Genomic DNA, 288,358 nt, shown 5'->3' on the forward strand with positions numbered 1-288,358 from the left:
TCTAAGAAATTAGAGTAAATTTGAAACAGCTAAGGTTCCAAAACCTTTATACAACTAGATGCTTAGTATTTTCTACTCCTACTTCTGATTTATTCCGACTTATTTAGAATCGACACATTTTCTAATGTCTCTTTGTAGATAATTGTACAGAAGTTTTGAAAGAATGTCTTTTACAATATTTAGCTTGAAATGCAATACTTCTTAGCTTGATTATTTAAATTTCAAGTTTATACTCCTCAATTTTTATCCTCCAAGGTCTGGTTTACATAGGATTTACTTTGTCACGTGTCATAGTTTACGTGACGCATAACACTTGTCACGGTATGTTTTTGTCACATGACTTTGGTTTGAACATGACACGGTTAAAACTCGCATTGTGAATCATATGTAGCCCACCCTTTGAAAATAACTTGTTCATTCTTTAGTTGTGACAGGTTACAAGGTGAATTCTATGTAAACTCAGTCTAAGAATTCCATTAATTGTCATGTGAATACCTTTGTATCATGCACCGGACTTGAAAATGAGCCATGATATCTGACGTGTGACATACTGAATTCTATGTAAACCACAAGGCTTACATATAGCAGGAATAATTGCAAGGTCATCAGCAATAAAGTAGAGTAAATAGCAGATAAAACTTATTTACGTGGAAGGAGAACAGATTATAAATAGTCTATTAGCTTGATAGTTTGGGTCACTGCCAAATTGTTTCAAATGAAATCTTACCGTATTACTCTTATCATATAAGATGTTGAGATTATCCACGGTGTAATGAATGACTCCATTTATTCCACTTTGAACTCAGTAATTCATCCTCCTTTCTGTATAAGGTTTCAGAAAGCCATTTGAAGTCTTCTGTGTATAATGTGTCTGAAAGCCATTTGCAGTCTCCAATGTCTGAGGTCTCTAAAGCCATTTGCAGTCTCCAATGTATAAGGTCTCTAAAACCATTTGAAGTCTCCAATGTATAAGGTCTCTAAAACCATTTGAAGTCTCCAATATATAAGGTCACTAAAAAACACTTGTTCCTATGTATAAAGCCTCTGAAAGCAATTTGCAGTCACCTATGTCTGAGGTCTCTAAAGCCATTTGAAGTCTCCAATGTATAAGGTCTCTAAAGCCATTTGAAGTCTCCAATATATAAGGTCACTAATAGACACTTGAAGTCCCTATGTATAAAGCCTCTGAAAGCCCTTTGCAGTCACCTATGTCTGAGGTCTCTAAAGCTATTTGAAATCTCCACTGTATAAGGTCTCTAAAACTATTTGAAGTCTCCAATGTCTAAGGTCTCTGAAGCCTTTTGAAGTCTCCAATGTATAAGGTCTCTGAAGCCTTTTGAAGTCTCCAATGTATAAGGTCTCTGAAGCCTTTTGAAGTCTCCAATGTATAAGGTCCCTAAAGCCTTTTAAAGTCTCCAATGTCTAAGATCTCTGCCAGTCTAAGGGAATTCATAGTCTATTAAAGCAGGCCTCCAGGCAGGACCTAGCTGAGGAGTGCAATAGGTCCAGTTGTATATACCTACAGTTTATAGTTCAACTTAGTGCTAAGAATAGGGTACCAGCAAAACTAAGGTAGAAGTTAATAGCTGATACCCTATAGTTTGAGACTGTCCTCTCTTGAGTGTTGTCCTAGGATTTGGAGGTGACGGAAAGAGACAAAGGATACCCTATAGTTTGTAACCTCGAAGAGTTTAAGGCTTAAAAGTGTAAGTCTTGTAGCATACTATCTGAATTGTAACAATTTCCATCAAGTCTTATCACAATTTCTATGTAGATGAACATTTTGAAGGTGACAATGTTTTGTACTAGAAAAATAAACAAAAACAAAATCTGAATCTGAATCTGCCTTATTTTGCTTTGTGACAGTCCACCCCTGCAAAACTCTGATTAGATAGGATGGATTCGATCTGGCCCTAATCTCCTCAACTCCATAATGTCCTTGGCCTCTTTGGGTCACCTCCAGACCCTGGGACAACACTCGAGTGAGGACAGTCTCAGCCAGTTCCGTCTCGTAATGAGATCGCAGCTGGGTAGGAAATTGTAAAACAACAACCACAACACTGCGCAAATTTTGTATAGCGAATCGACAGATCAAAACCTTCAAAATCAATATATATCTGTATTACAAACCCCAAGAAGAATCATAGTTTTTTAATCCTTTAAAGGTAAGTAATCAAAGAATACGATGACTTGTTGATTTATCGAAAAAGGCGTTCGAAAGTGACATAACTGTGGTCTGCACCATCGCGGTTTTCAGAGAATTTTTTTAGCACGGCGCCTGTACATAATGTACCCGTGTTTCTACCCAGACATAGCGCACTAGTTAGATAGTCCCAGGGTTGAGACACTGGCTGGAGATCCAGATCATAGGGTATACCAGCATAAACGGCTGGACTGGTATATATTGATCTTATCATACTCAGTCTCCCCAACGGAGACTGTGGCTAGAACTGGTTGTGTACTTAGCAAGGACTAGGACTGTTTTCCACTGGTTGTGTCCTTAGCAAGGACTAGGACTGTTTTCCACTGGTAGTGTCCTTAGCAAGGACTAGGACTGTTTTCCACTGGTTGTGTCCTTAGCAAGGATTAGGACTGTTTTCCACTGGTAGTGTCCTTAGCAAGGACTAGGACTGTTTTCCACTGGTAGTGTCCTTAGCAAGGACTAGGACTGTTTTCCACTGGTAGTGTCCTTAGCAAGGACTAGGACTGTTTTCAACTGGTTGCGTCTTTAGCAAGGACTAGGACTGTTTTCCATGGCTCTGACTGGATGTGACTATGTTGCTTTTTACACGACTAGGATTGAGTGTGACAATGTCTCATTCGTGCTAGCAATGACTATGATAATTTTTCTCAGCTTGAACAGGAGCAGCGAATAGGTGTCATGGCTCGGAGTGGATGTGACAATGTCTGCTTCATACTAGCAATGGACATGATTGTTTTGCTTGGCTAGGACTGGATGTGAGCATGTCTCATTCGTGCTAGCAGTGCTGGACATGATTGCATCCCATGCTCAAGACTCGATGTGACATTGTCTCTTTTATTCGTGCTAGCAATCGATATGATTGTTCCCCATGCTCAGGACTTGATGTGACAATGTGTCCTTCGTCCTAGGAAGAGGATAGTTGTTATCTGTTTAATGTTCATTCTTACCAGCGATAAACATGATGCTTGGCTAGAACATGATGTGTCAATGTCTTAGTCAAGCTGTTTTCCATGGCTAGGACTGCATGTGACACTTTTACCTTAGTGCTTGCAATGCCCATAATTGTTTTCGATGGCTAATACAGAATGTGACAAAATCTCATTCGTGCTAGCACTGCCCCCCCTCCGGATTGTTTTCCATGGCAATGACCGTATGTGACAATGTCTCTGCTGCGGTCCTTTCACCCAATAAGCAAGCAGCATGACCCAGTGTAGCAGCAGATTGAGTCCAATTAATCCAGTCTCTAGTACCATGGTCCTTTCACCCAATAAGTAAGCAACACCACACAGTGTGGCAGTAGATCGAGTCCCCATACATCCAGTCCCTCATGTTGGTATCAGGACAATTCCCCTCTGGACAATTGCCAATTGCCCCCCCCCCCTCCCTGTAAAATTGCCCTTCAGTAATATTGCCCTTAGAATGAAACGGCCAGGGGCCATTGTGCTCACCGTATAGATATTTGGTGCTTTGTAATTCATCCAGATTAAGAAACATTGTACATGTATAGTATATAGGTCAAACCAAAGTCGGTATGACATGTGATGTATCGTTGCTTGGAGTAAGTACCATAAGAATATCATCAAAAACAAGTCAATAATAAACGAGATATTGCACTTTTTACCTATTTTAGTTTTGGCCTCCTGGTGGCCGAGTTGAGTACCAGATCAGATCGAAATTCGGTGTCCGAGGCTACATGACGTAGGGAGTCATGTGTAACAAATTTCAAGTTCAAAGCTTTAGTGGTTAAGAAACGTGCCATAGTTACAATCAAACGACAAATTTACGCCATTTGACCTCTGTGACCTTGAAAAGCAGGTCAGATCAAAAACTCATATGATATGTGATGTATCCTTGCTAGGAGAACCTACCATAAAAATGTTATTGAAAACGAATCACTAAAAATAAGCAAGATATTGCACTTCTTACTTTTTCCATTATGGCCCCCTGGTGGCCGAATAAAGAATCAGATCGAGCCAAAATTTGGCATCAGAGGTTATCTGATGTAGGGGGTTATATGCACCAAGTTTCAAGTTCATAGCTTTACTGGTTAAGAAACGTGCCATAGTTTACACTCTAACGGCCAATTTACGCCATATGACCTCTGTGACCTTGAAAAGTAGGTCAAATTGAAAACCCGTAAGATATGTGATGTATTCTTCCTAAGGGTACCTACCATAAAAATTTTATCGAAAACAAGTCACTTATAAGCGAGATATCACACTTTTTAGATTTCCACTTTTGGCCCCCTGGTGGCAAAGTTGAGAATCAGATCAAACTGAAATTCAGCACCAGAGGCTATGTGATATAGGGGGTTATATGTACCAAGTTTCAAGTTCATAGCTTTAGTGGTTAAGAAACGTGCCATAGTTTACACTCTAACGGCCAATTTACGCCATATGACCTCTGTGACCTTGAAAAGTAGGTCAAATTGAAAACCCGTAAGATATGTGATGTATTCTTCCTAAGGGTACCTACCATAAAAATTTTATCGAAAACAAGTCACTTATAAGCGAGATATCACACTTTTTAGATATCCACATTTGGCCCCCTGGTGGCAAAGTTGAGAATCAGATCAAACTGAAATTCAGCACCAGAGGCTATGTGATATAGGGGGTTATATGTACCAAGTTTCAAGTTCATAGCTTTAGTGGTTAAGAAACGTGCCATAGTTTACACTCTAACGGCCAATTTACGCCATATGACCTCTGTGACCTTGAAAAGTAGGTCAAATTAAAAACCCGTATGATATAAGATGTATATTTGCTATGAGTACCTACAACAAAAGTTTCATCGAAAACAAGTCACTAATAAGCGAGATATCACACTTTTTAGATATCCACATTTGGCCCCCTGGTGGCCAAGTAGAGAATCAGATCGAAGAGAAATTTAGTGTCACGGGTCATCTGACCTAGGGGGTCATGTGAACAAAGTTTTAAGTTCATAGGCCTAGCGGTTAAGAAACGTGCCACTGTTTTTGAACTAGGATACGACGGACGACGACGACGACGACGACGACGACGACGACGGACGACGGACACTGCGGTATTGTATAGACTCCCCTACGGTGAGCCAAAAAGGGGATCGCCATACCAGGCCAAGTAAATCCAACACCCAAGTTGTCCCTTTAGTAGAACGACCTCACCTAGACTGACCACATTGAAGGGGAACCATAGCTTTGGGTTTGTCAGAAGAAACTTCAGCAAGTGACCTACCAATGTTCGCGAGACAACTACAGGACATTGGTCCGACCAGTACTGGAATATGCGGCCCTGTCCGAGACCACAAAGTTACCACCAACTCTGATGGCAACACACAGTAAATGGGTACCAGGCTTACCTGGAAAGTTAACCTGTGATAGATCAACATCCATTCCTCCGTTCACAGCTCGTACAAAAGCTCAGCAGACTTTAACTTTAACTGGACATACACCCTATAAGCCTATAGGATGCTCTCTTGCCTTCATCATGTGGTCAGTGCTAGTATTCATGCAGTCTTCAAGAAATACAGAAATGAGATAGACGGCATTGTATCTCTTTATTTTGTTATTAAAATTACATTTTATTTACATGTTTTTTCTCTTTTTATAATGTTCTTCATAAAAGACAGATTACAATATTGCCTCACCTTTTGGAAGTAAGAATACACAGGTTGTAACCTTGGAATAACAGGGATAGTACAAGCAATAGAAGGGCCTTTCCGCACCTCAGTAAGGCCTTTCCGCACCTCAGTTGGTATCAAAGCAAAATCAGGTCCCAGCAGGTTTCTGAATGGAACATGCTATTGTCCACATGTTCATCAGACTGAAACTTGGTAATCATCACTAGTGCCGGCCCAACATTGTCTGGAGACAATCCTCCCAAGTCTACAGCCACCGACCCTGCTATGGAGGCCTTGCGGATGATGTCACGACAAAAAAGACGCCCTTTTGGACGTTACAATTCCGTTGATGACCCGCGTGGTGCACCTTGGTGGCGAGGTCAGCCATGACGTCATCCACATGGCACACTTTGTCTGCGACATCAGCAGGGTCAAGGACACGGACTATAACCGTAGTGTCTCGCATAAGTGCTCATCCCACCTTGGAGGAGGAATACTCCCTGGAGATAATCACCTCCAAGCGCAGAGCGAACACTGAAGAAGAAGAGAAGCAAGGACACGAACTGATGTCCAAAATGGACGTCTTGATGACGTCATGCAGGCCTCTATACCGTCCAACCCTCATATCATACAAGTCAACAAGCTATAAAACTTTAACCATAACCGATATTTATAACATACATAGTTTGTCGATGATTTCACAAAGTGACCAGTCTGCTATTTTTCTGAAATTGAGACAACAGTGCTGACTGTGTTGTACTAGCCATGTCTACTTACATACCAGTTACCATGGTGATATTCAAAGCAAATGTCAATTCTATAAGGGTTTACCCTCTGAACATGCATTTCGTGCCATAACACTCTTTCATATACAGTGCACGGAGTCATTAAAACAATACGGAATCTTGGAGTGGAGTTTTCTGCTAATGAAAAATTTGCTGACTGGTAACCTCATGAAATCATTGACAAGTTGAAGGGCTCTGGCAGGGAAGTGCAACATATTTTCAAATGCATCGTAAAAAGCTCATCAATCATAACATATCGAATTGGTCAATGGTTCCATCAATTTCATCAGCGGCCTGCCATCTTGTTTGCCTTGGTTTTTCGAGAAAGACCCAGTAGGAATTTGACTGGAGCTCTACTGAGATGTTTAAGGATAGACCAAGTTTGAAGTGTAATTTTGGATGAAAACATCTACCTTTGTTGATATCGGAACACAAACCCAAAACTTGAACTTTAAACCTTAATCTTCCTTCTCAATGTAGGTTTTAAGTACTTCACCAACCAGTCGACGGACTTACCCTGTACATTTGATGATGATAAATTGCTATTTTACAGATCTTTTGCAAACGCAGAGGAAAGATTGGTCCCGATTTACAGATTGTCCCAAAGGTCTGCTGGTTAAAACTGCCACGTGGACCCAACAATATCACTGAATACATTTCAAACTTACACTTAATACTACTGTGCACCATATCAGAAATTTCTCATACCAGATTTCTGCGTTAGGTTGTGGCACAAACCCGTCCCAAAAGTCCTGGTACATGATATATCACAAGATCGGACACCAAATGATAAAACACTGTTGGCGCCGACCTCCCCATACACAGAAAACAAAATATACTGTGTGCACAAGTTTGACCCTCTAGCACTCCAGCATTTCAATGATTTTTCCATCTGTTCCTCCAGAAAAATGCCTAAAAATGAGCAATTTCAACATGAAATTTGCAGTACCACTCATCAGCAACAGATAACTCAATGACTGAGCACAAGTTCGGCTCCGAACATCGGCTCAAGTAGAACGACGTTTTGATTCTGCACTTTCACGTCAGATGTCACCTAAATCACAGGCGTTTGAGGGGAAAACGCTGCGGGCTTCCACGGGCATTTGAAGGGCTAAAGGGTCAAGCTTGCCAAATGGTGCCTATACATTCAGCCACGATTAGCAGAACAAAATTTTCAAATAGATTTTGTATCCGGTTACGCATGCGCATACCAGAATTTAGCATTCGTTCATGCGCATGCCTGACCGGATACATCATGTTCTGACTTCGGCAGACCGTGGAGCCAATTCGAAGTCCCAAAGAACCATACAGTAGCACCTCTCAACTGAGGACACCCTTTGGATTAACAAATGCTGTCCTTAATGGCAAGGTGTCCTGATTACAGAGGTCAAATTGTATAGAAGCGACAAATCTTGGACTAAAACCACTGTCCTCAACAGACAGTGTCCAGCTAACAGAGGTGTCTGCTGAGGGATGTTCCACTTTGCATCTTTTCAACACAGCCCCAAAGAAATTTTCATCCGTTCCTGGCAAACTTTAAAGGGGGACTATAGGCAGGAGCAGAGAGGCTAATTTGGCCATCTTTAGGTGACTAGTATACACAGTGATGGCCCTGGGTCATGTCAGATTCAGCACTAAATATATTCCTCATACAAGCGCGAATCATTTCGACGTACTGTGAGATGTGAGAGACCCCTATTGGCGACGTTGTGTAACTTTATCTTGCCTGCCTAGCTGCTGCCTATATTGTCCCTTTAAGGCAGTCAAACAAAACCCCGATCAAAACATAAACAAATGTTCTCCCGATTGAGCGGGACATTTGTCGTCTGTCGCGGTTCTCACGGCTGCTTCTCCAAAAGTTTCTTCTCCTTGTCGGGATCGTTGCGCGCCCACAACCAGACTTGGCGCTGGTTTGTCGGCTCGCAGCTGTTGATGAAGATGCGTTGACCGTTGGCGGACAGCTCGAGACATTTGTTGGTGGTCGTGTGAAGGATGTGGCCATCCTGTAAAAGATGATCAGGTAAAAGATGATCAGGTAAAAGATGAGTGACGACACGGAAATGTTTTCGGCAACGAAGTCACCTCTCCATTACTGTAAACCATGATACTTTTGCGACGTTAAAATTTGGCGAAATTTCACGCGACGATAGACCCAAATTTCTTGGTTAATTTTTGTTAGAGTTGAAATATTCACACTTTTTAAATAGGTACGCCACACGTAATTGATTACTGGTGGTCCAGGCAAATAGAAATGCAGTTATACACAATGCCATAGAGCAGTTAGAATGCATCCGAATTTGCTAAAATTTGGTGCTTATAGTATTGTATGTCTGTCTGCACAACTGCAATGTTGAGATTTATATCCAGTATAACCTCTCTATCAAGGACACCCTCGAGACTGACAAGTGCTGTCCTGATTAGAGTGGAATCCCGATAAGAGAGGTCAAGTTGAATGGAAACTACCTCTTTGGGACCAACACTAGTGTCCTTAATAGAGAGGTCGTCCTTTACAGAGAGGTGTCCGCTAAGGGAGGTTCCACTGTAGTACATATTTATGCAATTGAAAATTTTGCCGTGTTCAAAGAAAAGTCACGATCAAGCAGCAGTGATATTTTAAAGAGTCGAGCATGCGACCTCCTGATTATGAGCTGGGCCCTCCTGCCACTACGGCGCTATTCAACTTACCGCCTGATAAAGCCACATCTGGTTTCCCTTCTGCCCGTGACATCCCATCACGACGACGTCACCGTGACCGGAGAAATCGAAACACCCCTCGTCTCGGCGGATCTCGAAGTTCTTACTCAGCATCCAGAACTGAAAAGTGGAGATTCGAAATGAGAAAATGCGAGTAAAGACCAAAATTCTGACAACAAAAAACTTTCCGACAACCAGATTGCCTACTTCAAGTGCCTAACTAAAAATGACGCATCCTAGTCCTAACTACAACTTGACCCTCAAGTTTCAGACTCCACTAAGGGAACCTAGACTCTGTTACACCAATCCTCGATGAAGAATACAGCATGCATTTATATATTGGCTACCTTTCACACATAGAGAATCGCATTGCACGAAGGGTGACCATCACTATCACTCACCAAGTCTGACGATCTCAACAATTGCACGCGTAGTGTTTTTGTGTCTCACTCAAAAACTACAATATATTTTTCGCTGGCACTTACGCAGTGTCTAAAGAAGACTATAAGGGCTGGCCATGTGAAGCTGTTTTGAAATCCCGTACATACTAGCAGCGCAGTGGCCACTGAAAGTGAGGTCTTTGCGATCGAAAAATAGATTCACCATGTGTTGGCTGATACATGTGTTACGTAAGGTAGTTTTTAGACAGGGGTATGGTACCGTATTGGGTTAATGTACTTATGAATTTGAGTTGATCAGATGTTTTAGATTTACTCCAATTATCAAAATATTGTGAGGTCGAAAGAGTTAATGGCCAGTAAGTTCAGTTATGTGTGAGAATCAATGATAGTCTGACCTTGGCCATATTGGAATGTACATTGTATGACGTTGTAATTTGAGAAATAATTGGGTGACCTGCACAGGCCACTTCAACACTGACCAGTGGTCAATCCAGTTTATTGAACTAATCTATTGTGTAAATTGTAGTATAGAGTACATTAATAGTAAGTCCGGTTGGCTTGAAATGATAGGTTATAAGATGAGTAAGGGATCACGGGTTGGCGGACCATGGCCTGAAAGTAACTAAGGGGTCAGGTAACAACTGGTACTTGTGTCATGAAAATTGGTATATAAACCCTAGGTTTTAGAGACTCAGGGAGACAGTTTAGAATTGCCAGAGGGTATATCCACATCACGCCACCCAGCACCATTCCATACAAGGAAACCTCTGTTTGAGTCTAAACTGTTGAAAGAGAATAAAGCATCAAGAGAGAAGTCCAGTCTTGTCGTTGGTCGAACATTCTGGTCAGAAAAGCTCAAGCACAGGAACAGGAGAAGGGAGCAGTCTGCTTAGAGTCAACAATCAACCTAAGATCCTGTCACATGTATACCAAATACACCTAGTGTACACTACATCTGGCAGAATAAGATCGATTTTGGTGAGATGCACTGTAAACAGAGGCCATATAGAAAAATGCCTTGTATTTCTTCGGGGGAGGTTATGATCAGAGTATCTCTAACTGTTCGCCTGGTATCTAGCTGCCAGAAGGCAGAGGCATTGTCATTCAGGTTACCACTAAAAGCGCCCCCTATGGAATTTTGTGGAGAAATATCGCTATGCTCATGAGGAGGGTTCAGCTCCGACCAAAAACCAAACTCAAAAGTAAGAAATTAGGCATTCTACCCGTCAATTTGAATGGTACATGCCTGAGGTGATCCTGGTGGAATCTTTTTGTCCTGAGGGTTAAAATAGATCGAAGTTTGAATTGGAAAGGGCTGCACCACTTCGTGATGGGCTTGAGCATAGTTTCAAAGCTTACAGAATTAATCACATTTTTAAATATATTAAAATTCTCCGGCAGAAGAGGATTTATTCTGAGGCTTGAAACTGCTGTCCATTTGATCTAAACTCCATAAGGTAAGGTGGAGAAATTATAACTCCAGTATACTTATAGCCTCAGTGTGCACTGATTTCTACTATTTTCAACATTGCAGGGGTTACGATTGTACCAGGGCAATAATTGTATCACTTTACCTTACCTTATATTCACCATGGGATTTGAGCTTGAGGGCGGCAGCCCATGTGACCTACACTCCAAACACAACTGGTTTCTACCTTGGTTCTGACCACGGTCTGAGTTCGAGGCCGCTGCTTATGTGATCTACACTCCAAACACACTGAACACAACTGGTTTCTACCTTGGTTCTGACCATGGTCTGAGTTTGAGGCCGCTGCTTATGTGATCTACACTCCAAACACACTGAACACAACTGGTTTCTACCTTGGTTGTGACCACGGTCTGAGTTTAAGGCCGCTGCTAATGTGATCTACACTCCAAACACACTGAACATACCTGATTTCCACCTTGGTTGTGACCACGGTCTGAGTTTAAGGCCGCTGCTTATGTGATCTACACTCCAAACACACTGAACACAACTGGTTTCTACCTTGGTTCTGACCACGGTCTGAGTTTGAGGCCGCTGCTTATGTGATCTACACTCCAGACACACTGAACACACCTGATTTCCATCTTGGTTCTGACCACGGTCTGAGTTTGAGGCCGCTGCTTATGTGATCTACACTCAAAACACACTGAACGTACCTGATTTCCACCTTGGTTGTGACACGGCCAGGATTTGAGCTTAAGGCCGCTGCCCATATTGTCCACACTTGAATCTAAACACATTGCTTGAGCTTTGTTGCGAACCTGAAAAAAAAGGGTTAAACATCAATGATCTAAAAACGGACAGGTTGGACAGATGGAATCTGATGATCAAATTCTTTATTTCTTTTGTTTTGTTTTCTCTAGTTGCAGAGAATATAAAACCCAAGCGGGCAGGTGGTCAGATCTTGTTTTTGGAATACTTTATAACACCCTCAGGAACAACACCCCCCGGATTGACACCCTCGGTGCTGACAAGATTGATTGATTGATAAAAAGTAGGCTGAATCGTTGTTCAAGCGAAACCCCCTTTTTAAGTACAGTAGAACCTTTCTATTAAGGACACCTTCGGGACTGGCAAGTGCTGTCCTTACTAGAGATGTTTTCTGATTAGAGAGGTCAAATTGAATGGAAACAAACAATTTGAGACCAAAACTAATGTTGTTATTGTCATAAAACCGATACTGCCAATCGATGAGAGGCTAAAGAAAGTTGCCTTTAGGGTCTTTGGACTTGATTGATATAAAAGCCATACTTCCAATCGAGGCTAGGTTAAAGAAACTTGACTTAAGGTTAAAATGAAATTTTTTACTCACCTCTCCTTTAGCTAAAGACTCGCCTGGAATGAATAATTCTGGGTAGATGTTCTTCACGTACCAATCGAAACTCTTACATCCCAGCTTCTTACGTAGAGCCTTGCGGGCCGAAACGTCACCAAAATCACCCTGGAACAGAGTGTCATGAAAATGAAATGACATAAAGTGCTTCGCTACTGGTCATAAGTTCCGGATAAGTCATCATCCTTAATATTAAATCTTAGTTTCAGGAATGTTCTGCTTCAATGACTACAGCGACCTGCACACAAGAGATATCAATTGCTGCGACCAGCTATTTTTTATTGTATGCGACAAAAATTGCTTGTTTGCAGTAATCCTCCCAGGTTGCTACGACAAGAATCGGTGATCACACAACCTGCGATTAACATCAACCGCAGCAGTTACTGCTTTTTTACCTGCAGATGAGTGATTTTTGTCACACATGCAGATGAGTGATTTTTTTGTCGCACATCAACCATCCAAAATTTCACAGCAGTGACACCGTGAAACTTTAAATAACAGTACAACTCACCAAATCGTAATTAATCCTCTCATAATAGTATTTCTTATACTCATCCATCCACACCTCTGCGACTCGTATCGAATTTCTCTTGAGGACGTTGCCGCCGGTCCCCCAGGAATACGGACTACGTTTACGGAAGACATGGCCGACGTGAGAGCAGGGAATGATCTCCAGCGTACCACCGCACATCCAGATCTGAAAACAACATCAGTGACGCCTTATTAATGAGATTTATCTGTCCGCGTCTTCTTCAGAAGCTAGTCTTACTCCAGTTCAAGTAGTGACTCTGCCAAGATGTTCTCGAGGAAGATGTTGCACAGGGTTGGTGACAGAAGGCAACCCTGCCTTACTCCTACCCCCGGCCCCCCCACTTCCATAGTCAAGGGGGCCGCAGGCGCGTTCCCGATTTTTCGGGAAAAGGGGGTTAATTTTCACTCTTGTTTCGGGGAAAAATCCCCGAAAAATCAATAAATAGGGGTGTTATTACTGCTATTTTCCCTTCAAAAACTGAAAATAGGGGTATATTTTCTCATGTTTTCCTTCCCTGGGTCTTCTTCCCCAAAAAGATTTTTAAAAAGCCCGTTTTACGGGCCGTTTTATCCCCGGTTAAAATTATCTAACGCGCAGGGGCATGCGGTCATGAATCTTCCCGCCACCCCATTCCCGCTCTTTCCACGCTGCAGAGAGAATAGGGTCCGTCAGGGGTGTTGGTAATCGTGTCAATTCCCTCTCCATGTAGTTGAGCTACACTCAACACCTACACTCCGCCCGGGCCTCAATAAGCCGAGAACAACAAATCCTTCCTTCAAATAGGGGGTCAATTTCCTCACAAAAGCCAGCAAATAGGGGGTACAAAAAAATGCTGTTTCCTTCCATTTGGGGGTGATTTTAAAACTTGGGAACAAGCCTATGTACCCCCTAAATAAGGGGAGTGGGGGGGCCGGGCTCCTACCCTCACTGAAGTCCTCTCCTACCCGACCATGCTCCTCGATGCTGCGTACAGTGCCTCTACGGCCTTGATGATACCAGGGCTGATGTTGTAATTCCTTAGAACTGCCCATAAACCTTCCTGCCAGATACGATCAAAGCATTTCTTGTAGTCTATGAAGTTGTTGTACACTGGTTTGTCAAGCTGCATATAATTCTCGTACCTTGACCCAATACCACTGAAAATTATTTTCTCTCTCTCTCGATATTCTTACCTTGAACGACAACTCTAGATTCTCTCCGCCCCATATATCCATGCCAGCATCGTAAGTGCCGAGGCGCTCAAAGAATCCTTTATGGATGGCGAACAAACCACCGGCCATTGTAGGCGACCTGAAAATATGGAGGACCAATCAGATGCCATGCAAGAGTCAAGTTAAAAACGATATTAAAACGCGAAGAAATTTCAATAGTTCAATCATTCCACCGCGAAAAGTGAATCAAGTTAGTATTATGCACTTTTACGATATTCTATTACTGATAATAATCTTCACATGGAATGAACTTTACTAAAGTTACTATTATAACAAAGGAATTTTTTGTAAGGTTTCCCAAGCATTTGTTAGCAACGGTTAGAGAGGTTAATATGTTATGATACACATAAAAAACATATACTTTTGTATACCTCCTTTGAATTAGGACTTTTCATACAATTATCAAGAAAATGTGATGCACATTTTAAAGAAATAAAACAACTGTCTTTACTGCGAGTGAATTTTTCAAATGGGTGACATCAAGTTAGTAAAGACTAGTCTTTACTAATTCTTGATGACATATAAAACACGAGTTTGAAGAACGCTTACCAACCACCATCCTTCACCTAAATGAGATGAAACTTGGATTGGAGTCGATCCACAATGATTTTTGATCGAAAGTAGTGTTCAAATGATTCAATTTAGAATAAAACCTCTCTAAGTGGACACCTCTTTTAACAGGACACCCGCTCTATAGGTGACTAACCTGGGTTACAAATTTGTAATTTCCTTTCAGTTTGACTTCTGTAATCAGGTCACCTCTCTAAAAGGACAGCAATATTCAGTCCCAATGGTGTCCTTAAAAGAGTTTCTACAGTACCTCAATAAACAGGACACCTCTCTTCTACGAACACTATGTCAGTTACAAGGTTGTCCTTCAAAGAGAAGTTCTACCAACTGTACTAAACTACAGTAGGAGACATTTAGGTTTCTATTTAAAGTTTGTGCAACTTTTATCGCAACTGACAATCCAATTTTCATCGCAAGCTGAATTCATAACTAACGAGAAAACGTGCAGGAAAACACAACATAAAGCATGCGAGGAAGGCTGATGCATGATGCGAAGGATAAACAGGAAGAAAACCAGCTATGGTGAAAATGAACGAAATATGAGTCAATATGGATGCAGATCATTTTCCACCAAACTTGGGCTAAAAACTGGCACCTTCAACACCATGGGAGGCAATTATTAAAAAAAATTCTTGGAGTATGGTGGAAATAACCCCCAACACAGGAATAAGTATTGATGTTAGGAATAAATCAAGTCTTTTGATTGCTGTAAAGTGTTTTGTCCGAGGTCCTGTAGATTTTCGGAGTGAACGAGAGAAAAGTCTTTCGTGTAAAGTTAACATGACAGTAAAGTGACGCGAAACTTTCGTGATGGTAAAGTGTATTGTCAAAGGTCCTGTGGATTGACGTCAACACATACGACAAAAGAGTGACGTGTACTGTCAAAGGCCCCGTCCAGTATATCATATGACTGTAGTAAAGCGCTCCGTCCAAAGCCTTTGATATCATATTTTGACGCTCAAAAATGAGTAATCTGCAGAAACTCCTTTTTGTGCGTATATATAAGGAATGTTTGCTTGAACATTTGAAGCAAAATGCGAAATAATGGCATGAATATTTCTTAACCTGCAAAACTAGTTAAATGGCAGAATTAATGCAAATGCGTATTGATATAGCTACTTTGAGTTTAAGGGTTGATCATAGACACCACCATTTTATCCGAAAACAATTAGAACGCTTTCAAAACGTAATGAATGCTAATTTCAAGGGCAGGACGCTGTTTTTTGTTTTCCAGAGAACAGCCTCCAGGATTTTAAATGAGCATTCACTGCAATTTTGGTACCTATGGTCAACCCTTAAGATGAACTCTAAAATCTTGAAATACCATCAGATTCACTATAACAGAAACTAAAGCACTTACAACAGCCTTTTTAGAAATGTAAGTTATCAAAGTCACAAAGATAAAATCCTCCTTTTATGCGTTTAAATGTAACATTACGATAAAATCCAACCCTTGCGATGTAAAACCACCTCAAAACTGCTCAAAGTAAGCAATAATTTCTCAAGAGAAGCATAAAAATGCAATGCATCATACTTCAAAACGAATATAAAATAACAAATTATTCAGTTTACCAAATCGGCCCGGACGAATATTTCTGTCGACCTTTACGATTCTCTTCATCCAATATTTTCCAGTCAAATTTTAGACCAATCAAATCAAATGTCCCATACGAGATACCACCCTCTTCGACATTCGTGTACACAAAATTGCTTTCTTCTATGATGTCGATGACGGGTGTTACCACATTGGAGATATTCTGAGAGATTTCGTTAAGAAGGGGCTTGAGCCATCCTGAAATTTGAAGTCAAACTAAACATTCCCGTAGAAATTGCCAAAAGCTGGATTGTGCCCTATGAAGTAAACAGTCTTGAATTTAACCACATCATCGATTGGGGATGAAAATGGTCCATGATTGAGCAAGAATTTGTTTCTGAGCAAGGATAGAATTTCTGGGAGAAAATTGAAGGCCTAGGCCCTTCGTTCAAAATGTGAAATCGAATTTGATTTTCCAATTGTGCAAATAAATTATTGTTCATAAAGCTAATGTGTTGAAAGATACCTTGATAAAGGACTCAAATTGTGTTGAAATTTAGGCCTACAGCAACCCTTACTCAGACTGTTTTGGGGGGTGGGGGGGGGGGGGGCTCTCAAACAATGTGTTTTCAAATTGCATGAAATAAACTGACGACCTATGCAACCAGCCTATTTCCACAGCCTCTAATTGGACTTTAGCTAGCATAACTACCAAAGGTCTCTACCAATTTCAACCATTTCTCATTGTGACCGACCTGGGGAATGAAAATACCACCTCCATATACCAGCTACATTTCTCACGAGGCCCAGTTCACAGGGCCTACCTAATGCCCTCGGGAGGGAGGGCAGACCTATGCCAATAGTAACCTTTACCCCATGGTCTAATAAGAATTAAGCTAGCATACCCAAATGTCTCTACATCCATTAATAAATTGGTGGTCATGACTAGCCTGGGTAATCAAATAACCACCTCCATACCTCTGCTACAGGTCCAGTTCACAAGGCCTACCTAATGCGAGGGGGGAACCTAAGCCACAAGTAACCTTCATTCCCAATAAACTAAGCATAATCGGGCAAAAAAAATATCACCTCTACACCTAAGCTACATCTCTCAAGAGGCCCAGGCCCTCTTTAACATTGTTTAACGTTTACTAGGCCTACCTAACTGGCTCCATATCGTTTTTCCGACGTTTTTTTTCCTGCTCCTGCACTTTCATCCAGTCAAAGGTCAAGCTCCCAAGGTGGAAACTACCGACAACAGCCGAGTTCATTTTGTTTGTTCTAAATAGAAAACTATGATCGCTCAAGGAGCCAATCATGGGGCTAGTAACAGTGGTGGAATCTTGAGAGATTCGGTCTAGCATCGGTTCCAGCCAACCTGCAAGTCGGAGAATGGCGTGAAATTTAAAATTCCCGTAATACTTAGTCCAGGTAACCTCGACTCTATCCGCAGTGCGGCGAGGGTCGAGGAAGCCTCATTGATTTACCCGAGGCGAGCCATACATTTTCAGTTCACACAGTGGATGCACTGTCATACAGAGCGCTCTGGTATTGCAGATTATTCACTTGGATCGAGGTTGCCCATCCTACAGAAAGACATGTGACCGGACACCGGAGGCTTACGCCCCCAAATCGAGTTCATGACGAGTGAATCACCGTCAAGTACCAGTCTCTGTAATGAGCGAATGGAGGAGACTGGTGAAAGAGTCTACATAATACTGCTTTACTATAACCTGGAAAAGAGGTTGATCCTCATTGATCGGTTCGTAGAGCTGATCTGGGAAAAGTTGCGGATGTCCTACACAAAATCTACCCCTGTGTTTAGGCCTGTTGGGGAGATACACTGATGTCTGTTCTATCGTGTAACGTAGAGCTCCTCAATTGCTACAACAGAAACCATTTTCAAAGACGTCAATATACAGTAAAACCTCCCTCGGCGAAAAACTTCTCTATTACAGACATCCTCTCTATTACGAACACCAAAATTGGTGCCAAGTTGGTAATTTGCATTGAATTCGACCTCTATTATCGGGAGACCTCTTAATTAAGGATAGCATCTGTCAGTTCAAAGGTTGTCCTCACTAGATAGGTTCTACTGTAACAGATTTTCCAAAGTTTTTCACTGAAGAGTGAAATTTGAGTTTTCGGACAGAAGAATTCTCATACTGAAGCACGCCCAAGTGATATGCTAACCCGCAGTGATATACACTGTATAGTTCAAAAGAAACTGCAAATAAGACATATAGTTTTTGGTGAAGAGACATTTTAAGCGCACAGACAGGCTACAACTTGATTTTGAAACCCTTTCCTGTAAGAAGCAGAATAAGATTATTGCAAATCAACAACAACACAGACACTCTCAGAATAACCTTCATCAAGTTGCCACGCACACCTGAGCATTCAAATACAGTCCACATCATAATTGACATCCCTCAAGTCGCCACGCCATTGATGCCCTACCCAGCGCGAAGGTCACAGGTAAGACACATGAAACATAGAGATAACAACGTCACTGGTGCGTCATTGACGTGTAACCTGCCCGTACTGGCTTAACTAGCGTGAAGCTGGAAGGATGTCAATTGTGACTCGGACTGTGCAGTCCATATAACTGAACTAAATTGATAGCTGGCGCACCAGATTTGCTATAGACCTTGCAAGAAGTTCAGTTCAGAACCGTAGCTATATTTGACAGGCGATGTCAGAATAATTGATAGATGGCGCACCATAGGAGTGCATAGAAGCATTTTAAATTAGGACCATCCCTCATCTCCCAAGTCTACTATGTTTAGACAACTTGACCAGATTTATTTTGGCAGCCATTTTTTATTTTGGTGGCCATCTTGGATTTGCAGCACGTTTTACAAATTGCGTTGGGGTTCAAGGTCATTTTTAGGGTCAATACAATGCACTTTTACCAGGTCAGGTATCTTCTCACAAGTGCTTTGAAAATTATCGGCTCAGAAATGAGGGATGGTCGGAGAGGAAATTCTGGGAACTTTACAGAAGTGGGTCGGTGAGGCGTTTCTGCCAACTTTTTGAAAAGTTTGTCTGCCCCATCCAATTGAAAGTGAGCGAGCCAATCACGAATCGTCCAATTTGGATGTCAGGAATACGTTTCGAAATGCCAAAAGTGAAGTCCTTCTCCATGATGTTTTCTATAATAGGGGTGGTCACATTTGACCAATTCTGCGCGATTGGGTCGAGTAAAGGCTCAAGCCAACCTGGAAACAATGTATAAATAAAGCTTTATAGTCAATTGTTCAGTTTTACTGTAATGTAAAGTCCATTTCCACTGTAATGTATAGTCATGATTTACTGAAATGTATAGTCTAGTTTTACTGCATATAGTCCAGTTTTACTGTAATTTATAATCCAGTATTAACTGTAATGTATAATTCAGTTTTATTGTAATGGATAGTCCACTGTTAATATAATATGTAGCCCAGTTTTACTGTAATGTATAGTCCAGTTTTACTGTAATTTATAATCCAGTTTTACTGTAATGGATAGTCCACTGTTAATGTAATGTGTAGCCCAGTTTTACTGTAATATGTAGTCAAGTTTTAGTGTAATGTATAATCCAATTTACAGTACAGTCCTATGGTAAAGGCCTGTTGGACTCAATGAATAATCAGAAATGTATAGTCTAGTAAAAATGTGTAGTCCAGTGTTTCTGTATTGGATTATCAGAAATGGATATTCCTGTTTTACTGTAATGCATAGAAATTTTGTCCAGTTTTACTGGTATACAAAGAAATGTAATACAGTTTTCCTATAATGTATAGTAAGAAATGTAGTCAAGTTTACTGTAATATATAGAAAGAAATGTAATCCAGTTGTACTGTAATGTATAAATCTGAATGAAGTCTCATGTGCTGTGTAAGAGTCATGAAAATGCTCAACACATGACAAGTTTGAATGAAATAAATGCAAATCACATATATTTCTCTTAAAACTAAAGCAATATTTTGTCAGATTATCACAGTAGCTTAAGAAATGAGGCATGGTCCCCGCAAAAATACAGATCGGCCATTTACAGAAATGAGTCCACGTTCGTTTTCCTGAATCGCTTTGATGTCTTGGTCGCCGCCACCCAACGAAAAACCATTTGAAGAAATGTAAAACTGCCAACAGAAATGGATCGCGAATCGGTCATTTTGAACAGAAAGTCCTTGTCACTGATTATTTCGATGACTGGACATGTGACACTAGACCAGCTCTCGCCGATGGGACCGAGTAACGGTTCCAGCCATCCTGAAACAGGACAAAGTAATTAGTAGACCGGCACTGCATCGTCATTTCCTCGTAATACCACTTTTCTGGTATTGTCACTTCAGGACTAGGACTAAGTATGATAAGCTGCAATTTGATGTCGAAACCATTTGCTGTAAAATCGAGGAAGGAGACTAAGACTTGAATTGATGCGATTTAGACGAATCGCAATGTATGCCCCCGCTCTGTGGGCAGCAGAGATGTTTCAGGTCTGTTACTCAACTGATTCTGAATTCATGGGGTGGAGAAAAAAACGGGGAAATCTTTTTTGACTCAGGTCATAAATCGAGGGAATCTTCACTACACTTGGCCGTCACATCACAGAAGTTTAAGATCTGTCACTCACTTGGTTCTTCAGAAATGGGATGGAATGTAAAAAACAAAGCTGGCGGCGTCGCAGCCATGTTTGATTTTTGGTTGGGTCTGAAATCGAGAGGGAACCGCCCCTACACTTGACCATCACACCACAGAAGTTCCAGCGATATATAATGTTCAAATGACATGATACAGCCAGCAAATTTGGGCATCAGGCATCATTTGCAGATTTTCTGAACTAAATCACTACAATGAGGGGGGAGGAGGGATGTATCCCAAATAAAGCTTCGCTACAAATCAAAACTTTGGGCGTGTTGGGGAGACCATATCCCAACTACAGGTTCGCTACTGCAACAGAAATATTCTCCACGCAAATCAAAATAAATGCTACGCCTTCAAAACCATTGATTTTCGACTTTAAACTATGCGGACTATTTTAACATAAAGTCAAAATCAACACCCAGTAGCAAAAGAACTTGGGTTGAAAAGAATTCAATTTGCTTTCTACGCAGTTCAAGTTATTATTACCGCAACGCATCAACATGATTCTTCCGATATTTCTGACTCGATTTTTGCGGACTCATCCAATTGAATGTCAAGTCTTTGAGTTGAAATCGGCCGACCTGTACCGCGCGATGGTTCCGAGTTCCCGTATAATGAAAATCGTGTTCGTAGATTATTTCAATATTTGGTGTAACGACATTCGTTTCATTCATTGCAATACGATCGAGAATAGGTTCCAACCAGCCTGAAGTGAAAGGTCAAAGGTCAAAGTACGATTGGGAAAAATCTGCTTACTTATACCTTTTTAGTACAACTATGATTTCATCGTATGAACAACGACCCCTAGCTAAAACATTGATTTGGGGCTGAAAATTTGAAGCGAAAATCGTACTAGCAATACAATGCCCATAACGGGCCCGAGTCGGTATCAAAAATTTCTTCACGGTAAATCGTCTTCCAACAACATGCAAAACAACGTGAAACAGACCTGATGAATTCAGTGACATGCATAACAGGATAAACAGTCAACATAAAAACCACCCATTCGCATTTTCATAATCGAACAAACTTTACCGTAACGGAGCGATAATTGATTCGCGCGTCGACAATCTTTGTTTACTCAAACGCATCCAACGAAAGATCAGAAACGTATCTCTAATCTCATATTTTCCAATCTGCGGGTAAGATGCTTTGGTGTCATTAAACTTAAACGTCTTGTCGTCTAAGATGTCAATGAACGGACAAGCCACCGCATGCGGGTCACGGGCTATTCTATCTAACATGGGTTCCAGCCAGCCTGAAAAAGTTAAGGTGTTTGAAATGTTTCAATACCCAGTACCAGAATTTGTTAAGGTGCGGACAAAGCAGCCGACAGGCGTTTCTGACGTGTTTTAATGCAAACACATCAAGAATGCTTAATCAAGTACAACACACACGGGCGACTAAAAAAACTGGCGACTGCTGAAAAATGTCCTTTGTTTGACAAGTCAGTAAATCAGCTTAATCTCCATAACAGAGTCATGACAGCGCCAACTTACGTTTAAGATTGAGAAGATCGCTCTGCAGACCTCTGCCAACAATCTTGCAGAAAGTCCTGGACTTTTCAACAGCATGATACTGTATTGTCGAAGCCAATCAGCAAACGCTTTGCAATATCATCAGCAGGGGTCGTTGCCTAAAATCCAACAAGTGACTTTAGAGCGCCCCTGTGGCAGAGGTTGCAGATCAGGGACTGGTTTTATTCAAGACAAGTTTTGTCACTATCGCTAGCGTTAACTCAACTTGGCATTAACTCAACCTGGCGTTCACTCAACTTGGCGTTAACTCAACTTGGCATTCCCTCAACCTGGCGTTAACTCAACCTGGCGTTAACTCAACCTGGCGTTAACTCAACCTGGCGTTAACTCAACCTGGCGTTTCCTCAACCTGGCGTTAACTCAACTTGGCGTTAACTCAACCTGGCGTTACCTCAACCTGGCATTAACTCAACCTGGCGTTAACTCAACCTGGCGTTAACTTAACTTGGCGTTAACTTAACTTGGCGTTAACTTAACTAGGTGTTAACTGAGGCGATAATGCCAAGTTTTGTTAACGCCAGTGCCAGTGACGAAATTTGTTTTGAACAACCAGGCCAAGCTGATCTTTTTTATTTTCCAGCAATGCCAATTTTTTGAGAATCCGCCGACTGTTGCCATTATGTCAGGCGCTCGTATGCTGTGTACTTTGTGACAAGAGTCGTAGCTCAAACACAACCTGTCAATGTAACGATATGTTTGCAACACACCCAATGACCCATTACGTTTGTTATGGTAACGTTAACGTGAACAGACGTAAGGACACAAAAAATTACATTACAATTACCGTAACGGGTCTATATCTGACTTTCTATTTTTTTTCTCTTCTTCCGAAAGATATTTCCAGCCAAATATGAGATTGTGTAGTTTGAACATTCCGATTTGTGTATTTCTCCCTTTCGTAAAGATAAATTTGAAATCATCGTCGGATAAGATATCAATGACGGGGCAAACTACGCTTGAGGAGTCTTGAGCAATACGGTCTAACATGGGTTCCACCCAACCTGCAAAATGCAACAATGCCAGAACTGATTAAGTCACTTTCAAAAGCTATTGAATAAATCATTCCTGTACTGTATACGAACTGCAAAACCTGCAAACAGCTTGTATCAAAAAGTACCCCAAAGGAGTCAAAAACCTTGGAAAAATCATGTCACAAGTGAGCATAAAACAGCTTGCACCAGTACCAAAAATGTCAAATGCAACAGGACGAAAAAAGGATTCATAAACTTCTACAATAACGATATACAAAAAAAGTGCAAAAAAGTGCAAAAAATTGCGCATATTTTATGCCAAAATGTTTGACCGATGGAATAGTCATGCAGGAGACAGTTGAATCTCATGAAATTGAAGCCTGTCTATGAATGTAGCGCCACCTATAAAAACGATACTGAAAGAAAAGATGAGTCGTAATATTCAAGAAGACGTCTTCAAAAGTGCAATTTGTGCAATTGACAACACTGACAGGTCGCCTCCTACTTCTGAAATCCTGAAAATTCTTTGTCTATTTTGGATTTAAGGTTCTACTGACGAGACAGGCTATTTTCCTATTTGTTGCAGACCACCTTTAAAACGGTTAAGGTCAAGGTCAGGTCAAGGTCAAAGCTTTACCAAGGTCAAGGTCAAAGTCAAGACATAACCTACACAGAAAGGGATGAATGACAGTTAAGTGCCTTACATGCATCACAGGACGGATGATATTGGATGTGATATAATGTTATTGTGTTACGACAGGGAGATGTTATTCGAACAGCCATGACACATCTGAACAGCCGTCATACATCTGAACAGCTGTGACACATCTGGACAGCTGTGACACATCTGAACAGCCATCATACATCTGAACAGCTGTGACACATCTGAACAGCTGTGACACATCTGAACAGCTGTGACACATCTGAACAGCCATCATACATCTGAACAGCTGTGACACATCTGGACAGCCACCACTGAGAACCAGGGAACCATAACGACAGTTTTTTCACTTTCAGGTTTGGTCAAAAATTGCCTGTTTTCATTTCATTTGACCTCTCAAATCAGGACACCTCTTTATTACATTCAGTACTTGTCAGTCCCAAGAGTGTATTTAATAGAGAGGTTCTACTGTATTTCGATATGCGTTCTTCACTTTAACATAAACTGTCACATTCATTAACAGTTTTGAAAAATATGTCTTTGAATTTAACAATAACTGGTTCAACATTAGGCTTAAAATTGACGAAATGCCAACAGTTAAAGTGTCACAGCTGATTGAAAAAACTTTATTACTTTACAGTGGTGAAAGCGTCACAAAGAATCCTGATGAATAGTGTCGAATTTTCATCAGTTAGTTACTTTGACTCGTGGTTAGACTTTCAAATTACCGTAGCGGATCGATTATCGTTTTGCGACTTTTTCTGATCTCGTTAGACGGATACTGCCAACCGAATAACAAGCTCTGAAGCTTAAAGCTTCCAACTTGTGTTTCCTTGGCTTCCGTGTACGAGAATTTAAAATCTTTGTCGCTGAGAACGTCTATGACGGGCGTAGTGACAGATGTCCAATCAAGAGCAATTCTGTCCAGCAATGGCGTCAACCAGCCTGAAAAAGTCAACATTTACGTCCTGATGTAAGATTTAGAAGGTTCACAGAGATTGTTACTGAGATGGTGCAAAACACAGGGCCTAACATTGAGCCCTGTGGGACTCCAAACTCCACTGAAGCACTCATGGGCTGTTACATCTGAAGACCTGAAACTAAAAACATAGTTGCCTGCAATAAAAATGGTGGGAAGGAAATGGCCAATGGGAGGTTCGGAGGCATTACAAGAGTTACTGTGACACAGACCGCTTGGTGTGTAGTTATGGGGAAACACATCATGACAGTCATCGTCAGAAGTAACACTCTCAGAAGTCATACAGGACTTTGACTCGCCACCAATGCCCAGTTGTTCAAAACAAGTTAAGTTACTAACTTAGGGTTAACTAAAATCTGGCATCAAGTTTAATTGACTTAACTGAAAGAGATAAATGTAACCCCTAGTTAATAATAATGCTGTGTTACTGACTTAACTTGTTTAAAAAAACCGGGCCCATCAAATCAATCTCATGATAGTTATGCCAAATAATGACAAATTTTTGGCATGAAAGACTGATTTTTGGCACTAGAGAACAATGATTGGCACGGAAACGATGACAACTGTGTAAAATAAGCCCAGTGTCCCAAATGATGTGATTGAGAGGCCTGATCAACTTTGTGGATGTTTTTAACAAGCTTGGTCAATCTTCCATGCAACCAGTGTCCCAAATGATGTGATTGAGAGGCCTGTCTAACTTGGAGGATGTTTTTAACAAGCTTGGTCAATCTTGGGTCAACAATCTTTGATTATACGGGTCATGTGCCCAAACTGCATCACTCTTGATGCCCGAACCTCCCTAAAGCGGATTAATGCAGGACGGAGCAGGCTGTGTCTTGAACATTGAAAGCTATAATACAGAGGCAATGCAGCAAAACGTGTTAGGGCGCTACGGAATGGCTAATCGTGATTAGTTGACGACCAACAGTCCATTAGAGGTAGTATTCATCACCAGCAACAGTCGGGGAAAGACGTTAACTTCCAAGTTTTAGTACAAAACTAGCATAATTGGAATTTAAATGGAGTTGTCAGTGGCCCAGTGGTGAGACCAATATTTGAGATCAACACCAGCACCTCTCACCTCTATGGTCATGTGTTCAATTCCCGGCACCAAAATTCCACAAAAGAGAGGGATGACTTGCCCGGGCAGTGTAGGTTTCCTCCTACCTTACATTACAATTTCAGCCCAATATAGTTTGCAGCACCAAATGGTATCATGGGTATGCTTTGCAGCACAAAATAATCGACATCACAGGTCGATGGGCAGCACCAATTAAATAAGTGTAATATCATGGGTACTGTCTCTAATAATCTGTTGGCCTAATGTGGTTAACACTAGAAAGAACTGCGCTAACAAATGGCAATAGAAAAGCCATGTTATTGGTATACGTGGCATGTGGTCGCAGAGAAACATCGCATGAAATTACCGTAGAGGAGCGATTTTCGATCCCCCTGCGTTCCGGTCTTCGCTGCTCGGGACCATCCAACCGAAAACCAGATTCGCCAGACGGAATTTCCCGATCTGAACGTCTTCTGGTCTTGTGTCATGAAACTGAAAGTCGTCGTCGCCAACGATTTCTATTAGCGGGCAGACGACGGTGCTCCAATCGGATGCGATTCTGTCCATGAGAGGCTCTAGCCATCCTGAAATACGCAACATGCAACGTCCTTCATCAGAACTCCTGTTCTTATGATTTCTAACCTGCCCGACTCAGTTTTAGACAGGAGTCGATCCCGCACTAAAATCTTGCAAGTGGCACATTTGCTCGAGACAAGAGACAAGAGTGAATAGGATTTTAAGACGCGAAAGTCAACTTTGGTATAGGATTCTACCAAAGTTCACTCGAGGGCGGGGATGGGTGGGATGAAATTGAAATCTAGAAGAGAAAAGACTGATTATGCATTCTTAATTAAGTTTTAAAAATATCAAATGACTGCACTTTAAAACAAATAACGACTCTTCATATCATTCACAGGGTCAAAAATTCAGAGGATCCAGCCAACCTGAAAATGATGATAACTGTATTTAGATCCTGAAGTGAACAGAAAATTTGCCAGTGGACGCAGCAAATATCTCTTGTGTGTGGGGTGCTATAGCATTGAACCAAGTGCCCATCAGTAAGAGTGCATCCTATAGAATACCCCAACATAGTTGTGACTCGGAGGACCTTCTTGCAGCAACAACCACAGTGCCACCTACAGGTCGAACAGAGAACCACAATTTGCGGGCAATCCCACATGATGAAGGAGAGGAATATGGATCGTCTTAAAGGTGAACGCCGTTTGTAATAACTGGTGGTCCAGGAAAATAGAAATGCAGTTATACACAATGCTGCAGTGCAGTCATTATGCATACAAATTTGCTGAAACTTGGTAAGTATAGTACTTGTGTATCAGTCAACAAAACACCAATGTTGACATTTATATTCAGTACGCATTAACGAAATTAGGAATTTTTAAATTCAATTACAATTTTTCAAATTTTCAACGAACGGCGTAGGCCTTTAAAGGTCGTGGTCCTCGTGCAATGTGTGCGATTAAAGTCTGCTCCAAGATTTTGAGAAATGTTGCACATCGTTACCATTTTCGCAGTTTCTCTATCGATTAGCAACATTTGTAAACATCACAGAACAGACTATAGTTTATCAAGTCTCGTTTACCGCAGTGGATCGATTGCCAAGGCCCTGAGCTCTTTCTCCTGTGCCGATGGCGGCATCCAATCGAAAATTAACGTTCCCAATCGAAAGCGGCCGACCTGGACTGCACTCACTGGCGTCGATTTAAAAAGGAAATCATCGTCCTTGATGATTTCTATGACGGGCGTGACAACTATTTGCCAATCAGAGGCAATCCGGTCCATCATGGGTTCCAGCCATCCTGAAAATTTCATCGGATTGGTTAGGTTGATGATTAGCACTTTCAGTGCCCAAGTTTTCCCCCCAACGCACTCATTTCAGACTCCCAGGAAAAAAATCTATCAGATATAGCCCAACAAGGTTTTTTTCAATAGCTTGGCTTGGCGAAAAAGTGTTAGTGCCGAATATTCTGCTGCCAGTGACACAGAGAACTTATGCCCAGGACAGATTTTATGCTGATTAGAAGGAACGAACATTCGTTTGTCATGTGAGTTTAAAGGTCACTTCCTCCACCAGCCAAAGTCATATGCGTTCCTTGCTAGGTCACGATCCAAAAACGCCCGAGGCCAGGTTTGTGACGTCAGGGTCATCAAAAGTGTAGCAGTGTGTCAAAACCAACATAATGTCGTCTTAACAAGCATGGTAGCTTGGAACGTCAAAGCAGTCATTTGAAAATTTAGACTTTTCACATCGGTCTGAAAGGCAACCTATTTATTTGACTTGTTGTGTCCTGGGGTTTATGGGCTGGAATTTACCACATTCAGACTGTTGAAACCAAATTCAATTTAAACCAAGTATGCCAAAATTTGGCAACCTCCTTTTTCAGCCTTGGTTTAAGCGATCATGTCCCCCACACTAAACATTCTTTTCCCACTCTTGCGGTACATCTTACCCCCACTAGGCGGCTCTTATATCAATAAATACGATAGCAAGTATTGCGACAGCCCGAACAAAATGAAAGATATTAGCGACCCGTGATGCCGACAGACCAACTGAAAATGAAGATTTATCTGAAAAGAACGCAATCATTACCGATACGGGGAAATTCTCGAATTAAGTTTGGCTCGTTCTTCTGGATTCATGTGCGACCAATCAAAAGTCATCTTTCCGAGATGAAAGACACCAATCGGGTTCGTCTTGACGCCATTGGCTAGCTGGTAGTTGAACTGATCGAGACAGACTGTGTCGATCATCGGGGTCGTGACAAGCGTGTGGTCCTGCAGGATGGGATCTAACAATGGCTCTAGCCACCCTGAAATTTGTAGATTATAAGTATCGGAGCAAACACTGAATTCGATATTGAATTGTGTGCGTTGTCAGGGCGCTTAACTCTATTTTGTTGAGTGGTGAACAAAACGACAGATATGAGCGACCCTTGATGCCGACAGACCAACTGAAACGAAAACATTTTCTGAAACAAACGCTATCACTACCGATAAACTATGATGATCAATATTTCGGAGAGCAGCAAACAAAATGATAGATATGAGCAACCCTTCATTCCGACAGATCGAAACTGAAAATGAAAGGTTCTTTTCTGCGATTGTTACCGATATGGAGAGATGGGCGAGTCAAGTTGTGCCCGCTTTTCTGGTTTCATCATATGCCAATCAAACTGCATGTTTCGGAGACGGAATATTCCGATTGGGTTATGGGCGGCGCCGTTCGATATCTGGTAGTTAAACTGATCGAGACAGACTGTGTCGATCATAGGGGTTGTGACGCGGGTGTGGTCCTGGAGAATGGGATCTAACAACGGCTCTAGCCAACCTGAAATTTGCAAATTTCGTGCAGTGATGATATTCAATTCGGAGTTCACCAGCACTGCCACCAGGGGGCACAAAACAAGATGTGGCTGATCCCAATGGCCCAGTGGTCAAGGCGTCCGTATCGGGAACGGAAGGTCAAAGGTTCGAGCCCCGTTGGTAGCTTTTCCTGATGTGGCCGGGTTGGTAAGCCGCCAGCTAGTCAGATACAAGGTACAAACTGCCTTCTTGCCAGGTGCCTGACATAACAGTGAGGAGTTTGGTGTGTGTCTCATAAGCGCAAAATCTGGCGGGCCCTTTCATTTGGGCCGACACTATAAGAAACAAACTTTCCTTTTTTACTTTTACCTCTCGAAAAAAAAGATTCTCGAACCTGAAGAGTTCTGGAACAGTGGCCTACAGCTAGCAGGTCGAACATTCAAGTTAGACCCTAGGGGAAGTACTGACGCTCTTAGAAGCAATGACCATGGCCTAAATCAAGCAGGTCGAACATTAGAAGGGATTCTATGGGAAGTATTAACCCCCTACAAATCAAACTATTGGTAAAGCCATGCAAGGTTTCTCTCGGGGATCTCGTATATATATTGAGAATATAACATTTTTCATTATTTTTTTAAAGGTTATCCTTCTTACTGTGTCTTTCGATGAAATACAAGACTATATGAACATGAAATTGCAAGGGGAAATGTAGATGAACTGCAAGGGAAAATGTAGGTGAACTGCAAGGGAAAATGTAGGTGAACTGCAAGGGGAAATGTAGGTGAACTGCAAGGGGAAATGAAGGTGAACTGCAAGGGGAAATGTAGGTGAACTGCAAGGGGAAATGTAGGTGAACTGCAAGGGGAAATGTAGGTGAACTGCAAGGGGAAATGTAGATGAAATGTAAGGGGAAATGTAGATAAACTGCAAGGGGAAATGTAGATGAACTGCAAGGGGAAATGTAGATGAACTGCAAGGGGAAATGTAGGTGAACTGCAAGGGGAAACGTAGGTGAACTGCAAGGGGAAATGTAGGTGAATAGTGAGGGGAAATGTAGATGAATAGTGTGGGGAAATGTAGATGACATTGCAAGGGGAAATGTAGATGACATTGCAAGGGGAAATGTAGATGATTTGGTCTCGAAGAATGAAATGGCCAGGGCCATTGTGCTCACCTCATGTGGAGGAAAGATGGATAAAGAGCATGGTATTGTGTCATGTAGTGTTAGGTTTGATGTAGGTCCAAGCAATTACAATTTCCCCAAAATGGCCAATTTACAGTACATTCGACCTCTGTGACCTTGAAAAGTAGGTCAAATCAAAGACGACCCGGGTGACACATTGAATGGTTGTTAGAATTAGATGTACCTATGATATAAAATTAGTGCCAATCGGGCAAGTCATTACTAGGAATAAAGGCATTTTGAAGAATTTAGGATTTGGCCCCCTCCCTGGAGGCCAAACGGCAAATCAGATCGCACCAAACTTCGGTACCTGAGATAACCTGACCAAGGGGTACATGTGTACTTAATTTGTGATCAATAGTCATTGCAGTTAAGAAACGTGCCATAGTTACGGCCTGACGGCGAATTTACGCCATTTGACCTCTGTGACCTTGACAAGAAGGTCAAATTAAAAACCTGTGTGACATATACTGTATGGTGGTTAGATGTACCCATGATATCAAATTCGAGGCAATCGGGCAAGAAGTTAAGGAATAATCACATTTTTAAGGTTTTTTGATTTTGCCCCCTGGTGGTCAAGTGGTGAATCATATTGGACCAAACTTCGGTCCCTGAGATCACCTGACTAAGGGGTAAATGTGTACCAAATTTGGTATCAATAGTCATTGCAGTTTAGAAACGTGCCATCGTTACATCCTAACGGCCAATTTACAACATTTGACCTCTGTGACCTTGAAAAGGAGGTCAAATCAAAAAACCCGGAGGATATATGATGCACCTTTGCTAGAAGTACCTACCATATTTTTTTCAAAATTTCCCGACTACTATTAAGGGAGATATTGCATATTTTCATTTTTAACGTTTGGCCCCCTGGTGGCCAAACCATGAAACGAATCGGACCGAAACTTGGTCTCCAAGGTGTCATTACATAAGGGTACATGTGTACTAAGTTTCAACTCAATAGCTCTAACAGTTATGAAACGTGCCCTGCTAACGGACGACGGACGACGACGGACGACGACGACGACGACGACGACGACGACGACGACGACGGACGACGGACGCCACGGTATGGGATAAGCTCACCTCTGCTAAGAGGCGAGCTAAAAACACTGAAGTTGGACTTTTTTGATTATCTTTTTAGTCTAGCACACCAGCAATGTCTTCGAGAGTTTGAAGGAATTTTTTTTCCCTATGGATACTGATTCTGATCTACGATGGACCAGCATACCTTCTAGGGGAGTGGTACTCCTAGTTCCTTTCCAGTGGAACCTCCCAGGCAGACACCCCTAAATTAAGGACACCCTAACCAGTTTTTGTCCCGAATTCGTTGTTTGATAAATTCTATCGCTCTAATTAGGACACCTCAATACTAAGGACATCACTCGTCAGTTCTGAAGGTGACCTTGATAGAGATGTTCTCTTGTGTTTGGCTTTTGGGAAGAATAGGGGGGGGGCAACAGACAGAAGACATGGAACCCGGGAGAGACAAATCAGCACACAATTTCACACTCGGTAGGATGACATGTGGTCAGGATAAAGACATCCAAAGGAATTCAAGGACATGATGCAGAACAAGTGACATAAAACGCTCACTGGGTACGTGTGGCCAATAACCTGTAGTCGACCACAATATTTTAGGTAGGGATGATGATCTTGGGACTTTACAACACGATGGTGATGAGATCTCTAGGGACCCAGGGATGCTGGTATAGCAGGGAGGAGGAAAACTATGCACATACAATGATCTGTCAATGAATGCCTGTTCATATTTTTGTCAAATGCTCTCCAATCACTGTCAAATCGAGGGCCATTTGGCAACAGTTCATGCCTTTAAATATAGACAGTGTTTTCTCCAGAAATAAATTCTGGAGGGGGGAACAGGGGTGAAACCGGTGATTTAGGTAAATTTTCTCATAACATTTTCATCTTTTGGCTTTTTGAAAGGGGATGGGGGGGGGATGGGACATATCCCCCATCTCGCCTTGGAGAAAACTCTGACAAAGGTATGAACTAGTCGTCATCAATGTGATAAAAATGTGACACAATGACAAAAGGTTTATCTCTCGGACAGCCCTAAATTGATAGCAAACTCATTGATGAACCGGGGTGGACCAGTAGTCTAAGAAAGAGCTGTTTTTATATCAATTTCCCAGCCTATTCTTTGTCAATTTCAAAGAGCGTTCTCAAGTCAGGAGGGGTGAATGCATACCCGACGTACCACAACCTGGATTCAGGCCTGTTGGAAACCTGGCGATATCCTTTGATGCTCAGATAAATGTTTTGCGTATTCTAATGATTTATTTGCCAAGTGTTTTGATTTGGACTGCAATCTTGCACACAAATGTGATTGCAAAGTCTGTTGCAAATTTGAAAAAAAAGTGAAACACTGGTTACACCATTCCAGGTTTTTAGTAGATTTCACTTAATAGCATGCCCAGAATTTTATAAAAAGTTTTCGAAGAAAATTATTATCGAAGTATTTGAACCTTATTTTGAATATTTTGGTAGATAGTGCAGTGTAAATATCCCCCCGATAGCTATACATCTAACGTTTAATACAGATATTGCACAACATTAAATTTAAAACAGCATCAAAAATTATCAATCAAATTCTATACAGATGTACATTTTCTACATCCATGCACAATATGCATATTCTATCAAAACCATGCATAATGCTTTAGTATTGAGATGCACATCAAATTCTATAAATGAAATGGCACGAAGCGCTTACAACATCTAGATGAAATTAGTAGAAATCATGCCACATTTTTATACACATTAACTACACTGACTCTGTCTCAACTTCATGCACATGTCTTCAAAAATAGCAAAATCATTTCATTTATTCATTTTTTCCCTCTGAAGATGTCACAAGGAGGTCTCAGGCTTGCGAGTAGCCACTTCAGCAACGAGAGTTATCGGCAATAGCGTAAGTAGAGTCAGCAGCCAGCTCTCCGAGGTCCCCCACCTCTCCGAGTCATGGTCAACCACCCCTCGGAGGAAATCAAGTGCAACCTGAGGAGTCTGCAGCAACCTCTACAAGAACCTCCCACCTCCCCGATTCATGGTCAACCACCCCTTCGAGGAAATCAAATGCTGCCTGAGGAGTCAGCAGCACCCTCTAAGAGGATCTCACACCTCTTCGAGTCATGGTCAACCACCCTCCGAGGAAATCTAGCCTCAGATTGAACACCACTTCTAAGCAAAGCCTTGTATTGACCAAAATTTCAACCGATAGCTTCCTCAACGTGGCTAGGCTATGTCAGGATACCCAAGGAGCCATGTTTAGGCTTTAAAACCAATGTCGCAGACAAGGCTTCGTCATTTCAATTGAAACAATCACAAAATTTCCACTGACATTATTTTATGAGGGTATTATAGCCAACATGCATCTTTTATAGTTGCTCCAGATATAAACATGACAGATTCAAAACAAAACATTCAACATTTTGAATAATTTGAACATTTTGAATATTTTGAACATTTCAAAAATATTTTTAGATATTCAAAATATTCAAAATATTTTCAAAATTCAAAATGTTGATAATTTTGAAAATCTTCAATATTTTCAATATTTTCAATATCTTCGATATTTTCGAAATTTTCTATATTTTCAATATTTTCAATATTTCAATATTTTTAATATTTTCAATATTTTCGATATTTTTAATATTTTCAATATCTTCAATATTTTCAATATTTCAATATTTTTGATATTTTCGATATTTTCAATATTTTCGATATTTTCAATATTTCAATATTTTTAATATCTTTAATATTTTCAATATTTTTCAATATTTTTTCCAAACTTTTCAGTAAGAGTAAACTCGTACATGAAGTGAGACAAGAGTCAGTGCCCTCTACTGGACGTGCACAGTAACATCCATGACAGACATTCAGAGTTAATCGCCATTCTACCTTAACGGGTCTACATCTGAGCTACGGAACTTCATATCGCGATCGGGAATGCCACGCCAGTTAAACTGGAGGTTCCAATCGAAACCACCGACGCTGATGTGCCGCGCACTGCCATATTGGAATTTGAAATTCTCATCGTCGATAACGTCGATGACAGGACAGACGGCAGTGCGGTGATCATTTGCAATGCGTGCCAAGATTGGCGTCAACCAACCTGAAATGATGGTTCACAATCATTGTATAGAGGGCGTATCAAGAGAAAATCAAATCGAAGCGTTTTATCGAATTCAAATCGTGAACTATGGAAGAAAAGCTGCAACACTGGTTATATCTTCAGATTGGAGTGTAACTATGGTAACATAAACAAACAGCGTAAACAAATAACATAGCAACGGTTGAGATCAAGAAACCTAGAAGAAATGAATGAAATATGTTACAGGACTTGAGAAGAACTTTATTGAGCCAAGTTTTGTCAAATTTTGCCATTATTGTCAGAAATTTAAAAATATCTCTGCCTGTAAATGAAATTGAATTAAACTGAAATTAAGAAATAAACTTACAAATGTGATTTCTTTTGTGCGAATGAAGTTTGTGGGATGATTAATATTGTTGACATGTAACTAAAACAGCACCTATTCTCACAGAATGCATAATTTTCGTGACATAATGGTGGACTGATGTTAGGAAAGACTCATTAGCACGGCAATGGAGCTTGCATCAATTGTGGCATCCAATAAAAGTGAAGCTGGGTTGTGGCTCATTCTAAACACTTTCAGCCAAAGTACAGCTTGGGGGGGGGGGCAAAGCATTCTTTTCTCTGTTGATTCAGCCAGCCCTGTCTTGAGGAAGCTATTGCAAAATACCTCACAGAGGAATCACTGATAGATTTTTTCTTGGGGTCTGACTTGGGTGGGGTTGAAACGCAGGCGCTGAAAGTGTCAAAGAGGATTTTCCGCAGAGTCTGATTCGGTCACCTAGTATCATCTCCATGGCAACAACAAAATGCTGAATCAGCTGAAAATCACGTTTAAAAAAATCTAAAATAAGGCATACAGAACAGAGCAAGTTATTTTTCACATATTCGTTTCGCATAATTTTGCCCGCCGCACAAAAAAAAGAAGAAAATTGTAAGATCTACCGTACCTTCTGCACACTCGCAATGCGAATCGAGATATGTCAGTACAGTGCCTGTGGCAGCAGCAGCCCCAAACAGCCTGGCTCGGATTAACCCCTCGCGTTTCTTCATACGTAGTACCTTGACCTTGCCTAACTTGGCCACATACTCATCTAAGGGGTCCTTCGTGTGTGCTGAAAGAAAGACGAGGAAATTCATACGGATCGTGTCGAACGATTGAGTAAATCGAAGACGAGCATGTTGCGTCTCTCCCTGGACACTCCCCTGTCCTGACAACTTGGTTAAGCCATTTCCCTGGCCAGGGCAAATAGGTTTGTCAGACGAACCAAACAGCGCCACCAAAATGAGTCTGGGATCCTGACCACTTGTCTCATGTTGCTGCTGTCGTAACTGAACATGGAAGCCTGCAATATCAGGCTGTGTACATTGACTAAAAACAACACAAGGGGGCATCTAATAAACTATTTTATGAATGTTTTTTATGTTTTAGTACTGCACGCATCAGTTCTATAAAACGGAACTTTGAGATGGATATGGATAGATTCTATTCTAATCGTTGGCTCGGTGCTGCATGTTCAACTGACTTAACTTTCATAATCTGATTAAAAAATTTGTCTCAAACTTGGAGCATTTATTTTCTTTTGCTTGGTGTACAGCTATGTGGGTCAGTGGGTCTTGTAAAAATACAATAGAATCTAATCTATCCAGAAGATTTAAGGTAGCAGGAAGGGGTGGGCGTTTGTGGTTTCTGAGTGTGAGGGGGTATAGGGGTGTCTGTTGACTGTGCTTTAAGAGAGACTGGGCATGGTGCCAGTCTCTCTTAAAGCACAGTCAACAGACAAGGAGGATACCGCGGTGACGTCACGGCTTTTCCAAGATGGCGCTGCATATTGTAAACAAACTCGATCCACGGCCAAGGGAAAATCAAGTCATCAAACAAAGTTAGATTTTTCGCATCAAATCAGAGTTATTAGTACTTTTCTGCTATGAAATAAGTCTTCAGACAACAAGTTATCATTTGAATAATGAAAAGTGCTGTTTTGATGGGGAAAAATAGGGTTTTTAAAGCCAAATAGCCGGGCACCGATCTTCCAAAATTAGCGATGGTTTCAAAACAGTCTCCCAGATATGGGGCAATCTCTTCATTATCATAATGGGATTTGGAGGCATGTTTACAGATTTTACAAGTTCGAGACATTTAGGACCTAAAACTCGCATAGATCCCCATAGATCCCCTCTATTTGTCGAGTTAGCGCCCCTGTAAGATCATGCATTTTCGGACACTAGAACGAAATCTTCCTGCGGTTATCGCGGTTTCGGTGATGATTAAAGGAGAAATTGACTGTTCTTAGAGTTGTATGGGACAGAAATGAGTTCATACTTCTTGAATACATGAATATATTATGATATGGGCGGGCTTCTAAGTCAAAACAATAACAAACTCAACTGCATCTCTACCGTGTATCGTGTAGTGCATTGCCTAGTGTATTTCGTAGTGTATTTTAGCAGAGACATTATTTCCGCACTTTGGCCACGCTAAACGTCTTTTTTATTCGTGGAAGTTAATCTGCTCCGTAAATTTTATTTTACACAGGAAGAATCCATACTAGGTATTGCAATATTTCATGTCTATTGGTGTTTTTGTGTACAGGAGCGCACCAGACAGTGGGACGTGGAGATCTGTTCAGTGCTGGTGCTGTCAGTAGATTGAATCTGATTGGCCATAGCGATCACTAATATGGGATGTGATCACGTGATATGACGTCACCGCGGTATCCTCCTTGGTCAACAGACAACCATGCCGTTGTAAAAATGTAAATGAGAATACAATAGAATCTAATATGGTCATGTCAGAATTAGAATCAGATATATTCTATCAGATGGCAGCACTGTTTGAAATAAAGTTGTCCATCTCTGAATTTAACCTCTTGAATCCCAAAACTTGAAAATCCCGGGATCCCAGGGTGGTCACGTGGTTGCGAAATTGGGTGTGACTTTCACGACGTATAGCGCCCGCATACAACCGCCAAAGTCCGGTACCGAGGCGCCATCTACCCAGGCATGCTCTAACTGACCCTACTGAACATCAACCACGCTAAAACAAGCAACAAACTAGCGTCCCAGCTCAAGGGAACAAAAAATATCACAGAGACCGACCTGACGGTCGTTGGGAAAAAACGTTTTTTCAAAATGACTGCCTGGTCGGTCGACGGGATTCAAGAGGTTAATGTACCCTCATACTTCTACTTACGCATGTTGGAGAAATCGTCAACTAAAATAACCTCCTTGATAAGATGCGGTGGCGACCTATCTAACACGCTGTGGACTGTGCGGAGCAGAACGGACCAAGCCTCATTATGGAAACAGATGATGACGCTCGTATCGGGAAGATTATCGTGATATTTTACATCTTTACATCTGCAAATAGAACACGAGAAATGCATATCAAGCAATTTTTGTTGCTGCTGCCTATGGTCATGATTGTATGCGACAAAAATTGCTCGTCTGCGATGGTCATTCCAGGTGCCGGCAACAAGAATCAGTAATCACCACCACCAGGGATAAGTATCAAACCCAGTGATTAATACCAGTTGTACTCGCATGGGAGATATCTTTTGTTGCGCATCGCAGCAATTATTATCACTGGTTGTTGTGACAAAAATTGCTTGTTTGCTGGGTGATTGTGGTTCACACTTAGCCTACTCAAGGGGCATGCTAAGGCACAATGGAAGAGCTATCAACTTGTAACTGAAAGTCGAGGGTTCAAGCTTGGCCAACTACTAGTCTGTGCTCTCAATTGGCCTGACGATAGCGCAGTGTAGTGCAGTATGCGTTCCTTGATTTCTATGATGAAATGGCCAGGGCCATTGTGCTCACCTCATGTGGAGGAAAGATGGATAAAGAGCATGGTATTGTGTCATGTAGTGTTAGGTTTGATGTAGGTCCAAGCAATTACAATTTCCCCAAAATGGCCAATTTACAGTACATTCGACCTCTGTGACCTTGAAAAGTAGGTCAATCAAAGAAGACCCGGGTGACACATTGAATGGTTGTTAGAATTAGATGTACCTATGATATAAAATTGGTGCCAATCGGGCAAGTCATTACTATGAATAATGGCATTTTGAAGAATTTAGGATTTGACCCCCTCCCTGGGGGCCAAACGGCAAATCAGATCGCACCAAACTTCGGTACCTGAGATCACCTGACCAAGGGGTACATGTGTACTTAATTTGTGATCAATAGTCATTGCAGTTAAGAAACGTGCCATAGTTACGGCCTGACGGCGAATTTACGCCATTTGACCTCTGTGACCTTGACAAGAAGGTCAAATTAAAAACCTGTGTGACATATACTGTATGGTGGTTAGATGTACCCATGATATCAAATTGGTGGCAATCGGGCAAGAAGTTAAGGAATAATCACATTTTTAAGGTTTTTGGATTTTGCCCCCTGGTGGTCAAGTGGTGAATCATATTGGACCAAACTTCGGTCCCTGAGATCACCTGACTAAGGGGTAAATGTGTACCAAATTTGGTATCAATAGTCATTGCAGTTTAGAAACGTGCCATCGTTACATCCTAACGGCCAATTTACAACATTTGACCTCTGTGACCTTGAAAAGGAGGTCAAATCAAAAACCCGGAGGATATATGATGCACCTTTGCTAGAAGTACCTACCATATTTTTTTCAAAATTTCCCGACTACTATTAAGGGAGATATTGCATATTTTCACTTTTAACGTTTGGCCCCCTGGTGGCCAAACCATGAAACGAATCGGACCGAAACTTGGTCTCCAAGGGGTCATTACATAAGGGTACATGTGTACCAAGTTTCAACTCAATAGCTCTAACAGTTACGAAACGTGCCCTGCTAACGGACGACGACGACGACGACGACGACGACGACGACGACGACGACGGACGACGGACGCCACGGTATGGGATAAGCTCACCTCTGCTAAGAGGTGAGCTAAAAAGGCTTTAGGATTAGCATAGGAATGTAAAGCGCTTTAGACAGCTGTGCTGTACAAAGCGCTTAATGAGAACTTTCAGTTTTTTACTCCTTAATTTCAAAGTGGGACAATTCTTGCCCTGGTAAACATGCAAAATTTATTCCCGAACAATGTTTAGCACTTTGACAAAATAAAGCAGATTTTCAGAGGGGGTACAACCCTGGTATCAAAAAACCACCAAAATACCCCCAGCATCAAGAGTGGTGCCACCTACAGTGGATCCCTGACATCAGGTAACGAACGATGCAACGATATCATGTCTGCCACATATTGGTTGTAAGCGTTTTTCTTCCAACCGTCGTCGTATTTTTTTCTCTCCTCCGGCGATAGTTTGTTTGGATCGATGAAGACGCCTTTCCCATTTTCACCTGGAATAACAAAACGAGATTTAGTACACGATAAAAATCATTCAAAAAAGCAAGTTGTCGCTTCGTATTATGAGGAGCCTCTGCTCAATTCCCGCAGGTGTGGTACATCATCCGTTACGGCAAGTGCTTCAAAAGAGTTTAGGTTTTCTGCAGCAATTCACTGTGTGATGTGTTTAGGCCGTAAATATCACAGTGTGTGGAGGTATTGGTTTAGCTTTGCAACACAATAGAAACAAGGCCCTGCCAATACCACATTGACGTTGGGCACAATCGGATAAAAATATAAATGCTGGCCTTACGCCCCTCAAAAAGAACTAATCTTTTGTATGTAGCGAACACCTCTGCAATAAGGAAAACCTCTCTATAAAGGACACTAGTTTTGGTCTCAAATTGGTCGCTTCCATTCAATTTGACCTCTCTAATTAGGATACCTCTCTATTAAGGAGTGTCACAGCACTTGTCAGTCCCGAGGGTGTCCTTAATAGAGAGGTTCTACTGTATATCAGATTAATTACAACGTTTGCATGTAACTCAATACAGCAACCGAACTGATAACGATTTTTCATCCATGCCATATTAGTAACCAGATCATTGCGGAGAAGAAATAATACTCCGAAGGACTGAGTATCCTTGCATGCAATATTCTGGTGCCTCCGATGAAATCAGTTGCATGGAGGAATATTTTGCATAAGGCAGGGAAGATCAGGAATACAGTTTGTCCAGTTGCCAAGTCTACATTTGGTAAGCCTGTACAGTAGAACCTCCCTAATAAGGACACACTTTGGACTGACAAATGCTGTCCGTAAGTGAGAGGTGTCCTGATTACAGTGGTCAAATTCAAAGTAACTGACCAACTTGTGACCCTTTGTGGTGTCCTAAATAGAGAGGGTGTCCTTAGTGGAGAGGTGTCCGCTAAGGGAGGTTCCACTGTTCATATCTCTAAGTCTAAGGATACGAATATAATTACACTAATTCAGACCTCCCCCTCCCCGCTTCAATTTATGGTGTCCTCGCTTGATTACCGATTGTAGCAATAGGATTCGGACCAAGTTCAAAAAAAAGTTCAACAAACGGACAGTAAGAGAAGTCAAAAACAGTTCATCTAAATCTGTGTACTGTTAACCCTGTTAGTGTTAATCTTGCGAGCCTAACACTTTTTCAGGATTTCTGGGTGCAATCATTTGAGGCGGGGCAAAATGTTTTTAAAACCTAATGGTTCCATCATTGGAAAATGTACCACTTCGCAGAAATACAGTAGAACTGAGGACATCCTCGGGACTGACACGTGCTGTCTTTAATAGAGAGGTGTCCTGATAAGAGAGGTAAAATTGAATGGAAACAAGCAATTTGGGACCAAACTTAAGTGTCCATAATCGAGAGGTGTCCACTAAGGGAGGTTCCACTGTAAATGGACGCAAAACTTGAAAAGGCTGCTTTAGCGCACATTCATGGCCGTAAAAATGAAAAGAGTTTACAGTACGGTGTATTTTCATTATCGTGATTTAATCATCACAACCAGTTTAGTGGGACTTTTGTATCGTTTCCCCAATTTAGTAGTAACAATACGAATCAAGCACAACAAGCTAATAACACCAACCCATTAATCTAGTAAATATCCCCAGGAAAAAAAAGAAACATATTTTCATCACTTGGCAGGCATACCGGGTAAATCATGATTAAACCTTGACATAATTATATGATTTTCATCATCAATCATAATAATTGTATCAACACAGGAATTCCGTGGCATGATGTGGCAGATTGAGTCGGATTTGGTGGAGAATGGTAATTAGGCCTCGCTCGTTACAGATGGGTATCTCACCCTAATAAAACCTTTCAAATCTAGGGTGATCTGACAGTCAATTCTGAGATTCTTGATATTCCGAGTTGACAATTATTCGCAAAATATTAATTGAGTACCATTCGAAGTTTCTCTCTTTGTCACAGACTCTAAAAATAGGTCATTCCTGTTTTAGCTCTTTTGCACAGACTACCTGTTTAAAGGCCTACGCCCTTCATTAAAAATCTGAAATTTGTATCTGAATTCGAAAATTCCAATTGCTCAAATATGCGCTGAATACAAATTTCTGCATTGCCAATGTGTCGGCAGATACAAATACTATAAATACCAAGTTTCACCAAATTTGCATGCATAATAACTGCACTACAGCATTGTGTATAACTGCATTTCTATTTTCCTGGACCACCAGTAATTACGAACGGCATGCCCCTTTAAAACTGTAGAAATATTAAGAATCTGGCAAAGCCAACCAACTTACCAGGTGCATTCGGATCCACTTTATATTTTTCCGGCAGTGCCAAGATGCCTTTCTCTCCCTCCATATGTACAACATCAGCAGGTTTACCTTGACCTTGGGCTGGGCCAAGGGGACGACCTTGACCCTGGTCAATGTTCAAGTCATGACGACCTTGAAGGTCACGTTCATTTTTATTCAATATATTTTCATCTTTTTTGGGCGGTATCACTAGGTTTGTATCCAATTTTGTTTTATCAAAAAGGCCATGAACTTTGAGCGGGTTATCCAAGACGTCTTTATTGGGGTCTACTTGAGCAGGTTTATCGCGATATTGTCGTTTGATAGCACCGGGTGGCCCTTGTGGCGCCTCCTGTGAGTCTCTGAACGTAAACAGCACCACACTACAGAACCAGATCGCCGGAATGAGCACGAGCAATTTGAAAATGAGGCTCCGACGCCGCGAGAATAATCCCATGATTGTGTATCTCCGTTTTCAATCTCCGCCGATAAAAATAAACATATATTCGTTGGCAATTGCTTGTGATCTAGGGGTCGCTTGGTGTCAACTTCGTAGTCCTTTCGTCATCGGTGATCTGAAAATAGTCAAAACAATAACCTGGGTTAGATAAAGCTGTACTTAATTCACTTAAGTGATGAAAAAGGACAGTTTTAGAATCATTTTGAAGGCAAGGCTGCATCTGAAAGAAGAAAACTGACAGAAAGGGACCGAAAATACAGCCCTAAGAAAAAGGGCTATATTTTCATTAAGATTTTGAAATGAAACTCTTCAAATGACAAAACAAACTTACTAGGCTTCCACCCCAGATTCACCAAACATGCTTCCAGCCAACAACTGAAACTGTGTTGCCTCCACTGTCAGTGTCACTCGTACAACTCGAATCACTTAATCAATGCTGCCATAAAAGCCTAAAAGCTTACGCGCGGTAATAAATCCGCTATTCTCCCGCTACCCACCCAGTCATTAGCCAAATGGTCGCGGCAATTAATGACAATTAATGACGACATTGAAAGGATGATCTCACTACACAAACAATAAACAAGCGATTGTGGAACATAATGAGATGAGGTTACCAGCATTCCACATAAAATCAATTCATTGTGTCCCATCCCTGCCCGCACTGAATCAATAGAGCAAGACACTGACAAAGGTTTTAATTTACAATAGTAGCATGCCGATCCACCATCATTGTGCATATATCCATCCTTCACTGCCGATAACTCCCCTGATCGGCCATCAGAAGGGCCGGTACTTTACCGGTAGTCTCTCTGCATTCCCTTCCTTTCCAATGCGTCCATGTCGCGACAACACTAACATTACACTCACTCGTGGTTGTCGCACGAGGCACGCACTGAAAGCCATCATAATTGAAGACCAGACATTCAATGAGCAACGGTTCCAGGGATGCTGACCTGACCCAAATGCACAGTGCATGTTGTATAGAAGAAGGGTAACCCGAGGTTGGCACTATCAATTTAGGCCGTCATTCAATTACTTTGTGTCGAGCAATTTGATTGGCCACCCGTTTATGATGGTGCGTCCGACGGATTTCCTGGCGGGAGTTATCGGCGGTGAAAGGAGGCGAGTTTAGGACTGATACTCACCGCCGATAAGACGGCATGAATAGTAGTGGGAGGACTTGAAGCGAATCTTGAATGAGCAGTACAATGCCCTTACCACACATCGGTCGGTATAAAATCCTTTAATGCCAATGTTACGGCTAAAGCTGATTGAGCAAACGAGTCCTGGTTTACCCTTTCCTTGCAGCAGCCATTTTTTGGCCAGCGCTGCCATGTGCTGGCATTCGAAACCAATAATAAACAGTGGAGCGAACTTTTGCCTGAACGGTCGAAACCATTCGAAAGTGTCACCATCTATACTATTAGGATGAAACTAATTATTCCCGGGTGTGTTTGACGTATTTGGAGAGGTTTAGACAAAGTGCTGATGAATCAGTATTTTAGAAGGGCATGACGTCCTATGCACGTCACATGCACAACATGGGACCATGTACATGATGTGCTATGCACGTCACACGCAGCGAAAGGGTTAATACTCGAAGATGCCTTCCCTGGGCCCCGCCAACCTCATGAATGTGCAAATGGTGGTGTTGTCTCACACACTATAGATACATGTATATGAAAAGATAATGTTTCGATGAGAAACAATGAATTGATTTTGCTTGTCCTGATGAGATGAGGTTATATACCAGCATCCCGATTTGCTAACAATCCGGCGCCATTCGAGGAATCGTCTCCCTCATGTTGATCGACCATAACAATAGTATTGTTTGTTTATAGTAATTGACCAATGGGTTTTAATATCTGTGCTAATTAACCCGCGATTCCTTATTGAAGGCAGGAATAATCAATCGTGCGGGTGAGCAGATTTTGTTAATGCTGGCGCTTAGTTGGCATGTGTGTCCTTCTACACCATAATTACCTGAGTACAGACATATCAGCCTTTAACAGTGGTAAAGGGATGCAAGTTATATGACTTAACCCTTTGAAGCCCGATCTCGACTTAAGTCGTCAAAGAAAAACCTCTCTGTTTGCCCGATCTCGTCTCGAGTCGCCAAAACTCACTCGGCATTCCTTCACATAGAACACTCACTACAGCTTTGTGCAACTGAGGTATTCCGAATGACAACTTTGATTATGTACTGCAGTAGCTGAGCATGATTTTCATATAAGTTTTTCCAGGGTAAAAATTTGAGTTCTACGAGTATTTTGGCGTCAAAGGCGACGTAAACAACATTTTCCTCCAGAAACTCGGGCTTATTGGAAACTCGAACTCCAAAGGGTTAACAACTCAAAGATTCATATTGAGTTGTCATAATTGGTAATACATTTCATAGATAATGCAATGTATGAGCATTACATAGGTACGCCAAACAGGGTGGAACTAAATAGGCGTGATAGAATTCATTAACATTAGTTTGCAGTCTGCACATTACATTAGCTTCTGCATGCAACATCTTTTTCAGAACAAATTTCCCTGGCTCCACAAACATTAAGTCCAACTATGATCATGATTGGGGGTATTTAAACACTACCGGGGAATTAGGGTCCAGCGGTACAGGGTAATGGTGATAAAGTAGATGACTCTTTTCCATGACAAGTTGAGTGCTTATTATATTGCGTTTTACATGAAATTTGAGAGCAATTTTGATCTATGATTTATAGTAAAATGTGAGGAGGATGAATTTCGGACTTCTGCTTGGGATGAGGTCTGCGGCGGATTGATACAAGACTTTCAGCACGCTTAAATCAGTGTTATTAACCAATATCCCCAAACATTCACGCAATTCTGGGGCTTAGAGGAAAACAAAATGGAAGGGCCAAGATAATGCCTGACCATCACTAGCTAGAGGGCGCTCCTTAGCTGCATAAGAATGTACACAGACTGCACATATTTTGATGTATGCCTGCAGCACTCTCTATGCTTAAACCCTGGCACTATCTTGAGACGCTCTTCCTTTCAAGTGAGCTAAATGCATGGCCAAAACGAAGTGATTCGAGACAATCAAATGTTCGCGTCTTGCTACTAAAGCTTTTATCTTGAAATCATTCAGCACAGTGCTCAGTTAGTGCAGGATAATGTAGCCTTTTACCAACGAATATCACATTATGAGCATGGATTGATGCTCAAGTAGCTTTTATCTTGAAATCAAAGATCGATGAAACCATCGCGATACCGACTGTACTTCAGGTGAATCTACTTCCAATAGTACACTTCAACACCAGCAGGGGTTGACTTAAAGGTACACTATATTAGCAGGAGCGATGTGGGGCAGATTAATGACCATATGAGACCAAAAGGTGTCTCTACTATCTCCCCCTACATCTGCACTATCGATAATCACTATCAATGATAATGATAATGTATAGCATTTGTTAAGCGCTTGTGTTAGATTCCATCAAATTGCAAGTGATTTGCCATATCATCACACCAGCTGTTAGCCAGTAGAAACAAGACCACTAATGAATATTCATAGGTTGGAGGGTCGAGGCCTATCAATCAGACGAGTGCATGTTTTTAACTCTCAAGTACATATTTGGAGAGGTATTGAAAAAATATTTGTTGTGGCAAGTCTACAGATATAAAGAAATTATTTGATGAAAAAATTAATTTAGAATTTTGCTAATTGGGTAATAGGGGGCGTGTTTTAATTTTTTTCTGCCAGTTGGCTGAAAAGAGTGGAAATATCAAAGTCTGTCTAATTTGTCGATTATAAAAAAATTTTCGTGGTCAATCACCAATTTAAATCGCACCAGTTACTCGCAAGACTAACCCGTATATCATATCCGAATTTCAGTTTCACAACTCCACGCATTCTTTGATGCGTCGCGGTCAAACATTGACAATTTAACTGCTAAAAGGCTTAAAAAATCAATTGTGGTCTTGTCTCAGTATATTCCTCTTCAAGGCCATTCCCCCGAGGAGAGAACAGTCCACCAGCCTCTCAGCACTACGACTCAACAATCTTGGCCAACTCGATACCCATTTACTCTCGAGTGAAGAGAAGCAAGTAGGGTCAAGTGCCTAGCTCAACGACAGATTGATACTTCAAGAAGAACTCTTTGCATTGCTAAATGTTCATAAGAAAATCCTTTGAAATCTACTTTCCAGAAATTGGTGGATGTCCCGCGGATGAAGCCAACAGTACATTGATGATGTTCACTGCTTCATCCTAGGTGCGAATGTCGCAAAAATAAAATGTGCCCAAACATTTCTTTAGTTTACAATAATCTTTGATGACTACGGTAGGACCTCTCTATTAAGGTCACCCTCGGGACTGACAAGTGCTGTCCTTAATAGAGAGGTGTTGTGACTAGAGAGGTCAAATTGAATGGAAACAACCAATTTTGGACCAAACTTAGTGTCCTTGATAGAGAGGTTGTTCTTAATAGAGAGGTTTCTGCTAACTGAGGTCCACTGTATGTCAATCATCACTGCTGGCAGAAACAAAGGAGCAAAAGAATTATTGCATGATGTACTTTTTCCAAAAAAAGTTAGTTCTACTGATTTTCTTTTGACGGCAATGTCGTGACATTTATCGTGACTCCTTTGAAACGCGCGTCAAATCGCGACAAGACATTGACTTTCTCGAGATCAAAGAGAAGGTAATACAATCAAACATTTACTGACAAATGACATGTAACGATTCATTCACCGCTGACGTGATGCGTTCAAAGCCAATGCGTTTTTGCGACGATCTTTCACGCTGGCTATTCAGGCGGACCCCTTAAATGACAGATTATCGTACCGTCCTCTCATTGGTAATATCTGAATCCATTCACCACTGATGTGACGGACGCCAATGCCTTTGTGCACAGATTTTTTCACCTAACCAACCGGGCGTAAATAGTCACATGACAGCTTTTCATACTCATTGGTCAACTATAGAGACAAAATTCTGAGTCGTTTTTTTTAACATAAATATCGGCAGACATATCAAGAAACGAATTCGTGCACACTCTTAAAATTAAATAGTGAATTATTTCGTAGTATTATTTTTACTTTTCTGGTAGTTCCTAGTGCACAGACCGTGAAAAAAGTTGTTTTAACTATCAAAATAGTAATTCTTAACCATTTAAATGGTTATTTTTTACTACTTTTTTACCCCGGACAACTAATTAATGGTTATTTTCATGACTTTTTTGGCTAATTTCACAGTCGGTGCAATACATTTAGAAACTACATTTACCAGATTAGTTATTAGTAGTTCCTAATAAGTTTCAGGAGTGCATCGGAGCACATTTCAGGAAATACATGATAATTTCTAACAACATCACCGCATTACAGGCCGACACCTCAACAAATTCTGCAACTAAAAATCGAAAAAACGCTACCTCTTTGCATAATTCCAAGTTTTATTGGAATAAAAGTTCTGATCAAAAATCTCCTTAGCTATTGTATCATTACATGAACATCCATCAACAAGAAATATTCACTACAAATTACGATATTCCTCAGAACACGAATGGTCACAGCGGTACACCGGCCACTATAGGTCAGTCACTAATATCCCTTAGAACAGGAATGGTCAGAGCGTTACAACAGCCACTATACTTCGGCCACTAATCTTGCTCGCCAGTACGTTCGATGCTGCGTGGCAGATATTGATCAGACACCATCTGTTGGCCACTCAGCAAATCATTACGAACATATGTCACCTCGTGTTCCCAAATCAGAACTTGACAAAGGTATCGCAGTCTAAAAATGGGGGAAGTCAATAACAACACATCACAGACATATGTCGCATGAGTGTAAATCAATTGTTGGGCCTACCACAACGGTTCTAGAAAATTTCATGCCAACAATTTGACAAGTGCACCAGCGGTCACCAGAATACGATATGCTTTCTATCAGTGCACTTCTCTCAATATTAAAAGTGTGAAAGTTAAAAAGGTTGGAACTTGCGATTTTCAAAAGTGGTCATCACCAGAATTTGGCCAACACCAAGCTTTTAAAGAGGCAAGAGCAGAGGGGCTAATTTGGCCATTTTCAGGTGACTTATATACACTGTAAACCCCGGGGTCACATCAGATTCAGCACTAAATATATTCCCCGTACAAGCGTGAATCATTTCAATGTACTGTGAGATGTGAGAGACCACTATTGGCGACTTTGTGTAACTTTATCTTGCCTCCCTAGCTGCTGCCTATATATTACCCTTTAAAGGGGTTCGTCGTTCGTCATTACCAGTGGTCAAGGAAAACAGAATTGCAGTTATATACAGACTAACGGTCTGACTAACTTCTGAAGAAGAATAGTGTAACAATTTGAAACGTCAAGTTGACGAAAAACATTGATTGTGTGAAAAATAAACTAAACTAATCCATAGTCTGTTCGAACCTAACATGATGAATGGAACTGAGCGACCAAGTGCCACCTGGCTCCAATTGAATATTCAGAACTGATCTTATGTCGGTGAAATCAGAGTAGCCGACTCCAGATATCGTGCGAATATTGAGCTCGAATTGATCTGATCGTGTAACATGTGGTCGTTTATTGAACATGTTTCACGACGTCGAAGACCAAAGAGTGTGTGGAGAACGATCAGGGCGCGTACTGCAATCAATGAAGATGTCAGATACTGCTTTGTTGGAAGGGAAATTGATACATCACGTGATCAATATCAATGAAGATCGCAGCTTTAACTACGAGATTTTTACATGTTTGCACGTAAATTTTTAAAACATGCTGTGACGTTCTCTGGTATGTGGTCAAGAAAGTGCATCACAACCTCTCTGCAAAGGACACCCTGTGGACTGAGAAGTACTGTCCTTTATAGAGAGGTGTCCTGATTAGAGAGGTCAAATTGAATGGAAGCAAGCAATTCGGGACACAAGCTATCATCTTTATAGTGGTTGTGTCCTTGATAGTGAGGGAAATTCCACCTCACTTTAAAGATTCTTTTTAAATATTCTTTAAAGTGGTCAATGAATTTGGGTCAGTTGAGCCAGAATTGCTACGAGTACAGTGGAACCTCCCGTAGCGGACACCTCTCTATCAAGGACAACCTCTCAACCCCTTTTCCAACACCCCCGACCCCCCTAAAAATTCCCGGTGTCGGAACAGCTTTATTTTGTTATTCAGTTGTTTCACGTCTTTTCAGTTCCTACCTTGCCCTGAAGATGGCGTAGTTCTTACATGAAGTCCATGAGACTCCGATAACCAGCTCAAAGAGGGGGGATTTGGGCCACGTAGATCTACTTGGTTCGGCGCTGAAGGTGTTAAGAGCCGCCAAAAAAGCCGAAACATGCATATATACCTTAAAGGCCTAAACCATTAGTTAAGAATTTGTAATTTGTAATTGAAAACCCACAATTGCGTAAACACGTACTGAATACAAATTTCATCATTGCCATTGTGTACAAAGATTTTCAAATACTATAAATACCAAGTTTCAGCAAATTTGCATGCATGACAACTGCACTACTGCATACACTATTGTGTACATGTATAACTGTATTTATTATTTTCCTGACCCACTATCAAATACAAACGGCGTTCCCCTTTAACGAGCTGTCAGTTAAAGTCAATGATTCAATCAGGCAACTGGCGGAGAAATCTTTGCCAATGCCACACTGGGTCGAGCTCCAGGTAGTAATGCTGAACATTCTTGCTCAAACGAAACACTGCTCTGGACGTGATTAAAATTCTTAACAAATCTATAGGAAAGGATTTTGGAATTTAACAAGGATAAGCTTTTTTATCATCAAGTATTTCTACATCGATCGATGGTAAACTGCTCCGCAAACTGGAGATGTTGTTGTAACAACCTGTGATATTTATCACAAGAGACAAAGATAACTAGTGGACTGGTATTGATTTTGCACCTGGTCTCGAGGGCGTCAATAGAAGATTACTCCTAGTGTCTTCGCCTTTAAAATCTCTACTTGCAGGGATCATAAAAGAGACAGCTCCAAAAGAAGTGAAGATTACACCTAGTGTCTTTGCCGTCAAAGCTCTACTTGCGGGGATTGTGAAAGAGAAGGATCCAATAGAAGTGAACAAGATTACTTCTAGTATCTTTGCCTTCAAAAGCTCTACTTGCAGGGAACATGAGGGGGCTCCAATAGAAGTGAAGATGATTACTCCTTGAGTCTTTGCCTTGAAAGTCTGTATTTGCAGGGAACATGAGGGGGCTCCAATAGAAGTGAAGATGATTACTCCTTGAGTCTTTGCCTTGAAAGTCTGTATTTGCAGGGAACGTGAGGGGGCTCCAATAGAAGTGAAGATGATTACTCCTTGAGTCTTTGCCTTGAAAGTCTGTATTTGCAGGGAACGTGAGGGGGCTCCATAGAAGTGAAGATGTTTACTCCTTGTGTCTTCACCTTCAAAATTTGCACTTGCAGAAACGTGAAAGAGAGGTCACGTTTTGTAACATAGGAGAACACTAAGTACTGAAGTATTATACAGTGGAACCTCCCTTAGCTGACACCTCTCTATTAAGGACAACCTCTTTTTAAGGACACTTGTGTTGGTCCCAAGTTCGTAGTTTCCATTAAATTTTACTTCTCTAATCAGGACATCTCCCTATCAAGGACAGCAGTTGTCAATTGCAAAAGTGTCCTTTATAGAGAGGTCCTACCGTATATACCAACCTAACCTACAGGATATCTTATAAGGTTTCCCATGTAACTAAGCTACAATTATCTTAATCAGCTGCTTCCAAGCTTGAACGATAAACGATTCAATTCCATCCCCAGCGAAGACCCGCTTCAGTAATGGAGATACCGACGAAGTCATTTCACAGTAAACCACCTCATTATCAAAATCAACCATCTTCTCAGATATGCCGCGGGTAACTCAGCTCACCTTATCAACCGGTAAACACACCACCCACAGCCCGCTCACCTTAAACAAGGCACTTGACCGCAGGTACGCATTCCTAACTCAGCACCTCACCAGCGCTTCCTGTGTTCTGTTTACAAACAGCCGGCTGTGAAGCCACCTCATCCAACACCTGCAATCAACTTGTAAAACCCTGGCAATCGTTACCAACCGATCTCTAAAGCTAAGTGCTGAGGAGATGTCTTGATTTGTTGGTGGCAGGTTTACGAAGATCCTAAACTAATGATTTGCTAACGTTGTATTTCGTCAAAACTTGAAGAATGATTTACAGCATACATAAGATTTATACGTCAGATTTTGTTCACTCATAGGCTACAGACAGTGTACTTCTGATAGTTCAGAATGTAAGCCTAATGATTCATTGGAAACCAATCAGGTAACAGCAATGGTTGCGGGGGTATTAATCTTGTCAGAGCCAGGCTGAGCTTCAGGCCTACTTGCTAATCATACTCATTATCAATAACCACCTCAGACAGGGAAGCCAGCTGCATCAATTAGTTTCTGCATCAGAGGACACCGATGGATACTTGGCTAGCTGTACAGGCTTTAAGCTGGGCCTATGATACACTGTTTCTATCCATAGATCTATGATGGCCCACACTGTTTCTATCCATAGATCTATGATGGCCCATGGTAGATCCATCCACAGTGGATGGAACATTGATGATTATCACAAACCACGTTTTGGGGAATTTTCCTCAGGGACGAATTTTCCAGGGACGAGTTTTCCTGTAACCCCATCTTGTATAAGAGATCCTATCAACTAGCCACTGATGGCCCATGGTAGATCCATCCATGGCTGTCCATCCACAGGTAGATGACGGAGATTCTCCATCACAGATCCATCCATGAAGGTCCATCTACGGGTAGATGACGGAGATTCTCCATCACAGATCCATCCATGAAGGTCCATCTACGGGTAGATGACGGAGATTCTCCATCATAGATCCATCCATGGAGGTCCATGCACGGGTAGATGACGGAGATTCTCCATCATAGATCCATCCACATAGGTCCATCCATGGATGGAATATTGATGATTAATCCCCTTCAGAGATCCATGCATGGACACTTTTGCTCGCATAGGTCAATTTTAACCACCGAGGCATTTGCATCTTATCAAGATTCTGTCTTAGTTTGCTTGAAAATGAAAACGAAACCGAAAATGATAACGGAATAACTTATCGGATTTACCCAGGCTACATTTTTTTCAGGGAGTAAAAGACCCTGAGATTCAGGATGTAGTAGATCCTACCGAAAGGTGATTCATCTAGGAAGTCTTCTAATGCATAGTGGAAGAATGCATTATCTGAGGTACTCTGAGAAGCTCTACCTGTGGAAGTCAAGGAGTGAAAGACAGCTGGGCTCGTCACCTCTTGTATATGCACATGCCACTAAGGACAAGTTGGGGCTATCATTTGTCTAGGCAAAATACACTTCAGATATTGGTTTTGGTGGCATTTCATCATATCGTGTATCCAAGAGGAAGAGAGGCACATGGAATGAATATTTGTGAAATGTCACTGTGTCTGGGAAAATTCCCAATCGGCAGCCAACAAAGGGTAAATAGCAAGAGGTCTGAAAATTGTACAGGCGAAGTAACGATTATGGCCGATGCTTGGAAAATGATCACAAAAGAATGTATAAAACAACACCACCCAGTCGCTCAATTGGCGTTGGAGACAATCGCCAGCACTGGCTCCACTAAGCATTATTTTCCAAAAAATTCCTAAAAAATATTCCTTTTTATGGCTATAAATATGTTATATTTGTAAGATTTTCCATGTCAGCACGCCAAATGGCCTTAAATATATAGGTCCCTGTACATGAATATAACTCTTCTGTCTCTTTGGAGAAGGAGAGAGAACTGTTCTAACCAGGAGCCTCTTCAACATCTCACTCTCATCCTATTCGGCACATTTCGAATATTCAATTGCAAAATCTGCAAAAATAAAATTGCCGTAAAAATTCTGCGGTTGACAGTATTAGCAATCAGCATTGTTCTAGGTTTAAAATTCCCATTAAAACTATTGAAATTCCCCATCCATTTGGCACTAAGTGCCATTAACCGACACATTACAACACATTACATCTCTTGATTGCTTCAGATATTGACAGATCGAACCTCGCGGTTTAACATTACATTTGTCATAAACCGTGACTTCTGGTGCAGTACACTTTGCGCCATGTTGACATGGACATTAACAAGCAACAACTACGAATAGTGAAAGAGCCTAAGAAATGAAGGAAATAATCCCTCGATGAATTTGTTCTTCGCCTGTTACATGAGTAACCAATTTTTCAGAAAAGAATTTAAAGTTTTTTCAATTTTGGCTCAACTAAGATAGTAGAAAAACACATTTATTTGTCATTTCTACGACCCATTTGGGCCCAAACCACTGTCTAGAGAGGAGTCCTGCCAACAGAGGCGTCCACTAGAGACGTTCCACAGTATTTCCCCATCTCAAAACACTGGCCCTACGCAAATATTATCAACTCGGTCTTGTCTGGAGTCAGTTTTCATCAATTGCCCTTATCGATTCGTCAACAACATGATCATGAAGACACCCAAAGTAATAAGATTAACTTTATCGAAAAACTCACAAAAATTCAAAATCAATTTTTCAATCTCAGCGGAGAGGGAGTACATGTACTCTTAACCGGGTAATTTTTTTTGCGTACGTTTTAATTTGTCACGTTTTTCGCACCCAGCAAATTTCGCCAGTATAATGTACACCTTACTCTATGGTAATGTACACATTACCTCTTCAGTAAAGTACACGTTACTCTTTAGCAGTATACACTTTACTCTTCAGTAATGGCCACATTACTCTTCATTAATATACACATTACTCTTTGTTAATGTACACATTACTCTTTGTTAATGCACACATTACTCTACTCTTCAGTAGTGTACACATTACTCTTTAGAAATGTACATATTACTCTTCCGTAATGTACTCTTCCGTAATGTACTCATAATTCTTTGGTAATGTACGCATAACCCCCTCAAGAAAGTACAGGTTACTCTCAAATGATGTTCACTTTACTCTTCAATAATGTAGACATTACTGTTCAGTGATGTACATGTTACTCTTCAGTAATGTACACATTACTCTTCAATAATACACATATTACTCTTCAGTAAAGTACACGTTACTCTTCACTAGTCCTCCTTCAATGGGGCTTGCTCGGATTTGGAAAAAAAAATGAATTTTTTATCCAATTCAAACTCAAGTTCATCGCTGTGACAGTTATGTTTCGTCGGAAGAAAATAGGCCCTAAGGCGATCTACAGGGTAAAATAAGGCAAAGAGAAGTTTCTTACGAAAAAAGGTGACAAGGTATTACTTTTCTAACCCTTCGGTACATGAAACGTTTCGGATAAAAAGATAACATGTAACATTTCTTGTAATCAGGCTGCTCAGGCTGCAGGTGTGGAATAAGTAAGAATCGACAGTTCTACTTGTTCTAAAATACGGATGTTTTCAAGTTTGGCGATCAATATCGGAAAGTAATGTTGACTGATCAGATGCGGATTGATGTCAGCTCTAATGAGGTGTGTGTCTGCCTGTCAAAACCGTCGCCCAATGCTGTAACGTACCTTAGAAGTTAATACTTGGATGTTATCTGTACGGATAGATGGTGCGGATATTGGGCCAAAAATCACATTTTCCAAATGGAATGGTTACAAATGTCACAAGTCAAAGTTATCGATCGAAGAGTGCGTTTTGCAGTCAGTCCATTGCACTGATCTGACAAGCCAATCTTCCGTCTTAAAGTTTTAGGGCATGTTCGATTTGTTGACATTTGTGCGCTGAAAGCTTGGATTAAATTAGCTCGCGGTGGATGGCACAGATAGTGAGCCAGTAGTAACGTCACCGAGAGTGAAGGTACTAGAAGATAGAACGTGGTTGTATTTGTAGTACGAATAAAATATTGACAAAACCAATCGGTCAATAATGGCAACAATGAAACTTTCTCCAACACAGGCATCTTTCTTGTTGGTGTTTAAACCATTTAGTGACAGACACAGTGATATCACCGAGACTGGACATGAAATGTGTTACCAGATATAAGATGAAGTTTCGAGTACAAGCAAAGGCAACCAGTCGATGAACTGCCCCAATCCGATCCACTTTCTCAAAGTCTTAAGGCATTTGTTGACATTTGTGAGCTGGGATTATACTAGCTCGAGATGAACGGCACTGATTTCACTGTCTCTTGAACTAGCTCGCAATGAACAGTGCACTTAAGCAAACATTTCTTGGTTTAAAAGTGATATCACCGAGACTGGACATAAAATGGGTTACCAGATATAAGATGAAGTTTCGAGTACAAGCAAAGGCAACCAGTCGATGAACTGCCCCAATCCGATCCACTTTCTCAAAGTCTTAAGGCATTTGTTGACATTTGTGAGCTGGGATTATACTAGCTCGCGATGAACGGCACTGATTTCACTGTCTCTTGAACTAGCTCGCAATGAACAGTGCACTTAAGCAAACATTTCTTGGTTTAAAAGTGATATCACTGAGACTGGACATAAAATGGGTTAGCAGATATAAGATGAAGTTTCGAGTACAAGCAAAGGCAACCAGTTGATGAACTGCCCCAATCCAATCCACTTTCTCAAAGTCTGAAGGCACTTGTTGACATTTGTGAGCTGGGATTATACTAGCGAGCGACACTGATATGACTGTCCCTTGAACTAGCTCGCAATGAACAGTACACTTAAGCAAACATTTCTCGGTTTAAAAGTGATATCACCGAGTCTGGACATAAAATGTGTAAGCAGATATAAGATGAAGTTTCGAGTACAAGCAAAGGCAACCAGTCGATGAACTGCCCCAATCTGATCCACTTTCTCAAAGTCTTAAGGCATTTGTTGACATTTGTGAGCTGGGATTATACTAGGGAGCTACACTGATATGACTGTGCCTTGAACTAGCCCGCAATGAACAGGACACTTAAGCAAACATTTCTCGGTTTAAAAGTGATATCACCGAGACTGGACATAAAATCCGTTAGCAGATATAAGATGAAGTTTCGAGTACAAGCAAAGGCAACCAGTCGATGAACTGCCCCAATCCGATCCACTTTCTCAAAGTCTTAAGGCATTTGTTGACATTTGTGAGCTGGGATTATACTAGCTCGCGATGAACGGCACTGATGTCTGTCTCTTGAATTAGCTCACAATGAACAGTACACTTAAGCAAACATTTCTCGGTTTAAAATAACTTCTTGTCCCCCCCCCCGCCCGTTAGCTACAAGGTCTGTTTTATGATGGCGCTGCAATCAATCTCATAACAATGCCCTTCAGCACGCGAAATCAGCCAAATAGACAAATACGGGAATTTCATTAAAAATAAGTCGTACCTAATAGGCTTAAGTCAAACAAAAACTGTTCTACATGCAGCATCTTAAGCAAATATCAATCAATTCCACCATTCATCCCAAATAAATTTGTAAAATAACTAGGGTTTACCGAGGGGATAGTTGCGTCGACAATATTTGGTCATATTTACCAAATGTTCATTTCCCGGCCTCAGGTGTTTGCACAGAAGATACACGGAATTGGTCGGTGAAATATTGCAATTTATCATCCTCTCTAAGTAGTTTGCGGCATCGTCATGACCAAACAGAAATTTCGTTCTTATAAAGCAAACTCATCTATTTAGATTCATACAGTGTGTCTCTGAAAACATGGCTCAGTTGTACAATGGAATAATCTTTTTTTCAAATGAATATCCTCAACTTTTCGTAGCTCTGAGAGTAATTCGGCATCAGGAAAAGGAGCAGCATTTAAAAAAAAAACGAACAAAACAGTCCTGGCATGAGTAATTAGACGGACGGTACAGCAGTTGATATCATTAAACTAACTCTCAGAGAACGATTCTATATTTGTGGCTCCAAGTCGTTTTGAACAAAACTTATTCAGCCTCGCAACTGTGCCATCGTTTTAGAGACACCCTGTATGAATAAGAATACAGTGGAACCCCGGTTGGCGACCACCCCGGTAACGCGACCACCCCGCTAACGCGACCACCCCGCTAACGCGACCACCCCGCTAACGCGACCACGATTCTCCGGTCCCGAATGGTTTCCTCTCTAATTACCATTAAGAGACCCCCGCTAAGACGACCACCCCGGTACCCCGACCGCGACCACTGGCTTGGCCGGTCCCAAACTGAAAATCAACCCCGCTAACCCGACCACCAGGCCTAATTGCCGTAATCGGTCACGACCGCGGCATAGTAATTAGCACCTCCTGCCAAGCTTTGTTGAGACGGGGACAATGGCCATGGGAATACATATGAAAACAAAAAATACAATGTGATTTTGCAGGTATGATCAATTGTATAAGTGTAAATGAATAAATAAACTTTCCTTTTCTAACGTTTTCATGGTTTGTTTTCATTACTGAGCCAGTTCAGTACCAAAAACTGCGCACTCAGCAGCAGCAAAATCATGTGATTTGTGTGATTTGCATATGAGCTTATAATAAACGGCGGGTAGTTTGAAGACCACACTTATGACAATAACAAGCTTGCGAGACGTTTGAATGTTTTATGATATGGAGAACTTGGTTGATTTACTACAGTATCATTTTATATTTCTTTAAATATTTTGACTAAAAATAGATTTGATTAAAACTGTAGCATTACTCAACTCATCATTCACGTGGAATCAAACGACAAGTTTACTTCAATCGTCACAAACAGTCGGGTACATGGAGGATGATTCACCAAATTGCCCGCAAATGCGTCACGTCGGGCAGATAATGAAACTTTGTGGATAAAATGAGTTTCAAAATTACCTTTTCTAACTCATTCTGAGAATGTAACATGTAATTTTATCGACGAACTGTTCTTGCGAGGCATGATAACAAAACTTTGGAGCGTGCATCATCTCAATCAGGCAGCGTTGCTATGGTAGTACAGCGTACACACGCCATGCAGTCGGCAATTTTTGCGGGAAAAATAATCATGTATTTCGTCTGGGGATTCCCAACCTCGCTAACACGACCACCCCGGTAACACGACCACTCCGACCACGGTCCCATGAGTGGTCGTGTTACCGGGGTTCCACTGTATTTCAATTTGGCCAAAATGTTGCGCGACATTTGCGTAAGCAGTTTTAAGGCCTTGAAATTTGAAATTTGCAATTGAATTTGAAAATTTCAAATTGCGTAAAAAGGTACTAAATATGAACTTCAGCATTGCCGTTTTGTAGGCAGATATACAAATACTATAAATACCAAGATGCAGCAAATTCGTATGCATGATAATTGCACTACAGCATTGTGTATAACTGCATTTCTATTTTCCTGGACCACCAGTAATAACATACGGTGTACACCTTTAAACTACCCTAGTGTTAGTCTATCCTGTCTCCGAGGCACATGTTCGAAAATACGCCCAAACAGTGCGGATTTGCCTGTGGCACTCCATACGAGAAACTTTTCAAAAAGTTCTCAAAACTTTGTCGACAACTACACCAAATGCATCATTGTTGCCTAAGCAACGTATCCTTAAGTTGGAATTTTCTTATATCACAACCAAATTTCATAGTTGATATGACCACAGGGCATGAAAGCAACAGAAATCCAAAAGTGTTTTCGTCAAGGATGCTCGTGCTACAAGGATTAGGCAATGATTCTGCGTAGAGATACTGGAATTCTGCAGCTGAGTATACCCACCTTGAGCTTTTCAATGCTGAAAAAACTTTTGGCCTGGTCGGCAGATTTGCTATTTCACTTCAGAGCCAAGAAAGAAGTAAACCTCCAATTCTGAGATAAAACCAATAAACCTTCAATGCAGCAGACTTGTCTTATCTTATGTTGATACCAGCAGTGATTTACCTACTGACTCTTCATTACAACATGCATTTAGCCTTTCGCTGTGGATGACGTGCATAGTACGTCATGTACATGGCCTCGTGACGTGTTGATGACGTGCACAGCACGTCATGCTAAAAAATTGTACTTTACAAGCACTTGGTCACACGCACCCTCTCTCAAGATGACAAAGGCACTCTGGATATTTCATCCACAGTATAGATGGCAACATGTTTGAGTTCTTTCGACCGTTCTGATAAAAGTTAGCTCTTCTGTTCGTGATTGGTATCCACTCTCAGCACATGGTGGCACCCGTCGAAAAATGGCTTCCACAACGAAAAGGTTAAGAAAACTTCTTTGCCAAAAAACCAACCTCATGAATCAACACATGTTCTTCATTGCTTACCTTCTATTGAGAACTAGCTTCCTTTATCAAACCTGTAATGAAAGTGATAAAACACATGAGAATTTACATGGTAAACTCTTAAGCCGGTCTTGAAACTCTTAGGCTGGACTTGTTTGGGATTCCCATTGTCATGTTTCACTTGTCAGGAGTTAACTCTTTCACTACCGCAGAATTTTGGCAGTGTACCCCTGGCCCGCACCCGGTATAGACCAAGCGGCCTGGATCCTAACTTGGCTCAGGATAATTTTCATTGTATAATAGCTGGCATTACCCAATCTTAGCCTAGGGACGAGGTCATCATTGAGTCGCATGCAGTGCTGCCGTCTTGTTTTTCAGGTGTAACCAATCAAAAACTTATAGGGACTGGGGTGAATCTTAGAACCCGTGGAAAATTTACGGATCACTGCGGGCCAATTGTACACAGTGTACGGACCCGGTAAATACCGGGTACGGTAGCGAAAAGGTTAACAGACTAAGGCTTGAAAACACGGCGTGAGGAGGAAAAGTGACAGAAAGAATCGTATGTAACCAGCTCTTTGAAGAAAAATACTGGTTTTCTGATGCATTGTGTACATTCGAGCAATGTAGTCTTCTGGTAGCCTACCTGGGGACTGAAAAAAGGCTGAGGTTCATTACAGACGGTCACCACCTGCCCTATAACAGCTCATCCAGGAGTTGCCACCTGATATGATCTCAGCCACTTGCATTCATCAAAGTCTGGAACTAAAGGTTAAATGCGATTGCCATCTAAATGGTACCTTCTTTTATCTGCTACTGCTCACAAACAACCTTGCTATTCCAAGCAAAACTCTTCCATAAAAACGCACCTGAATCAGAAAAGGCTTAGATCAGATCATCTCATTGCCATCCCAGTAGTGCCTTCTTTATCAGCTACTGCTCAGAAACAACTTTGCTATATCACGCGAAAACTCTTCAATGAAAACACACTTGAACAAAAAAAAGCTTCAATCAGATCAACTTCAGAGTTTAAAGGGGTACGCCAGTCGTAATTACTGTTGTCCAGGAAAATAGAAATGCTGTTATACACAATGCCTGTGTGCAGTTATCATGCACACAAATTTGCTGAAACTTAGTATTTTTAGTATTTGTTTTTGCTTACACAATGGCATTGTTGAATTTTACATTCAGTATGTTTTTAAAATATTTGAAAAGTTCAAATTCAATTACGAATTTTAACAAACAGCGTATCTACATTTAACCTCAGCTACTCTCATCCACATCCTCAAAGTGTACACCATCACAATCCCTTTGGAAATGAGGTAAATAACCATCACCATCCCAGTTGGAATGAGGTACCTTTCTCTAACGATGATCAACTCGTTTCAAGAAAGTTATGGTGGTGTGATATGCCTCTGTCTGTGACGGGGAGTGGCCATAATTAGATCCTCAAGGACGGCATAAAAGCTTTGGATGATCTTCAAGTCGTCTTTGAGAATTTGGGACTCCCTTGAAGGCATTTTGAAGTCACTGCAGGGGAATTAAGACAATTTCGGGTTGTCATTGTTGGCAACCTTTTTGATTTGGCAAAATCTTTGATCGTGACACCGCATACTCTCAACACTGTGTCCGTTTTTTTCTCAGTTTTTGGACCTTAAAGAGCTCTTTAAACGCTTTTTTGAGTCATTTAGCTAAGGAGACTCATAGCCTAGCGGTTTAACACTGCTGGTTGCAACGCAATAGGCCCGGGGGAGAACTAGGATTGTATTTCTGGATGAACCGCGTGGCTTTCAAGAAACTCATCCTGCCTCTTCACAGTCCTTCGAATGAGACTTAAAACCAAGGTTCCTTGTATCTGGTGTCTATGCCAGGGCAGGTCAAAGACCCCACCAAGTGAGAAACATGAGTAGCTTCCGTGGACTCAACTTGTGAAGTCAGAGTCACTAGGCCAAGAAACCCAATTGGCGCCTAACCGTAATGGAATGCAAAAACACTCATCCCGCCTTGGACGATGAATACTCCTTGGAGAAAATCACCTCCAAGTGCTGAGCGAATTCTGAAGTAGAAGAAGAGTCATTTGGTATATCTCATCATGGTTTAAATGACCCAGTGAGGTCTTAATAATAATTTAAGAAGAAAAAAGCTTCCACCTTTCTTTCAAACTCTTTTTTTTTGTTTACATGGTGGTGCTGTTTTAAACATGTTAGCCCGACCTGTTCAAACTGGTCGGAGAAAACACCGACACCCAAAGAGTTAAAGAGCCAGTATTGAAAGATCCATCTTTCTTAGTGTCACATCTTCTATCGAAGGATTACACACTGCTCAATAGCAGAATCTACCCTTCTCCATGATTGGCAAATATCTGGCTACGCCTGATCGTCTAGCGTCGCTGGCACCAGCCCCGCGTCAGACGTACATGATAATTAACGAACACTGTGGCAAATCATGCAGATAGATCCGTAATCAAAGAGGCTTCCTCCGTACCGGCGGCTAATCACCGAAAAGCCGCAAATTAACGTATTCTCGCCAATCTGTCGGTAATCTATGCGGTGGGCGCAAAGTGTGTTTAGCGTAGACTTCAGTCAGCATGTTCGCCCTGGAGAATAAATTCCTGAGAATCTGATCTTAATCTTGTGTATTCAACATGTTCAAGGCGGGCCCTCCGACTTGCCACGTAGTGGTGCTTGGAAGAGGCCTCGTGATGATGTCTGCATCACAAAAAAGAACCAATGTATACGCTCATTGGTAAATTTACCAAAATGACGTGTCCATCTGGTAACTAGGACACTTGGACACCTATGCACTAAATTTTGAGGTCAGTTAACCACCCAGTTCCTTTTTAGCACATGCACAATCAGTGTATGCATAATTTGCAATTTTCTAGCTATCCACAGGCAAAACCTGGCATGAATTTTCTCTATTTGTGATACAATTCGTGCTTGAACTTGAAGAACCTTATTACCAGTTGAACACAACGTTATTAAGTCGGAAAACTCAAGCAGCACAAATTTTCCAACATTATTTACAAGATTCTGCTTTCCCGGGAAAGGCTAGCTCAGCAAGTTGGAATACCTACCCGAGTCTCGGCAAGCTGTGGAACTGATTACCCAGGGTGATGTTATTCCACAAGTTCTCACTGATAACCAGCTGTGCCATAGTAATAGATCGACAGGTTGCCATTTATCAGCTGATACGATTTAATAAACTCTATCACGGTAATCAGTTACCAGTCAATGTACATTAATCACGACCAGAAGGTGATAAACAATCGAACATTAAATCTATGTTAATTGGCAGAGAAAATAGGAGCAGGAAGTCATTGTTTGAAGTTGATATCCACACGCTCTTAAAATAAGGTTTTGGGGCTTCTGAAAAACCTTTTCAGGGATTTTCAGCCAAGACAGATGTATATATTCTAGAGGTTTTTCAGAGAAATCCAAAACAATCGACGTTTTTCAAAAGGTCAGAAAGGTCACTTCCCTGAAAACCTGTAGGGTGTACAAATCATTGTTGGCAGAAAACCCCTAAAAAATTTGCATTTTAGCAAATTGTATAAAAATCTCTTCTTGTCCTTATAAACATACCTTCAAGCAAACGGAGAAGAAATAGTTTTGGAGATTATGCTATTCTATTCTATGAAAATGAACGTTTTGTTTTGTGCTGTGAAGTGAACTATTTTTATGATGCAATGGATACAATTGGACAGGTTTTCAGATTTGGCCCCCTGGTGGCCAAGTGGTAACCCAATTCGAACTGAAGTTTGGTCCCTGAGATTACCTGACTAAAGGATACATGTGTACCTAGCACATTAGTATAAGAACAATATTTAATACATTAAAGAATCATGCCATAGTTTCAGGGATTTCTACTATTTGACATTTGAATCAAAAGCACATTTTTTCAGTTTTGGCCAAGCCAATAATCAATTAGAACCAAAATTTGGTCCATGTGGTCATCTGACCTGGGCCTTCATGTGTACTTATGCAAGTATCAATTCGGGTCTTGTACCCCCCCTCCTCAAGGGTACGACACCTTATCACCCTATAACGACATCTTAAGGCTCAAGCATCACCCTTTTTTCACCAATGCTACTTTTTCTTTCGTCAAGACATCACCATCAACAATATATCAGTTGTCACCATCATATAAAGTAACCGGACTAATTTTACTGGGTAAGGCTGTATGTTCGACAAGACATCGACACATTAGCATCCTTATTCTTTCCAGCTTCGCCAAATTTTCACTAAAGGAAAAATAAATACTACTCAAGCATCGGCAAAGATTAGTGGTGATAGCTTAACTACCCTTGAGGAGGGGGGGGGGGGGGTACAAGAAACGAATTGATACTTGCATTAGTTTCAAGCTGATAGCCGCAGCAGTTATGAAACATGCAAAGGACAGAAAAACGGCTAGACATCTGGATGAATAAACAGCACGCAATCCTAAAAGCTCGTTATCAATCAACATGGCCGACCTGATCATACGTAATATCAGGAAGCCCAACCCCAGCCGGACCAGCACACAATAAGCTATGACTTCCTTCCAATACCATTATGATATGGGGCTGCGGATATTACTGGTTGTCATATGCTAATATTTATATAGATGGCTCATATTGAACAAACCAAACATGATGGGACGTTATCCATTTGACCTATGCTTGCGTCAACAGAGTGTCCTACATGTCTCCAAGTCAGATCAAACCTTAGATTGGCGCAGTGGGAACATCAGTGCCTGTCACCTCTGAGGTCACAGGTTCAATTCTTTATCAGGGCCAGTATACTCATGTGACAGAGAGGGTGACTCTCATCGACAACGTAGTTTCCTTCTAGGGTCTCCAGTTTCCTCCTGCATTATATAACCCAATATTAGGGCATATTAGGGTATCACATGTTCAGCAGGCAGAATCCAGCAGAGCTCTAGCATAACATGGCATACACAGTACTCAAGAGACCTACCCAGATGTTCGTACTTCCTGGTGAAGTTCTTGAGAACGACAGTTGCGGGCCGAAGGAGACCAAAGAGCTTCCTAACAATCACTTGAGAACTTGTTTCTGGATACAGCAGGTGCTCAGCCTCCTTATGAAGTGCTCGCTCCCTCGGCCCCGATACTGTTTCTGATATCGCTGGAGGATCAGTCGCCGACTCAACCGAGAGGTACTCGAAACTGCCAGGAGGATATTTCCCAATAAACACACAACAGGAGACGGACATCTTGATAATTCTTCAAACTTTACATGGCAAGAGCAGCTTTTTGGAACTTTTAAGCCACTACAACAAAACCAGGCGATGTCTCTTTGAGCTTAGCAGGTTGAGATGGACTGGTTGTCTATTTCATTGTTGTCTACGTTTTGTCAAATCGATTTCCATTTACTACAGGTGTCGTTTAGGCCCATCTTCTGTCTGGCATGCACTTTGTTTTGCTGTGACGGGTCACATATTTCAATAGATTTGGTAAATAGAGTAGAAATTTAGTAAAGGGCATTGAATTTGGATTGCTCATGGGAAATTTGCTTTAACCTACACAGCTTCTATCAGCCAAATTAATCCTAATAGCGCAAAAAGTGATGTGTTTATTGACTTAAGGATAGAATCATTGCTTTGCACTCAAGGAAAGTGTGATTCTGAACCTTTGAGCTAAATATGCCCACTTATCTGCCATGGATCCTGCTAATAACCCGAGTTCATGGAGGTGAAATGCCTGCAGATATTCAGAACACAAGGAACTAAAACTTAAGCTGTCCATTTAAACAGTGCAAGTCCGCTTGGCTGCTGCGATGAAAAGAATTACTCTCACCTCTTTGTGTTAAAAACAGCGACTTTTTGCACTGTTTCTCTCTGCAAACATGAAACATCTCGCTGAGCGCCCTTCAAATGCTCTTCAAAAACTTTGCTGAGTCCTCCTCTTATCTTTCATTTTGAATCGTTCCTCTGAGACAATGATAAAGACCATTTCAGATCACAAATCGTTGACAGAATGACACACCAAGATAATACATTGCACCAGAGTCATGTTACCCGGTACATCTCCAACAAACATCATGCCGCCTGCCCATATAGATTTGTCAAATAGTTTATCACTACCTGCATAGTGGCAAGAATTATTAAAGACTAGACTTTATTAATTCGTTAGTAACGGTTAATGAAGACTGTAAAATACCTAAATGTAATGGTAAATACATCTGGTAGAGTGGGGCAGTAGAAACAGTGCCAGTCATCTCTGAGGTACCAGGTTGGATGCCAGGTACTCATATGATAGTAAGGGCAACAACTCTTCTTCGAAAGCTAGGTTTCCTCCCAAGACCCCATTCAGGCCCCAAAAAACAGACCACACCTGCTCAATAGTGATGCCCTCGATGGGATAAAAGTGCAGCTGAGTACTGTGTTACTGTCCGGTGTCCTCGAAACTGCTCAGATCTTCTGAACGAGAACATTTTCCTGCCTTTACCAGGCAATCCAAAACTCCCCACAACAGGTTTCCTTGAACATGTTTGACAACCCAACACTATGTTTTCTTCAGGAAGCAAGGTATTGGCATTTTTCCCAATGAACATTTCCTTGGCACCCTGCGTTTATCTGTCCGACAACTTTTTGACTGCCTTAACACCATAAATGGTTGGGGACACAGCCTAACACAGTCGGTATTGGCATTTTCCATCGGGTTTTTTTATGTGAATATCTTCTTGTTGTGTAATGAGATGAGAACTGAAATGTAGGCCAGCGTTTACGCTTAACGATTTTTGAAGGGTGCAGCACTTTGCCTTTTCTCAATTATCACCTTTTACACAATTGAGCGACAGACTTCAGAAGTCTGGAAAAATAAGAATAGTTCACCAATTCGAATATAAATTATTTGATGTCCCGTCAAAAAATTTATGACGGATTCCATCCATGGATCAATGATGGGCCCATGGTACATGTAGATAAAACCATGGGTTCCATCCATGGATCTATGATGGGGATTTTCCATCATCTAGCCATGGATGGCCCATGGATGTTACGTTGATGATTAAACCCCCTTCAGAGATCAATGCATGGACACTTTTGCCTGTGTACCATGTGGCACTGGCTGCGCCTCGAATCCACGACCTTCTGATCACAAGTTTGAGTTCTTCCAGCTTGCCACAACACTAATAAGTCTGATCACGATTCACTATCTTAAAACCACAAACGGTGAACACACCTATAGAATGTCTAGTTCAGGAAGTATTCTATTGAAATTTTTCTAGTGTATATAACATTCACTCCCACTGATATCAGCCTTATCATGACTGACTATCTTATAACCATAAAAGGTTAACAGACGAACATAGCCTGTTGTTCAGGAAGCATGGTATTGGCATTTCTCCGAGTGCACATCTCATTCACTGCCTCCGATTAAGACTGATTACGATTGACCGTCTTAAAACCATGAACGGTTAACAGACGAACATGGCGCTTTGTTCCGAAAGCATGGTATTGACATCTCACCTAACCGACATCTCCAGTCCCTTACTGCCTTGGAGCCAAATAATACCAATGGAGTAATTGTGGTATTACCAGGCAGACATATGTGTGCGGTGATTGTTCGACCATAACAATGATCTTATTGCGATAATCAAGTATGGCATCTCATCACCCGCTGTAAATCCATTTAGGGTCAAGCAGGGTTTGCAGTGTCAGGCTGAGGAGCACTCATGATTGCAGCATAACCCACTTAGGGCCGGGCTAGGTCAGCCTTGGATGAGAGAGGCCACACTATTACCACTTCGAGCAAGGCTAGCTCAACCTTGGATAAGAGGGACCACATTATCACCCTGTAACCCCATTCATGATTACACCTGAAACTCACTTAGGGCTAGACTGGGTCAGCCTTGAATGAAAGAGGCCACATTATCGCACAGTGACCAATTCAAGGCCGCACTGTTACCCACCTAGGGCTCGGCCAAGTCAGTCTTGGAGAAGAACCAAATTATTGCACTGGGAACCATTCAAGGCCGGCTACGTCAGCCTTGATTGAGAGGGGCCACATTCCATCGTAACTATGATCATCAGACTAGTATCGAATATAAACGCATGACATAACATTTTCTCAAGCGCTGTCCAGTAGAATATTAGAGTGCATATACTCTGATACTTGAAAATAGTTCTCCACTAAAAGAAAGATTGGTCAGATAATGCAGAGAGCAGATACTGTTAGTAAATCTAAAGCTGACTCTTCTCAGAGAGGCTGAACACTCAAGAAAGGATTACCCGAGCCAAGCTTATGTTGTCAATCGGAATATTTCTGTACGGAAGGGGATAGGACACTTAGGTTGGGATCAGCGGTACCAGGAATCTCTCATCAACTCTCAGTGTTCTGCACATGGCCATTTGTCAGGGCGTCCCACCCTACCTTGGAAGAGCCACCCTACCTTACCTTAGAAGTTTGTGAAGGGTTTCTTTAGGTCCACCTACCTTGAATTGCACACTAGCAAGACCTCTTATATATCAAGGGTACAACCCTACCTTGAGAAAACCCTGTAGAGAACCCCAAACACTGTATCTGATCGGCTCAAAATGTCAATAACAACTGTCACCCCCGAGAATTAAAATCCTGAACTCCGAGCATTACGTGCCAAATCCAAGTTCCGAGTCAGCTTGTATTCCTGAATTCCGAGTCCCCGATAGCGTCTCTAGGAAAACAGCACTTCCTTCCTTCAAAGATGTGATTAAGCTCTAATTCAACTGGTGCATTCGGATCTGGGAATCTTGGGGGACACGACTGTTGAGGTTTCACATTAAAGAAAGCTTCTGTCCGATTGAAAAGCTTTTGATGTTGATGTTTATGCTTTACAATCTTTTGCTTCGTCCCGTAGCCCAAGCAGAGATATGCTTGAAATCAGTCCATAGCAGGCCCAGTAGCTCTAGATCAGAATGTACGCATCAGTTGAATATTACCATATTTAGGTATGCCATGGGATTCTCCGGGGTGACTGTATGCGGACATTGTGATGGTGAAATTCTCATTCTACAGGTTCTACACAAAATAGGCTCTGGGCCTAGTTGTTCAAAACGACTCGTGTCACTGAAGATGGCATTGCTTGGTGTTTAAGGCCATTTTTAAACTATAAGTTAGAAGTTTGAAACGAAGAAGGGGTAACACCGGATGAGGTGGATGGAAGCGGTCGGGCGCGACACAAGGACCATCGGCATGGATGTAGACCTGCGGGTGCTAGTGACCAACTGAACAAGATGGCGCCAAATGATCGCACTGATGACTAACTAGGTCACAACGTTGTGGAAAGTCAGTAAGTAAGTAATTGCGTTAACAATTGCATTGACAAAACAGCGATGATTGCTGTAGAAATGGTTAATTTGAAAATAGGGAAATAAATCTGCCACTGCCACACACAAAAAACTGTTTCCATTTAATGTTATTAAAGGCAATGTGTGACCTTTCTGCTATTTTGACCTAAGTGGTACATCATGGATCAACCAATAACCAATGACGTGAAATGTTGCTTCCAGCCTCCATTATCTTGCTCAGTCTTGGCTCAGTATCAGCAGGCTCCCACGAGGCAACATCGCATCTAACGAACATGAGAATCGGCATAGAAAACTTGGCACAGGATGCTTGGTGAATAGAAACGCTGCATCCCCTGGGCTTGTTATCGGCTTACATGCATTCATGGATATGGAGCCCAGGAGACGAGGCATTGTGAACCGCCAGAAGCTTCTTATTACTTTTATCGCAAACTACAAGAGGAAATGGAACTTGTCATTCTCAGCGTGTTATGCATAGAGTTCCTCTTTTCATTTGCACTTTAAGAAACATTTTCTAGTCCAAGAAGACATTTTGTCATGAATGATGGCATCAGCCCAGGGGACAAGGTACTGTGAACAGTTCAAATTGACTTTGTCTTTTCATTTGTACTTGAAGACACATATTCAGTTCAAAATTGAGTTCAAATGTCTTTTCATTTGTACTTGAAGTTGAAGAAACATTCTCAGTTCAAAATCAACTTTGTCTTTTCATTTGTACTTGAAGAAACACTCTCAGTTCAAAATTGACTTTGTCTTTTCATTTGTACTTGAAGAAACATTCTCAGTTCAAAATTGACTTTGTCTTTTCATTTGTACTTGAAAAAACATTCTCAGTTCAAAATCAAGTTTGTATTTTCATTTGTACTTGAAGAAACATTCTCAGTTCAAAATTTACTTTGTCTTTTCATTTGTACTTGAAGAAACATTCTCAGTTCAAAATCAAGTTTGTCTTTTCATTTGTACTTGAAGAAACATTCTCAGTTCAAAATTGACTTTGTCTTTTCATTTGCACTTAAAGACACATTCTCAGTTCAAAATCAAGTTTGTCTCTTCCTTTGCACTTGAAGACAGATTCTCAGTTCCTAAACTTGATCATCAAAGCAAACAATTTTTCTTCCTTTATTGTCTGGTATTTGTAACTAGATTGTTCGGGCAGGCTGCCACCTAATGAACACGAGAATTGGCATAAATGTGACCCACCACGACAAAATGAGTCGCATGTCGCACAGAAGATCAGCCTTAAATGACACCAGGACATAATAGAAAAAATTGATGGACTCAGATGTCACAGAAGGCAGACAGCAGTGAAATGAACAACCAGTCCGTCTCATCCTGTCAAGCTCGAAGCGACATGCGACTTGTTTCGTCATGGCGGGTCACAAATGACTTTGCACAGGATGTTTGGTGAATAGACAAGAGCAAACGCAACTTGCCATTCTCAGTGCGTATGCAATGAATTTGTCTCTCCATTTGTACAAGGAACAATCTCAGTTCAAATTCGTGAAAGCAAGAGATGGTTTCCTTTACTGTCTGCTATTAGTAGCCAGATAGCTTGTACATGTAACTTATCATTCACATTGTATGCTACGCATCAACTTGCCATTCTAAGTACGCAAGTCTTCTCATTTGAGCAAAAACAGAAGTTCACGACGGCAAACAAAAGGGAGTTCTTTAGGAGATCTTTCGTATTCTCGTAACCAGATAGTTTGAGCATGTAGGTCGTTGGTCTTCTTGCTTATGCATGAAAGAATAGGGTCTTGTGACTGCAAGTGATGACAACAATTTTCTAGCAGTACTGGGAGGTCAAAACTTGGTTTCCCTAAAGCGACCTGCAAACAAGTGATTCAAATTGCAGTGACCAGCGACTAAAATTGCATGTAATGATAATCGATCGTTTGATGTGGTTAACGCAGGTGGCAGCATAATGCGAGTCAATATCAAACCAGGGGATAACTGCTGGTTTTACCCGCAGACAAGCGAATTTTTTATCGCTCCCTCGCAGCAATTTTAATCGCAGGTTGCATGCTTAAAGGAGGACTATAGGCAGGAGCAGAGGGGCTAATTTGGCCATCTTCAAGTGACTAATATACAGAATAAGGGCCCTGGATCATGTCAGATTCAGCACTAAATATATTCCTCGTACAAGCATGAATTATTTTGACGTACTGTAAGATGTGAGAGACCCCTATTGGTGACTGCATGTAACTTTATCTTGCCTACCTAGCTGCTGCCTATATTGTCCAAACGAGTGATTTAGTCACTGCGACCTGCACACGGCAACGACAACATGACAATTAGTGACTGCAATTCAACCAATTGCCTCAAGTCAATCACATTTCGTTGATGATTTCAAGAAGTGACCAATCAGAAATTTTTTCATTTTGAGAGGGCTCCATAGTTTGAATGCAATGAGAGTATGATGACACGAAATGCATGAACAGAGGGTAAAGAGTTTTACAGAATTGACATTGGCTATGAAAACCACCATGATAATTGGTGTGTGAGTAGACAATACATGGCTGGTACAACTAACATTGTGCTGTTATCTCATTTTCAGAAAAATTGTGAAATCATCCACGATTTGTCGGCAGGTTGTCATGGTTCCATCGCATGTCGCAGCAACAAAAATTGCTGGTTTGCACAGTGTTTTAGTCTTTTGCCTTCTTTAAACAGGAACGAATAGGGTTTCATCACATGTATCGTTCTTGATATTACAGTGGAACCTCCCATAGCGGACACTTCTCTATCAAGGACAACTTCTCTACTAAGGACACTAAGTTTGGTCCGTAATTGGTTGTTTCCATTCACATTTCCACTCGATTTAACCTCTCTAATCAGGACACCTCTCTATTAAGGACAGTCCCGAGGGTGTCCTTAATAGAGAGGTTCTACTGTATATACATTAGAGATGACAAATCCATAGAAGACGACACCAGGCTACATAAATACAATGCAGTACTCTTTCTTTTGTTGGAATTACCGTCACTTTACGCCCACGGTATGTACTCTTGCACTACACCTGCGAATCATAAAGCAGCCTTGATTAGCTTTAACTTCTATCCCTCATTTTCATGTCGAGAGGGACAGGACTTTGGGACATGCTCATTCCACGAGGGCTTAAATGAGAGGACTGGACTGACCTTTGGTCGATTGTATTGGCTGATATTTAGAAAAGACTAGTAAATGCTTTTACTTTAAACTTCATGTACATTTACACTAGCTATCTCTGTAGAAAACTGTAGTAAAGGCATTTACTAGTCTTTATAAATATTAGCCATTGTCTGGACCAGCACCAGAGTTGCAAAATCTTGCCCAATGAGATGACCTGTTTTCAGTGACTTGGGCGCCGCGCATATGAAGCTGATGGTATTCGAAGCTGATGACCGGAGGTTGATGACGTATCCTTCTAGTTCGAGTGCAGCTGATCTTTAAACCGCATAAATCTGCATAACAACCAACGTGGCCACCGTATTAAGCCGATGTCATCTTTCAGGAAATGGCTGATAGTGAGATGCAGTTTAAGGCAGGGGCAAGCCAATTTCATTCGGCTCTATGTAGGGTGGTGCCATGGCAGATATTGAGACAGAGTTAGTGCGGGCACAAGCCACTTTTCATAAGCTGTATGGGGTGAGTTCCTAATATCGAATCTGAGTTGGCGTGGGAGGAAGCCAATTTTCTGCAGCTGTACGCTAGCCACAGCACGAAATTAGTAGGATTAATCAGTGAAATGCTGGCAGAATTGTCTAAACTTACCCATGGTTAATGAAAACGTCAACCCTGCAAAAGCCATGGATTACACTGTATCAAGATATTATAGTTGCCGTGGCACACTAATAGCTCAATTAGGAAAAACATTTCTCCAATCTAGTTCTTCTTCGTCTCCTTCGACGTTCACTCGGCACCTGAAGGGGTTATCAATATCATCTTGAGGGAGTATTCCTCCTCCAAGGCAGGATGAGCAGTTTATGCACGCCACTATGGTGAGGCCCCAACTGGGTTTACTGGCCTAGTGACTCCGTCATTGGCAAGAGGTAGAGGCCGCACAAGCTACTCATGTTTCTCACTTGGTGGGGTCTATAGCTTGCACAGGCAAAGACACCAGATACACCGAACCTCGGGTGTTACATCTCTTTCAGAGGACTTTGAAAAGGCAGAAACTCTAGTTCCTTGAAAGCCATGTCAGTTCATCCAGAAATACAATCCTGGGTTCTCCCCGGGATCGAACCTGGGCACTCTTCTGTGCTAGCCAACAGTGTTTGCCACTAGGCTATGTGGCTCCCGGAACGCCACAAGTAAGGTTCATCAAACAAACCATGGACGCCCAACAAACAGAAGCATCTCTTTCCAAAACTAACCTTTTTTGTAGTTAATTTCACATGATCAGCTTTTAGCCTACTTAATCCTGTTAATATAATTTCACCGCCCACGAAATGTATCTTCTCGTTTCCTGTTAAAACTCTGCGACATTTTGGTTGAAGCTGTTTGATTTCAAATGACATACGTTTCGGTAATTTGATCCCAAAGCGACAACGAATCTGTGGCCATTGCCATTTTCCGTCTGATTACACTGCAGAATCAGAATGTATAATATACAGTGTATAATATACAGTGACTAGTACAACATGGAAACTGATATTGGCAGAGAGAGAATGCTTGAATACTATGTCTGCATTGGAGAATGGAAAGAAGCCCTTTCTGGTCAAATACAGCCTTAGTATCGCCAATCCTATGTTACAGGAAATCATCGATTTATCCCAACAAGGTCACTTGGAAGCTGGATCACTGGAGCCAGGTGCATTGTGGGAGTAGCAGCCATCTTCGCTACCAAAACCGTTAATATTTCTGCAAAGCTATAAGTTGGTGAATTTGCTTATTTTCAACTAACAGTCGAGAAAATTCTTCATTTGCGACAGAAATTTTATGCTTTAAGGAAGCATTCGAGTCCTGCATTCAAAATTTTAGCGGCGTTTCAAGGGAATATGCAGTCAGGCGAGTGCACTTCAGACAAGCCTAAGAAAAAATGATGGCTTTATCTTGTGACAAACCATGCTAAACCGTTGAATATGGATTTATTTTGATAAAAGATCGGGATGCTACTACAGGGTCCAATTTGAGCCAGACCCTTAGGACCCTCTATTCTTAACTGTCCCATTTAAGAGCAAGAAGTTGTATGAATCCATATCCCCTTTAAGTTTGCGTTTGACAGCGTTATTTGCAAAAATCAAGGAGATAAAACGCTTGCAAAGATTTCGTAGTCTACAGAACGACAGAGCAGCAGAAAAACACAGCGCACGATTTGTATCTCGAATTGCAGCTAGCGATACAGGATGATAACACGAGAGTTAAGCCGATATCTATGGAAAAGAGTAGCCAATATTGGTCAATTAGTAAGGAGGTTATCCATGGCAATGCTATAGGGAAATCTAAAACGACGCTTTATTTCTTCAGCTCTAACATGTCTAGGAAACAGTAGAAGCTGATAATAGGCGAAACGACACAATTCATTACTCAACTTACAGTGAGTGGCTGCAGGAATTAGAAGACGCAATGAGACATCTTTGAAAGTAGGAAAAGAAAAGAAGGGCTACTGGTATTAATTGAGACCTTGCCATGGCCACGATATAGGAACATGGATTGAGTGAAAATTTCTTGGTTGGTTTTTCCAAAATAAAGCGGCACGAAAATGTGGTTAACAGTAAAATGGTAGCCAACTGCGAAACAATACATCTCGGCTTGATCATCCGATCAACCGTATCGACTGCAATTTCCAGATGATATATGGAATCGAGAAAGATTCGCTGCCATATCCAATATCTTGTGTAGGATCCGATAGTCAAGGCTGATGGTCCTGATGGGGCTAACCAGATAACAATAGATAAGAGCCTTACCGCACATGTTTCATCATTAATGTAAGACAATAGGCTCAGCATCGCCTTTCATAGTTTTCACCCAAACGTCATTGGATGATATCTCGTCAGAATGCTACCTGTCGTTAGCAGTTGATTAGAGGCAGTATTCATCTGGCCTATACCTGCAGATCTGCTGTTAGCAGCACTGTCTACCCAAACATATTGGATGCAATGGTCAGCATTGCTACCTGTCGTTAGCAGTTGATAAAATGCAGTATTCATCTTGCCTATACCTGCAGATCTGCTGTTAGCATCACTGTCTAACGAGACAGACATCCTATTTCTGAACCCTACTCAGTTTATCACTGCTTACATAATCAATTTTTAATCTTAAAATTTACCAAATACTCGTTTTTAAAAGATTGTAACTTGAAACAGAGAAGGTTTAGATTCCTCGAAACCGCCATAGAAACGATCGCCTGCACGCCACCTATCAGTAGGTGGGAAAACTGTGTAGCAGACGACATTTTCAATTAAACTCAGTGGTGAAAAACGCATAGGCGCTCGTCGCAATTCGGCGACAGTGGCAGTTAAAGGGTTAAGCTCATTGCTCACAAAGATGTATAGGGTGAGAGGGTCATATGTACAGTATACTGCCTCTAGTTAACTGCTGCTTTGTTTTAGCAACAATTTTTTTATAGAAATGGTAGCTTTTTCTTGCGCACGTTCCTTCAAAATGTCACACCTATTACTGCTATTTATATATATATACGTGCTTTTTAAACTTTAGCATACCATGTTAGCAGGATTTATATGGTATTGGGTTTGCTAAAATGATAAGGTATGAGACATAAGCTGCGCGTACACCATGAAATATTGGTGGACCGATTGCACGTACACCACCACATTGCCGCGACAAATTGGTTCGGCAATCCATTGCCAATACAAATTGCCGGGCGAATTTGTCCCATCAAGCTTGATGGTCCAAATTCGCCCGGCTTGTTAAACGCTCGGCTTTGTCGTGGTGTACGTGCTAATGGATCGGCAATTAGCTAGTTAGATGGTTCGGCGACAGGCGGCGCTTTCGAAATGGCACTTTCTGCTTATTGTTTGCGCGCCATCTGTTGCCAGATTTTATAACTAGCTGCAGCGCTGGTGTACGCGCTTGGTGGATTTTCGATGGTGCGGCATTGGTTCGCGAACCAAGATTGGTGGTCCATTTTCAGGTGGTGTACGTGCGGCTAATATGACGCTGTCCACAGATCTTGTAGTCGATTATTAGTGAAAAGTAATTATTAATTTTTGCGAAATACTGAGTAATGTAAAAGTGATAAACTGTTCTGGTGAAGGCTAAACAATTAGGCGAGGACGGTGACAAGAACCTCAACATCATCTTTCAGTGGCCTAACGTCCCACCAGAGATTCCTACACATTTATCACACATCACCCCCTTTTAAAAACTGAACATTTCATAAGCTAGGCGGCAATAGAAACATTACGCCATCGACCTAGATATTCCTTGGGGTGACATCACACATGTTGAACCTGAGATATGATGTTAAAATTTCATCATCTCAAGGGCGTACATATTCTAAATTTGATCATAGTAAAAGCGAATTTCATATGAGCACTACAATGGCCTTTCCGTGTCTCAGTCGGTATCGAAGCTATTGATGCATCATCATTCCTTCCTGAAAAACCAGAGTCAGTCGGATGCTCCTTACCTCACACATGTTACATGAGCTGGGTCATCAGTGCCGAGTGTTGGCCTGAAGTTCAGGATGCATAAGTTTAAGGGACAATATAGGCAGCAGCTAGGCAAGCAAGATAAAGTTACACAAATTTGTCAATAGGGGTCTCTCTCCTTTCTCACGGTCACAGTACGTCGAAATGATTCACGCTTGTACGGAGAATATTTTTAGTGCTGAATCTGACATGACCCAGGGCCCACACTGTGTATATTAGTCACCTGAAGATGGCCAAATTAGCACCTGTGCTCCTGCCTATAGTCCCCCTTTAAGTCATATGCGAGTTTCTGAATTGAACCTTATTGCAGGCCCTATGGTCCACATGTTCATCAGGCCGTTCCAGTTAACTGATCTTTAGGATGAGATGAGAATGTACAATACAATTTCACCGCTGAACAAAATACCCTTTAAAAGCACATGCCACCCGCAATTACTTCTGATCCAGGAAAATAGAGGCAGTCGACAATGCCGTAGTGCATGTATCATGCATATAAATTTGCTGAAACTTGGTATTTATGTATATGTGTCTACTCATCGGTAGTGGTGAAATTTCTATTCTCTACGTATTTACACAATTTTCAAATTCAATTACAAATTTTAATTTTGACGAGTGGCATAGGCCTTTAATATGACTGTCTGAACGAAGTTCCCGGCATAGTTCACCCTACACTTTGGTAGCACGCTACATCTCCACTTCCGACATGGAAATGGCGCTTGAAATATTGATAGTCCTCTGGGTGTCGTCATTGATATTTAAACCTAAATGATGATGTTTAAAATGCAGTGCATAGCTAGCATTGTGTATGACATGTATTAGTACACAACGTATGTGCAGTCGTAGTACATAGTTTGTGCAGTGCATGCAATGTACTGATAGTGTATGCGAATCTATTTGGATGGAAACGGTGGAAAATATACCAAGTTTCCTAAGATGCTCTGAAATCACATCCTAGAGGCAATTTGTAACTGCAGAATCTAACATTAAGACTCTCCTCTATCGCCGATCGCGTTACAGTCTGATCAAATTACCCATCGCAAACTAATATAGAATGATTTTTGCTCAAAACAGACAACGATCCACTTACAGCGAAGACTTTAAGAAGTGCGACAAAAACTGACACAACGTGATCGGTTTTCCAATAAACTCGAGATTCTAACGAGATTCCAGTTGCAGTTTCATGCTGAGTTCGATAAAAGATGGAATCTGGCTTCGAATTCGATTTTTTGATTTCAATCAGAAATTGCAAAACAAGCGCAACATGTGGAAAGTAGTCTCTATAGTCACATAACAGTCCCAGGGTTTCTGCCAGTGTGGGGGACGGGGGGAGGGGGTGTACCTTCCAGGGTTTCATACAGAGGGGAGACGGGGGGGGGACATATTCCCCAATTCTTTGGGCATGGGGGGATGTATCCCCGCTCATCCTGATTAATTAACTTTTTGAAACAAGTCTGACGTGGCTTTTTAAGATACTAAGAAGCAGATTTAAGCATTTTCAGGTGCAAAAAAAGCTTTACGAGGGGTCATTTTCTCACAAGAAAAATCCTGGCTGAAAGCGTGAGTCCAGACCGCATGCTAATCATCCTTATATTCATCGTTTTGCTGTGGGTGACGTCCATAGTACGTCATGTACATGGCCTCATGACCTGCGGGTGACGTGCACAGCACGTCATGACCTACTAAAATGCTAATTCACCAGCACTTAGTCGCACCGCACCCTCTCCAAAGATTCCAAATGCACTCAGCCACAGGGAATGTAAGTGTCATACCAATAGTATCTATTGAAACACTTTTGAGAAGTTTCAATCATTCTGATAACTCTTATATAAGAGAACTTTATTTCGTTCTGTTTTCCTTATTGATATCAACTGTCGGCACATGGTGACGCCTGCCAAAAAATGGCTGCCGCAGAGAAAGGGTTGATAAGAACGATAGATAGATCCAATAAGACAAATATCCCTTCCCCACCAGCAACTGTTCCACCGACATATTTGTAAGCTGCGAATAGTTTGCTTGCCGTTCCTTCAATAGTGCCAGGTGGACCCAACACGTCTGCTCTGATGAAAACACATAACAAATCCCTTCCTAAGTATCGTTACTGTGTCAGACTCGGGAGATCCTGTGGTGTTCGATTATAATTTCCATTCATCTCAAATTGGTCTCTCGCACCCTTGAGAATCAAAATCCTCAGTGTCGGTCGTTACGTGCCAAATCCAGATTCCTAGCCATCGCGTATTCCTAAATTCCGAGTCCCCCGATAGTGTGTCTAGGAAAACATTGCTCCCTTGAGTGCATCAATTTTGATCGAACTTGATTTGATGCAGAGTCTCTGAGGATTTGTACATGTCATGTAATCATTAAAGCGGGAATATATGCCTTTAAAGGCACAATACGTTCTGATTTGACATGTGCATTCGGATCTTGGGATCTTGGGGAACGCCGTCGCCCTGCCTTTTTGAAATCCGGGCTGAAACACTCAGTGCACAACATCAGGAAACTCAATCAAAATCAGAATACATGCAAAACAGACCAAGGTAAGGCTGACAATTAAATTCCACTAGGAATGGTTTTTGTTTCATCAGAATTCGCCGTCCGAAACAAGTTATATTCCTCGCATCTGATCAGGAAACACTCGACACCCACTAATATCCCCACTTTCAGATATTTAATATCAGCGCAAATTTATTAATTTTCCGTCGCTTGTTCGAATGTCAGGTTGACTTCTCATGACAACGTGGGTTCGTCTAAAAGACGTCCGGATGGGGTTGGTGTAATTGCATGAATTGCGGCGGAGGTTTTGTCATGGAGTGATTACCTCCCTTGTTAGAGAAAGATTAGCACGAACATTGACGAGATTACAGATTTTTGTCTTGACAATGCTTGATGCGCTTATGGAGCCGTGGTTCTGTTCAAAATTAATTTACTGGAAAACTAATTAAAAGAGACGGATTTGAGAGGTTTTTTATTGTCGTCAGAGTTGTCACGAGATTCCTTGGAATCCACCATGTCAAAATATGACAACTGTTGACAGTATGACAACATCAATAACTGTCATGCCATTTTTAAATCATCACCATGGTGTTATGGACTAGAAATCATCTCTTGGCCAAAGAATCATATTGGATTTATATTTTGTGAACTGCTCGTCCCCTTGGTCTCAATATCATGGACCAACTGGTATCAGTCATCAAATGAACACTCATCAGATGATAGACATTGTTACCTACCTCTTCTAATGGCATGATGTTACTTTCAATCCATATTTTATGTAATTCTTAAAATTATTCCTTGATAACTCACCGATTCACTCAAGGATATTGTAGAGAGTACATAGATATAATATACAATCACATGAAATTTGATTGCATTCCGACTTTGTAAAATTTTTAAGATGGCCGCCTGGCGACCATATTTAAAGACTGAGCGGGACAAATTTTTGGGTTAGACTAGAGGGTGCCTATGACCTCACAAGTTTAGAACCTTCTCGCTCAAATAGAAACGGAACGTGCCACCTATCGGTGATTTAGTTTCCCTTGACCTCTGTGACCTTGAAAAGAAGGTCAAATCAAAAACCCGGGTGATATGTCATTTAACCTTATTAGGTGCACCCACCATAAAAATTTCGTCACTCTACGTAAAGCCATTAGCTTCAAAAAGGCAAAAAACTATTTCCAAGATGGCCGCCTGGAGCTAAACGAGGTGAGCTAAAAATCCCTAAGCAGTCCTAAACATGATGATCATGTTTTTTCTCCCAAAAGGTTTCCTTGCTTATAAGACTTTTTTCTCCATATGTATCAGATTAGATGAAACCTTACATGGTTCTACAAGTCTGAATATCAATCTTCTGTGGTTCAGATCAGTGGCATGAGCCGCGTTCGTTTGGTTTCGCGACAAGACGCAAGTCCAGGGTTTCCCAATCTAGTGCATGCAACATCAACTCACTTTACCAAACTCTTCAAGCAAAACGGTGCTTCTTTGCCCACCTGATCCTCGAAGATACGAAGGTAAAACTTGGGTCGATCCGGAAAAAAAAAATGTTGACTGAAGTAGTTTTTACCAAGAAAATAGCATCTAGTTATCGGGCAATTTATGACCTTTCCGGGGTACCCCTAAGTAACAATTGGGTTGCTGAAGATTTTTTTTCAATTATGCCCTAAAAATGCTTTAACCTCCAAAGTTCTGTTAGGTCGTATTGTAAGATGTGATGTAATGTAATGTAAATACCTATTTTATATAGCGCCCTTAGTAGTATCCAAGGTTGGTTCTTTGAAATAAAATATTTCCTTCGCACCAAATACTGATACTTCCATATTTCAATATTTCAGCCTGCCTAAGTTGACATTTTTTCAACATGTTTTTAAAACTCACCTGCAATAAAAGAGAGGAAGCATGGATTAGAAACACAATTACTGAGAAAACGAACATGAAAACTTCACCATTTTTCTCTTTACATGTTTAAGGTGAAACGATAGTGACTTCATTTGGCCAAACTTACGAGCACCAGAACTCTATCAAACACCAAAAATCAGACAATACATTGTTCGAAGGCCTTGCAGGGCACAAGTGACAACGTCCTCCAGGGAATACTTTAAGCATTTTGAGGATTTTGGATGAGTTCTGGTGCTGCTTAGATTGGCAAAATTGAGTCACTACAGTCTTACCTTTTAAGATTTTTGTGACCGGCAGCCATTTTGGTTGAATGTTTGCTGAGTCATAGGAGGAATATACTAATAATTTCTCTTGCATTGTTTTTGCACATCAATACCCCGATGGGAGGCATGCATTCATGTTTTTGGGTAAAATATTGCTTTTGGAGCATGCTGCATATTCTTTAGTCAAGATGCTTTGCAACACCTCGAAAGCATTCATTTGCCCAAAATTACTAACATGCACGTTCCGTGGGACACCAGCAAAAACTACCCCACACCTCCAGTCTACTGGCTTGTGCCAATGAGCAATAAGTGAAGAGGATCGCAGAGCAGACTATGAATAGTGCATGCCCCAGGTTAAAACATTAGCAGCTGATGAAATCGTAATGAAAAATTACAAGCGAGGGGGAAGTCGTCGGGTGAATGAATCTTTAGGGACTAATCGGACGCACTGAGTAAGCGAAGAGCGGTGTAGCGTATCACGAGAATACAAAACAAGATGGCGGGTGGATTCGGATGCGTATCAGGTGGCTTTTAAGTCACTCCCGCATACGAACCACTTGATTAGCGAATTACAAAGAGGAAATTCAGTTAGTAAGTTTTTCCGGCAGAACGCTGAACGGGGAGATGAACATGGGCGATGCTGGTAGAATGTGGAAGGGAAGCTTTCAGGATGGATCACTGGGGAGGCTGTTAATCCCATTGGTATCAAGAGCGAATGAGGGCTAATGCAGCGTGTGACTAAGTACCCATACCAGAACAGGTTAGCTGAATGTGTCATGGGATGATCGACTGACCAAATGATGAAAGACCAAGAGGGCTTGAGTAGCATATTATGACCCTGACAAATGCAAGAAATCAGCGCCCAAGTGGCTTTGCTCTCCAGCCTCAAATTCCAACCAAGTCATTTTCTAAAGCTAGGATCTTCACCAGGGTTTCATGATATTTCATGGAGGCAACAAACATACACCAGTCCTGTACCGCTCTCTGCTTTTGTTTAGTTTGATTGAAATATTGTCTGTAATACCGTGTGGACTATTTCATCATATCAATTCATTACTGGCATCGTAACCCTATTGGATTTTTGCCGGAATTATGGAGTCCACTATAGGCTATACTGTCCACCTATTTTACTTGCCCTGGTGTTGACACTCAGGTACAAGGGACCACGGCTTTTAGTCTCATCCGACAGACTCTTGAATACTTCATACGTTGTACGTGTTGTGAATTGTGCAGAGCGAGGAATTGTAGTTCCTTTAAAGCCACGCCGGTTCATCCAGAAATACAATCCTGGGTTCTCCTACATTTCGAACCCGAGCCCTACTGTGTGGTAAAGCTAGCAGTGTAACTACACGGCCAAGAGGCTCCTCAATTTTGGAAAAGAAACTTGAAAACCAGAAGTAAATTTACCAACACCTTTCAGTTGAAGAAATACAACTGATTACATCCAAAACATCAAGACCATATGAAACCAAATGGCAATATTTCAAAACCACACAAGAATAACAAGACGTTTCTTTTGCCGAAGCAAACTAAATGCGTTTCTACTGTACTTTCAGTGGAAAAAATAAGGCTGATTACTGATGAAATATCAAGAATTACTTGTTACCTGTTCCAAATCAATCAGGGCCCAGTTGTGAGAAACCATGATAGCTTATAACATCATGTTGACATGTTCTTTCATGTACATCAATGCACGTGTAACAACATGTCAACATGATGTTAAGAGCTAACAAGCTTTCTAACAACCGGACCCTGAATGTCAATGCACAGCCCTTAAAGGCCTGTGTCATTTGTTAAATATTTGAAACTTGGACATTTTCAATTGCGTAAATCAAACCCAAATTTCAGCATTGCCGCTGTCTAGACAGCCAAACACTACAAACACCCAGTTTCAACAAATTTATATATATTATAACTGCACAACAGCATTGTGTATTACTGCATTTCTATTTTCCTGGACCACCAGTAATTACGAACGGCATGCCCCTTTAACTAAGTGGGGACTGTTGCCATATTGCCATCTGTTGCTAGGAACTTCCATCAATTACGAACGGCGAAGCCCTTTAAGTTTTGGATTCAGACCATATCAGCAAAACTATCTAAAAATCACGCGTTGCAATTCTGACTGAAGCAAACCAATTTTTACACACTTCTCCCCGCTCTCACCGGAACAAATGGGGCCAATTACTTATTCATAAAGCTTATTACAGCTGCAACCTGACTCAATGAAGCTAATCAGACAACACCTTGGGCTAATTCAGATATCGATAGCCAGGCAGGTTGACGCAGAATATCAAAGTTATGTTTAACTCGTGGATGAGTTAAAACGGGCAAGGTGCTCGTTTGACAATTTTCATAAAGAACGCTCCCCCTCCCTCCAGACTCAGTCGGATGTCAATATGCCCAAGGCGGTCACTGGTTGTTGCAGAATATCAAAGTCATCCGTTCAATCAATGATTGATTAAAACAGGTGGCCTGAAAGGATATAACCATTGCTAATTGGGATACCGGTGTGATCAACGCTTGGAGTAAGGCATCTGTAGGGGCAGCGGTAGCACAGTGGAAGAGAGTCGGCCTCATGATCAGGAGGTCGTGGGTTCGACTCCCGGCCGAGTCACTGCTTAGTTCCCCGACTGGTCGAGTTCAAGTGAGCGCCTTCTGATTGCTGCTTGAAATCCCAGATTGATTTCTGTGGAGACTGAGGTAACAATATGATATCCCAAAAGTGCTTTGATCAGGCAAACATGGGAAAAGCGCTATATAAGGTCTCAATATTATCATTATTATTATAGTTAAAAGGCAACCTTGGTCACTTGTTGTTACAGATTATCAAAGTCATCCGTTCGATCAATGATTTATTATGGGGGAAAAGGGAAGGAGACTAGCGGTAGAAATAAATTGGAGTCCTGTAGGTTCTGTTCACTTCTTCCAATTCAATAAACTTTCATGAAAGCAAATACATTGACAGTTACAATTACAAATACAGATTGGAAGTCCAAATATGTGTGTTCCCAGGCTGGAGTCCAAGACCTGAATAACCATATACAATCTTTGATTTACCATGAAAACTATAACAACACAAAATCACCAAGGAGACATAATACAAACTTTGACAAATCAAACATGTTTCTGATTGAAAGACTTACACTAATTACCCTTGCCAATCAAGCGTCTCCAACTTGTTTGAACATACTTGATTAATAAAACAATGACCTTATAGTGAAAGAGTTAAACCCTCAGTAACCATTGTTTTCAAAATTAGCTAACTAGTTTTGTGTTTTGACATGTTCGATATGTCAAATATTCACCATAAACATTATGAGAAATGATAACTTGTAAATTTATACTTTTGATGAAAAGTGCACCATAAAAGATTGATTAAACGGTGGCCAGAAAGGATATAACCATTGCTACTTGGGATACTGGAGGTGCGATCAACTCTCAGAGTAGGGTATCTGTAGTTATGGGATGTTGGCTTGGATCAAACAGTTGGTCCAAACCCCAGAAGGGAAGAACAGGTTGCTGCCGCTACATTTTTAGGGAGTGTAAGCCCATGAGGTTCTGGATGTACTTGTATGACAATGAGCAGGGGCGGATCCAGGAGCCAGAAAAAGAGGAGGGGTGCACTGAATTTCTCATTAAAATTTCTGATGTGTTCCAAAGTTTCATGGTCAAATTAAAATCAGAAATCCTAGACCGATGGCTACCTGCACCAAAGACTTTTCTCTAGAAGCTGGAGTCTGATAAATAAGAAAAATGCTAGACTGATGGCTACTGGCAACTAACACTTTCTTCAAAGAGCCGGTGTCTGATAAATCAGGACATCCTAAACCAATGGCTATTGGCAACAATGACTTTTCTCAAGAAGCCGGTGTCTGATAAATCAGGTAATCCTAGACCGATGGCTATTGGCAACAATGACTTTTCTCAAGAAGCCAGTGTCTGATAAATCAGGTAATCCTAGACCGATGGCTATTGGCAACAATGACTTTTCTCAAGAAGCCGGTGTCTGATAAATCAGGACATCCTAGATTGGTGGCTGCACAAACAAAGGTTTTTCTCTTCCATGTCGAAGCGCCTAAGACCTATCTAAATGCACGGAGGCTTTACAAACACCATTGGAGGTCTAAGATTTCAAAAGTATTTGACAGGAACAAGATTCGGTGATGATTCATGATGTTGCAAATCACCTTCCCAGTCAGTTCAGGAGCATGCTGGATAGTTAGCCACAGCATTTATGCCGATTAGCCGATAACTAAAATAATTCGAGGGTGGATGGTAACAAAGGCCATCAGAACTATGAAACAGGTTTTGTTCATCTCAGGTTTCAGGATGCTTTCTTCATGCCATGGCAGGAAAACAAGCGCCAGATGATCCATGACCATACAAACACATTTCCTCATGGTTCTGCAGCATGTTTTACCATCGAGGCTGATAACTAGCAGTGATTCTACAGTAAACTTCTTCTGTAGCATTCATGTATGCTGGTTATCATACTGCCAACCATCTGTCTTCCGATGGCAACCGATCTACCAACTCAATTCTAGTAGTCGAGAACAGAAGGATTGCTAAGGAACAGGGGACTTGCCACATCGGTTCTAGGTCCAACGGCAGCACTTGTGGAAATATTGCATTTTCAGGGCGAATAATCCAAAACAGTTGTTGTTTTTTTCGGAACTCCACAGCACTGTAATTGGGTCTTAACCCTTTGACTGTATTGATCTTTTCACCAGTAGTTCTGACCTATTAACTCTTTCAGTGCCAAGGACGTACATGTACGTCCTAAATATTAAGGTATTTTAGTTCCTCCAGACGACACCAGATGTCCCCAGCTACTCAAATGTGGTTCATATGGTTTCTCTGGCCTGGGGCGTCCAAATTGAATAATTTTTTCGACTGAGAGGGTGGGGTGGGGTTTGCCACCCCTCATTTTAGGTGAAAAATGGTGAAAATCGGCCAAAAATACCACTCCCTCAAAAAAATTTAGAACATAATCCTAGTATGCCCCTACTTATTACTGCTGTTTTATTGAAACAGGAGGTAAAGACAAAGGTTTTGAAGAATTTTGATGAGTGTATCTCAATTATTTTTGTGAGATTTTGGGTAGTGACAATGCCCAAAAATGCCCAAATCCTGGGCACTGAAAGAGTTAATACGCACCCCTTACATAGACCTGTACTCCCAATAATCCAAAACACTTCATTTTTCGGAACTCCACAGCACTGTAATGGGGCCTTAAATCAAAGTGGCAAGTCCTGTATTACACTGGGGCCCCCGATTTGAGACTTACTATTGATTTAGATTAAGGGTTGACCATAGGTACCACCATTTTTGATAGAACTTGATATCCTAAAGCAATTAGAACTCATTCTTAATGAAGTGAATCCTGATTTCAAGGGCGGGAGTCAGGAATCCGTGTTCATTGTTTTTCAGAGAGTTGGCTCCCATCCCTGAAGTTGGCATTCACTTCATTTTGAAGTACACGTGCCTGTGGTCAAAACTTAACTAAACATTATCTCCTTCAATAAATATCATTTACAATAATACATTAGGATTAAACGCCAACGTCAGAATACTGCAAGCGTCGATTGAGCAACTGGGCCCTCGGTATTATTTGAGTTTATTTAGCCTATTATGATATTGAATGTCATGCAGTAATCCACCGAGGACATGCCAAATGTCATCATGATGACGACTAAAGGCTATGATATTGTAATCTACCACCAGATACTGACCATTATGATGGAAATTTATTTACGAGAAGATGACAGACGCAAATCTACTTTATACCACATTCTAATCCAACGTAACGAAATTTAGTGGGAGACTTTGATTAGGCTACTTTGTAAGCTTGGTATCCTTTGGACCGGCCTGGCCCATCCCACTACGAGAGAGACGGGTATTGACCTTGAGTGGTTGAATTTCATTCACCAGGCCGAAAGTAAATAACTGTATCACATTGATTAATTCCACGTGAAACCTGGTGTCACAAGTCACCATAAGCACAGTGATTGGCCGATTCGAAAATGACATTGGGCATGCACTTGGTGAACGTCTGGTCATCCCTAAAAAGAGTGCTGCAGAGAGCCTGGCCATCCTTGTAACAGCTATCCTGAATCGCAGCCCCACACATGGGCATTACAGGGCCTCTGTCTGTGCAGTAGACTAAATTGCATTTGGTTTATGTTACGGGAAGTCCCTGCTAATAGAGATGTGTCTGCTAAGGGAAGTTTCCCTGCTAGATAAAAGAGATGTGTCTGCTGAAGGAAGTTTCCCTGCTCAAAAAGAGGTGTCTGCTAAGGGAAGTTTCCCTGCTAGGTAAAAGAGATGTTTCTGCTAAAGGAAGTTTCCCTGCTCAAAAAGAGGTGTCTGCCAATGGAAGTATGCCTGCTAAAAGAGATGTGTCTGCAAAGTGATGTTTGCTTGCTTATAGAGATGTGTCTGCTAAAGGAAGTTTCCCTGCTCAAAAAGAGGTGTCTGCCAAGGGAAGTTTGCCTGCTAAAAGAGATGTGTCTGCAAAGTGATGTTTGCTTGCTTATAGAGATGTGTCTGCTAAAGGAAGTTTCCCTGCTCAAAAAGGTGTCTGCCAAGGGAAGTTTGCCTGCTTAAAGAGATGTGTCTGCAAAGGGAAGTTTGCTTGCTAATAGAGATGTGTCTGCAAACGGAAGTTTCCCTGTTAATAAAGAGGCATCTGCCAAGGGAAGTTTCCCTGCTGATAGAGAGGTGTCTGCCGAGGGAAGTTTCCCTGCTGATAGAGAGGTGTCTGCAAAGGGAAGTTTCCCTGCTAAAAAGAGGCATCTGCCAAGGGAAGTTTCCCTGCTAATAGAGAGGTGTCTGCCAAGGGAAGTTTCCCTGCTGATAGAGAGGTGTCTGCAAAGGGAAGTTTCCCTGCTAATAGAGGGGCGTCTGCTAAAGGAAGTTTCCCTGCTGATAGAGAGGTGTCTGCTAAAGGAAGTTTCCCTGCTAAAAAGAGGCATCTGCCAAGGGAAGTTTCCCTGCTGATAGAGAGGTGTCTGCAAAGGGAAGTTTCCCTGCTAATAGAGAGGCGTCTGCTAAAGGAAGTTTCCCTGCTAATAGAGAGGTGTCTGCTAAAGGAAGTTTCCCTGCTGATAGAGAGGCGTCTGCTAAAGGAAGTTTCCCTGCTAATAGAGAGGTGTCTGCCAAGGGAAGTTTCCCTGCTGATAGAGAGGTGTCTGCTAACGGAAGTTTCCCTGCTAATAGAGAGGTGTCTGCAAAGGGAAGTTTCCCTGCTAATAGAGGGGCGTCTGCCAAGGGAAGTTTCTCTGCTAATAGAGAGGTGTCTGCAAAGGGAAGTTTCCATGCTGATAGAGAGGTGTCTGCAAAGGGAAGTTTCTCTGCTGATAGAGAGGTGTCTGCTAAAGGAAGTTTCCCTGCTAAAAAGAGGCATCTGCCAAGGGAAGTTTCCCTGCTAATAGAGAGGTGTCTGCTAAAGGAAGTTTCCCTGCTAAAAAGAGGCATCTGCCGAGGGAAGTTTCCCTGCTGATAGAGAGGTGTCTGCTAAAGGAAGTTTCCCTGCTAAAAAGAGGCACCTGCCAAGGGAAGTTTCCCTGCTAATATAGAGGCGTCTGCTAAAGGAAGTTTCCCTGCTAATAAAGAGGCATCTGCCAAGGGAAGTTTCCTTGCTGATAGAGAGGTGTCTGCTAAAGGAAGTTTCCCTGCTAAAAAGAGGCATCTGCCAAGGGAAGTTTCCCTGCTAATAGAGAGGTGTCTGCTAAAGGAAGTTTCCCTGCTAAAAAGAGGCATCTGCCAAAGGAAGTTTCCCTGCTGATAGAGAGGTGTCCGCTAACAGAAGTTTCCCTGCTAATAGAGAGGTGTCTGCTAACGGAGGTTTCCCTGCTAATAGAGATGTGTCTGCAAAGGGACGTTTCCCTGCTAATAAAGAGGCGTCTGCCAAGGGAATTTTCCCAGCTAATAGAGTCTAGAGAGGTGTCTGCTAATGGAAGTTTCCCTGATAGTAGAGAGTTGTCTCCTATCAAAGGGAAGTTTCCCTGTATTGTCTAATGGATTCAGAGAGCAGATAAATCGTAATGGATAACTTATATCTTAAAAGGCAGGCCTACACAGGGAACATGACAACACGCGTGCGATTACACCTAACCAACAGCCCAAGGCACGAAGACATGCTCATCCCTTTAGTTGTCTAATTGAATTAGCGACATAGCTCAGAGCGGAGACATTGACAAAAGCTCAAGAATTCACCGCTCAATCCTATCCTACTAGCGGATGGCATGATTACAATGCTCACAACAATTTTGATATAAACCAGCATGTTCATTATCAAATATCTCAAAGCAATGCATGGCAACGTTGGTGGATAATGCGTTTGCTTTAACCCTTTCAGGACTGAATACGTTTTTCCTAAACCTCCACTCTGGACTGGATATTTTTCAAATTTTTTGTCCAAAACCGAAAGTTTTTGAAAGCAAAGAATCGGCTTTGCAAGAATCGCTATGAAGTTGGAGGTATTCCCTAGGATGTCGGGAATCCCCTCCGAGCAGTTAAAAAATGAGGATCAGCATTAGAAATGACTGGAAAACCGATGTAGTGAAAAGATCGTCGATCTCGCATTTCTGCGAGACTCGTCAAGAACGGAGGTATTGCGGTGCTCGCAATTTTGCGGGACTCATCCTGAAAAGGTTAAAGGCCTACTCCGATGCGAGAATATTAACCCCTGAAGCTTCAAGATGCCATCAGCCCCAGATATGCAGGACAAGTAACTGGAATTTAGATGGCGCGATCAAGTATAATTCCTCTCCAGCGAACAAGATATAAAAGGCCCATACAGGATCAAAGGATCAATCATTGTCACTGTGAAGGTCATTGCATGCGGCCATCATGTCTTCATTATCAACGGTTGTTCTGCAGCATTTTAAAGTTTTTACCACAGCATCCAAGGTCGATGGGGGGGGGGGGGTCCCCAAGTCAATAGGGGGGTTCATTATAATTACGTCTCCATCATCTCCAGTGTTCCTCATGGGGAGTATTTACCAGACAGCATCCAAGGCTGATTGGGATATCTGAGGTCGTGGGGGGTCATTACAAGACCTTTATGTCGGCATGAGCATCCACGACTGATTGGGGTACCACAATGTCTTCATCTCCAGTTGTTTTTGATGTCAAAGTATTTACCAGTCAGCGTACAAGGCTGATGGGGGCACCTGAGGTCAATGGGGGGGGGGGGGTCACTTTATGACCACGATGTGTCAATTATCTCCAGTAGATCCTCATGTCAAAGTATTTACCAATACCAGACAGCGTCCAAGGTTGATGGGGGTACATCCCCCCAAGGCCAGGGGTGGGGTCAATATTTCAAGGCAATCACGCTTTCATTATCTCCAGTTGTTCGCCAGCATGTTAGAGTATTTACCAGACACTGTCCAAGGTTGATGGGGGTACCCGCATGAATAGATGACCAGCGTCATGCAGATATAGTCTCAGTGATTGATTGGTCTCAAGCAGGCAGATATGTCATACATATTAACAGCGCGAGGCATGGGATATCGGTGTACTGTTGGGTATAATCAGATGCAATAATAATAAAACAATACATTCTGTATATAATTTATTTATTTATTTTCCGAATTAACCTACTACAGTGGAACCTCCCTTAGCGGACACCTCTATATTGAGGACAACCTCTCTATTGAGGACACTAGTTTTGGTCCCAAATTCGTTGTTTCCATTCAATTTGACCTCTCTAATCAGGACACCTCTTTATTAGGGACAGCACTCGTCAGTCCGGAGCAAAAAACTTATTAAAGGCCTACGCCGTGTTAAAAATTTGAGAATTAGTAATTGAATTGGAACATTTCCAATGGCTTAGATACATCTTAAATATAACTTTCAGCATTGCCGTTATGTAGATAGATATACAAGTACTATAGGTACTAAGTTTCAGCTAATTAGTATGCATAATATCTGCACTACGGCATTGTGTATAACTGGATTTCTATTTTCCTGGACTGCGAATAATTACGAACGGCATACGTCTCTTTATATTCCATGACCATTAACCTTGGCCAATTCAACTTCCAGCAGTCCAGTAGTTAATCTTTCATCAATGACACCATTATGTATTAATCAGATAATACATCATATAATACATTATAAATTCAAGAAAAATATCTTCAGCAAAATAGTTCCACCAAGTTTCTTTCGTGATTTATTAGTGAAAAACACGCAATATGCGCCTTGGTGTGATAGCAGGTTTCCTCTTGTGGCTCATCCATCATGAATATGGTGTATCTATAATTCACACAGCATCATTTATCTCATCAAAATGCCATAAAATGCCACAAAGACGTGCAACCGATAGCTGTTGAGTTCAATTTGCAAATGTCGGGACAGGAACGGTGGCATGTCACCGTTACGGCACGTGTCAGGTTACAGACTAATCACAGGCAACAGGATTAATACTTCACGACTTGTTTCTTAATTCAAAGTGTCAGAGAGAGCATCTGGAACAAAACCACTTGTTACACTGTTTTTAAAAGAGGACAAAGGCGAAAGTGTCCATCCACGAATCTATGAAGAGGATTTAAATCGTCGACATTCCATCCAGGGGCCAATCTATGGATCTATGATGGAGGATCTCCATCATAGAACCATCCAAGTGGTTCCATCCATCACGCCTGTCCGACTTCTCCTCAGAGCGGGTGGTCGCTGAAAGTCCCTGATGTAGAGATAATTCGGCAGTGCAGTTATTTCATGTTTTTATACATAACATTACTCTGAATGCCGACAGATTTAGGTCTATTTTTATTATTTTTTTATTAAGGTCTATATGATCAGGTTTATTTGATCAGAATATCAGCCCTTGAGGATTGATCTCAGTGTCACGCAAGCAGCCTGAACAACCATACTACTGTTATATCAGTTCTGATAAAATATGATATCTTGATAACCTGATCTGAATTCAGGAAAACTTTCTCTTACCAGGGGACATACTAATTAGAACACAAGAGAGTTCTCCATCTTCCCACAGAAGGAAATCAGTCATGTAGTTCAGATAGAATATGGACAAGATAGACACTTTGAACCCTGCCGTTTAATTTTTTTCCAACTTAAACTAAAGGGGGCTGTAGGCAGAGATATGGGGTAAAATTGGTGAGCTTCATGAGGCTAGTATGCAGTTTTAAAGAGCTGAGGTGTGTTTTGTTTAAGGAATTGAACCCGAGGCGGAGGACCTTGGTTGAGTTACCAAGACACTCTCGGGTGGAGCTAAAATTTCGTCCAAACCCTCGTCTATCGGCTCGGGTTTGGACTGTATTTTAGCTCCACCCTCGAGTGTCTTGGTAACTCAACCAAGGTCCGAAGCCGAGGGTTCAATTTCTATTCTAAAATACCTCAAACTTAAAAAGATAGGCCACGAAAATAACTTGAATATGTGCGAATTTGGCAAATTCCATCCATCGCCGGCCCGGCCGGAGCGCCGGTAGCGCCGTTGTTTACATTATGTTACGGCAACGTTACAGAAAATGAGACATGTACATTTTGTACAGCGCGCATAGGAAGTCCGCATCGGCTCGCTCAAGTGATGCTAAAATCCGCGCAAATGGGCTATTTGGAGCGTTTTTCTCGGCAAATATGTGTAGTGCTCATTAAAAAACTTAGGGTGGTTGATGCTTCCTTGACTGATTTGTGTTTGAAGCAGTGTTTTGAGAGCCTCAAACTTCTGAAGTGAGCTGAAATTCCATTGACGTGACGTGTGCATGGTTTCCACATTTTAGTGCAACCCGAGGGAACTTTGGTAGAGCATCTTGGTTGCGTGTCCAAAACACTCCGCTCTCAGAACGAGGCTTATGCATTTTCCATTTAAAAGTTGACTTTACGGTACCAAGGTATTTTAGAATTAGGGATAAATATCTTCCTGATGCAAGCATTTTCAATATACTGTAAGACTGAGACTTTATGTTTTCCAAACGTGTCCACTTGGAGCTCTTGTCCATTTGAAGCGAGACGAAAGAAAATAATTTGGTCAATGAATGACATGGGCCATGGTGTCATCCATGCAAGTTTCAAGAAATTCGCCCTGGTAGTTTTTCATATGATCACAATCCAAGGGACATGTGGGATGGTTCCTCAAGCACTCAGCCCCTTTGCAGAGAGGGGCGAAATAAAATGGTTGCGGATATTTCCTGTTCACAGTATTATCAAGCACAAAAGGGCAGGCTGTGTGACTGTCTGCTACCAAGGTAACTACCTAGGTAAGACAATAAGAAGGACAGAAAAATTGAGTTAGAGAAGATCATATGGACATCCAATTATTACTCTAAATGCACGAGTTCACGCATGTACGCCCGTCATTCTTGTAAGATATCACCATCAGAAGGTTGGCTAGAACACAAAATATTAACAACATCATGTCATCATTGATTCCTAAAGCCAAAATGTGGAAGCAATATCATCATCTAATCCATGTAGGATTTGTAAGAGGAAATTGGGCCACCCAGAGGACACTGTTGAAAAGAGTTGCACTCTCTATCATATGAGCATGATGAGTAAACCAGGACTGACCATGAATTCAACAAGGGATCTCGAGGAGACACACATCGATGTTCCCACAACGCCCTCCCTGTCAGTCACAGTCTGTCAATGGTGGTCATCGATAGTGCATTTTACATTCACAGCATGGACAGCTCCCTAAGATACAACCATACAAAGTGAACCCAATACACTTTTTCGGAGATTTTAAAAACGTCGACAGTTCTTCAGCTAATTGTGTATTCATCATATGGAGATGTTATCCATTCGGCTGACAAGCTCTCCATTGCTAGCATGCTAATCGCGAAAAGCCAAAGGAAATCCAAGCTTGAGGAGATAAGGGAATATCATTAGACGATTTCTGACGCGTGAACGAGCCGCTGACCTGTGCATCACAGGAAAAGTCCGCGTTGGTCAAAGTTAGTTGAATGAGTTCAGGAATCTTGAACCTGCAGCCAGACAGTTTCATGATCTCATCAGACTGAGATGCAGAGGAAAATAGACAAGGATAAATGGATACGAAACCGACATGAACCCAACCCATGATCTTAGGTCGGCTGAAAAGATCCTTATGAGCTTCGGTGCTATGGCGTTCCGGGTAGTAGCTCTGGTGCTCTGGAATAGTCTCGACCATTGTACACGCCAGATGGACACTCTGGGCAATTTCTGAAAACCCCTCAAAGCTGACCTATTCGGGAGACGCTTTACATAACATGCATAATGGACTGACAAGTGTGGGGTGGGGGGGGGGGGGGGCACTCTTGAACATTTGTACAAAAGTTGAAATGGGGCTTTACAAATTTAACTTTACAGACTTACTTTCCCTGGCTTTGATTTGAACATTCTATCCATTTTTTTGCCTCGACGCCACCAATATGCCTCTTTTGTTGTTAAAAGTAATAATCTCAAATGAATTTCATAAAGGGTTTTTAAGTCATTAAGGGTGCATTGTATCAGACGTGGCAACTAAAACTTTGAAATATATGAAGTCAAAGATCAAACATTAAAACGTTTAGAATTCAAAGTCATGTATAGTTTTCAATATCGGAAATAGACTGGCTTATAATAGCGGGTACCAATAGCTTAAAGCATAGACCAGTCCACTGTATTATATAGCTGAATACCGAGATATTGATTCGGAGTGTTCGTCAATGTTTGTGCTATTCAAAGATAGCCAAAAATGCCACGGTGGTTCTATTCTACATGTTCTATTATTTACATTTTCGACTTTCAAAGCAAGCGAAATTTATGAGTCCAGCGGGATGCTTTAGGATACACAGGGAAGTTAGAATGGCGCAAAGAACCGGAAATCCTATTGGACATTCCACTTTAAGGTTTCACTATAGGTTTCCAATTTAAGGTTGACCATTCTTAATAGTATAGCGGGAGTGGTTAGAGCACCGAGCTCACACTCAGCAGTCCAGACCAATTCCAGAATTGGAAACATTTTTTGTGTTTCCTTTGCTCAGGAGGTCGTGGGTTCAATTCGCAGAAGGGTCACCACTGTTTGGTCCCTGTGTCCTAGAGCAAGGCACTTAAACCTAGCTTTCAGAGATGGCAAAGTCCTGAGCGGTGTATAGCCACAGCTCAGATCTGTAATACTCCCAGAGAGTAGAGATTGAATTATATTATGACATGTAAAGGCCAATAGCTAGGGGTAATAATGTGAAGCGCTTTGAGCGACTGAAACCAGTTGGCAAAGTCCTGAGTGGTGTATAGCCGCAGCTCAGATCTGTAATACTCCCAGAGAGTAGAGATTGAATTATGACATGTATTGTAAAGGCCAATAGCTAGGGGTAATAATGTGAAGTGCTTTGAGCGACTGAAACCAGTTGGCAAAGTCCTGAGTGGTGTATAGCCGCAGCTCAGATCTGTAATACTCCCAGAGAGTAGAGATTGAATTATGACATGTATTGTAAAGGCCAATAGCTAGGGGTAATAATGTGAAGCGCTTTGAGCGACTGAAACCAGTTGGATTTAGCGTTAATATGAGTCTCATAGTTATTGCTATAGGATTTCAAGTTCTAGCCTAAATGGTGGTGCCTATGGTCAAACCTTAAAGCGTAGAACTGTCCACTGTGTTATATAGCATGTATAGTCGAATGCTGGGATAATATTGATTCGGAATGTTTGTCAATGCTTGTGCTACTCAAAGAAGACCATATATCGACATGGTGACTTTCAAAGCAAAAGCGGAAATTTTTTATTTTTGCAGTCCTTACTCTGCATCTTTTTCAGAGGTTGCGACACAAATACTCAGGAATGTTAGAATTGGGCAAAGCACAGGAAATCAGTTGGGACCTTCCACTTAGGAGTACTTTAGAGAGATTTCATTAATCAAAATTGGCCCATCTGTTCAAAATAAGTATGTCCTGAATTCTGGCAAGTCCTGAATTCTTGCAGGTGGCGACCGTCAGTTACATCAGGTAGCTCGGCCTTTTTCCATCCCCAGGTAGGCTACCACAACCAGAATATGCTCAAATGTACGCAATATATATCAAAAGACCAATTACGAAAACATAGAGAATCTTTTGCACCAATCTTAGAGTTTATAGAGCCGTTTAGACGACAGAAAAAAGGCCCGATGAGATCCGATCGAATCCGAATGCGGTCTAAATTTCCCTGGTGTAAATGCAAACCGATCGGGTCTCATGTGGTCCCATCGGGTCTTCAAGTGGTCCACCTCTTTTGCTGGTTCCATCGGGGCTAATCCGGATGCATCAATCCATTCAGCGGAAGCTAGACAGCAGCTACCATAAGAACGAGCTTGCCTAGTACCATTATAACCCGCATTGTGGCGCTAAATCGGTGACGCCACCGCGACATCCTGCGGATTGTTGGTGGAACCAAAAGAAATTAGTCCACATCAGTCCTCATTGCTGTTAGCGTCTAAACGGGTACATTAAAATGAGATCACATCCGGTCTGGAATGGGGTTCGATCGGATCGGATCGGAATGCGGTCTTTTTGGAAAGCGTCTAAACGGCCCTTATATACTATTTATTCATCGGTGAAAATTTCGTGTCTCTAGAAGGGTTCAAATCCATTGAGAAAGAAATCCTGTATGTTAAAATGTACAGAGGAATTTTGCAAGATGACACAGTCACGGGATAAAGTATTACAGTGGTCATGACTTTAAAGTCCATTAGACTTGACACCAAGTTAACTTTAAGCGTAATAGAAATCATTTAAAATCGTTGGAAATACAGTTTACCCATGAGATATTAACTCGATATACCACAACTGACTAAAATATTACTAAATAAAATATACCGAAATATTGCCACATGACCTATATCCGAGATTTAAATCGGCCGTTCAAGGGCGAAAAATCTTGGTGCCAATAACAGACGTCGGCCAATGTTTTGGAAAATGACGTCATACCATGTCGCTGAAGACGGACGTCCTCTTGTCACAGACGGGTCAGGTACTTGCGAAATTTACGCACCTCGACGCAACAGAGGTCGATATGACGTAACATACAATTTTGTGACGTCATACGATGCAAATGGCGGCCTCCATGGACCAGAGTGGTTTTTTTGGCGGGAATGGCCAGCCAAACGTAAATGGACCCATAGAAGTCATATACGACCTGATATCCGCACAGAAGTTTCTGGGTGGTTTTAAATGCTCGCTGTGACTACAGTAATGAAAAGCAGTGTTGCTCTAATCTACTGACTCTTTAACGCCCACATTAGTAACAAAACTCGCCCAGAGGAAATTCCTTAACCCAATCAACGTTGAGTGATGCCGAAAATTCCTTATCCCAAGGAGATTTGAGTGACGACAAGACTTGTTTTGAATAATCGGGCCAACAGAAAAAATTCCCTATCCTAACGAACTCCCAGTGATGGCTAAGTACAGGTGTGTGTTTATTGATAAATATCGTGTATTTCAACAACGCTTTTTGTAAAGAAACATAAAAGCTACACCAACGTAACATCGTGTAAACTACATACCATCACTGATTACCCATCAATAGCGGCCGGTGCCAGGTGCTTGAGACACTATTTTATAACAAAAGTTTATGGTAGATTTTTCCGACAGGCAGCCTGTTTTAAAGAGGTCGCTAAGCGGTTATGTGGAAAAATAGATTATTTCCATTAGTAATGTTTTAGATATGTCCAGTTTCAGACGTTTGCAGGATCTGGGTGGTTTCAATTAATCACCATGCAATACACACGCTGTCTTTTCCAAGATTTGCTAACTTTTTTCATAGTAGTCTTGGTTCCACTACAGGGTTTAGATCCGTTTCTATCGCATCCACATCAGGTCCGAACTTAGCTTAGTCCGGACTAACGAATGTGGTGCAGTTCGACTACAGGATTGGTAAGTTAACAGATACGGCTACAGGCGGCGCCACTCTATGCGCGTTAGGCTAAACTCCTTGGTCTTTGGGTGACCAAGTTCAGTCAATTCTTTTGCTATTTTAGCATATACTTTCGTGTCTTTACAGGTCCCATTTAGTTGGGCCTGAATGTCCTCACGCTCCCAAATGGTTAGAATCGCGAGGGTTTCCACCTCTGTCCATGAACAGCGAGCCATAGTTAGGATAAAGCACTAGAATTTACTTAAATTAAGAATTGAATAATGAAATGAGAAATGAGAACGAATCAGAGTTGACCTGTTGACAGAAATACCGCGTGTTGTTTTGACAGAACCAACACTTCCGCTCATGCGCAATTCGTTCACATTGGCACGCCACCTGTAGCCGTACTTAGTAACTTGATCTTAATCCGGACTAATGCGGTTCCATTACAGGTAATTTCTGCTTTAGATCCGGGTATTTTCTTAGTTCGGCTTAAATCTGCTTGTCCTATCCGCACTTAATAAGACCGCTCTTAGTGAGAGCCGGACTTGTTAAGTCCGGACTAGCTGTAATGGAATCACAACTAATTCGGATGTAGTCCGCACTTTCCTGTAGTGGAACCGCAATAGATGTCTCCTGGCCTTGCTAAACTTGTGGCTGATTTACCGAGAGGCAGGTTTTAAAGCGGATGCTGAGCGGTTATGTGGAAAAACAGATTGTTTTCATCAGTGATGTTTCAGATATGTCTAGAGATCTGAGTGGTTTCTATACCGACACGCCTTACACATGCTGTCTTTTCCAAGATTTGCCAACTTTTTAATGTGGGGGAGGGCCGTTGAGAGGAGACACAGGCATAGTGCATGGTCAAACAGGAGGAATCCCAGAGAGAAAGTGGAGAGTCGATACATAAATGTGTGGAATAGATCTGGTTTCGTCAGTAACGTTTTCGACATGTCTCGATTCAGACGTTTGCAGGATCTGGGTGGTTTCAATGAATCACATGCAATGTTTCGTGATGTCTCCTGACAGAACTTGCCACTGTGGCCAACATCAGCACCTCAAACGAGGAGTAAGGGACACAGCAGAATGCTAGTGCTAGCCAGCAGTGCAGACAGTAGTCCTCATCCTACAAGACGATTCTCTGCAATAGGATTTACAACTTCAGCAATTCTGACCTGCAGACAACATAGTCTGGGGAACACAGCATGACCTCCATGAAGCCTCTTCATCTCCGCCACAGGACTGAAGTTATAGTTGTAGGCAGGTTAATTAAGGCTGAAGAAGAAGAAATGATGTCCTGGCCTTGCTAAACTTTTAAGTTGGGGGCTTGGAGTTGAGAGAAGAGAGTGACCTGTTGTGTGGTTTTTAAAATAAACCTGAGCCCCTTACACTGAGAGAGAGGACAGCCCAAACACTCCCTTACACATCCCATTAAAACAGTCACAGATGTAATGCTGGAGGTTACCTTGATGAAAATATTACAGCTGGTGAACAATAATCAAATTTTTGAGAAAATGGTCACAATTACAGTGTTATGAAACAGACCTGACACTACATTACTAGGTGACACAAAAAATGTATATACTTTGGATTTTTAACAATACCCAAATTGTTAAACTTGATTTTTAATTTTATCAAATTTCTGTAACATCTTTGAGGTTAATACATGGTTTCCAGTTGGTCAGATCTTGGCTGAAAATAGCTAAAAATCAAATTATATTTTTGGAGTTTTTACAGGCTCAAAGTATACAATCTTTTTCGTGTCACCTAGTATACCAAGAGCTCTATATTTGGAAATGATTCCGCACATTGCATTTGCTTTTAATTGGTGTGCCAAAGAAACTGAAGTAGCAAACCATCTGTCCGACTCCTGTCAATCTGATATTGTACACGACGGAGCTGATCAATACAGCACATAGATCAGAAATAGATTCGATGACCATCGACGGAAACTCATATATGTAAAAGCAATAAAAAAATTTGTCCATGGATGTTGTATACCACACGCACACAGTCTAAAGTTCATTGATGGTGTTCACTGAAAAATATACAAATTTATGAGATGGTTTTTTTCTCCTCGGCGCTGCGTTCCATTTTAGTCAGATGGAAATACTCAACTCAAATCCATCTGAAGAGTTTCACTACAAAACGAGATCCATCGATTTTGGCGATGCTTAACAAAGATTGTACTTTAACTGAATAATTTGGAAATTTCTATAATCATAAAGGTTTTACTATTGGTCCTAATGCTCTGGAATTTGGAAGGTAGATATAGAGTCATTGAATGATTATTGGACTTGTCAGTCCTTCCATGGCATTGCCAAAGGGGCATGGTATTATTATGGGGGAAAAAAAGACTAGCAGTAGAAATAAGTTGGAGTCCTGTAGGTTCTGTTCACTTCGTCTAATTCAATAAACTTAAACTAGAAATACAAACAATGCAAAACAATTGTAAACAGTAACATGTTTTGGAGTGGCTAATCCTACATCTATAACATGCTTATCAATACTAATCATAAAACCATTAGTTGCTTTTACACGAGGACGGTTTTAGCCCTCCTCACCTCGAGCCACTTGAAGCCGGATCACCTGTAACTGGCTTTGTGCTGTCTACACGGAGACGGATCAAATCGCCGGCCCCAGGTCAGTTTAGGCCACTTAAACCACTAACCCGTCGCATGGTGGCGCGTGTTTTCATGAACTGCTATATACCGCACTACTCGATTTTAGGTTACAGGAAAATTCGTCCCCGGATAATTCGTCCCCGGAAAATTCGTCCCCGCAAATTCGTCCCCGGATAATTCGTCCCCAAGGAAAATTCGTCCCCGGATAATTCGTCCCCGAGGATAATTCGTCCCCTAGGAAAATTCGTCCCCAGATAATTCGTCCCCGAGGATAATTCGTCCCTGGATAATTCGTCCCCAAGGAAAATTAGTCCCCGGATAATTCGTCCCCGAGGATAATTCGTCCCCTAGGAAAATTCGTCCCCAGATAATTCGTCCCCGAGGATAATTCGTCCCTGGATAATTCGTCCCCAAGGAAAATTAGTCCCCGGATAATTCGTCCCCGAGGATAATTCGTCCCCTAGGAAAATTTGTCTCCGAGAATAATTCGTCCCCAGAAAATTTTTACAAAGTTGAAAGTTTCTGACTTTACTTTCTAAGACCCTTAAGTCTTGTCGAATGGACTGTAGTAATACCTACTACTTTCGATTTTTCTCATTCAGTGTAACATCTCTCTACTACCCTACTAGCCAGTTACCTGCCCCACTATTTTTATAGTAGGTAGAGGTAGGCAGGCAAAATATTTTATTGAAGAATTTAGAGCTTTTCTTTCATTCTGACCAGTAAAAATACTTATTTGAAGAAAAAAAAATTATTTCGCCTGCCTACCTCTACCTACTATGAAAAAAGTGGAGTAGGTAACTAGCTAGTAGGGTAGTAAATAGAGATATAACACTGAATGAGAAAAGTCGAAAGGAGTAGGTAGTAGTTATTACTAATGTCAGAAACTTTCAACTTTTGTTAAATTTTCCGGGGACGAATTATCCTCGGGGACGTATATTCCGGGGACGAATTTTCCTCAGGGACGAATTTTCCAGGGACGAATTATCCGGGGACGAATTTTCCTAGAGCCTCGATTTTAGTACCGTGCGCAAAGTGACTCGAGGCCAGATCGGTTCTACACGAGAGATTAAGCGTCTTGAAGTGGCTCCAACCCGCCTCAAGTGACTCGAGACTGCAGTGCTAACGTGCCTCGGGTCAGGTCACTTGGAGACGGTTCTGATTTCGTTCTACACGGTAAAAATTATCCTGACCCGCCTCGAGCTGGCTCGAAGCCGGTTCCAACTGTCCTCGTGTAGAATGGGCTATTGTTTAAATGTAAATCCTGACCAAGCTGTGTTAAGTCATATCAGAAGGTAAAAGTAAAATTGGAGAATGATTGTGTATAGAAATATAGAATAATGAACAAAATACACATCTGCCACCATAAAAGTATGGTACCAAAATGGTTGATATCTGCATTATCTATAAAGGACCAACATAAAGATATCATCGACAAGGCGGTTCAGGGTGGTCATGGTGGCTTGTAGGAAGGCAGTTCAGAGCGGCAATTGGCTCTATTGGGTTGAAGAACTAAGGAAGTTGTAAAGATCGTAAAAATCATCACAGTAACTCTTTTTTAACACGCAGCAGCCCTTTGACGACCTGTGGAATGCGTAGCTGGAAAACCATTAAGGTTTTTCAAAAGCCTTTTTTTCCAAGACTGCATCCATGGTTCAAGCTGTTGGGTGGAAATATATGGTACAATTTCACCCCAATTTGGGCCAATGTCACCCTGTGTTGAAGGAATTGATACCGAACAGGACCAACCCAAGCGGTTGTGGTTGTCTAACCCAAGCATCTGTGGGGAAAAATGGGCTTTACACATTGTCCATTATGAAAATGAAATATTCTCATTCGGGTGTTTTTGAATACGGACCCTCATCAGAGACTGGTTTAGCACTTCTATATGCACCTAATCCTGGTTGAAGCCATCTCATTATTTACCTCCACTTTCACAAATGGTTTCCACCAACTTAACGTCAACTTGAGTTCAATTAAAGACCACACCATACCAGATTAAGTGTTCTCCACTGCCTGTGCTGGGAACACTTGAAGTGTTCTCCATTTCCTCTATAGGAACACGGATGCTAATGTGAGATGAAAGTTTTGATGCGGACACAAAGCAACCAGACAAGGAGAATTGATAGGTACCATAATGGAGTAACTTCTGAGTAAACACATTGGGGAACTGCCATTCTATTGAGGGGAATTAGAAAGGCAGTTAAAGGCAATTAAACATTGGTGGCAGACTATCAGGTGCTTGAATATTTTAACACTAGACACTTAAAACATGTTGAGAACTTAATCACAGGCGTCTGGCCATTATACCAAAGTACCCCGACATGTTTGTCATAGTTGATTTGTGAGAACAGCAAGAAATTAACAATGAAGTTTTTTTTTAATGAATGCATTGAAACATCATTAAACAGAGTCGGGTGGTATCACACAGAGAGAAAAACAGGGACTTGCAATCCAAAGATCTCTGGTTCGAATCCCAGTCAAGGCTTATTCCATTATCACTGTACCATTTGTTGACATTTACGGCATGCAAGTCCGTCTCATCAAAACTCAATAAGTTTGTGTCATATTTAGATTTCGACAGAGGGTTATGACTTATGTTCATATAACATGTCTAAGCATCTTAGCGATGTTTCCCCTAAAACTGACAGATGTTGTCCGCCACCAACGTAAGGCAAAACAATCGCAAAAAATGAAAAAAAAGAGGAATCTAGAAATAGACAAAAAAAGGATCAGGCTTAAATTCCAACAAAACATGATTTAGTCATGTAAATTCGCCTGGAACATCTGTAAAAAGGCTGATTTTGTCATGTTCACCATATTTAACAAGAAAAGACAAGATTATGGACATGTTAAAAAAGGTCTGAAGACATGTTAACAAAGGATTATAAACATGTTTACAAACTTGTTACATGTATAAACCCGGAACGCAGGAAGTACCTTCACAGATATTTTATCTTTAAAAATATTGTATATTATCATTTCTTGTTTCCAGACTTTGAATCGGATTGCCAAGGAATAAAAACCTTGTCCGCCCACAAATTGTCAGTACAGTATTTTAAATCTGTCTTCAACTGGAAAGGCTAACAATGTTACAGACGTCCAGATAAATAATCCGGAATGTTTTCTTTAAATTGCACAACAAGCCTTACTGGCTTGGAACTTGTAAAACAAGGGTTATTTGACCATGTTTACACCAAGGGAAGACATGAGAAACATTGTCAACAAGCTTAGGGATGGTTTGAGGAGTTTCATAGCCTTGTGGTAAACACAGCTGGCTACCACGCAATAGGGCCTGGGTTCGATCCCGGGGAGAAACCAAGGATTGTATTTCTGGGTGAACCCGGGTAGCTCTCAAGGAACTAAAATTCCTGGCTCTTCACAACACATACAACGTATGGATTCAAGAGTCTGTAGGATGTGATGAAAATCCATGGTCTCTCTTGTACCTGAGTGTCTATGCCAGGGCAAGAAAAAAAGATCCCACAAAGGTGGACAGTAGCCTGTATTGGACTATATAATACGGTTACGACTGCGGTAATGATATGATATGATATGATACTAATTTTTTTCTTACACATTGTAAATGTGAGGAAACACCTCAAATTTGAAGGAAAGAGGAGCTGGATATCTTCAAATTTTGGATACGTTTCATGAAATTGATGAACTTTTCAAACATCATTCCACTTCCAGTTAGACTTTAGATCAGGACTAGTACACTGATCCGATCGACTGACAAACTTTTTTATCCTAGTTGTTTCCACGTAAAGCTGGCCATAACATGATAATCATACGCCTTGCCAGAGGCCCAAAACATGTTGACTTATTCTTAAGCTTGTTACCATGGTATCTAATACCTTTGTGGACTAACACTTTCTATAATTTACTCAGCGCTATGTGCGTATTCCTCCCCTCCGGTGAACGGCTTGACATGGCTTATCTCTTGTTCATTGCTTGCTGGGCTTCAATCATAATCAGGCCAAAGACACAAAAGCTGTGGTTCCGAGAACGAACCCTCTCAGGAGGACTGGAGGAATGATTTTTTTGATACAGTGTAACCTCCCTTAGCGGACACCTCTCTATTAAGGACACTTTTATGGTCCCAAATTGGTTGTTTCCATTCAGTTTGACCTCTCTAATCAGGACACCTCTCTATTAAGGACAGCACTTCTCAGTCCCAAGGGTGTCCTTAACAGAGAGGTTCTACTGTATATTTATTTTGGAACTTTTTTACAGTCGGATAACAAATTCGTGTATGATCTGATAAAATAACCCATATTATTATCCCGTTTGCTAATTTTGAATGCATCGTGTTCCCTGTGAAAGAACTAGGACTGTGTATCTGACGCTATTTAGCCTGTTTTGGTACGCCTGTTTTACATAGGCATATTACAGGTAATATAGGCCTTTTGTGCAGGCGCCCTTTAACTTGCTCTATAGCGCCTTAACAGTATCTCTGAAAGTGCTTGTCAGCACCAGTGCTTTGCTTTGACATTATGAGAGCATTTTTTAACGACGGAAATATTCACAACAGTTCGATTCTGCATTTCTTGATTGCTTCCTTCTTGTTTTCCAACCTCGCTTTGCGTCACACCCTATGGTACATATCACACACAAGACCGCCTGCAAGTGAAGACCTGTTTACGAGGATGATTGGTTATTGTTGGAAAAATCTCAGCTTTGGTTCGTCTGATCATTGGCACCTTTTTGCAATCAGGAATCAGATTTCTTCAAATATCAAAGTCTGCAGTTTTGTTGGTAAAATATGAAGGAACTAAGTTAGTGAGCTTTTAGAGTGTTACATAAAATTTGAGTAGCGCCACCCTTATGCGACTTTTGGCCACTGGTTACGTAACAAAGATGTTTTTGCACATTATTGGTTTAGAATGTGATATGTTTTATACCAAAGCTCTCAAACTTTGACATATTCTCCAGGATGCCACAAAAATGGTCAAAATGGGTTATGTACGGGACACAAATCGAGCTGTAGCAAAAATTTGGCCGATCTTAGCACAATTTTCAGTGCGGGGCCATCAAATATAACCCCTGGGAAAGGTGAAAAGCTGAAAAGATCATCTCTGCATGCACAAATATCTGAGCAAGACCCCCGTTATGGGTTTTTTTTGAAAAAGCGCCACTGATCTTGAAACACCCCATAGAGGACAAAAATGGTCAAAATGGGTTATGTACGGAACACAAATCGAGCTGTAGCAAAAAATTGGCCGATCTTAGCACAATTTTCAGTGCGGGGCCATCAAATATAACCCCTGGGAAAGGTGAAAAGCTGAAAAGATCATCTCTGCATGCACAAATATCTGAGCTAGACCCCCGTTACGGGTTTTTCACAGATCTTGAAACACCCCATAGAGGAGTGTACTACAAATATTTTAGTGGAAGATCATTGTTTCATGTTGGATAGTTGTTGACTATTTCTGTTTCCCCTACCCCAAAAAAATTGCAGTATTGCAAAAAAAAATTAACGTCCATCAGTCAAAAACATGCAGTTTCATGAAAATGCACAGACTGGTGGTTATAAGACTGCAGTTTGTGAATTCAGTGGACAATTCCACTTTAGAAACACCAAGCCAGAATCGCACACCCCAAACATAAAAGTGATCTCATCTTCTATATTACAAAAAAGATCTGCTTAAAAAATTCCGTCATCATCAATGAGTGCCCCCTGGTAGGAAATAGACGATTTACTGTTTGTTGATGGTTGTAATCATGGCGTGATACAGAGCTAGAATAAAATGGGGACTAATGACAACTAATAAATGCGACCAATACACTAAGGCCGTCTCCGCAGGAGCTACTCGGGACCCACGGAGGCGGCACGCGATCTCTTTGTCAGGCGTCTGGTCATGGGGCGGTGATGAATCAGTTTGGGATGCCAAGCATGTATCGAGGGGGTCTATTCACGATCGTTGAATGATTGCTTATACTGCTATTTGATGGTTGAATGGCATCGCGGACAGCACACGCAAGCTCGTCGTGTTTACCAAATGAAACTTGAATCAACGCAAAAAGCTTTACTCGGATGCCACGCAAAGTTAAGTACCGTTAATTTGAATGTGAAGTACGCCAGCGGATTACACGGCTTTCGTCTTCCTGATGAGGCATCATGGAATACCTGTCATGTACGCTTTTAATTCCGCACGGTGAAATTAGGGACAATGTTATGGGCTTGTTGCGAGGGGAAAAATACTGTACAGGTTTTAGAATGTCAAACTGTTACTTTTTAAAAATGACCATTCTCTTAGAAAATTTGAATGAGCTGGATGTTGACAATCTCTAATTTCCACATAGGCAGTTGTTTCCAACTTTGACTCTGTCACTGGGGCAGTGTAAGAATGACCTTTGTTTCATTACATTTTCATGTGTTTCACTCAACAGTGCCTTCACCTTTGACCCCTGCCCTCCGGCCAATCAATGACTTTGTTTATTTTAGATGTCAACAAATGGACACGTGGACGGGGAGTCCCGGTTTTTATTAATGACGTCCGTCATCACCTCACATCTTCTGTTGTACTTGTATATAAACATATATTTCCTGTCTGTACATTAGACTTTGAAAAAGGAATCAAAATATCCGAAACGTAGTCTATTTCACACAACGTTGTAGTGTTGTTTTTTATATCAATCCAACTTTGACTCTGTCACTGGGGCAGTGTAAGAATGACCTTTGCATGTGTTTCATGTGTCGGACAATACATATTGCCACAAAAAGTGATAACTAACAGTAGTGTAAACTCCAGATGTATTTCATTGCCTTAGCTGCGAAAAAAGCATAAGGTCAGTTTCAATTAGCTTTTTGACTACAAATCTTGAGAGATGCAGACGGAACCATTTCTTGACTTTGACTCCGCGGTAGAATACTTTTAATTGGTGTAAGGCCTAATTTGAAAATTGCATGATTGGGAGGGGATACTTTGCGTCGGCGGTAGGGAGGTGACTATGATAGGAGTTGGAGAACACTGATCGATAGGGATGCGATGGAGAGCTTGTTACAGGGACTGCAACTCCAAAGGGCCTGGCTTGTGTTTCAAGATGGCTGTAGACTTTGGCTGGGGGGGGAGGGCACGCCTACCAGCCAACACCTCAGCCTCAGAGTCACAACGGACCTAATGCCAGGAGCACGCACTCTCTGAATAGCCGATTGTCATCGGCACATTCCGGCGAGTTTTCGTAAAATTGACGAGCCATTAGGACTAAAAGCCTGACAATACCACGTCTATTAGATCAGACAACACCTCAGTTAGACGCTAATTGATGGTGACTGGCGTAATATCGCTGTCAGCTGGAGAGAAATGCGCAGGATGTCGATGATTTGTGTGAAATGGAATCATAAATTGCTTGTTCGCCTTTTCACTCGAGTGAAATGTCGAGTTCATTTTTAAAAACAGCTAGTCAAACGGAAATATGTGTACAGTGAAGCAGTTCCTGCAAATGAGCAATTGCTGTTATGTGGGACGAAAGGATCTTCTTTCAGTGGGTTTAACTGGTAATAGCTGGGTGGCAACGACCAACTATTATGATCACCGCAAACAAGCGATTATCATGAGATCCAAATCGCAGGTGACAGCGATTTAAGTCACTTGTTTGTGGGGGGCTTTAACCTGGAAGAGTTTGCATGAATTCATTTCTTTAGCTTTATTGCATTTGCAGATGACGAAAATTTACAGGCTGCAAAAAGTTGCATTTGAGATTATAATGAATATGTGGATTTTTAAAATGCTAACAAAATGCTCACAAAATGCAAACAAAATGCTAGAGTTTCAGCCAGGATTTTAAAAAGGCAGGGCAACTTCGGACTCAAAAAAGGCAGGAGGAATATTCAGCCAAAAAAGGGTATTTTCATCGCGACAATTTCTGCTTTTAATTGAAAAATCAACAATTTTTATAGTTTTATGGTAAGAGATTTTATTGAGCCAATTGTGCTTTTTAAAACACATTTATTTCAGACCAAATGTACTAATCATGAACACTTTAAAAAAAAATTAAAAATTTTTGAAAAGGGTAGGGCGTTTTCTTTTTGAAAAAAGGGTTACAGGGTGCCCCCTGCTATTCTGCTTTAGCTGAAGCACTAAATGCCAAACAATTGGGATTGTATCATTCACATGAGAATTCTGCAGAATATTGATTCTTGACTAATAACTACAGAGAAAAATATAAACCCATTGTTAGCAGGGTTATTGTTTTAAGGTCGACCTTATGGGCCCCAACGGCTGTTCCAGCTTGCCTGTGTCTATACCAGAAGTCAGTGAGAGTTTACCAATGGTGTCTGGTCTGGTCGAGAGATTTATAGGTTTTGAAACAGATTAGTATACAATCATGACATGTTTTTAAAGAAATATAATCTGCTCTCAGGATTTTTGCCAGGATTCTTTCATTTTAAGGGTACATTTTGGGCTGGTGGGTGGGGGCAAAAAAAGATTGCATTTAAAAGATTTTTTGAATATGTTTTATTTTTCATTCAATTTTCAGTCCTTGAATTTATACAAGCTCGTGCATGTGAGAAATATTTGTCCTCCCAAGTCTGGATGAGCATGTTTTGCATTTCAATACAGGCCAATAAGTCTAATTGGCTGGAGAACACAATGAGCCCAAAACAAGGCCGAGACTTTTTACAGTCAAGCCTATTGTGAAATAATTGAGGGGCGTGCATGGTTTAGGTTTTGATCAGACACGCCCAGATCAAGCGGCCCCCCTCATGACTCACCTTGTCAATACAATTACACATTGTAATTCCTTGAGGTGTAGGCCTATATTTCATGACAGATATCATTATCAAACAATCTCTAGAACATAAAATAAGTAAATAAATAGTCTAGATAGTATGGGCCTATGGACATACATTGGCCTTGTTTAAAAAACTTGTTGCAAACATCCGATAACGCCATGTATTGGCCTAGGCTATACTATAGGCCTATTCATCATGATCAATAGGACCTCACAGACATGCCCAAATTAGGAAGGTTAAGAGTCTGTAGATTATAGCTGCACTGCTCTTCATTACTGTAACCACACTGAACAACTTATAACCAAATTTCACGATTATGATAAATCAGGACTTGAATGAAATTCCAGTTTGCGCACAAATTTAGGCCCTTCTCGATGTTACTGTGAGAAGAATATTTTGTTTTTTGCAAGTCACAAACTAAACATCAAACGTAGGGGTGTCTTTTGATATCTTTTCATCTATAACAAGTATGCAATATCCATCTTCATTTTATTCTGAAAAGCGATATGGATTAATTACTATCCACAGATCCACACTACCCACATAAATCTGACAGACAATTAATTATGAACCAGGACATCTTATTTTCAAGGATGGCCTTGCAAAAATAATGCATACCAAACATGCTGGCGAGAATAATCAAAACTTAAACACGCTCCGATTACAAAATCACTGATTTACACCAGAGGCATGTTACAGTAGTCTTCTAATAGACAGGTTAAGATGAGTTTTTGCAACTACTACAAACCATATTCTGACGCAATGAGGTTATAAAATTTTAATTTGTATGATTTCTAACAATCTGTGCCCCGTCACAGCAATTTCAAATTCAATGGAATTTCGACTGAATTTTTTAAAAGAATTCATGAAAACAACATATTTGTGTGGTTTTTAACAAAAACATTTTAAGAGTGAGTCTTCTGTACTTTAGGTTGAACCAAGTACATATTTAGAGAACAATGAACAGTTTAAATGAATTGTGAGCTAATTTGATTACAAAAAAGCATCCTTTATTCAAAATTAGAACTAGTTGCAAGTCTATCTAAACCAATAGCTAGATACATTCTTCTCTAAGATACAGTGGCACCTCCAATAGCAGACACCCCTCTATAAGGACACTCGTTTTGGTCGAAAATTGGTTGTTTCCATTCAATTTGACTTCTCTGATCATGACAACTCTCTATTGAGGAAGCACTTGTCAGTCCCGAGGGTGTCTTTAATAGAGAGGTTCTACAGTATATACTTGAACCGATACGTACTCCAAATGGATTCTTCCCATATCCACGTACCTCAGTCACACGATGCAGGACTGTGTCAAATTTGCAAGAATTCCAAGCGTAAAATTAGGCATCACCAACTGGCAAGGCAATGACATTTTCACACTGACAACAATTGTGACCCATCAAAGCAAAACCAGGGGTATGTCGCACAGAAGATGAGCCTAAACGACACCAGGAGATAATGGAAGAAATTGATGTGCTCATATTTTACAAAAGGCAGACAACACAGAAATGAACAAACAGTCCGTCTCAACCTGCCAAGCTCAGGGCGACATTCGCCTGCTTTTGCTGGAACGGTCACAATTAAGGAAGTGAAACACAAACACATGTTACAAGCTTTGATATCATTGTACTGATTTATTGGTGTCAGTAGGCCAGATTTGGTAACCAAAACTGTTCATGGTTGATATTTTAGCAAATTTCCAAACTGGACATCTAGGTCAGTATTGCCACTGGGTTAGCGATCATCATACACCTGATTGGTTTGGTGTGGACACATTGTCACTATCATCATCATCATCACTGTTACTGATGCTGTAACCCTAGTGGATTATTGTCACAGATATGGAGTCCACCACAGACTGTCAAATTGTGTAGTCATCTTTTACTTGCCCTGGCGTGACACACTCAGGGAGAGACCACGGCTTAACCGACACCCCCTTGAACCCGGGCCCTTGAATATTCATGCGTTGACAACGTTTGAATAGTACTAATAGATACAGTCTGGCTCTTCACAACAGTTAATGACAGTTGTTGACAGTTGTAAAGAGCCAGACTGTATCTTTTAGTTTCATGAGTGAAAGCCACATCTGTTCACCAGACAGGAAATGGCCTTTTTCAGGAATTTGCCGAAAATCATTGTTAGTGTATTGTAAGGTTTTCCTCAAATTTAGTGCGATTTAAAAAAAGGATGGTCAGTGGTTTCGGGGTCCATCGGTTGACTCGGGAGATTGCAATTACAGTGGAACCTCCCTTTGTGGACACCTCTCTATTAAGAACGACCTCTCTATTAAGGACAATCTCTCTATTAAGGACAACCTCTCTTTTAAGGACAACCTCTCTTTTAAGGACAACCTCTCTATTAAGGACTCTACATTTGATCACAAATTGGTTGTTCACATTCAATTTGACCTCTCTAATCAGGACACCTCTCTATTAAGGACAGCACTTTTCAGTCCCGAGGGTGTCCTCAATAGAGAGGTTCTACTGTATTCGTTCATCGGCTACCAACACAGGGCATTTTTTTACTGGGACGTCAGGACAGGGGTACCCCTTTTTGCCTCTCATCGACTCATGATCATTCATTGCTGGTACGAGCAGCCTTTACATGTAACATGATGACAGAAGAGCGAAGATTTGATGTTCACAAAAAACTGACTTGAATTAGGGGACTTGGGTTTCAGTGCATGAGCCACTATACGATGATTGACGCACGTATGCACGAACGTCACAAATCAAAACGTCTCTACTAATTTAAAAAACCGTGCATGTGTCATGTGATCATGTTCTGATTTTGCGCCATTTCACCGACTTTACATTATTACAACAAAAGGACCCACTCTCCCAAACAATGCGACTAGAAAACGAACTTACCTCAACTTTCCTTTTATATTCTGCACAGATGATAATAATCCAAAGCACTGAAAGAGTTTATAGATCACTTAAACAGTTCGCTTGTACTACCATGCCACATCTACACATGTACACACACGCCGTAGTGTTATCAACGAAGTAAATAGCCAGGCGGTGGGCATCAATGACGCGTGGGGGTATCGTGGTGGTGATCTCATTGTGCTCGGGTAATTGACCTGATAATAGACCCTGTGGCGGGCCGTGCGTGCTCGGCTCCTCCCCATTTAAATAGGGCAAGTAGCCCATGATGACATTTGTGTTTAAACAGGGAGGTGTACCCTGCTTTAAAGTCTGCTTTGCTAGTTCAAAAATTTAAAATCTATCTGAAAATTTGTTATCGTGTAAAAAAATATGCACGGAATATAAATTTCAACAATGCCGTTGTGCCGAGACAGATATACAAAATAATGCTATTGATACCAAGTTTCAGCGAAATTGCATGCATCATAACTGCACATTTTATAATTTTCCTTAGCCACCAGTAAATACATTGTACAATAAACACGAAGGGTGCACCCTTTTAAAGTGATCTTATCCGGGCGGAAATTGTTCCTAAACGTGGCATTTTCGAATCCTGCCTCAGCATCTTCCTGATCACAGGGAATCGATGTGCCTTTCAGCCTCATTCGATATCAGGCATTTTGTAGTGTTATTCATAGAATGCGTCTCGAAAGCCCCCCCCCTCCCCCTCCCCCTCCCCCTTCAAATATTCCTGTCATATTTGTGGGCTGTGAAAATGTACCAAACAAACTTCCTGCTCCTTCAACAATCTGACCTCGCTGAGAATGGAAAGACATAACAATCCATCCTTATCATTGCTGCGTTGTACGCAAAGAGGTCCGTGGTGTTTGATTATAATAATTTCAATTTGTTTCAAATTGGTCTTTTGAGGACAAAGTCGCAACCAAAATGCCGGGATAAGTTCACTTTAATATTGAACTCTTTCCGGCCTCTGGGCATCCTGAGGAAGTCAGGGGTTACAGTTCCCCTAATTCAAACATCTGTGTTTCAAATTGGTCTTTTGAGGACAAAGTCGCAACCAAAATGCCGGGATAAGTTCACTTTAATATTTAACTCTTTCCGGCCTCTGGGCATCCTGAGGAAGTCAGGGGTTACAGTTCCCCTAATTCAAACATCTGTGTGCGGGGCCGGAGAAGCGAACACTAACCCTTAAAGGGAGACTATGGGCAGAAGTAGAGGGGTTAATTTGGCCATCTTCAAGTGACTAGTATACACAGTAAGGGCCCTTGGTCAAGTCAGACTTAGCACTAAATATATCCCTCGTACAAGCGTGAATCATTTCGACCTACTGTGAGATGTGAGAGACCCCTATTGGCGGCTTTGTGTAACTTTATCTTACCTGCCTAGCTGCTGCCTATATTGTCCCTTTAATGTTCCTCCTGACTTGTTCAAAATCACGTTTAGATTAATTTAGTGGAATTGTTAAGTCTAACGTGAAAATGTTTAGTGGGATTAACTGAGAGAGATAACGTTTTTTAGGACGCTTCACATCCCCAATGTAAATTCTGTTCTTTTGAAAAAGCGCGCCCCAGTTGTGACGATGTCTTCAAAACTGGTTCTTAATCCCATTCATCCCAAATGGGGCATACATAACCAGTCAAGCAAGGATCCCTATACGGCAAGGTGTCGCCAGACGAGCCATACATCACGAAGGGGTTAATGAAAGCGACACAAGTAAATCATCCAAGTAAATCCTCTAAGTCTCCTGCATAGTCACATGACCCGTGATCGCCGCTTTCTTAATGACCCCGTCGGGATTATCCGTTTCGTTCCTCGCCGTTGAAGTGACCAATCAACGTGCTGGATGCGCCGAGGGATTAGCATAGCGCCATCAGTATGGCGGGGACGAGTTTTATTATGAGTTAATTCGGTGTCAGAATCGAGCCCTGTCATCTTTCATGATGTATCATCACATTGAGAATAGGCAAATAATCACCAACTATTCAGCAGGCGGAGAATATTCAACATGATACCGGCGGATTAATTTCACCACTCAATACCCTTGGCAGGCCTCCTGTCTCAGCGACGAAAGACGAGTTGTATGTGATTGTGTCACAGTCTCTCAGGATTGGGCTGCAGTCCATACCAGCTGGCAGTGCCTAAACTCCCTGGGTAGTCCATTGCGTCATGCTAATTGGGTCTCCTTATGGTGAGGAACGAGGCCGGTCCACTGCGTTCGGAGTGTAGCGGTGCCTTGCATAACTCTAACAATGTTGCATCCTGAGAGTGTTAATGTTCGTTTCTCCGGCCTTACACACAAACCCCTGACGCTTTCCTGCTATTGGCTGAGGCGCACATGACCTTTAAGTCGGCGTCCGAGATTTAACTGTCAACCTCGGTTCTACACTACATGTAATTAATTGTTTGTGTGCATGGAAATGGCACTCAGAAATCCGAGAATCAAGGTAGTGATTAAGACAGCGTTTTTTCCGTCGTCAGGATTATGTCGGGATAAAAATGCCAGTTTCAACGTTGATGAAATTCCCAGAAACAAATGCTTGTGACGCTTTGGTTGGGGAACTTCAGTCAATGAGAGGTAACTCCTGATTTCCTCGGGATGATCAAGTTGAGACACTTTTTCAATATCTCTATTACTCTCCTTCGTCCAGAGCTTCAGGGCCTTGCACTGTGCTCTTATGACGTCGGAGCTTTACGCAGTAACGTTTGCCAGGGGAGAAGCATACGATTGACCCTGGTATTCGAGGATCACTCTCCTGGTGTCTTCCACCAATAAAACCTCTCTGTTCAGCGCTGTCTGGACCAGGAATTTTCATTCTAACCGTAGCTAGGAACAAATCCGATGAAGAAGAGGAAGAAGAATCTGGAGGTAGGACTGTACCGGTTGAGATGAAGTCTCAGATGAAGAAAATTCGCCCCTTGTGGTCCGTATCAAAACTTACGGGCGATAACAAAGCACACGGTGTAGGCAAGCAAATCCCCCGGTAAAATGGTGGAGATAGCAAACACATCGACTCCTCCGTTTGCTTCGTTATCGCCCGTAGGTTTTGATATTGATCATATGGTGTGTTATTAGCGCTGGCCACACGACGAGATCGTATATCGGATGGAAGTGTAGCCTGTCTCATCTTTCATGGATATTGAGCATCATCATCAGTCACCCGCAACCATACACCACTACCCTCATCGATCAACACCGAAACGTCCAGTAAAACCGAAACTCCCAACATTAGTCAAAACAAGGTCAATGTGTGTCGATCCCTTGGTACTGGAGGCAAAAATAAAATATCTCTCATTGGGGACGGACGTAGCTCTAATGATCTTCTGCCCATGTGCAGCCCGCTGCATCAGGATACATAACCTATATTAAAGGCCTTCGACGTTCGTTAAAATCTTAAATTTGTAATTGAATTTGAAGGTTTCCGTGAATACGCCATAGATATAAATTTTAGCATTACCGTTGTGTAGACAGATATACAAATACTATAAATACCAAGTTTCAGCACATTTGCATGCATTATAACCATAAATATATCTAATTGCACTACGGCATTGTGTATAACTGCATTTCTATTATCCTGTACGAGCTTGCTTATTTCAGCAACGCCTGGTATGTGACAGTGTCCTGTTTATTGCATTTTATTTTCAAGGATCCTGTTTGGAGAAGTCACGGTCCTGTTGGCCGTTGGAAGCCATACCGTATGAAAAGCCAACATGAACTCGCGCTCTTTTTGTCCCTTTAACTCGCACATGTCTCACAATGTCAATGTTTTCTGGTCGCTTGATGCTGAGCTTGCTTCGATATATACTTCCAAGGATCCTGTTTGGAGAAGACAAGGTCCTTTTGGAAGCCATAAGGTATGAAATTCTAAAATACCTTGGTACCGTAAAGTCAACTTTTAAATGGAAAATGCATAAGCCTCGTTCTGAGAGTGGAGTGTTTTGGACACGCAACCAAGATGCTCTACCAAAGTTCCCTCGGGTTGCACTAAAATGTGGAAACCATGCACACAGCTCACTTCAGAAGTTTGAGGCTCTCAAAACACTGCTTCAAACACAAATCAGCCAAGGAAGCATCAACCACCCTAAGTTTTTTAATGAGCACTACACATATTTGCTGAGAAAAACGCTCCAAATAGCCCATTTGTGCGGATTTTAGCATCACTTGAGCGAGCCGATCCGGACTTCCTATACGCGCTGCCGTAACATAATGTAAACAACGGCGCTACCGGCGCTCCGGGCAGGCGATGGATGGAATTTGCCAAATTCGCACATATTCAAGTTATTTCGTGGCCTATCTTTTTAAGTTTTAGGTATTTTAGAATAGAAATTGAACCCGAGGCGGAGGACCTTGGTTGAGTTATCAAGACACTCGAGGGTGGAGCTAAATTTTCGTCCAAACCCTCGCCTGTCGGCTCGGGTTTGGACTGTATTTTAGCTCCACCCTCGAGTGTCTTGGTAACTCAACCAAGGTCCTCCGCCTCGGGTTCAATTCCTTAAACCCAACACAAACTCACGGCGCGCTTCTGGTCCCTTTAACTGAACTATCATTCGAAGTATAACCTCTCAAAGGTTGAACAATGTCAATGTTTACTGGTCTCTTGATACTGGACCTGTATCGATAGATTATTTATATGTCATATGATGTGATGATAGATAATGGACAGAGGTCATGGGCGCTGAGGAGCTGTAACCCTAGAAATATAAATAGACTACTTAGCGGGGAACCATCGCGCTCTTACAGCCTATATCCATTCTGGTATAAGTGCGCTCCTTAAAACGAGGGTTTTTGAACGTTAAAAAACGCCGTAGGGTCTTTAGCTATCATAAATATGCACCCTAGAGGTAATGCAGGAAAGTGAAACACCCCAAGGGTTTTTGATTTGGTAAAAATCTCAAAGGGTTAGGAGTTCTGTGAAAAACCTCCAGGTGGTGCAGTGTGTCGGCTCAAAAGTCCTAAAATGTTTTTCAGAAGAAACCGATATTTTTAAGAGTGTATATCGATTCCAACGGAGACTTTGTAGTGTAGGAGTTTTCTGTAACCCTTTTTTGAGATGCTTTCAGTGACCAATCCGCCCCCATCCCCGCCCCCACACACAGAGATCAATGAACTCATTGTAAGATAGGTTAGGTAGGTACCAGCAAGAGTACGATGGAGGTCTCGAGGCGAAAGTTTTGAACGTCGCAACATCGATTAACCTTGATCAAGGTCTCAGGTCGCATTCGCCTCTCGGTCTCTTGTTGAATGAGAGGCCCAGGCGAATATTTTCAAAATGGCCGCCTGGAGGCCAGATAGTAGCTCATATCTAAAAACAAAAAATACGTCTAGGCATATTGCCCAAAGCTACCATCACACGAAGATTCAGACATCTAGCCCTCGATGTAACTATACGTGCTCCGCTAACGGACGACGACGACAAAAACGACAACGGACAATGGACGCCTTGGTATTGTTTTAGTTCCCCTAAAGGTGAATTGGCGATTAATTTCTAATTGATTGATTTGGGGTTAAGTAATCGCATGAAATCTTTCCTAAAGGAGGCGCTAACTAAAAGATAGATGTAGAAGTTGAGACAAGGGTTCAGACCCGTGATGTAATAGAAAATATAAAAACTCAGCTCCCGCAGTTTCGGAGAAGCCAGTGCAACTTGCGGTATAAGGTAACTCCAAAGAAGATCTTCAAAGGGATAACATGCTAGGAGAACGATAAACACGAAGGCAACGACCATCATCATCAGAGTTAGATTGCGGTCTTGACCTTCGTTTTTCTGTTTGATGCCAAGTTCCCCCATATTTTGCAACTCTTTGCCCTGTCGTCTAAATTTGATCAAAATAGAGACATTCAGAATAAGGACAATTATTGGAGATCCGTAGTTTACGATAACATAATAAAACATTAAAATGAAGTTCTCAAACCAAGGCGGAAATTCGGGGGGATTAATGCAGACTTCTGTGTGCAAGTTCGTCGGGTATTTAAGGTAGTATTTCCAGAGTTTCACCGAGTTGAAGGCAAGATGAAAGCAGATATTGAATAGATAACAAGCTCTCGCTTTCTTAACGGTGCACCAGGCAGCAGCTTTCAAGAGGAAGCACACTGCCACAAACCGGTCGACGGAGATGATAACGACATTCCAAACATGGACACCAAACAAAACGAACAAAACATAATTATACGCCTTACATAAGAAATCGCCGTATTGTTCGAAAGCGTTCGGGAGTTCGGACAGCATTACCCTTTGCCCGAAACCAAAAACTAAAACAGCGTTATCACCGAATGCTAACGCTCTAAAGTGAAAAGACATTACGACATTTTGTCGTTTATGGAGTCTTTGCGTCATGATAATCAAAGTCATCGTGTTTCCTACGAAACCCAGGGACAGCAACACGCAGGGTAGGTAGAAATTGAAGATGGTCAGCAGCGTATCTATCAACAGGTCGTCTCCCTTGCGTGTCCCTGAGGGGCCTGTTATCGAATGCACATCTTGAGCCTTTTTGGTGAAATTCAAAGCCATCCTGTCTGAACTTATTCATCAGGTCCAGACGGACATAATCTGTCATTTCACCACTGGAAACGGCACACGCGCAGTTTCTCACATGTTTACATTGAGACCACGCACCAACAAAACAAAACTTTGGGACCGGTGTCGTAAAACATAGTGCTTTGTCGCCGACATTCACATGTAAAAACCTCTGTCACGTTCGTTATCTTGTAAAAGGTATGACTCCTTTTTGTCCAGTTTGCAACATGTCGTAATTCTAAAGGATCAGAATGTAGCTACTCTGAATCTTTGTCAGAGAGAACATCCCCATTTCACTCCGGATGCAGTGGTGTTGGCTTCGACCCTAGATCAAATCGGGCTGCCTCGGTCAGCCTAATCCGCCAGTCAAGGATGCATACCTCCACCATGTCGTAATGATATCGCCGATGAATTTCTCAAGATTGCGTAAGAGCACGAAATAGGAGTTTGTCTATAGATATTGAGATACAAACCATTCTTGCAACGAGGCTGCAGGCAGAAAACCCTTCTCAAAACGCCGGTAGGCTTACCTCCACGACGCTGTGTGGTGAAGCGGTTGATCATTATCTACATCACAGACAAAACGTTGAAAACCAGATTATTTATAAGATGTTATGAGACAAACAGCATGTCTATGATATCCCAAAATAGCTCAATCTGAGAATATCCTTGGCACAATAAGACATCCTTAAATATTTGTGATATATACTGATACTTTTAGATTCATCATAGGGAGACGGCAATATTTAGCTTGATTATGAGACACTCGTTGTTTTGATGGGAGACAGCCATATTTCGCTTGAGAGACTCCTACCTCTAATGCCAGGCGCCTGGCGAGAACCTATATTCAACTGCATGTAGCTTGGCGAGAACCTATATTCAACTACTTGTACATGTAGCCTGGCGAGAACCTATATTCAACTACATGTTACTTAGCGAGAACCTATATTCAACAACATGTTGCTTGGCGCGAACGTATATTCAACTACATGTAGCTTGGCGCGAACGTACCACATATAGCTGGCGGCTGACCAATCAACCGCATTCAAAAGGGGGACAGGTCACAGGGCGCGAACCTTTGACCTTCCGTTTACAAGGCGGACGTCTTGGAACATCAGGATCGTTGATAGAAGTTCATCAGGTCACCAATAAGCACAGTAAGGGACCCGGGTCTGCTCTAACTAAGACACAAAACATTTAACGTGTGAAAAGTGCAGAGAAAGTCCTTCTGTTTCCTACTGTAGGATAAAAGTGACGCCTATCGGCGAATTCGTATAACTTACACTGGCCTCCAGGCTTCTACTCGTAGTCCCATTTCATTTCAAATGCAATAGCTTGGTGTCATGGGGACAGCGTCTCTAGTTTTTTACGTAACAGTAGGCAGTCAAGCCAGCAATCTACCAACATCGATCACTATAATGGTCAGCCATTTCAGATACGGCGTGTTTATCGACGAAGGGAGAATTCATTGCTGCCATTTGTGAGATGATGCGTAGGATTACTCCATGCAGTGACCGACGGAGGGTCATCTATCGTTGTGCTGGTCACATGTGGATGATGGCTCCACGCAGTGACCGACGAAGGGTCAGCTTTCTCTTTGCCGGTTACATGTAAATGATGGCTCCACGCAGTGACCGACGAAGGGTCAGCTATCTCTATGCTGGACACATGTGGATGATGGCTCCACGCAGTGACCGACGAAGGGTCAGTTTTCTCTTTGCCGGTTACATGTAAATGATGGCTCCACGCAGTGACCGACGAAGGATCAGCTTTCTCTATGCTGGACACATGTGGCTGTCTCTATGCTGGACACATGTGGATGATGGCTCCACGCAGTGACCGACGAAGGGTCAACTGTCTCTATGCTGGACACATGTGGCTGTCTCTATGCTGGACACATGTGGATGATGGCTCCACGCAGTGACCGACGAAGGGTCAGCTATCTCTATGCTGGACACATGTGGATGATGGCTCCACGCAGTGACCGACGAAGGGTCAGCTATCTCTATGCTGGACACATGTGGATGATGGCTCCACGCAGTGACCGACGAAGGGTCAGCTTTCTCTTTGCCGGTTACATGTAAATGATGGCTCCACGCAGTGACCGACGAAGGATCAGCTTTCTCTTTGCCGGTTACATGTGAATGATGGCTCCACGCATTGAGCAAAACATACAGGGTCAGCTATCATAATCCCGGCCAAGAATTCACTGCACGGTCATCTTCAGCGCTATCAACAATTTATCACCACGAGAAAAAAGACACTGGAATGGTTTTGGTGCGTTTTTATGCAACGGCTGTTCACGAGAGGTTGATGTACAATTCAGCGCCAGATAGGAATATCATCTGTCAACACATTAAAAAAACCCAGGATAAAATAACAACAAAAAGAATGTGGACACGGGAAAATGATATTTTCTCGCCGAAACTGTCTTGTAACGCTGTCCACCATATTATTCTGGGAGCCAACTGTCTTTTTTCCCCTTAACCTAAGATTTTTTATTGTTGATTTTGGCAGCTGAGGATCTCTACTTTCAGAAACTGCTTGATGACATGATGTCACCCTTGAGCAATTTGAGGAATTCAAGATGGCTTCCAGGTTGGCCGACAAAACCTGCCAAAGCCAAAGTCAGAACAAGAGGATGCATCTACAAATGTATCACAACACGTGTGAAAATATCGCTAAATTCTTGTCATTACCCAATCTTCCAGCATCACCAAAAGAATATGCGAGCCCGGGAAAACACTCCAGCTAATTCCACGCTCTTTGTAGATCATCAGGGTTCAAAGAATCTAATCCATCATAATGACCAATTTCGGGTCGTGTCTACAGTTTCCGCCATAACGCTTTTTTGCTATATTACCGCTTGTAACAATTTTACGCGCGTTATAACAGCATACAAACGTCCAGTGCTATACTACCCAGAAGAAGTACATTGGTCATATTAGTTTGTTAAACGAGGAATTTTAATGGGAATCGGGTATCATTTATCAAAATGGGCTATATACCGCGTCGGCATTAAAATGTACCCTTGTCCACCCGATACAACAAAAGATCGAGTCATTGGAATGTTCTTCCTGGTGGTATAGCAGGGTCTTCTTACGATGCGCTTGTATGGTTATTTTTGGCTTGAGAATCCAGGGACATCGTCGTGAAAGCTGTCTGCTTGAAATACTGTGGAAAAGAAGCGGGAAAAGAAGGGTCGTTTGAAAGATCACGTTTATGCAAAATAGGGGTATCCTTGATGATGACGAATTATCAGTCCGCCACCAAACTTAACAAATGTAGGGACCTACTAGAAGTTCATCTTCCTCCGCTGCGCAAGCATAAGAAGGCAATGAAAACGGCTATTACACTCATGTTGCTCACCTACGAACAGCATCCTAGCTAGTTACGTCATTCAGACATCATCCCAGCACCGACCTAAATTTGCATGCAACCTAATGACGTCACTCGCGCCAACTTAGGACATCCCCCCCCCCAACATGATCGGAACATGGACTGAAAGAGAGAATGCATGTTTCGCAGCAAGTGTTTCCTAGTTCCTAACGCATCTTAGCGCGAATGTGTCCCTGGAACGTGCACTCCGGACGCAGTGGATTGGCCACTTCCCCACCCTAACATAGGATGACGAAATGGACTGCCCGGGGAGTCTACTTGAACGCTGCAACAAGTTGCAAACGATCAAGCCCGCTTAATGGACCGTATATCGACATGACTAGAATCTGCATCTTGGACCACCAAGGTTTTTGCACGCCGGCTACATTTGAAGGGGGTGTGATACCATGGGGTTCAGGAAGCAGAATCTGGTGAGAGGAGGCAGAACCTGGGGATCCTGCAACGTTTATTAAAATGCGATGCTCTGATTGGCGCTTTTTTCTACCGCCATGCACAATCTGTCTGAAGGGTATGGATTTCACCAGGGGTTTGAAATATCGACAGGCGGAGTGTGTGTATATTGATACCCACTGGTCATGCCAAGATGCCAATATCACATAATTCTCTCAACATCAAGGCCACCTGCTGACTCTTAGTAAATAGACGGAGACGTCACGTTCCGTCAGATGTTACATTCCGTTGGGTAATGGGGGAAAATGGTGCTGCCAATCGTTGGTAATCGAATGCTGACGGGAAAGGCGCGGAGGTTAATTGCTCTTGCTCCAAACAGAAGTGGAGCGCTGTCTTGGTAAACGTCGATCGTACAGTCTTTGCAGGATTCTCTGTGCGGCTACAAGAAATGCTATTGGTGACTTTCGGCACAGTCCAAACGTATCACGTATCCGTATGGAGAATACGTATGATCCGGGGAAGTATTACGTAAGTCAGACAGAAGATGAGCTTCAGCATCGACAAATCATCCGCGCGCAATTCGTAAAGAGCTCAAGAGATAGGTAGCAAAGAAAACGCATCTAATTTCTTCCCACATCTTAGCTCGATGCAAAGGACACTGATCTCATCAATCGTTAGTTTTCTTCAGATTATACCCCCTCTATTGACAAGTTGGATTATCACCTGCTGGATCTCCTGACAGATGCTATATAATCACTAGACACGGCTCGTGCATCTCCAAGCCGCAAGCAGCTAATAAGATTCTCATCCCGTCGTGGAATTGGCTTAACGTGCTGACATACACTCTCAAAGTAAACATGGACTAGCTCTTAAGATATGATCTCTTTTGGCATATCAGGAGCAAGACACATAATTCTATATATGAGTAATGGTTTCTCTCTGCCCAGGAATATGAGTGGGAAATAAAACTGCGATGATACGCCTTTAGGCTTTTTCCTAAGTAAATTACACTGTCCTTTTGGGCTGCCGAGCATTCATCCCAAGTATTATCCTATTCCCTTTCTCTATAAAGGCACATCGCCAAAAGTCGCTAGAAATTGTCTTAATTGACAATGCCGAGAGAAGTCAGCTTTGGATCTTTCGGCAAACGGACACGAATTGTGGCTTATGCTGCGCCACCAGAGTTCACGTTGTCACCTGTAACGTGTCACTTTTTCCAAAGAGAGCGGCCGCACAGGATTCATGATGTCACTTTTCTGCCTGAGGGCACGTCATAATCTTCAAGCCTTAGTCGGTAAACGAACAAGCTAGTGACAAGTGACACAGCACAAGTGAACCGTTGTGACAAGTTACAACGTGACAAGAACTGTTCTCGACAGCTTGGCCCATGTATGTATTGCTGCTGCCTGACAATAACGCAACGGACGCAGGCGCAGTTGCTAACCATCAGGCAAGGTTGCCCGTTTTGCGAATTTGGGGAGTTTAACCATTCACATCCGCAGAATCGACTGCGCCCCTCGTGTCCAAGTCGTGTCCGCCAATTTTCGATTTACGGCTACTCGTAAATCGGGCAGTGCTTTTTCTCAAAATAGGTTTGCAGAAAAAAAAAAATCTGCAGTGGCCAGAGACCTCTATTAGCAAGCGTGTACATTCTGTGTACATTTTAATGAACATAGTTTGGTGAAAAAAGTACACCAAGGGTGCTTTAATTCCCACCAAATTTTATATGTGTTATGAAGAGGCTTTTATAAAAATAATAGTAAAAATTCAAAACATTCCAATACCGGTTGCCTGAGAAAAATTGACTTGTGTACAGGATTGCCATCAAATCGTCACTCGCGGACTGATATGGGCCTATTAGAATACAAGTTCTAAACTGGCCACTGACACAATATTTCCTTAAATTAATTATCAAAAAGTATATCCTTGTTATGGCCTGGCTCTGTAGATTAAGAATCCACCAAAGATTGAAGAATAAATCCACTTTCACCCATCACAGTCATGTATTTACCACAGCTTCACAGTTCAGTACGGCCTGTGGATGAATACATGTCTCTGGCGGAAGTGTGGCACAGACACATAGTCCGCTGGCTAATAGAGGTCTCTGGCCTGACCTTGTTGATTTCTTCGAAGAACTCCCAATTCGTTTCGTCAATTGGTTTAATACAAATTGACAATCGGTAAAATTTGGACAGTTATCGCGCACTGTTTTACATGTGGAACATTCTGTACATTCGACATAGCTAGATCTAGCTATTTCCGTGAAACACCTTGATCTATGGCTACACCGTGGTATCCCCATGGCATAGACGACATAGCATGCCATAGCATGGCAATATTGCTCCTCTAGCTTATATGAGACGTTAACCAGAGAATTGTAAAATTGGGTAATTTGAGGATGTGGTCGCCCGAATTGACGGAACTCGCCGATTTGGCGACAGCTTGCCTTAGAGGAAACTTGCCAGACTGCACTTTACGCTAGCTGGCACGATAACACATTTGTTCCCGCTACTCAACCTGAGCGCACCCGCTTTGATGCCCCTGATTGTGCCTAACAGGATACAGCGACTGGTCTAAGCGTCTCCCGTTACCCCGGAAAGCGACAAAAGCCGTCTTCTTCAACAAAGGAATACCGCCTGGGTGGCAAGAGAATATTTGATCAGTGTGTTGGTAAAAAGGCTCTTGGAAATCATACTGAAGAGATATCAGAGTAATAGAATGAATGGTGCTTTTTTAGGGAGGGGCGGTCATCCTTGTCTATCCTAGTACCGCTAAACCGTTGATATCCGACATTTGCATTTTTTTTACATTAAAATTGCAGTAAGACGTTAAAAGTTGCATTTGTTGACGAAACCCTTTGCCTTCAGCTATTTTTCTGATATAACGAGCAAAATTGGAAATGTAGACCTTTCCTCCAGATGTGAAGCAAGGGGCTTAGCGTTTGGTTGGCAAAGTTAAAGTAACGAAAGTCTGAGTGAGGTGTGTTGATTGTTCCAGCTTTCGTAAGATGTTGCATCTGAATCGACAAGGCAGTCGAGTGCATTTCACCTTCAAATCAACGTCGACATCGGTAAAGAATCTTCAATAAGGTCTAAGCTTGCCATATTTTGGGATGTCTTTTATAGCTGTTTTGTTAAAAACATAACGAAGTTGCTTTTTGTACAGAAACTGCAATATTCATAGAAACCGCCGTGAGATATATGTAAGCTACCATGACACAACCATTTCAAAACTTTCAAACCCATTTTTCATCAGTATGGTATATTCACCACAAGTTGGCAAGGCCTTTCGCATCTAAACAAAGCCAATACATTTTGCGTTTTTAAAAGCCCTATCATTTTCCATGTCTAAGTTGTTTTGTCGACAGAATACCTCTTCTTCTTTTTCATAAACAACAACAAAATGTAATCTCCCATTAGTATATACAAACTTTCCAACTCAGAAGATACTCTCATGCCCAGGATTTTCCTTTAAAGGGACAGTATAGGCAGCAACTAGGCAGGCACGATAAAGTTACACGGAGTCGCCAATGCGGGTTCTCTCACGTCTCACAGTATGTTGCAATGATTGACACTTGCACGAGGAACATATTTAGTGCTGAACCTGCCATGACAAAGGGCCCTTACTGTGTATATTAGTCACCTAAGATGTCCACATTAGCCCCTCTGCTCCTGCCTATAGTTCCCTTTAACACACCGGTATTGATTGGCCTGCAGTGATTTAGATCCGCCGATCGACAAGAGTAGTGCATGAGACAGAATACCGAGCCATTGTCGTTTTTTCTTCTCCATCATTGACCAAGAGGCAATAACATCGTTTGCGTAAGAATTCTCGGCGCCTGGAGAGGTGCAGATGTAATTGCAGATGTAATTGCAGTATTTGCACAATTAACGTAGCTCGAAATGTCTTCCCACCGATTTTCTTTTTACATCATACTAGCTAAGTACCCACCATGCGGGCATGTAGAAGCTAAGCTGTGAATGTCTTTCCCTTGATTTTTTAACCATATTACAGTAGCTAAGTACCCACCATGTGGGCAGGTTGAAGCTAAGCTGTGAATGTCCTTCCCTTGATTTTTTAACCATATCACACTAGCTAATAAGTACCCACCATGCGGGCAGGTTGAAAAAAATTGTGAATGTCTTTCCCTTGATTTTTAAACATATTACACTAGCTAAGTACCCACCATGTGGGCAGGCTGAAGCTAAGCTGTGAATGTCCTTCCCTTGATTTTTTAACCATATTACAGTAGCTAAGTACCCACCATGCGGGCAGGTCGAAGCTGAGCTGTGAATGTCTTTCCCTTGATTTTTTAACCATATTACAGTAGCTAAGTACCCACCATGTGGGCAGGTTGAAGCTAAGCTGTGAATGTCCTTCCCTTGATTTTTTAACCATATCACACTAGCTAATAAGTACTCACCATGCGGGCAGGTTGAAACTAAGCTGTGAATGTCCTTCCCTTGATTTTTTAACCATATCACACTAGCTAATAAGTACCCACCATGCGGGCAGGTTGAAAAAAATTGTGAATGTCTTTCCCTTTATTTTGCATTCATAATACATCACACTAGCAAACTGCCCGTTATGCGGCAGGTTGAAGCTAAAGCTGAATATCTTCCGACTTAATCTCTTTTACATCACACCAGCAAATTGCCCGTCGTGCTGGCAAGTAGTAGTTGAGTCTTGTGAATGTCTTCCCACCGATCTCTTTATATCACAACACACTAGCAGAGTACTCGCCATGCGAACAGCTTAGAGTGGTCTACGTCTTGAATTGCATTGGCTAATGTGCCGAATTACATAATCGAATCCGACGACGACCACAACGACGACGACCACAACGACGACGACGACGACGACGAAGCAGAAGCATCAGCATCAGCAGCAGCTGCTAATCGTTTCATAATCGAAGTTTGAGGAATGACAATTTCTTTTCCGTAAAATGAACACAGTCACTTCCGGGATCGGTTACCGTAAACCATTACATTACATTGATTTCATGCGCTATCTGCTGACATGGGTTACCATAACGTTTGTTTTACGTACTCGGCATACTGGCGTGGGTAACCATTCCATTTAGTCAATATGTCATCCGCATATTTACAGGAAGAGAGAGATAGTGTTTGCTTACAGCCTGGCGTCGCCTGAAACAATATCTGATTCTATCTCGAGCATAAACAACCTATGTTTACCAGGGTACGTCATGAATATGTCTCGCAATGTTGACTAGCGGAATATATTTTACGATCTTGTTTGACTCCGTCTCATTCGTATTCTAACACATCTAAATGAATGATTGTGTGACCGGGCGCATTAGTTTAGTTCCCTTGACGGGGTGGGGCTGTGAGCTGGGTGGGCTGGGGTTGGGGTCACTTTAATTGGCGAACAATCATATGCATCCGCTCATCCCGCCTTGGAGGAAGAATACTCCCTGGAGACAATCACCTCCAAGTGCAGAGCGAACGCTGAAGAAGAAGAAGAAATAAGTACCGTTTAAAATAGGGGTGCCAATTCCAATGAGGAACGAGTACGGCAACCCCTTAATTCTACGAGAAATGGGCGGGGGGGGGGGGGCATCAGGCTTAAATGTAGTAATTGTTCCCGTGCAAGGCAGAGCTGGTTTATGTCATGGGGTTATTTGAGACATGGACCTTTCTCGTAACAGAGCTATTGATACACGCATTCTCCGACACATTGAGCTCGCTCGGGAGTCCAGATCTGTAGAATGTCCAACTCCAATGCTCGTCTCAACAATACAGTCTGGTTACAGCTTAGGAAGCAACTGGTTTCAAGCTGATGGGTAGACAACCCAGGGGAAGCAATCCATTCCTTCCATTATCCTATAGTGGCATTTTACAACACGAGAGGTAAATACAGAAGAAATACGGTACGCTATAATGTCACTCAATCAACCGACTGTGGGTGAAGCAAACTTCCCCGATAGTGGTGCGCTTCAGTGCCACTTTAAATGTTTAGTCGGGTCAATCTATTAAAATAAAGCCTTAAACCTAAAAAATGTATCAAAATGTTTTTTATGGAACTTGTTGATGTCACCCCCAGGAACATCGCATCAAAAGTTGAATAAAATCCAATCATTGGAACTGACCTAAAGCAACATCCTTCATGTTCATTGCGATCTTGATGACAATCTGCTTCAAATTCAAGTACGACGTACATTGCACCACTTAAATACTTCTTCTTGGATTTATACCCTATACATGTATTATCATTAGATAGGAATATAGCACCTTAAAGTCGGATAGGTTGTTAAAAATCCCGGTAGACCAGTTTTTGTTACCAAAATGTTAAATGCCTTTTTGTTACAATTTGTTTTAGGTTTTTCATAGATTGACCGACTAGTTGTGGGCGGTTGTGGATGCAGCCATCTGTCATTACGTTACCATTGGAGGGCGAGTAACAATTACTACTCTTTCGGCTGAGAATTAAGGTAATTGGCAATTAAAATGTCTGAGACCAGAGGCATGGTGATGACAGTATCCGGAGGCGGTGAACCTCTGCCTCGGGTGGCAACATGTGGCCCCGTCGTGAAAGAGTGGAAACAGTGGGAACAGTGGTTTCAGAGAAAACAGTGGAAAAAATGGATTCGGAGGAAACAGTCAAAACAGTGGATTCAGTGGACTGGGGATCGATCTGCAGTCGACACCAATGACGTGATTGTTAATACTGAATCCCTGAACAATCAACCTCCTTCTCCAGCAATTTTTTGAAATCTTACCGTCAGTATACCTGCAAAACCCGGGTGCAAAATAAGCCATAATTTGCGGTAGTTGATAAAGCTTGGAATCAGTGAAACCTTGGAACCAGTGAAAACCTTGGAATCAGTCCTAAAAATGCATAAAAACATGAAATAATGCCATTCGAACCTAACGTGGTTACGAATCAACATTTGGAGCTTATTCTTACATGATCAGATCGGAATTTTATGGTAATTTAGAAATCTGTCGCATATCCGATTCAATAGTCTATATTTTAGAACAACCCAGTTGTACCTCGCCTCCAGTGTACAGTACTGATCTCCCAAATATGGGAAGACACGCCCACCACACACCCATAATATGAACCAATAGCGCTCCGCTTATAAATACGCCACCACCACGCGGGGCCTATTTGAACTACGGATCGGTCTGTTCATACAGGGTGATACAGAGAAAATTGGGGGCCTGTCATGCATTATGAATGGATAAGGTTGACGACTATGTCTAGGCCTAATTGTCTATGATTGACTGATATTTTATAACAAACGATGAATAAAGAAGCCTAGTCATGTATGTTTATTACCGAAGTTTGCGGATGAAAATTTCCTTCGCCGTGAGCGATTTCTTACATCTTCCAGTACGCATCGAGGGATGCAGAGATCTTTGTGACGTCACCAGTTCTAAGCGGTTTTTTTATTCACGTGTGTGTTTGTCCTATGATCTCGTGCATCTAGTACCGAGCATAATACTTTATCGTCTATGGAATACAAAACAATCATAAAAACTAATTTTTGCTTCCATTGAAGAGAAATAAAATATTTTAACGACCACAGCGCATTGCCAATTGATGACGTCATCCTCCACATTAAAAATGTTGGCTTCTGAACTAACTGGCAAATTGCTATCAATAAAGTCAGCTGGGACGAGACTGTCAGTTGGGAGGGTATAAATCGTGGAAGGAACGCACCCGATTTCCCGCGCTATTTGCACAGTGATTCCATGGTTTACATTGAATATTCCAAGGTTTATCAGTGTTTCCAAGGTTTCACTAATTCCATACTTTATCAACTACCATAATTTGCTGTTCCTTCTATCACAAAGTGTACATGTACATGTACTTCAAAGCATTGTAATAAATCCATATGCGCTATTTTAAGCACCGCTAATAATTGCCACGTTGAGGTACATGTAACGTTGTAACATGTAACCCGAATTTGAAGGCTATTTTGTACCTCATCGAACTGCACGTACAAAGGTGTCTGGGAATGTGTGCGGCAGTAAACTGTGCTAGTTTATGTTCCAAGGAACGGTTACCACGGCGAGTTAGTTGAAATTGGGAAAATCACCCGGCTGCAGACTATTTATCTAGACAAGAAAAACATATTTGACATGTTATGACAGGAAATCGCCTGCACAGGTTCTGTTAAGTTAAGATTCAGATTAATAACCAAATTGGCTGCCAGTCGTCCCTCATCTTGAATGTGACTTTCGCCTGTACCGAACTTGCCCCAGACTTTACTCAATGGTACATGGATGCACATACGCCAGAAGAACAAGCACGACAATGATGGCTTGGGCAATCACAAATGCTTCCGTCCTTTTCCCACTTGTTTCCTAACCATTTCCAAACCCGGAGATTAAGTCGGAACGGATTTTTCCTAATTTATTCCATGTTTTGGTGTTCGTAAATGAATACGGGCGATTATGAAGGATACGTATATACGAGGTGTTGTTTGGCAATACTGCAATCGAGTAGATACCGCTTATTGATGCGTCTGTAATGAAAAACGACTATTCTAGTTCATTTCAACATAGTTCAACCTTATAGTCAACCTTTTTCACAAAGCACCACCTATGGGACTTAGCATCAGTTGAAAACCCAATCTTGACACTAGAGGCGCTGATTTCGTTCCTTACAACGCTGAATCTGATTTTTTTTAATTTCGGCACGGGGGAGTTTGTTGAAAACCACCGAAAGTGCCAAAAGGCACAATGGTGCCATGACCATCATGTGATAGGACCAAAAGATGTTGTCTCGTGAGAAATATCTATGGCAAAAATATCATGATTTCAACCAGCAACATTTATGAGATACAGCCAAAAGTGGTTGTTCCTAAAGCGCCACCTTTGGGGCAAAGCGTCAGTCGAAAGTCATCGGAACTGCCAAAAGGCACAGTCAGCATTTCTAATAATGACAAGCCTTGCATCAATGGTTACGGAGACATGCTCCGGAAACAATGGTGACATACAGACGGCCACTCGGCCGGTCGGAAGTGATAAACATATATCCGCGATTGTTCTCGGAAAGTGCGGATATAATAAACCACGGTGATTAGCAATAGGTACGACTAATAAAAATGTTCAAACGATCGCATCTTTCCAAACGATCACATTTTTTTTCACGGCTCACGGCTGTATGCATTGGTGGAAAAATGATGGAAATCTCGTCGACTCTAATTGGTTCTAAATAATGAGGATCTTCGCGATAGATGTGCCGCCGGCACGTAATGACACTGTGAGATGTCTTAATTGGCACTCAGGGCCTCCCTCAGCGTGTGAGAGTAACGTAGTAGCAGATGATATCAGTCGAGTGCGGTAACTAACGCACAATTCAGTAGAGAAGCTGATAGAAGTACTAATGCATTCCCCTCAAGGAAGCGTCACCTTTTCACTTTGATATAAATTCTTAAAGCTGACGGGTCAAATATACATTTCCGAGTTGAGTAAGGCCGAAGGCGAGCACTCGCGAATGTTCGTGATATGCATTTGGATCTTTTGCTGAATATACCACATGCAGTGCACAACTCGAAAGTGTTCTGGACTGTTACTGGGCATACGTATTAACGCTGGCCAGGAAGCATTATCAGCAATTCCAAAATGATTGGCTCTTTCGTATTGATGCGACACCCCGGGCCCAAATGCACTTATGCATTGTAGTGCATAATGCATTGTAATGCATAGACAAAGGGCATTGTAGACAATTTTCCGATAGGAGACGTTAATTTCTAGGGTAAATAGAACATACTTATCGAAAAAAAAATCTTTGAGAAATTTCCTTGTGCACAGTTGGTTTGAACATTACAAAAGGTTTGCCTTGTGCCTTCTCTAGACTTTCAAACCCTGCATAGTGAGGGAGAAACACGGTAAAAAAATCATACATTTTTTCGCTAACATATTCCAGTTACCCCAAGGATTAACCTATTGCCACAATGTCTACAATGCACATTGTCTATGCATTAAAAAGCATTGGCAGTGCATTCCTTTGCGTCGTTGTGCATTTGGGGGCGGGGATGTCGCATGGGTGACGGAAGGCCGGGGCCGATAAGTTCGGAATAGGTAGTAATGGATTCCATTACGTGTCATGGCCACGATTCTTTTCCTTTATCTGTCTGCATCCACCCTCTAAACACTTCTACTGCCCATAAAGAAATCCATAAAATGATCTGTGTGGACGTCCATTGGGTCAGCGTTCACAATATAACCCAATTTGTTCTGCACTCGCAAAACATATGTCAAGAGCATCGTGATATCAGCTCGGAACACGGAGCCCCGCGGAGAGTGCTTGATGGACGCATGTTCTGGTCGACTGACTGAGACTATTATTAACATGGTTGGAGTCTGCGTTCCTTAAAAGCTTAACCCATTATCGATACCAGACATAGTATTCAAGCATGTCCTCTCTACCATGTTGTGACGTCACTGACTGAAAATGGCCGCGACCACAGATTCGTAACTACTTTGCGGATAAAACCACAAAATTGTATGTCGATTAAAACGACATTTTGTTTACGAAACTTTAATGACTGTATCATTTTAACCAGGTCACAAACTTACGCGTGACTGGAGCGCCTCAAAGTTGTATAAAAATAAAATAGCCTAGCCAGGGGGGAGATGCTAAATGCCATCACCTAGAGTACCCGCCTCGTTTTGAAAAGAGCTATAATGACGTCACAGATCTATTCTTGGACTAGGGGTTTCCGATGTGATAGGGTTTATTTTTAGCTTTTAGACGTGTTATTTGTTTTGATTTGAACTTGGGATATTTTAGTGAAGTTGTGGGGTAAATTACAAATTATTACAATTTTATAACCTTTACCAGCATTCAAACAGCAAAAAAATGCTCGCAGGCCCAGAAAAACAAGGCAGAGTCAGGGCATGTGCGTGATGGAGGCTGATAGTCCTTCCCATGGTTAACTTCATAGCAGTTTAACTATCCTCACTTATCACTCTGAATTTTCCTGGTTCTCCAAAGGGCTGGTCACTTGAGAGTTCAACACCTGATGAATTAGTGGTCTTTGTTTTGCAATGCTCAATGAACTGTTTGGGCCGTTCATGAAGGAAATGTGGCAGCTGGTCTTCCTTGTACAGCCTGTACTCTCTCTATGCCCTAGTCTTCTCACCAATGTAGCTGAAAATAGAATAGCAAAAAATGAATGAATCCTAGCTGATCGTGGAATTCATCATCCTACAGCTCCACCTTGATGTGCTTGAGCATTGGCGAGAGTATCAGCAATTAGGGCGGAGCGTCTTCAAACATGCCAAAGACCTACAAAGTGATTTTTCTATGTGTACATATATGTCATCTTTAGATAATGGCAGAACATGCAGTTTTCAATTCAACTGTTTAAAAAACTTTGATACCATAAAGGGGTGGGGGGTAATATCTCTTTAGCTCTCTCCAATGAGTTTGCGATGCCGAAATGGCTAGAAAAAAACTCATCGAAGAGAGCCGCCACCTCTGAATTAAGCGCCATTTTTGTTTTAGAGAAATCCCCAATATCTAAATTCAAAACGAGGCGGGTACTGTAGGTGATTGCATTCAGCATCTACCTAGCCAGGGCCATTCGGGGGGAAATGGCGGCCAATTCAAGCAGGAACGAAACCGTGCGGATAGAACACAACAAATTTTTCGACATTCTCCCAAAAGCCCAATTGCCTGATGTATTAAATTCTTGGAAGTTGAGAAATTATCCAGGTTTATATCTCGCAACTATGCATCATGATAAGAAAATGTAGCAGGTGCATTTAAGTCAGTAAAACAGGGAGCTTTTTCATGAACTTCTGGAAAATAACGTGAAACAGACATAGGCAAAATGCATTACAGCCCATTTACTGGTCACAAAAAATTAATGTATGGTCTTATTAAGCGCTTTATGATGCACAGCATTCTCATCCTATCCTGAAGAAACCTCTTAGTAGATCTCAGATGAGCTGGAGTGCTTCATCAAGGCCATAACCTGAAAATTTCCGACCGGTTCTAATGTATACACCTGGGCACGTATGTATTAAAGGATTCTCAGCTATACTTGACCTGTGGGAGGAATAAGACATGTTAGGCAGATAGACCTGCCTAGAGTATCACGCTGTTGGTCGGGATTCAACCAGGGACCTCATGACCAAAAGCCGGAGACCCGAGCCACTACACCGCGGCAATATAGCCCATGATGCGGCACACAACAGCCAACAGAAGATTGGTTTTTCAATCAGGACAAGGAGTCCAAATTGGATGATAAAGGTGTAGATTACGCGCGGCAGACGTCTGGTAAACGATCTGGTCGGGTTATCAAATATGACATAAAAGAAATAAAAAGAAGCACGTGTAATGTAGAATACAATTTAGCTAATGTAACACCTATAAGCCAAAGCGAGAGTGCAGAAAAACTGCTTTATTCCCACATGGAGGTGGGGCGAAATATGTCAGGATGAAGAATCACGTTTCGGAAGAAATACAGCACTCACTCGCTTTAATAGACCAACCACTTGTCTGGAAGCCAGGGTCCGGTGGTCCAAACCCTGGTTAGTTTAGCAACCACTAAGTTTTAGTGACCGCTACATAACTTAGCGGAACCCTTAACCGGGGTTCCGCTAAAACTTGGCAGCAGCCCATGACAAAACCCTTGAGGTACCGCTAACTTAGCGGTGGCATAACAGCCCCTAAGCTTAACGGACCAAACTTGGCGGCCTGCTTAGATAACGATGGTTTAGCAGCCGCCAAACAAGAAAGCAGAGCTTTAAACAACCAGGTCCATGTAGCATATCACCTAATATAAACGTGAAAAAAGCGATGACAATAGACCTTAATGTAACGCCCATTAGTCAACCGCTCAGGTAACTAGCTTGTTCCCAGAGGGCAGGGATTGAAATAGGATGCTGTTATGAAACATGGACCATGAAAAATGGATCACGCTCATAGGACATCATCATCGTGTCTGGTCGATAACTTCTTATAAAAACAGAAACTCCGATATTTTCTGAATTAAACGAGATTCGGACTTCCAAGGATGCCAGAGTAACCATTTTTCTTATGAAACATTATTTTTCGTTCAATATTTATCATGCCGATCTATCAACTGTCACTTCGTTGTGCATATGTCCATCCTTAAAAGGAGGATACTTTAGGACTGATGTTCATCGCCTAAGTCGGCATGATATTTACAAATAAATAGGAAAAATGAACAGGAAAAATAAACCGACCCCATAGAACCGGAGGGCTGCGCTGGACCATTGAATCACAGTTTCCATTTTTAATAAGAGCCTCCGTTTTTAATAATCCGAGGGCGTGGGTAAAATTAAAGGAACCAGATGGTCATTGACTTAAAGGAAGACTCTAACAATCACAGAAAACTGTGATTCGATGTGAGAGAAAACTGTCGCTTTGTCTCTCTAACAGCTAAATTGTACCTAAACAAATTTACCCCAGAAGAACGCACCATATTGTAACACCTATAAGCCTTAATGAGAGTACAGAAGAAACTCGCCTATTCCCGCGAGACGAGGGGTCGAAATTGGATGCTAATGAAATACGACTTGGCGAATTTTTTCTCATACACAAAGGGGCAAATTAGATTTGCTGAGCGCCGAGGGTGCATTCCGGCGAAGTAATGGTGTTACTGCGAGGGTTTTTCTCGAGGTTAGGACAACCATTTTGTGTGGTTAGTCTGCTCGATTCTCGCGGTAATAGAGTACAACGGTGCACAGCATTCTCCATGCGCATGACCGGAACTCTATTTCTTGATGACGTCGTTTCATCCCTGCTAGAATTGCCGAATGTGCTGGATCCACCCATTTCATTATTACAAGCCGTTCAATGCATATCTTGATGCGAAACTTTGAGACATAATTAGACTAGTCTATTCAAATATTTTTATTGAAATGGTCTAACCCCACATATGTTTTCTGTAATTTTATTCCAAAAGCGAGGACGAATCTATGGCCTAGACTACTTTCAGGCATATTACACTGCAAGAACAGTGACTTTCAAACAAGTGGATGCGAAATATTGACAGAGAGAAAGTGTTTGAATATTATTCCTGCTTTGGAGAATGAGTGCTCAGATGTTGCCCCCTCAAGTATCTGAGATATTCGGATTAATGTTACTTCGTGTCAACACCAATACGGGTGCCTCAGTCAGCTTGAGGACCACGAACATGATGAAAAAAGCAATCCTAGGGTAATGTGTCAGTGAATGCTTTTTTTCAGTTGCACCGCAGATTACCATAGAGACGTCTTACAATTCCAAGGGAAAATTTATCGATTTATGTATCTCGTCGTCAAGATATGCATCATATATATTATCCTCCTTGCGCCCATGACCGGAACTCTATTTATTGATGATCTCGTTCCGCCCCTGCTTGAATTGGCCGCGTTTGCCTTTTGATTGCCTCAACTACACGGTGGGTAAATGTATCGGCTTGCCTAAGAAAAATACGTGTTTAACTGGAGAGGAAATGACGACACAAACGATTAGTTCATTTTGAGGGGTGTAAGGCCCGCATTTATCATTTTTATCAGATTGTACCCCTCCAACACTGTAACGGGACGGCCTTGTTTCTATTGGGTTACAAAGGTAAACCAATACCTTTACCCACCGTACCATCAGGCTACTAGGTCCTCATACGAAGGTTTGTGACATGGTTGAAATAAAAAACTAAAAATGTTGAAACTGTTTCAATTTGACGACATTTGCTTTTGTAATTTCATCATTAAAGTGATCGCGAATCTGTGCTCGCGGCCCGTTTCATTCCGATTTCACTACGCGATGTACAGTTACTAACACAATTGTATGGATATGATGTCTGCGTTTGAGAATCGCATCATGAAATACTTCCTTCTGCATTGAAGGGGGACTATAGGCAGGAACTAGTGGACAATACGTCTTCAGGTCATTAGTAAGCGGGTTAGGGGCCTGGGTTGTGTTCGATTCAGTGATAAACGTTTACAATCATCTTAATTAGCATCAATATCAGGTAAACACGTGCGTTTAGCTGAGTCTGTTTCACGATGCGAGCTTTAAAGGAAGCTATAATCTAAAGTGTCCATTTCACACAAAAACCACAAATATGAAATATACACCCCATTGTTATTATGGTTTCACTTTCATCGGTCATGTGGTAGCTAAACTTTCCGACGATAATTGGTGAAACTACGTCTCCACGGAACAATTCTCAATCATATGGACGAACACATTCTGGCGAGGCTATCCACTAGGGTGTTATCACTAATAGTGTTAGCATCGAAATTGGCTATTTCAACTGATGGTGCTAAGTGCTAATGGATGAGTTGCACCTCTTTTTGAACAAGCTAAACGGTTAGCAGCTGAAGGAAGTTTGCACTTTCACTCATAACGTTAGTAAGAGAGAAGAAAACATGTTATCAGAAAAGTAGGTCACACCGACCATAACGCTAAATCAGCAATTCGCTGTGCGGAATCAACCCTGGTGATCTCATTCACTGGGGTGTTATCACTAATTGTGTTAGCATCGAAAGTGGCCATTTCAGCTGATGGTTCGAAGTGCTTATGGAAGAGTTACACCGCTACTGCAGCTGAACTATTCTGACCTCCTCATGGAAGTCCGACATGCTCTGGGTAGAGTATAACCACTGATGGAGACCTAATATACATACTCAGGATTACATCGAGACTAAACCCCGCCTCGGTTTTTTGCGTACACTTTAGCTCCACCAGGCTCTCTCGATGTTCGGTGAGGCAGTCAATACCTCCCCGTTCGGTGTCAATTCCCTACGCCCGAGATGATCACAAACGTTGGTCAAGAAGCTACAGCAAGAGAGGCAATTTACACTTACCAGTCCTTTTCTCTCCAAATGACTATAAATCCAACTCTGTTGCTCTTTCAATCAGGAGATGGATGGTCCTGAAAACGGTGAAAACAAATACGTCGCATTATTTAGTTCGCTCTATAATACAGGCAATAACTGATTTTGGTTTGTTTATAGTCTGATATCAAATAGGTTATCGTCCGACCTTACACTTTTACCCCTGTCTGTCCTGGAATCTTTCGGTAGACCTCACGATGTGCTGCTTGACCAGCACAACAATCTGAACATTTTGACCGGTACCCATGTTTACACCTGGGTGCAGAGAGGCAAGTAAGGCAAAGGCTCACGCCGACCATGGGGATCGAACCCGGGATCTCTTGACCGCTCTCGAGAGTCCCAGCCACTACGCCAAAGCTACTTTAACAACATTCTTTTCTAGAAATCGTAAGGTTTTTCAATACAAGAATATCGTTAGATGAAATTTTGATATTTTTAGTTCAAACTTGACGAATCATTGTGACAATAGAAGCAAAAAAGCCGAAAATAACTTTAAACAAACGGTTAAAATGATTAATGGCGGTTTTGACAAACCCCTGGCGTCGATTGCATCCCATCATTTTACCTCGTCCATTATTCGAAACAGGAGTAGCAGATGCAAATATGGATCCCAACACTTAATCAACGCAGACAACTTAATGAACAACTAGAATAGTGAAGATTGCTGCCCTGGTAAATTCCCAAGTGAAAATGTTCCAAAAGTGTTTCCAGGAACTTTAAACGATTTAAAAAATTCTCGTTTATCGGCCTCATGTTCATTTCAACGAATTACACTTTTAAGTTTAATACATCTGTGTACCACTTTAAGAGGCAATTTTTAAAACATCAGCACATAATTGGAAACTATCCATCTCCGTATTTGTTTATATTTCACAGTTTTGAAGTGGTGTGGCTGGAATGAATTCCGATTAACCTCTTCCCTATGCGGGTATATCCGAGTGGGCCGCAACCTCTTTTTTGGGGTCATTTTACATGTTTTATAACCTTAGCATATCGTTTGCATTTATTTTTGAGCAGAACTGTTAACCAATGGTTTTCACACTTGTGGGGCACTATCATGCCCAAGGTACCATCTGACACAATAAAAGTTATGGGCACATGCTTCTGTTGTAATTTCGCCGATTACAGTCAGTTCTTTAGCCCTCCGACTCGAGTGTCAAAATCGTATCCTTACTTATGCTCAACTCTGTAGTTGATTCCAGTGAGTGAAATGCGCCTCTCAAAAGCAAGTCAAATTACCTTCATAACACATTCGAACAATTTGATTTTCGTCGGCAATAAATGTCATTTTGGTCCGAAAATGTCATTAAGTCGGCTGTAAGGCAGGATGTCATGTCATCGTGATGGTGGTTGATAGGTTTTGAAGTCACATCGAGACCATAATTTGATTTTAGTGTCATATTGGACGGTTTGTCTTGATGATAATATGGCATGATGGCCTTCTATAAGGGGAGGAGGGGGGGGGGGGGGGAAGGGGTGGTAACATGGCTTGATGGCGCCTAATGGCCCAGGAGGCTTCCCTGCGTTTACGAAAGACCATGGGGTAAATCATGTCAGGGACGTGGAGCTGGCCGACTTGGCGGGCAGGAGACTGGGGATTTTTTTGAGGCGACAAGATCAGACGGACTGTTACTGCTCATGACATTGGGTAGGTCATTAACCCGTCAGACACATGCAAAATTTAAGCTGTCGATGTAATTTTGCTTCAAGTATTGTTGCTGATCTTATTTTACCCATGTGACCAAAGTGGGTTTAATGAGGACCTGTTTATTGAGGAGCTGTTTAACGAGGGCGAAGCCAGAGCTAGGTTAGTTCCAGTCATGTTCACCATATGACACCCAGAAGAGTATGATCATGATGATATGATGCGCAGAAGAGTATGGAACGGAGGGGTGGGGATGGGGGGGGGGGGGGACTCTCAATTACGTGTGTAGAGCCTCCTTGTACCTTAATTTCTGATACACATCCTCCAGCAGAAACGATAGCCTCAAATCCCCAACCCCTTTTGCTGGCATATTTGTAATTACCACAACCTATAACTGGTATACATTCACAACCATAACCCCTAACTGTATTCATCTACCATCCACATCTCATGTTTGGGGAAATATGACTGGAATTTGGTATCAGGGTAACGGAGAGTAAAAAAGAGCCTACAGGGAGTGATAACAGGTATCATTTAAAGTATGCCCCTGGGCCTAGTGACTGAAAAATGGGGAACTATTTGCCCGCGCAAATCACGCTTCGTCGAGCAAAAATACTACCTGCTTTTTTGGTGAGGATGTCATCGGGGGCTGATCAAGGAGACGGAAAAAAGAGGGGGCGTGCATTGCATTTCTCACCAAAATTCCTGGTCTTTTCCCAAATTTTACGGTCAATTTCAAAGACGTTCAATGAATAAGGGGGTGGAATGCGTCTGGTGCGCCCCCTTGAATCCGCGACTGCCCCACACTCTCAATCAGACGGCACCTTCGTGTTGCACACGAGGTTGCCCTGGTAACAGCCTCGTCTTCTGACGTCGTACTGACAGCAAGACGATCTTCGCAAACATGTTCAAGTCTCAATTTGTCGAAAGGTTATTACTCGATATGAAGTGTGGAATGATAAATGGAGAGTTATTTAATCTATTGGATTCGGTTTGTCGGGTTATTAAAAAGATCGAAAGAGATAGGTGTTATCTTGTCAAGCAGCAGAACAGGTGACATGGGACAGAGATTTCGCAGTATACTGTGTTAACACAATGCGATATCCCACAATGCACCCATTGCACATGGGCAGCAATAAATTGTCCACGGTGGAAAGGTCAAGGACAAAGTCTTCTATGCATATTCTCTCAAACAAGCCAATCAGTTGCACGGTAATACAAAATACGCATTACTGCGAAAACACAGTACGTTGCTCGTACTTGATATATGCAGTACAGCATGGTACTCCTGCAAATCAAACAACGACCAAAATGCTTTTTTGACTTTTGTATTTTTGGACCTTTTACGTATATTTTTTGCCTATTAACCATAACTGCTGATTTCAAAACGAGGCTTCGTCGGCGCATTTACACTGTTAATTGCGGTTTATTTTACATCAAGACTAACTACCTCAAAATCTAGTGCATATGATGTCAAATTCTCAAAAATACCAGAAGGACAGGTTATTTTTTATTAGTAAATTTACCAGAGAGCGCACATATTGGTTCCTTTTCTTGCGATGCGCGCTTTTCTCGCGGTTTCGACATCGAGGCCAGTCGAGGCAAGGCAAACGTCGAGTTCTAGATCTTACCCTTCGAGTCAAAGCCTGATATGATTGAAAGCTTGATACACGTACCACCGTCAGGGTACATCACTTTCCCATCGCAATATGAGCAATCTTCTCGCACCATCGCTTCCAACAAAGGCCAGTAGCGTGAGAGTGATCACAAGACAAGTTGGTATTCATCCGTCGTTTGTCATTGAGATGAGTTCTGGCCAGAAGAAGTAGGCTCATAGATACTCAGAAGTAAACTTCCACGTTACTTTGGGATTTTAACCCATAGTGCATGGATCAGACGCATCAAGATTGATCAAACTTGGCCACTGATAACAGGATATTGGCGTATGCAAGCGAAATCATTCAGTGTCACGCCAAGCTGGTGGTGTACTCTCTCAACGCCAGCAAGTGTAACTCGGAGCTGGTGGTTTACTCTCTCAAGCCACCCAGTGACACTCCAAGCTGGTGGTTCAAGGAATTGATACCGTACTGAAGGTTTTGGCTATCTCGATCACAGTTATGATTTACAGCCTGATAAACTCACCAAAACATCATTTCGGCCTAAGGAGTAGTTTTTTTTATATCATGACAATATTTTTGGGTCAGAGTAAAATGCCCTTATCGAGATAAGTAAGTAACTTATAACAAAAGTTGCCACAAAAGTTGTTGCTCCTAAACCAATGACATTGTACCAGAAAACTACTCTGAACAGAAAATGTGGGTTTAGTTCTTAAGTTGCATTCTAGGTGGCAGGACTGGAGGAAACAGTTTCAGTCACCTTGGAGGGTATTTGTGAACTAAAATACTATTGGCGTTGGATAGTCTTGTGATTAAATTCAGTATACATCCGGTTAATGTGCAACTTTTTTGCGGGGAAAAGTCGTCACGAATAAAGGCTTTGGGATTTGTTCCACGGTCTACAGTACAAACATTTAATAAAATTCGCCACCAACCTGCTACATGATGGAATGCTGCTTTTGATGGAATTACCAGCCATGCCAGCCGGCTTCCATGCCTCTGACCGCGCGGTAAATGGCCATAAGCGGATGAGAGCTATGCCTGATGTGATCACATGAACCATCTCAGGGTTTTTATGACTCGGCGCCCATCAAGAGTAATGAAATCGTCTGATCTGATCATAAGTACCGAGATCCTCTTATCCTTGATCGCTGACAATCATCATTTTCCACTAAGTGATGCTTGTCACGTGATGGTTCTCACCCAACAACGATATGGACCTTTTTGCTGATTGTCGACTACTGGCCGAGTGATGGGCTGCTGCATGCTATCATCACCAGCGGTCTAACTGATTTAACCCTTCTTTCATAGTTGTAGACTATTGGTAGAGTGATGGGCTGCACCACGTTATCATGCATGGACACCAGCTATGATCTGAAGTCGTCTGTTGGCGAGGCACCAGGCGTTACCTGAAGTCCTCTCTTGGCGAGGCACCAAACACCTGAGCAATTGATATTGGCGACATCAAATAATTCCAGTTGAATGAGTGAGATATTGCGATATAGAACCCAACATGCGATTAATCAAGCTAATAATGTTGAAGTGTTTGTTAACCCTTGGCCAAGACCTTATTGCCAGTATATCAAATAGGTGTCATGTGGAAATATTCATTAATAGCGGTGCGGATGACATGTAAAATGTTTTTTGCTTTTGTTTTTCGTGTTTATTTCTTAAGGGGGGGGGGGGCAATTTCAGATATCCCGCTGATATGTCCTGTTGTAACCTTACTACAGCAATATCCAATCCCATTGACCTGCAGCCAAAATTGGTTACATTTGCTCGTATGAAGGTGCCCAATAGTAGTTCTTAAATCAATGGAATTAATATTTCATATCCTTCTTTGACCACACGGTCACGATCAGTACTCAGCCGCTACTTGATGTGAAAGAAGCAGTGACGTTTCTGAGAATACCGCAGAACTTCGCCAAGGCAAACTCCTATATCATTGCAACCATTACTAACCTATTTGATATTCCCGTTCCACCTCAACGACGAGTTCAGCTTTTTCCAAACATCCCTTGTCTTTGTTTCTAATCGATTTGCAAAATCTACTTTCCACTAGAATGAGTTCACTTCGTCACATTCCAAATGTTGACATTGCGAATGATCAACTACAAAAAAGATAAGATGAAACAAAAATCGTTTGATGAGTTTCACCAAAGTGTCGATAGCTTCGCTTTCCCAACTGTTTTTATTAACTGAAGTAAAGCGCACATACTCCCTGACCCGGAATACAATGGTGTTATCAATGCATTGACGATGACTGAAGCAAAGTGTACAGACTACATGACCGGGAATACAATGGTTTCGTCAATGCATTGATGATGACTGAAGTAAAGTGCACAGAGACGGCTTGTGGTATTCGACTCGATGACTCGACGACGCGATGACTCGATGACGCGATCAAGTTGGAATCTTTTTAAAGAATATCACTGCCTGGACTGTAATTTATACATAGAATCATAAGTGGAGGAAAATAAAAAAGAACCGATCATTACCAACCCCTTTCCAGCTGTTTTCACCGTATCTAATCCGACCATTTTTCGTTTCCTACAAGTTCGCATTTTTGATAAAACCATGCGCCATGTTGCTATGCAAGCTTACCGTCAATACAGCTGAATACACCTAAATATAGCTGGTTCAGATCAACCTCCTACCCAGGTTCTTTACGAGCAGAAATTCCAATGTTAAAATGACACGCGAGTTCCTGGAGACAAGGTTGGCTCTGGATATCCGTTCAGCACGGCAATATTAAATGTCCTATACACCTTTCCAGAAATGGGGCGCTGAGTGTCCGAAATAGTGATGTCATAAGGGGAAACTAGGCCGGTGGTGGAGGGACAAAGGAGATAGTCATGGTTGACCAACACACTTGGATGCCTTTAATGACGGACAAGGGGGAAAAAGTTAGTTCCAATGCAAGCCACCAATTTCGGAAAGCATGTATAGGGGCTGATGTATTGGGGGGGGGGGGGGGGGGGGCAATGTCAAGGGGCGGAAGAGGGACTGAGTGACTGAGTCTAAAAAACTGCACATATGCGAAATTCCGATTGTTGACAGACTACCACATGACATCTGACATTGGCCACTAGAAGCTTGTTTGTCAATTAAATCTCCGGTCATTTTGCATGCTATGAAACTTCCGCGAGTCCTTTAAATATCAAAATCAATCGCGGGGACCAATCTTCAGTGGCCATGGCTGGGGGGGGGGGGGGGGGGGGCACATCCTTCTACATACCGTAGCTGGGTATGGGAAGGCCGAGCTAAAACCTCTGCTGTTGCAGCGGTAGCCCGGAGACCAGGATCATGGGATTCCGTATTTTAGCAAAGTCCATAGCAACGATCGCGTCATCGAGCCATCGCGTCGTCGAGTCATCGAGTCGAATACCACAAGCCCACAGAGGCTTACCTGACCCGGAATACAATGGTTTCATTATGCATTGATGTTGACTGAAGTAAAGCGCACAGACTCCTTGACCCGGAATACAATGGCTTCGTCAATGCATTGATGATGATTGAAGTTAAGCGCACAGAGACTACCTGACCCGGAATACAATGGTTTCATTATGCATTGATGCTGACTGAAGTAAAGCGCACAGACTCCTTGACCCGGAATACAATGGCTACGTCAATGCATTGATGATGACTAAAGAAAAGCACACAGACTCCTTGACCCTTAATACAATGGTTTCATCAATGCATTGATGTTGACTGAAGTAAAGCGCACAGACTACCTGACCCGGAATACAATGGTTTCGTCAATGCATTGATAATGACTGAAGTAACGTGCACAGAGGCCACCTGACCCGGAATACAATGGTTTCATTATGCATTGATTTTGACTGAAATAAAGTGCATTACTCCTTCCCCCGGAATACAATCCGGTGTCATTTCTGATTGAAGTTAATCTAGTTAGCGAAGCAATCCAGTCTGACACGTTTGATTAGCAGCAAGAGAACTGGGGGTTGGTTGCAGCGCCTGAATCTGATTGGCATTCAAGGCAGTGGCGCGTCATGTTACATTCTGTGCATCGGTAATTTGGTGCTATTGATCTTTACAGAACTAATTTGAGGAGAAAAGAACTCGCTGCGTTTAATGGAGCAGCCAACTTAAAGAGATCCAGTCGAGGCACAAAATCTTTATTAGCTGAACTAGCTGAACGTAGTAAAAATAACTAAATTGGTGATTACCTCTTATGCATTTCATTGACTGGAGTCAGCAATGTTATGCAGTGTTACCAGATGCCCAGCTCACATAATCAACTACCAGAGGGGAACTCGACACTGCCAAGATTTATCAATGGAAGCTTATTCCCGCCTTAGGTTTTAACCGGGCCGTTCAAAACTCCTAATTTTTATAATAGCGTTTCATGAAAGGTTTCCTAAACTCAGAAACGAAATGCAAACAGTCTGCTTATGAGACAAGATCGTCGCTCGGAGGCCTAATCCATTGAACGCCCTCCTTTTGATTTAGAGACAAACGCACGTAATAGACTCATAATGAAGTAGCCGCCAATGTATTAGGTGGAAAGTGATGGTGAAGACTCCTTCATTTGATCTAACGTGGCCTGCAGACAGCGGAACATCGAAGGACAGACAGCGCGATGGAGTGGTGAGGTGCAAGACGAGATGAGAATCGATACGGCGCCTAGTTCACTTTGTGAACGCATTTAGTTGGACGATTGCTGCATGGCACGGGACCTGTGAGGTTCATTGGTTCTGCTCATCCCGGGGAAACTGATATTAATCGCAGCTTTTAGCAAGCGTGAACTAGTTAATCATTGTTCGCTCGGGTGGCAGTTTGGGATAATGGGCGAAATTTGATAAGTATAAAATAGCTAACGACCTAAACGTTTGATAACTTTTAATCAAATGGAGACAGTGGAGCTAATGCATATTTTCACGAGCGTGCTATTTACGCGAATTAATCCACCAAAATGAAAATTGTAAATTTTCATATCTTTAGGGAAATTCTCGCGAATTGTAAAACAGAGGCGCGAAAAATGGGCTGTTAGCATGTCTCAGTGTCAAATGTAACGATGTTCAATTGATAAAGTGACTAATTACTTGCCATTCCAACCAACGAAAGATGAGGGGCGGTGTCGATGTAGAAAATGTCCCCCTAGAAAAAGTGTTCGGCCCTATTGTAATCTGACAGATTATGTACATGGTTCTATAGAGGCCACGACCGTCAATAGCTCAACGATTAAAGCGCATAATAGAATCCTTTGTTTCCCGGACATTCTATCCTAGGACGCTCAATACTTCTTCACTCGCTCACTTGTTCCGTGAACATGATTTTACTTGGAAGACCGAGACATGGATTGCGGCCAAGGATAAACCCAGTGACAATAATTCCCTTAACCTTAATCCTCCTTCACCGAGGATAGGAGCATGCTGCAGCTGTATTGAGATATATAATCGACTTCCGATAAGCCGTGGCACTCCGGGTCGATTCATTGCCGCGTGATCGGTGAGTGAAATGCTGATTGGCTTTTCATGTCCACAGTAAGCATTGGCGCCAGTGACGTCATTTGGTGGCGTCAGGTCAATTTTTTAACCAGTTTTCAATGTTCACGGTGGTAGGATAATGTCTAAATGGTGTTATTTGTATATAATTAGCTCATATGTTGTTTGATAGGTCAGTAACAGGGTTTCGTTGCTTTTTATCTGCTTGAGCTCCGCGAAGGGTTATAAACTGTTAAGGTCCTCGTACAATGTATATATTTTGGTGTTGGGTTTTGCGGCGGACTGATGAAATGATATCATCAAGGATTGCCCTATTTTGCATAAAAAAATTGAGACCTTTAACCGGCAATTCCTGGGGCTTTACTGACTGCCCGAATCGACTTCCTATAAAATGTGACGCAGGATCAATAACCATGTTATCGGTGAGCGAAATAATGATTGAGATGGACACGGCGGAGGCCGAGTATCTAGAGTGACTTCAGATATGTTAGGTTGAGTATCTAGAGTTGCTTCAGATATGTTAGGTTGAGTATCTAGAGTTGCTTCAGATATGTTAGGTTGAGTATCTAGAGTGGCTTCAGATATGTTAGGTTGAGTATCTAGAGTTGCTTCAGATATGTTAGGTTGAGTATCTAGAGTTGCTTCATATATGTTAGGTTGAGTATCTAGAGTGGCTTCAGATATGTTAGGTTGAGTATCTAGGGTTGCTTCAGATATGTTAGGTTGAGTATCTAGAGTTGCTTCAGATATGTTAGGTTGAGTATCTAGAGTTGCTTCATATATGTTAGGTTGAGTATCTAGAGTGGCTTCAGATATGTTAGGTTGAGTATCTAGAGTGGCTTCAGATATGTTAGGTTGAGTATCTAGAGTGGCTTCAGATATGTTAGGTTGAGTATCTAGAGTTGATTCAGATATGTTAGGTTGAGTATCTATAGTGGCTTTGGATATGTTAGGTTGAGTATCTAGAGTTGCTTCAGATATGTTAGGTTGAGTATCTAGAGTTGCTTAAGATATGTTAGGTTGAGTATCTAGAGTGGCTTAAGATATGTGAGGTTGAGTATCTAGAGTTGCTTCAGACATGCTAGGTTGAGTATCTAGAGTTGCTTCATATATGTTAGGTTGAGTATCTAGAGTGGCTTCAGATATGTTAGGTTGAGTCTCTAGAGTTGCTTCAGATATGTTAGGTTGAGTATCTAGAGTTGCTTTAGTTATGCTAGTTTGAGTATCTAGAGTTGCTTCATATATGTTAGGTTGAGTATCTAGAGTGGCTTAAGATATGTGAGGTTGAGTATCTAGAGTTGCTTCATTTATGTTAGGTTGAGTATCTAGAGTGGCTTCAGTTATGTTAGGTTGAGTATCTAGAGTTGCTTCGGATATGTGAGGTTGAGTATCTAGAGTTGCTTCAGATATGTTAGGCTGAGTGTTAGACCGAGTATATCGAGTTGCATTAAATACGTTTGTATCAGCTCTAGTATCTAGAGTTGCTTCAGATATGATAGGCTGAGTATATCATGATATAGAGTAGCTTCAGATATTTTAGGCTGGGTTGCTTCGGATGTGTTAGGCCGAATATCTAAATTTGCTACAGATATGTTAGGCCGAGTGTATCGAGTTGATTTAAGTATGTTGTTTGGTTGGGTATCTAGACTCTGCTCAGATATGTTAAGCTAAGCTTCTATACTTGCTTCAGATATGTTACACTAAGTATCTCAAGTAAATGTAAAAAAACAATTGAAAAAATAAACATATTTGAAATTTTTCATGACATGTACCGGGATATATCTATCGTTTGCATCAGACTGATGCGAGTTCTATCGAGTTTTGACCTCAGTCTCCGTTAATTCCCGCCAATTCCGCCGCATGTTCGGATATGGGGAAGAAAAAAGGAGACTAATGCCCATGAGAAGCTTTGATGACTCGGAATACGATCGCCGGCCTATATTTTCCAAGGAAAGTTCCCTCCGAGTAACCTTGACATCCCAAGCCGCCTTCCGCAGCTATCTATTGCGGGATCGATAGCCGCCAATCGACAAGTATGATCAAAAATCCTGATGGACTTTCCACAAGTGGGGATATGGTAGACGGCTTAATTTCCTCTCCGCTGGCATTTTGGACCGATGCTTTAGATTGTGATCATCTAATGGGTGTGATCAAAATGTAAGGTAATCATCGTATTTTGTGTAGGGTACGACACCGGTGGTTTCATTCCAACGGTCATTAACGCAGTAGCCTTCTCCAACGACGCTGCTGGAATTAATGACAAATCGGAAACGTGGCTCCGCAGTGATTTCAAAAAGACGCACCATGTCATCTGAAATGATCAGTTTCGTTTGAATTGCAAATAATTAAGCTTATTCTGACAGTATACGGTAATTAGTATAAAGGAATACCAGTGGCATTTTTAAATCGAATTTGCCTAGGGCTTTGACACATCGGCTCTCTCACCTAAGACCTAATTTGATGTATAATATCTAAATATCCTCCCTATTGGTAGTTTGAAGGCCGGCGGAAGGCACGATCAGGCTGGTAAGAGGTCAAAGCCCAGGTCCCTTGAGGCTTTTTCATGAGTAAATGTCACTGTCCTTTTTGCCCGCTGTGCGAAAACTACCGGCCCGATTTCGTCAAAGATACGATTTTCTTACATCAAATCTTAGTCTTCGTAAGTTCTTTGTAGCGCTACGCTGTCCTTTCGCGGCCCGTCTTGTTGGTACGGATCCCATGGTACCCGGTCGTTTGACATCACCCCTTTTTGCAGCTCGGCGATCGGAAGATCAAACAACGAGATAAAACTCAGCTGAAGGGAGGAAAGACTGTTTAGATTTTCCTGATACCAAGGTACCAAGTCGTTTGACGACAGTTCGATCAGCAGGATGATTGAAGAGAATAATTATGCGAAAGATCGACTGATATTCGATGGTGACCAAGGTGTGATGCAAGAAGAAAGGGGGACTGAATCTAATCACCTCACATACATGTATCTAGGAATTGCCAATGTCCCCTGTATGGCCTCGGCAATGATAATATCAGGGAAGACCCAGTATGATGTAGGCTATCAAAATAGGAAAGACGCAAGGCGATGCACACAGGAAAGATGCAAGCTATTAGATGCCACAGATGTTTGCTGCATTAAAGTTGCATTAGGCTTCATTTTACACCCACATTGTAATGAAAAACTTACAGTTTTAACTTTCTCTAACATGTAATCGAGTGATAAGAGGATTTCAACGAGTTTCATTACACCGGGGAGGTCTGTTTTTTTCTTCAAATAAGTCCGTGTGATTTAATTATCTTTAAGTACGTGATGTTCAGTGTATAGGACTTGGGAGCACCTGGGGTTTATTGCTTTGTATGAGTTGTTAAAGGGAACATACCACCTGGGTATTTTGGTTGGGGCGGGTTGTTAAAAGGACCATACCACCAAAGAGGCGGCCTGGGTTTATTGTTTAGGTGGATTGTTAAAGGACCTATACCACCAGGGAGACAGACTTAGGATGGGTAGTTCAAGAGGGTATGCTACCAGGGAGACGCCCTGGTTTTATTTACTGAACTTATTTACAGAAAGTTCCTCAAACACCGGTGTAACCCAACACCGAGCAGGGTGGTCATTTTTTGGTGTAGTGATAGTGTCACCTTGGGTACGGTGTTACACCAACACTCTACACTTTCCCAACCCCAAGACTCGACCTGACCCACTGCCCACTATGGTTACCACAGCGCTAACAGACTACAATTTATAACAAATTTGAAAACTCAGGCCGATTCGACAGCGAATAATTCCTGTTCTATATCACACGACGTAGATTTACTTGTGAATATTTCTAGATGATAACTTGAACACATCTGTTAATAGGTTGATATAAGTATAGCTGTCCTGAATAAATAAATAAAGCAGTGTTTTTGCTGCCCTATGTCTTTAGGGTACCAATTGCGTTTATTTCTGCCATGTCTCCTAAGTTGTGAAGATTATTGCATGTGCTGTGTTGTGTAGCATGCACACCAGGACAGGCAGATGTGATAACAAGCACTTGGCTCAAAGTGTTCTTAAAATGCAATAGACGGCAGACTGTCCGGTATCGTTACACTTGTGGTGAATGTAAATGACTAGCAATCATCAAACCATTCACTACATGTGTAACCATGGCGGACAGTCATGTCAGTGGGGTGTCTGCCCATTCCGCCTCAACCTTATTCGCCTTATCCAATTTTGCCTTCTCCCATTTAGCCTTCTCCTAACTTGCCTTTTCTCAATTCGCCTTCGTCTTATCTCACCTTTGTTCCAATTGGCCTTCTTCCTAACTCGCCTTCCTCTCATCTTGCCTCATCCTAGTTTGCCTTTTCTTATTTCGCCTTTGTCCTATTCTGCCTTGGTTTCATCCTGCCTTATCTCATCTTGCCTTTTCTTGATTGACCTTTGTGTCAATTCGCCTTCTTCCCATTTTGCCTTCTCCCGTTTCGCCATATCTCACCTCGCCTTTTATCAATCCGCCTTTGCTTATCTTGCCTTTGTTCTATTTTGCCTTGTTGTCTTGAGAGCTAACTCGTTCTGTAAGAAGGCCTCATAATTCCCCAATGATCAAAGGAATACATCTTCCAGATTGCTGGATTTGAGTAGGCCTATTGACCATAGTTCATAATAAAGAACTTCAGAAGCACTCACACTTTGAATGATCAATAAAATACTTAGCACCCCCATCCCTCCTATATAGTACCAGGTCACAAGTCTTACTCATCAAAGAATGCCAAAACACTATGCCAAAATATTTCTATGAAAGACTTGGAAAACTCTAAGATTTGACAAACATGGGTAAAGATACTAAGTTGGTTTTGGAGATACATGTAAGCTTACATGTAGATGGTTCAGAAGTTTTGAAGATTTGAAAACATTGGTAATTAAACAACAGCCTTTGGGTAGGGTACCAAAACATAATTCGTGGAAACACTCTTATATGAAAGATTGGCCCCACAAACATGGGTAAAAGAGACAAAAGTCGTTTGTAATATGGTATGTAATGTAATATGACTATAATGGCTGAGAAGTTATCTACACTTGTAATTTTGGCAATGTCCACCGGGTTTTGGTTGGGGGTACCCCCGAATGGACCCTAGAAGCCCTTCAACACTGTTGAAGACACTTTCATATGAAAGATTGACTCAACAAACCTGGGTAAAGACACCAAGTTTGTTGCAAAGTAGGAAGAAGGCGAAATGGGAAGAAGGCGAAATAATACAAAGGCGGGGTGGGTAAAGGCGAGATAGGATGAAGGTAAATTAGGACAAAGGTAAATTAGGACAAGGTGAAATAGGAGAAGGCAGATTAAGACAATGGCAAACTGAGACGAAGGCAAGAATGGATAAGGCAACTTGTGATAAGGCAAGATAAAACAGAGGCAAAATAGCATAAGGCGAAAAATGAAAAGGCGAAAAAAGACAAAGGCGAGATAGAATAAGGCGGATTGGGAAGAGGCAAAATTGGAAAAGGCAAAATAGGAGAAGGCGAAATGTATATTTTTTAAAGGCAAAATGGGAAAAGGCGAAAAAAGACAAGGCGAAATGGGCATGAACCGCCAGTGGCACAGGTAACCCTAGCGGTCAGTTCCTTTATAACCCTGAAGATGGCGTTTGTGTTGTTTTAGCGTTGCAAAAAGTAATAAGCGGCGGGGGGATATTTTTAGTCAGCGAAGTGACTAATCCCGGCCTTCCATGCGACAGTTCTGGCGGGGTTTGTGTTGTCTTATAAAAGCTGCTCCCTGGAGCTCTGTCCGTAATTTTGGTTGAATTTGAAAGGATATTTTGGGCATTTTTTAAAGGTTTTCGTGGTCTTGTCTGCCCGCGGATCACTTCACTCAGGGTATATGATAAAGTCCCCTCCTTAAGGGTTTGGCACATTTGCTGGTGTGCGTTTGCGCCTCTGCAAACAAAAGGACCGAGCCAGATGGTTTTCTTCCATGAAACCAAGTTTTGAAACAAAAGAAAACCTCGTTTTCGAATGCGCGGCTGTAACCAAAAGGACCGAGCTAGATGAAAACTTTCCTCTGTGTTAAATTGATAATAAATGAATTACTTGCGGTAAATCTGCACATGGGAAGCTTTCAGCGATACAACTTTGTCTTCATGCTGAGTTTTGTTTATGACCCTGACAATGCCAGCGGGGAGAAGGCGGTTGAGTAATCTTACGCAATCTGCCTTTGGTCTAGGAGGGTGTGACGTTGCTGCATGCTACGTTGGCACTGTCACGATGATATCATCTACCTTGATCAACAGACCACATGCCGACAACTTCGCGAAATAAGTGGAGATTTGTAGGATCTAAGCTCTCCAGCACATATATGCGATATGTTGATAGAATTAATCATCGTAATGGTTTCGACCCAGGTTTATGTGGCATCTTGCTGCGTTGGTCATTGTTGTGCTTCTCTATCAGCAAGGTGGCAAAATTAGAGTGTCCCTTAGCTGAACCTGAACTTAGCTCATTGCTTAGTTTATATAGTTACAGAACTTAATAATCAAAATCAGCATGACCCAGCACCTTAAATGAATTACTTAATGGGTACCTAGCGTTTTTGTCATTGAAATATGATTTTTATTCGTTAACAAGAGACACATCCTGCCAATTTTGTTATTTTGATTACGTTGTCACTCAACTTTCAACCCAAGAAAACATGAATTAAAACACTTCTTTCGGAGACGGTGCAGATTCTTCTGATAGACGACGAGAAGGCATCAGGGGGAAACCTCGTCATGAAGGTTCCTACGGTAATGCTTCAGGTTGTAGCCATGATATCATGTCATGCTGGACCCTTAGTTGGTCTTCCAACGGGGCCAACTATCAAACCACAAGATACCTTCAACAGTCGAACGATATACGAGGATCCTAGTCGGGGGACTTCCGCCGAATTCGTCAATCGAGCTGAAGACTCGGTTGTAACTGATGGTTTGAAGCAAAAGGGGACTTGGAAAGATGAACCGTGGACCGCAGCAACTGAGGATGCAACAAAAACCGCAACAACATTGGCTGTGATTGCGACATCCCACCGTTTTAGAAGGAAAATGGGTTCTAGGAAAGGTGGAGAATGGACTGCAGATACACCATTTGCGACAATGCACGCAACAGTCCTTGTTGATACTGAGATCAGTACTTATAAAAGGCGGACGAGGACCACGAAAGATGAAAACTGGACTACAGACACTCACGCTGTGAAAACCATTCCTGCGTCGGTTTTTCCTGATGTAACAGCGTCAGAACACTCGATATTTTTAGGTCTGGCAAAATGGAACGCTAAACGATGGACTGGTGACATTTCTAAAATGACCAACCCTTTGAATGTCCTTTCCGACAAGACTGGGTCAGCACCTGAAAGTAATTTCAGTCAGCCAACTGCAGCGAAGGGAAACGCTGGGCGAGAGACTACAGAAACAATTTTGGCATCGACCCCTGCAAGTGTCTTCATCGAGACCTCCGAGAACATCAATACTGAAACCTCAAGTCAGCCCCGTTTACCGAATTCGACATCGTACTTAGATTTCACCGATACCAACTTTAGTGGAACCGTAAAATCTGACAGTGATTATAACCTAACAGAGGAGGAGTTTGCTTTTTTGGAGAACATCGAAGGGACAAGCAAGAAAGTGACTATGTACGTCATGCCCATAATATTTGCCATGTGTGTGATTGGGAATGTGCTTTCTTTCATAGTGATGACGAAGGAACATAACCGTAATAACAGTACCTGTGTCCTCATGGCTATCCTGAGCGTCGTGGATCTTCTCGCAGGAATCGCAACTTTTACGTTCAACTGGCTGTCGGCGGTCATTGGGGAAAGTGTAAGAACGACTGCATTTTGTAAAGGAGGTATCTTCTTCATGGGCACGTTGACATTATCAAGCAATATGGTCCTTACCTACATGACGTCGCAGAGAGTGATTTGTGTCTATCATCCATTGAAAGCGAGGACGACGATGAGCAATGTAAAACGCACCAAACGGGTTGCCTTCGGGCTTCTCACGTGCGCAGCGCTGTGGCATGTACCAGGTGTGCTCACCATAGAGAAGCTTGAGCTACTAAATATGCTAAATATGAATCGTGTGGACCAGGTGTGTATCTTCCAGTATGATACCCTCAAGCTAATATACCTTTTTGCAAACGTCCTGATATCTGCAGTCGTTCCTTTCATCGTTATTCTTGGATCTAATGTAGCCATTTTGATCAAGATGAGATCAGCCGCCAGGGAACGAGCCAGACTACAGCAATCGACCGAAGAAGACCATGCAACGACCAGAACAAAAATGCTCCTGCTGGTTTCCTTTTCGTTTTTGTTATTAGTTGCACCAAGACGCATGGGTGTGATTCTCAAGCAAGCAGCAAACCGGAATACACCAGTTCGTTGCGCACAGCTTGGTCTAGTCAGCGTGATTGGCGAACACTTTTCGTTTTTGAGCAATGCCATCAACTTCTACCTCTACGTTCTCGGCGGAGGGCAGAAGTTTAGAAAAGAGTTGAAAAACCTTTGTGCGCGCAGTCATTAAATAGATGATATGCACATTCGGACAACAAAGTGACTTTTAAATGTCAAACACGTTGGGGTCAAGATGCAAGAATCAATTTCATGGAAATCGACGAAGAACCTTTGAGCAAAACGATTCTGCTAACACATTTCTTCAAAAAATACGATTCAAGCGATTAGAATAAAATACAATGTACAAACAGCATTAAATTACTGACTTATAGATTACATAGGGTACCAGTACGATCTTATTATAAATACCAACGATATGACCTACATGTATAATATCTTATTACTAAAATACGTGACAAGTTTCGACGCAGCTTGCACAGCGTTGTTATGAATGATGTTATCCACTTGTTGTTCACCAATTAAGAAAAGTCCACAAAATACGTTTTTATTTCAGAAAAAATGCCACAGAATCACGAGCGTTGTAACAAAGTAAGTGGTAGGACTATATGAGTTGTTTATGTGTATGTTGATATCACCTGATATCACATCTTTTGAAAAATTAAAACATGCAATAAAGAGTCTGTCAATTGATTTTTGATCATCCCCCTCCACCTCGAAAAAAATCTATGTCGTATCTATTAAGCCATATAGCCAAAGTAATATTTTATGCACTCAGTTTTAAGTTAATGAGTACTTTAATGTTATTACTGCACAACAGATACTATTCTTTCAAGAGAGGGAAAGTCGAGATATAACTATCCAATTCATGATAAGTTTAATTTGGTTATACTCGACACCGAAATGTAACTATTGCCATGTCAAATGGACGAGAAAAATCGCCAGTAATAAAATCAGATGCTCACAAAAATATAGAACAGGAGAGAAGTGAATGCTGTACACCAGAGTGATCTACACATTGCACAGACACAGTACAAACAGTACATACATAACAGTGGTTATTACTGTACATTGTTTAAGACAACAAGAATAGCAGTTGGAACTCCGTATGGGACACACGTGTCAATAAAATCCGACCATAAACAAATGCCTTGGTCATGAACCTACAGCATCCTAGGTAAAGAAGTGTGTTTTCTCTGTTGGACATCTTTGAAATCGCTGTTTGAAGTGCAAACGTTGCAGTACCGAATCCGCCTACTAGTCTTGTAAAAATGAAATTGATTAATCGAGGCCATTTGGAGGCAATGGATGCCAATTCAAGCAGGGCAAATAAATGACTTCTGGGATTTTAGGATATATATATTATTTCAAAACCGATTTAATCTAAGAATCTGACGGACACAAAACGACAGTCAGAAAACAATATTAACATATCAGATCGGACTGCACCGGTGTCCACTCGTAATGTTAGGACTCTGGAGTGCGAACTACCGGTTGGTTTTCTTAGAATTTTGCTAATTCTTGACCCAACATGATTTTAGGGCAGAAATAAAAATGATTTTTCAGCGAACATCACAGGTCATTTTTTTGCTTCATGTGCGTGACCTGAAGATATTCACAAAGCTTGGAAAGCAAACTCTAACACTTTGAATTTAAGGCGCTGTTGGACCGAGAGCCTAAAAAGGCGATATTGATCAACTGTAAAATCACCGTAGAGGAATGAAACCACCAATAAAACTAAGATTCCCGCATGAGTGCTAATGTGATTCAGATCAAAATACGTTCACAGAAACAATGCTGGTGCAGAAGCTTAATTTCCATCTAACATACGTTTTCAAGAGGTATCAAGAATCAATGAAACCTTTCAGCATTTTGCCGGTCGCGCCGGGAAATGTTAGGCAAAGTGGGTGCGTTTTACTTCAAGAAAAAATTGACATCCTTGACAACCTTGGAAGGTGGTGGTGTAGGAAATGGTGTCCCAGTGATCGATGACAGCCACGAGAGAAGTAATCTGCACACAACGTCAACATTTAGACCGACGATGTAAACGTTTTCATAAATCTTTGCATATTTAGGGATTTCTATTTGTTGCACCGAGAATCTATATCTTCGACTTGTAGCTGATTGTTATTTGTCATCAGAGATCGATCACTATTTCGTGTTATTTCATTATTCGTATATGTCGATACCCATCCGTATATGACACCAATTTGGATGGAAACTCTTCCACGGGTGATGCCCATACGGATATTTCAATGTTTTGCCATTTTATTGGATGTTGAAAACCGTCATCAATATTCATTCATTTAGTTTTTCACATCGCATTATATTGTTACTACCATGTAGACGCTATTCATCTGCTTGAAGGGCGCCTTTACAAAAAGGCTTAGATTGCCTGTAACAGGCCTATGTGAGACAGACGCACCAAACCCGGCTAAATAGTGTCTACACAATGTATATAATATCATTTGTATATAGTATCATAAGTCCTTTGTTGAAACATTTCGCATCTTTTTAATAGGACGGAGATATAAAGGCCATTTACTAGGGACCAAACCAATCCAGATCGATCCGGATCGGTCTAGATTAGTCTGCCGTGTAAACGCCCGCGAATGTGATCTAGTCTGGTCTGCCCTGGTTCGATGTACATGCTTACGTGCTTCACCTAATGCCTCCAGCCAACTGTATCGTGTATAACGTGAATCTCCTGCGAACGAGCATTTGTTTGGAAACGGCGCCTGCGCTGTATATCAAAACTAAATCCTCGTTTGTTTCATTCATCCGTTCTGCAACTAAAGTTTATGGCAGAACTCGATACCTTCTGAACGATATCAGCACTTGGTAACAACATTTCACAGGTTTATTTTACTCGGCAGCACATCATCATTTGCATAAAATTGTCAATAAGAACTCACCAGATCAACACGTCAACATGCCTCAGCGGAAATAGATGCGGATGGAGTAAATGAATGATCGGCTTCTGATGAGACTGCACAGAGAAAACGGAAAAAGTTGTCACGCAATTCTACAAAACAACATACCTAAATAAAGGATACCGATAAAGGGTGAATGGCCGTCTTCGATCTGTGTGCAGCAATGTGTTTGCCAGTATTGTAACCCAGCACCTTTTCAATAGGCAAGTACTTAGTCGGACGTAGTGAAGGCTCCTTGGTGATGGAAATGTCATCTTGAGATCCTTTGTTTTCCAATCAGAAATTTCGACATAGACCTTTGATCTTTACTCGTGCCCTATTTTGGGAAGCCCTGGTATTTTTTCACTGACAGTTGTTTTTAGAAATCTGACCTTCAGAGAAAAGTCGCGCAATGTCGCGCTATTGTTGGATAAATCAGGATAAAGTTAGAGAAACCGTTAAGAAATCGGAAAAAAACCTCCTACCAGTGCGTGGAATCGCATTGTGCAAATCTGAGTGTGCAAAGAGTGCAAATACGCCGTTGATGACGTCGCTGGCGCGAAAAAGTATGCAGTTTGACCTCGGCCCATCCAATCAGTAAAATCAACTACAAACATTCTTTATCAATTCACTGATCTATATCAATACCACTTGGAATATCAATTCCCCTGTTTCCCGAGAATCTTATCTAATCGTGTATAAGGCAAGGCAGGCTCCGTCCAACACAGCGAGCAGTGGTGACTGGAAGATGCCTGGGAAAAGCTCTGCATCACAAAAAAACATAGCGAAAATGAGCGCTCTCAGCAAATTTACCAAAACTTAGACACTTCGATATCATATGCATTAAAACCACCTAGTTCGTTAAATCGGTTTATGCATAATTTGCTATTTACACGCTATCTGCGTACATGGCGAACCTGCTGTGCATTTTCCTCTGTTTGCGATGCCATGCTTAAAGAACATCATGACAAGATGAATACAGCCATCGGGGCGAATTCTCAGCCCCGACCGAGGCGATAGGATATACATGTACTTTCTTCCCCGTTTGCAAGATAAAAGCCAACGGCATCTCCCGTTGGTAAGATAACAAACCAATGGCATCTCCCGTTGGCAAGATTACAGCCAATGGCATCTCCCGGTGGTAAGATAAAAACCAATGGCATCTCCCGTTGCAAGATAAAAGCCAATGGCATCTCCCGGTGGTAAGATAAAAACCAATGGCATCTCCCGTTGCAAGATAAAAGCCAATGGCATCTCCCGGTGGTAAGATAAAAACCAATGGCATCTCCCGTTGCAAGATAAAAGCCAATAACATCTCCCGTTGGTAAGATAAAAACCAATGGCAACTCCCGTTGGTAAGATAAAAGCCAATGGTCTCCTGTTGGTAAGATAAAAACCAATGGCATCTCCCGTTGCAAGATAAAAGCCAATAGCATCTCCCGTTGGTAAGATAAAAACCAATGGCAACTCCCGTTGGTAAGATAAAAGCTAATGGTCTCCCGTTGGTAAGATAAAAACCAATGGTATCTCCCGTTGCAAGATAAAAGCCAATGGCATCTCCCGTTGGTAAGATAAAAACCAATGGCAACTCCCGTTGGTAAGATAAAAGCCAATGGTCTCCCGTTGGTAAGATAAAAACCAATGGTATCTCCCGTAGCAAGATAAAAGCCAATGGCATCTCCCGTTGGTAAGATAAAAACCAATGGCAACTCCCGTTGGTAAGATAAAAGCCAATGGTCTCCCGTTGGTAAGATAAAAACCAATGGCATCTCCCGTTGGTAAGATAAAAGCCAATGGTCTCCCGTTGGAAAGATAAAATTCTAAAACACCCGAGTGAGAATATTTCATTGGTAAACCCCACTTTTAATGATGTATTCCGGACGTTCAGGGGCTCTTTATTTTTACTTGCTTACTGCGAGCTTAGACGGTTAAATACTGAATTGACATTCACGAGTCATTGCATGGGAAGTCTGCATCCGAATGCACGACTATTCCATATATAAAACAGCCTATTAAGGCAGGCTGGCGTGCTACCTATCTAAACCTCACTGACTCGCACCTCCCGAACATTAGTATCAGCGCCAGTAAGCCGTCATGTTGTCTCTCACAGGACATTGATATCTCCAGGGCGCGGCCGCTACAATGTATCTGAAGGGTACCGTTTTTCACCAGCGGTTTCAAATATTGAGAGCAGGATATGGTGCGGAGGACCCCCGACCCCCGATATGCGAGAATGGTGAGACGAGAACCGCACTTTCACAGCGGCCTAATCATAATTCCGGAGTAACGATTTATAAACTGCAATATATTTCAATATCGGCTTGTGTTCGTGCTCAAGGTAACGCTAATTCCTTTCGTTGCTTTCCATTAGTCTCGGTCAAAGAGCCGATAAGCCCATCATAGCGGTTTCCTGTTTTGTCCTCGAGTGCACCTGCGTGTGTAATTGTTGGTTAATGCGACAATATTAGGACATGGATGAATGGAACTTCGGACCTGTTTAAGCTTTATTTGTTGCTAAGAGCGTAAAAAGATGCAAAATATTGCTCAGGGTTAAAGGACAACCGCTCGAATTGTACGCGCATCATTATTACTATGCTCTGCGCCGTGAAATCACGACATCTCTTGTAATGAACATTTTCCCTTGAATGACACTTTCTAAAGCTTTATAAAAATCCGAAAAAAATCGGGGGTCAACCATTGTGTTTTGAGACATATTGAATTATGTACAAATAAGCGAAAAAAGCATCAACTGCCACTGAACGGCACTCTTATACGCGGCCGACGGACATCCCGTATTCAGTGTACACATTCGTCGTCATCAGCAGTAACATGCGTAGTTTCTAGTTATCAATCTATTCAGCAGTGCCCATGGATTCAGAAGCTACCCATAGCATGACACAAAAAAAGCTTAAACTAAATGATCAATGGGTTATATCATCATATACGGTGGATTACACTACTATCAACTTGCACACGTCTACACTTCTATCAACTTCCACACGTCTTGCCCTAATTGTTGCTGGACTCAAATATTTACTGCAGCAGCCCACGAAACCAAGAATCGAATGACTACCCAATCGTCTTGACACATCAATTAAACCACGTTAACAAGTCGTGATGACTATTCCACTGAACAAACGAGTATCGGGCAACCAATTATATAGCATTGCTTGGGTTACCATGGATTAAAAGCCGGAACGACATTCTTTACACCCGCGGTAAATCTAAAGCTTGCATTTTATTGGCCAGTGGGTAGAAAATCGAAAGTGTTGGAAAAAAATGTTATAAGCGACACAGACGTCTATACTATGAGCGATTGAAAGGTTGAAAGTGTAATTGAAAATATCAATATTTTTCTGTGTGTGGCTTTGGGTCACTGGTCACGCATTTGCTTCATGCGTTACTGATCAGAACTGTTCTGCATTCTTGGCGTCAGCTTCATTTGATCGAGCGCAGGTCCGAGTTGGCGTCGTAATATGACATTTTCAAGTTTCAATTTTCTTGTAAGCATATTCTGTGATAACTTTAATATACAACATATTTTTTTAGCAAATCAAAGTCGATGCTGAAGAGGTATATTCATTTGAATTGTCGTGGTGCGGTCGGATATTCGTATTTTTATTAGCGCTTTTATTAGGATACTTTTGCACATGGGCGGATGATTCTTCTGAAGCTACTTTGTGAGATTGAAAGTTTAGCATGAAGGCCTGTTCTCGTTATGTGTAGAAATTTGCATTACTTTGTCAAGTGCAGGACGGGTGTTAAACTTGGATTACTTATGATAACATTATAATATGCGTGTACACGATTACACCTACTCAGCATCACTGGAACAACTAATGTACGAAATCTTTCCGTGCCTGATAATACAACAATGGATTTTGGTTTCGCTTCATATGCATTCGAATGAAAATAACAAATAACATATATTCATTTTATGCCTGCTACGCTTACAATACTAAATTACTTACAATGCAAGGAAAGTGTTTTGTACTTTTATTTGTGTGACCATTAAAAGTAGAGTTAACACGGGATCAGTTTTGTCAGAAACAGGATTACTGGAATATCGCTCGGACACTATGCATAAAAACCTAACATCAAATCTCCAGTGTGGGGATTCGGACAGTGTCAGCAAATCACTGTCAACTATGGTTACAACAGCGCTAACAAACGACAATAGCAAATCTGATAACTCCCGCAGATTAAACACAAAATAATTCCTGTCCTATGGCACTCGACGTGGATTTGCTGGTAGACATTTCTAGGTGATAACTCAAAGACATCTGTTTGTAGGTTTATATTGATGTAGCTGTCTTGAATAAGTAGAAAGCTGTATATTTGTAGACCAATGCCTAATTCAGGGTCCAAAATGCGCTTATTTCTACCATATCTACCTAAGTTGTGAATATTATTGCATTTGCTGTGTTGTGTAGCATGTACATCAGAATAGGCAGATATGATAACAAGCACTCGGCTCAAAGTGTTCTATGAAGTTTCTTAAAATGCAATAAAAATGCAAACTGTGCGCTATGGTTACCTGTGTCACAGTCATTACTGTACAAGTGTAACAATAGCGGACAGTCATGGCAGTGCATGAATGTAACCATAGCGGACAGTCTGTCGTCTTATATTGCATTTTAAGTCACTTTATAAAACACTTTAAGCCAAGTGCTTGTGATCATATCTGCCTATTCTGATGTACATGCTACACAACACAGCACATGCAATAATCTTCACAACTAATGCAGATCGGGTAGAAATCAGCGCAATTTGTACCCTGAATTAGGATATAGGACTACAAAAACACTATTTTCTCTATTTATTCAGAAAGGCTACACCGATACAAACCTATTAAAATATGTGTTAAAGTTATCATCTAGAAATATCCACAAAGAAATCCACGTCGAGTGCCATAGAACAGGAATTATTCGCAGTTGAATCGGTCTGAGTTTTCAAATTTGTTATTGTCGTCCGCTAGCGCTGTAATCATGTAGTGGGCCGTGACTTGCTGACACTGTCCGAATCCCCACACCGATCTCGTTCAACAGAAAACGCGCAAGATATTACATGACTTGACTGATAACTGCCCAATCCCATTTCGTATCGTCTTAACTTTCACAGTATTTTCAATATTTTTGAGCCCCGTCTATCTTGTATCTAGTTTCCGCATATTCCGGATCTCGAAGACCTGAATTGATAAGGAATACATAGCAATTACGGAAAACACAATCGAAGGCTTTGTAAATGTGAAAAATAAGACGAAACATAAGCGTTTTGTGAACTTTTCCATGATGCATTCGGTATAGGACTTAGATATTTTCAAGCAAACTTTTCCGATTGATATAATACACTTACATGTCAAAGGGCTATTCCGTGTATTTTCAAGCTATTTCAAGGCATTCGATTACTGGAAATGATAAACCGAGAAACGAAATACTGAACAATCATTTTTCTATTCTTACGGGGAGTTTCGAGTAATGTAAAGTTCCGGAAAATATTCGAACGTATCGTGACTAATTTCTTTACAACATTTCGAGCAACGTATATAGTAGGAATATTCAGAGCAACGCAGTACTTAAAAACTACATCCGGGCACTTATAATTACCGTGCTCGATATCCATTATTCCAAGAACGGATTCTCAAACAAATTTTCATCTTCTTCGAGATAGTCTCGGCAATAAACATGGCTATTATCGACAATGTAGTGATCTACACGTTATTGTTTTCATGGATTTCAAGGCCATTATTAGGTAAGTTATATACAATGCTATAATATTATAATATAGGAAGTGACTATTTGGCAAGCCCGGCTCACCAAACAGCACCTTTTTTCTGCCCTAGATGGAGAGCCGAACTCATGCATATTCAACCATCCAGGAGCTCATTATCATTCGTGGCAACACGGTCAGCAACACTGGAGTTACAGTGAAACGCCTTTAGAAATGCACACTAATGCATTTAACATGCTTATCAGTTAAATCACGTTTATGACTTTTTTTGTAAATCCATACAGTCATGTACATGTACATGCTTCTTCATGGATTATTGACCAAAACCCGAGTTTAGTAACAGAAATTGAATCGAGAGCGGGAAGTCGGCCATTGTTAAATATGCGCATATAAATTCGAATATGACGTCACTGCTCTCTGATTGGCCAACATGTTGTAACCTCTCCGGCTCGCCAAAGAGGGTAGTATTTTTGCCCTGTTTGGCAAGCCCGGCTTGCCGAACAGGGTGGCTTTTTGGTGCTGTTTGGCGAGCGGCTCTCCAAACAGGACAAAAAAAGATGCCTGTTCGGCGAGCGGCTTGCCAAATAGACCCGGCCTATAATATATACAATTGAACCTCCCTTAGCGGACTCCTTTCTATGAAGACTAGACACTTGTTTGGTTCTTTTAATTTGTTATCTCGATTTAATTTGACCTCTCTAATCAAAACACCTCCCTATTAAAGACATCACTCGTCAGTCCCGAGAGTGTCTTTAATCATGTTAATAGAGGGAGGTTTTCCTGTACCTGGTGCAAAAAAGCACATACTTGATCGTTTAAACTTGGCCCATCTCTGAACTGTTTCATTTGCAAAGAAAACAAAAACAAACGAACAAACGAACAAACACAACGCGCAGGAGTGAAAAGAGTTGAACCCAACGGATGTGAAAGCGTTTTCGGAAGGTTCTGATAAAGCGTTCGTCTACTGTTACGTAGCTAATAGTTAAAATGTACTACACGATGTACAGACGAGGCTGTGTTTAATTCAGCAGCCTCCGAACGTTACTCTTCTGTGTAAGGTAGCCAGAGACTACAAAGAACTGCTTTTGTCAATTCATCAATGTAACTTAGTACAGTTTACCTCTCTATTAAGGACACCCTCCGGACTGACAAATGATGTCTTTAATAGGGAGGTGTCCTGATAAGAGAGGTCAACTTGAAAGGAAACATCCAATTTGGGACCAAAACGAGTGTCCTTAAGAGAGAGGCTGGCCTTAAATCAACCGATACAATAATTATTTCATGGAACAAAAATACATACAGACTACAATAAATACAATAAAACAGTATTTACATCTTCGGTAATGGTGACCTGATACAAATTCATTGTTGCGTAATCAAGGCGACGGGTCACCTGGCCATGAAAGCGAGATTGGCAATACCAATAAAGGACATTAATTCACAAGTTTGTGTCAAGAAATTTCATTGGCCATCTACTTATGATGGCGCGTCTGACAAATTTCCCGCTGGATCGGATCGGCGGTGAAGACGCAGACTTCAGGATTGTCGCAAACCGCCGATAAATGGAAATGGAAATCGCGTAATATAGCAGTCATCGTCAAATTTCGGAAGAGTTTTGATTTTCGATGTTATGATAACGACATAATAATAATAATAATAATAATAATAATAATAATAATAATAAATTGTTATTTGTAAAGCGCCTGTATCACTTGAAACAAATGTTCACCGGCGCTGGTGAGCTCTATTGAAAAGAAGGGTCTTGAGTTCTTTGCGAAAGGTTGAGACATCCGATGTAGCTCTCAGGGTGGGGGAAAGAGAGTTCCACGGTTGAGGTGCTAAAGTGGCGAATGCTCGACCTCCAAATGTTTTCAGTCTATATTTCCTGCAAGTGAGAAGGTCCTGAGATTCAGAGCGAAGGTAACGAGGTGGCACGTAATGTTGGATGAGATCGTTCAGGTAAATTGGTGCAAGCCGGTGGTATGCTTTTGTTGTCCCGTTTTAACAGTAAATCTGTTGTTCAGTGGTCAACGGTCGTCATCGTGCCGTTTTTACACATACAGTGGAACCTCCCTTAGTAGACACCTCTTTATTAAGGACAACCTCCCTATTAAGGACACTAGTTTTGGTTTCAAATTGGTTGTTTCCATTCAATTTGACCTCTCTAATCAGGACACCTCTCTATTAAGGACAGCATTTGTCAGTCCCGAGGGTGTCCTTAATAGAGAGGTTCTAGTGTAGTTTAAAATGTGTGTACAGGAAATAACAGTCAGCGTTACTACCATTAACAGAAATACTAGGGGGGGAAATTGACAAGGTCATAGTTGTCATTCTCCTCTATTAAAGGGAAATCTTAATTCTTTTCAATACAACACCGTCTTGGCGAAGAACATTATCATTCATACATATTAGTAGAAAATCATTGCTTAAATCTGGGAACATGATTAATTTCCGCACGCAGCCACCAATACCATTCAGCATGTTGTCAATGCGCTTTTCTTTTCTGGGGTAATAAGAAACTGTCAGGTCAAGATGAAATGTAACAAAATATCGCCTAACCAGGGGACCCTCCAAATTGGACTTCGCTGTAGCATTTCTTTTATTTCTGCCTTGAGATTGCTGAATCTCTATAATCATGTTTGGTTTTGAGGCAAGGATCAATAAAAACCGAACTTCAGAGAAATTCGACCAGTAGTTCGTCCTCAAGAGCCCCGAAGGATGCGGACATGACATTTATGAATGGATTTTAGTGGGCGACTTTTCTATTTTTTCCTGATTTATCCGGCAAAAGTCCGACATTGTTCGACTTTTTCCTGAATGGTCGGATTTCTAGAAAATCTGTGAAAAATACTCGGACTTCCCAAATTAAGGAAAATGAGGGAGAGCAGGCGATGGGAGGTTGTACTGAGCACGATACCGTGGGAGAATTTGTCCGATTTGTTGTTGCCAAAGAAAACGGTGAAAAATCATTATAGGCCAGGGAAAATAACAGCTTTTAACCATAAATGTAAGAGATAATGAAGAATAGATCCGAATAAATGATTCATCAATTACTTGACGAGTTCTACTGATCGGACTGGTTTACAGGGCCCAAATATACAAGGTGACCTGATTGAGTGAGCTTATTAGTATTCACACTTAGGCTCACTTTGAGTGTTTGGCTCACACGTCATTAACAGCATTCAACATAGGCCTTTGATCTTTATTGCCTTATTTTGGGAAGCCCAGGAAATTCTATCTTTTAGAGAAAGTCCGACAATGTAGGTCTTTTGTCGAATAAATCAGGAAAAAGTTATAGAAACCGTTAGAAAGTTGACGAAAACCTCCGGCTGGTGTATTTCATTTTGAAATCATTTCGTTGCCTTTGCTGATTTTTATACCATAAAGCATGGCATTGGCTCTGAAATCAGCCAACCTTCGATTCCAATCTATACACTGATACGACTCAATAGGGTGTTGATGGTAGAATTCAATGCACTAAGAGGTCCTATGCATTCCACAGTATAAGATAGACAATGGTTAGGGATGTGTAATTTGCATTTTCTATTTTGGGAGGGTTATCCTCGGGGCCTGATGGTTGGTTGAAAACTGCGAGGGAATATTCGGAGATGTCCAATAAGGTAAAATTAATTCAGTTTGATGATCATTTATACTTGTTTTACCTTTCCTGTGCTTTCACATACTCTGTAGTGTATCAGACAGAGTTAGCCCTTCATTATGAGGGGAACTCAAATGAAAGGCTTTTCAGACATCTCAACTGTTCCTTTAAGATTTTCCTGATTTATCCGACAAATGTCCGATATTATCCAATTTTTTTCCTGAAAGGTCAGACTTCTAGAAAATACTAGGGGTTCCCAAGACAGGGCATCACAGATCGAAGGCTTTTTTTTGACCCCATTATCCCCGTTCATCTTTATTGCCCTATTTTGGGAATCCCTAGTATTTTTCACAGTTTAAAAAAAACCACGCCCTTCAGGGAAAAGTCGAACGATGTCAGACTTTTGTCGAATAAATTTGGAACAAGTTAGGGAAACCGTTAAGAAGTCGGAAAAATCCTCCTGCTAGTGCACAGTCGGAATTAAAAGTTTGCCTCATATTTGCCCACATGTGTTTGTTTTTAGCTGCAACTACTTGCCCTTCCGATACTTCAACCTACGTTGTTGGTGGCGCCAAGCGGTGTTTTCACGTCAGCAATATGAAAGGAAATTTCAACGACTACAAAAAGAAATGTACTGATAAAGGCGGAACGACACTGACAGTTGATTCTAAGGGTGTGGCAGACTTCTTCAAGAATAGCTTCAGCCAGAGTAAATTAAAGTAGGTTTTTGCTTTGTCCTGTCATAATTTCCTTAACAAAATATAACATGTTGGAAGCGCAGTGGCACGGTGAGAGAGTGTCTTACTAGCGATCGGAAGGTCATTGGTTCGAGGCTTGGTAAGTTGTATTTGGTACTTTGAACCTGGCTGAAATGGCAAGATTGATTCTTGGTCTCTGCAAAAAGAAGCCCGGAGAAGACTAGGGAATGCATACAAAGCGATTTGTCCTAAAAACGTTATTTTTCAGTGAAATTTTAAAATCAAAAAGCTTCACCGATATTTCAAGACATAACATTTATTTGCATGCCAACTGTATAGTTCCCAAAAGCATCGCAGCAGGACAATTTCAAGATACTAGTACACACACTGAACGACTAATCCCAAAGGCTATCAGGCAATCTCGATATCATCGACCCCTATGAAACACAATTCGTGGGAGTCGGGAGGCCTAAGCTAGCAATGGCAAATACATGTACATGCAATGATGATGCTCATAACTTCATCAGTCCGCCAGTTGCTATTAATGTTATGGCTCAAAGGGGCTTTCTCGTGGCATCATTCAATTTCTAAATGCTGGTTGAGTGATTCTCAAGGGTGATCGTTACTCTACAGAAATAACGAATTGAAAAACCATGTGCTAGTCATAAATTTTCGATTCCTCCTTTTCTCCTATGACATCATGGCGTATATCAGCACATCTTGGACAAAGAAAACGTTCACTGCGCGGTACTTCAATCAATACAAAATCGCGAATCATTTTATAATTAATACTGGACGGCTCCTGATAAAACAAAAGCTAGTTCGATATTAATTAAGTGCTGACAATATTATTCAAGTTGGTAATATGCATTGACGGCCAAGCATCCTCACACAGGTCATTAGCGTCTAATAATTCAATCAAATTTAGTCGGTTATATGCTCTAAAAACTTTGACGATGGTGATGTATTTCGCCGGAGTTTGAATTTGCATTAGCCCTAGAGTTTTGAAAAGTTACATAGGAAATATAACGTGGTTTTCTTTCTCATTAAGTGACATTTCATCTTACAGTGACTATTGGATAGGATTGGAGATGACTACGGGCTTTACCTGGACTGCTACTAATGAGGCGGTGAAGGAAGATCTCTGGAAAAAAAACAAAGACGGATCAGAGTGCGTGTTTTTAAAGCACGACAAATGGGAGTCAACAGGATGCTCGAATAACGGAGTGCACTATTATGTTTGCGAGAAAAGTACAACTGCAGGTTTGTATAGCGTTTAATTCGCATTTGATGATGCGTTCATGAATATATTGTTATATAGCAATGAGATTTTTTGGAAATGCCGAAATCCAAATGCCAAAAGGCCTATTTTTGGAAAATATCCCCTGCTTGAACATGAATAGGGCCTATTTTGGGAAGCCTTAGTATTTTTCACAGGTTTTCTAGAAATCCGACCTTTCAGGAAAAGACGGTCTTTTGTCGGATAAATCAGGGTAGGTTGGAGCAACTGTTAAGAAGCGGGAAAAGCCTGATAGTAGTTCTAGTTTTATATACTATGAATACTGTCTTTGCATCTCGCCACATACTTTTCAAAGCTTTTTAAGTTTAATTATTATACAGATACATTTGATGCAAGAAGGAGTGAAAGCGATCGTGTATTAGGGCAGGGTGTAGTACGAAATTGTCCAGCAAAACACTTGTTTCTTCACTTTTAATTTTGGGGTCTGACAAAGTTTCAAGGTTAGAGGTTTTCAAATCAGTGAAATACTTTGATCATTGGAGCCGTTTGATTGTTCTTGGCGTCTTAATCGGTTTTCTTTATGGATATGTTTGTATGCAGCCTGGCGCATTTTAATTGATACATGTATCACACCAATTATGCCAGATTTCATATGAATAAAGATTCCACGAATGTAAAAATTTCATCGAAATTCATACACATGTAGAAGTAAGCCGTAGCCTGCAGAGTAGAAAACGTCAAAATGAATGCAGTACGGCAATGTACAAGAATGCAGCAAAAGATTATATGAGGGGTTCAGGCGCAAAACCCAGTAAGTCCACAATACCCCTATTGTTTTAAAACAAGAATTTTTGTTTGGGAGTAGGTTCATTGGTTACTGGTTTACTCTCATTGTATTCAAATAGTGTTTTGGTTGGTAAACAAAAGGCCAGAATTTCAAAAATTAACCTTTATTATGAAAACTAGTTATTAAGCAATTTTGATTGATATTGGTGGCAAAACTCTGTAAGTCCAAATGCGTTATTTTTGCAAAATTCAGTAAGTCCAAAAAATCTGTGTTTGCAAAACCTATCACTGGAAAAATATGCATGAAAATGTAACAGAACACAACACAGTTAGCAATGTACTCAAATTGGATTAATAAAAGAGCAAATTCCTGTCTGTGAATAGTTTTGAATGTTAGTATTTTTTGCCAGGAGTCTATAGACCAGAAACTACCGACTGTCCGTCACTTGGGAGGCCAAGCCATCCTGCTGTGATAAGTGAATGAAATCAGTACTGGGTACCTCAGAAAATTTCTGCACAATTTAATTCAATGCCTCCCATAAAGCCAAACTTTTAAAATCCAATTTATTCATCTTAATTTTGCGTAAATTCAGCAGAAATTGACAAAAAAACACTATTCTACAGCGAAAGCCTTGCGAACGGGGGCGCCGCCATTTTGTGCGTCATGTGACATGCAGTTCATCAGTGATTGGCTTTCAGGGACTTACGTGTTTCTGCACCAATATGGTGGTGGCGTTTACTGGGTTTTGCAAACAAACTGGGTTTAAGGTAGGCATTTACGATGGGACTTACGGGATTTTGCAACAATATGATTTGACTTACGTCATCTACATGCCAAAAGCTGTACATTGGCACAGCTATCTCATTTTTCATAGGAATGGCGTTTACGGGGTTTTGCGCCTGAACCCCTCATATGTGTATTTCTAGGTTGCAGTGGTGCCACCGTTGATGGGAATTGTTATGAAGTCTCAGGAAAGATAAACAATATAGATCGAGCAACAGCCGACAGTGCTTGTAAAGCTTCAGGAGGTCATCTGGCACGGATCGACACGGATGCAAAGGCGAAGTTAAAAATCTTCGAGTAAGTTTCTAAACTATAAACCTGGTTGTTAAGCTCACGTTTTTTGTCTTTAAGGCTGCCTGTAACTTAACAAGGTGCTACACAATGTATGAGTTCATAAACTAAGAGGAGGTTGTTCCAATTTATAAACGGTTTCTCTAACTTTTCCCTGATTTCTCCGACAGTGTTCGACAAGTCGAACACTGTCGGTACAGAGCAGAAAATGTCCGAATTCAATGCTCTACGTCATTGTACACAAATGCACACAAAAAAGTTATTTTGTTGTCGTGGTTACTAAAATGAAGTGTCGTGTTTGGTTTTGAGCTGAAGACCAATAAAAACCAAATTTCAAAGCAAAACAATCATTAGTTCACCCTCCGAAAATCTAAGTTTAGTGCGTACGTACTTTATGGACGGTCCCTATTTAAAATTCTACCAAGAAATTTCGCGCCATGACGGGATGTCGTAACATTGAAAGCTTGTGTGACGTAGCCAACGGACACCACCTGTAGAAACATTCTCTCTTCTGGTTGCTGTTATCATACCGAGGGTCGTTGTTTTTCCGTAATTTTGTATCAAACCCGAGTATTGATCATACAGGTTTTTTTCAGCAACGCTCATAAGTATTGGATAGGAATGAGGAAAATCAGCGGCACTGCCACTTGGCACTGGACGGCGACAGGCAATACATTGTCATACGAGAACTGGAAAGATGCCCCTTCTGATGATCAAAAGAAGTGCGCCTTTGCGAAACGAGGCGATAACGATGCATGGTTTTCTGAGTCTTGCACGGCGGAGTACATTTTCGTATGTGAAATAAAAGGTATGTGAGTCATAATGGTATAACATGTGGTCATTGGAAGTTAGAAATATCAATGTTTTCATTAACTGATCTGAATGTTCAAATTTACCCTGTTTGTTTTCGGAACTAAGACTAATATTATTCACTGGTTAGGGGCTGTAGCAAAATTAAAGTGAAGCAAATAAAAACGAAAAACTTTCGTTTTGGGCGGGAGGGGGTCATATATAACATATTAAGATAAATTTAGTTCACTCAATAGAGTCGGGCTTTATTATCTTTTTACACCATTGCATCTCAACACCATTTTAACAGCAACAGTTGCGCAGGCGCCGGACAAACCATCCATCGCGGACGCAAATAATGCAATTGTCACCAGGGCGTCGGTCAATACAGGAGCGGTGTTTACGTTCACGTGTAAGAAGGGAGCCAGCGGATTAGAGCCGGATGCCTTGGAATGGTACAAAGACAACAGCAAACTTACCTCAGGTTAGCAATTACCGAATAAATATACTTCAAGATTTTCAATTAGATGACCTCAGAGTTTGCAAAAAGTTGGTCTAGCTTTTCGCTCCAACCGAGCGGTTTTGGGGAAACAACCAATACCTACAGGTCGGTATCAATTCCTTAAAACAAACACGTAACGGAGCGCTGGGAAAGCTTACCTTGAAGCTTCAGGTTCGCCTGTCACGTGACAGATACGTATAAGAACAGGCCTGTAGCGTCTTGACCGACTTCACCTCAAATAGATCTCGAAAATATAAAGTCGTGACTGAGATGATGTGTTGGCAATGTGCGACACTCTGCAAGATACTGTTACTCAGCGACCTCTAACAGATTATGCGGAGGCTTTGCTTATTGTATTCACTTTTATAGCAATGAAACTCTGTGTTGTGTCTTGCAGGTGTGTCGGGTGCCAAGTTTCAGAAGACGGCATCGTCAAGTGATGACGGGTCCTACACGTGCAAGGCTTTGAAAAATGGAATAGAAAGCTCGGCTTCTGATACGCTAGTATTATCGGTAAACATGGTAAACGGTAAGTATTACACAGACACTGACAATTTGAAATGGAAGTTTCTCGAAATAATGGCCTAGCTTGCAGAAGCTGGTGATACTGGATCTTATACCTGCAAGGCTATAAAGAGTGGGTTAGAAAGCTTATCGCCAGATACAATAGCATTAACAGTTAACGGTAGGAGTGACCTGATACAAGTCGTACTTGACAAATTATCTGAATTTGTGTTGGTTGTTTTAAAACAGAGCGATCGAAGATTTAAAACTTCAATCAAATTGCTTTAATTTTGCATGTACATCTTCAGTTATTTGTTCCTAATCAAGTACGACCTGAGAACTACTGCATGATGGAATACTGTGGATTGGGATAAAAATCCAGGTCCTACTGAAATGAAGAACAAAGTACTAATACATTCTGAGCTGTCGATATGTCTATATGGTTTTACAGGGCCAACTTACTGTTATACGGAACAGTGTGTGGATTCAGAGAGTGTCAGGAAGTCACTGTCCACTATGGTTACTACATGTGCCAGAAGAGGACAACAACAAATTTGAAAACTCAGGCGATTTAACGGCGAATAATTCCTATTCTATGACACTCGACGTGGATTTCTTGGTAGATAAGTCAAATTTTTTCCTGAATGGTTAGGTTTCTAGAAATATACTGGGTGTTCCCAAAAGAGTGCATTAAAGATCAAAGGCCAATGTTGAATGGGGTTAACCAATGTGTTAGCTAAATACTCAGAGCGACTTTTTTGAGTGAGCTAATTCGTATTTACGTTTACGGTCAAACCTCGTTATCTCCATTCATCTTTATTGCCCTATTTTGGGAATCCCTAGTATTTTTTCACAAGTTTTAAAATAAAATCCGACCTTTCAGGGAAAAAGCGGACGATGTCAGACTTTTGTCGGATAAATTTGGAAAAAGTTAGGGAAAACGTTAAGAAGTCGGAAAAATCCTCCTGCTGGTGCACAGTCGGAATTTAAAGTTTGCCTCACATTTGCCCACACTTGTTTGATTTTAGCTGCAACTACTTGCCCTTCCGATACTTCAACCTACGTTGTTGGTGGCGCCAAGCGGTGTTTTCACGTCAGCAATATGAAAGGAAATTTCAACGCCTACAAAAAGAAATGTACTGATAAAGGCGGAACGACACTGACGGTTGATTCTAACGGTGTGGCAGACTTCCTCAAGAATAGCTTCAGCCAGAGTAAATTAAGGTAGGCTGTTGATTCGTTCTGTCATAATTTCCTAAAGTCATATAACACGTGGGAAGCGCAGTGGCTGTGGTTGTTTTTCTCATTAAGTGACATTTCATCTTACAGTGACTATTGGATAGGATTGGAGATGACTACGGGCTATACCTGGACTACTACTAATGAGGCAGTGAAGGAAGATCTCTGGAAAAAAAACAAAGACGGATCAGAGTGCGTGTTTTTAAAGCACGACAAATGGGAGTCGACAGGATGCTCGAATAATGGAGTGCACTATTATGTTTGCGAGAAAAGTACAACTGCAGGTTTGTAAGCGTTTAATTCGCATTTGTTGATGCGTTCATGAATATATGGTTATACAGTAATGGGCTTTTTGGGAAATACCGAAATCCAAATGCCAAAAGGACTATTTTTGCAAAAATCTCCACTGCTTGAACATGAAGTGAGGAAAAACCCGGTAGAAGTTATAGTTTCACATACTATGAATACTTTCTTTGCATCTCGCCACATACTTTTCAAAGCTTTTTAAGTTTAAAAATTATACAGATACATCTGATGCAAGAAGGAGTGAAAGCGATCGTGTATTAGGGCATGCAGGGTGTAGTACAAAAGCGTCCAGCAAAAGACTTCATTCTTCATTTCTAATTTTGGGGTCTGACAAAGTTTCAAGGTTAGGGGTTTTCAAATCAGCGAAATACTTTGATCATTGGAGCCGTTTGAATGTTCTTGGAGTCTTAAGAGCGTCGATCTTCTTAATGGATATGTTTGTATGAAGCCTGGCGCGTTTCAAGTGATACATGTATCACACCAAATTTGCCAGATTTCATATGAATAAAAATCAAAATTCATATACGTGTAGAAGTAAGCCGTAGCCTGCAGAGTGGAAAACGTCAAAATGAATGCACTACGGCAATGTACAAGAATACATCTAAAAATTATATGTGTATTTCTAGGTTGCAGTGGTGCCACCGTTGATGGGAATTGTTATGAAGTCTCAGGAAAGAAAAACAATATAGACCGAGCAACAGCCGACAGTGCTTGTAAAGCTTCAGGAGGTCATCTGGCACGGATCGACACGGATGCAAAGGCGAAGCTCAAAATCTTCGAGTAAGTTTCTAAACTATAAATCTGGCTGTTAAGCTCACGTTTTGTTTTTTCTTTCAGGCTGGCGGTAACTTAACAAGGTGTTAGACAATGTATGAGTTCATTCACTAGTTGGAGGTTTTTCCGAGTTATAAACGGTTTCTCTAACTTTTCCCTGATTTCTCCGGCAGTGTCCGACTTTGTCGAAAAGGTCGGATTTCTAGAAAACCTAGAGTCTGACAATGTCGGAGAAATGTCGGATAAATTAGGAAATATTAAAGAAACCGTTAATAAGTCGGAAAAAGCATCTGAGACTCAACGCCATAAACTCCCAGAGTGTCCGACTTTTCTCCAACCTTGTCAAAAATGCCGAATTTCTAGAAAACCTAGTGTCTGACAATGTCGGAGAAATGTCGGATAAATCAGGAAATATTAAAGAAACCGTTAATAAGCCGGAAAAAGCCTCTCACTAGTAATGAGACTCAATGCCAAAGATTACAATATAGAATTACAAATTTCGTGAAACCTGTATCATTAATTACACTGTAAAACAGTGCATTGGCAACGACCTAATAAATTTCTTTTGAGCTGCTACAAACCTCGAAAAAGTGGAAAAATGGTGGAAATTAAAGGGTTTTCAAAATTTTAAATTCAATATCACAGTGAAACTGGATTAAATGCTATGGTCAGATTTCTTTAAATTTTTTATTTGTTCCTTGCCTCAAAATCAAACAGGATTCTAGAGGTTCAGCAATCTCAAGGGAGAAATAAAAAAATTCTTCAGGGAAGTCCTATGGCTGTTTGGGTGACCCCTGGATAGGCCAAATTTTATTTCTGGATAATTATTATTCATTCTTGGCACATGAGTAGATGGACACATAACCTGAACATTTTATCCAGATTAGTCGAGAATTAAAAAGTACAGAGTAGAAGATGTCCGAATTCAATGCACTACGTCATTGTACACAAATGCACACAAAAACGTTATTTCGTTACCGTGGTTACTAAAATGAAGTGTCCTGTTTGGTTTTGAGGTTAAGTCCAATAAAAACCAAATTTCAAAGTAAAACAATCATTAGTTTACCCTCCGAAAATCCAAGTTTAGTGCGTACGTACTTTATGGACGGTCCCTATTTAAAATTCTACCGAGAAATTTCGCGCCATGACGGGATGTCGTAACATTGAAAGCTTGTGTGACGTAGCCAACGGACACCACCTGTAGAAACATTCTCTCTTCTGGTTGCTGTTATCATACCGAGGGTCGTTGTTTTCTCGTAATTTTGTATCAAACCCGAGTATTGATCATACAGGTTTTTTCAGCAACGCTCATAAGTATTGGATAGGAATGAGGAAAATCAGCGGCACGGCCAACTGGCACTGGACGGCGACAGGCAATACATTATCATACGAGAACTGGAAAGATGCCCCCTCTGATGCTCAAAAGAAGTGCGCCTTTGCGAAACGAGGCGATAACGATGCATGGTTTCCTGAGTCTTGCACGGCGGAGTACGTTTTTGTATGTGAAATGAAAGGTATGCGAGTCATAATGGTCTAACATGTGGTCGTTGGAACCAAGAAATAAATGTATCAATGTTTTCATTGACTGATCTGAATGTTCAAACTAACCCCGTTTAGGTTACCTATTCTGTATTCCAGCATAACATAAAATCCATCACCCTCGTTCCGGGTACCATCCGGAACTAAGACAAATATCACTCACTGATTAGTAGGAGGCACTTAATTGAAATTTAAACCTACGTGTCGGGTCGATGTTGAAATGCCGAACCTTCTTTGCGTTGCTGGAATTCCTCCAAAGCCTTCACCTACGGCTTGGAACTTTTACTACATTTTTGGACCAAGCTGCCGGCGGGGTGAAGGGATATCTCAACCTCGACTCTCCGCCCCTGGTTCAGTTCCTCAAAGTGTAAAATGCGCAATCGACCCCTTTTTTTCGAGTGGGAATATATGATTTCTGTTGATTTTGATATTATTTTGTTTGCTTAATAATAATGCAAGTTCCGGCATGCAGTTCAATCTCACCCGAGCTTTCTCCACACAGACCCTGTCTCAAAATATATTTGTAAGCCGACACAAAAAACCTCCAAAATATCAATTTGCTACAAATCGTATCAGTTTTCCTGGATTGTCACAAGACCAGATATTTCAAACTAATATAAATTTAGTTCACTTGATAGAGTCAGGATTTATAAATTTTTTACACCGTTGCATCTCAACACCATTTTAACAGCATCAGTTGCTCCGGACAAGCCATCCATCGCGGACACAAATGATGCGATTGTCACCAGGGCGTCGGTCAATACAGGAGCGGTGTTTACGTTCACGTGTAAGAAGGGAGCGAGTGGATTAGAACCGGATGCCTTGGAATGGTACAAAGACAACAGCAAACTTACGTCAGGTCAGTTATAATACCGAATATTTCAAGATTCTCAATTAGATGACCTCAGAATTTGCGAAAATATTGCAAAACATGCCGAAACGAACAATTTATGTAATTGTTTTCTAGGTGACCATAGTGGATTTTCTTTGGTTCTCGGATCCGTGTTTGGGAATAGTACGTAACGATCCGGTTATTTTATCGGTCCACGCAATTTGTTATATCATACTCTGGGGAAAGTCACGAAAGCATGTGTTTTAAGGTGAAATAATGTAACTGGGCGAAAATAATGTATGCAAAATTTGCCTTTGATCTTTAATGCCCTATTTTGGAAACCTTTAAGTTTTCTCAGGTTTTCTAGAAATCCGACCTTTCTCGGAAAAGTCGGAAAATATCGGCCTTTTGTCGGATAAATCAGGAAAAATTGAGAAACCGTTAAGAACTCGGAAAAAGCCTCCTTTACTAGTGTTTCTTCGCGCGACCTCTTACAGATTATGCGGATGGTTTGCATAGTGTATTTATTCATAACAATGGAACTCTTGCTGTGTCATGCAGGTGTGTCGGGTGCCAAGTTTCAGAAGGCGGCATCGTCAAGTGATGATGGGTCTTACACGTGCAAGGCATCGAAAAATGGAATAGAAAGTTCGGCTTCTGATACGCTAGTGTTATCGGTAAACAGTAAGTATTACATAGACGCTGACAATTTGAAATGGAAGTTTCCCGAAAGTTATGTTCAGTTTTCAACTTTCATGTTTCTTGATGGATTGACGAATAATTCGATTTTATTTGTGGACTCCAAACAGAAGAATATCGACACGATCAATAAGTGTTAACAATATAAGTAATCCTACGGTTAACTTGAAGGCCCTGCACCTGCCAACGCATGGCATGCAGCGCAGGATACGCCCCCGCCGCCAGCGAACGTCCCACGTGTGTTATGACTAAACACTGCTGAGAGATGAAGCACACGTCTCATAACCACTGGAGTCACTGCATGGAGCTACTTTTACAAAGCTTGCAGAAGCTGGCGATACTGGATCTTATAACTGCAAGGCTATTAAGAGTGGGTTAGAAAGCTTATCCTCAGATGCACTAGCATTAAGAGTAAACAGTAAGTGTGTCCTGAGAAGTTGTGCTAGACAAATTATCTGAATTTGTTTTGGTTGTTTTAAAACAGTGGAAGATTTAAAAACTCAATCAAATTACAGTAGAACCTCCCTCAGCGGACACCTCTGCCAGGCGGACACCTCTACATTACGGACACGTCCGGCCAGTCCCGATTTTTTCTAAGTCATTTCCAATAACAAAAACCTCTGTACGGCGGACACCTCTCTATTCCGAATTGCGGACAGGGCGATAGCCAATTTTTGGTCCAATTCCCTCCCAATTACGGACAGTAGGCAAAAACAATGGTTTCCCGCGTGCGCTTGGAGAGTCAAGTAGGCCCGACAGGTGTGATATTTGCGTAATTAATCAACGTAATTACCCCATGGCATTGTGTTTTGTATCCTAATTAAGCCGTGGCATTTGTTTACTCATCTTTTCAACTAATCACATAGGCCTATTGCATGTATTGTGTCAACGGACACTCATAAATCCACGCGGTTTTGTCAGTGTTGCGGCGAATATGCGTTAGTAGAGAAATAAGAAAAAATTAATTATTAATCAAAGGTGCTGATGGACAGAAATTATGGTGTTTTTTCACACATTATGACATTTCGAGGAGATTTTGCAATACAAGGGGCACCTTTTACTAGAGAGATTATTCACGCTCTGAGTTCCAAAGTAGCTCACGTCATTCAACGCAACATCACAAGCAAATACCGATCAGCCAACAGGTTTAAAGTTTCTACGCTAGATGTCGACACAGAGAAAACCAAGACCTGCAAGGCGGGAACTTCAAATCCACCTCTCGTACGATTTGGCATAACCTCTCTAGGGCGGACACCTCTCTATTGCGGACACCTTGGCCCAGTCCCATGGGTGTCCGCAATAGAGAGGTTGTACTGTACTTTAATTTTGCATTTGCATCCTTAATTATTTGTTTCTTTCAAGTAAAAACTGAGTACTACTGCATGTACCGAATGCTGTGGATTGGGATAAAAACCCAGCTACTATAGAAATAAAAAAAACAGCTTGTGTCCGCCTTCTGCGCAATCAACCGGTGATGGTCAGGATGTGCCCTTTCTTAGATTCTCGGGTTACCAGCGCAAGATTCCTACATTGCAATAACAAAACGTGCAGAGCAAGCTGTAGTGATATTGGAGCCGCGTGGACTAGGATTGGGTAAAAAAAACAATCCCCGGCACCAAGCTGAGATTGAAAACATGATCATCTCTATTGCAGCCGCTCCTATCAAGCCAATTATAATGGAAGGTGGAACCGCAAAGACAGATCTCACAGTTAACAGCGGCGCCTCTTTCACACTGACATGCACCAAGGGCACTGGCGGATCAATCCCTGATGCGTGGAAATGGTATAACGGCAAACGTCTCATAACCACTGGAGTTACTGGAGCTACTTTTACAAAGCTTGCAGAAACTGGTGATACTGGATCTTATACCTGCAAGGCTATTAAGAGTGGGTTAGAAAGCTCATCCTCAGATGCACTAGCATTAACTATTAACAGTAAGTGTGTCCTGAGAAGATGTGCGAGACAAATTATCTGAATTTGTTTTGGTTGTTTTAAAACAGTGGAAGTTTAAAACTCAATCAAATTTCATTTATTTTACATTTGCATCCTTAATTATTTGTTTCGTTCAAGTAAAAACTGAGTACTACTGCATGTACCGAATGCTGTGGATTGGGATAACAATCCAGGTACTATAGAAATAAAAAAGACAGCTTGTGTCCGCCTTCTGCGCAATCAACCGGTGATGGTCAGGATGTGCCCTTTCTTAGATTCTCGGGTTACCAGCTGCAAGATTCCTACATTGCAATAACAAAACGTGCAGAGCAAGCTGTAGTGATATTGGAGCCGCGTGGACTAGGATTGGGTAAAAACACAATCCCCGGCACCAAGCTGAGATTGAAAACATGATCATTTCTATTGCAGCCGCTCCTATCAAGCCAATTATAATGGAAGGTGGAACCGCAAAGACAGATCTCACAGTTAACAGCGGCGCCTCTTTCACACTGACATGCACCAAGGGCACTGGCGGATCAATCCCTGATGCGTGGAAATGGTATAACGGCAAACGTCTCATAACCACTGGAGTTACTGGAGCTACTTTTACAAAGCTTGCAGAAACTGGTGATACTGGATCTTATACCTGCAAGGCTATTAAGAGTGGGTTAGAAAGCTTATCCTCAGATGCACTAGCATTAACTATTAACAGTAAGTGTGTCCTGAGAAGTTGTGCGAGACAAATTATCTGAATTTGTTTTGGTTGTTTTAAAAGAGTGGAAGATTTAAAACTCAATCAAATTTCATTTATTTTGCATTTGCATCCTTAATTATTTGTTTCGTTCAAGTAAAAACTGAGTACTACTGCATGTACCGAATGCTGTGGATTGGGATAAAAATCCAGGTACTATAGAAATAAAAAAGACAGCTTGTGTCCGCCTTCTGCGCAATCAACCGGTGATGGTCAGGATGTGCCCTTTCTAAGATTCTCGGGTTACCAGCTGCAAGATTCCTACATTGCAATAACAAAACGTGCAGAGCAAGCTGTAGTGATATTGGAGCCATTGGGTAAAAAAACAATCCCCGGCACCAAGCTGAGATTGAAAACATGATCATTTCTATTGCAGCCGCTCCTATCAAGCCAATTATAATGGAAGGTGGAACTGCAAAGACAGATCTCACAGTTAAAAGCGGCGCCTCTTTCACACTGACATGCACCAAGGGCACTGGCGGATCAATCCCTGATGCGTGGAAATGGTATAACGGCAAACGTTTCATAACCACTGGAGTTACTGGAGCTACTTTTACAAAGCTTGCAGAAGCTGGTGATACTGGATCTTATACCTGCAAGGCTATTAAGAGTGGGTTAGAAAGCTTATCCTCAGATGCACTAGCATTAACTATTAACAGTAAGTGTGTCCTGAGAAGTTGTGCGAGACAAATTATCTGAATTTGTTTTGGTTGTTTTAAAACAGTGGAAGATTTAAAAACTCAATCAAATTACTTTAATTTTGCATTTGCATCCTTAATTATTTGTTTCTTTCAAGTAAAAACTGAGTACTACTGCATGTACCGAATGCTGTGGATTGGGATAAAAACCCAGCTACTATAGAAATAAAAAAGACAGCTTGTGTCCGCCTTCTGCGCAATCAACAGGCGATGGTCAGGATGTGCCCTTTCTTCGATTTTCGGGTTACCAGCTGCAAGATTCCTACATTGCAATAACAAAACGTGCAGAGCAAGCTGTAGTGATATTGGAGCCGCGTGGACTAGGAGTGCGTAAAAAAACAATCCCCGGCACCAAGCTGAGATTGAAAACATGATCATTTCTATTGCAGCCGCTCCTATCAAGCCAATTATAATGGAAGGTGGAACCGCAAAGACAGATCTCACAGTTAACAGCGGCGCCTCTTTCACACTGACATGCACCAAGGGCACTGGCGGATCAATCCCTGATGCGTGGAAATGGTATAACGGCAAACGTCTCATAACCACTGGAGTTACTGGAGCTACTTTTACAAAGCTTGCAGAAGCTGGTGATTCTGGATCTTATACCTGCAAGGCTATTAAGAGTGGGTTAGAAAGCTTATCCTCAGATGCACTAGCATTAACTATTAACAGTAAGTGTGTCCTGAGAAGTTGTGCGAGACAAATTATTTGAATTTGTTTTGGTTGTTTTAAAACAGTGGAAGTTTAAAACTCAATCAAATTTCATTTATTTTGCATTTGCATCCTTAATTATTTGTTTCGTTCAAGTAAAAACTGAGTACTACTGCATGTACCGAATGCTGTGGATTGGGATAAAAACCCAGCTACTATAGAAATAAAAAAGACAGCTTGTGTCCGCCTTCTGTGCAATCAACAGGCGATGGTCAGGATGTGCCCTTTCTTCGATTTTCGGGTTACCAGCTGCAAGATTCCTACATTGCAATAACAAAACGGTCAGAGCAAGCTGTAGTGATATTGGAGCCGCGTGGACTAGGATTGGGTAAAAAAACAATCCCCGGCACCAAGCTGAGATTGAAAACATGATCATTTCTATTGCAGCCGCTCCTATCAAGCCAATTATAATGGAAGGTGGAACCGCAAAGACAGATCTCACAGTTAACAGCGGCGCCTCTTTCACACTGACATGCACCAAGGGCACTGGCGGATCAATCCCTGATGCGTGGAAATGGTATAACGGCAAACGTCTCATAACCACTGGAGTTACTGGAGCTACTTTTACAAAGCTTGCAGAAACTGGTGATACTGGATCTTATACCTGCAAGGCTATTAAGAGTGGGTTAGAAAGCTTATCCTCAGATGCACTAGCATTAACTATTAACAGTAAGTGTGTCCTGAGAAGTTGTGCGAGACAAATTATCTGAATTTGTTTTGGTTGTTTTAAAACAGTGGAAGATTTAAAAACTCAATCAAATTACTTTAATTTTGCATTTGCATCCTTAATTATTTGTTTCTTTCAAGTAAAAACTGAGTACTACTGCATGTACCGAATGCTGTGGATTGGGATAAAAACCCAGCTGCTATAGAAATAAAAAAGACAGCTTGTGTCCGCCTTCTGCGCAATCAACCGGTGATGGTCAGGATGTGCCCTTTCTTAGATTCTCGGGTTACCAGCTGCAAGATTCCTACATTGCAATAACAAATCGTGCAGAGCAAGCTGTAGTGATATTGGAGCCGCGTGGATTAGGATTGTATATATATAGCCTGTTTTTCCATTTTAACTCGAGCTATTGATTTCTCCGTCTCTTGAACCGGTTTTGTGACTGTTTCAGTCCCTCCAAACAAACCCGTACTCTTTGAGAATGGTGTACCGAAGGCAGCCACTTCGGTTAACCAAGGGACAACCTTTGTATTAAAGTGTGCCAAAGCACCAGGAGGGTCAATTCCCGATTCGTGGAAGTGGTACCAAGACCGGACGCTGAAGGGTGTTACGGGAAATACCTTTACAAAGACTGCCGAACCTGGTGATACTGGTACATACAAATGCCAGGCTCTCAAAGGCGATTTGTCAAGCCCCTTGTCAGAAGCTTTAACTCTCACAGTTAACGGTAAATTTATGCTTAATTGATTGCAATGACAAGGCCATTTGAATATGAACATTTTTGTTGCGTTGTTCTGTGATTGCTTCCTTTATCAAATAGTTACAACAATAATGTCGTTAAACATATTATTGTTTATCACCAGTAGGAGGCTTTTTCCGACTGCCTAACGGTTTCTCTAACTTTTTCCTGATTTATCCGACTAATGTCGGATAGTGCGACTTTTTCCTCAAAGGTCGGATCTCTAAGAAACCTGCGAATAATACCAGGGCTTCCCGAAATGGGGCAGTGAGGATCAAAAGTCTATATTGAATGGGGTTATTGAGGTGGGAGTCGATTACTCAGAGTGACCCTAAGTGGGAATACTTATAAGTTCACCCAATTAGGTCACTTCATTAACTCCATTCAACATAGGCCAGTGATCATAATGCCCTATTTTGGGAAGCCCTCAGTATTATTCAGGTTTTCTAGAAAACGTTATCCGACATTTTTGGGAAAGGTCGGACAATGTCGGACTTAAGTAGTTTAAAGTATGAAAAGTTAAGAAGTCGAAATAAGCCTCCTCATCAGTGTATGTTGTTTAGGGTTGTTTGCAGATTCCAATCATCCCATCCCCTTCCAAAAGAAATAACGTCGTCAAAGCTTCTATCACCAAAAGTTGATGACCGACTTGATATATAAGATAAGGTCCATATAATTTATCAAGAGGGTCTTTGTTTATTATCATTGGTCAATAACTGCATACTAGTGGGGCTTCGCTATCCCGCTCCGAGAACCAATTCACCGAGAGTGGTTCTCGCAAATTTGTCATCATCCATGAAAACTTCAAATAAAATGGAACTCAAGCTTATTTTTGCGAGCAAATTTCATAGTTTCTCGCTGACCAGTTAATCATGACCATCAGCTCTGGCAGCGAAATACTGGTCCTTTAATTTTAGTGACACTGGAATAAACGAAACCAATCATTTTACTACGCAATTAATTCTCTGTCGGCAAAGCGCCCCACCTGCTGATGTAATTAAGAACATTTGATAATTAACTGCTAACAACGCTGAAGTCTGACATTGCATTGGATTCTATTAGACACAATAGCAGAGCCAGATTAGAGGCAGTATTGTAATAGGTAACTTTTCATTCATTCTTATGGAAAAATACCGAATTTTTGCTGCACAGTATTTTAGCGAGCATGACCTATCAGCAAAAGGCGCGAGAATTCGTGAAATGTTGCGGTTCTACGGTAATCAACAGAGAATATCATAATATGCTAACGGGGGCAAAATAGGATCAGCATAATACATGACTTGTTATGTTATTTTGCAGTGGCTCCGGACAAACCGTTAATCGATGACACTGACGGTATCATCGACACTTCCAGTAACACAGCAACAGTTAGCCTAGGAAGAAAGTTTTCTTTCTCCTGTAAAAAGGCACAAAGTGGGGAGACTCCAGACGGCTGGGAATGGTACAAAGATGGCATTAAGTTTACTGCTGGGGTCTCAGGCGCTGTGTTCAGCACGGCAGCCGCTTCAGATGAAAATGGGTCTTATCAGTGCAAGGCCATGAAAAATGGTTTAGGCAGTACCTTTTCTAGCGCTGTTACGTTAAAAGGTAAGTAGCAATTGATTTTTACCACGGTCCCTTATAAGATTCAATATAGGTTAATTTCCCCGTGGTAATATAGATTATGACATAGTAAATCTTTTAAGACGATAGTCCAAAGTTGAAAAATATGGATATGATTCTTATAGGAATGCTTAAGTTAAGAATGTGTTTTTCTATTTCGTATGCATTTTTAGGTACAATCTTTACAAGATTATCATTAGATTCTTATTCAACCTCTTAATAAACTTAGAATCTTACAAGAATCTTTGAAGAATATGTACAGTCCTACCAGAAAGTAAATGTCAACCGTTTTTAAAAAACATTGACTATACAGTGTAGTCTTGTCCACTATAGGACACCTGATGTGAGTTGATTTCATTGTAATTGCATGACCCTTGGCCAACTCGAGCTCAAACATGAAGGATAAGGGGTCTTTAACAAAGGTCCATGGAAGAGATTGAAATTATAACATAAAAATGTCTTAACGTGTCATCCCTGTTAAAAGTCAGTAATATTATTATCATGAGAAAAACCTCTCTATTTTCAGTCCAATGTAAAATCGATATTTACGGTCGACAATACGACAGACTAAAAGACAAAAAGCTTGCAGGCAGCAGTGTTACAAGGATTTACCTTAACTCCCGGAGTGTACTTCACTGTGTCACATCGTGTTTGATTCTACATCAATGTGACTGCACGGCTGTGGAATACAATGTCAGCAACAAAGCCTGCACAATGGTCAAAGCTGCAGCCTACTCGGCGATACAGTCTCAAACGAAAGCGCCAGGAGTCGATCTCCTTATACTGAAATGAATATATTAGATGAAAAGCGACTATTTGGCAACGAATGTGATCGAGTAATTTTAGTAACTTACCTTTTTAACTATACGTGACTATTTGTTGACTTGTTGCTTCGTAACAATTGGAGTAGCGTGCCACTTATATGACTATGTAGATAACGTCGCACTATAATTGATGGGCGAAGGGCTTTTAAACGGCTTACTGGACTTTGCGCAACGAAACGAAACGAGCGAAATGGGGGAGCGACCATTATGTTTTACCCCGGTACTCTAGCCTGAAAATTTGTTCGGACCTCGATCGAAGAAGGTACGACAAACAATTAATTAATCAAACCCTTATGAGGTTCATTCATTTGAAGCAGAGAGGGTTACGTACATTGTATACACAAATCAAACACACACGCAGTGCTTACATGCATTGCAGAGAACGACTTTTGAGTGATGACCCACACCCACCCAGGCAGCTGAAACACATGTCTTGTTGGACATGCCTACCGATTTTTACTAAATAAAAGCATAACTTCATCACACTTTTCGGGGTTGAAAATGTACTCACGTAAATTACCAAAATTACATGCCAAATTCGCACATGACCTGTTATTTCTCAAAGCTTGGAAGCTCCAATGTCTGAATGTAATGTATGCGCGTAATGTATACTCTCAGCAAGCGAATAGTTGTGATCGTCGGTTTTTGATACGAATCGTTTCCTGTATGGCCGTTACAAGCCGTTGTCTGAATATGGTGTGAACCTGTTTACCGTTCGATGCTGCTCCCTGTGACGCTGTACCCGCAAATGTTCAATGAAAAAAATGCTGGATAATGACTTACACGGCTTGTTCGCATCGTAAACATAGTGGTATTCGGGTAAACAGTCTTTGCGTTTGGCCTAATTTTACAACGATTACTCCCCATGTAACCACGATCTAGGATGGACAGACTGTGTATTATGAATAGGAAAAGTCACCTAGGGACCGTTGCGTAGAATACTTTTTTGGCGAAATATTGCGCAAAGTCCAGTAAGCCCTTTTAAACTAGGTTAATAACATAAATGATTATTCAAGTGACTGCTGCAACTATTACAGAAGCTGGTCACTCGACTATGTGAGTGAGGTACACTGTAAATAATGTAGCAACAAACTAACGACTAATGAAACTTACATTTACGTGATGAAACGTAATGATGACAACACTAACGGGGACTTCAGACAGTCAAGCTGTTGTACATATGATTTTAACTGGGGTGATAAATCACAGCCTGTAGACGTGTGAATAATTCTGAAATGGTCAGAAATGAGAAAACTAATCGGCGACTTCGTGGAACTTAATCTGATTCAACTGACCGTGCCAGGTATATATAGTCTTCACTGTAAGTGCTTTTTTAAAACTGCTTGTTACTGAGATTTCGCTATCTCGTTCCAAGAAACACTTAACCGGAATGACCACTTTTTGTGTATAATGACGACATTAGCTTTCCGTGACGGAAAGCGGATACCTCGAATCAGGCCGCAGTGGAACACGGTTGCTATATCGGGAAACAATATGTGGGACATTTTGGCGGTAAATTATTTTTCACATTTAATTCACCAGGTACTGATTATAAAGTGTTTTGACAAGTCGAGACGTAGTCTTATCGTATTCCTAGAAGAACACAACACTATTCCGTTGGAGGACTTCAACAAGAACAGTTGTTGGTACTAGCGCCGGCTTCATCTCGCGCCAGTTTGAGGTGAGCGACCCTCGGGGGGGGGGGGGTTACTTCGGTATATAATGGCCAAGTGCTTGTAATCACATCTTCCTATTCTGGTGTACAAGCTACACAACACAGCCCGTGCAATAATCGCCACAACTCAGGCAATTATGGTAGAAATAAGCGCAAATTGTGCCATTAATTTGCCATATAGAGCTACAAAAACACCGATTATCTACTTATTCAGGACAGCTTCATCAATAAAAACCTACTAACAGGTATGTTTGAGCTATCGTCTAGAAATACAAACCGACAAATCGACGTCGAGTGCCATAGGACAGGAAATATATGCGGTTGAATCTGCCTGTGCTTTCAATATACTCTAGTTTCTCACTCCTAACGTCCAGCCAGATCTTTACATAGTGCACATTGGGATAATTTTTAGGCCTTCTATTCAAGCCACTATTGCCATTGACGCTGCTAGTCAATCACCCGTCGTGGGCCTACCAAAATGTACACATACACTGGCTTACTACAGTGGTTGTTAGGCGTGCGAAACTCGAGTATTTGGTGTCGTCTGCTAGCCGCTTCGGTAATCATAGCGGACAGTGATTTGCTGACACCGTCCGAATCCCCACACTGGTAACTTTAGTGAAAAGAGGAGCATACAACTGACTCTGGGTCTATGGACATCGATCAGTGCATTGATAAATAGAAGGATTCAATCAGACAGCAAGGTTTTCCTGATCCTCTGTGTCCCCGTTTTCCTCCAAGAGTACATTGTATTCCGCAAATCATTTCGTTTATGGAGTTGATTATTTCCTAGTTGACGTCCAGGGCTTACTGGACTTTGCGCAATATTTCGCCAAAAAAGTATTCTACGCAACGGTCCCTAGGTGACTTTTCCTATTCATAATACACAGCCTGTCCATCCTAGATCGTGGTTACATGGGGAGTGATCGTTGTAAAATTAGGCCAAACGCAAAGACAGTTAACCCGGGTACCACTATGTTTACGATGCGAACAAGCCGTGTAAGTCATTATCAGCATTTTTTTCATTGAACATTTGCGGGTACAGCCTCACAGGGAGCAGCATTGAACGGTAAACAGGTTCACATCATATTCAGACAACGGCTTGTAACGGCCATACAGGATACGATTCGTATCAACAAAACTACGGGCCGTATCGTCTGTTTCATGTTTTTTTTCCATTACGCCCCCTGTTGCCAAACAAAGAATAATTTTGAAACGAAATTTGGTGTGAATTTGTAAACAAAGTTTTAAGTCCAGACCTCAAGCGGTTACGGGTACACACTACATTTATTATCAAATTGCTAATGCATTAAAAAGTTGAATTGGTCAAGTTTAGCGCCCCATAGATTTTTCCCAGACGTGCCGATGAAAATCAATTTCCGGCAGATAATACAGCCCGGGGTTAGATCTTCAAACCATAGAAATTTTGTTGTGGGCTGACCGTGATAATTACGAGGTTGGGGGTCTGAAGTTTTGGGGGTCATTTTCGACCATTTGTGACCGGTGAATCGACTTTTCAGCCAACGAGGGGTTAATTTGGCCATTGGGACCACAAAACTTAGGCTCCTAAACTGAAACGTCGTCATCGTTTTCTTCTGATGGAAAGGAAATTTATGATGTTGATTTTTAAAAAACACGTATTCATAATGGAAAACACATCTATACTGGTGACTGACACCATGTATCGAACTTGACGTACCGGGGTAAAACATAATGGTCGCTCCCCCATTTCGCTCGTTTCGTTTCGTTGCGCAAAGTCCAGTAAGCCGACGTCCAGGACGCAAATCGATATTTTTCGTGAACATGTAACTCTGGATGACATTATGCATTACACTATTTGGTGTGTAGTATCATGTTCATGCATGGTGGGTTTTCCCACTAAACTCGGCATTCAAACAGAATGTATCTACAGTGGGTAGTTCTTATCCGACAATAATGTTAACATTGAGATATGTCGGTGATACATTCAGAAATAAAGAGCACTTTTCTAAACTGCTTGGCATTATTATTTTTTTACTTCAACTTATCTATCAGTGATTTAGTTAACGCAGCAAAACATTGTCACCTACCACTTCCCGAACTTATGATAAATGATAATAAAACGTATATTTCTACGGCGCCTTTTCGTGGGGTATACCAAGCCCAAGGTGCCACCACTGCATATACCCGTTCGAATAGAAATGTCTTCAACTCTGCCTAGAATTTGTCCATGTCTGTGTTCTGTTCGCAATGAACAGGGTAACGCGTTCCATTGTCTTGGACCACAGATGGGAAACGCTGTCTTCCTTCAAATTAACACCGAACATATCATTGAATTTTAGATTTATTGCATTTATTACCTTAAGGGGTGAATTTGTGTTTCTCGCTCTTGGCGTGATAACCGAGAATGCGACTGCTGTGGTATATTACTCGAGCTAAAATCCGTAAATCCATAATGTATCATTTTTGCTGAGAGCATCATTTCTTTAATACAAGTTTATCTTACGAAAATATGGCGTGTATGAGTACTTAGTATACTGTAACTCAACTCATTAAGCATTAAGGCACAAATCGATATTGAGAAATCGCTGATGATGTTACAGGAGAATAGCGTGGGCAATGGTTAAACGGCACGAAGTCACACGTTCTGGAATTACTGTTAAACACTAATGCCTGATACTGGAAAAGCTTTACTGGCTGATTTCCAAGAAGCACAGAACTCATACTACCACATTCGAGCTTTGAACGGATTTCAGTACCGGTATGTGCATACTTTTCCATCACAAAATAGTTACTCTCTCTATATAAATTGACTTTCCTTTCGTCTCCATTGATAGCCGAACGTCGGGTAATTTGAAATAAGGGTCCTAAGGAAAATTAACCCAAAAATTCAGTATAAGTATAAGTATCATACATAAGAAGTATTGATCGGCCGATAAAATACCGACTACATCGAATTAATCGGCCGATATAATACTGACCGAATCGAATTAATCGACCGATAAAATACCGACCGCATAAATACCACCGCAATGATCAGGAGCAGAGGTCGTTATGTTCTCTTTATTTTTACGGCGGTTGTTACTTTAACCTACCGCATATTTACAAGTAGCCATAGTAACAGATGTTCTTCCGGCCGTCAAATTGAACTTTTAACTGTGAGCAATAGATGCCGATAAATGTTTCCAACGTGCTCCGTCGAGTCCATTTTTCAAATGGCGAGAGGAGACGGTTGACATTGCCGTGTTCGACGGTCAGCTATACATGAATGGTCTCACACGAAATCTCTCTACTCAATTTTTTACGATCAAATCTATAACAGAGTTGCTTATCTCGTTACGTATCCCCATCTACTGGCAGTATCACATAAGCGAAATATTATTGTTGAAAAATGAACTTTTTCATGTACTAATCTCCGCGCACAGATGCATATAACACTGCGCTGAGTATTTTACGATCGGAAGTACATTTGTCACTATGGCTACTTGCAGGTATGCAGCAGGAATAAGAAGTAAGGATGTCTCTGTTTGCTTTAAAAATTATACCTCCCGCAGCGCCGTAAAATCCACACCCAAAAATGAAAATAACATACCGTCCTCATACCGTTCCTGATTAGCTAGGGAGGTTTATGCGATAGGTAGGCTATTATATCGGCCGATGAAATCGATGCGGTCGGTATTTAATCGGCTGATTCAATCTGGTTTTTGTCTCCTCCTGATTACCATACACGTGACACTTCCGCTCTGCCCTCGAGTCCCAGAAGACCTCGGCCAAGGTGGCAAATTTCGACACAACAGGACATATTTGATGGTTCAGTGTAATTCTTAGTGCTTCGGCGCTCAAGCACCATTTCACACCAAATTTTGGAATCGTACGCGGAACGCTAACAATACGTCTAGTAACCGAAACCATGAATGGCCTACCTTCCTCGTATAACTGACGTATGGTACGGTTATCCAGCAATCTGTCATACAGCACGAAGGATGAAATCTCTCCAAAGTGTTTGTCACCTATACTAATGAAGCTGTCCCCTTGGCCCTTCATAGTCCAAAAGTCAGTGGTTGTTCTCTGCCAAACGGCGTTGATAAACAGTTCGCGCTGTCTACCTAAACCACGCAGGGCGTAAAAATACCAGATATTTGCCCTTATTGTTGCTTTAGATTTATTATTTTGCATTATTGTTAAGTCCCCCCGTTGCTCGAAGCTCATTCGTAGCTCGATGATATTATTTTCCTGATTTTTTGAGACGAACACAATTCCTATATAAAGGTATCCCCCTTTCAACTTCTGCCAGGTGTTCAGAAAAAAAATTCCACCATGGCATTTTATCCGTGCGTAAAAGACTATAGAGAATGTATCCTGCAATGGCCTTGCAAAGTTGTTGTCGGATAAGGTCTGGCAACTTTGCCCAAACGACATGACAGTACCGAACAGTTGTGATCCCACGTAATTGAATCCATGCTTCTGCGTCCTGGAATACGGCGAATCGCCCAGCATACGAGAGATTTTAACGCAGTGGCCTGCAATCATATCGTAGCAATGAACGAGAAAAAGATCGCTTGTCTGTGGCTGATACTGGGCATCACTGGGTTCAATTTTCCCCGGTCACTGCAATGGCTAATGCTAGTCCAAGGAGGATACCGCGGTGACGTCACGGCGTTTCCAAGATGGCGCTGCATATTGTAAACAAACTCGATCCACGGCCGAGGGAAAATCAAGTCATCAAATAAAGTTAGATTTTTCGCATCAAATCAGAGTTATTAGTACTTTTCTGCTATGAAATAATTCTTCAGACAATAAGTTATCATTTGAATAATGAAAAGTGCTGTTTTGATGGGGAAAAATAGGGTTTTTAAAACCAAATAGCCGGGCACCGATCTTCCAAAATTAGCGATGGTTTCAAAACCCTCCGAGATATGGGGCAATCTCTTCATTATCATAATGGGATTCGGAGGCATGTTTGCAGATTTTACAAGTTCGAGACCTGTAGGACCTAAAACTCGCATAGATCCCCATCGATCCCCTCTATTTGTCGAGTTAGCGCCCCTGTAAGATCATGCATTTTCGGACACTAGAACGAAATCTTCCTGCGGATATCGCGGTTTCGGTGATGATTTAAGGCGAAATTGTCTGTTCTTAGAGTTGTATGCGACAGAAATGAGTTCATACTTCATAAAGACATGAATATTATGATATGGGCGGGCTTCTAAGTCAAAACAATAACAAACTCAACTGCATCTCTACCGTGTATCGCGTAGTTGTATTGCCTAGTGTATTTCGTAGTGTATTTTAGCGGAGAATTCATTTCCGCATTTTGGCCACGCCAAACGTCTTTTTTATTCGTGGAAGTTAATCTGCTCTGTAAATTTTATTTTACACAGGAAGAATCCATACTAGGTATTGCAATATTTCATGTCTATTGGTGTTTTTGTGTACAGGAGCGCATCAGACTGTGAGACGTGGAGGTGTGTTCAGTGCTGGTACTGTGAGTAGAATCTGATTGGCCATAGCGATCAGTAATATGGGTCGTGATCACGTGATGTGACGTCACCGCGGTATCCTCCTTGATGCTAGTAGTTGGTTCCTGTGTTGAAGGCCTGTGAAAATTCTTTAACATGCGATAATTGTCGCAGTTTACATGATATCTCTTATTGCAGGGTAACTTCGATAAAAAGATCTCCCGTATGCGAGCGCTTCGGATGGCCTTCTATTGACAGAGACAAAACTGTTAAAATAGTTAACTTTTTTTCTGTTTGGCGTTTTTCCAATTTTTTTAAGCTCTTATAATTCGGCCCTCGAATAACCACTGGCATCGGCTTATTCCAGGGTCGGTAACGTGTGTGAGGGGAGGAGAATACGACTGACTCAGGATTTTCGAGAATGCCACCACCTCGTCCATTTACTTGATTAATTGCGAATGCGACGACCGCGATTAGTTATGCATGATTAATATCGCACACGAAAGAACGACATCGGTGTTCGAATGGGGAGCGAGGGAAAAAAAACTCTGCGGGGCTCCAAGTCTGTTATTATGAGATGAGTAAGAAAAAGAACAGTTCCTACCAGTGTAGTGCGAATCCCTAAAATTGCCGCGTCGGCCGCTCCGATTATCGGTGGAAATCAGTTTCAAACTGATTTTAGTGCGATTATCTGCACGATTTATATAATCCAACGAAACCAAACCCAAAAGCTTTTTGAGAAGGCCCCTCCTGGTTGCCATGGTTGTAGCTCTGAAGCATATTGTGGAGGACGCAGGTTGCGATTTCACTCGAGATATCCCGAATTCTTTGGAACTGTAAATCGACAAAATCCTCTTGATAATCGCACCGTCGGTCACATCAGTTTTGGTGGAAATAGCCCTTTATTCTGTCGTAGGACTTACTTGTTATCGATGTTGTCATCAGTTCCATCCAAGTTGACAGTTAAAACTGCTGCAAAGAGTTGATTAAAATACTAAATCGAGCTATGGGATCAATGCTGAAAAAAACACGTTTCTTCGTTGATGTCCTATTGTCGATATCATTTCCTTAAAGGGGCCTTTATGCTGGAAACTGGTGGCGGGGGGGGGGGGGGGGGCCTTGCAATCTTCCCCGGGAATCGAGGAAGAATACTGAGAATACGTTACGTTTACAGGCCCCTTAAAACCAAATTCGAACAATTCAGGTTCTCCCAAGATTGGGCCTATTGTTCCTGGAGCCTAAACCCTGAACAGATAGTCGAGCATTCCAATGGAGTATCAGCCAGCTCTCGGACAATGGGCGGGTTAGATCGAACGATGGACAGCGCGCGATATTACCATCACTGGTCAAACTGAAAAGTTATCACCTCGTTATTTTTCAGTAAATTTTAAATTTTTAAGAAAAGCCATTTGTAAAAAAAAATTGTAGGCGAACTGTCTAGTTTCCGAAAGCATCGCAAAATGTTTTACCGTTTATTTTTCTTTCGTGACAAGGCGATCGCACAACTGATTTCCATATCGGAGGATTTTAAACAAAATCCTACTCCCAGGTTTTTGGGTCTGCCGAAATCGAGGCTAGGTGGCCGACATATTGGATTTCAAGATGGCCGCCCCAAAATAAGTTTTAACCTATATCTCGAGTATTATGATAGATAAATTCTCGATTTCAATGCCTGTACCCGGCTTTCTGAAACCAACCAATCAAATGCCGCCTTCAAAATATTGGCAGTAATCTTGAATTTCAAAATGTCCGCCAAAATTGACACGTTTTTGCCTATATCTCGAAATCTACAACAGTTACGAATCTAATTCTTAAGCCTATCCCTAGGTGTTTGGGTCTGACCAATCGAATGAAACAATCGAAATCGAGGCCAAATGGCCACCATATTGGATTTCACGATGGCCGCCAAAAAGGTCTGTTTCTCGAGTAGTAGAGCAGATAATTGATGGATTTCAGCGCCTATACCCAACTTTATGAACCACCAATCAAATGCCACAATGTCACAAAGTGAAGTGGTGTGTGTGTGTGTGTATTGGTTTTGGTGAATAGTTTAGTGTGATTGTGATAGATGGTGTGGTATGATTAGTTTGCATGATTGGTGTGTGTGGCGCTGGGGAGGTATTTCCTGTGAGTTGTACTTCCTGTGAGGAATGTATGGTGTTGAGAGGAATGTATATAATTTTAAACTTTGTTTTATTCTGTGTGACTACGTTATTGTTGCTTGGGGCAAGCTTATATTGTACTAAGAGGTTTAGTGTGTTCTAATCGTGATAGGAGTGCAAAGAGGTAGATTTAGGAAGGCATTTTGGCCCTTGGTGGCCTGTGACCTAGATGCGATCTGTGTGTTGGAAAGGTTGGCAATGTATGATGAGTGCACAATGCATCGTGTACAAGTGTGTTTTGTGGCCTGTGTAGTGTAAGACCTGGTGTCTTGGCAGGCATGGCAGGCGTAATTTCTATTTGTGATACTGGTCAATGGTATTGTGGCTTGGTCAAGCCTTTTCTGCTGATTAAGGAGTTCTAGTTTGTAACTTTGGTTACTTGTAATTTTGCTCTATGTACTTTCCAGTTCCTCGGTTGAGACTATAAATATACAACGAAGTCAAAAAGAGTCATGAAAATAAATAAATAAATAAATAAATAACTAAATAACTGAATAATAAATAATCTATATCATCTTTTATCTTTGTTCGGTTGTCGACTTTGTATTAGACAGTAGCTGCTGTTTTGCTACTGCGTTGCTTCCATGTTTTTTCCTTGAGAAAACATGTGGTAGTATAATTGTCAAAGGTCACCCTAACACCATCATATTCCTTTGACTTGCTAGCCCATTAAAATAGGCTACGATCCGCTACGCTGTACATCGAGCCTATGTACGCACTCGAAAAAGGCCAGGAATTCCAGCTGTACGCAATTTAGCCTGCTGCACAGACAGAAACCCTGGCTCGGTTATGTATTAACTATGTAACCCCGGTGCGTTGAGCTGGTTTTTTTCCAGGATTGCTGTAGGAGGATGGTCAGACTATCCCAGCACTATTTTTCATGTTTTTACGGATGACCAGGCGTTCAGCAAGTGAATGCCCTATGTATGAAAGTATGATATTTTCGAATCGGCCAATCACTAGCGTTTGGCGATTTGTGATGTTCTGCGTCACGTGGAAATAATTATTGCGATAAAGTTGTTTACTTTCGGCCTGGCGAATGAAACGCGATCATTCGAGGTCAATTCCCGTCCAACTTGTAGTGGGAAAGGCCTGTGGTTTATCCACATTAGAATCCAGGTTGTTCGCCTTTCGTTCCACGTGGCTGATGAAGAGGGAGCGTAAATACACAGAGCGACATGAACACAATGATTGCTATAACTAGACTAAACTTTAATGAGTAACAATATCACACATACGGTATAGATACAAGATAAGATAATATGATTGGTTATCAAGACATGAGTAGGAGGAGCCAAGAGTCTTAATGTTGTGAGTGATGCTAAGAGGAATATGCAAATTCCGACATTCTCCGGCCCGCAAATTGATAGCGCGTGCGGCTACTAGTAATTATCATATGAACTAGGAACTAAAGTTTGTTTACACTTGTCATGTGTGAGTCATGAGCGATTATCAAAGGCATGCAACATTCAAAGAATTCTATTTGTATTTAATCCAAGTCTGAATCTTGCAACCAGTTTGCAACGAGTTTGTTGGCCTTGACGGCAGCTTTCCGCTTAGGCCTAGTTGTTTGAGTAGGATTCGGAGCGATATTGTCTTGCATTGCTGGTTTAGCCGAGTTGTCTTTACCAATGTCAATGTCAATGTTCAGTTCTTCTGTTGCTCGAACTTCAAGCGGATACAGCTTTGTTATGGGCCTGTTGGTAGTCCCATGTTTTGTTTTGATTTCGGCGCTGCGTACGAAACCATCGTTGCCGAAGACGAGTTTGGTGACTCTAGCTAATGTCCAGTCAATACGTTTCTTAATGTCATCATGAACAAGAACGATATCACCGACTTTGATTGCGTTTTCAGTCGGAGCGTATTTGACATTTTGCAAGTGCCTTTCTCTTAAAGCGGTAAGATACTCATTGCGCCACCGTTGCCGGAAGTGTTTGAATATTTGATTCAGACGTTGAGCACGTTTCTCGAGATTTCGTTGTCCGGTATTCTCCCGTATTTGGAAGGTTGCATCTTCGTCCTCTAGATGGCGCGGTAAGGTTCTGAGCAGGCGTCCATGCATGAGATGAGCTGGTGTCAGTGGTTCCCCGTCGCTAACATAAGTGATTGGCCTATCATTCAGTGTTGCTTCTATTTCTGCGGTAATAGTGTTCAATTCATCCAAATCTACGCGGGCACGTCCCAATACCTTTTTAAGGGAGAGTTTGGTTAGTCCTATCAAACGTTCCCAGAAACCCCCGAACCAGGGTGCGCGTTTGGGAATAAAGTGCCATGTCACATGGTTATTCTGCATATATTGTTCTAGTCTCTTAATTTCCTCCGCGGCTGAGAGAAATGTTGTTGCGTTATCCGAAATGATTTTAGCCGGAAGTGATCTCCTGGCGGCGAATCGGCGAAATGCGTTCAGAAATGAAATGGTAGACATATCATTGACAATCTCCAGATGTATGCCACGTGTGACGGCGCAGGTAAATAAACAGACATATACCTTTTTCTCCTGTGTAGGTGTTATCACGAAGAGGTGACCGGTAAAGTCAATGCCAGTTATCTCGAAAGGCGGAGCGTCCTGCACTCGGAAGCTCTGAAGTGGTGGAGATATCGGTGATCTGAACGGCTTGCCTGTAAGCTTCTTACAGATTACGCAGTTGCGAAGTACAGATTTCACTACGTTACGTATTTGCGGTATCCAGTATGAGTGTCTAATGTTGGTGGTGGTAGCCTGTATGCCCGAATGAAGCACGATGCGATGGGCGCGCTGAACGATGAGTCCGGTGAAATCATGAACGCGTGGTAAGAGTGCGGGAAATTTGGTTACGTAATCCAGTGGTGCATTTTGCAATCTCCCTCCAACTCTCAGGATCCCGTTATCGTCCAAAAACAGACGGAGTTGTCGAACTAGGGGAGCTCTGACTCGTACGCCATTAATCGCTTGTATTTCTTGATGATAAATGTCACTTTGAAGGGCTTGCAACCAGATGTTTTCTGCTTGAATGAGGTCCTTAACTTTGATTGGCGCGCGACTGTCCTTATCTCCCTTCATGAGTTTCGTGAATTTAAGTACTAAGGCGGTAACTCGCGTGAGGTGCGTGATGGATCTGAATCGCTTGATATCCATGATTCTCATTATGTTGGGCGTGTCTTTTGAGTCGTTATCTGAGGCGGGTGGATCCTCTAAATCGTCATCCTCGTGTTGAAGAAGCACGGTGTCGTTCGCTTATGCGGCTAGAGGCCATTCGCCATGTCCCAACCAATCCGGTCCATTCCACCAGAGATACGATGTTGCTAGGGCTGTAGCGGAAATCCCTCGCGTGAGCAGGTCTGCCGGGTTTTGATGTGTTGGGCAATAGGAAAAGTTCATGAAGCAGCCAGCTTTAACTTCCGTAATGCGATTCTGGACGAAGAAGATGTTTGGTAGTTTTAAGCCAGCTAAGAACAATCTGACTATCGGACCATAGGACGCATTTCGTAACATTGAAGTGTAGTTGATGTTTGATGAAGCTTGTTAGACGGGTTCCTAACACTGCAGCCATTAATTCCATGCGAGGAATTGTGAGTGGACGAGTTGGGGCAACGCGTGACTTGGTCATCACGAGCGATGTCTTGTTCCCGATTTTCAAGTAGACCGCGGCACCATATCCCCTGCTGAGGCTTGCGTCCGAAAAGCAGTGTAATTCGCAGTCTCCAGTTGGCATGTTTGGGATGTATCGGCGCGGGATGTTAATCCTGTCAAAATCTCGTTGAAGATCATCCCAGGTGGTCTGCAGATAAGACGGAAGTGGCTCGTCCCAATCTACTTTACACTTCCATAATTCCTGTAATAGGATTTTTGCGCGAATCTGAACTGGGGCCAAATACCCCAACGGATCATAAACACTTGACACGTGTTTGAGTATTTCACGTTTCGTGGCGGATTTTGTAGTTGTATTCCATTTCATGCCAAGGATGGGTACGGTTTCCTCTTTCAGCAATAGTCCGTCTCGACGAGCTAAGGCGCGTAGTTCGGCATTATTGGATGCCCAAGATCGTAGGGTGAAACCGGCGGTGTCTAGCATATCGTTTGCTTCCTCATAGTAGGCAATAGCTTGCTCGGGTAATGTCCCCGATGCGACATTATCAACGTAAATGTTCTCTTTTAGATCATTAGCTACATCTGTTTGATATTGGTCCAGATGTGTGCGGACAACGGCGTTCAATAGTGCTGGACTGCTGACAGATCCAAATAGGACAGAACTGAATCTGTAGACGATGAAGTTACTTTCAGGATCGTCAGGGTCTTCTAACCATAGGAATTTGGTGAAATTGCGGTCTCCTTCATCGAGGGTGATGCTTAAAAAGGCTTTCTCAATGTCACTGACAAAGGCGGTTTCATGAGTGCGGAATCTGATCAACATTCCAACTAGATCGTTGAGGAATGGCGGACCCTTTTGTAAACAATCATTGAGACTGGGCGAGGTTTTGTTTGCTTTAGCGCTACAATCATACACAATCCTAATTGGAGTAGTGATTGAGTCCTTCTTCACTGATCTGTGAGGGAGGTAATGTCCGGCGTTTGGATCATCTTCAGTAACACGTTCGATGAATCTACGAGTATCCTGATCCGTGATGATGCGGTGATAGATGGCCCTGTTTTCATCTGACAACTTCCTAATCATTGTTCTCGTTCGTTGACATGTATTGGCATAATTGGTCGGCAAGGGTTGATGATCTCACTTCCAAGGTAACTAATGCCGTGGTCACACTGGGGTTTTAACACGAATTGAATTCGAATTAAAACGTTGATACGTATTGGGGCGTCACACTCAATTCGGTTCATACCGATCTCAATCCGCTTTAACCAACACGGTTCTTAAACCGAATTGAATGCGAATCAGCTAATCCGAATCAACGAAACCGTATTGAGATTTCAAGTGTGACGCGCTTGATACGAATTAAGGTTTTCGATCGCACTGCGCATGCGCCCGGCGCATGGAAAGTGACCTTTGACCGCGGGAACTAGTGCTCCGAACTAGTTAACTGATGTATTTAAATGATCTCATTAACTCAAATCGTTTTTCGTTATGCCATAGAATAGGGAAAAATCAACTCCCTTGCACGTGACTTGCATTTCCATTTCCTGGCAAGGTATGTTGCCGCCGGTTCGTTGGTCAAAGGTACGCTGGTCAGCAACATCGTCGCGGCGGGGTTTTCCCCGGTTTTGGCCTCGTTTTCGAGGGCGAGGCCGGGATTCTCCGCTAATAGCGACGGTGGTGTTGACTCGCTGAGGACACTCCTCTTTGACCCGAACTTTGGCAATAGGCATGGCCGGGAGATGGAAATGGTCAAGCACCTTACGCGATTTTAACTTGTTAATAATGACTGTGTGATACTGTGATATTATATACTTATATGTTTTGTACTCGTAAATTTTATTCTCCCATATGGGAGGTTAATAAATAATAATAATAATAATAACAGATGGCGCGTCGTTAGTATGCATTGAGTGTGGCGCGTTTTAGACCAATTTGAATGGGTATTCGGGCCAGTGTGACGCGACCGTTCTGAAACTGGATTAATCAATTCGTATTCCGGAGAGCGCTCTACGGAATTCGGTTTCAATTCGCATCCAGTGTGAACACACCATTAGCTACGTAGCCCGGTTCATTTGGAGCTTTCCGGATGTACTGCTGGAAATCTTTCAAGTTGGTGATGTCAGGGTCGGATGGCTGGCCTGGATCTTCGATACCAATAGCATCCAGGTCCCACAGGCGAGGTAAGTCATCAACATCAAGTGGTGCTGCAGGTTGCGTGAAGAGATGGAAGGCTGAAACCTTGTTGATGTAATCGGTTGGAAGGGCGGAACCTGATAGTAGGTATCCTAATTTGGATGAGACGGCTGTGGGGCCTGATCCACGTACCACGTGATCCTCGACTCAGTCCCAGTAATGGTCGGCACCAATCAGAATCGAGATGTTGAAAGACGCTTCGTCTGATGGAGGATGGGCCAATGTCAGATTACGGAGGTATGGCAGTCTAGACAGGTCACGTGTTATGAGATTCTGGAATGGAGTTGAAATCTGGGGTACGATAAGTGCAGAGAGCTCAATTGCCTGACCTTTTGGTGTGATAACGGCGAAATTGACGACATCAAAGGTTTGCGATTGCGATGATTCATTTCCGAAAACAGCTAGGTTTATGGTTTCGTGGCGGGCGGTCTCGAGTTGTATCCTGTCCGCTAAGTGTTTTGTGATGAACGTCCTAGTTGCGCCTTCGTCAAACAGGATGGTTGCGTTGATCTGTTGATCTCGCTGATTGGAAACATCTGCTTTCGCTGTTTTCAACAGGATTGGGCTCATCCTGGCGGCGTGGGCGAGCTTGGCGTGATGATCTGTGGGAACTACTTTCTCCTGGTGCGCTTCTTCACCCTTTCCCTTCGAAATATCGTTGCTGCGAGTTTTTTCCTTGGGTTTGATTGACGTGTTTTTGCGTGATTCGTTGTATCCACCGGTTGTTCCGGAGCATAGAGCGGTATGGTGTCTTTTATGACAGTTTTTGCAAGACTTTCTTGAGCGACATTCGTTTACGCGGTGGGCACCGAGGCAATTGAAACAGATATTCTCACGTTTCGCAATATCATATCGCTTATTTACATCCGAAACGACAACACACTCGGTATGATAATGATCTCCTTTACACCAGGCACATTTTGGTTTATTAGCGACGGGGGTGGTACTGAATCTTCCACGATGATGAGTATTCCTTTTCGCGTTAGTGTGAAAGGCGGCGGTGGCGTTGGTCTCGCTAGAGAAAGGCATTGCGTAATCCGAAGTAGAAAACGTATTGTAATCCGGTGTGACGTTCGAATCCCCTGCTTCCATAGCACGTAATTCCTTTCGTAAGGTTTCCCGTAATTCCTGAAGTGTAAACTCGGCGATCCCGTGTGATCGTGTAATCTGTTGGCGGATGTCCCTGTGAATCTTGCCCAATAACATAGGTACTAACAGTTCCTGATACGATGATTCGGCCTTTCCAAGGGCTGTTAACCCTCGGACGTACGTTTCGAGTTTGTCCATGAATGAGCGAAGGCCAGTGACGTCTGATGACGTCCTCGGAAGTTGCCATAGGGCTTGCATGTAGGCGCTTATGATCCTCTGTTTTTCACCATAGCGTTCTTTCAGAAGCTGGAATGCATGCCTGTAATTGGCGTCAGTCAGCGGCAATCCTGCGATAGTTGAGTATGCCTCGCCCTCAAGTTGGGCGCGTAAAAACTGGAATTTCTCAATTGGCGTGAGTGTATCGTTCGTGCCAATAGCGGAGTTAAAGTCATCTTCGAATGTCTGCCACAGCAGCACATTCCCGTTGAATTTGGTGATCGTAAGTTTGGGGAGACGATATGAGCGTGACTTACTTGGTGACGTAGTAGCGGTGGGTCCAGTTGACGTATCATGCGTTGTGAGTTTGTTTCGTTTCCGTAGGTATCTGCCGTATTGGTGGCGTACGTTAATGAGGTAGTCATCTATGAGGCGCCATGTGGGACTTTAATTGTTTCCCTAAATTATTTCAAATAATGTCATTGTTTCAAACAAAAAATGAACAAATCAGAAATTATTTCATCCAATAAAGTACGTTTTAGAAACAATTATTTTGTATTCAAACCAGCGTTTTTATCTTTTAAACCATCGGTTTATTTTCAAACCAGGAATACATACACAAATTGTTTCCATACCATAGTAGTTCTGCAAATCCATGGTTTGGAAACCATACCAAGTTATCCTTTTTATTATTTCAAACCATGTGGATTCGCAAAGTCATTATTTCAATGGTTTACAAACCACGAATATGTGCGTAAAACATTCTTTGCATCCCATGAAAAATTGTATACGCTACAAACTTGTGGTATGCATATAATTGTTTTACGCAGCCACGGGCGCCATGTGGGAATTAAATTATTTGACGAAATTATTTGAAATAAGCAAATTATATCGAAATAAATGAGTGAACTAAGTCAAGATTATTTCCAAACCATAAATTTGCTTATTCAATTGTATTCAAACCATTTACTGTTCCTATCGATATTGTTTCAAACAATGAATTTGCTCTCTTTTGATTATATTCATCCAATAAAACAACGTAACTTTATTGTTTTCAAATAATACATTTTCTGAATATCCGTGGTTTCAAATAATCAAACTGTCTCGAAATGATGGTTTGATAAATAATCAAAATTAAAAAAGTCATGGCTTCTCAAACCAGGAAATTGTCCATTGCATTGGATGATAAACAATCACGTACAAAATCATTATTTCCAAACCATCACTTTAACAAACTGATCGTTTCAAATCATGAAAGTATGCACGAAATTATTTGTATACAATCTAATTGTACTCATCTAATGTTGATTATTTGCATCCCAGCAACGTTTTTTCAAACCATGAAAACGCGAGCTCTGATTGTTTCCATCCAATCACTTTCAAAAGTCATTGTTTCCATCCAATCAAAACTACGTTCATGGTATGCGCACATGGTTTGCGCAGTAGACGGGTTTTAGGTCTCGTTAGGGAGTTTTTCCCAAATGTACGCGATGATGACGTCGTACATTGATAGGAACAGTAAATGGTTTGAATACAATTAAATAAGCAAATTTATGGTTTGGAAATAATCTTGACTTGGTTCACTCATTTATTTCGATATAATTTGCTTATTTCAAATAATTTCGTCAAATAATTTAATTCCCACATGGCGCCCGTGGCTGCGTAAAACAATTATATGCATACCACAAGTTTGTAGCGTATACAATTTTTCATGGGATGCAAAGAATGTTTTACGCACATATTCGTGGTTTGTAAACCATTGAAATAATGACTTTGCGAATCCACATGGTTTGAAATAATAAAAAGGACAACTTGGTATGGTTTCCAAACCATGGATTTGCAGAACTACTATGGTATGGAAACAATTTGTGTATGTTTTCCTGGTTTGAAAATAAACCGATGGTTTAAAAAATAAAAACGCTGGTTTGAATACAAAATAATTGTTTCTAAAACGTACTTTATTGGATGAAATAATTTCTGATTTGTTCATTTTTTGTTTGAAACAATGACATTATTTGAAATAATTTAGGGAAACAATTAAAGTCCCACATGGCGCCTCATAGTCATCTGCTTCCTCGATGGTGGCTTCATACAATGTATCCTCGACTAATGTAAGAATGTTCTTGTCTAATGTCTCAAGCAGTTCGATTTTATTGTCAATTAGTTCCAACACGATCGATACTTCGTCTGCATCTCCCGTCGCGTACACTTCGTCAAATCTGGTGAATAATTTTGTCAGTTGGCCTCTGTGAGAAGCCCTCGAACGTTTCTCCTTGGCACAGTCTTCTGTATCCGGAGCCATAGTGAAGGTTAAGTACGAAAAGGAACGAAATCGATCAATCCTGGTCACTGCACCAAAATGTGGTTTATCCACATTAGAATCCAGGTTGTTCGCCTTTCGTTCCACGTGGCTGATGAAGAGGGAGCGTAAATACACAGAGCGACATGAACACAATGATTGCTATAACTAGACTAAACTTTAATGAGTAACAATATCACACATACGGTATAGATACAAGATAAGATAATATGATTGGTTATCAAGACATGAGTAGGAGGAGCCAAGAGTCTTAATGTTGTGAGTGATGCTAAGAGGAATATGCAAATTCCGACAAGGCCCAGGCCGGTCTGTTGCCTTGCGAGCTTCTGTGGCAATAAAGGTATTACCAAAAATTATATAAGCTCGCTTAAATATTTTTGGTATTACTAAATGCCTTGTAATCAATGAAGCTTCTCGATCCAATGACCTCCTGAACAACGACCATGTCGTCCACCACAAAACACATTGGAATGTCTGCATTGGCCCGGCAACCAACTTCGTCGGTTACGGTATTATCCGCAGGTTCCTCCAGGATTGGCACATTTTTACTGTTGCTATTTGTGGGATGGAGGGCACCATCAGATCCAAGTAGCAAACGAGGCTGAACGTTAAGGTCAAATCTGTCTTGCCGACCGTGCACTTACCAGTAATCTACATGTAGCTATGAGACAAAATTTTCTGTGGGTATATTTGGCGGCAAGCTTGAAAGTCAATATCGCGGCCATCTGGCCTTGATTTCGATTGTTCCATTCGATTGGTCAGACCCGAAAACCCGGGGGTAGGTGCTGGGATTAGGTGCCTATCTGCAGTAGATTTTGAGATATCGGCAATAATGTGTCATTTGCTGTGGCCATTTTGAAATCCAAGATGGCAGCCGAAATATGATTGAATGATATCAGAAAGTTGAGTACAGGCGTAGAAAAACGAGAATTTATCAATTACAATACTCGAGATTAAGATTGAAACGTACTTTTCGAGATTTAGGCAAAAATGTGTAATTTTAGCAGCCATTTTGAAATCTAAGATGGCCGTCGAAAGTTTGAACGGTGGAAATTCATTTGTTAGGTTCAGAAAGCTAGGAACAAGCATTGAAATCGAGCATTTATCAATACTCGAGATTTAACTTCAAACGTATTTTCGAGATTAGGGCAAAATAATGTCATTTTAGCGGCCATTTTGAAATCCAAGATATTCAATAGTCTACTTGTAGCTCTTCTTAATAATAAAGGCACGATTAGTGGAGTTATTTTACTTTTCGTTCCAAAGGAACCCGTACAACCACAGGAAACGAACCCTTTTCACATTCATTCAATCATGATAATTGTGTGTCAATGAATGATTCATTCATTCATTCATAAACTGTGGGTCGGGCTCAGCAATACTGATGAATAAATCATACTTCTCGCAAATAAGCATATCGCTATTATGCCAGCTGGGGTAAGAGATATGATGAATGACGCTTTAATGAGATGGGAGGGATAATCTATTCTTTATCTATTTTGGACCAATCATATTGATCCGGCTCTCGCATAACAGTTTTTCTGAGAATAGATGTTCGGGTAAACATCAGTCATGCGCACAACGGTCGTTAGCAACGATCACCGAGACCGTGATGGTCGTCAAGTTGACAAGAATGGCGTCTATCATAGCAACGTATTTGCAAGTTTGGCCCAGATTAGACTCTCATCAAACTACCTTTTATTTTAACACACGTTGTAGACAGTAATTAACAACCCAATACAACATGTTTTTTCGTCAGACAATGATGATTTAAAGAGTAAGTAGAATAGAGCCACACTCCTTTTCATTTCCGTGGCCACAGCCAGCATTTAAAACGACCCTGAAACTACTGAGCGGATATCAGGTCGTATATGAATTCTATGGGCCCATTTACGTTTGGCTCGCAATTCCCGCCAAAAAACCGCTCTGGTCCATGGAGGCCGCCATTTACATCGTATGACGTCACAATTTGTATGTTACGTCATGTCGACCTCTATTGTTCCGACGTGCGTAAATTTCGCAAGTACCCGACCCGTCGGCGACACGAGGGGTATATTCGACTCCCCGTTCTCCAGCGTTCCGGAACAGGCGAACACGTTCCCGAGTCTTGAACGGGATAGTGCTATTGTCAATCGCACAAAAAATAACGTAAAAAGCAGACGAACCGTCTTTGTCCGCCATCTTTGTTCTTGGTCCGTTCCCGCTGCACCGGCAGACGAGTTGTGGTCTCACTAGCCAGTGCAATGGCCGGGCCTACCTGGCTCCACAAATGGCGCGACGTCATTTCATGCATACCCCTGTTCAAGTGGCTGTCGACCTTGCAGTATATCACTCTCACACATAAACCTATACATTTCTGAATAGCTTGTCGCTTCTAGAATACATCTGGCCAGCTTTCATTGTTATCAAGTAATTCAGTCATGAGAACATGGGGGCAGCACAATACATGAGACACCCTGTACATCGATGAAAATTTTGAAAATTTCACCTTGTCGCCTTATAACTTGACAATTAACATGGATGGTGAAATAATATTTTTATAAACTTCTACTTATCACCTTGAGAAAGCCAAATAATAACAATTTTAAATTTTGATACCAAAATAGGGTGGTGCCGTTGCGGCTTTTCTTTGAGCATTTTGACCGCGAAGTCTTACCTTGAGAACATGTGCACTCTGACAGGAACCAGTTCATGTCAACATCCGATTGAGCTATAAATAACATGCGAGGCCTGGTCACTGCGGACGTGCACAGAAGAAGCTGATATTTTCCTCAAATAATCGTCAGAGCTACCTCTTCACAAAATACCCAGGACACCGACATTTGAACATGCAGCAAAAGCGATATGATAGGCTTATCTGTATCCATGGTAATCGCCTGAGATTGAAGAACTTTTTTTAGGGGGGGACCAATGTTGACCTGATCACCACTGGCTAGTGAGACCTGTGTGGGATGTGGGAACAGGAACGGTTCCCGAACGCGTTCTCGCGTGCTCGACTCCTTCGAGAACACCGTTCTTGGTCCGAGAACGCGGGGTCGAATACACCCAATGACGTCTTTCTTGGATTTTACATGGTATGACGTCATTTTCCAAAACATGGTCGACGTCTCTTTTTTGGGGCCAAGATATTTGCCCCTTAAACGGCCGATTGAAATCTCCGATATAGGTCATGTGGCAATATTTCAGCACAGAAATATGGACAGCTGTGATATATCGAGTTAATGTCTCACGATCAAACAGTATTTCGAACGATTTTAAATGCTTTCTACTTACTCTTTAAACGATTTTTATTGTTGTCCAGGCAAGAGATTCCATAGTTCAATTCGTTTTGTACATTGTATGTGTGGCAGTTTAGGTGCGAAAACGTAGTTTTTGCGCCTAATCGTGGTATCGATCGTGGAAATCGTGGTATTAAACTTCCCTAATCCTCACTCCAGGCGACACTATTGGGTAAAGTAGGAGTTCCGGCCTTGAATACACAATATTTAGATACGCTTCCCGACAAGCTGGGGCATTGACTCTCCAGGGTGTTTTCCCAAGGGCGCAGATAGTGTAAGGGGCCAAATACCTTCACTGTGTTGTTCACCAGCATAGCGCCGAGTGGAACAACAGCAACAGCGAATCTTGACACTGTATCGCCCTGCTTCATTCGCTAAATGCTGGCTATTTCATTCTGTATCTGTGCAGTACATAGTTACAAGAGATAACATTGTGGATTATGATATCAACCTACCTCCAGATGGGACATACGGCTTCACCCGTCTGCTGTTATTTCTGTGCATGCATGCACTCAGAGAAATTAAAAACGCATACATCACAGTCGGGCGTTTCATTTCGCCCCTTTTTACTTGTGTGGCTGAGGTACGTCACGATCGAATGCACATTATAAACTGTTTATTGCCAAATCGAATCAAGGAATAGGGAAGCCAAATAAAGCAGCGCGATTTCGATCGAATTCGGCTGTAACACATCGACCGACATACGATTTTGAGGACTGACTTGAAAAGCAATCAGAAAATCAGTCCTGCATGACGACGAAACTATTCGTGAGCTGAATAAGTGCAGCTCACTTCATTGTATTCGCCAGATTGCCAACATGTGTTACGCCGTGTCTCTGCGTAAGGATGTCATCTCCGACAAATATCTTCAGTTACATCAGAGGCCTCTTACATTGTATCTGCACCATGCAGTATTAGTCACAAATACATGTAAAACATAAATCGAGAGCATTCTCGTGAATGGGTCAATTTCGAATTGACGGTCGAATTGAGCGACTAATTCCAATATGTGAATATCCATTTGGTCAGTTACAAGATTGTACGTCCGAATACTGAAGATGAGCTGTAAATTGAAATGGGCATAAAAAAACTCAGCATTTGAGGTGAAATCTTCGAGGTGACAGAAGAGTCATAATGTTGATGCTTTTCCATGTTTTCTCCTTGCATTACCTTCATCTTGGCGGCGGGTTCTTTACAGAAATAGAAATGGCGAATTAGCACACCTCATTAGAATTATGTGGAATATGGGTGTGAACAGCAGTTTGAATAGGCTTAAGCATGTTTAGACCGAAAATCAGCTTTTAAGGAATTTTTTGTTGCCTTGGTAATGCCATTTCAGTGATCAGATGTGGGCTTGTGTTTTTGCCTCAGATACATTATTTGTCACCTCTGATACAATATACAAAAATTGGCATCCATTTAATTTCATTGAAATCCCGTTTTCCCAGATCTAGTAACTGATACGCTATGCCTTCGACATAAAAAATCGATGGATGAAACTCTAGGTAAAGTCAAGAGTACATGTTCTTGTTTGTGTCACCTAACACTTCGGCTGTAATCTCACGAGCATTCTCCTGTGGGTGTCCTTTAACATTAGCAGCCCCACGTTCGCCGTTCTTCTCATCCACGCTGGCCCTTTGCCTGGTTTAGCAGTTTATTGTGTGGTAATTATCTCCCCTCGGTATACCATTTCGCTCACTTGCTGATCGCTTTAAATGACAAAATTTACCAAGTTTATTGAAAATAACAAAGCGCATTGGCACAAGTTGAACAGTAAAAAGAGATCCACCGAGTTCCATTTCACTCTCTGATCAATATTCATTGATTAGAGAAATCAATAGATCTCCTTTCAATTAATATCTTTCTCTGTGTATATCATCGTTCACGGTACAAAATGGATTGTATAGTTTAGGAGTTGATTCGGGGAAAAAAGAATGATTCGACAAATAATTTCAGTACTGCAACATCTGTATTGCAAATGTCCCGTATTGATTTTCATTTTCATAATATCGATCATTTGGTCGTTTGTTATATTACAAGTATCATGTTCACACTAGTCTATCGTTGCTTATCTAGAAGATAAATATTTCCTGTGTGCTCTGTGATATAAATCGTCTATGCGATATGTGAATATAATAGTACCCATCTTATATTTTATCAGTAAGATTTATTTTTATATCTAACCCTCTATCAGTATGAAGAGCACTTTTCTAAACTGCTTCCGATTATATTTTTACTTTAACTTGTCTATCAGTGATATAGTTAGCGCAGCAAAACATTGTCACCTATCACTTCCCGAACTTATGACAAATAATAATAAAACGTATATTTCTACGGCGCCTTTCCGTGGGGTATACCAAGCCCAAGGTGCCACCGCTCCATAGACCCTTTCGAATAGAAATGTCTTCAACTCTGCCTAGAATTTGTCAATGTCAGTTTCTCTCCGCAATGAACAGGGCAACGCGTTCCATTGTGTTGGACCATGTCATATTTATGGCCCCATATATTAGTAGAAACGCAGATCTGTCAAAATCGGTTTATTAACATACGACAACAACAACGGATATACCGGGTGTTACAGAAGCAATGCTACATGAACATTACATCCCTCCTCTTCTTGATAAGAAAGTGCTCTGAAACTAAAATTAACACGTTTAACTGTTGCGCTTAAAACCTAAAGACTTTCCTCGACTGCTAGGTTAAAATCTAAGAATCCTGGCTCTACTGAACAATAACTAATCGAATGAATCCTTACCACTGGTAAATCCTTATACGCGCACTACGATGCGTTATTTCCTATTATCCAACTGAACGAAGAGAATCATCGGAATTACTAGAACTAGAATAATCCACTAATATGAGAATAAACTAATCCAAGAATAACTAACTGTCCTTGAGGAAAATAAGTATGTAGTCCAATGATTGCCCTTTTAGTTCACAATTGTCTTAATAAAGAGATCACTTCGAGTCATAGTTCATAAGAAATGTTAGGGCATTTCTTAGCGACATACCATAACATAGTCCTTGAAACGAACAGGCAGTGAATGTCCTCTGGTTGATCGACGTAGGCCTACTGGAGTCGCATCTGGGATCTCGTTAGAAGTGGTAGTCTCGACATCTGGCGTTGGAACATCAGGGAGTGGCGGGACGAGCATTTCGGTATCCTCGTTCTCCGGGACGTCAATCAGCTCTTCCTTTTCGTCTTCACGAATGATGTGTCTGTGTGGAATGCTCTTAAAATGTGTTACATTCCTGGTCACTCTCTGTCCACTTGGACGCTCTGCAGTAACCATATTACCATCTCTGGCAGTTACACGGAGGGGATCAGGGCTGAATGGAGTGGAGAGCTTGTTCTGTCTTCGTTGACGTACCAAGACTGCGTCACCCTCTGAAAGACTGCTTTCCTTAACGTGGCGTCTCTTATCAGCATACGCTTTCATCTTCGCTTTCTGGATATCGTCTCTGTTTCTGATGATTGCATCTGGCACGGGACTACGGGCTGCTGGACTAGAGGCTGTGATCTGCGGCAGCTGTGTCTTCATCTTTCTACCAGTGAGGGCTTCAAATGGCGATACACCAGTCGTTGAATGTGGAGTGGCACGATATTGGCGAAGAAACTTCTGCAGTTCTTGCTTCCAATTCTGACCAGCGATGTGTGCAACTCTGACAGTTTTAGCCATGGACTGCATAAACTTCTCGGCTTCACCATTAGCTTGAGGGTAAAGTGGAGTGATCTTTCGGTGCTTGAAACCAAGGTAGCAGGAAAATCTTGTGAAGTCTTTTCCATTGAAGGGTGGGCCGTTATCGCTCTTCAGGACTTCTGGTATACATTGTCTTGAAAATATGGCATCAAGTTTGGGTATGACGGTCTTAGCTGCAGTAGACGCTATAATCTTAATTTCGAGAAACCGGCTGTAATCATCAATGAGTACCATCAAGTAATCAGCTGTCGGCACGGGTAGTGGGCCCAAGAAATCGATGGACGTTTCTTGCCATGCTGACTTCGGGAGTGGCGTCATCTTCAGCGGCTCCGGTTTTTCAGCTCCACGGCTGCTGGCGGCTTGACAGGGTAAACATTGTCGGACTTCTTCTTCGACCAGGGCGTCAATACCAGGAAACCATATCTTCTCACGTAAGAGGCTCTTCGTCTTTACTATACCTTGGTGACCAACGTGTGCCAACTCAACTGCTCTCTTCTGGAGTGTCTTCGGAATCACTAGGCGGGAACATCTCATGATGGCACCATTATGGACAGCAAATTAATCTCTCTGGGGGTAGAAAGGTCTCATGGTGTCATCACGTTTCGGCCAATTACCAGTTTCGATGGATTTCTTCACTTTCTGCAGTACAGGATCAGCATTGGTACAGGCTTGAACTTCATCAAATGTCATCGCCTTCGGGATAGCATTTGTACACAGGTAGTTAATGTACAAATAATCATCGGTGTGGTCTGGATCATCTGGGCTGGCTACAGGGTGTCGGCTCATAAAATCGGCTGGATTTTTGTCGTCTTTACCAGGGCGATACTCTAGGGTACAATTATACGGCATGAGTCGTAATCTCCATCGCTCGATTCTGGCTGAGGCAGGCTTACGGCTGTTGAAAATACCAATCAAAGGCTTATGGTCAGTGAAGATCTTGAATGACTTGGAACCATACAAATATAGATGGAAATGCTCCAGGGACCATACTACAGCTAGCATCTCACGTTCTGTCTGTGAGTATCTCGTCTCTACATCGGTGAGGATTTTGCTACCATAACTGATGACTTTTCCTCGCTGTGTTAACATTGCTCCTAATCCTTTGGGGCTGGCGTCTACGGCTACTTCAACATCAAGATCTGGATTGTAGAACGACATGACCTTGGCTCCTGTAAGGGATTCCTTCAAGTCGATCAGGGCTTTGTCGTGTTCTTCAGTCCATTCCCACTTGGTGTCTTGTCTTGTCAGTTCACGCAGTGGGGCTGCGACATGAGCATAGTCTGGTATAAATCGTGAGAGGTACTGCACCATTCCTAAAAGGGACTTGACTCCACTGGCGTCTTGCGGGGCTGGGGCGTCTACGATCGTCTGTATCTTCTTGGGATCAGGTGAGATTCCTTCGGAGTTAAAAATATGACCATAGAACTTGACTTGGGACTTGTAGAAGTGACACTTCGGTAAATTCAGGACTACACCGTGTTCTTTAAGTCTTTTCAGTACTGCTTTCAGGTTCTTGTCATGCTCCTTGCGATTCTTGCCAAATATGATGATGTCATCTGATATATTCTTGCAGCCGGGTAGACCATGCAAAATTTCAGCGATGGCATTCTGGAAAATTTCTGATGCAGCATTTATGCCAAAGAACAGTCTCTTGTATCGTTTCAAACCAAGGTGTGTTGAAAAGGTTGTGATGTATCTGCTCTCAGGGGCCAGTTCCAATTGATGATAAGCACTCCTCATATCCAGTGTGCTGAACACCGTGGCACCATTCAAATTATTCACCAAGTCATCTAATGTGGGCATCAAGTGTCTTTCACGCTGTATGGCTTTATTTGCTTCCCTCATGTCCACGCATATTCTTATTCCTCCTGATTTCTTCGGGACTACTACAATCGGGCTTATCCAGGGTGTCGGACCCTCGACGTCCTCAAGTATGTCCTGAGCGTCTAGTCTTTCTACTTCTTTCTCTATATCCTTCCTGATATGAAACGCTATGCGCCTGTGGGGTTGCTGTTTTGGCTTGACAGACTCATCGATATGAAGCTTTACTGATCTGTTCTTTATTTTACCAATTCCTTCAAACATGTCGCCAAACTCGCTGAGACCTTCTGGTAACTTGGGGTGACTTTTGACTTCGTTCACAATATGGAGTATGCCCAGAGCTGTGGCAGTCCATCGCCCGAGCAAATTGCCACTGTTACCTTCTGTTACGTAGAAATTGCAGAACTTTGATTCAGCTTTGAACCTGGCTGTCGTCTTGAACATCCCTTTCAAAGGCATTGGGTCTTTACTACCATAAGTGTATATGCTGGTGTCTGGAGGCTGGAGTTGTAGATGTGGCTTCACACGGCGGATGACTTTAAAGGTTTGGGCATCAACGACGTTCACAGAGGCTCCAGAATCGACCATCATCGAAATCTTAGTGTATCTGTCTTTCTTTCCAATGGTTATAGTGCAAATGTTAGGCTTTGTAGGGCTACGGGCTTGCGCACAGAAAACATAGTCATCTTCAACTACGTTGTTGTCCTCGATGGTTATGGCATTGGCGTTATGGACACTCTGCCTAGATTGGTTCTTGCTGCGGCAAACGTCCAAAATGGTTCAATTTGTTGCAAACATAACATTCTTTTCCATTGGCAGGGCATCTGTCTTGGTCTCTGTGTGGTTTTCCACCACATCGTTTGCATTGATGTTGACTTTGAGGGACCCTGGCTTGGCGGAAATCACGATTGTCGGTGACCCTGAACTCTCGAGTATCATGCTGTCTGCGATCATTGGAGTCATGGAGTTGTCGGTGAGCGCCTAACACGCAGCTCCCTCGGCTCTTCACAAAACCTGGATTTATTTTCGGAATACAAACTCCAGTGCAGCCAGTTTTTGTTGTGTCAGATTGTGAATGTTCATGGACCATCTTGAACTGTCTTTCAAATCTGTGGGACTTTAGCAACATATTCTTTTCATCATGCCCAACTATCAGGTTGGCCCTTGAGGATTTTGCCAGACATGTTTGCTATGTACACATGTACATGTGCAGTGCTTCTGTGCTTGACTGAACTTGTGTCACTTTCAAGCAGGACAATGCTCTATTCAAGGAGTGAACTGAAGGACTATTCAGTCGGATCGCCCATTTCACCTAAGTTGGTTAAATGCTTGAAGGACTTGCATTTGTGCAAAAGGACCTCTACTAGAAGAGGTAAACGTGCTGGCAGTCGTCGTACCAAAGTGGACAATACCATCGTGAAACTGATGACTTGGAATGCGAGGTCACTTAAGGATAAGGTGTCGTGCCTTACCGAAGCTGCAATAAGCCACAAGTCAGATATTGTGGTGTTAACAGAGACCTGGCTATCGGGAAAGGATTCAGACAATATTGTCATTTCGGAAGTAACAAAAGACTTGTCTGGATATCATTTCATTCATAAGCCGAGGTCCACCCGCCGAGGTGGTGGTGTTGCAATCTTACTTCGTGGTGATTTTTCATTTAGTCAGCATGAAACTGAATGCTACCACCATTTCGAATACATGGATGTATCTGTATTGGCATCAGGTGATACGACACGAATCATTGCTTTATATCGGCCTGACCCTTTTCCTAGAAACATGACACCATTCTTGGAGGAATTCTCCACTCTTCTCAAGACTCTCGTGGCGACCTCTACACATCTAGTGATTATTGGGGACTTCTATATTCACGTCAACAAATCACGTGATCCCATTGTTATACGATTTCACCAGCTACTAGACACTTTCAATCTGATCCAAAGTGTCAATGAACCGACGCACATCAAGAACAATACCCTCGATCTAGTGATCTCCAAAAGTGATGATAAGCTCGTTTCAAGGATAGGGGTTGATCCATCGTTGCCTCCTGATCATTTCGCTGTGTTTTGTGACCTGAGGGTTGCAAAACCAAAGTCATCTGGCAGAAAAATGATCAGTTACAGAAAACTCAGAGACATTGATATCGATGCCTTTTGTGCAGATATTGCAGACTCTCCTCTGATTCAGAATCCAAGTGCTGATTTGACTACTCTAGTCTCGCAGTATGAAAGTTGTCTACAAAACGTTCTTGACACTCATGCACCGTTGATCTCCAGGACAGTGTCAGCCCGCAGAAAGCCTGCATGGTTGACTGATGAGGTCAATGACGAGAGGTGTGTTCGGAACCAGTTGAGGCGGAGGTGGTTGAAGGACAGGACGGAAATCAGCAGGCAGCTTTACCGTGCACAGAGCTCGTCTGTTTCCAAACTCATCCGAGACTCCAAGGCTGTTTTCTACCGAGATAGGGTCGAGGCCTCAAATGGAAAGGACCTGTTCAAAACCGTTCGTGATCTTCTCGGAAAGGGAAAATCGGTTTCCTTGCCAGAAAACACCGAGCCACAAAGCCTGGCGGATGACTTCAGCCTTTTTTTCACTGACAAAGTTGAGAAGATTCAAGATAAACTGGCCGATCAAAGGAACGAATCCGGTGTCTGTTTGTCCGCTGAAACCCAGCCGTCCTCAGTTCATACGATTCAGTCTCTACCGCCCTGCACTGCTGAAGAATTGAAGAAGATCCTGCTAGTAGCCCCGCCAAGTCATGTCGTTTGGATCAGATTCCAACTTGGCTGCTACGCAAATGCTTGGATGTGCTCCTTCCAGTCTTAGTACATATCATCAACATGTCTCTTCACGTGGGTGAGGTACCAGAGTGTATGAAGTACGCACATATCACACCCCTGCTGAAGAAACCGAGTCTGGATCAAAATGACATGAAAAACTACAGACCCGTGGTGTCAAACCTAACGTTTCTCTCTAAATTGTTGGAGAGGGTGGTGGCTGTACGTCTTAAGGAGCACATGTCTGCACAAGGATTGTATGAGCCACATCAGTCAGCCTATCGTGAGCACCATAGCACAGAGACCGTGCTCTTGAAGGTTTCAAATGACATTCTATGCGCACTGGACACTCAAAACGAAGTATTGCTTGTTCTACTTGACTTATCTGCTGCGTTTGATACCGTGAATCATCAGCTTCTTCTTGATCGGTTGGAGAAAAACGTCGGACTCACTGGAACTGCACTTCAGTGGTTTTCCTCATATCTCACTAACAGAAAGACCTCAGTGTGTGTCATGGGCCATGTCTCCGATAAAGTAGTGTTATCACATGGTGTCCCTCAGGGCTCTGTGTTAGGGCCAGTACTTTTCAACATCTACACGAGACCTCTCGGTGACGTGATGAGAAGCGAAAATGTAAATTCATTTGAAATGTATGCTGACGACAATCAGCTACTTGGTATTTTTCCATATGGTAATCTAGGACTTGGAAGTTTAACTGTTGCACGAGTGGAATGTTGCATTCGGAGTGTGGGGCTATGGCTTCTTGTGAACGATCTATGCTGCAATGGCTCAAAGACAGAGTTTTTGGCAATAACTTCTTCTCGTAGAAGTCCGTCAGTGACTCAACTTAATGTTGACGGGACCGTTATAAGCCGCTGTGATGCTGTGCGAGACCTGGGTGCTTGGTTCGACCAACACATGGACATGAACGTCCATGTGAGAAAGATTTGTCAAAGCGCATTCTCTAATATGCACAATATTGGCCGAATTAGAAAGTACCTCGACACCGCCAGTACACAGCGACTTGTCCAAGCGCTTGTGATCTCCCGCCTTGACTATAATAATGGTCTCATCCACGGTCTTCCCAAGAAGACTATTGCCCCATTGCAAAAAGTGCAAAACTCTGCGGCCAGGTTAATAACAAAGACACGGAAACGCCACCATGTGACTCCAGTATTGAAGCGGTTACACTGGCTTCCAGTGCACCTGCGATCGCAGTTTAAGATCATCTGCATGGCGCATAAGGCCGTCTATGGGAACAGTTCACCTCTCTATCTCAGGGAGCTGGTCAGTCCATTTGTTCATTCCCGCACTACGCGTGCTACATCATCAGGATACAGTCTTGCAGTGCGACGCACCAGAAGCAATTATGGGGACAGGAGTTTCTCTGTCTGCGCTGCAAGGCTGTGGAATGGCCTGCCCGGCTCTCTGAGATCAGCTGAGGACTATGTGTCATTCAGAGGCCAGCTAAAGACTTGGCTCTTTGGGAAATTTTAATTATAAATCCAGGTGGCGCTTTTAACAGCTTTTTCCGTTCTGAGAAGCGCCCTAAAAATGATCTATTGTATGTATGTATGTATGTATTGGGTCTTGACTTTGAACGAAATCTTCTGCTGGGAAACTTTCTCCAGTTTGATGATCTTCATCGGCGTGATTGGGAATTCGTCTCAACTTTGTGGATTTGGTCCTTAGTACCGGTTCCTGATTCTAAAGTCGATGCTTGTGCCTCGCTGATTTCAAATGCACGCCCGGTTTCTAACATTTTCTTCAAATTGAGGTCCTCTCTGAGTGCTTTTCGGCGGAGTTGGTTATTCTTAGTTCCTGTGATGATCTGAGCGGCAATTTCTTTGTCTATATCGTTGAAGTCGCAGGTTTTCGCCAACTGTCGCAATCTGGTTTGGTATGCATCAATATTTTCATCAGCAGCTTGGGTAGCTTGTCTGAACTTGAAAACTTCAAACGCAACATTACGCTTAGGCTGAAAGTAGGCTGTTAGCTAAGCCTTCGCTGTCTTGTAGTCTTCATCGCCTCCGGTCTCCGGGAGAGTGTCAAAAATCTCATCAGTATCTGGGCCTGCGAAATGTAGGAGAAGTGCTCTTTTCCTAGCTGCGTTGGCGATTCCAATACCGGTAGTTAGCCGTTCAAACCTCTTTAACCATTTGTCCCATCTCTGGCCAACGTTGTTGTCAGGTTGCAGCTCAAATGTGGGAAAAAATTGGCAGTGTCAGTACTTGTTCTACTACAGGGGCTGCAGCAGCAGGTGCAGGTGCGTGATCGGGATCGGGCATCTTTGCGGTTCGATTTTAGCACCGTATCTCAATATTTCGATGCATCTACGCGCTTTATGGGTTCTCTAGACTCTTTTGTTACTACTTTTGTTTTCATTGCTTTTGTTAGCAGTTTGTGCTCCTCGTCGCCAAAATGTCATATTTATGGCCCCATATATTAGTAGAAACGCAGATCTGCCAAAATCGGTTTATTAACATACGACAACAACAACGGATATACCGGGTGTTACAGAAGCAATGCTACATGAACATTACAGACCACAGATGGGAAAAGCTGTCTTCCTTCAAATTAACACCAAACTAAGCATTGAAGTTTAGATTTATTGCATTTATTACCTTAAGGGGGTGAATTTTTGTTTCTCTCTCTTGGCGTGATTACCGAGAAAGCGTTTGCTGTGGTATATTACTCGAGCTAAAACCCGTACATCCATAATGTATCATTTTTGCAGAGAGCACTTTTTGAAACAGATGTTCATCATTCCTTTGATATCAGTAAATCTTACGAAAAATATGGCGTGTATGAGTACTTAGTATACTGTAACTCAACTCATTAAGCATTAAGGCACAAATCGATATTGAGAAATCGCTGATGATCTTACAGGAGAATAACGTGGGCAATGGTTAAACGGCACGAAATCACACGTTCTGGAATTACTGCTAAACACTAATGCCTGATACTGGAAAAGCTTTACTGGCTGATTTCCAAGAAGCACAGAACTCATACTACCACATTCGAGCTTTGAACGGATTTCAGTACCGGTGTGTGCATACTTTTCCATTACAAAATAGTTACTCTCTCTATATAAATTGACTATCCTTTCGTCTCCACTGACAGCCGAACGTCGAGTAAATAAGGGTCCTGACAAAATGAACAAAAAAAGTTCGTGAAGGGGTACATTAGGCTTGGTTTTTACACAGAATGACTTCTCTTTGGACGAGGTTTTCGTTAACTATTTCAGGATGAATATTTGAGAGAATAATGTGTCCTGAATTATATAAGACCACGTCAGTAATTACTAAGATATCGCCACAAAGGCCAAGTCGAAACACCACGTCATAATAATTAAAATTTGTGGTGTCGGCGCCAACCCACTGTCTATCCATATTGAACAAGATGAATGCCATCGGATGACCATTTGCATCGTCATGATCGTATCTCCCGTTTCTTGAATATTCAGAAACGCGGCTCTTAGATATCCGTGTACAATAATCATCATCGCATGCAACTAGTTCATCGTTCCTACTTTCGAATGGCAGGTCACATGCTAAGTGGTTCATGGTTTGGCCTTCCAGCGCCATTAAAAGCAAGTTTTTGAACTGTGTACTTGGAAAGCTACCAAATAACGGAAATATGCTTGATTGGCCTACCTTGCTCGTATAACTGACGTATGCTTCGGTCATTCAGCAATCTGTCATACAACACAAAAGATGAAATCTCTCCGAAGTCAGTGTGACCTATTTGGATGAATCTTTCCGGCCACAACCTTAGTGTCCAAGTACCAGTAGTCGTTGTTTGCCGATCAGCGTTGATAAACAATTCACGTTGTCTACCCGAACCACGCAATGCGTAAAAATACCATATATTTGCCCTTATCATTGCTTTAGAGACATTTGACTGAATTATTGAAATGCCCCCTCGTTGCCCAATGGTCATCCTTAGCTCAAAAGTATTATTTCCAAAACTGCTTTCAAGGAATAAAATTCCCAAATAATGATATTGCCTTTGCCGATGTTGCCAGCTGTCAAGAATGAAATGTTCACCACCTGTATGGCATTTCCTCCGTGCGTAAAATGCTATTGCAAATTTGTCCTTCACTGGCCTTGCAAAGTTGTTCTCAGTTAAACTCTGGCCCTTGCCGCTATGAGTATGCCCAAACGACATGACAGTACCGAAGAGTTGTGATCCCACGTAACTAACTCGTTGCTTCAGCTTCCTGGTAAGACGAATCACCCAGCAAATGAGAGATTTTATCTCAGTGGTCTGCGATGATGTTATCGCTGTGATGAGCGATAAGAAGATCGCATGTCTGTGGCTGAATCCGGCCATCACAGCTTTCTTCGTATTAGTCCCAGGTCTCTGCGATCGCCGATACTTGTCGATGTCTCCTGTACATGTAATCACGGCGTGTAATAATAACTTGTGCATTTCTTATTTCTCGTTTGCCGGTGTAGAAGTAAAAAGTGTCCTCCTTGAAAGAGTGTCCGGCCCTATTGTATTCTCAGGGAATATATGGTATATGATTCTAAAGCGGCCATGATCGTCAATACCTCAGAGGGTGTTTAAAGCACAATAGAGTCCTTTGTTTCCCGGACATTCTATCCTAGGACACTTCAAACTTATACAACGGCGCTTTAGAGGACATTTAAATGAATGAAGTAAAATACATTGGCCACGATAGTCGACAGTATACATACTTAAACCGCCATTCGCAACCAACGTTAGTCGACCCTTATCTATTCTCAGGAATGGTCGGACAACTTTGGCTTTGCAAAGGTCGCTGACACGTTGCTGGCAGATGAGTAATTGCCCACGACAGATAAAATTGGGTCATGTGGTTGGATATTAATTGATACTTTAATCGATCGAGGTCCCCTTGGCCTCTTTTCCTAAAATGTACCAACAACTATTTATACATGAGAGCACAAAACGAGGAGAAAAAGGAGAACCATGGACTCCAAAGTTTCCGGTATTCGCCACCATTCCATTTACTTGATCAACTGTGAATGTGACAAACGCGTTTTGTTATGCAGGACAATATCGCGCACGAATTAAAGAGATTTCTGTTTAAATGGAGACCTCGGGTAAAAAAACACAAAAAAACCTACGAGGCTTGATCAAAGGAGAAATGTTCTTAACCTAGTACCTCGAGCTGAAATGCAGTGAAAGGCACGAAAAGTATCGTGGACCAAAGACAGGATCGTCTTATTCTGTCGTAAGACTTACTCGTTATCGATATTGCCATCAGTTCCATCCAAGTTGATAGTTAAAACTGCTGCAAAGAGTAGGTAAAATACCAAATGGTGCTATATTGGACCATTGGTGATAAAACGTTACTTTGTTGATGTTCCACTATCGGTATCATTTCCTTTAAGGGGACCATGTGAGGAGCAAGGGGGTCCCACTATTCTTCCCCGCAAATCGACGACGGATACACAGAATAGTACACGAAAATTCATGGTACCAGAATACAAAAAAGTCATGAAGTGCTCTGTGTAGTGTGGCATGATTGATGAGTGAGATACAGGGCAAGACCCAGAGCTCTCAGCTGAGGTGAGACCCATGAGCTAAGAACAAAAAACTATTGAAAAAAGTCGTATTCGAAGGAAGGAGAACCCGGACCCTACCCGGTACTGTTGGATTCCCTGATGTGATTTTAGGAGAATTTTCCATGACTTCGACCGATCAAACGTTTCCCTGTGACCAAACGTGTCCCTTCCAGAGACGTTGCATTGCAATGCAGTTCGGCTCTGGATGCCAGCGACGTCACGTAGCGGGTAAGACGTGAGAGCATGATGTCATTCTAACACTAACAGTTAGAAATCAGTTTCCTTTTCCACCCTCGAGAAATAATTCCAGGGAATAAGTGAGAAGGAAATCTTGAAACACCATTAGACGAGGATGGCTGCCAGACATAAAGATTCTTTTGGAAAGACAGTCTTGATGGCTTACACTAGATTATCTTATCTTGCCTATTGATGACAAAGGTGATCTGTATGAAGACCGAAGAAATGATTACATTGTCACAAAATGAATAAAGACTAATGGTTAGAATGATTAAGTCTGAGAACGAGAGTATTAACTGCCCTTGCTTCGTTAGCTCAGATTACGTCAGGATACTGTCAAGATCAGACTCCATCTGGAAAGCAGAGCTTAGCTCGTCGTGATCAGAACTCAGCTACTGCAATATCGTCTGAACATAAAAAATTCTACAACTTGAAATATTGAACAGTGAAAAAACACAGAATAGTTAAATAACACAAGTGACAGCCAGTTTAAAGCCTGAAGGGGTTCAAAAAAATGTTTCAAAACCAAATAGAATGGTCTAGACAAGTAGGTAAGTGATCTCAAGAACTTAAGAAGTTAAAAAGGGAAAAGTTGGCGCATTTCCTGAACCTGAACTAGAAAAACTAGAACCATAAATAGAGTTAAAAAGACCTGAAAGATCATCAAATCAGACTTTTTCTGGTGAGCAAAAACTAAATCCAACTTTATTTGTCAGGCGAAGTCTGAATTATGTCTCTGTAGCTGTGGTAAGGATTTTGGGTTTGAAGGTGACCTGAAACGCTTTTATTTTAACTTGGGGTATAAATAATAGGGCATAACATAAGAAACAGAAGTGTGAAAACCGCATAAAAATCAAACTACATGTTCTCATCTTAAAGTTATAGCAGTATGTAATTTGATGATGTGCATTGTCTTGTACTGAAATAAAGTTTCATGCTTATATTCTAATTACCTTGTCACAGGTATGAGCTTTTAGTGCACAATTTCAGTCAAAGTGGTTGGCGTCCTACATTGATTTCAACACTGAAAGTAGGATAGTTTCTACTACTGATTTTGAGAAAGACTACTTCAAGTTGGTGAACAATGCTTTCGACTGAAAGACATGTGAAAACATAGGGAACCGGGTAGAAATTGAATTGTTCACAGATGGAGCCAAGAGCCTCTTGGCCAGTCCTCGATCGAGTTAAATAAGTGAAGGTTACCATTCTCATCAATTATTGTAAAATTTTCCTTATTTACAATCTGGCTCATGTATTTTCCATTCATTCCATTGAACAAAAGTTGCTTTTATTATCATTTTTTACTCCCTCAGACGTTTCTGGACTTTCAGCATTAATTACGGGTTTAAAGGTGACCTGAAACGCTTTTATCAAAATTTTAACATGGGGTATAAATAATAGGGCATAACATAAGAAACAGAAGTGTGAAAACCGCATAAAAATCAAACTACACATCTTAAAGTTATAGCAATTACCTTGTCTCAGGTATGAGTTTTTAGTGAACAGCATGTAACTCAAACATTCCAGGGTGGTACAGGAAGAACAAATTGATGATGTACATTGTGCTGTACTGAAATAAAGTTTTCATAGTTTCATGCTTATATTCTAATTACCTTGTCACCGATATGAGCTTTAGTGAACATGTTAATGTACAATTTTAAAATGTAGGCATGAAACTATAAAAAACTTTATTTCAGTACAGCACAATCTACATCAACAGTTTGTTCTTCCTACACAACCTGGAATGTTTGAATTTTATAGCTACCATAACTTGAAGATGGGTAGTTCGATATTCATGCGGTTTTCATCACTGTGTTTGTTATCTTATGCCCTATTAGTTTTTCCCTAAGTTAAAAAAGTGTGGCTGTCCGCGCCAACCAGTAAAGACTGCCGCGGTGCGCGGTTTGGGCGAAATATGTCTTGTGTGTTGTAACGACACCAGTACGATCGCGTCAATTTGTGTCACGGGATTTCGGAACGGGACAGTTTTGGACGAAATTGCGATGAAAATCAAGACAAAATGTTAGGAGCATTGGTTGTAAGGCAAATAAATTAGTTTTGAGATCTATTGTCAGAGTTTAGTCCCTGTGGATACGTTGATGCATACAGTCGTACGCACGGAGCGTACATGGTGACACAAAAGGGATCGTGTTGAACTGTGGTCGATCGAATGACCTACTTTAACCGAGTAATGCCGTCCGCGATTGACGGAGTGGTTGTCAGGCGGACATGTTTAACGTTGAAGCTCGTCACTATGGAGTGGTGATCGGTAGTGGTCGCTACGGGAAATCTTTAGTAGGACCACGGAGATTTCCGGTCAGAAACGACTCGAACTGAATGCTGAACGGACTGTGTAGAGGCCTACACTGTGTATACACGTGGTGTATACTGGAATAATTCAAACGTGTTGCATCCTGATGCATGGACAGACATTTGTTTAATATTTTGCGTATGTTTTTACTCGTCGTGCACTTGACAGATATTACTATTCGCCTGTGATTAGAAGCTGAATCAATGAAGATTTTAGTTTGTGGGCACTCGTTTGTGAGGTGACACCGGGCCTATCTGATTCAGCAGCTAGCTACCACCATATCAGGACCAGGGGATTTTCACCGATTTCTCTGACTGTTTTGGAGTACCGGGCCATGAAGTGTATGTTTGTGGTAATGGGGGCCTCCTAGTGGATGCAGCAGATATTGACTTCGTCTCTTATCACGTAGAGAGGCTGCAGCCACATATATTAGTTTTGGAACTCGGTACGAACGACTTGGTTAGCGGTGTGTGACCAGAAGATTTGGCCTATAATGTAAATCAGGTGTGTCGAGACCTGTTGATTTCATCCTCGGTTCGTTTTATCGTGCCGTGTCAGGTTGTGTGCCGTAGGCAAACCAGGCGGTGCCCACTAGCCCTCTTCGATCGAAGCCGCCTGCGATATAATCAGCTTATTCAGAGGCTAGCATGGAGATGCCCACGCGTTTATACTTTTAGACATGACCGTTCAGTCTTAGTGAACCTGAACTCTCTTATATCGGGAGACGATATTCACTTTACTTCGCGTGGCGGGCTAGAACTGTATCATTTCAGTATCCGGAGAGCTATAGTGATTGCGCTGCGTATTCTATGGTAATAGGTTGAGTGACACTTATTAACATTGAGGCAGTCATGGTTCGGAACTTGACTGCTATGTGTAAGCAGCGACCTATAGTAGATACTAGTCTCGCACAAGCTCATGGCTGGATTGTTGCCAGCCTAAGTTAAAAACTGTTGTGTTTGTTTGATGGCTGGATTGTTGCCAGCCCTTGAATTTATATAATCGTTTGCAGTATACCTGCATGGCTGGATTGTTGCCAGCCTGTCATTTCATTGTTTGCATTGTAATTCATGTATGGCTGGATTGTTGCCAGCCTAAGTTGAATCGGCAGTATTAGAGTATTCGACTGGATTGTTGCCAGTCTGAGTTAATCATCATCGTACCAGTAGTCGTTGATGACTGGATTGTTGCCAGTCGAGCTGGATTCCTGTTGGAGATCGTCGACGGAGCAACATTGTACTTAGTACCGTACTAGTGGAGGTTTGAATTTGAACTTTGTCAGAATCGCCTTGGTAGCCTTGTGGTTAGATTGATGCTCGCCCAAGGTGAGACAACGTTGGATTTGGTGGTCGAATTGTTGTCGACCCCAGATCGTTTCAAAGGATATCAAAGCATACACTGGTATGTTATAGTATTGGATCTTGTTGCTGTACACGTCATGCATGTGTTGTAATTGTCTCTGCTGTGTATCTAACTCAAGAAGATTGGAAGTTTGAGCCTCATTTGTTGTTGCTGTTTATTGCCAACAGTGTGGAGCAGCCATCATATCAGAAATATATTGGTCATTGTTCACCCTGATATTCGATGTACCCATCCGAGGTCGTATACTTATCACATTGAGCTCTGAGGCAGAGTGAAGGAATTGGAGACCTGTGCTGTGGCAGCATTAAGGTTGGAAGTCGTGAGCAGTATATGAGTGGACCATTTGGGATTGAGTTTACCAAGCGTGATTGTGAAGACATTGGGACAATATGAAGGGATATGAGGAGGACAGCAGCCACCAGGCAACAGTGAGGGCAAAAATCCAGCTTGCCAGTGCCACAAAGCTCCCAAGCTGGACAACTGGGAGTAGGGCTAGCTCGAGACGAGCAGGTACCCGTAGTAGTGGTGCAAGCCAGATACGAAGACACTTGCAAGCAGAGATGAAGAAAACCAGGCTTGAGGCCCGTTAGCAAATTGAGGAGGCAAGAATCCAAGCAGACATAGCACGTGCTGCGTTGCGCATAAATTCCCAGATGCGCCTTCGCATGATTGATTTAGAATGCGAGATGCAAGCTACGCAATCTGACCCGGATGAAGAACTTTCATACCGATTGCGTGATTTCAACAATAAAGACCCTGTGAATAATCATCCTGCTCTAAACGAAGATGCTGTGATTGATGATTATGAAAATATAGCTGAGGGTGATCAGTGTGTGTTCGGGTTGCGGTCAGCCGGCGACACAAGTGATGAGCATGCTGCCACTGAAGAACAGCAATGTGAAAATACTGGTGAAGACCAGGTTGTTTCGGGGTTACAAGAAAAGAAAGGTAGTAGAAGGAGCCTTTATGTAAGCCTGGGGAAACTGTGACACTAAACCCTGTTAGTGATCATGGTGATCATAGTGTTGGCGTAGATCATAGTAAGCTGCCTTACGTTGATTCTGAAGACACGAATGGGCATGTTGACGCTCTTGGAGATGGGATACATCAGCCCAAGCCTTATGGATATATTTCCGAGCCAAATGTCGGAAATGAAGGGACTTTCATGTTAGTAGCTGGCACCCAGGCCAGCCATGGTAAAGGCGGCATTGCAACTGTAGGTCAGAATGGCAGAGGTAATAATGCCATTCCAGCTGGTCAAGAGTACAATGGAAGCCAGTCCAAGCCTATGTATAGTATTACGCAGAATACTAGAAGATCCGGTGTGTGCCAAACCAGTGGTACGCAGATGAACATACTGCATCAGTCTGAGACCAACATGGTTGGATGTGAACAGACGAGTCAGCTGCATGTTGATGTTCAGGATCAGGATGGTCAGCAAGTCCAGAATCCGGCTTACCAGGTTAAGCAGAACCACACGGACCAGCTAGTCCCGGCCCAGGAGGCCAATCAAGTCACGAATCAACAGCCAGTCATTTACGGCCCTCAGCCAACAGCCTTAGTGGCAGCAGGAGATTTGACCAACTTAGCTCAGACACTAGAACGGATGACGGCACACCAAGAGTTGCCCGCACCTCCAGTTATGATATTCGATGGGACTTCGGCTGATTACCCTAAGTTCATTAGGAATTTCAGTGACCGGGTTGGAACGAAATCATTCACTGACAGTTTCAAGTTGTCACAGCTAATCATGTGCTCGCGTGGTGAGGCCAAGAAGGCCATTGATCGCTATAAAGGAACTAGTAGGGGTTATGAGATGGCCTGGAAGGTGCTTCATGAAAGATTCGGTCAACCGTTCCAGATCGTCAAGTCATCTGTTGACAGACTAACAGCAGGACCCAGAATTCAGGCTCAGGACAGAAAAAGCCTGCTTGAGTTCGCTGATCAGTTGGAAGCTACACTGCAGACCCTGGACGATCAGCACCTCCTTGCCGAAGCCAACACCCAAACGTCGCTTCAGGCAATCTTTAGCAGACTGCCAGCCCATGTGCAAGGAAAATGGGTTAAAAAGGTTGTGGACCTTGAAGCTGCAAATATCCAACCGACGTTAAAGCATCTTGTACGTCTGGTGTCGTCCCTGGCGAAGACCGCCAATCATGCTGTGTATGCTGTGGCCGCCAGTGGCAGAAACAATCAGAATGCTGTCACTGGGGGGAGCAAAGGTCATGGAAAAGGGTTTGAGATAACCAAGACCAGTCACACTCTGGCTCCTGAGAAGAAATCCACATGCACAACAATGTCAACGCAACCAATGTCTGATCAGGGAGTTGCTAAAAGTGGACAGCAGGAGTCGAACACAGGACACAGTGTGCAAAGAAATGGTGCCAAGTTTACTAGGGTGTCAAGGCCCAGAAATAATGCTGCTAAAGATGAGGCCAGGAGCAGTGGTGGTAATAGCGAGGCTAAAGCCAAAAGCACGAGAGATACGAAGTCTCACAATAAGGAGCCGAGAAGGTGCCAGTTCTGTGATCAGGACCACCTTGTATCGAATTGTGCTCAGTTTAAATCTAAGTCGGTGGAGTTTAGGAAACAGTTCGTCCGCAAGGCAGGATTATGTTTTTGCTGTCTTTGGAAGCATTACGTAAAGGACTGCAAGTGGAAAAAACCGTGTACAGAGACAGGATGTGACAGACTCCACCATCCATTACTACACCAGGAACAAGACGTTCATACTGGATCATTGGTTAGTACTTCCAAGCCAACCCAGTCTGTTTTGCTGAAGGTTATACCTGTGCGGCTCTACTCCAAGGACAAAAAGAGTCTGACAACGTTTGCTATGCTAGACTCGGGTTCGACAGTTACAATGATAGCCAAGTCAATTGCAAGTAGGCTCGGTATTACTGGTTTGCCCGAGGTCCTAAGTGTCAACACAGTCTTAGCAAAGGGTCAAAGTAAGGAGGTCAAAATAGCCGAGTGCTTCCTCAGTCCAACTAGCGAGGAAGAACCTCTGAGACCAGTGAGCAGAGCTCACGTAGTGGACGAGCTACATATAGATGAAAGGTACAGGCCTGACGTCGTAGACTTGTCAGGATGGAAACATCTACAAGGTCTTGATCTTTCAACTGAAGTGGATGTAAAGACTGTTTCCATATTGATTGGTGAAGACGTACCACGGGCACATGCTGTGACTGAAAGCCGTTATGGAGAGTGCCCAGACACCCAACCTTATGCTGTGAAGACCCCCCTATCATGGTGTGTTGCTGGACCGACTTGCAAGACTGGAGATCAGCCTGTGCCCAGCTGCAATCTACTTGTGGCGAGTACTGATGTGCTTGGGGGTAATGGTGATCGGACGAGTGAGTTGGCCAGCGAGTCATTAGAGCTTGAAGTGAAGAAGCTCTGGGAGGAGGAGAGGCATGGTTTTGCTTGTGACGGCATAAAAAGGATGTCGGTAGAAGACAAGAGAGCTATGCAGATCCTGGAGTCCAAAACTGCATTCGTTGATGGGAATTACCAGATTGGGCTGCTGTGGCGCGAGGAAAACCCATGTCTTCCTAACAACAAGGCATCAGCCGAGAAAAGGCTAATAGCACTGCAGAAAAGGTTCGCCAAGGACTCAGAGTATGCTGCAATGTATCGCAAGATGACTACATTACCAAGGGCTATGCTGTGCAATTATCTGACGAGGAAGCAGCAGTGACCACAAGCAAGACTTGGTACCTCCCGCACCATGGTGTGCAGAACCCTAATAAGCCTGGAAGGGTTAGAGTCGTGTTTGACGCCGCGGCACGTTATGGTGAGACTTCTCTGAATCAAGAGCTCCTGCAGGGACCAGACTTAACCAACAGCCTAGTCGGGGTCCTGACGCATTTCCGTCTAGGAAAGATTGCTGTTACTGCAGATGTTGAAGCAATGTTCCAAAGTGCCAAAAGAGGATTGTCAAGCACTAAGATTCCTGTGGTGGTCAGATGAAGCTGACGCTACTCCGCAGACGTTCTGCATGACCCGACACATATTTGGGGCAACAGATAGTCCCAGTTCATGCACATATGGTCTTCGAAGATGTGCAAATGACAACGCCGAGGACTTCGACAAATCTACTGTGGATGCAGTCAACAAAAACTTCTATGTAGATGATCTGCTAAAGTCTGTTGATTATACGGCGCCTGCTATATGTCTGGCTCTGCAGTTGATCGAGATGTTAGGTCAGGGAGGCCTAAGATTGACGAAATTCATTTCAAACTCCTTGGAAGTTTTGTCTGCTATTCCTGAGGAGAATAGAGCCATAGGATGCAAAGACCTCATCATAGGTAGTCCACCATTAGAAAGGGCCCTGGGAGTGTCATGGAATGTAGCATCAGACACATTGAGTGTGAAAGTTGGTGAGATGGATAAGCCAAACACTCGGCGAGGATGTCTTGCTGCGGTCAATTCCTTATATGACCCACTTGGCCTGGTAGGACCAGTCACTCTTCCTGCCAAGAGGATCCTACAGATGACTACAAAGTTGAATCTTAGCTGGGACGAGCCTTCACCCGAAGTGATTCTCCATTATTGGCTTCGATGGAAAGAAAGTCTGAAGAAACTGGGCCAGTTGTCTATCCCTAGGTGTTACTTTAGCGAACCTGAATCGGCTTACATTGAACTCCATCATTTTGCCGACGCATCAGAAGTTGGCTATGGGACCGTCAGCTATCTACGTCAGGTCTCAGCATCAGGAAACATCAACTGTTCAATGGTAATGGCGAAGGGCAGGACAGCTCCCTCTGTGTTTGTGACAGTCCCACGCTTAGAGCTTCAAGCAGCTGTTGTAGCGGCTAGAGTAGACTGTCTCATCAGAAAGGAAATGGAGTTGGAAGTGTCACGTGCTGTTTTCTGGACAGACTCGAGGATTACCCTGCAGTACATATATAATGAATGCCGGCGGTTCAAGACATATGTAGCGAACAGGGTGACCGAGATAAGGGACACCACTAGCCCGACACAATGGAGACATGTTCCTGGAAAGGACAATCCTGCGGATGACATATCCAGAGGACAGACAGTTGAAGCCTTCTTAAAGAATCCGAGATGGTTTCAAGGGTCTAAATTTCTGAGTCAGCCCGAAGAGAATTGGCCAGCAGCAGAAGTGAAGCCCCTGGAGGGAAACGATCCTGAAGTTAGCGAGGAGAAGGTTGTTGGATTGTTGCTAATATCTTCTTCCTCTTTGGATAACATGATTGCAAGATGCTCCAGTTGGATAGGCCTACAGAGAAGAGTTGCTCTTCTGCTTAAGTTTGCTGATATGATCAGGAAAGAGGACAGGCCAAAGCTTGACATGGATAGAGCAGCTAAGTCCATTGTCATGTATACTCAGAGAGGCTTCTATGCAGAAGAAATTGCTGACCTCAAGAGTAATGGAAAAGTCAAGCAATCAAGCCAGCTGCGTTTGCTGAATCCAGTTCTCGTGGACGGAGTTCTACGTGTTGGTGGGCGACTGTCAAGAGCCCCTACCTCATTCGATGCTAGATTTCCGATGATCATTCCCGGAGGCACTCATCTATCGTCAGTGTTGATTCATCATTATCATCAGACGACGGCACATGCTGGACAGGAGCATGTACTTGCAGCGTTGAGGGAGAAGTTTTGGATACATCGAGCTAGAATCTCTGTCAAGAAGATAATACGTTCTTGCATTGGCTGTAGACGACGCTTGGCGAGCAGACTGACCCAGAAGATGGCGGACCTCCCGGCAATGAGATTGGTTGCTTACGAACCGCCTTTCTCCCGTACTGGGCTAGATTACTTTGGCCCCCTGATTGTCAAGCGAGGTCGCTCAGAGCTGAAACGATGGGGAGCGATTTTTACTTGTCTTAATGTAAGAGCAGTCCACCTTGAAGTTGTCGAGTCACTCGATGCGAGTTCTTTCATCAACGCCTTGAGAAGATTTCTCGGAAGACGTGGGGATCCCAATGACATCTGGTCTGACAACGGGACCAATTTCACGGGTGGTGAAAGGGAACTGAGAGAAGCCCTGCAGCATTGGAATGCACAGAACGTTGATGATGAGCTTGCTCAGAGAGGAATAAACTGGCATTTCCAACCGCCAGCAGCATCCCACATGTCTGGAGTCTGGGAGCGGCTTGTCAAGTCGGTTAAGCTCGCCTTGAAGGCTCTACTCGGACAGGCATTGGTGAGCGATGAGGTCCTCGCAACAACCTTTGTTGAGGTTGAACGAGTCCTTAATAGTCGACCTCTGTGTAAAGTGATGGACGACCCGAAAGATGATGAAGTTCTGACACCAAGTCATTTCTTGCTGCAGAAGCCGTGCACATCGCTACCGCCAGGTCTCTTTGTTAAGGAAGACGCATATCATCGGAAGCGCTGGAAGCACTGTCAACTGCTTGCCCAGCACTTCTGGAAGCGCTGGTTGAAGGAGTACTTGCCCGCATTACAGGAGCGATCGAAATGGCACCAGGAAATGAGGAAGGAGATCTCGTTATGATCGCTGATGATGAAACCCCCAGGGGTCAGTGGCCATTGGTCAGGGTGTCTCGAACGATCACCGGAGACGACGGTCAAGTTAGAGTTGCGGAGGTGAAGACTAAGACATCCACATTAGTGCGACCCATTCATAAGCTGTGCATGCTGGAAGCGAGCAACGCGGACTTAACTAAGAGACTATTATGTAACGCGACGCTGAAGACACTCTTATATCGTAGTGGCACCTTGGTTGTTAGTATTATGCGCGTGGTTATAGGACACTTCGTTGCAGTTGTTTTGCGCTAAGAACATTCCGCGTCTTTGTTATGATGTTTGGTACATTCGTTGGACTTGTGTGCGCGTGCATTCACGGTGTTTAGATTGCTTTGCGCTCTTTTGTCTAGTGAGACATATTTCTGACTTTTGCGTTCGTTTGATTGTGATTTGGACTTGTGATTCGATATTGCACCTTGTGTGCCTTGGACCTGGATTACTAGTAAGATCATTCATATCGTGTTTGGACTGATAATGTTGTTTAAGTGGCACGTTTGGCGCTATGGTTTGTAATGGCTCGACTTGTTTACGTCGCCCCATTGGGGGAGTATGTCCGCGCCAACCAGTAAAGACTGCCGCGGTGCGCGGTTTGGGCGGAATATGTCTTGTGTGTTGTAACGACACCAGTACGATCGCGTCAATTTGTGTCACGGGATTTCGGAACGGGACAGTTTTGGACGAAATTGCGATGAAAATCAAGACAAAATGTTAGGAGCATTGGTTGTAAGGCAAATAAATTAGTTTTGAGATCTATTGTCAGAGTTTAGTCCCTGTGGATACGTTGATGCATTCAGTCGTACGCACGGAGCGTACAGTGGCAGGTGACATTTAAGCCTGGTGGTGAGTAACTGTTGCAAGGATCGATCTGAAAGTAATTTAATTTAACATCCCTGAATTTCTCAAATGAATCGGCTCATGGTAAAACATAAGTTTTCAGATACAGATAAATGAATTTTTACGGTGCTTTCTGATCTTAACATGATCCCACATTCTTTTTGCCTCGTGGTAAACTAAATCGTTTACCATTTCATTCTTTAATTCGTCAAAGAACATAGACGTCTCCAAGTACGTTGTAACTTTCTTGTGATGTGTCAAATGAATTAGGAACTTTCTTAACAGCTTGAACTCCTAAGTATTGGGAAACTGCTTTCTTGTAATTTTGAAGTCATCACCTACCATTGTTTTGGTTATGTTTTCTAAGCTGGACTGAAAGAATACGCACGAGTCTAAAAATCTAACACAACTGAACCTAAATGAAACGAATTCTTCTGAGGTTTCAGCAAGTATTTTAAGTTTCTTGTGCGATGGCAGTTTAGTCATTTAATCTCTAATGAAGAGGTGAGAATCATAATTACTAAGATTGTGATGGACACTGGAACGAACATGGCTTTCTTCTCATTCAGGTTGCAAGACTGGTGAGAAGCTTCTCTGTCGTTTCCACTGCAGTGATTCTGATATTTGACTCTGTCATATAAACCTAGCAGCTGATTGCATCAGTAAGAGTTTGTTTCTTCACAAATTTCTTCCAATCTTCGTCTGTTATGATGAGAGGAATTTTCGAGTTCAGTCGATTGGAGAATATTGCTTCTAGTCTAATCAACCAGCTACAGGAATCATCTACAGTATCAGCACCCCTGTAAACTGTGTACTCACTCCTGTAGATGTTTTTGGGTAGTCAGGCTACAGCATCCCTTTGGATTTATGCGAATTTATTGTCTTTCCATAAAGTAGTAAATCCCTAACCCTACACCACTCAATCCTAAAATAATACAGAAGTACTCGTACATTTCAGAACTTAGCTGGTAGTAGCCACTTCATTGCGGTCTTTTAGGAATTCCATATTTTATATATTTTACAATGTAAGTGCGGTGTCAGCATGTCTAAGGTTCACAGCTACCTCATTTTCTCTCTTTAATTCAAGGTTATATGTGTGTTTATTCGTCGAGAAATAGTTCTGACACATGTGGTGCATTTACAGATTTGTGCTGGGTGCTAGGTGCTTGTTTACAACGATCTATTTACATATCCTTGAAAAATCAAGGTTCAAAGAATTTAACTAGTGCACAGAAAATCAATCATTTCTGTTAATTCCCTATGATTAAACGCCGCATCCCCTACGTCTCGCATGACCATCAATTCGCTAATCTGTTCCGCTAACCTATTTTGCCCGTTCTTATCATTCACTATATAAAAAACCCTCAACATATCTCCCCAGCTGTCCACATTGTTCCTATCTAACCCATATTTTGCATACAACATGTTGACACTTCTCCCCAGTGAAGATTCATTCCCCTGACACACAAGTTTAAAACACAAGCTGACAAATACATTCTTAGATGAAGACATACCACCCATAAAATTCATTAACCGTTTTTCTAATTCAATTTCAATACAAAAGTCGTGAACAATGCACGGCAGTAAATCATTGTGAGTCCTGTATGGTAGATTTAAAACCCGTCGCAGACACTTCCGCCACGCAACAAACAATTCCTCCATATAAGGCTTAGACAAGCACAGAAGCTGGGAACCATATAAAGACATACAAAAACTTTTGAAAAGTGCGTACCTTACATGCGCATGGGCAAATCTGAACTGTGCCATTAACATGTTAGTTCTTTTGTACAAGTCATTTATTAAAAGCTCTACTCTTCTCCGATCAACACGAGGACCCAAAATAATACCGAGGTGTTCTTCCTCCATAGATATGAGTATCTGTGTGCCCTCAAAAAACAATGCCCTTGGTGGATCATCTAACCCAAAAACTAAAAATCTACTTTTTGATGCATTGAACGAAATATTAAAGTCAATTGAAAAACAACTTGCTGTACTCAACATTTTCTTCAACCCACGTAATGAGGGTGCAAGCATGATTAGGTCGTCTGCGAAGGCAAAGACGCCACAAAAGAGGTTACCAACATGGCACCCAAAACCAGCCTTCTTTAAATTCGCCACTAGCTCATCTATGTAAATACCAAAGAGTACAGGAGACAATACACCACCTTGTTTCACACCATTAGAGACAGCAAATTCTGCTGAGACATATTCCCCCCATTGAACTCTCACCCGTTGTTGGGTGTATAAAGATGCCAGAAACCTTGCCGCAAACGGGCACAACCCTTTTTTAGTCAAAAGACGGAATAACTTTACAAAATGCACGCAATCAAAAGCCCGGCTAGCGTCCAGCATGACACAATATACTGCTGTGTTACAGCTTTTATAATAATTAATGACCTCATTTACAATTGAACTGCACGCCGCCGTAGAAACACCAGTCTTAAAACCAAATTGAGCATCCGAGGTCTGTAAAACCTTCTCATACTTTTTAAAGAAAATGTTGTCCATAATTTTTCCGATGATGCTACTTAAAGAGATACCACGATAATTATCTGAGACATTCACAGACTTTCTGCTGTTCTTCGGAATTGGAATAACTCTGGTTTGAACGAAACCACGGGGACAATAACCATGACTCATCATGGAACTCAATAAAAGTGACAAATACACATTCAACCTTTGACTCCCATTGATAAAAAGATCTGACATTATTTTAGGATTACTATCCGTCTTTCCGCGCTTTAATCGCCTGATCCCACCAACTACCTCTTGGAATGAAATACCATGACTGGCATCACAATTACCATCCCGACAACCACTGGCGATTCCTAAATCCAGATCCCTCTTCAAGTCATTCATCTCATTTACATTGTACGACACCGAGTTATACAAACGTTTGAATTTTTCGCCAAAGAGATTACATGTAGCGTCCATGCCACTAACTCCGTCCATACTATTTGGTTGCATAGCTCTTGTTCCCTTAACCTTCTTCACATTCTTCCAAAACTCATTTTTATCATTATTCCCGAGTGACTCGGCTAACTAATTAGCTGCAACCCTATCATGATTTGTCTTGTTTCGTTTAACTGATAGATGATACAAGGCCCTTGTATGGCGCCTTATGTCAGCGATCACCCCCAGCCGCGGCCTACCATTCTCCTTCCAGAGATTATGCCAGAACATAGCTCGTTGCCTATACTCTTTCACCTCATCGGTCCACCCGGCTCTGCCCTGGTCCTCACGTACCCCACTTTTCACATGTTTTAGATGTATAGATTCCTCCCCAGCCGAAATGCACGCCGCAATGATCTCCTCATGAAGCCGATCAATTACCTCATTGTGCATGACACAGAATGGATCGCCGCAGCGTGTCAGGTCATCCGGGATAGCAATAACTCTCAGGTTTTCATCTAAAGCCTCTTTGTATCTCATAATGTCCTCAGGTCCTGCTTTATCCCAGTCTAGTATTTGCCTAGACTCATTTCTTACGTCCTTATTTTCATATCCAAAGACCTGAACATCAGTACTCAATAGCATAGAAAGGCTGGAGTGATCTGAGGGGTTGTCAGCCCTATGCAGAGCAGTGTACTGCTCGATCCTATTAAAAACATTTTCTGAGATTATAAAATGATCCAAAAGGGATCTTGCGCCTGTGATCTTACTCTCAAATGTATATTCTACATTACATACGGCATGCGTTCTTCCACAGAACAGACTCTCCCTCTCCAAAAAGTTCAACAACGCCCTAGTTTTATCTGACCCGGCCCTGCTGAAGTCGGTATTCCAATCCCCTCCAATAATAACATCATTAACATTTGACATTTCTATAATTGCAGAGATCTCTTGCAGGACACCATTAAAAATTTCAATATCTTGCCCATCAGTAGGCATGTACACATTTATCAACAACATTTCATTTTGTAAACCAGGGCTATCAACCTGCACAGCGCATACCCTCTTTGATTCCCATTGAATTGGTTTAACACATGCATCACTATGAGCGTTCCACGCGATTGCAGCGCCACCGTGTGGCCTGCCCACCAACAAAGATTCACTTGCCATACCAGTGACACCATGAATATTAATGGTACTCCCAATTTCACTACCAAGTTTCTTAAGTTGCTCATTATACAACCAATGTTCCTGTATGAAGAGGAAATTCGCATCCTTACTAAGGTCTCTTAGATATTCATGTCTACCAGGCCCAGTACCATTACTGTTGTAAGTAGTGCATTTCAAAGTGTTCACAAGTGTAGCCAGAGTTATTGTCAGTAAAAGAATTAGGGACCTACTTATCATCAACACCTTGCTGTCCGTTTTGTTCGCGACTTTTAGACGGAACGACATACTTGCGGACCGTGACGCCCTCCGGCCACATGTCCTCACTCATGAGTTTCGGGTAGTCTGTTTTCCCGACAGTTATCCTAAATGAACAGTATGCTGAATCTGGGTGTGATAAACGTTTAACAGCACGCACATTTATGTCCTGTTCTTTGACATATTCCTCGAGATCAGACTCAACTGTGCCTTTTCTCAATCGGTACACAAACACATCCCTGGCAGGCTCCGGACCTGCTATAAGTTTATCACTGCACTTAGCTTTCCCAACGATTGCGCGACGCCTATTCATTTCACGTTTCTTTTCTCGCTGCACTTCATATCTGCCCTTTTCGAAGACATCACTGTCACCGTCAGAGCTCCTGTACTGATTTTCTGATTTACTGCATCCCCTAAGACGCAGCACATTTTTGTGAATAGGTGCGGATACGCCGCCGGACCGGGAGTCCTGCGATAGACCTTGATTGTCGTCTTTCCCACGGAAAGACTCGGACGGCAAGGTTGATGCGGCCTTGGCGTACGACTTTCCTACAGGCAGCTCTTTTGTCTCCATCCTCGTTCCGGACGGATACATGATGTGAGGCCAGCCACGACTGCCTCCCCGACGACCACGGTGACCCCTGCTACCGATACTAGCTCGCGCATTAACCAATGACATACTGCACTGCGGTGGAATATAAGAACTGTATGCGCCATTTGCTTTGGGATTCTCAGTACACGTCTCCGTCTCGCTCGATTGTATTTCACTTTCGACACACACTGCCTCCCTATCGAAGTTTGCTTCCCGTTTCTGTTCTCTCGCTGTGATATCAAAGATTTCAATAGAGTTTTTGGTAGCGACTTTCTGCACCTCCGCGAGCCTGCATTCTAGTTTCGACAGGCGATCAACTAATGAAATGTTATTTAACTCTTCGGGATGAGCACGTGGAATCTTCCCAAGATCCTCTGCGTCAATCACAAACTTCGGCAACATATCTGCAGAATCTAGCTTTTTAATAGCCTGAATAATGTCTACTGCGTTTGCTGCCTCCTCTGACCGATTTACAGAGGTCTTTCTCGTCTCTTTCTTACCCAATACACTGTTGACGAGGTCAATGATGACTTTTCTCTGTTCCTCCAATTCTGTTGAGGCCTTCTGTAATTCTTCTTGTGCCAAATTGTCTCCTTTCAATTCTGCCTCGTAACCGTTCTTGCCTAGTGCTTTGAAAAGGTAACCAGAACCAGTGAATGCTAATCCATTAACCATTCCAGAGCCAATCATCACAGCAATGTTCGCCATTTGATTAAGTGTATTTACAAGAATTACAGTATTGCCTTTCGGTGTTAGTGAGTATTGGTAACAACCGAACTGTATTGGCCAGTCGAAGATTGAACTGACAATTGGTGTTGTACGTCAAAACCATTTTAAGGTCAATAATGTTATTGAGCTCATCAGTTAAGCGGATATTAATCTTGTTGAATCTTGATTTGCGTGGTATTTCTATTGGCTTATTTAAGGAATTTACTCTTGTATCTCCAAGGTTAGCTCCCTTCACGATCGGTTTCAAGGCTTATACATATGATGGCTCACCATTTTTGAGTACATTATTAGAATTGACTATGTGACAGTGAAAAAGAAAATAGTTCATTGGTCTAAGATTGATGTGCCTGTCGCTTACAATTTCACCTTCATGAGAAGAATAAGGCTTTAACGGATGTATAAAGCCGAGCAAGTCATTGCTCTTTTCAACAAACATGATTTGATAACGCTCCTTATTAAACGCATATTAATAGCATTACCAGTGTGCTATTCTACATCAAATCTAACAACACTTCTACTTAAACTGTTATCCTTTAAAATTGATCTGAAAACACTCTTGGAAAACTTTCTAGAGACCATCAGGTATTGTAATACTTTTCATTCTAAATCCCTTACCTTGAATTCGTTATTTTTTCTAGCTTCGCTGAGGTCGTGGAATGTACAAAGTATCCCTGCATATGTCAAACTGATGTTACTAGCATTATGAATTTCGGAGTTAAGATGTACAGGCACATCACTTGAACTCGGTTCTGGGCAGTCACTGGAATCGATATGTAGAACAGTTTTCATGTATTCTATTCATATTCTACTTGTAGCTCTTCTTAATAATAAAGGCGCGATTATAGGAGATATCTTGCTATTTGTTCAAAAGGAACCCGTACAACCATAGGAAACGAACCCTGTTTCATTCATAAACTGTGGGTCGGGCTCAGCAATATTGATGAATAAATCATACTTCTCGCAAATAAGCATATCGCTATTATGCCAGCTGGGGTAAGAGATATGATGAATGACCCTTTAATGAGATCGGAGGTATAATCTATTCTTTATCTATTTTGGACCAATCATATTGATCCGGCTCGCGCATAACAGTTTTTCTAAGAATAGTTGTTCGGCTAAACATCAGGCATGCGCACAACGGTCGTTAGCAACGATCACCGAGACCGTGATGGTCGTCAAGTTAACAAGAATGGCGTCTATCACAGCAACGTATTTGCAAGTTTGGCCCAGATTAGACTCTCATAAAACTACCTTTTATGCTAACACACGTTGTATACAGTAATTAGCAACACAGTGGAACATATTTTTTCGCCAGCCAATGATAATTTAAACGATTTTTATAGTTTGTCCAGGTAAGGGATTCCGTAGTTAAGTATGTGTGGCAGTTTAGGTGCGAAAACGTAGTAAATGTAAGTTAGAGTGACGGCCTTGAATACACAATATTTAGATACGCTTCTCGACAAGCTGGGGCTTTGATTCTCCCGGGTCTTTTCCACTTTGTTGTTCACTGGCATTGCGCCTAGTGGAGCAAACAGCAACAGCGAATCTTGACACTGTATCACACTGCTTCATTCACTAAATGCTGGGTAATTCATCCTGTATCTGTACAGTACATAGTTACAAGTTACATTGCTGATTATGAAATTAACCTACCTCCCGATGGCACATACGGCTTCACCCGTCTGCTCTTATTTCTGTGCATGCATACACTCAGAGAAATTAAAAACGCATACATCACTGTCGGGCCTTTCATTTCGCCGCTTTTTAGCTGTGTGGCTGAGAGACGTCACGATCGAATGCACATTATAAACTGTTTATTGCCATTACGATTTTTACGAGTCTTCGATTACTCCAAGAAAAAAATCGAATCAAGGAATAGGGAAGCCCAATAAAGCAGCGCGATTTCGATCAAATCCGGCTGTAACACATTGACCAACAGACAATTTTGAGGACTGACTTAAAAAGCAATCAGAAAATCAGTCCAGCACGACGACGAAACTATTCGTGAGCTGAATGAGTGCAGCTCACTTCATTGTATTCGCCAGATTGCCAACATGTGTTACGCCGTGTCTCTACGTAAGGATGTCATCTCCGAGAAATATCTTCAGTTACATCAGAGGCCTCTTACATTGTATCTGCACCATGAAGTATTAGTCACAAATACATGTAAAACATAAATCGAGAGCATTCTCGTGAATGGGTCAATTTCAAATTGACGGTCGAATTGAGCGACTAAGTCCAATACGTGAATATCCATTCGGCCAGTTCCAAGATTGTACGTCCGAATACTGAAGATGAGCTGTAAATTGAAATGGGCATTAAAAAACTCAGCATTTGAGGTGAAATCTTCGAGGTGACCGAATAGTCAAATGTTGATGCTTTTCCATGTTTTATCCTTGCATTACCTTCATCGTGGCGGCGGATTCTTTACAGAAATAGAAAAGGCGAATTAGCATACCTCATTAGAATTATATGGAATATGGGTGTGAACAGCAGTTTGAATAGACTTAAGCATGTTTAGACCGAAAATCAGCCTTTTAAGGAAACTTTTGTTGCCTTGGTAATGCCATTTCAGTGATCAGATGTGGGCTTGTGTTTTTGCCTCAGATACATATTGTTTGTATCTTGTTTGTGTCACCTAACGCTTCGTCTGTAATCTCACGAGCTTTCTCCTGTGGGTGTCATTTAACATTAGCAGCCCCACGTAAGCGCATTGTCACTAGAGGAAGAATGGATTGTATAGTTTAGGAGGTTATTCGAGAAAGAAAGAATGTTTCGACCCATAATTTCAATACTGCAACTGCAGAATTGCAAATGTTCCGTATTGATTTTCAGTTTCATAATATCGATCATTTGGTCGTTTGTTATATTACAAGTATCATGTTCACACTAGTCTATCGTTGCTTATCTAGAAGATCAATATTTCTTGTGTGCTCTTTGATATAAATCGTCTATGCGATATGTGAATATGATAGTGCCCATCTTATATTTTATCAGTAAGATTTTTTTTATATCTAACCCTCTATCAGTATGAAGAGCACTTTTCTAAACTGCTTCGGATTAATATTTTTACTTTAACTTGTCTATCAGTGATATAGTTATCGCTGCAAAACATTGTCACCTATCACTTCCCGAACTGATGACAAATAATAATAAAACGCATATTTCTACGGCGCCTTTTCGTGGGGTATACCAAGCCCAAGGTGCCATCGCTCCATAGACCCTTTCGAATAGAAATGTCTTCAACTCTGCCTAGAATTTGTCAATGTCAGTGTTCTGTTCGCAATGAACAGGGCAACGCGTTCCATTGTCTTTGACCACAGATGGGAAAAGCTGTCTCCCTTCAAATTAACACCAAACTAAATATTGAAGTTTAGATTTATTGCATTTATTACCTTAAGGGGGTGATTTTTTGTTTCTCTCTCTTGGCGTGATTACCGAGAAAGCGACTGCTGCGGTATATTACTCGAGCTAAAACCCGTACATCCACAATGTGTCATTTTTGCAGAGAGCACTTTTTGAAACAGATGTTCATCATTCCTTTAATATAAGTAAATCTTACGAAAAATATGGCGTGTATGAGTACTTAGTAAACTGTAACTCAACTCATTAAGCATTAAGGCACAAATCGATATTGAGAAAAGGCTGATGATCTTACAGGAGAGTAGCGTGGGCAATGGTTAAACGACACGAAATCACACAGTCTGGAATTACTGTTAAACACTAATGCCTGATACTGGAAAAGCTTTACTGGCTGATTTCCAAGAAGCACAGAACTCATTCTACCACATTCGAGCTTTGAACGGATTTCAGTACCGGTATGTGCATACTTTTCCATTACAAAATAGTTACTCTCTCTATATAAATTGACTATCCTTTCGTCTCCACTGATAACCGAACGTCGGGTAAATAAGGGTCCTGACAAAATGAAAAAAAAAATTCGTACATTAGGCTTGGTTTTCACACAGAATGACTTCTCTTTGGACGAGGTTTTCTTTAACTATTTCAGGATGAATATTTGAGAGAATAATGTGTCCTGAAGTGAATGCTCTACATTCACCTACATGTATATGAGACCACGTCCGTAATTACTAAGATATCGCCACAAAGGCAGTCGAAACACCACCTCATAATAAACGAACATTGTGGTGTCGGCGCCAACCCACTGTCTATCCAAATTGAACAAGATGAATGCCATCGGATGACCATTTTCATCGTCATGATCGTATCTCCCGTTTCTTGAATATTCAGAAACACGGCTCTTAGATATCCGTGTACAATCATCATCACATGCAACTAGCTCATCGTTCCTACTTTCGAATGGCAGGTCACATGCTAAGTGGTTCATGGTTTGGCCTTCCAGCGCCATTATAACAGCAAGTTTTTGAACTGTGTACTTGGAAAGCTACCAAATAACGGAAATATGCTTGATTGGCCTACCTTGCTCGTATAACTGACGTATGCTCCGGTCATTCAGCAATCTGTCATACAAAACAAAAGATGATATCTCTCCGAAGTCAGTGTGACCTATTTGGATGAATCTTTCCGGCCACAGCCTTAGTGTCCAAGTACTAGTGGTCGTTGTTTGCCGATCAGCGTTGATAAACAATTCACGTTGTCTACCCGAACCACGCAATGCGTAAAAATACCATATATTTGCACTTATCATTGCTACAGACATTTGACTGAATTATTGCATTGCCCCCTCGTTGGTCAATGGTCATCCTTAGCTCAAGATCTATTTCCAAGGCTATTTTCAAGGAATAAAATTCCCAAATAATGATAATGTCTTTGTCAATGTTGCCAGCTGTCCAGAATGAAATGTTCACGACCTGTATGACATTTCCTCCGTGCGTAAAAAGCTATTGCAAATTTGTAATTCAATGGCCTTGCAAACTTGTTGTCAGTTAAGCTCTGTCCCTGGACGCTAGGAGTCTGCCCAAACGACATGACAGTACCGAAGAGTTGTGATCCCACGTAACTATATCGATGCTTCAGCTTCCTGGTAAGACGAATCGCCCAGCAAACGAGAGATTTTATCTCAGTGGTCTGCGATGATGTTATCGCTGTGATGAGCGATAAGAAGATCGCCTGTATGTGGCTGAATCCAGCCATCACAGCTTTCTTCTTGTTAGGTCAGGTCTTATTATCAGGTCTCTGCGATCGCCGATACTTGTCGAAGTCTCCTGTACATGTAATCACTGCGTGTAATAATAACTTGCGCATTTCTCATTTCTCGTTTGCCGGTGTAGAAGTAAAAAGTGTCCTTCGTGAAAGAGTGTCTGGCTCTATTGTATTCTCAGGGAATATGGTCTATGATTCTAAAGCGGCCATGATCGTCAATACATCAGAGGGTGTTTAAAGCACAATATAGTCCTTTGTTTTCCGGACATTTTATCCGAGGACACTTCAAACTTCTACACCGGCGCTTTAGAGGGTATTTAAATGAATGATGTAAAATACGTTGGCCAAGATAGTCGACAGTATACATATTTAAACCCCCATTCACAACCAACGTTAGTCGACCCTTATCTATTCTCAGGAATGGTCGGACAACTTTGGCTTTGCGAAGGTCGCCAACACGTTGCTGGCAGATGAGCAATTGCTCACGACAGAAAAAATTGGGTCATGTGGTTGGATATCAATTGATACGTTAATCGATCGAGGTCCCCTTGGCCTCTTTTCTTAAAATGTACCAACAACTATTTATCCATGATAGCACAAAACGAGGAGAAAAACGAGAACCATGGACTCCAAAATTTCCGGTATTCGCCACCATTCCATTTACTTGATCAACTGTGAATGTGACAAACGCGATTAGTTATGCAGGACAATATCGCCCACGAATTAAAGAGATTTCTGTTTAAATGGCGACCATGGGTAAAAAAACACCAAAAAAACCTACGAGGCTTGATCAAAGGAGAAATGTTCTGAACCTACTACCTCGAGCTGAAATGCAGTGAAAAGCACGAAATGTATCGTGGACCAAAGACAGGATCGTCTTATTCTGTCGTAGGACTTACTCGTTATCGATATTGCCATCAGTTCCATCCAAGTTGACAGTTACAACTGCTGCAAAGAGTAGGTAAAATACTAAATGGTGCTATATGGGACCATTGGTGATAAAAACGTTTCTTTGTTGATGTTCCACTGTCGGTATCATTTCCTTTAAGGGGACCATGTGAAGGAGCAAGGGGGTCCCACTATTCTTCCCCGCAAAATCGAGGACGGATACATAGGAGAGTACACGAAAATTCATGGTACCAGGAAGAATGCAAAAAAGTCATGATGTGCTCTGTGAAGTGCGGCATGATTGACGAGTGAGATACAGGGCAAGACCCAGAGCTCTCAGCAGAGGTGGGACCCATGAGCTAAGAAAAAAAAACTCGAGAAAAAGTAGTATTCGAAGGAAGGAGAACCTGGACCCTTCCTTTGGTACTGTTGGATTCCCTTATGTGATTTTATTATTATTTTTGACGTGGCAATGCGATGAGATGCGACCAGCTTAATTGGCTTGTGTGACCGTTGTGAAGGCTCAAAAGTCTTCGTTTGATCTCTTAATCTCTTGACCTCCCTTATGTGATTTTAGGAGACTTTTTCCATGACTTCGACCGATCAAACGTTTCCCTGTGACCAAACGTATCCCTTCCCATAACGTTGCATTACAATGCGGTTTGGCTCTGGATGCCAGCGGCGTCACGGAACGGGTAAGACGTGAGGGCATGATGTCATTCTAACAGTTAGAAATCAGTTTCCTTTTCCACCCTCGAGAAATAATTCCAGATAATAAGTGAGAAGGAAATCTTGAAACACCAGCAGACGAGGATGGCTGCCAGACATAAAGATTCTTTTGGAAAGACAGTCTTGACGGCTCATACTAGATAATCAAAGCTTATCTTGCGTATTGATGACAAAGGTGATCTGTATGAAGACCGAAGAAATTATTACATTGTCACAGAAGGAATAAGACAAATGGTTCGAATGGTTAAGTGTGAGAACGAGAGCATCAACTGGCGTTGCTTCGTCAGCAGGATACTGTCAAGAACAGACTCCATCTGGAAAGCAGAGCTTAGCTCGTCGTGATCACAACTCAGCTACTGCCACATCGTCTGAACATAAACATTCTACAACATAAAATATTAAACAGTGATAAAGCACAGAATAGTTAAATAACACAAGTGACAGCCAGTTTAAAGCCTGAAAGGGTTCAAAAAAGATTTCAAAACCAAATAGAATGGTCTAGACAAGTAGATAAACGATCTCAAGAATTTAAGAAGCTTAAAACGGAAAAGTTGGCGCATTTCCTGAACCTGAACAAGAAAAACTAGAACCAACAGAGTTTGAAAGGCCTGAAAGATCATCGAATCAGACTTTTTCTGGTGAGCAAAAACTAAATCCAACTTTATTGGCCAGGCGAAGTCTGAATTATGTCTCTGTAGCTGTGGTAAGGATTGCCTTTGGCATTACCATTTACTTCTATAGGTAAAAGAAAGGACAGCAAAGCTTGATTAAGAAACTTAAAGGTCACCTGTAACTCTTGTTAACTGAGGAAAAAGTAAAAGGGCATAAGACAACAAACACAGTGGTGAAAACCGCATAAGTATCGAACAACCCATCTTCAAGTTATGGCAGCTATAAAATTCAAACATTCCAGGTGGTGTAGGAAGAACAAACTGATGATGTAGATTGTGCTGTACTAAAATAAACTTTTTTATAGTTTCATGCCTATATTTTAAAATTGTACATTAGCATGTTCACTAACAGCTATTAATACCTGTGACAAGGTAATTAGAATATAAGTTTGAAACTATGAAAACTATATTTCAGTACAACACAATGTACATCATCAATTTGTTCTTCCTGCACCACCCTGGAATGTTTGAATTACATACTGCTATAACTTTAAGATGAGTAGTTTGATTTTCATGCAGTTTTCACAATTCTGTTTCCAGAAAAGTATGAGAGGGTCAAAAATGATAATAAAAGCAACCTTTGTTCAATGGAATGAATGGAAAATACATGAGCCAGATTGTAAATGAGGAAAATTTTACAATAATTGATGAGAATGGTAACTTTCACTGTATTTAACTCAATCGAGGACTGGCCATGACGCTCTTGGCTGCATCTGTGAACAATTCAATTTCTACCCGGTTCCCTATGTTTTCACAAGTCTTTCCGTAGAAAGCATTGTTCATCAACTTGAAGTAGTCTTTCTCAAAATCAGTAGTAGAAACTATCCTACTTTCAGTGTTGAAATCAATGTAGGACGCCAACCACTTTGACTGAAATTGTTCACTAAAAGCTCATACCTGTGACAAAGTAATTAGAATATAAGCATGAAACTTTATTTCAGTACATCACAATGTACATCATCAATTTGTTCTTCCTGCACCACCCTGGAATATTTGAATTACATACTGCTATAACTTTAAGATGAGAACATGTAGTTTGATTTTTATGCGGTTTTCACACTTCTGCTTCTTACGTTATGCCCTATCATTTATACCCTAAGTTAAAATTTTAATAAAAGCGTTTCAGGTCACCTTTTAACCCGTAATTAAAGCTGAAAGTCCAGAAAAGTCAGAGAGAGTAAAAAATGATAATAAAGCAGCATTTGTTCAATGGAATGAATGGAAAATACATGAGCCAGATTGTAAATAAAGAAAATTTTTAAATAATTGAGGAGAATGGTATCTTTCACTGTATTGAACTCAATCGAGTATTGGCCATGAGGCTCTTGGCTCCATCTGTGAACAATTCAATTTCTACCCGGTTCCCTATGTTTTCACAAGTCTTTCCGAAGAAAGCATCGTTCATCAACTTGAAGTAGTCTTTCTCAAAATCAGTAGTAGAAACTATCCTTCTTTCTGTGTTGAACTCAATGTAGGACGCCAACCACTTTGACTGCTTGAACCGGATTACACAACGAACCTTCTTTAGGTCAATTCCTTGCTTTAAGTAAAACTGTAGAATGCACTATGTAGTTGGTCTTATCCTTCTGTGCCAGGCGGGATCATCATTTCTACCTTTGATCTTTTTTCATTACCTAGTAACTCTCTCTGGTAATTACTGAGTGTAGAGAGATTCAGGACAGAATGGAAAGTTCTTTGATTCGAACTTGATGTTAAGGGCAAGTCAAAGCAACTTCTATGAAAAATCCTACTTCACTGTTTTCAGGAATTGACATCATATGCTCTTCAATTATCGATTCCAAGTTTCCTTCGATCATTTCAAAACTGCCGTAAGGCTTGGGTTCCATCATTGCCCAACCGTAAAGGTTATTTGCATCAATGAAGAGTAGCTTGTGGTTCGCCTTGACGTTTCTTGTTCCCTCTATGCCAGAAATGCCTCCTCTATTGCCTTTTCAATATTAAGTAAAATGTTGTAATCTGTCAGTAGTTCGAGATTTATTTCAGTGTATTTCAACCCGCCTGCCAAGTTAGTTAGGTGACCTGAAACTCTTTTATTAAAATTTAACTTTGGTTATAAATAATAGGGCATAATGTAAGAAGCAGAAGTGTGAAAACTGCATGAAAATCAAACTAGTCATCTTAAAGTTACAGCAGTATGTAATTCAAACATTCCCGGTTCTGCTGGAAAAACAACTGCTGTCGGAGTGGCGCAATGGTAACATCAGCGCCTGTCACCTCTGAGGTCCCGGGGTTGATTCCCGGTCAGTCCCAGTACACTCATTTTCTAGAGAGGACATCTCTCTTCAACAGCGTAGGTTTCCTCCAGGGTCCCTGGTTTCCTCCTACTTACAATACAATGGGCCAATATTGTTTATAGAGCTAATAATGTCCTTGTTGATGCTCAGCTCTCAACTCAATATTTTTAACAAATTGATGATGTACATAACTGTGCTGTATACTGAAATAAAGTTTTGATATTTTCATGCTTATATTCTAATTACCTTGTCACAGGTATGAGCTTTTAGTGAACATGTTGATGTACAATTTTAAGATACAGGCATGAAAGTATAAAAAACTTTATTTCAGTACAGCACAACGTACATGATCAGTTTGTTCTTCCTACACCACCTGGAATGTTTGAATTTATAGCTGCAATAACTTGAAGATGGGTAGTTCGATATTCATGCGGTTTTCATCACTGTGTTTGTTATCTTATGCCCTATTAGTTTTCCCCTAAGTTGAAAAAGTGTGGCAGGTGACATTTAAGCTGTGTGGTGAGTAACTGTGACAAGGATCGATCGAAAGTACTAAATTAACATCCGTGAATTTCTCAAATGAATCGGCTCGTGGGAAAAAACATAAGTTTCGAGATACAGATAAATGAATTTTCGGTGATTTCTGATCTTAAAATGATCCCACATTCTTTTTGCCTCTTGGTAAACTGAATCGTTTACCATTTCATTCTTTAATTCGTCAAAGAACATAGACGTCTCCAAGTACGTTCTAACTTTCTTGTGATGTGTCAAATGAATCATGAACTTTCTTAACAGCTTGAACTCCGAAGTATTGGGAAACTGCTGTCTTGTAATTTTGAAGTCATAGCCTACCATTGTTTTGGTTATGTTTTCTAAGCTGGACTGAAAGAATACGTGCGAGTCTAAAAATCTAACACAACTAAACCTAAATGAAACGAATTCTTCTGAGGTTTCAGCAAGTATTTTAAGTTTCTTGTGCGATGGCAGTTTAGTCATTTAATCTCTAATGAAGAGGTGAGAATCGTAATTACTAAGATTGTGATGGACACTGGAACGAACATGGCTTTCTTCTCATTCAGATTGCAAGACTGGTGAGCAGCTTCTCTGTCGTTTCCATTGCAGTGATTGTGATCTTTGACTCTGTCATAACCTAGCAGCTGATTGCATCAGTAACACTTTGTTTCTTTACAAATTTCTTCCAATCTTCGTTTGTTATGATGAGAGGAATTTTCGAGTTCAGTCGATTGGAGAATAATGCTTCTAGTATAATTAACCAGCTACAGGAATCATCTACAGCATCAGCACCCCTGTAAACTGTGTACTCACTCCTGTAGAGGTTTGGGTAGTCAGGCTACAGCATCCCTTTGGATTTATGCAAATTTATTGTCTACCCATAAAGTAGTAAATCCCTAACCCCACACCACTCAATCCTAAAATAATACAAAGGTACTCGTAAGTCTACATTTCAGAACTTAGCTGGTAGTAGCCACTTCATTGTGATCTTTTAGGAATTCCTATTTGATAATATTGGTTTGTATATTGTACAGTGTAAGTGCGGTGTCAGCATGTCTTAGGTCCACAGCTGCCTCATTTTCTCTCTTTAATTCAAGATTAACGAAGTCAACGATGACTTTCTATGTTCCTTCAATTCTGTTAAGGCCTTCTGTAATTCTTCTTGTGCCAAATTGTCTCTTTTCATTTCTGCCTCGTGACCGTTCTGGCCTAGTACTTTGAAAAGGTAACCAGAACCAGTGAATGCTAATTCATTAACCATTCCAGAGCCAATCATCATAGCAATGTTCGCCATTTGATTTAGTGTATTTACAAGAATTACAGTATTGCCTTTCGGTGTTAGTGGGTATTAGTAACAACCGAAATGTATTAATTGGCCAGTCGAAGATTGAACTGACAATTGGTGTTGTACGTCAAAACCATTTTAAGGTCAATAATGTTATTGAGCTCATCAGTTAAGCGGATGTTAATCTTGTTGAATCGTGATTTGTGTGGTATTTCTATTGGCTTATTTAAGGAATTTACTCTTGTATCTCCAAGGTTAGCTTCCTTCACGATCGGATTCAAGGCTTATACATATGATGGTTCACCATTTTTGAGTACATTATTAGAATTGACTATGTGACAGTGAAAAAGAAAATAGTTCATTGGTCTAAGATTGATGTGCCTGTCGCTTACAATTTCACCTTCTTCTGAAAAATAAGGCTTTCACGAATGTTTAAAGCCGAGCAAGTCATTGCTCTTTTCAACAAACATGATTTGATAACGCTCCTCATTAAACGCATATTAATAACATTACCAGTGTGCTATTCTACATCAAATCTAACCACACTTCTACTTAAACTGTTATCCTTTAAAATTGATCTGAAAACACTCTTGGAAAATTTTCTAGAGACCATAAGGTATTGTATTACATTTCATACGAAATCCCTTACCTTGATTTCGTTATTTTCTAGCTTCGCTGATGTCGTGGAATGTACAAAGTATCCCTGCATATGTCAAACTGATGTTACTAGCATTATGAATTTCGGAGTTAAGATGTACAGGCACATCACTTGAACTCGGTTCTGGGCAGTCACTGGAATCGATATGTAGAACAGTTTTCATGTATTCTATTCATATTCTACTTGCATCTCTTCTCAATAATAAAGGCACGATTATAGGAGATATCTTGCTATTCGTTCAAAAGGAACCCGTACAACCACAGGAAACGGACCCTGTTTCATTCATAAACTGTGGGTCAGGCTCAGCAATATTGATGAAGAAATCATACTTCTCGCAAATAAGCATAGCGCTATTATGCCAGCTGGGGTAAGAGATATGATGAATGACGCTTTAATTAGATGAGAGGGATAATCTATTCTTTATCTATTTTGGACCAATCATATTGATCCGGCTCTCGCATAACAGTTTTTCTAAGAGTAGTTGTTCGGGTAAACTTCAGGCATGCGCACAACGGTCGTTAGCAACGATCACCGAGACCGTGATGGTCGTCAAGTTAACAAGAATGGCGTCTATCATAGCAACGTATTTGCAAGTTTGGCCCAGATTAGACTCTCATAAAACGACCTTTTATGCTAACACACGTTGTAGACAGTAACTAACTACCCAATGGAACATGTTTTTTCGCCAAACAATGATAATTTAAACGATTTTTATAGTTTGTCCAGGTAAGGGATTCCGTAGTTAAATATGTGTGGCAGTTTAGGTGCGAAAACGTAGTAAATGTAGGTTAGAGTGCCGACCTTGAATACACAATATTTAGATACGCTTCTCGACAAGCTGGGGCTTTGATTCTCCCGGGTCTTTTCCACTGTGTTGTTCACTGGCATTGCGCATAGTGGAACAAACAGCAACAGCGAATCTTGTAGAAATCTCAGTTACGACATTGATTTCTGTGGTCTGCAGATCACCTGATTGGTTGTGAGATCTACACATGCGCGGCGGATGTTGTGCCGGACAAGCTGATGATTGACTTGTATCAAAGTGTATCGAATGTTTAAGTCTCGTTAATAAAGAGAATGATCCAAACCGTTGTTCATATCCAGTGTAAGGTATCCAAGAAGGCAAAGGAAAGAAGAGAGCTCACTACAATCTTGACACTGTATCACCCTGCTTCATTCACTAAATGCTGGCAAATTCATCATGTTTATGTACAGTACATAGTTACAAGTTACATTGCTGATTATGAAATTAACCTACCTCCCGATGGGACATACGGCTTCACCCGTCTGCTGTTATTTCTGGGCATGCATGCACTCAGAGAAATTAAAAACGCATACATCACTGTCGGGCGTTTCATTTCGCCGCTTTTTAGCTGTGTGGCTGAGGAACGTCACGATCGAATGCACATTATAAATTGTTTATTGCCATTCCGATTTCTTGAGTCTTCGATTACTCCAAGAAAAAAATCGAATCAAGGAATAGGGAAGCCCAATAAAGCAGCGCGATTTCGATCAAATCCGGCTGTAACACATTGACCAACAGACAATTTTGAGGACTGACTTGAAAAGCAATCAGAAAATCAGTCCTGCATGACGACGATACTATTCGTGAGCTGAATGAGTGCAGCTCACTTCATTGTATTCGCTATGTCGCCAACATGTGTTACGCCTTGTCTCTGCGTAAGGATATCATCTCCGAGAAAGCTCTTCAGTTACATCAGAGGCCTCTTACGTTGTATCTGCACCATGAAGTATCAGTCACAAATACATGTAAAAGATAAATCGAGAGCATTCTTGTGAATGGGTCAATTTCGAATTGACGGTCGAATTGAGCGACTAAGTCCAATACGTGAATATCCATTCGGCCAGTTCCAAGATTGTACGTCCGAATACTGAAGATGAGCTGTAAATTGAAATGGGCATTAAAAAACTCAGCATTTGAGGTGAAATCTTCGAGGTAACCGAATAGTCAAATGTTGATGCTTTTCCATGTTTTCTCCTTGCATTGCCTTCATCTTGGCGGCGGATTCTTTACAGAAATAGAAAAGGCGAATTAGCATACCTCATTAGAATTATATGGAATATGGGTGTGAACAGCAGTTTGAATAGACTTAAGCATGTTTAGACCGAAAATCAGCATTTTAAGGACATTTTTGTTGCCTTGGTAATGCCATTTCAGTGATCAGATGTGGGCTTGTGTTTTTGCCTCAGATACAGTATTTGTCACATCTGATACAATATACAAAATTGGCATCAATTTGATATAATTTAAATCCCGTTTTCCCAGATCTAGTAACTGATACGCTATGTCTTCGACATAAAAAATCGATGGATGAAACTCTAGGTAAAGTCAAGAGTACATATTCTTGTTTGTGTCACCTAACACTTCGGCTGTAATCTCACGAGCTTTCTCCTGTTGGTGTCATTTAACATTAGCAGCCCCACGTAAGCGCATTGTCACTAGAGGAAAAATGGATTGTATAGTTTAGGAGCTTATTAGAGAAAGAAAGAATGTTTCGACCCATAGTTTCAATACTGCAACAGCAGTATTGCAAATGTTTCGTATTGATATTCAGTTTCATAATATCGATCATTTGGTCGTTTGTTATATAACAAGTATCATGATCACACTAGTCTATCGTTGCTTATCTACAAGATAAATATTTCTTGTGTGCTCTTTGATATAAATCGTCTATGCGATATGTGAATATGATAGTGCCCATCTTATATTTTATCAGTAAGATTTATTTTTATATCTAACCCTCTATCAGTATGAAGAGCACTTTTCTAAACTGCTTCGGATTAATATTTTTACTTTAACTTGTCTATCAGTGATATAGTTAGCGCTGCAAAACATTGTCACCTACCACTTCCCGAACTTATGACAAATAATAATAAAACGCATATTTCTACGGCGCCTTTCCGTGGGGTATACCAAGAACAAGGTGCCACCGCTCCATATACCCTTTCGAATAGAAATGTTTTCAACTCTGCCTAGAATTTGTCAATGTCAGTGTTCTGTTCGCAATGAACAGGGCAACGCGTTCCATTGTTTTGGACCACAGATGGGAAAAGCTGTCTCCCTTCAAATTAACACCAAACTAAGCATTGAAGTTTAGATTTATTGCATTTATTACCTTAAGGGGGTGATTTTTTTGTTTCTCTCTCTTGGCGTGATTACCGAGAAAGCGACTGCTGTGGTATATTACTCGAGCTAAAACCCGTACATCCATAATGTATCATTTTTGCAGAGAGCACTTTTTGAAACAGATGTTCATCATTCCTTTAATATAAGTAAATCTTACGAAAAATATGGCGTGTATGAGTACTTAGTATACTGTAACTCAACTCATTAAAGGCCATATATCAAGGTTTGAAAACATGCTTGATACTCATGAAATATGTTGAGGGTTAAAAAAACAAGATCCCAGACATTAAAAAAATTCTAATAATAAAGTCATTATTTAGTTATTTCAATTTTCAATTTTAAACTATTTGAATTTTCCCACCACACACAACTTTAGATTAGTTCCACATGTGGCCGCTAGGGATTTTTTGATGACGTAGATCAGGTCAGTCAGAACAAAGCAAGATGGCTTTCGCATACAGTTCAGAGAGTGAGAGCAGTAAATTTGAGGATGTTTTGGTCGATACAGAAGGATATTTAAACGTTGAGCTGTACATGTTCGAGCCATTAATATCACTAGATCATAATGAGAGTGATCATTCGGACGAAAGTGATTAGAATTTGTGGTTAATCAATTTGCATGGCAGACCTGCCGATATAGCAAAGAAGACATTGATAGACGGTTGCAGATGCATAACATGTATGATTTTTGAACAGACTAATGTTGCACAATATTGTTTCGCCTCGTCAGTGTTGTATCGCCAGTTATGTCATGACGCTGAACTACTATTGAAAAGTGACGGTATTATGCACAATCATCTTGACGTGACGATATAATGCCGTGCAACGTTAGATAGGCCTAGATGTCAGATGACAATAATCTGTCATTGACAGTGGCTGTCACTGACACTGACCTGTGTCGCTGTCACCTTGCTATGGCTGGAACACAAGAAGACACTATGCGGTATCACAGGACCCAATGGGGCCTACACAGTATGTATAACAACCGACCTCAGCAGCCTCAGGCATTAAATGCAATTGACATGGTTGGAACAGCTGTTTTTAACAAGTGGCATTTAATATTCAGTTGGATGCAGATATCCGGCTTCATGTGATAATCCGTATCGATAAAGTGATCACTGCAAAGTTTGGCCGAAGGCCCAGGCTTCCAACACTCCAAACGTTTGCACTTCCGAATCCACAGCTTCCTCCTCTCTCGTTCAACTGGCTTTGGAAATTCATGAAAATGGGTCCCATCCGTCATTCGATTGTTCTTTGTGCTAGCCTTGACACAATTCGGAGCCACACAATACACCATAGTGAATGAAACACATTACTTCCAGGTGTGCATAATTAATTAAGGCCCTCCTGCTTTTATGATTGCATGACATGTACAGATGACCTGATCTACATCACAACTTTTGCTGAACCCGCCGCCTGGCTCTAACAAGCCAGTTGCTAGCCTGATCAGGTAATCAAGTTGTCAAACACATAATTGGCTATATCTTCAAAATGGATGGAGCTAATTGCATTTGGTTTTCTGTATTGTATAAAGTGTTAGGTACACTTTTGAAATCGCCTTACAGCAGAAAATGGCAAAAAACCTTGATATATGACCTTTAAGCATTAAGGCACAAATCGATATTGAGAAATCGCTGATGATCTTACAGGAGAATAGCGTGGGCAATGGTTAAACGGCACGAAATCACACGTTCTGGAATTACTGTTAAACACTAATGCCTGATACTGGAAAAGCTTTACTGGCTGATTTCCAAGAAGCACAGAACTCATACTACCACATTCGAGCTTTGAACGGATTTCAGTACCGGGATGTGCATACTTTTCCATTACAAAATAGTTACTCTCTCTATATAAATTGACTATCCTTTCGTCTCCACTGACAGCCGATCGTCGAGTAAATAAGGGTCCTGACAAAATGAACAAAAAAAGTTCGTGAAGGGGTACATTAGGCTTGGTTTTCACACAGAATGACTTCTCTTTGGACGAGGTTTTCTTTAACTATTTCAGGATGAATATCTGAGAGAATAATGTGTCCTGAAGTAAATGCTCTACATTCACCTACTTGTATATATGACCACGTCCGTAATTACTAAGATATCGCCACAAAGGCCAAGTCGAAACACCACCTCATAATAGTCGAACATTGTGGTGTCGGCGCCAACCCACTGTCTATCCAAATTGAACAAGATGAATGCCATCGGACGACCATTTGCATCGTCATGATCGTATCTCCCGTTTCTTGAATATTTAGAAACGCGGCTCTTAGATATCCGTGTACAATCATCATCGCATGCAACTAGCTCATCGTTCCTACTTTCGAATGGCAGGTCACATGCTAAGTGGTTCATGGTTTGGTCTTCCAGCGCCATTAACAGCAAGTTTTTTAAATGTGTTCTTGGAAAGCTACCAAATAACGGAAATATGCTTGATTGGCCTACCTTGCTCGTACAACATACGTATACTCCGGTCATTCAGTAATCTGTCATACAACAGAAAAGATGAAATCTCTCCGAAGTCAGTTTGACCTATTTGGATGAATCTTTCCGGCCACAGCCTTAGTGTCCAAGTACTAGTGGTCGTTGTTTGCCGATCACCGTTGATAAACAATTCACGTTGTCTACCCGAACCACGCAATGCGTAAAAATACCATATATTGGCCCTTATCATTGCTTTAGAGACATTTGACTGAATTATTGAAATGCCCCCTCGTTGCCCAATGGTCATCCTTAGCTCACAAGTATTATTTCCAAGACTACTTTCAAGGAATAAAATTCCAATATAAAGATATTGCCGTTGCCAATGTTGCCAGCTGTGCAGAATAAAATGTTCACGACCTGTATGGCATATCCTCCGTGCATAAAATGCTATTGCAAATTTGTCCTTCAATGGCCCTGCAAACTTGTTGTCAGTTAAGCTCTGGCCCTTGCCGCTAGGAGTCTGCCCAAATGACATGACAGTACCGAAGAGTCGTGATCCCACATAACTATATCGATGCTTCAGCTTCCTGGTAAGACGAATCGCCCAGCAAACGAGAGATTTTATCTCAGTGGTCTGCGATGATGATATCGCAGTGATGCGCGATAAGAATATCGCCTGTCTGTGGCTGAATCCGGCCATCACAGCTTTCTTCTTATTAGACCCAGGTCTCTGCGATGGCCGATACTTGTCGAAGTCTCCTGTACATGTAGGCCTAATCACTGCGTGTAATAATAACTTGTGCATTTCTCATTTCTCGTTTGCCAATGTAGAAGTAAAAAGTGTCCTTCGTGAAAGAGTGTCCGGCCCTATTCTATTCTCAGGAAATATGGTATATGATTCTAAAGCGGCCATGATCGTCAATACATAAGAGGGTGTTTAAAGCACAATAGAGTCCTTGTTTCCCGGACATTCTATCCCAGGACACTTCAAACTTCTACACCGGCGCTTTAGAGGGTATTTAAATGAATGAGGTAAAATACGTTGGCCACGATAGTCGACAGTAAACATACTTAAACCCCCATTCGCAACCAACGTTAGTCGACCCTTATCTATTCTCAAGAATGGTCGGACAACTTTGGCTTTGCGAAGGTCGCTCACACGTTGCTGGCAGATGAGTAATTGCTCACGACAGATAAAATTGGGTCATGTGGTTGGATATCAATTGATACTTTAATCGATCGGGGTCCCCTTGGCCTCTCTTCTTAAAATGTACCAACAACTAGGAGAAAAGGGAGAACCATTGACTCCAATGTTTCCGGTATTCGCCAACATTCCATTTACTTGATCAACTGTAAATGTGACAAACGCGATCAGTTATGCAGGACAATATCGCGCACGAATCAAAGAGATTTCTGTTTAAATGGAGACCCTTGGTAAAAAAACACCAAAAAAACCTACGAGGCTTGATCAAAGGAGAAATGTTCTAAACCTAGTACCTCGAGCTGAAATGCAGTGAAAGGCACGAAATGTATCGTGGACCAAAGACAGGATCGTGTTATTCTATCGTAAGACTTACTCGTTATCGATATTGCCATCAGTTCCATCCAAGTTGATAGTTAAAACTGCTGCAAAGAGTAGGTAAAATACTAAATGGTGCTTTATGGGACCATTGGTGATAAAACGTTTCTTTGTTGATGTTCCACTATCGGTATCATTTCCTTTAAGGGGACCATGTGAAGGAGCAAGGGGGTCCCACTATTCTTCCCCGCAAAATCGATGACGGATACATAGGAGAGTACACGAAAATTCATGGTACCAGGAACAATACAAAAAAGTCATGATGTGCTCTGTGAAGTGCGGCATGATTGACGAGTGAGATACAGGGCAAGACCCAGAGCTCTCAGCAGAGGTGAGACCCATGAGCTAAGAAAAAAAAACTCGAGAAAAAAGTAGTATTCGAAGGAAGGAGAACCCGGACCATACCTATCGTACTGTTGGATTACCTTATGTGATTTTAGGAGACATTTTTCATGACTTCGACCGATCAAACGTTTCCCTGTGACCAAACGTGTCCCTTTCCATGACGTTGCATTACAATGCAGTTTGGCTCTGGATGCCAGCGACGTCACGGAACGGGTAAGACGTGAGGGCATGATGTCATTCTAACAGTTAGAAATCAGTTTCCTTTTCCACCCTCGAGAAATAATTCCAGGGAATCAGTGAGAAGGAAATCTTGAAACACCAGTAGACGAGGATGGCTGCAAGACATAAAGATTCTTTTGGAAAGACAGTCTTGACGGCTCACACTAGATAATGAAAGCTTATCTTGCGTATTGATGACGAAGGTGATCTGAATGAAGACCGAAGAAATGATTACATTGTCACAAAATGAATAAGACAAATGGTTCGAATGGTTAAGTCTGAGAACGAGAGCATCAACTGCCGTTGCTTCGTCAGCTCTGATTACGTCAGGATATTGTCAAGATCAGACTCCATCTGGAAAGCAGTGCTTAGCTCGTCGTGATCAGGACTCAGCTACTGCCACATCGTCTGAACATAAACATTCTACAGCATGAAATATTGAACAGTGAAAAAACACAGAATAGTTAAATAACACAAGTGACAGCCAGTTTAGAGCCTGAAAGGGTTAAAAAAGGTTTAAAAACAAATTGAATGTTCTAGACAAGTAGGTAAACGATCTCAAGAATTTAAGAAGTTAAAAAGGGAAATGTTCGCGCATTTCCTGAACCTGAACTAGAAAAACTAGAACCATTAACAGAGTTTGAAAGGCCTGAAGATCATCAAATCAGACTTTTTCTGGTGAGCAAAAACTAAATCCAACTTTATTGGCCAGGCGAAGTCTGAATTATGTCTCTGTAGCTGTGGTAGGGATTGCCTTTTGACATTACCATTTACTTCTATAAGTTAAAGAAAGGACAGCAAAGCTTGATTAAGAAACTTAATGGTCACCTGTAACTCTTTTTAACTCAGGAAAAAGTAAAAGGGCATAAGATAACAAACACAGTGGTGAAAACCGCATGAATATCGAACTACCCATCTTCAAGTTATGGCAGCTATAAAATTCAAACATTCCGGGTGGTGTAGGAAGAACAAACTGATGATGTAGATTGTGCTGTACTAAAATAAAGTTTTTTATAGTTTCATGCCTATATTTTAAAATTGTACATTAACATGTTCACTAAAAGCTCATATCGGTGACAAGATAATTAGAATATAAGCATGAAACTATATAAACTTTATTTCAGTACAGCACATGTACATCATCAATTTGTTCTTCCTGTACCACCCTGGAATGTTTGAATTACATACTGTTCACTAAAAGCTCATACCTGTGACAAGGTAGTTAGAATATAAGCATGAAACTATGAAAGCTTTATTTCAGCATACAGCACAATCATGCACATCATCAATTTGTTCTTCCTGCACCACCCTGGAATATTAGAATTACATACTGCTATAACTTTAAGATGAGTAGTTTGATTTTTATGCGATTTTCACACTTCCGTTTCTTATGTTATGCCCTATTATTTATACCCCAAGTTAAAATTTTAATAAAAGCGTTTCAGGTCACCTTTAAACCCATCATTAAATCTGAAAGACCAGAAAAGTCAGAGAGAGTAAAAAATGATAATAAAAGCAACATTTGTTCAATGGAATGATTGGAAAATACATGAGCCAGATTGTAAATAAGGAACATTTTACAATAAATGATGAGAATGGTAACTTTCACTGTATTGAACTCAATCGGGGATTGGCCATGAGGCTCTTGGTTCCATCTGTGAACAATTCAGTTTCTACTCGGTTCCCTATGGTTTTCGCAAGTCTTTCCGTAGAAAGCATTGTTCATCAACTTGAAGTAGTCTTTATCAAAATCAGTAGTAGAAACTATCCTTCTTTCTGTGTTGAACTCAATGTAGGACGCCAACCACTTTGACTGCTTGAACCGGATTTATACACAACGAACCTTCTTTAGGTCAATTCCTTGCTTTAAGTAAAACTGTAGAATGCACTATGTAGTTGGTCTTATCTTTCTGTGCCAGGCGGGATCATCATTTCTACCTTTGATCTTTTTTCATTACCTAGTAACTCTCTCTGGTAATTACTGAGTAAAGAGAGATTCAGGACAGAATGGAAAGTTCTTTGATTCGAACTTGACGTTAAGGGCAAGTCAAAGCAACTTCTATGAAAAATCCTGCTTCACTGTTTTCAGGAATTGACATCATATGCTCTTCAATTATCGTTTCAAAGTTTCCTTCCATCATTTCAAAATTGCCGTAAGGCTTGGGTTCCATCATTGCCCAACCGTAAAGGTTATTTGCATCAATGAAGAGTAGCTTGTGGTGGTTCGCCTTGACGTTTCTTGTTCCCACTATGCCAGAAATGCCTCCTCTATTGCTTTTTCAATATTAAGTAAAATGTTGCAATCTGTCAGTAGTTCGAGATTTATTTCAGTGTATTTCAACCCGCCTGCCAAGTTAGTTTGGTGACCTGAAACTCTTTTATTAAAATTTTAACTTTGGGTATAAATAATAGGGCATAACGTAAGAAGCAGAAGTGTGAAAACTGCATGAAAATCAAACTAGTCATCTTAAAGTTACAGCAGTATGTAATTCAAACATTACCGGTTCTGTTGGAAAAACAACTGCTGTCGGAGTGGCGCAATGGTAACATCAGCGCCTGCCACATCTAAGTCCTGGGGTTGATTCCCGGTCAGTCCCAGTACACTCATTTCCTAGAGAGGGCAACTCTCCTCAACAGCGTAGGTTACTCTAGAGGGTCCCTGGTTTCCTCCTACTTACAATACAATGGGCCAATATTGTTTATAGAGCTAATAATGTCCTTGTTGACGCTCAGCTCTCAACTCAATATATTTTTACAAATTCATGATGTACATAACTGTGCTGTATACTAAAAATAAAGTTTTGATATTTTCATGCTTATATTCTAATTACTGTGTCACAGGTATGAGCTTTTAGTGAACATGTTGATGTACAATTTTAAGATATAGGCATGAAAGTATGAAAAAACTTGAATTTTCGGTGATTTCTGATCTTTAAATGATCCCACATTCTTTTTGCCTCTTGGTAAACTGAATCGTTTACCATTTCATTTCGTTCGTCAAAGAACATAAACGTCTCCAAGTACGTTGAATGAATTAGGAACTTTCTTAACAGCTTGAAATCCTAAGTATTGGGAAACTGCTGTCTTGTAATTTTGAAGTCATCACCTACAATTGTTTTGGTTATGTTTTCTAAGCTGGACTGAAAGAATACGCACGAGTCTAAAAATCTAACACAACTGAACCTAAATGAAACGACTTCTTCTGAGGTTTCAGAAAGTATTTTAAGTTTCTTGTGCGATGGCAGTTTAGTCATTTAATCTCTAATGGAGAGGTAAGAATCGTAATTACTAAGATTGTGATGGACACTGGAACGAACATGGCTTTCTTCTAATTCAGGTTGCAAGACTGGTGAGCAGCTTCTCTGTCGTTTCCATTGCAGTGATTGTGATCTTTGACTCTGTCATAAGCTAGCAGCTGATTGCATCAGTAAGAGTTTGTTTCTTCACAAATTTCTCACAATCTTCGTCTGTTATGATGAGAGGAATTTTCGAGTTCAGTCGATTGGAGAATATTGCTTCTAGTATAATTAACCAGCTACATGAATCATCTACAGCATCAGCACCCCTGTAAACTGTGTACTCACTCCTGTAGATGTTTGGGTAGTCAGGCTACAGCATCCCTTTGGATTTATGCGAATTTATTGTCTACCCATAAAGTAGTAAATCCCTAACCCTACACCACTCAATCCTAAAATAATACAAAGGTACTCGTAAGTCTACATTTCAGAACTTAGCTGGTAGTAGCCACTTCATTGTGATCTTTTAGGAATTCCTATTTGATGATTTGGGTTTGTATATTGTACAATGTAAGTGCGGTGTCAGCATGTCTAAGGTTCACAGCTACCTCATTTTCTCTCTTTTATTCAAGGTTAACGAGGTCAATGATGACTTTTCTATGTTCCTCCAATTCGGTTGAGACTTTCTGTTAAGGCCTTCTGTAATTCTTCTTGTGCCAAATTGTGTCTTTTCATTTCTGCTTCATAACCGTTCTTGCCTTGTGCTTTGAAAAGGTAACCAGAACCAGTGAATGCTAATTCATTAACCATTCCAGAGCCAATCATCATAGCAATGTTCGCCATTTGATTTAGTGTATTTCCAAGAATTACACTATTGCCTTTCGGTGTTAGTGGGTATTGGTAACAACCGAACTGTATTGGCCAGTCGAAGATTGAACTGACAATTGGTGTTGTACGTCAAAACCATTTTAAGGTCAACAATGTCATTGAGCTCATCAGTTAAGCGGATGTTAATCTTGTTGAATCTTGATTTGCGTGGTATTTCTATTGGCCTATTTAAGGAATTTACTATGGTATCTCCCAGGTTAGCTTCCTTCACGATCGGTTTCAAGGCTTGTACATAATATGGTGGCTCACCATTTTTGAGTACATTATTAGAATTGACTATGTGACAGTGAAAAAGAAAATAGTTCATTGGTCTAAGATTGATGTGCCTGTCGCTTACAATTTCACCTTCTTCTGAAAAATAAGGCTTTAACGAATGTTTAAAGCCGAGCAAGTCATTGCTCTTTTCAACAATCATGATTTGATAACGCTCCTTATTAAACGCATTATTAATAGTATTACCAATGTGCTATTCTACATCAAATCTAACAACACTTCTACTTAAACTGTTATCCTTTAGAATTGATCCGAAAACACTCTTGGAAAACTTTGCAGAGACCATCTGGTATTGTAATACTTTTTATTCTAAATCCCTCACCTTGAATTCGTTATTTTTTCTAGCTTCGCCAATGTCGTGGAATGTACAAAGTATCCCTGCATAAGTCAAACTGATGTTACTGGCATTATGAATTTCTGAGTTAAGATGTACGGGCACATCACTTGAATTCTGTTCTGGGCAGTCACTAGAATCGATATGTAGCACAGTTTTCATGTATTCTATTCAATATCCTCATTGTAGCTCTTCTTAATAATAAGGGCACGATTACAGGAGATATCTTGCTATTCGTTCAAAAGGAACCCGTACAACCCTGTTTCGTTCATAAACTGTGGGTCGGGCCCAGGAATTTTGATGAATAAATCATACTTCTCGCAAATAAGCATATCGCTATTATGCAAGCCGGGGTAAGTGATATGATGAATGACGCTTTAATGAGATGAGAGGGATAATCTATTCTTTATCTATTTTGGACCAATCAAATTGATCCGGCTCTCGCATAACAGTTGCAAGTAGCAAGTTTGACGCAGATTGGACTCACATAAAAACTACCTTTTATACTAACACACGTTGTAGACAGTAATTAGCAACCCAATGGAACAAGTTTTTTCGCCAAACAATGATAATTTAAACGATTTTTATAGTTTGTCCAGGTGAGGGATTCCGTAGTTAAATATGTGTGGCAGTTTAGGTGCGAAAACGCAGTAAATGTAAGTTAGAGTGCCGACCTTGAATACACAATATATAGATACGCTTTTCGACAAGCTGGGGCTTTGATTCTCCAGGGTGTTTTCCACGGCTTACTGGACTTTGCGCAATATTTCGCCAAAAAAGTATGCTACGCAACGGTCCATAGGTGACTTTTCCTATTCATAATACACAGCCTGTCCATCCTAGATCGTGGTTACATGGGGAGTAATCGTTGTAAAATTAGGCCAAACGCAAAGACAGTTAACCCGGGTACCACTATGTTTACGATGCGAACAAGCCGTGTAAGTCATTATCAGCATTTTTTCATTGAACATTTGCGGGTAGCAGCATAACGGTAAACAGGTTCACATCATATTCAGACAACGGCTTGTAACGGCCATACAGGAATCGATTCCTATCAAAAACCGACGGTCACAACTATTTGCTTGCTGAGAGTATACATTACGCGCATACATTACATTCAGACATTTGAGCTTCTAAGCTTTGAGAAATAACAGTTCATGTGCGAATTTGGCATGTAATTTTGGTAATTTACGTGAGTACATTTTCAACCCCGAAAAGTGTGAAGTGAAGTTATGCTTTTATTTAGTAAAAATCGGTAGGCATGTCCAACAAGACATGTGTCTCAGCTGCCTGGGTGGGTGTGGGTCATCACTCAAAAGTCGTTCTCTGCAATGCATGCGCTGCAAGCACTGCGTGTGTGTTTGATTTGTGTATACAATGTACGTTACCCTCTCTACTTCAAATGAATGAACCGCATAAGGGTTTGATTAATTAATTGTTTGTCGTACCTTCTTCGATCGAGGTCCGAACAAATTTTCAGGCTAGAGATCACCATCTTATGAAGCACTCCCCGGGGTAAAACATAATGGTTGTTCCCCCATTTCGCTCGTTTCGTTTCGTTGCGCAAAGTCCAGTAAGCCGTTTTCCACTGTGTTGTTCACTGGCATTGCGCTGAGTGGAGCAAACAGCAACAGCGAATCTTGACACTGTATCGCCCTGCTTCATTCACTAAATGCTGGCAAATTCATCCTATATCTGTACAGTACATAGTTACAAGAGATAACATTGCTTATTATGAAATTAACCTACCTCCCCGTCCCGATGGGACATACGGCTTCACCCGTCTGCTGTTATTTCTGTGCATGCATGCACTCAGAGAAATTAAAAACACATATATCTCTGTCGGGCGTTTCATCTCGCCGCTTTTTAGCTGCGTGGCTGAGGTACGTCACGATCGAATGCACATTATAAACTGTTTATTGCCATTCCGATTTCTTGAGTCTTCGATTACTCCAAGAAAAAAATCGAATCAAGCAATAGGGAAGCCCAATAAAGCAGCGCGATTTCGATCGAATCCGGCTGTAACACATTGACCAACAGACAATTTTGGGGACTAACTTGAAAAGCAATCAGAAAATCAGTCCAACATGACGACGAAACTATTCGTGAGCTGAATGAGTGCAGCTCACTTCATTGTATTCGCTATGTCGCCAACATGTGTTACGCCGTGTCTCTGCGTAAGGATGTCATCTCCGAGAAATATCTTCAGTTACATCAGAGGCCTCTTACATTGTATCTGCACCATGCAGTATTAGTCACAAATACATGTAAAAGATAAATCGAGAGCATTCTCGTGAATGGGTCAATTTCGAATTGACGGTCGAATTGAGCGACTAATTCCAATACGTGAATATCCATTTGGTCAGTTCCAATATTGTACGTCCGAATACTGAAGATGAGCTGTAAATTGAAATGGGCATTAAAAAACTCAGCATTTGAGGTGAAATCTTCGAGGTGACAGAATAGTCAAATGTTGATGCTTTTCCATGTTTTCTCCTTGCATTGCCTTCATCTTGGCGGCGGATTCTTTACAGAAATAGAAAAGGCGAATTAGCATACCTCATTAGAATTATATGGAATATGGGTGTGAACAGCAGTTTGAATAGACTTAAGCATGTTTAGACCGAAAATCAGCATTTTAAGGACATTTTTGTTGCCTTGGTAATGCCATTTCAGTGATCAGATGTGGGCTTGTGTTTTTGCCTCAGATACAGTATTTGTCACATCTGATACAATGTACAAAATTGGCATCAATTTGATATAATTTAAATCCCGTTTTCCCAGATCTACTAACTGATACGCTATGTCTTCGACATAAAAAATCGATGGATGAAACTCTAGGTAAAGTCAAGAGTACATATTCTTGTTTGTGTCACCTAACGCTTCGGCTGTAATCTCACGAGCTTTCTCCTGTTGGTGTCATTTAACATTAGCAGCCCCACGTAAGCGCATTGTCACTAGAGGAAAAATGGATTGTATAGTTTAGGAGCTTATTAGAGAAAGAAAGAATGTTTCGACCCATAGTTTCAATACTGCAACAGCAGTATTGCAAATGTTTCGTATTGATATTCAGTTTCATAATATCGATCATTTGGTCGTTTGTTATATTACAAGTATCATGATCACACTAGTCTATCGTTGCTTATCTCGAAGATAAATATTTCTTGTGTGCTCTTTGATATAAATCGTCTATGCGATATGTGAATATGATAGTGCCCATCTTATATTTTATCAGTAAGATTTATTTTTATATCTAACCCTCTATCAGTATGAAGAGCACTTTTCTAAACTGCTTCGGATTAATATTTTTACTTTAACTTGTCTATCAGTGATATAGTTAGCGCTGCAAAACATTGTCACCTACCACTTCCCGAACTTATGACAAATAATGATAAAACGCATATTTCTACGGCGCCTTTCCGTGGGGTATACCAAGAACAAGGTGCCACCGCTCCATATACCCTTTCGAATAGAAATGTTTTCAACTCTGCCTAGAATTTGTCAATGTCAGTGTTCTGTTCGCAATGAACAGGGCAACGCGTTCCATTGTTTTGGACCACAGATGGGAAAAGCTGTCTCCCTTCAAATTAACACCAAACTAAGCATTGAAGTTTAGATTTATTGCATTTATTACCTTAAGGGGGTGATTTTTTTGTTTCTCTCTCTTGGCGTGATTACCGAGAAAGCGACTGCTGTGGTATATTACTCGAGCTAAAACCCGTACATCCATAATGTATCATTTTTGCAGAGAGCACTTTTTGAAACAGATGTTCATCATTCCTTTAATATAAGTAAATCTTACGAAAAATATGGCGTGTATGAGTACTTAGTATACTGTAACTCAACTCATTAAAGGCCATATATCAAGGTTTGAAAACATGCTTGATACTCATGAAATATGTTGAGGGTTAAAAAAACAAGATCCCAGACATTAAAAAAATTCTAATAATAAAGTCATTATTTAGTTATTTCAATTTTCAATTTTAAACTATTTGAATTTCCCACCACACACAACTTTAGTGCAACTGCCGTGCAACGTTAGATAGGCCTAGATGTCAGATAACAATAATCTGTCATTGACAGTGGCTGTCACTGACACTGACCTGTGTCGCTGTCACCTTACTATGGCTGGAACACAAGAAGACACTATGCGGTATCACAGGCCCCAATGGGGCCTACACATTATGTATAACAACCGACCTCAGCAGCCTCAGGCATTAAATGCAATTGACATGGTTGGAACAGCTGTTTTTAACAAGTGGCATTTAATATTCAGTTGGATGCAGATATCCGGCTTCATGTGATAATCCGTATCGATAAAGTGATCACTGCAAAGTTTGGCCGAAGGCCCAGGCTTCCAACACTCCAAACGTTTGCACTTCCGAATCCACAGCTTCCTCCTCTCTCGTTCAACTGGCTTTGGAAATTCATGAAAATGGGTCCCATCCGTCATTCGATTGTTCTTTGTGCTAGCCTTGACACAATTCGGAGCCACACAATACACCATAGTGAATGAAACACATTACTTCCAGGTGTGCATAATTAATTAAGGCCCTCCTGCTTTTATGATTGCATGACATGTACAGATGACCTGATCTACATCACAACTTTTGCTGAACCCGCCGCCTGGCTCTAACAAGCCAATTGCTAGCCTGATCAGGTAATCAAGTTGTCAAACACATAATTGGCTATATCTTCAAAATGGATGGAGCTAATTGCATTTGGTTTTCTGTATTGTATAAAGTGTTAGGTACACTTTTGAAATCGTCTTACAGCAGAAAATGGCAAAAAACCTTGATATATGACCTTTAAGCATTAAGGCACAAATCGATATTGAGAAATCGCTGATGATCTTACAGGAGAATAGCGTGGGCAATGGTTAAACGGCACGAAATCACACGTTCTGGAATTACTGTTAAACACTAATGCCTGATACTGGAAAAGCTTTACTGGCTGATTTCCAAGAAGCACAGAACTCATACTACCACATTCGAGCTTTGAACGGATTTCAGTACCGGGATGTGCATACTTTTCCATTACAAAATAGTTACTCTCTCTATATAAATTGACTATCCTTTTGTCTCCACTGACAGCCGAACGTCGAGTAAATAAGGGTCCTGACAAAATGAACAAAAAAAGTTCGTGAAGGGGTACATTAGGCTTGGTTTTCACACAGAAAGACTTCTCTTTGGACGAGGTTTTCTTTAACTATTTCAGGATGAATATCTGAGAGAATAATGTGTCCTGAAGTAAATGCTCTACATTCACCTACATGTATATATGACCACGTCCGTAATTAATAAGATATCGCCACAAAGGCCAAGTCGAAACACCACCTCATAATAGTCGAACATTGTGGTGTCGGCGCCAACCCACTGTCTATCCAAATTGAACAAGATGAATGCCATCGGACGACCATTTGCATCGTCATGATCGTATCTCCCGTTTCTTGAATATTTAGAAACGCGGCTCTTAGATATCCGTGTACAATCATCATAGCATGCAACTAGCTCATCGTTCCTACTTTCGAATGGCAGGTCACATGCTAAGTGGTTCATGGTTTGGTCTTCCAGCGCCATTAACAGCAAGTTTTTTAAATGTGTTCTTGGAAAGCTACCAAATAACGGAAATATGCTTGATTGGCCTACCTTGCTCGTACAACATACGTATACTCCGGTCATTCAGTAATCTGTCATACAACAGAAAAGATGAAATCTCTCCGAAGTCAGTTTGACCTATTTGGATGAATCTTTCCGGCCACAGCCTTAGTGTCCAAGTACTAGTGGTCGTTGTTTGCCGATCACCGTTGATAAACAATTCACGTTGTCTACCCGAACCACGCAATGCGTAAAAATACCATATATTGGCCCTTATCATTGCTTTAGAGACATTTGACTGAATTATTGAAATGCCCCCTCGTTGCCCAATGGTCATCCTTAGCTCACAAGTATTATTTCCAAGACTACTTTCAAGGAATAAAATTCCAATATAAAGATATTGCCGTTGCCAATGTTGCCAGCTGTGCAGAATAAAATGTTCACGACCTGTATGGCATATCCTCCGTGCATAAAACGCTATTGCAAATTTGTCCTTCAATGGCCCTGCAAACTTGTTGTCAGTTAAGCTCTGGCCCTTGCCGTTAGGAGTCTGCCCAAATGACATGACAGTACCGAAGAGTCGTGATCCCACATAACTATATCGATGCTTCAGCTTCCTGGTAAGACAAATCGCCCAGCAAACGAGAGATTTTATCTCAGTGGTCTGCGATGATGATATCGCAGTGATGCGCGATAAGAATATCGCCTGTCTGTGGCTGAATCCGGCCATCACAGCTTTCTTCTTATTAGACCCAGGTCTCTGCGATGGCCGATACTTGTCGAAGTCTCCTGTACATGTAGGCCTAATCACTGCGTGTAATAATAACTTGTGCATTTCTCATTTCTCGTTTGCCAATGTAGAAGTAAAAAGTGTCCTTCGTGAAAGAGTGTCCGGCCCTATTCTATTCTCAGGAAATATGGTATATGATTCTAAAGCGGCCATGATCGTCAATACATAAGAGGGTGTTTAAAGCACAATAGAGTCCTTGTTTCCCGGACATTCTATCCCAGGACGCTTCAAACTTCTACACCGGCGCTTTAGAGGGTATCTGAATGAATGAGGTAAAATACGTTGGCCACGATAGTCGACAGTAAACATACTTAAACCCCCATTCGCAACCAACGTTAGTCGACCCTTATCTATTCTCAAGAATGGTCGGACAACTTTGGCTTTGCGAAGGTCGCTCACACGTTGCTGGCAGATGAGTAATTGCTCACGACAGATAAAATTGGGTCATGTGGTTGGATATCAATTGATACTTTAATCGATCGGGGTCCCCTTGGCCTCTTTTCTTAAAATGTACCAACAACTATTTATCCATGAGAGCACAAAACGAGGAGAAAAGGGAGAACCATTGACTCCAATGTTTCCGGTATTCGCCAACATTCCATTTACTTGATCAACTGTAAATGTGACAAACGCGATCAGTTATGCAGGACCATATCGCGCACGAATCAAAGAGATTTCTGTTTAAATTGAGACCCTTGGTAAAAAAACACCAAAAAAACCTACGAGGCTTGATCAAAGGAGAAATGTTCTAAACCTAGTACCTCGAGCTGAAATGCAGTGAAAGGCACGAAATGTATCATGGACCAAAGACAGGATCATCTTATTCTATCGTAAGACTTACTCGTTATCGATATTGCCATCAGTTCCATCCAAGTTGATAGTTAAAACTGCTGCAAAGAGTAGGTAAAATACTAAATGGTGCTTTATGGGACCATTGGTGATAAAACGTTTCTTTGTTGATGTTCCACTATCGGTATCATTTCCTTTAAGTGGACCATGTGAAGGAGCAAGGGGGTCCCACTATTCTTCCCCGCAAAATCGATGACGGATACATAGGAGAGTACACGAAAATTCATGGTACCAGGAACAATACAAAAAAGTCATGATGTGCTCTGTGAAGTGCGGCATGATTGACGAGTGAGATACAGGGCAAGACCCAGAGCTCTCAGCAGAGGTGAGACCCATGAGCTAAGAAAAAAAAACTCGAGAAAAAAGTAGTATTCGAAGGAAGGAGAACCCGGACCATACCTATCGTACTGTTGGATTACCTTATGTGATTTTAGGAGACATTTTTCATGACTTCGACCGATCAAACGATTCCCTGTGACCAAACGTGTCCCTTCCCATGACGTTGCATTACAATGCAGTTTGGCTCTGGATGCCAGCGACGTCACGACGCGGGTAAGACGTGAGGGCATGATGTCATTCTAACAGTTAGAAATCAGTTTCCTTTTCCACCCTCGAGAAATAATTCCAGAGAATCAGTGAGAAGGAAATCTTGAAACACCAGTAGACGAGGATGGCTGCAAGACATAAAGATTCTTTTGGAAAGACAGTCTTGACGGCTCACACTAGATAATCAAAGCGAAGGTGATCTGAATGAAGACCGAAGAAATCATTACATTGTCACAAAATCAATAAGACAAATGGTTCGAATGGTTAAGTCTGAGAACGAGAGCATCAACTGCCGTTGCTTCGTCAGCTCTGATTACGTCAGGATATTGTCAAGATCAGACTCCATCTGGAAAGCAGAGCTTAGCTCGTCGTGATCAGGACTCAGCTACTGCCACATCGTCTGAACATAAACATTCTACAACATGAAATATTGAACAGTGAAAAAACACAGAATAGTTAAATAACACAAGTGACAGCCAGTTTAAAGCCTGAAAGGGTTAAAAAAAGGTTTAAAAACAAATTGAATGGTCTGGACAAGTAGGTAAACGATCTCAAGAATTTAAGAAGTTAAAAAGGGAAATGTTCGCGCATTTCCTGAACCTGAACTAGAAAAACTAGAACCATTAACAGAGTTTGAAAGGCCTGAAGATCATCAAATCAGACTTTTTCTGGTGAGCAAAAACTAAATCCAACTTTATTGGCCAGGCGAAGTCTGAATTATGTCTCTGTAGCTGTGGTAAGGATTGCCTTTTGACATTACCATTTACTTCTATAAGTTAAAGAAAGGACAGCAAAGCTTGATTAAGAAACTTAATGGTCACCTGTAACTCTTTTTAACTGAGGAAAAAGTAAAAGGGCATAAGATAACAAACACAGTGGTGAAAACCGCATAAATATCTAACTACCCATCTTCAAGTTATGGCAGCTATAAAATTCAAACATTCCAGGTGGTGTAGGAAGAACAAACTGATGATGTAGATTGTGCTGTACTAAAATAAAGTTTTTTATAGTTTCATGCCTATATTTTAAAATTGTACATTAACATGTTCACTAAAAGCTCATATCGGTGACAAGGTAATTAGAATATAAGCATGAAACTATGAAAACTTTATTTCAGTACAGCACATGTACATCATCAATTTGTTCTTCCTGTACCACCCTGGAATGTTTGAATTACATACTGTTCACTAAAAGCTCATACCTGTGACAAGGTAGTTAGAATATAAGCATGAAACTATGAAAGCTTTATTTCAGCATACAGCACAATTATGCACATCATCAATTTGTTCTTCCTGCACCACCCAGGAATATTTGAATTACATACTGCTATAACTTTAAGATGAGTAGTTTGATTTTTATGCGATTTTCACACTTCCGTTTCTTATGTTATGCCCTATTATTTATACCCCAAGTTAAAATTTTAATAAAAGCGTTTCAGGTCACCTTTAAACCCATCATTAAATCTGAAAGACCAGAAAAGTCAGAGAGAGTAAAAAATGATAATAAAAGCAACATTTGTTCAATGGAATGATTGGAAAATACATGAGCCAGATTGTAAATAAGGAACATTTTACAATAAATGATGAGAATGGTAACTTTCACTGTATTGAACTCAATCGGGGATTGGCCATGAGGCTCTTGGTTCCATCTGTGAACAATTCAGTTTCTACTCGGTTCCCTATGTTTTCGCAAGTCTTTCCGTAGAAAGCATTCTTCATCAACTTGAAGTAGTCTTTCTCAAAATCAGTAGTAGAAACTATCCTACTTTCAGTGTTGATATCAATGTAGAACGCCAACCACTTTGACTGCTTGAACCGGATTACACAACGAACCTTCTTTAGGTCAATTCCTTGATTTAAGTAAAACTGTAGAATGCACTATGTAGTTGGTCTTATCCTTCTGTGCCAGGCGGGATCATCATTTCTACCTTTGATCTTTTTTCATTACCTAGTAACTCTCTCTGGTAATTACTGAGTAAAGAGAGATTCAGGACAGAATGGAAAGTTCTTTGATTCGAACTTGACGTTAAGGGCAAGTCAAAGCAACTTCTATGAAAAATCCTACTTCACTGTTTTCAGGAATTGACATCATATGCTCTTCAATCATCGTTTCCAAGTTTCCTTCGATCATTTCAAAACTGCCGTAAGGCTTGGGTTCCATCATTGTCCAACCGTAAAGGTTATTTGCATCAATGAAGAGTAGCTTGTGGTGGTTCGCCTTGACGTTTCTTGTTCCCACTATGCCAGAAATGCCTCCTCTATTGCCTTTTCAATATTAAGTAAAACGTTGCAATCTGTCAGTAGTTCGAGATTTATTTCAGTGTATTTCAACCCGCCTGCCAAGTTAGTTTGGTGACCTGAAACTCTTTTATTAAAATTTTAACTTTGGGTATAAATAATAGGGCATAACGTAAGAAGCAGAAGTGTGAAAACTGCACGAAAATCAAATTAGTCATCTTAAAGTTACAGCAGTATGTAATTCAAACATTACCGGTTCTGCTGGAAAAACAACTACATGTACTGTCGGAGTGGCGCAATGGTAACATCAGCGCCTGCCACATCTGAGGTCCCGGGGTTGATTCCCGGTCATCAGTCCCAGTACACTCATTTCCTAGAGAGGGCAACTCTCTTCAACAGCGTAGGTTACTCTAGAGGGTCCCTGGTTTCCTCCTACTGACAATACAATGGGCCAATATTGTTTATAGAGCTAATAATGTCCTTGTTGACGCTCAGCTCTCAACTCAATATTTTTAACAAATTGATGATGTACATAACTGTGCTGTATACTGAAATAAAGTTTTGATATTTTCATGCTTATATTCTAATTACCGTGTCACAGGTATGGGCTTTTAGTGAACATGTTGATGTACAATTTTAAGATATAGGCATGAAAGTATCAAACACTTGAATTTTCGGTGATTTCTGATCTTTAAATGATCCCACATTCTTTTTGCCTCTTGGTAAACTGAATCGTTTACCATTTCATTCTTTAATTCGTCTCCAAGTACGTTGAATGAATTAGGAACTATCTTAACAGCTTGAACTCCTAAGTATTGGGAAACTGCTGTCTTGTAATTTTGAAGTCATCACCTACAATTGTTTTGGTTGTGTTTTCTAAGCTGGACTGAAAGAATACCCACGAGTCTAAAAATCTAACACAACTGAACCTAAATGAAACGACTTCTTCTGAGGTTTCAGCAAGTATTTTAAGTTTCTTGTGCGATGGCAGTTTAGTCATTTAATCTCTAATGAAGAGGTGAGAATCGCAATTACTAAGATTGTGATGGACACTGGAACGAACATGGCTTTCTTCTCATTCAGATTGCAAGACTGGTGAGCAGCTTCTCTGTAATTTCCATTGCAGTGATTGTGATCTTTGACTCTGTCATAACCTAGCAGCTGATTGCATCAGTAACAGTTTGTTTCTTCACAAATTTCTCACAATCTTCGTCTGTTATGATGAGAGGACTTTTCGAGTTCAGTCGATTGGAGAATATTGCTTCTAGTCTAATCAACCAGCTACAGGAATCATCTACAGCATCAGCACCCCTGTAAACTGTGTACTCACTCCTGTAGATGTTTGGGTAGTCAGGCTACAGCATCCCTTTGGATTTATGCGAATTTATTGTCTACCCATAAAGTAGTAAATCCCTAACCCTACACCACTCAATCCTAAAATAATACAAAAGTACTCGTAAGTCTACATTTCACAACTTAGCTGGTAGTAGCCACTTCATTGTGGTCTTTTAGGAATTCCTATTTGATGATTTGGGTTTATATATTGTATAATGTAAGTGCGGTGTCAGCATGTCTAAGGTTCACAGCTACCTCATTTTCTCTCTTTAATTCAAGGTTAACGAGGTCAATGATGACTTTTCTATGTTCCTCCAATTCTGTTGAGACCTTCTGTAATTCTTCTTGTGCCAAATTGTGTCTTTTCATTTCTGCTTCATAACCGTTCTTGCCTTGTGCTTTGAAAAGGTAACCAGAACCAGTGAATGCTAATTCATTAACCATTCCAGAGCCAATCATCATAGCAATGTTCGCCATTTGATTTAGTGTATTTACAAGAATTACACTATTGCCTTTCGGTGTTAGTGAGTATTGGTAACAACCGAACTGTATTGGCCAGTCGAAGATTGAACTGACAATTGGTGTTGTACGTCAAAACCATTTTAAGGTCAATAATGTTATTGAGCTCATCAGTTAAGCGGATGTTTATCTTGTTGAATCTTGATTTGCGTGGTATTTCTATTGGCTTATTTAAGGAATTTACTCTTGTATCTCCAAGGTTAGCTTCCTTCACGATCGGTTTCAAGGCTTATACATAATATGATGGCTCACCATTTTTGAGTACATTATTAGAATTGACTATGTGACAGTGAAAAAGATATAGTTCATTGGTCTAAGATTGATGTGCCTGTCGCTTACAATTTCACCTTCATCTGAAGAATAAGGCTTTCACGAATGTTTAAAGCCGAGCAAGTCATTGCTCTTTTCAACAATCATGATTTGATAACGGTCCTCATTAAACGCATATTAATAGCATTACCAGTGTGCTATTCTACATCAAATCTAACAACACTTCTACTTAAACTGTTATCCTTTAGAATTGATCCGAAAACACTCTTGGAAAACTTTGCAGAGACCATCTGGTATTGTAATACTTTTTATTCTAAATCCCTCACCTTGAATTCGTTATTTTTTCTAGCTTCGCTGATGTCGTGGAATGTTCAAAGTATCCCTGCATAAGTCAAACTGATGTTACTAGCATTATGAATTTCGGAGTTAAGATGTACGGGCACATCACTTGAATTCTGTTCTGGGCAGTCACTAGAATCGATATGTAGCACAGTTTTCATGTATTCTATTCAATATCCTCCTTGTAGCTCTTCTTAATAATAAGGGCACGATTACAGGAGATATCTTGCTATTCGTTCAAAAGGAACCCGTACAACCCTGTTTCATTCATAAACTGTGGGTCGGGCTCAGGAATTTTGATGAATAAATCATACTTCTCGCAAATAAGCATATCGCTATTATGCAAGCCGGGGTAAATGATATGATGAATGACGCTTTAATGAGATGAGAGGGATAATCTATTCTTTATCTATTTTGGACCAATCAGATTGATCCGGCTCTCGTATAACAGTTGCAAGTAGCAAGTTTGACCCAGATTAGACTCACATAAAAACTACCTTTTATGCTAACACACGTTGTAGACAGTAATTAGCAACCCAATGGAACAAGTTTTTTCGCCAAACAATGATAATTTAAACGATTTTTATAGTTTGTCCAGGTGAGGGATTCCGTAGTTAAATATGTGTGGCAGTTTAGGTGCGAAAACGTAGTAAATGTAAGTTAGAGTGCCGACCTTGAATACCCAATATTTAGATACGCTTCTCGACAAGCTGGGGCTTTGATTCTCCAGGGTGTTTTCCACGGCTTACTGGACTTTGCGCAATATTTCGCCAAAAAAGTATTCTACGCAACGGTCCCTAGGTGACTTTTCCAATTCATAATACACAGCCTGTCCATCCTAGATCGTGGTTACATGGGGAGTAATCGTTGTAAAATTAGGCCAAACGCAAAGACAGTTAACCCGGGTACCACTATGTTTACGATGCAAACAAGCCGTGTAAGTTATTATCAGCATTTTTTTCATTGAACATTTGCGGGTACAGCGTCACAGGGAGCAGCATTGAACGGTAAACAGGTTCACATCATATTCAGACAACGGCTTGTAACGGCCATACAGGAATCGATTCGTATCAAAAACCGACGGTCACAACTATTCGCTTGCTGAGAGTATACATTACGCGCATACATTCCGTCAGACATTTGAGCTTCCAAGCTTTGAGAAATAACAGTTCATGTGCGAATTTGGCATGTAATTTTGGTAATTTACGTGAGTACATTTTCAACCCCAAAAAGTGTGAAGTGAAGTTATGCTTTTATTTAGTAAAAATCGGTAGGCATGTCCAACAAGACATGTGTCTCAACTGCCTGGGTGGTTGTAAGTCATCACTCAAAAGTCGTTCTCTGCAATGCATGCAAGCACTGCGTGTGTGTTTGATTTGTGTATACAATGTACGTTACCCTCTCTACTTCAAATGAATGAACCTCATAAGGGTTTGATTAATTAATTGTTTGTCGTACCTTCTTCGATCGAGGTCCGAACAAATTTTCAGGCTGAGATCACCATCTTATTAAGCACTGCCCGGGGTAAAACATAATGGTCGCTCCCCCATTTCGCTCGTTTCGTTCCGTTGCGCAAAGTCCAGTAAGCCGTTTTCCACTGTGTTGTTCACTGGCATTGCGCTGAGTGAAGCAAACAGCAACAGCGAATCTTGACACTGTATCACCCTGCTTCATTCACTAAATGCTTGCTAATTCATCCTGTATCTGTACAGTACATAGTTACAAGTTACATTGCTGATTATGAAATTAACCTACCTCCCGATGGCACATACGGCTTCAACCGTCTGCTGTTATTTCTGTGCATGCATGCACTCAGAGAAATTAAAAACACATATATCACTGTCGGGCGTTTCATCTCGCCGCTTTTTAGCTGCGTGGCTGAGGTACGTCACGATCGAATGCACATTATAAACTGTTTATTGCCATTCCGATTTCTTGAGTCTTCGATTACTCCAAGAAAAAAATCGAATCAAGCAATAGGGAAGCCCAATAAAGCAGCGCGATTGCGATCGAATCCGGCTGTAACACATTGACCAACAGACAATTTGGGGACTAACTTAAAAAGCAATCAGAAAATCAGTCCAGCATGACGACGAAACTATTCGTGAGCTGAATAAGTGCAACTCACTTCATTGTATTCGCCAGATTGCCAACATGTGTTACGCCGTGTCTCTGCGTAAGGATATCATCTGCGACAAAGATCTTCAGTTACATCAGAGGCCTCTTACATTGTATCTGCACCATGCAGTATTAGTCACAATTACATGTAAAACATAAATCGAGAGCATTCTCGTGAATGGGTCAATTTCGAATTGACGGTCGAATTGAGCGACTAATTCCAATACGTGAATATCCATTCGGTCAGTTCCAAGATTGTATGTCCGAATACTAAAGATGAGCTGTAAATTGAAATGGGCATTAAAAAACTCAGCATTTGAGGTGAAATCTTCGAGTTGACAGGATAGTCATATGTTGATGCTTTTCTATGTTTTCTCCTTGCATTACCTTCATCTTGGCGGTGGATTCTTTACAGAAATAGAAAAGGCGAATTAGCATGCCTCATTAGAATTATGTGGAAAATGGGTGTGAACAGCAGTTTGAATAGGCTTAAGCATGTTCAGACCGAAAATCAGCTTTTAAGGAAATTTTTGCTGCCTTGGTAATGCCATTTCAGTGATAAGATGTGGCTTGTGTTTTTGCCTCAGATACATTATTTGTCACCTCTGATACAATATACAAAAATTGGCATCAATTTAATTTCATTGAAATCCCGTTTTCCCTGATCTGGTAACTGATATGCTATGCCTTCGACATAAAAATTCGATGGAAGAAACTCTAGGCAAAGTCAAGAGTACATCTTCTTGTTTGTGTCACCTAACACTTCGGCTGTAATCACACGAACTCTCTCCTGTGGGTGTCATTCAACATTAGCAGCCCCACGTACGCCGTTCTTCTGATCCTCGGTGGCCCTTTGCTTGGTTTAGCAGTTTATTGTGTGGTATTTATCTCCCCTCGGTATACCATTTCGCTCACTTGCTGATCGCTTTAAATGACAAAATTTACCAAGCTTATTAAAAATACCAAAGCCTATTGTCACAAGTTGAACAGTAAAAAGAGATCCACCGAGTTTCATTTCACTCTCTGATCAATATTCATTGATTCGAGAAATCAATAGGTCTCCTTTCAATTAATATCTTTCTCTGTGTATATCATCGTTCACGGGACAAAATGGATTGTATAGTTTAGGAGCTTATTCGGGAAAAAGAAGGTTTCGATCCATAATTTCAATACTTTAACATCAGTATTGGAAATGTTCCGTATTGATTTCCAGTTATTACCTGTATTATGTTCACACTAGTCTATCGTTGCTTATCTAGAAGATAAATATTTCTTGTGTGCTATGTGATATAAATCATATGTGAAAATAATAGTACCCATCTTATATTTTATCAGTAAGATTTATTTTTATATCTAACCCTCTATCAGTATGAAGAGCACTTTTCTAAACTGCTTCAGATTATATTTTTACTTTAACTTGTCTATCAGTGATATAGTTAGCGCAGCAAAACATTGTCACCTATCACTTCCCGAACTTATGACAAATGATAATAAAACGTATATTTCTACGGCGCCTTTCCGTGGGGTATACCAAGCCAAAGGTGCCACCGCTCCATAGACCCGTTCGAATAGTAATTTCTTCAACTCTGCCTAAAATTTGTCAATGTCAGTTTATGTTCGCAATGAACAGGGCAACGCGTTCCATTGTCTTGGACCACAGATGGGAAAAGCAGTCTCCCTTCAAATTAACACCAAACGAAGCTTTGAAGTTTAGATTTATTGCATTTATTACCTTAAGGGGGTGTTTTTGTGTTTCTCTCTCTTGGCGTGATTACCGAGAAAGCGACTGCTGTGGTATATTACTCGAGCTAAAACCCGTACATCCATAATGTATCATTTTTGCAGAGAGCACTTTTTGAAACAGATGTTCATCATTCCTTTAATATAAGTAAATCTTACGAAAAATATGGCGTGTATGAGTACTTAGTATACTGTAACTCAACTCATTAAGCATTAAGGCACAAATCGATATTGAGAAATCGCTGATGATGTTACAGGAGAATAGCGTGGGCAATGGTTAAACGGCACGAAATCACACGTTCTGGAATTACTGTTAAACACTAATGCCTGATACTGGAAAAGCTTTACTGGCTGATTTCCAAGAAACACAGAACTCATACTACCACATTCGAGCTTTGAACGGATTTCAGTACCGGTATGTGCAGACTTTTCCATTACAAAATAGTTACTCTCTCTATATAAATTGACTATCCTTTCGTCTCCACTGACAGCCGAACGTCGGGTAAATAAGGGTCCTGACAAAATGAAGAAAAAAAAGTTCGTGAAGGGGTACATTAGGCTTGGTTTTCACACAGAATGACTTCTCTTTGGACGAGGTTTTCTTTAACTATTTCAGGATGAATATTTGAGAGAATAATGTGTCCTGAAGTGAATGCTCTACATTCACCTACATGTATATAAGACCACGTCCGTAATTACTAAGATATCGCCACAAAGGCCAAGTCGAAACACCACCTCATAATAATCGAACATTGTGGTGTCGGCGCCAACCCACTGTCTATCCAAATTGAACAAGATGAATGCCATAGGACGACCATTTGCATCGTTATGGTCCTATCTCCCGTTTCTTGAATATTCAGAAACGCGGCTCTTAGATATCCGTGTACAATCATCATCGCATGCAACTAGCTCATCGTTCCTACTTTCGAATGGCAGGTCACATGCTAAGTGGTTCCTGGTTTGGCCTTCCAGCGCCATTAACAGCAAGTTTTTTAACTGTGTACTTGGAAAGCTGCCAAATAACGGAAATATGCTTGATTGGCCTACCTTGCTCGTATAACTGACGTATGCTTCGGTCATTCAGCAATCTGTCATACAACACAAAAGATGAAATCTCTCCGAAGTCAGTGTGACCTATTTGGATGAATCTTTCCGGCCACAGCCTTAGTGTCCAAGTACCAGTGGTCGTTGTTTGCCGATCAGCGTTGATAAACAATTCACGTTGTCTACCCGAACCAAGCAATGCGTAAAAATACCATATATTTGCCCTTATCATTGCTTTTGAGACATTTGACTGAATTATTGAAATGCCCCTTCGTTGCCCAATGGTCATCCTTAGCTCAAAAGTATTATTTCCAAGACTACTTCCGAGGAATAAAATTCCAATATAAAGATATTGCCTTTGCCAATGTTGCCAGCTCTGCAGAATGGAATGTTCACGAGTTTTATAGCATTTCCTCCGTGCGTAAAATGCTATTGCAAATTTGTCCTTCAATGGCCTTGAAAACTTGTTGTCAGTTAAGCTCTGACCCTTGACGCTAGGAGTCTGCCCAAACGACATGACAATACCGAAGAGTTGTGATCCCACGTAACTATATCGATGCTTCAGCTTCCTGGTAAGACGAATCGCCCAGCAAACGAGAGATTTTATCACAGTGGTCTGCGATGATGTTATCGCAGTGATGAGCGATAAGAAGATCGCCTGTCTGTGGCTGAATCCGGCCATCACAGCTTTCTTCTTATTAGTCCCAGGTCTCTGCGGTGACCGATACTTGTCGGAGTCTCCTGTACCTGTAATCACTGCGTGTAATAATAACTTGTGCATTTCGTATTTCTCGTTTGCCGGTGTAGAAGTAAAAAGTGTCCTCCTTGAAAGAGTGTCCGGCCCTATTGTATTCTCAGGGAATATGGTATATGATTCTAAAGCGGCCATGATCGTCAATATATCAGAGGGTGTTTAAAGCACAATAGAGTCCTTTGTTTCCCGGACATTCTATCCTAGGACACTTCAAACTTCTACACCGGCGCTTTAGAGGGTATTTAAATGAATGAGGTAAAATACGTTGGCCACGATAGTTGACAGTAAACATACTTAAACCCCCATTCACAACCAACGTTAGTCGACCCTTATCTATTCTCAGGAATGGTCGGACAACTTTGGCTAATAGCGAAGGTCGCTGACACGTTGCTGGCAGATGAGTAATTGCTCACGACAGATAAAATTGGGTCATGTGGTTAGATATCAATTGATACTTTAATCGATCGAGGTCCCCTTGGCCTCTTTTCTTACAATGTACCAACAACTATTTAGCCATGAGAGCACAAAACGAGGAAAAAAACGAGAGCCATGGACTCCAAAGTTTCCGGTTTTCGCCACCATTCCATTTACTTGATCAACTGTGAATGTGACAAACGCGATTAGTTATGCAAGAGAATATCGTGCACGAATTAAAGAGATTTCTGTTTAAATGGAGACCGTGGGTAAAAAAACACCAAAAAAACCTACGAGGCTTGATCAAAGGAGAAATGTTCTAAACCTAGTACCTCGAGCTGAAATGCAGTGAAAAGCACGAAATGTATCGTGGACCAAAGACAGGATCGTCTTATTCTGTCGTAGGACTTACTCGTTATCGATATTGCCATCAGTTCCATCCAAGTTGATAGTTAAAACTGCTGCAAAGAGTAGGTAAAATACTAAAGGGTGCTATATGGGACCATTGTTGATAAAACCTTTCCTTGTTGATGTTCCACTGTCGGTATCATTTCCTTTAAGGGGACCATGTGAAGGAGCAAGGGGGTCCCACTATTCTTCCCCGCAAAATCGAGGACGGATACATAGGAGAGTACACGAAAATTCATGGTACCAGGAAGAATACAAAAAAGTCATGATGTGCTCTGTGAAGTGCGGCATGATTGACGAGTGAGATATTGGGCAAGACCCAGAGCTCTCAGCAGAGGTGAGACCCATGAGCTAAGAAAAAAAAACTCGAGAAAAAAGTAGTATTCGATGGAAGGAGAACCCGGACCCTACATATGGTACTGTTGGATTCCCTTATGTGATTTTAGGAGAATTTTCCATGACTTCGACCGATCAAACGTTTCCCTGTGACCAAACGTATCCCTTCCCATGACGTTGCATTACAATGCGGTTTGGCTCTGGATGCCAGCGACGTCACGGAACGGGTAAGACGTGAGGGCATGATGTCATTCTAACAGTTAGAAATCAGTTTCCTTTTCCACCCTCGAGAAATAATTCCAGGGAATCAGTGAGAAGGAAATCTTGAAACACCAGTAGACGAGGATTGCTTCCAGACATAAAGATTCTTTTGGAAAGACAGTCTTGACGGCTCACACTAGATAATCAAAGCTTATCTTGCGTATTGATGACAAAGGTGATCTGTATGAAGACCGAAGAAATGATTACATTGTCACAGAAGGAATAAGACAAATGGTTCGAATGGTTAAGTTTGAGAACGAGAGCATCAACTGCCGTTGCTTCGTCAGCTCTGATTACGTCAGGATACTGTCAAGAACAGATTCCATCTGAAAAGCAGAGCTTAGCTCGTCGTGATCAGGACTCGGCTACTGCCACATCGTCTGAACATAAACATTCTACAACATGAAATATTGAACAGTGAAAAAACACAGAATAGTTAAATAACACAAGTGACAGCCAGTTTAAAGCCTGAAAGGGTTCAAAAAAAGGTTTCAAAACCAAATAGAATGGTCTAGACAAGTAGGTAAACGATCTGAAGAATTTAAGAAGTTTAAAAGGGAAAAGTTGGCGCATTTCCTGAACCTGAGCTAGAAAATCTAGAACCATCAACAGAGTTAAAAAGGCCTGAAAGATCATCAAATCAGACTTTTTCTGGTGAGCAAAAACTAAATCCAACTTTATTGGCCAGGCGAAGTCTGAATTATGTCTCTGTAGCTGTGGTAGGGATTGCCTTTGGCATTACCATTTACTTCTATAAGTTAAAGAAAGGACAGCAAAGCTTGATTAAGAAACTTAAAGGTCACCTGTAACTCTTTTTAACTGAGGAAAAAGTAAAAGGGCATAAGATAACAAACACAGTGGTGAAAACCGCATAAATATCGAACTACCCATCTTCAAGTTATGGCAGCTATAAAATTCAAACATTCCAGGTGGTGTGGGAAGAACAAACTGATGATGTAGATTGTGCTGTACTAAAATAAAGTTTTTTTATAGTTTCATGCCTATATTTTAAAATTGTACATTAACATGTTCACTAAAAGCTAATACCTGTGACAAGGTAATTAGAATATAAGTTTGAAACTATGAAAACTATATTTCAGTACAACACAATGTACATCATCAATTTGTTCTTCCTGCACCACCCTGGAATGTTTGAATTACATACTGCTATAACTTTAAGATGAGTAGTTTGATTTTTATGCAGTTTTTACAATTCTGTTTCTCATGTTATGCCCTATCATTAGTAGGTGACCTAAAACTCTTTTATTAGAATTTTAACTTTGGTTATAAATAATAGGGCATAACGTAAGAAGCAGAAGTGTGAAAACTGCATAAAAATAAAACTAGTCAATTAAAGTTACAGCAGTATGTAATTCAAACATTCCCGGTTCTGCTGGAAAAACAACTGCTGTCGGAGTGGCGCAATGGTAACATCAGCGCCTGCCACATCTAAGTCCTGGGGTTGATTCCCGGTCAGTCCCAGTATACTCATTTCCTAGAGAGGGCAACTCTCTTCAACAGCGTAGGTTACTCTAGAGGGTCCCTGGTTTCCTCCTACTTACAATACAATGGGCCAATATTGTTTATAGAGCTAATAATGTCCTTGTTGACGCTCAGCTCTCAACTCAATATATTTTTACAAATTCATGATGTACATAACTGTGCTGTATACTAAAAATAAAGTTTTGATATTTTCATGCTTATATTCGAATTACCGTGTCACAGGTATGAGCTTTTAGTGAACATGTTGATGTACAATTTTAAGATATAGGCATGAAAGTATAAAAAACTTTATTTCAGTACAGCACAATATACATGATCAGTTTGTTCTTCCTACACCACCTGCAATGTTTGAATTTATAGCTGCAATAACTTGAAGATGGGTAGTTCGATATGTATGCGGTTTTTATCACTGTGTTTGTTATCTTATGCCCTTTTAGTTTTTCCCTAAGTTGAAAAAGTGTGGCAGGTGACCTTTAAGCTGTGTGGTGAGTAACTGTGACAAGGATCGATCTGAAAGTAGTTTGAATTAACATCCCTGAATCCTGGTTCATGGCAAAACATAAGTTTTGAGATACAGATAAATGAATTTTCGGTGATTTCTGATCTTATAATGATCCCACATTCTTTTTGCCTCTTGGTAAACTGAATCGTTTACCATTTCATTCTTTAATTCGTCAAAGAACATAGACTTCTCCAAGTACGTTGTAACTTTCTTGTGATGTGTCAAATGAATAAGGAACTGATCTTAACAGCTTGAACTCCGAAGTATTGGGAAACTGCTGTCTTGTTATTTTGAAGTCATAGCCTACCATTGTTTTGGTTATGTTTTTTAAGCTGGACTGAAGGAATACGCACGAGTCTAAAAATCTAACACAACTGAACCTAAATGAAACGAATTCTTCTGAGGTTTCAGCAAGTATTTTAAGTTTCTTGTGCAATGGCAGTTTAGTCATTTAATCTCTAATGAAGAGGTGATAATTGTAAGTACTAAGATTGTGAAAGAACACTGGAACGAACATGGCTTTCTTCTCATTCTGATTGCAAGACTGGTGAGCAGCTTCTCTGTCATTTCCATTGCAGTGATTGTGATCTTTGACTCTGTCATAACCTAGCAGCTGATTGCATCAGTAACAGTTTGTTTCTTCACAAATTTCTTCCAATCTTCGTTTGTTATGATGAGAGGAATTTTCGAGTTCAGTCGATTGGAGAATATTGCTTCTAGTCTAATCAACCAGCTACAGGAATCATCTACAGCATCAGCACCCCTGTAAACTGTGTACTCACTCCTGTAGATGTTTGGGTAGTCAGGCTACAGCATCCCTTTGGATTTATGCGAATTTATTGTCTACCCATAAAGTAGTAAATCCCTAACCCTACACCACTCAATCCTAAAATAATACAAAAGTACTCGTACATTTCAGAACTTAGCTGGTAGTAGCCACTTCATTGCGGTCTTTTAGGAATTCCATATTTTATATATTGTACAATGTAAGAGCGGTGTCAGCATGTGTAAGGTTCACAGCTGCCTCATCTTTCTCTTTAATTCAAGGTTAACGAGGTCAATAATGACTTTTCTATGTTCCTCCAATTCTGTTGAGGCCTTCTGTAATTCTTCTTGTGCCAAATTGTCTCCTTTAAATTCTGCCTCGTAACCGTTCTTGCCTAGTGCTTTGAAAAGGTAACCAGAACCAGTGAATGCTAATCCATTAACCATTCCAGAGCCAATCATCATAGCAATGTTCGCCATTTGATTTAGTGTATTTCCAAGAATTACAGTATTGCCTTTCGGTATTAGTGAGTATTGGTAACAACCGAACTGTATTTGCCAGTCGAAGATTGAACTGACAATTGGTGTTGTACGTCAAAACCATTTTAAGGTCAATAATGTTATTGAGCTCATCAGTTAAGCGGATATTAATCTTGTTGAATCTTGATTTGCGTGGTATTTCTATTGGCTTATTTAAGGAATTTACTCTTGTATCTCCCAGGTTAGCTCCCTTCACGATCGGATTCAAGGCTTATACATATGATGGCTCACCATTTTTGAGTACATTATTAGAATTGACTATGTGACAGTGAAAAAGATAATAGTTCATTGGCCTAAGATTGATGGGCCTGTCGCTTACAATTTCACCTTCTTCTGAAAAATAAGGCTTTCACGACTGTTTAAAGATGAGCAAGTCATTGCTCTTTTCAACAAACATGATTTGATAACGCTCCTCATTAAACGCATATTAATAGCATTACCAGTGTGCTATTCTACATCAAATCTAACAACACTTCTACTTAAACTGTTATCCTTTAAAATTGATCTGAAAACACTCTTGGAAAATTTTCTAGAGACCATCAGGTATTGTAATACTTTTCATTCTAAATCCCTTACCTTGAATTCGTTATTTTTTCTAGCTTCGCTGAGGTCGTGGAATGTACAAAGTATCCCTGCATATGTCAAACTGATGTTACTAGCATTATGAATTTCGGAGTTAAGATGTACAGGCACATCACTTAAACTCGGTTCTGGGCAGTCACTAGAATCGATATATAGCACAGATTTCATGTATTCTATTCATATTCTACTTGTAGCTCGTCTTAATAATAAAGGCACGATTATAGGAGATATCTTGCTATTCGTTCAAAAGGAACCCGTACAACCATAGGAAACGAACCCTGTTTCATTCATAAACTGTGGGTCGGGCTCAGCAATATTGATGAATAAATCATACTTCTCGCAAATAAGCATATCGCTATATGCCAGCTGGGGTAAGAGATATGATGAATGACGCTTTAATGAGATGGGAGGGATAATCTATTCTTTATCTATTTTGGACCAATCATATTGATCCGGCTCTCGCATAACAGTTTTTCTAAGAATAGTTGTTCGGGTAAACATCAGGCATGCGCACAACGGTCGTTAGCAACGATCACCGAGACCGTGATGGTCGTCAAGTTAACAAGAATGGCGTCTATCATAGCAACGTATTTGCAAGTTTGGCCCAGATTAGACTCATAAAACTACCTTTTATGCGAACACACGTTGTGGACAGTAATTAGCAACCCAATGGAACATGTTTTTTCGCCAGCAAATGATTATTTAAACGATTTT

The 288,358-nt window shown here is 41.4% G+C and overlaps 5 protein-coding genes across 10 annotated transcripts; 3 read left to right on the plus strand and 2 right to left on the minus strand.

The window, feature by feature from the left end:
- Positions 1–5,725: 5,725 nt before the first annotated feature.
- On the minus strand, positions 5,726–112,676 carry LOC135500656 (polypeptide N-acetylgalactosaminyltransferase 5-like). Of its 6 annotated transcripts, none has more exons than XM_064792240.1 (14): positions 112,556–112,676; positions 60,017–60,048; positions 42,411–42,982; positions 39,978–40,131; positions 37,999–38,165; positions 35,756–35,920; positions 21,462–21,681; positions 14,204–14,321; positions 13,011–13,196; positions 12,479–12,607; positions 11,823–11,927; positions 10,927–10,956; positions 9,271–9,399; positions 5,726–8,588 (listed from the first exon to the last, which is right to left on the minus strand). In XM_064792240.1, the coding sequence occupies exons 3-14, from the start codon at positions 42,862–42,864 to the stop codon at positions 8,424–8,426; spliced, it is 2,022 nt and encodes a 673-aa protein (XP_064648310.1). In that variant the 5' UTR covers positions 42,865–42,982; positions 60,017–60,048; positions 112,556–112,676; the 3' UTR covers positions 5,726–8,423. The 6 variants fall into 6 exon arrangements, with proteins under 6 accessions (XP_064648310.1, XP_064648312.1, XP_064648313.1 ...); XM_064792242.1 differs by lacking the exon at positions 21,462–21,681 and adding an exon at positions 26,552–26,768; XM_064792243.1 differs by lacking the exon at positions 21,462–21,681 and adding an exon at positions 34,613–34,826.
- Positions 112,677–164,183: 51,507 nt separating this feature from the next.
- Positions 164,184–170,228, plus strand: LOC135500811 (uncharacterized). The gene is made up of 4 exons (XM_064792463.1): positions 164,184–164,456; positions 168,557–168,752; positions 169,801–169,994; positions 170,194–170,228. The coding sequence occupies exons 1-4, from the start codon at positions 164,390–164,392 to the stop codon at positions 170,226–170,228; spliced, it is 492 nt and encodes a 163-aa protein (XP_064648533.1). The 5' UTR covers positions 164,184–164,389.
- A 7,109-nt stretch (positions 170,229–177,337) lies between these two features.
- Positions 177,338–187,005, plus strand: LOC135500564 (sialoadhesin-like). The gene is made up of 11 exons (XM_064792097.1): positions 177,338–177,460; positions 178,177–178,344; positions 178,879–179,001; positions 180,670–180,951; positions 181,379–181,660; positions 182,077–182,358; positions 182,788–183,069; positions 183,497–183,778; positions 184,228–184,503; positions 185,815–186,102; positions 186,644–187,005. The coding sequence occupies exons 1-11, from the start codon at positions 177,454–177,456 to the stop codon at positions 186,907–186,909; spliced, it is 2,538 nt and encodes an 845-aa protein (XP_064648167.1). The 5' UTR covers positions 177,338–177,453; the 3' UTR covers positions 186,910–187,005.
- Positions 187,006–197,705: 10,700 nt separating this feature from the next.
- Positions 197,706–199,331, minus strand: LOC135500812 (uncharacterized). Its single transcript, XM_064792464.1, has one exon. It carries the CDS (start codon positions 199,329–199,331, stop codon positions 197,706–197,708), a length of 1,626 nt encoding a protein of 541 aa, XP_064648534.1.
- A 31,215-nt stretch (positions 199,332–230,546) lies between these two features.
- On the plus strand, positions 230,547–233,129 carry LOC135500814 (uncharacterized). The gene has a single exon (XM_064792465.1). It carries the CDS (start codon positions 230,547–230,549, stop codon positions 233,127–233,129), a length of 2,583 nt encoding a protein of 860 aa, XP_064648535.1.
- Positions 233,130–288,358: the final 55,229 nt, after the last annotated feature.

This window comes from Lineus longissimus, chromosome 16 (genome assembly GCF_910592395.1).
Source record: "Lineus longissimus chromosome 16, tnLinLong1.2, whole genome shotgun sequence".
In the NCBI taxonomy this organism is placed as follows: Eukaryota; Metazoa; Nemertea; class Pilidiophora; order Heteronemertea; family Lineidae; genus Lineus; species Lineus longissimus.

What these genes read in the sequence shown, in the direction of transcription:
- LOC135500812 (XM_064792464.1), bottom strand. Translation starts at nt 199,331, where the DNA reads ATGGATATCAAGCGATTCAGATCCATCACGCACCTCACGCGAGTTACC.
- LOC135500564 (XM_064792097.1), top strand. An exon ending in ACTAGCATTAACTATTAACA is followed by an intron (nt 181,661 to 182,076) that starts GTAAGTGTGTCC and finishes TTTCTATTGCAG; the next exon opens with CCGCTCCTATCAAGCCAATT. An exon ending in ACTAGCATTAACTATTAACA is followed by an intron (nt 183,070 to 183,496) that starts GTAAGTGTGTCC and finishes TTTCTATTGCAG; the next exon opens with CCGCTCCTATCAAGCCAATT.
- LOC135500656 (XM_064792240.1), bottom strand. Translation starts at nt 42,864, where the DNA reads ATGGGATTATTCTCGCGGCGTCGGAGCCTCATTTTCAAATTGCTCGTG. An exon ending in CCTGATGTCAGGGATCCACT is followed by an intron (nt 38,166 to 39,977) that starts GTAGGTGGCACC and finishes TTCTATTTGCAG; the next exon opens with ATGTAAAGATGTAAAATATC. An exon ending in ATCTAGAGTTGTCGTTCAAG is followed by an intron (nt 13,197 to 14,203) that starts GTAAGAATATCG and finishes TGTTGTTTTCAG; the next exon opens with ATCTGGATGTGCGGTGGTAC.
- LOC135500814 (XM_064792465.1), top strand. Translation starts at nt 230,547, where the DNA reads ATGTTGAAGCAATGTTCCAAAGTGCCAAAAGAGGATTGTCAAGCACTA.
- LOC135500811 (XM_064792463.1), top strand. Translation starts at nt 164,390, where the DNA reads ATGGCTATTATCGACAATGTAGTGATCTACACGTTATTGTTTTCATGG. An exon ending in TTCAGCCAGAGTAAATTAAA is followed by an intron (nt 168,753 to 169,800) that starts GTAGGTTTTTGC and finishes TTCATCTTACAG; the next exon opens with TGACTATTGGATAGGATTGG. An exon ending in CGAGAAAAGTACAACTGCAG is followed by an intron (nt 169,995 to 170,193) that starts GTTTGTATAGCG and finishes CCGACCTTTCAG; the next exon opens with GAAAAGACGGTCTTTTGTCG.